Genomic DNA, 288,358 nt, shown 5'->3' with positions numbered 1-288,358 from the left:
TAGCTTGAACTCGGAACTGTATTAGGAGTGCTTGGCACATGGCCTGTCTGAAGCACGGGCAAAGCGGGCTCATACCTGCTTGTGAAAGGCGTATCTCAGCTGTGTGGGGAGCGTGGAGCACAGATGGCACCATGCAGTTACGGCAGAACCAGCAGCAAAGTGTCTGTGATTTATAGCCAGCACAGATACTCTGCTTGCAGGACGGACCTGTTACATGATAAACTTTGGGTGGCTCTTCCAGCATGCGGGGTGCTGCTGGGACACTCCTGCGCGGTGCCCTGTTCAACAGTGCAGACAGACGCTGAGCACCGTTGTTTTCAGCTGCTGTGGGGGGTGGTGCTGATTAAATAGCACACAGTCGGCCTAAAACACCGCCAGCAGGGACCTGTCCTTCTTTTGCTTTCTTTAAGCTTATGTATTTCTTTCTTTCACTTCTCTTTCTTCCACTAATTTACTGTGTTGTATTTCAAATTGAACCTTCTTCTTCGGTCTGGCCTTTCCGAGTCCTGGTGAGGTAGTCGTGGGTCTCAGCACTTGCCCAGGATGCTGCCGGGAAGCCAGAGGACTGTGTATGCGTCTGTTCTCCCTATAGCACCTCACAGAGTCCCCAAGCTTGACAGGAATCTGTGGGCACTATTATAATTAGATAATAGAATAATTTCATATGCAATTGAAAGTGCTGCAGGGAAAGAAGAGGGGTGTTTGGGAAAGTAGATTGTAATTACTTGAGCTGGAATTTGGCCAGGATACAGAGGTTAGTCTTGCGAAAAGTACCGAGGGACCTTCAATGAACACAACTAGTTAGGATCTCAGTTAGACTTCTGATTTAAAAGATGCAGCCCTCACAGCCTGGTGCCCCCACAGCGTGCTCGTTCAGGACTGAGCAGAGCTACCAGAAAAAGCCACAAGCAATTTTCTGTGATAAAGGTAAAAAGGAAATAGAGGTGACTGGGAACGATCTGTGTTCTGCCCAAATTGTCCTTGGCATTTTCTGCAACACTTTCCACATGAAACAAAAAATTTGATTCAAGGTAAAATGGTGTGGGGAGGGAAGCACACCTCTGCTGAAGGGAGCTGAAATTTTAAGTCTGGTGGATAAAGTGATTGTACGATCACATGAGAGAACTCAAAAAATTGGGAATTTGGTGCCGTTTTCAGTGGAAGATGAGCACAAACCATGTGTGACCTAATAGAACAACCCAGCATAAAATCTGAGCCTTGATCAGACTGAGCAGTCCAGTAACGGTTCAGTTTGCAGTCATGGAGAAGATGCTGATGTCATTAAGGGAGGCTCTGACTTTTACTCTCTGAAAAGGACCCTTCTTATTTTCATCTTTACTGCTAGTCAGAAAGATATATACTCTCCAAATAATAGCAGTTTCCTTGTGCTGGAGTTATAGTGGCTTTGTGATACAATAAACAGCACCCTGTCATAAGTCTTGTATAAAAAATGGCCTGACATTTCTTTAAAAGTAAAGAGAAACACTACTGCGGTGATGACCTCTGTGCAAGGTCACAGATGTTTTGCATGGTGGGGGAAACTATGGTTACATACTTATACGCTAGGATATATTGCTTACTTTTCACAAAGCGTTTTCCTGAGAAATTACAGTACATTAAAAAACATCGGGTGAGCTCCGCTCAGCCTTTTAGCGCTCATTTTTTACATGATACAAAACAGAATAAATACGTCAGGGTGGGTTGCTAACTTTTTGTTCCCCCTCCATTTCACTCACTTTGCACTTTTGAAAAAAAGTCTTGAGTGCCTAACCATCCCAATTGGATGGAGTTTTGAAGAATAAAATGGAGCAGGTCTTGAGAAGGTTTGTAATTCAGTGTGAGTCTGGAGAACTGCCTAAATATCTGGATATTTATCAGGACATCTGCAGAGATTGAGTTGGAGATCTTACACACTAGTTTACTTATTAGGTTTCTTGTACTTCCCAGCATGTGGGAAGTCAACTGGTGGAACTTACTTACTCCACCTTCCACTGCTGGAGTGCTGTTTGGTACGTGCAAATCCTGGGTAAAAGGTTTGAGGTTTATATCCTGCAGTGGTGTAAATGAAGCTGCCTGATTAGAGAGGGCTATTTCATTTGGTGCTGATGGATCCAGTTGTGCATTTGACCCCTGTACGTACATACATTGAATACATCATCAACGAGGAACTCACTAGGGGCACCAAAAAACATTTTCCTTAGGGCATTTTACTTTACTGGTCCATTCCCTTGAGATGCTGTGCAGCTGGGTTCCTACTCCTGTGTCAGCTTAGACTGAAGGTAACAGAACTCCCTGAGCTCTGGGGCAATAGTGAAGACCTTGCTGATTTACCAGGTGAAAATATTCATGGACACTTAAATGGCATGAAAATAAGTGTGCCAGGAGTCCAGTCCATTCTGGCAAAGGAAGGATTCGGACTGATGAATCTAAATTTAAATAGCTGATATAATTCCTTTTTCAAATTGTTTAATCTTAGGTATTAGGATAATCCAAAATCGGCGCCGATTTATCTTAATATGGTGTGCTGAAAAATATGTTGGTTCAACAGCTGCTCTGCGAATATTTGAAGATCTCTACAGCAAAACCAAGAACTAGATCTGAGGTCAGGAGCTCTTTTCAGAAGTTAGAGCCTAGTTGCCACACAAATAGTACCAGCTGAAAGACAAATGAGTAGGAATGAAGATTTTTGTTATTTATCCAGGTTACCAGAACAAGTTCATGTGACCTATTAGCCCATTTCTCCATGGAACACATTCAGCTGTAGTACAGCAAGGCCATTTTTCTGTTTCCAGTTCTACTGTTGGCTTCTTCAGGATAGTTCCTCGCCTCATAATGAGGCTGCGTTTGAAGAAGAAAAGTGTCGTTTTCTGTGTACAGTATGAAACATTTCTTCCCCAAACAGCTTAGCACCTCAAGAAATGTTATGAAGGAAACAGGAAACACAAAGAATGTTGTATTTCTTTTTTTTCCTAAGAACATACAGCAAAGTCAAAAAAAGAACACAGCTCCATAGACTTCCGCTTTGGTATTTTATCTGTTGGACCAGGCTTTTTCAGATGCTTTCAGCTAGTTGAAAGGCCAGGTAGCAAAGGAAGGTGAATAAAACCCAGATTCTGCTGAATAGCATGTTCTTTGGCGAGTACTCCCTTTGAACCTGATGGCATATTTGCAGAGTAAGGCACTAAAGTAAGCAAGGATGTTCCTGTGTAAGCCATTTTGAGGCTTGATTCTGGTCCAGCAATGAGCAAGGAGTAATCACTAGTCTCTGAGTCTGTCCCACTGTACTCGGAACCAATTCTGATTTGTTTTGCAGGCAAATAATGTGGAAGTTTTAGTTTCCATGTGGGAGTAGTAAAGCACATAACCCAAAACTAATTTGTCACAATTTAACGGTGTGATGCCCTTCCTAGTAGGGTAGAAAATGATCATCTCCATTGCTGGGTACATAATATGATGGGGGAACATTTTCCCCGCTTCTTAAATACTGTCCATTGGACGTTCATTTACTGAACTGACATTCTGTTTAAAGGACAAACAGTGTTAAACATCAATACGCTTTTTCTCGGATACCTGTGGGTGTTTGATGTTTGGCTAATAGGTGGTGGTGGTGATCTGGTCATTTCAAATGAAGATTTTTCTTTCAATGACACTGTATTGTGTGTCAGTTGAGGGTAGTGATGCCCTTAGGAAGGACTTGCCCTGTTTTTATGCCAGAAGTGCTTTAGACGTTCCAAATAAACCATATGAACAAGCCGTAGCTGGTACTGGCCGGTACTACGTCAGAGTTCTGTGCATTTGCACTTTGAGCATGAGTATGTGGGACAGGTATTCCCAGCCAGTGAAGATCCCACTCACTTTAGTGTATTATTGCATCTGGATGGTAATGGCCAGACTCGGGCCCTGTGTGTGATGGAGTTCAAATTTCTGCTTAGAGCTACGCCGTTTATGGGTACCAGCTTGATTTGACATTAACTTGGATAATCTCCTTGTTCTCCCTTGCATGCCCTTGAAAACGTACCTGTTACCGCTGGGTTTCTGTGGGACTGACCCAAGTAGCCAAAAATGGCCTAGGGCTTTGGGGAGTCCCTTCTTTGACTGCCTGAATATGTGTGAGTCTCTCGGTTGGGTTTTTATCAGTGCCTGGCTTGTGGCATCTTACATCTTCCTCATTCTTTGCTTTTCTGATGTGGATACTGTCACTGATGTCATCTTCTTGAGCTCGGCTTGGCACCAAAGTTGAGAGGATCTTTACAAAAGACAGCGTGTTAATAGTAGCTAATTTTTAGTAGGACTTTTCACTTACAAAGTTCAAAGGGTTTAATAAATCAAAGCCAAGGTATCAGTTGTGATTTCTTTTGTGGAGAAACTGAGGCAGGGAGACTTTTTCTGGATTAATGGCAGGTGATGCAAATGCATTAGCTGTTTTTATTGGCAGACTGCTGAGCTGGTCTGATCTTGTGATCTAAGCCAATACGCATAAATCTCCAAAGGCAGATTAGGAATAACAACTCCTACAAGGAGAGTTCCCGCTTCCCTCTCTTGCTGTTCACTCTGGTGAACTAGCAACTTGAAAAGGGCTGCCAGGCATAAAAAGCTTCTATTTTACAGAATTAGTCAACAGTCCCATGGCTTGGCGTTGCAAAAATTATACTAAACGGTTTTTCATCCCTGGGTAAACTGTAACAGGAGAGGAAGAGCCAGGAGGTAACTTGAATCACAACTGTTAATGACAAAAGAAAACTTTCAGCCGCCTCTCCATTGTGTGTTAATTTAGTGCCATTTAAAATTTTTCAGTTAGGGTTTTCACCCCTTGACCACTGCTTGATCCATGAAATTGCAAAGCAAACCCTTTGTTTGCCGTTTGGTGCAAGAGTTTCGTCTGCTTTCCCCTTCTCCTCCCTCCCTCCCCTTCTTCCTCGCAGCCTGTCTTTCGATTGAATTAAAGGGTCTCTAGGTTGGGTCCAAGCGGTTCTTCCACGGGATTTTTCAGTCAGAGAAAATTCTCTTTATCTTAGAAGCAAACGACAAGCAGCTGCTAACAGAGTGGAACAGGAGCTCCGAGGTCATCCGAGAGGCAAGATAGGGAATTTCCCCGAGCAGGGCGCTGGGACCGGGACCGCTCTGACTTTGGCACCTCTGTGCTGTCCGCTAGATGGCAACAGCCAACTGCCGACAGAGCCCTCTGCGCCGCGGCAGGCTCCAGGCTGGGTTTCTCCCCTTTATCTCGTTACTTTATTTAAAGGTATAGTATACAGTGACCTTTGCTGCCTTGAACTCTATGGAGAAATGTCTGAGACATGTACAATGTGCTTCCTTTGTTTAAATAGACGCTGTCAAGGTGTTGTACGCTCTGTCATTCAAACCCCCCTGGGAAGCTCACCAGTAGAACAAATTTTCTTATAGGTATTTTATCCCCTTTGCACATGTAGAATTGTTTGGAAAGGACTGTCATTTCACGTGTTCAGGGAAAGGATGCATTTCCAACTCATCAGCAATTTAAGATATGACCTTGGGGGATGCCTCTTTGCTCACCTGTCTCTCTGGCCAGCCTCAATTTCCCACCTGTAAAACGGGGATGCCTGTGACGAATTTTGGTGAAAAATCTGTAGAAAACCTCGACCATAATGTCACTATATGAGTAAGATGACTGAGCATATGTTGGGGTTTTTGTTTCTTAGCTTGGTTTTTTAGAAGGTCGTATGCGAAGGGAGTTCAAAAGCGTAGCTTGCTGAAAGATGCCGTGGAGTGACAAAATACCATAGTGTGTATCTGAGAATCAAACAGGGGAACAGTGTGAGAAATACCTTTCCTGCAACTACTCTGGAAGGAATGTCTCTACTGAGGCACGCACATCTTCCAAGCTGTTCTGTCACAAGAGCTAACAGGGTGTTCTCAATTTTGTCTTCAGGTGGACTTCAGCACTGTCCACTAGAGAGCAAAAGCTGTCTGTGCGATACATCTTCTGTGTAGGCCTGAGGCCATTATCTCTTATCCCCTGATCTGTAGAAGTGCAGGCTAGAAATGGAAAATTCTGACTATTTCCACAGTTATTTGCAACTGAGATCATCTTGTGGTTTTTCTTTATTTCGATTGAGCTGTATGCTATCACTTTAAAAACAACAGACTCTTGGGTGGGAGGGGAGGATGTATAGCCTTCAATAATTAGACTAGAAAGTGCCAAGGGACATGACAAATGAATCTTCACTGAAAGATGGGCTGAATATTTAAACTGAATGCACACAGCTGGTGATCTTGTTCTTCACCATGAGGCCAAAGCCTGCTCACCTTATTCAGAAAAGTCCTCCAGACTGGCAGACGAGCAAGCTGTAGAGGGTTTTGGTCCACATAGTGGTCTTATCCGTATAGCCACGTACATATGAATCATCTGAATATCAGAAGTCAGTTACTTGATTACATCTGTCAAGTTTGGGAGACTGTAGCAGTCAGGGGGTTTGTGAGGCCATAGGCCAAGATTTTCGACAATAACCCTTGATTATAAGTACTGAATCTCAGACCCTTAAAAAGCCTTAATGTCCAAAACAAGGAAGGAAGGCAGCCTTAAAATCAGGCAGATCTGTTTATGTCCGGCAACAATTGTATGAAGCACTGAGAATCTTTGGCTGTGTTTTCGTCTCAAACAGAGTGTGCAGAGGTTGCTGTCCTTGTGTAGGAGATGCTTTGGCAGGGCTCAGTCCAGACCTGTGTGGATGGCACGTCTGCTTCAGTGTTCATCTCTACGGAGCTCTTGGCGGAGACCTGGGCATGGATGGACATGGTTTCCTTGGCTTTTCTGCCTTAGATCTAATGCTTTCAGAAAACAACAGAGTTCTGTTCGCAGGGTGAGTAAGGGAGGCTACCTTCTCTATGCCTAAAGAAACATACTGTGCCTTCAGGGCTCTTAACAGATGGTTTCCACCATTACAGATGCAGTGTTTGTACATATGCTGAAATGAGTGGAGGTTCATGGTAACCATACACTCTGAAACTGTATAGTTGCGTTAACTTTACGAGTGAGTGTGATCTTAACGTAAGTATACGTGTCCTTTTGTTGGGGCTCTAGTAACGTGTGTTAGGTGTGAGACCAAGAGTATAATAACACCTTGTTTTCTACTATAGTTTACCTTCCGGTTTTATGAACTAGGGATAACTGTTGAATAAGAAGCCTGGTTGCCATGTAATTGCCCGGCTTTTCACTGTGGTGGTATTCACTATTAACCACTACACTCCAATGTGTTCTGTGAAATCAATAAAATAAGATTTCTATCTTGTTTGAAGCCAGTTAGAGTTCTTTACTATGTAAGCATTGACAGTGTGCTCCTGGGCAAACAGCAGAGCTAGGCAAATAATTTGCCAGAAGGAATTATTTCGCTCTACTAGTCTCCAAATTCTACAATGTGTTTACTTGTCAAAGTTTGAGGGTTGCTTTTTGTTCGGGTTTGGTTGTTTGTTTGTTTTTTTTTTAAGAACAAATTTTGTTCTCGGGTTCTTCTTGCTGCGTTCAGTGCGTGGTTGCAACGTGCCCTCCATAAGTACCACAGGCGTTGTGCTCCGAGAGAGGAGCAGCTCCCTTCGTGGCTGATAGACGCAGTGGCAGTACCAGTGCAGTACAAATGGTGCGATATTGACTTCATAACTGAAGGTTCTGTAACGCTATTCGGATGAAACTGCCCACAGTGGAAAGAACTGCCCTGAGAGCTATGCAGTAATTAAATGCCATTTAAGCCAGTGGTTTATACGCAAAAGCTTTTTGGTTTGGTTTGGTTTTTTCTGTAAAGTATATTTTGTATCTAATATATAAACAAGCTGACCATCAGGCGCAAGAATTTCTGCAAGAAAAATGTGAATATCATAAAAATACACAAAAATTGTGATAAACTTTAGTTACCTTTTGTTTCTTTTACTCCAAATGCATAAAATTCCATTGAAAGAAAAAAGAAAGACATTTCCTCAGTAGGGCCTGATTTTTCTGTCCTATTAATATGAGAAGAAACGCTTGGTATTTTTGCAGGTTCTGGCTTTTGAGTCTAACATGCTTTGATTTTATTTTTTTCTTGTATTCTGTTGCCTTCTGCTGCAACTGCCATTGCACGGACTCGGGGAGTAACTCAGCGTAAATGAGCACGACCACGTGCTGTGCTTTAGTGTAGTTCCTGGGGTTGTTGGTATTTTAAACAATTGTTGGAGAGTCCTCAAAACTGAAGACAGGGCTTGGCGGAGGGGATGCATGTTCAAATCACTTTTAAATAATTAAAAAGTACAAAGCAAGTGAGCAAAGGTATCAAGAGCAGACCCTTTCAATGTGGTGAACTGTGTAGCACTTGGTGTGAACATGAGAACCTTACCTTGGCCCCCTGCACTGCCACACATATGGTCTCCCACATAATAATGTCACGTGCTACACACTGAGAAAATATTTTGTTGAAAATATGAGTAAAGCAGCATTTTTGCTTTTCCTGGATGATTAGTGGTGGAGTATGTAGATGATTCACTTTTCTTGGAGAGGTTTTGTGTAAAAACGACTTCTGTTTGATGTGGTGAATACAGATGTAATCTGGACACTTGCTTGAAGCTTTCATTTGCTTTATCTTGTCCATGTGATTACCACATTCTTTGGGACATGGATTGTCTTCTTCATATTTGAACAGCTTAGTTACTTGACTAGTAGCTGTCCTTTATGTTTACATTCACAACTAGGCTTTGTATTACCCCTAGGCATCAGCAAGCTTGCCTAGTGGTAATGCCTATTTCTAGGAAAAAAAAAAGAAGAATAATTATAACTAAGAAACATACAGTTGAATTCTATGGTCCTTTCTTATGCTTGACGTCATGTTTTTTCCTTTGAGCCTCAGATTCTTGTCTTGAAAAACTGGGATTATTTTCTTTTCCCTCCCCTTTTAAAGTTCTCTGGGGCTTGCAGGTGAAGTGTCATAAGTTTATCTCTGATGATCTCAGGTCTGAGTGTTGCTTTTGAGAAGGGGGAAGAAGTAGACATCTGGCCTGGATACCTATTGCACTGCAGAGATGTTTGGACTTTGAATTAAAAAATGTCTGTTCTTGGAAATGTGCATTAGATTTTGGATTTTGCAGCTGGAGTCTGGGGGGTTTTTTGGAATCATGGGAAAGGTCTGGATTGAATATTTGGTCTTGGACTTTAACTGGTAGAGGTTAAAGACAGTGTTTTACGGTTCAGTAGTTCAGGGAGTGCTTTAGCTGCTCGATAATGTAGCAGTGCAGTGTTCTGACAGCATTTTTATCTTAATATCTTCTGATGCTAAAGTGTGGCCATGACTTGAGGCCTGAAACAGTGCTGCGAGCAGCAGAGAAACTTACAGGGGCTAAGGTGTCTTCAGCTGTGCAGAGCACCTTAAGATGTGGGAAGGAAACTGTCCATTGGGTCCAGATTTATCACCCACATGCTGTATTGTCTACATGCACAGAAGGGGATTTGTTAGCATTAGCATTTACCTAGGTAGCGCTGAGAAGTGTGATATTGTGGAACATATGGGCTGCAATATCATGGCAGAGTAGCCTGTGTGAAGGATGCAGCAGCCCAGAAAATATTCTTAGTTTTGTCAGTTTAAATACATGCTGTTTAAAACTGAAGCAAAATATTTGGATTACTATGGCTTGAAGAAAATGCCTGTCTTGAATAGATTCCTCCCTCCTTTCTCTCTCCCGTTACATTTCAGTGACTACAATTAAGAGCAAAAAACCCAAGGCAAACCCAGAAAAGTTTGTTACTCTAAAAAACATTTAGTGCAAGTGACAATGGTGGTGAAGCTCTTACCAAAGTGGAGTCGATGAGAGCATTCCTCCCCTGATGTGAATGACCTCCAAAGAACAGACAATCTGGTCCTGAAAGGTGATGAGCCCTTTCTTTACTGTCAGCAACACCCAAACGAGTGCAAGTGTCCCTTGCATCTGGGGGTAAAAGCACTTGGCATATAGAGTAATATTCGTGCAGAGGTTCTGACTCAAACCCCAGTGATTTAGAGGATATTCTGTTTGTATCAGTAAGGGTTAGATTGTTGCTCTCTGAGAAGCTACCAAGAAGTCTTATTATTTTAATAGGAGATGTATTTTCAACTGCTTAAGGGTCTGATCCTGCACCACTGAAATCAGTGGGAAGCGTGTAGTTCCCGTACTATTCTGTGACTGTTCTCTGTGCATTAGCGAAGCCATGAGGCAGCTGAACCAAACTCCAGCTATTGTCACTTCTTTGGAGAATTTGTCTTCACATGCCTTTTGCATTATTGTAACCGACAAGTCTAAGACACTGTCTAATGTTAATTCTGCTCATTGCTGCCAATTATAATCAGAGCTAGTCAAAATAAACAAATTAAACAAATAAACATGTCAAAACATCTCGGTTGTAGAGAAAATAAGCCAAGTCTGAACTCTATCAGTGCTGCAGTATAACCAACGTGCTGCATATTGTAAAATGTTCTATCACATTTTTCACCTTTTGTTGAGGAAAGGGAAGAAAAGGTGGGTCAGTTTAGAATTACAGTTTAGTTCTACCCTGCTAAGGAGTCTGCAACTGAAACCAAATGAAACCCAAATGTTCCTTTAGCTCCTTCACCAACCTAATGATCATCTGTTGTATGTTTTAAATGTTTTTTTAGGGTTTGGGTTGGTTTTTTTTGAGTGATTCTTTGCTGTCAGAGTGCCAAGATGCTAAATCATTGTAGGATTTGGACAAGATGCAGGTGAAAATATACCAAACACGCATGTATGCTTCAATATAAAACACGCTGCTGCTGTGACATAACACCATCCAAAATGGTAACATACTATGCAATTTAAATTAGAAAGTACCCCAGGTTTAAAAGAGATATACATAAAACATGCTTTTGCTACATGGAGGGGACATTGTAGCCTGGGTTTGCTAAGAACCAGTGGTAATGGGAGGAGGGGGCAAATATTTTATTTTTTTTTAGTGGTATGTTAACCTTAAAAACATGTTCTGAGGTTAAAGGAAAAAGCTGTCGCTTTAGACAGGTGGTTCTTGTAAAGAGGTGATCTTTTAAAGTGCAGTCTTACAACGTCAAAAACAACGTCTCAGCAGAGATAAAGCTATAATGCAGGTGATTGCTGGGACTCTTCTGTTGTCTGTCACATAGCTTTAAAATCTGTTTCAAAACTTGCATTTGGAAAGGGACTTGCTTTTTTAATATAAGACACATGCACCAAATACCTGTTTTAAATAGTAGTGAGTTAGAAATGTATCCTTGAAATGCGATGCAGAGAAACTCTGGCCTTGCTTTTACACATCTTAGAATATCCCTTGTTATTGTGTGTAATCAAAAGACTAACTCTGCACGGGTAACTGGTGCTGGGACGGTGCCTGGAGTTCTTGGGAAGAAACGATTGTCTGTTGTAAGTTGTTGTCATCCCGCTGAGATCAGGTGTGCCAAGTTCTCAAGGGGTGTGGAGGCATGAGGTGGACATCCTTCACGTAAAATTAAGGCAAATGCCTCAACAAATGACCACAGAGATTGATGGATCTGTTTAAATGCTTACTTGCTCATCCTGAAATAGCGTGGGGAAAATGTAGGAGTATTTCGCTCGTGCCTGAAGGAAAATCTAAGCCACTTCCTTGAGGTGCGTTGGATTTTGCAAGGAGGTTTGAAGAGAGTGTGAATTCCCCACAAAAATATACAGGACTCTTAACTGCTGAGGTTCTTCCTTCTCTCCTTCCCTTCCTTTTCTTCCCCCCACAATGTTTTTAATGTACATAGGGTCTGGGGAGAAGAGGAACACTGTGCCTTTGAAATGTTGTTTGCTGAAGACAGTATATAGAATCTTGGTTATTAACAGCCTCTCACAAGACAGTTATTTTTGGAGTGGCCTCTGAGGAGGCAACCTCTTGGAATCGAACTCATTTATTCTGCGTTTCACTGTCCTGCCATTTCCTGCAGAGAGAGGGGAAAAGTGAAACCACATGTTTTGAGGAGCGAGTGTAGGAAACCCCACTGAAGACAAATGACTGCTCCTCTCCCCTGGCAATTAGTCAAACCCGGGCTGCGTGCCAGCCCAGGTGTTCCCGACTGTGTATAAATTTGCCAAAGAACAATGAAAATAGCAGCTGATTGTGCTGACAGATTCTTCTGGTAATTTCCTGTTGTTTGGCATCTTCAGGTTACTTTCCCACAATTATGGATCCTGATGAAGTCCGGGGCCTTCAAATCCACTTTTTAACTGGAAACAAAGTAATTGTGTGTGTGAGTATGCACATGCGTAGCCCTGGTCTCCTCTCAAGCCCCTAGCCCTTTCTCCTAGTTCCCAGATGTTTTAATTTAATTCGTTTTGCAAAATACATATTTTAATGAGTCTGAATTTAAAAAACTATTTGCACCTGCATCATATAGAATTTCTTGGCAGTCCCACCATGGCTTTTGCCAGGATTCATGCTTATTCTATCACTTAAACCTACCACTTGGAAGGCTTTCCTCTTGTGCCTCCCATTATCTTCTGAATCAGGGCTGCTCAAGAAACACTCGTTAATGGAACAGAGCCTTGAGCTGGCCACGGGAGGGGGAGAGAGCGATTTGACAGCTTGAGATGCTGACAGCAAGCTGGTGTTGAAAGTGAGGGGTGTCTTCAGATACCAGGCATTGATTCTGGATCTGGGGGAGAAATGGCTGTCCCTGAAGAGTTACAAGTTTTATCGTCTAGAAGCAGAGAGGGAGAAAGGAGCGAAGGCAGACTTTACAGTGATCTTAAAGCTTCATGCAATCCAGTCTGTCAGGAAGTTATAAATACTAGTTTGGGTTTCTTGAGCAACTCACATTCTTTTTTTTTGAGTTGGATCAGAGCTGGATGGGCACCAGGGGACATTAGCCCCAGGTCCGTGGTCTCGTTTCTTCTCGGTGTGCATTCCAAAGAGAGGGAGAACAGAGCACGTGGGGGAGTGTTGCTGCAGTGTATATAAAAGGGAGGGGGAGAATTCTGTCCAGCCTTTCCTCTGTGCATTTCCTGCTAGTTTAGTTATTCCTAGAAGATCAATTCTAAAAGTAACCCTGAATTTTCAAATATTTTGTAAACCTTCAGTGTTTTGTTTGGGTTTTTTTTTCATAGTTTAAATGTGCATTCTAGAGAGATCTGACTTTTGTGATTTTAAAATGAATAAATGTCCTGCCTTGGCTGGAGAATTTTCTACCTTTTTGTTGTCCGTACAGGGAGGAAATTTCTCATTATTTGTGGGGCAGGTGAATTAGAGCTGAGGTTGATCATAACCACCCTGGTTTTTAACTCTTTCTCAGAAAACTGCGTTTTTGACTAATTGAAAATTTCTGCCAAATGTCTGCCTTCTCTTAAAACAACGAAAGCAAACAAAACAAAACCCCAGCCAGAAATCTTAGGTACATTGTCTTAGTCTTAGGATACATATTTCAGCAGGTTGAGGACCTTTCCTTTTTGCCTCAGGTTAAGGCAACAGCAACTCCCAGCTGCACTGTGCTGGGCTGCTGACAAATATGAAAGGAATTGTTGAGGTGCTAAGGTTGTGTCCAGCATCCCAAAGTCCCCTTCTTTGAGGCCACCATGTTGATCCACTCACGTAAACATCTCACAAAGTGTTGTCTGTCTCACTGTACTGAGTAGCCCGCTAGATTCCTTTTAAACTCCTTGGTAGAGATCTCTATTTGTTCCAGAAGGTCTCTGGTTCAGATTCTGCTGACAGCCTTTGCAGGGACCGTCACAGTTCCCTCAGTGATAATGGCTGTTACCAATGAGTGTCCCATGTGTATTTCACTGAGCAGGTTAGGAAAAGGAGGGAAATAATGTTGTGAAACTCCCCCCTCGCCCTCTGGTTTTCATCAAAAAATTCTTTTCGGTGGAAATCTTCTCCCAGCTGGAGTGTCACCTTCTGTTCAAATCCCTAAAATTAGAGTGAGAATCTTCTCTCACTTAAACAAATCCATGCTGTCTGCTTTACGGTAATTATCCTTCTGTAGCAGTGGCAAAGACATACAGGTTTGCAAAATTCTTTGAAGATGAAAAGCCCTGTGCGGCTCGTCTCGGTCCTCGCGAACATTGGTAAATAGGTAGAACACATGGGAAATGCAGGAGGGTTTGAAATGCTTCTCCCCATAAGCAGAAATGTACTGCCCGTGCTGTGAATCCACCTTACGGTGACTATTTCAGGTTTTTGCCTCTGGGGAACTGCCAGCTATCTACCCACACAGCCTGATTCAAAGCCTACTGAAGGCAATCAGAACCTTGTTGCTAATTACCAATGAGATCTAAAGTGTCTTCTGTTACCCAAGTCCTGTCTGTAGGTCCCATCTTGGGGCGCATCTCTTCCGTGTGACCCATCCCCCTATTCAGGGGTTGTGGTGACTCCATTGCACGGGGGGCTTCTTGTCCCTGGGAAGGCTGATCCCAATTAATGGTCTCTCTGCGTGCTTCTGGGAGATCAGGCAATAAATACTGCATGAATATGACATCTCCCTAATAGGACCTCGCTGTCTCCTAATCGATTTACAGTGAGTGAGTGACACGGAATCATCCAGCCTCCATAAATCAAGGCTCGTGTTCTAATTTCATACCATTAATGGCATGTCGGGGGGCTTACTGCTGGCGGGCTAAGCACTGCTGGCATCATGATTTGCAGTCTCTTGATAGCCTTGTGGAGCGTTTGTAAGCTCTGCAACGCGTCAGGTGTGGGAGGTCTACGCTGTTGCTGGGACAGCTGCACTGCTCACACCATCGCTAGCGAGGGTTCTGTCATGGCTCTCGTTTAGAGGCAGTCTTGGTGGGGATTTTTGAACTGTTTCAGAGATGTTTGTGGCTCTTTGCCTTTTTTTCTTTCTTTTTTGATTCACCCTTGGTGAGTCAGATGGGCCTCACACTGGATCACTTCCATTGTGATGAAGTGGTGGATCATTTCTGTTCCATATCTCCTGTTGACTAATTCTGCCTCCCCTGCCCTCCAGTTTATCTGCCTCTGTTTCCCTCTTTCCTCTCTGTTTGCAGACTTGCTTTTTAGGTCAAGGGCAGTCGCCCCCAGTGCTTGTTCAGTTCTTACGCAATGTGACCACCATTTCATTTGTCTGTTTATGATATTCCAAAGACTTGAAACGCTGTTGGATTCTGCCTGAGCTGGTGAAGAGACCTGGAATGTGGATCTGCCAGGATCTACTTCTGCTTCTCTCACAAGCTTCCTTATGTGACTTTGGCCAGGGCATTGTGCAGCTCTCTGCCTCCGTTCCTATCTATGACATAGAGACAGGACCTCTGTCCTACATGCTGCTTTGAAATCTGCAGAAGAAGGAGCTTGTTATCAGAGCTGAACATTGTTTTATTGAAATGAAATGAAAACATAAATGTTGAGGACCTGATCCTAGTCTGTCTTGTGGTTCAGTTCTTTGAGTATTAGCTTTAACCTTTAAAAAATGAAACTTGATGAACAGTGGTGCGTAATGAAGGCCCTGGGTCATAAATTTGTCCCTAGACTAACAAACCTAACAATCAGAGAGTTCTGGTGAAAAGAAACCGCTCTAGCAGGTGGTTGGCAGAAGTTGAACCGTAGACTTCAGCACCAACCCAGACTTCTGTGAGTCGTGTGCTGAAGGTGTCGTTTTGTTAACTGGCTGCGGAAGCGAGCTTTTTAAGACCATTTCAACCAACCACTGCAGCTGAGGAGGTGACATGTTCTTTACAAGTATTTTACTTTCACCAACTGGGATTTTTATTCTCGTTATAATTCAGTGAAAATGTTGCTTTCAGAATGTCCCATGCTGCCCAAGGAATTTGATCACCCGGTTGCTAATAAAATGAATGCAAGTGGAAGTCTAAACCCTGGTGGTTGCAGTAAAAATTAGTATTGGTGTTTTGTTCTTTTTAGATAACAGCCCTGCTTAACTGGGAGATAGGGCTACAGGAGCTCCGTGGGGCCCTTTGTCCAAATAAACTTGCTGTTTTCTGAGAAGTTTTCTGCTTGCCAAGTAATTCTGAAAAATACACAGCACTTTCCCAGCAAACTGCAGGCTGGGTAGCTAAAGAAACTGTTTCTCTTCACAAAAATATCTTAAAATATCTTAAAATAACCTTCATATTAAGAAAAAAAAAAAAAAAAGAAAGAAAGAAAAAAAGCCCTTTTCATTAGACTTTGTATAAAATGCAGCGTTCTATCAGGCAGTTAACTTGCATTTCTAGAAAGAAAAGGGAAAAATGCACATACTTTCTGTTATCGAAGTAGGACAATACACCAGGTTGTAAAACACTTCCTGTTTGTGACTATGAAAAAAAGAGGGGATGATCTCTCTCTCTCTTTTCCATATATTATTGTCTTGGATCGAGCGAAGAATGTTGGAATAGCTGGGAAAGCATTATCCTGGCAAAAGCAGCGTTGGCATAGGCAGGGGAAGGAAGATCAGTGGGGCACTGCATGATGCCAGACACAAAGTGATACTCCGTAGGTTTATCGTTTCATCTGGCTGGTTCGTACGGGTCCATCAGGCTCTCCCCAGCCTTTGGCCTCACTTCAGTGTCTGTTTCCCTGTGACTTACTGCCTTCGCTCTGAAAATGTATCGATGGGATTTGATTTTTCTGGCTGTGGCCGAGCATTCTCACCGTGGATTTTGTGAGTCGGAGAAGTGGGATGGGAGAACTAACTGGAAAGTTACGTTCCTGTGTAGAAATGCTGACTGTGATAAAATGCAAAATCTTAAATGACGCCTGCGTTCCCCTTTTTGTAGGCATTTCCAAACAGGCTGCCGGACTCCTTGTAGCCCGATCCACTTCTATGGACATTCCAGGTTTATGTTACAGTCTCCTTTTAAAAGAGGATGTGGTAGCATGTTGTTGATGTACTTTCCTCATACTTCTCTCCATACACGAGTGACCTTCTGTGATTTGACTTAGTTAAACACAAACCTTTTCTGTTAGAAAATTTTTACCACTGCAACTAGACAGGTGCGGTTTCTTTGCATGTACACTCCTAGAAGGTGCATAAAAGGGTAATACTGGAAGAACAGATTTCATGGGGGAGATTTATATTAGTGTGATTATTAAGAGTCATCCCTGCCTTATGCTGGCACAGCTTTTCCATGTAAAAATGTTGCTAATGATTAGGTTTGTAAAATAGGTAGGAATGCTAATAAAGACTTTTGGGTAGTGCTAGTTTTGGTGTCATTTTGAAAACTGTAGTCTACTGAAAATCAGTGATAGTTAGGTCCTTAAGGGACTGCAGTTTTGAAGCACAGATTTTCAAAACAAATCAGCTTTTTAAGGAAAAAAGGAACTTGTAAGGGAAACTGAGTTATTTAGTAGAAGGTAATCTCTCACAGTAACGGGAAATATGTGTCTAATACGAGGAGGTGCCATATGCCGCTACTCCTGTAGCGTGAAAGCCTCAGAGGTGCAGACTAGGCTGCAAGCTGATTGTGCTTGGGTGGACGTGGTCAATTTTTGGTGTAATTGTGTTCTGTTTAGAAGAAGCAATTTTGTCAAAATCTAAACTTCAGTTGCAAACAGGTCAGATACTAAAAACTTTTTTAAGGGAAGACTTCAATGCAAAAATAATTGCAAAATCTCAGATTAATTTTGGATTTGGTACTAACCTATTAATGTCTTTCAGCCTTAATAAGATAGACTGTTTTCTCTGCTGCAAATGAAATTTCCTTAAAAAATAATGAAAACAATCATTTTCCCCTCTCAAACTAGTAGGAATTTCCATTCCAGATCTGCTTCTTTCAGCTGTACAATTAGGTGTGTAATTTTCACTAGTGTCTTGGGGAAAAAAATAAAAATAAAAAATTCCGGTGTCCTATGACTGGGACATTTTCACGGTGTGGTTGTCAGAGATCCTAGGTGAGGCCTGCAACTTCTGAATCTTTTGAAACTGCTTTCACAAAGAGACCCAGGTAAAATCCATTGCATACTGCCAAATTATTAGAGGAATCATTCTAGCTTTATATTGTTGTAGGAAGATCGGAATCTTTCCCTCCCTGTTTGCGTGTGTTAATGTTCTTCCACTACCTTTCAACCTCAGGCTTATGACCTCTGAACACAAGCTCAAAAATTAATGATTTTTTTTTTTAGCCAGTGCCTGCATTTCTTCAAGTCAGTTATCATGTGTCGCATGACAAATGAGCTTCTAGAGCACTGAAACTTCTAAGAATATTATTTTTCTTTTTTACTCTATCTGAAAAACAACTTGCTGCCTCTTAGTCCTGGACAGAAACCTCATGTACAGAAAATCCTTCAGGCCATAGCTCAGGGAATGTCTTTAACCGTGCAATAGCTTTTAGGTGTGTTCTCCAGATTTTGTCTTTTGTCACCTCCAATATATGTATTTAGCTCCTGACTAAGAGGGTGAATATTCCTGCAAACCTGGATGGAAAAAAATATGCTTAGGTTTGTTTTGTTCTTGTTGTACTGCTGCCTGCACTGAGTTCCTCGGGTATAGCCGTGCTCAGGCGCCCATCGGGGCAGCGGGTAGCAGTGTTGTACCACGTGTTGGAGAGCTCAGCGCGGGGGTAGAGGGTGGGAGGCCAGCAGCTTTTGGGCCGTAGGAGGGTCATTTTGGCCCTTGTGTCTGCTGCAGTTAGCTCTGCAGAACAGTGAAGTGCTGGTCTCCCGGCAGGGTTTGCATCGTGCACCGTGTCAGTCCAGCTCTAGGAGTATCTGTTCAGCTGGTGCCGCTCCTGAAGTGCGGCCATAGGGGGGAGACTCAGAGAGGCGTTGCTTTAATTGAGGAAAACACGAACCATGTGGTCACTGAAGAACCTCTAAACCTTTTCGTGGGTGTGGATACTGGACCTGTCACGCTGGTTAACAGTAGTCTACGTTCTTGGTTCTCCCCTGCCCTCCCGCTTGGCTGAAGCACCCCGCCGGGTGAACGGGCAGCGCGGCATCGCTGCCGGGGTGTGACAGCTGCTCTTCTCACCCCAGGGGCATCCGGACTCACTTGAGCACAGAGGTTCCCTTGTGCGCTGGTTCTGAAACACTTTGTGACTCTGTTAGGGATGAAAAAGATTGATGTTATTTTAATGGAAAATCGGGGAGCTAAGGTTTTTTTCAAAGCGAAAAGTTTCACTGTAGGTGAATCTGTTCCAGGCAGTCCAGTTTGACGTGCCTTAAAGGGAGTCAGTTGTCAGTCAGGCAGGTGTATTTCAGTCTAGGTCCCTGAAAATCATTACTCATGACTGGAAATCTTGTTCCTGTGTTTTAAATTTTCCTTTTTTTTCCTCCCTCCTCTCAATTTTTGAAGCTAGGCAGCCAAATGTTGGGAATTACTAGTCGCTTGGAGACACAGAAGATTTTCAAGTGGTTTTCATGTTTTTTGGAACAGTTTACATTTGGCTGATCTCTCTTAGTAGGAATTCTTGGATTTCTCCCCCCCCCTTTTCTCTTTGCAGTTATGAAAAACAGGTTTGCTGCCTTGGGGGAAGGGAGCGGGATGAGGAAAGCGAGACTGGGAAGCAGAAGATGAATTTATTCTGACTTTATCTTTATTTCATTCTCCCAAGTTAAATTCTACACTGTTTCACTGAGGCCAGCTGGTTTTAATCATTTCAAGAGAACACTATTTATTAAGTGTCTGTTTCAGGCAGTGTCAAATCCTTCAGCTCCTTCTCTATTCTCCATTGTAAGCAAGAACATCAGTAGCCCAGGTGGGCTTTGAATAGCTTCAGAAAGTAGGTAGGTGAGAATCTATTTATTACTTACTGTAGATCTCAGTAGACAGAGACTCCAATTAAGGCAGGAGACTGACATACTTAGCCAGCTCTTTCCAAGCAGAGGATGCAAAATGAGTGAATAAAAAATTAAATAAAATAACCCAAACTTCTCTGCATTTTCTTATACAGTCTGGAACCGTAATTCCTCTGTGCTTTTCTTTTCAGTCTTTCTTTTCTGTGCCTAATAATGCAGAAAGCATTGAGGAAGCTTGTTTTGTTAGGCTTCACTAAAGCACAGGTGATACTAAGTGGTGTAGGAGTCCATGATTCAGGGGATAACCTTCAAATTTGTTTGCTATAGGACTTTGTCCCCCTTTGTCCTTGTGCCTGAAGTAAATGAATTTATAGTACTGAAACTGCTACAACTGACACCATTGTAACTGAAGATCAAGACTAGATTTACAGTATCTTAATTGTAGAACCTCAAATAACATTTTGTATTCTTATTTGGTCAATATCTGTATCCAAATCTACAAAAGAAGCCTAAAATATTGAAGGACAGCTCATTTATTGTAGTAACAAATGTGCAGATTGTAAATATACTGAATAGCATGTGGAAAGTAAAAAAAAAAAAAAAAAAAAAAATTAAAAAAAAAAAAAGAAATTGCTGGTGGATTTTACATGCCTCTCCTGATGTCTAATCCAGAGACAACAGAACCTACTGTGGCTCTGATAACTCCTGCTTCTACTCTGAAGAACTCTAATTCAGTAACAGGAGTATCAGCCCAAGGTAGTCACTGTCATCTCGTTTAAAACAACTTGATTGGTGGAAGTAAGCTTTTGTTAAAATATATTATTGTTTTGTGTAACAGCAGATACGATTGGAATTTCAACATTTAGCATATCTGCTTTCATGCTAAGACTGGTTAAATATAGGAGATTTGGTTTTTTTCATGCTTGTTTCTTTTGAAACTTTGATTTTTCTATATCATTTCAACCTCTATTAAATTGCTTTGAAAACAAAGCAGAAAAAAAAAAAAAAAAAACAGGAAAAAACCCACCCATCATCAAAATTTCAGACTCTGGGTGCTTTCCAGCAAACTGTTGTTGAATGAAAGCGGTATTCTGTCTTCAGTTTAACGTTGGCTCTAACACAGATAAATCAGCGCATTCAGTTACACTGCAAAAATCTTTAACTGTAAGGGAGGGGGGAAAAATCAGAGAAAGGAACGCTCATAGTCATTAGCGCTTATGTAGCAGGTCAGGAGGAGTATGTGTTGGTTAAAGCACAAGATGCAGCTGCTGGTACTTGAGGAGGAAGCAAACTCTAAATGTACTTTTTGATTCTCTCTTTCTGGGAAATTTGCTGGACTCCAAATTACTTGCATTAAGCCCTCATCTTGGCCAACAGTGCAATACAAGATGGTGTATATGTCTTCCTCCTACCTCCCTCCAGCCGCCACCAAAAAGCTGTTTCTGCAATTAAAAATAAATTTTAAGATACTGCATTAAAATATTTCCTGAAGTGCTTTCCCAGACCTACATTTCGGTGGTTTGTTTCTGCATGTGTTGCTCAAACATAAAGTCTCTATTTTGAAGATAAGTGCTTGACTCAGGATTGGAGTGCTTTTCCAAGCTTTGAAATGCTTAAAATTCAGCTCCGAATTTTCTGCCATTAGCACTCTGCTTCAGTCTGTGAAATAAATACATAAAAATAGAGGAAGCCGTAGAAAGAGCCGCATAAAATGAAAGAATAATTTTCAAACGAATTTACAGAAAGACTATTTCAAGAACTGAGGAGAACAAATGCTGGGGGTTTTTGGAGGCATTTAAGTAACTTTTGATGCCTCAAATCGGTGTTGATAATATCGGGGATAACTAACGAAAACAGCACTGGAGACAATTTTTTAATGGGTATAGAGGTTAACTGCGTTGCAGTAACTTGAGCTACAGCTGCTGGGTTTATACTCCAGCCACTGGGCTTTCCAGAATCAGGTGTAATCTGATTTTCAGGAATTTAAAGTACTCCTAACTCTCAGCAACTTCTGTAAGAGTTGAAAATGAGCCCAACAAGTCGTACTGGAAAGCCTCCTTCTGACAGATCCCCAGCTGGTATCTGTTTGAGCATCATCCACAAGCTGAGAGTCTCCTGGAGCCCCTGTACGAGGGCCTAACATTTTTACATTTTTATGCAACCTACTGTCTTTTTTTTTTTTTTTCCCTCTGTTAAGGGAGGGCTGTTGTGGTCCAGAAACACAACAATATATAAATTATTGAAACACATCAGCATGTTAAGAGGACTTCATTGTTCACACACATCTCCTCCACTTGACATTTCTGCAACCTTGTGTCATTCTGTAGCATATCCTCTTCATATTAATAGCAATTTATCATTAATCCATTTGAATAATACTTTTTTTTTTTCCAACGGAAAGAGACAGAAAACATCTGCATATTGAGTAATATTAGCTACAGTTTGTGTCTCAAGTGAGACTAACTGACAACCCTCATTTATTATGACTGTGTAGGCTTAATTGGGTTGACGTAGGATTTGGACTTTGTGAAAGGAAAAGCAGTTTGAAGATCTTTTCAGAAAAAAACAAACCACTTCTAGAGAGGAAAAGAGTGGGGAGAGGAGCGGGGGAGGAGGGAATAAAAGAATAAATATGTAAAATAATGATGCTGAGACGTTCTGTTAAGGCCCAAACATTTAGGAGGTGTTTTAGTAACGATGCTTAAATGAGAGATTAGTTATTAAGCCATATGGTTTGTATTACAGCTCTCATCTTTTGTTTCCTGCTTATGCTGTCAAGCATTAATGTGATTGTTTTGATTCTTAATGTCTTAATGCATCATTCCTCCCGATGCATTAGGCTAATAACTTTGGTCCTCTTAAGGGCAGTGTCGCCATTCATTACTCTTCCCGTTTTGGCTGACCATAGAAGTTTAAATGAGGGACTCAAAAAATATCCGTGTGTTCCAACGTTTATGAAGCCAGCACGTTGAGATCACTGAGGAAATCTGAAGTGCGTTAAAGGCTGCTGACTTCCCCTGTGCTGATGACATGTGTGTAGTGCCGAAGTTGGCCTCCCCCAAGGCCGTTCACAAGCTCTTCTGTTATAAGCGAATGTGATTTGAGTTTGTCGCCTTGACTCTGGACTACGTTCTTTGTAAAACTTCAGGAAAATAATGTGGGTTTCTTAGTGTTTGGGCAAGTGACTGCATCTGTGTATACGCAGTGCATGGTTTTATATTAAAAGATGTCTTTTATACCTCGATGCAGGTCGCCTTCTGGGTGAAGCGTAGTAGTAACAACCCAACAGTACAAGATGATTCTGGTCTGCTTTTCCAGTGCTGCCACTGTTGAGAAGCTCTGAAGTCAATGGCCTTGATTAAGCTTGATTTTAAAGGGCATTCACAAAGCTTTGCTCTCAAGCGTTTTTCCCAATGAGAGCTGGGATTTCCAGTAGAATGGTCATCTCTGAGGCTGGCAGTAGTCCATATTGGTTACCCTTCACAGCGTAAGAATTTCATCTGAGCAGAATAAATTCGGGGCTTTGGTGGAGCCGCTTCCTGGAGGAAGAGTTTATTTTTTGGTATTCAAATAAACTAGAATAGTAGTGAAACAGGTAGCTTTGTTTTGCAGGGTCTGCTGTGAGGGCGTGACCTTGAAATTATAAAGTTTTGTTAAGATTTAACCAACACTATTATCACTGAAGTTTGAATGCCTGTGTATATAGACATATAGACAAAACAGACACACATGAAATATTTTGGCTGTTCGTATATATATATTTCATTATCTGCCTTCACCTCTTGACAGCTCAAATGCTTTGTCCTCCTTGTCTGATGCCCAGAGCATGATTTCCTTGAGCATGAATCACAAACTGTCCTTAGCAGTTGGGATTTTGAAAAATCCAATGCATTTTCTTCAGGGGCATTTTGACTGGCATGTTTTCCTAACAGGGTTGTTCCCATTCTTTATTTCTGAAACCTATCCTGCAATTTCAGATGGTGATAGCTTCATGGAATATGAGCATTGGTTCAGCCTGTGTTCTGTCGCAGAAATGATGCAGTGAATCATATGTGAAATCTGTAAATCACTTAGGAGTCCAGTGGGATGAAAAGTGGTGCATCAATGTGAGATTATTGTCATTCTATGGTCATCCCAATTTATACAGCAGAAATAGCAAATGCAGCAAGGTGGAAGGAGGATGAAAGGTGTGACGAGCTGTTCACAACATTAAAATGACCAGTGTCCGCTAGGGAGTCTGTTATCTATTCAACATGTCACTGAACCACTTGTGTGATGGGATTGCATTTGAGAAAGTGTCAATATGAAAGACAAGTAAATGATTTAAGTACAGGATATACCCAGTAGTATTGCTACACAGACTGAAATTTAAATACACAACAGTTCACCTGATCGGAAGAGCCAGGACCGAAGCTTTAGGGAGTCGTAGCAAGGATGTGGGAGAAATGTTTTGCCAGGGAAATTGTCCAGATGATTGGTTGTTGGCGTTGGGTGTTTTGGGCGTGGGGGGCTGTTGCTTTTCTCTTTTCTGCCCAGAATATTTCTAGTGTGTTCATATACAAACTGGGTGTGTTAGGTGCAGGAATGCAACAGACTTACAGAGACTTTAAGGAACTGAAGCTGCAGTATTCAACCTGTTGAACAGAAGATGAACCTCGGGCAGATAACACAACATGTTATTGGGTCCAACACTTGCTATGTGCTCAGTTCAAAAGAAAGTGGGTTCCTGTACTTTATTGTGTCAGTGTTGGTATTTCCTGTTGCTTGGCAGAACAGTATCCTCTTATACAGGAGGTGCAAATGCTTGTAAGATGGAGAAATGCAGAACTCAGTGAGTACAATCAGCACTGCCTCTCCCTTGAGCCTGACTTACAAGCCAGCATTCCTTTCCCAGTGAATGATGTTTCTGTTCATCAGGGTCCTAAGTGTAGTTATTCAAAATCTGTGATGTATGAGGGAAAAAAAGAATTGTTTCACTAAGTGAAAAAGTCTCTCCTTTCTAATTGTTTTTTCCCTAATGGAAATAATTCTCCAAATTCTAGCACAATAACAGAGGAGGGCCCCTGTTATCCTCAAAGCAGAGAAAGGTATATAGGAAGGTATTGATCAGACAGGATTCACTTGAAATCTCTTCAGGCTGCTCACTGTTGCAGGAGGAGGCGGGCAGGATCAGATTCGAGAGAGGAGAGGGTTAAGACAGCCCCAGAAGCACAAGCTGAAGTGATAGTTTTCCAGTTGGGGATAAGGGCTTGATCTTCTCACCAGCCATCTTCACACAGTTCATCAGTTCTGCAGAGCGTGTCATTTCCCTAAAGCTCTGCACTCCTTTTCACCCACAAAATTGAATCTTGCACAGGTGTGGGCAGCATGGATAGGATTAAAGGCTTGTTTCCCCTAAAATCTAGACCTGTCTGTTTAAGTGAGTGCCTTCATCCTGTGAGTCCTTGCTGCGTGTGGGTCTGAGATAGTTTGCTCCACACAATAGCATTAAGTCATCTCCCACACTGACTCTACATGACTGAGACCCTGGAGAGAAATGCCTCAGACTCTAGTGGCTGACGAATTAAACAGTGAGGAATATATGCCAGCTCTTTCCATTTGCTTATTAATAGGTTCTGTGTCTCATGCTCCAAGGGGATTGTCCTTTCTTTTGAATTGCTAGCGGGGAAGCATTCAAGCATTCAGTCACTGTAAATGGAGAAAAATGGAGAAGGAAAGAAGAATGTTTCAGGAAAGATTGGAGCATGTCTTCAAAAATGTAAGACCAGGGACCTGACTTTGCAGAAATACTGATACTCTTGTTTCTGGTAACTTGGTTCAAGTACTCGAGGTCTTTGAAAATCAAGCACTGACCAACTGTAAATGCTGTAATTTCCTGATGCCCCAGTACTGTAGCAATTGCTTGCGCTAGAAGATGGTTCCAAATCTGTGCATTTGTGGGACAGTATGCTGTGAAATCTCTGCAATAAAATTGAGCTTCCTTGGTGAGCAAGTTCAGCAGGGCATTACTGTAGGAAAACAGGACTGTAGAGCTCCTAAATGTTTTATCCTCTTCCTGAATTTTCAGTGATTTGTGAATAGGGTTAATATTCTTTGTGGCTGACATGCATGATGTGCATGTGTTTTGAGCTCCTTATTCACTTTAAATCCTTGGTTTTCAGTAAATCCTTTAGTTAGTTTTGAAAATCTTAGCTTTGTGGTCATTGTTTCCCTGAAAATTTCTGGTGGTTTAACAAACAACTATATGTTCATGTTAAGATCACTCAAATTTCAGTGTTTAAAAGGCTTATTTCTGTCTATCTTAAACCTTTTCTAATGGAGTTATAGGATAATTTACATTAGAAAGGATGTCTGGAGGTCATCTACTCCAATCCCCCACTCAAAGCAGAGCCACTTTAAAGTTAGATCATGTTGTTCTCAGCCAATGAACAGATTTATACCAAATGAAAATAAAGCAGGCATAAGCCTAAATAAAACACAGGATAACAGTTTGAAAGTGCTTATGTGTTCCTTTTTCAATAGAGATTTCAGAGATCAAAATCCATTGGCTTTCAATGTCTTTTTTTTACCCCGATTTTTGAAGGTGTCTAGACACCTAAACAACATTAACTTGACCATTTCAGAACCCAGAAAGTCATTTTCTTTGGGAAATGGAACACAGGCTCCCAGTCTACGCATAGCTCTACATTAATGAGGTCATTTCCTTAAGATAAATTGTTGAAATTCTTCACACGACTATGGCCACGAGTCTCTAGATGGTTGTTCTAAATTATTGGACAAATAGATAAACTTTCAGGAGATGTTAGTTACAGATGCACAACATTGGTTTCAAATCTGGAATGAAAATTGGCAGCGGCGATGTGGCAAGTGCAAGGCTAGCTTCGTGGTTTTCCCACGTGTTCTTGCACAGTAATCTCTTGACAAAAACGTATATAAGAAGCCCTGTGCAGATCTAGCAGTAATTTCATTTATTCTGGTCTTGTGTAAATGACAGCAGGGTCACGCATGGGATTAAGCTCAGAATATTTGAAGTTTTTATGAATGGCCGGTGTGATTTGCACCGGGCAGTCAGACACCAGCGTAGCTTTGCTGTGCTGTCCTCTGCCTTTGTACCACTTGGTACCAGGCGATTGTTCACATCTACTTTTATTTGCTGTGTTGGGCTTCCATGGGCTAAGCGACTACAAACTGGACAAACCATGCGTATTGCTCTTGATATTCCGTTGGTAAAATATAGTGACATCTAACAAAACAATCCAATGAGTTAATTAGGGAAGAACTGTCTATGATTTCATCTTACCTTTTATTTCCACCCCCATGTCGTGCAAGTCTATGCAGTGGAGCTGCCTCTTGCCCCTTGTGCCAGAATGATTAATGGCGAGACCACAATGAGGTCAATTAGCTGGGGTCGGCTTGAAGCTGAAAGGTGGAGTGTGTTTCTTTATTGAACGCTGCATTCACACTCCAAACCGTGACCTGGACTACAGTGATTTATTACAGGGGCACTGTTTTGATCACTTACCTTCAGTACCCTACCTTGGCTTCAGAAATCAGGTTTTCACTGTCAATTAAAATCTAGAAAGAGAGATCCATTCAAAATCTGAAATGTGAACCCCAAGAAAAGGAAGGAGAGCCTGATGATGATTTTCAAAACTGTCTTTGTAAATAACAAAGAAAGTAGATTACATTCTGTCTCCGAGAGGAAAAAAATCATCCATAGCTGAACTTTTACAGCCTTTTTCCTAACTGAGTTGAAACAGAGGAACCAAATCTGTCCTAACAGATTTTGAAGAGGTACTAGGGAAAAAACACTGCACCTAATATCTGTATGGACGTGTGGTGGAAGAGGCAGGAAAACAATCTCCTATTATCCTTTGAGGATCAAAAAATTCTCTTTACTAACAAATAACGTTTAGCAGTTATGAGGCATCTTTCAACAGAGGATGTTGAACTGTGCTACGTGTATTGATGATGTAGTGATGAAACAAATTACTGCTTGTGCTTGTTGCGATTGAACTAAGATATAGAAAGACTACGTGGTAGGTTGGGGTTTTTTTTTGATCCTAGACGTTGCTGAGCCCCCAGGTTGCCTTGAATAGAGGCTGTTTGTGACTTAACCCAAGGACTTGCAGGGCTAGTCCAAACGTATGAATTGTTTGGAATTTGTTCATCGTAATAATAAGTCCTGTCTTCCACTTGGTACTTTTAATCTTGTTGGCTGCAAAGCACTTCAGAAAGTGGGTCAGGAATATTGCTTAGTTGGAGAAAGGAGGAGCTGAGGCACCAGGCAAAGTGTTTGGGCTTTTGTTTGTGGTTTGTTTGATGTTTTGAGAGGGTTTTTTGTAGCCTTAGTTTCCACCTATGTTTAGTTATGATTCTCCAAACACTTGTTCTCTTAAAGCTCAAATGTATTACCTTTCAAAATGTCCTTAATGCAAATGCCGTAGGAATCACTAAGTAGCAAATTGTCAGAAAGGACAGCAGAGGAAAAACATAGTTAGCTGTACCTGGGGGGGGAGGACTGGGGGGAGAGGGCACTTTGTTTGCCTGAAAATGCTGCCTTTTGCACTATTTATTCTCCCCTCTCCTTTCTCCTCAGTTTGAAGAACATTTCAGTCACGTTAATTTCACCCCATCTATTAAAAACAATTGTGAACAAAAATCTACTGGCAGGTGTTTTGAAAGAGCTTATTTGACATCATGACTATGGCTTAAATTGTGTCTAAAATCAAGATTCTGTTACATTAGCCACTGTGTGCAAAAGAAGAAAGTCCTGTACCCAAATGGCTTTCAGTTGGAGGATGGAATTTTCTAGTGTGCAGAAAGGAAATATCCACTTATTTTTGCCTTTGAAAGCCCAGGATTATATTGACAGAGGCTGTGAGAGGTAAAACCACGCAGTGAGGGCAATGGGACTAGCCTAAAATTTCCAAGTGACTGATAGTAATGTGGGGGGTTGAGTCAGGGTCTCCTTTGCTGGGCCACAGGACCTCTTTGCAGGGCGTTAGCTGTCCTGCCTCACGGGGACGGGGTGGGGCGTTTCTTTACCTGCATCTCTTTGCTGTTTGAAAAACTATAGCAAGCGTCTGGTTTGCCATCGTGGCCAGGGTTGATCCAGGCGGCCCGTTGCCTCTGGCAATGCTCAATACCGAATTTTCCAGAGGAAGGTGAAACACCCAGAGTGCACCTGGCGAGCTGTGTAATACTGTGTGGTGTTACACGGGGCTGGAGTTGGCGTTTGGAGCGTTTAAGGCGTCTGTGTAAACCGGGTAACATCATTGACAACGCAGCAGAAGTGCACGCAGCGCTGTGCAGGATGAAAGGCGGCACGGCAGTGTGCCTGCCTGCAGGTAGCCTGCGCCTCGTCTCAGTGGGACTGCGGGGAGATGCAATACTGGTTTTCAGATCAAGTTCCAAATGTCCACTCTCCAGTGGCAATCAGGTTGTGCCCTGAAATTTAAGGTTTAACTTTATTTTAGCTTGAAGAGATGTAAGTGTTGCTTGTTTATGAATCAGTTGAATTTACGCAGCTGATTCTGTTTTCTTGCAGAATTTAATCTCTATGGCCATCTGTAAAGTGAGCGACTCACAGCTTTTGCTGTCCCCATCTTCACAACATCCCTGTAAATCAGAGATTTGAACCATGGCAGGGTGTGGCCTTGACCTGAGGCTTCCTGTCATCTCGGTGAGCAGCTTAGCCGTTTGCCTCACAGTCTCATTCCCTGACTTACAAAGTCAGGCTTTTTCTTGGGTCTGAGGGACCTATTGTTAAATGGGTACAGAACCTCTCCTGTATCTCAGATACAAGATAGCACCATAGATTAAAGATTCAATTGAAGTGCATTTCCCCTAGGATTTATCAAGAACAGTAGAATACCATGCAGATTCATCTGAGATGTAACTCAGGAGTAAAATTCTACTAGCTATGGGCAAGTAATTTTTTTCACGACAAGTACAATAGCACCTTTTCTGCTGTATCTTCATGACATTTAATTGTAAATTATTTTCCTCTTCTACACTTCTCTAAGGCTTTTATTTCTATTGCAGAATTTAAAATAAAGACTGTTTAAAATAATAAAAAACCACCCTATATTTAAAACTTTACCTTTCCTTGTAGATTTTGGAATAATTTCTGTGGCACCCTGTTTTATTCCTGTAGACAGGTATTGACTCAGTGCCTATTAATTTTTGTAAGACTTTCTCCATGAGGCTTTGTAAGGGAGAGACATATATTTAGTCCCTGGCTTGGTAAATTTTAATGACAATTTTGCATGCTTGACTTAATTCCTATTTTTCACATCCCAGTCGTGCCTATCCCTCACCTTGTTCTTTTAGGCCTTGATTCTTGTCTTTTGAGGCTGATCCAATAACACACATAAGCATCCAACGAGTCCCACAGATGTTAACAGAGAGGATTTTTCCAAGGCAAGTTAGTCCCCAAATCTCACTGGCTGCCAGCGGGAGTTGGTTCCAAGCTGCTCTCTTTGCCTTCCATGTCAATGGTATTCTGACACAGCGACTAGAAGAGCTATAAAACTGAGGATGAGAGAGCGAGCTCTTAGTGCTACTTGAAACCTTCTGGATTCCTGTATTAATCCTACAGGATGGATGTGAAATAGTGTAAAAGGAAATAATCTTTTACTACTTTCTGTACAGACAAAAATATAATGAAAAGGTAATATTTTTTTCACCTGCTCACGGAAAACAGTCCTACCTTGCTGAGGTTACTGGTGCTTGAATGCACGTTGCTGTTCTGGAATGGGGCCACCAAGCTCAGCATCTTCCAAGCTCTTGCGGTCAATGGCCGTCTGATTGCCAAAGGGCTTTCAACTGTTTTGAAGAGATGTGCCAGCTCACGCCTAACAGAACGTTTGCAGTGTGAGGATGTTTGAACTTAGGGGAAAACCTCCCGTAGGCAGATATTCGAATGGTGTCACTTCCAGAGCTGAATTAGAATAAGCTGAACACACAGCCATCTATTTTAGCAGCAGAATTATTTTTTTCTTTTCTCTGTGAGATGTTGTCTCTGTCTTAAAAGATACCATAGCACATGTGAAGAGTGGTTTTTCCTGAGTTGCAATCTGTCTTTGAAAGAAAATCTTTTAATGAGCAGGTTTATTAGGCAGAAACTACACTTCTGGGGAGAGCAAGTTGTGAAGGAAGTTAGTTATGCCATAACTGGCATTCAGATCTTCCCGTGTACAAACCAGTAGATCTGTGACCTGCAGTGTCTAGTTCGTGATACGCACTTTAATAACAGTTAAACGTGGCTCATCGGTGCCTTATGGCAGTGTGATTCAGCTCTTCCCCTAGAGTACGGCTGGTAAGTTTTATACTGATGATATGCTTGGTATGCTTAATTTAGAGCTTGGGGAAGGAGGATCTAGTCAGAAATTGATCCAAAAGGCAATGAATGGGCCACTTCTGTTAAACTCACTCTTTTTGCCTCAGAGGTGACACGGAACAGCTGTAAAAGCTACGTGTCTCTCCTAACAACCAAATGCCTTTGGCTGTACCAGTTTCCGGGCACGATTGTCCTCCCACTGGGAGCTGGAAAACCTGAGATAGCTTGGTTAATCCAGTCAATAGACCGCTTGGCTGAGAGCCGGAAATCTTGAATTCCAGGTTTGGTTCTATAACCAATTTCCTCATGACTCTGGAGAAGTTATTTCCCCCCTCTGTATTTCATTCATTTTTCTTGCATTTGTTTGCTTCATGTGGCCTGACCTGAGGCTCTGAGCAGATAACTTCATAATACTTCTGCAGTGGAAGAATTAATCCCTGGTAGGACGTTAGGGATGGAGCTGAAGTAAAGCCCAAGTTATTTTCATCCTCTAGTGTTATTTACTGCTTGAGTAGTAAAACACAGACCTGGGGTTCCAGATAGTCTCCTGTAATTGTTCTGCAAAGAATACTACCAGTTTCCATTTCCAAAGAGTGTTCAGTAGCTTGCAAGCCAAAATTCCATGTTATTAACCCATTGTTTTCCATTGTAGCGAAGAGTAGCTTGATGGAATGCTACTGAAACACCTGCGTGCTCTTAGGACCCGACCCTGTGTGTGTTCCTCATGTGAATATTTACTTGGAAATGGTACTGTAAACAGCAGCAGTTCGTGTGGTTGGATGTCATTGCACCTTGTGATACTGGGAATTAAAACAGCAGCCTGCTGTTGGAAATAAACAAAAAGAAGCCTGAATAGTAAATAACACCGTAATGAATTTTCCATTTTCTGACATTCCTATAGGATTTCAGTAAGGACTGTATCCAAACCATTGAATTCCATAGGATAGCCCACATGCCCCATACTTTAAATAACCCATGGAAATGACCTAATTCAAATCCTGTAGAGTTTAGAGGTGTATTTATGTAGGTCCCTTTTAGTTTTCTCCCCAGTAATCACTATAAAACTTTATGTAAACCTTAGTAGGAGCAGAAGAATAAAACCGGAGTTATGAACCCAATTTTCAGCAAATATAAACTGTTTTAACTCTCTTGAAGACAAATAAAACAAGCTGAAGATCTGCTTCTCAGTTCAGGGAAAAAAAAGGGTTCTCCCTCTTGCGCAGCTAAATGTTGCTTTTGCATTGCTGCAAGTGAATTTTGGGTTTATTCTGTGTTTTCTGAATTCAGAATAAATTCTGGCTCGGTGTGCCAATGAACATGTTTTCTGTCTTTGTGTGGGCATAGAAGCATACTTATGATAGCTTCTAGCAATCTCTGCACATATATAGTGGTCTTGTTTTAATATTTAATCGCTAATTGGTGTGATGATCAAGGGACAGACGAGGGAGCACTCTGACATCTGATCTCTTGAACTGATTACACGCACTTTGCACTACATGTTGTTTATCATGGTCAGGCTAATTTCCTTCACTGAGTGCTGATTTCGTTGTGTGGAGAAATCTTAATTTGGGGCTTGTGAAGAGATACTTTCCATCTTTGGGAAAGGATTCCAGTGTGCACTGGGCTCTTGTTATTGACTCGACTTTCCGATAAAAGCAGGCAAATTCTGTTGGATGAATGGAATCAAATATTATGCCATGCCTGTGTGCTCTCTCTCTTTGTTAAGACTTCTTCTGTGTTCACTCTTTCTGTGCTTTTATTCATTCCCTTTCCCCCTCTATTAGCTTTCTTCGTCTATTTTTCAGCAGAAATTTTAGATTTCAAAGCCCCTTTCAGTCTTAAAGAAAAAAAATAATTCCACAACCAAAGGCAAACTGCTAATCCTGACACGAGAAGAAGGTTTTCTTTCTTTCATTATGATGTTGATGATGATGATTATTATTATTATTTGGAAGAAGGTGGTGAAAAAGAGAGAATTTGTCATTACTGTATAATTTAAAATTGCACAGCCTACAGCCCACAAAACAGAGCATGTAATTACACACTTACTAGAGGTAACAGCAGTGCTGATAATTATTCTTTACACAGGAGAATCTCGCTGATATCCCAGAGTCGGAAAGTGGGAACTACAATATCTTTAATACCATCCTTAGAGACCCTCATAAGCAGAGGAGAAGTATGAGGAGGCACACAGGGTCCAGAGCAATATCTTCATCGCGCCAGAATGTCAGGGGCTTTAGTACAGCAGAAATCAATAGATTCAAGTACATTTTTTTTTTTTAAGGTACAATATTTTTTTTATGACCCTACCTAGAGAAAGTACAGCAAAGCCAGAGGAACAGCAATGGTATGAAACAAACATTTTGAATGGAAGCCATGTCAGTTTAGAACAGTGAGCTAAGATTTATTCATTTATTTATTTATTTTTAAGACACATTCTGCTGCAAGAATGTGTTAACCATTTCTGGGCTGTAACCCTAAAATCTCTTTGGCATTAAATACCCAATTACTTCTCTACTCATTTTTTAAACAAAAATGGCTCTCTCTAGCAGTTTCCTCTCAGCCATTTTTTTAGCATTTTTGTCCTCTTGATTTAAATAATTGCAATAATTCGCATTTCATCTTACCTTTGGCATTTCTCTTGGTGATTCTTAGTCTGAGCTAGAAAACAATCTGATGGAGAATTTTCCCCATCCCTAATTTTTTTAGTAGTTCGTTTAAATCAGAGTGTGATTTATGGGCCAAATATCATTCCCTTTATTTACGCTAAATGGTATTTCATTTTGCAGGTAATTGATTTTTAAGGAATAAAATGCAGTTTTCTATGGAGGCAAACAGAGCAAAACTTTCCCATGTTTTACCATTTTACTTTGCCCGGATGGGGGAGAGTGATGGGGCTCTACCTGTCGATGGCAATTATTCATGGAAGGAGGTTCTAAATTAACGTGTTCTTGTACAGGTGTACGCTATAAGACAGACAGAAAATCTGGTGTCACGTAACTTTCACGTGCTGTTGGGTCCAATCAGACTGATTGTCCTGTTGAGCCTGTTAGCGGATCCTCTGGGTTGCTCTAACTTAAGCCATCAAGCTCGGTCTGGTGTGGCTGCCCGCTGTGGATCAGGGAGTCTTACCTGGCTCCTTGATGGTCTCAGTTCTGCCTGATCAAATCTCTGTGTTGGTGAGAATCTGGGTCACGGTCACAGGGAGTCAGCGTGAATAATAATGTACATGGAGCAGTTGGGGGGGAGTCAGGGGACATAAAGTTAATTAAAAAAAAATCTGTTCTTAATATCCCTAATAACAAACTTAAAATGACATCTCAGAAGTTGGTTTAAAAGTGAAATCAAGCTGTTCGCTCTCCACCTTTAGCTGGCTGTTATCACCTGAGTGTGGGAGAGCAGGGCTGGTGTTTTGTAAGGAACGGTGTTATCTCATGTATTTCTCTTATAGTGTCTCTGTATAGGAGAGAGACAGAATTCAGGTGAAAAACCCTGTACGTTCCTCTGCTTTGGGATTCGGAGTGAGCGGAGGAGGCGGCAGTGGAAAGGTCTCGACTGCTGGCATTCGGGCATTCTCGGTTGGAGTCCTGGTTCTGGCTCAGGATGCTCATGTGCCAACGCTAAGTCACCCAACTGCTCTGTGTCTCAGTGTCTCCTGTGCGAAGGTCAGTAATTTAGGCAGTGCCCAGTATGAAGGGGTTAGGTTTTTTTTCTTTAAGTAAAGCAAAATATATCAGATGCAAAGTGTCTTGAACCAGATCTCAGATTTAAAATAGCAAAACAACAGAGGAATCAAGACACAAATGACACAAATTCTTATTTGTTCCGAATCCTTGATGTAGGTAAAACCTTAAAGTAGTTGAAAATTTCATCTCTTTACACTTAACTCAGTAGGATAAATGATCCTCTGGTAACTGTGAAAGAGCAACTAATGTCTTGCAAGTTTTTAGGACTCTTCTTGAGGTTTATTGATAGTGATAGATCCAAAATGAATTGGAGTCTCGGAAGCTGGAGCAATGTATATATATTTTATATATGAGTTAAAAACCCACTGGAGTCACTCAGAAATCTTATGTTTGCTTGGTAGTTGCTTATGTTCCTTCATTTTGTGATTTGCAGGACAGGTCATAGATGAAAAGGTATTGAGTATTAGAGATCTGGATTCAGCTTGTGGCTTTGATAGAGATTCCCAAGGTCACCTTGAGTAAATCACAAAACTTCTATGTGCCTCGATTTTTCATTTTCAGAATTTAGTAATTATATTTGCTCTGATTTTTTAATCTAAGTTATTTAAAATATTTTGTGGGCTGTGTACATGTTTAACTTATGCCCGCATAGTGCCTAGCACAAAGGGAGAATAATTAGTAGCAGCTCACAGGTGGTGATAGTAACAATAATGGATTATTTCTCCCTCATCCTTCTATAGTCTTCTAAAAACACCAGCTAAATTTTCATGCCTCTGTTTGTTAGGCAGAGGCCAAGTCATTACTAGGGAAATGAAGTATCATGGAGTTGGGTTATGTAGTGTGTAGGACAGTGCAAGGGCCGTCTTTTGCATTTATTTAAAATACAAATGCAACTTCTAGTAACTTTTTGAAATGTTGTGTTCTGGTTTTGATTGGCAAAACACTTGAGAACCCTCCCAGGAGATGGTCTGCATGGGAAAGAGTAGCAAGTATTTTTCTTTAAAATGTTCCTCAGGAGTCATCTGGGGAGTTTTGCAGAATAGTCAGGGGAGGCTTGGCTCTGGTTTCTGCTAAGATCAGAGCTGCACTCCTGCTCTCAACTTTCTGTTTGGCTGGTGATAAGGCGTGTGGTGGCGTAGGAGAAGGCTGATGTCCAGTCGTATGACGGTGCGCCCAGGACCAGTGGTGGGCACGTGCCTGCGAATAGGTTACGTGGAAGGTCTGTTCCGCCGTGGGGTGGGAAGCACCGTTCTCGTCACTGCGGTCTGGAACTGCTGTCTTCTTCTGTTTTGCATCTCCTGGTGCTGGAGCAAGAGCTGAAGGCCAAAAGAGTAAGCATCGTGCTGAGGGCAGGAGCTGTGACAGGTCTTTTGTCTTCGCTGACTTCTTTGCATTTCAGAGTCAGATAAGCAGTTCCACTTTTGGTCTGTCCCTTGGTATTTATACCCTCGTCATCTTGGACTACGTGAAACCCCCCTGCAGTTCCGTGGCTAAAGCTGATCCTTTTTTCTGAGACTTTCATTGAAGTCTGGTGCCAAAAGTAAGGTGCTATTAACATATTAATGCGTGCATACATCAATTGGGATAGTTGATCTGATATCTCTCTTTGCTTTTTCAGCTGGATTGTATCTTTGTGTTTTGTGATTCCCATGTTATAGTCCTAATTATTATTATTTCACACTTCATAACATTTTGGTAACTAAAATGCTCTAGGGTTCAAAACTTGTCTATTAGATTTTAGCCCAGAGGAAACTTTGCATCCAGTTCCAACTTCTATCCCCAAATATGAATTTATATTGGAAATTCTGATGGGTCCTGCCTGGGATTGGTGCAGCTCTGATAGAATATTGTAAAACACTGACTTTGTTACACATTGAGACGGGGTATTTTCTCCCCCCCCCTCCTTTCTTTTGTGTAAATCTGTTTTCACCACAGGAGCACATGCTGTCTCTTCTGGCTACAACACTACTTACTAATTCATCGATTCATCTTTAATGAGGCCCCCTGCCAATGTTTAAATAGCATTCGGAACAAAGAAAAAGGCAACATTTCCAAAACAGCTGCTTCTCTGCGATCTTGACATATCAGCCGTTCAGAATTTTAAGTAAATTTTTTTCCCCTAAAGTTGGTAATTTATAATTTAGGTGTAGCTTTATAATTAATTGTTTGCAGGATGGAGGAAAAATAGGAAGAGATAGGAAAGAAATAAAAAAAGAGTAAAGTTTCCTTCAGGCTGTTGTGATACATGAAACCAACACGGTTTCTGCGGATCGCACTAGCATTGCAGATGTAACAGTGGGAGAATTCTCCTTTGCAGCCAGAATCATTTGTTGTACATTGCAAGTTGGTGCAAGGACATGACAGAGCAAAGTTTCTCTGCCCCTGTTACCTACAGGTTTACTATGTTGAATAGCTTAACCCTTGTCATATTGGAGTTGGCTTTGTAAACTACTCTTATCAGGAATGTGTGTTACCTTGGTCACTACTGTGGTTATGCTGGTTAACTTTAGCAGTCAACTTTGAATAGGTGAACAGTAGAAGACAGGAGAGGACTATTACTCATGTCATACATGAGGTATATGGAGGATGAGTGCCCCAGCCTTCACTAAGAGTCTCCTGCAGGGTTATTGCAGTGCCTGGGGTCAGTTTGGTGTAATTGCAGCCAGAATACTGCTTTTCTCTACAATGGTCCCTCTTAAATACCACCTTTTTAAAGGCTTCTTATGGTTGTCATTTATTAGAGACTGAAGCATGGGCAGACTTCCTCTAATACTGTCTTCCTTCCCAAAAGGAGAAGCCTGCATAGTGGGCTTGCTCCCCTGATCTGGTATAGCTCTCTGAAAATCACCACTGTGGCTGTCGAGTGTACGTTGTGGTTTTTGGGATAAAAACACCTTGTAAGCAGGCATCACCTGGTGGCAGCTTTTTCTTTCACTTGCTGGGCTGCATTCAGATCTGTGACCTCAAGGTTAAGAGCTTTGTGTCTCCTACTTTAATTCTTCAGCCCCTTCACACCAGTTTATTTTCCTGCAGCTCAGTGGTAAATGAACAGGTTTTATTCTTGTTTCCTCTGGATGTTAAATAGCAGAGAAAAATTAAGCCAAAACACTTGAATTGTAGTTGGTTGTTATGACTTGGCTAAAAGGTTTTGAATAAATGATCTTTTAGGGAGATAGCAAAGGATGCCAATGGACTGGCTAAAATGCAAAACTGAAGGAAAAAACCTCTTGTTTGAGTGGAGGCTTCATTTTCTGAAAAAGAAAAAAAAATGGTGATTTTTATTTTAAGCTATTTGGCTAAAATGAAATAGTTTTTGTTTTGCATTTTACATGTTTTAGAAGTTAAACTGAAGTAAATACGGTAAAATATAATTTCAATATGAACACTCAAAATACATTCACTTCTAAGAAATATTTTAAAATATTTTGTCTGAAACCAAATTTTGATAAATTTACGACAAGTTTTAGTTGAACCTGCATTTTTAATGTGTAAAAAAAAAAAAAAAAAAAAAGTCTAAGTTATAGTAATAACTATGGGTATACCGTAAAATATGCATGTATTTCTCCCTTGTACGGAGTAAATCATGAGAGAAACAGTAGGGAGCAGATGAAGCAGAAGTTAAGATGCCCGTACTCAAGCAGGAGTGGTATGTGGTGTTCTGCTTATTCTGCAATGAACTCCTGAGGAGCAGGGTTGAATATTTCCGTAGTCCCGTACTCTATTTCAGGTTGCTGTCCTGTACACCCGGTAGGTAAATCATGGCTCAGAGCTGGCGGCTTTCCATAGTGGTATTGACGGAAAGAAACCTGTATTGGATGGGTAAAGCTGATCGTTATCTCTGCAACAGCGTGACTTGATGTGCTCTGCAGTCCTTTCGGTGGACTTCTTTCCTCTTAAATTTCTCCTCAGCTGTAAGAGGACCTGCCTGGCTGTAAATCACTGTCAATGTGCGTTATATTGCCTCTTCTGGGCTGGATTCAGTAGGTGATGCTGATCTTTCCCAACTTCAATCGGTAGGATCTGGCTCGGCAGCTCAGGCTGTACAGACTGTCAAGTCTTCTGTTCCAGTCCAATCCCCAGCACTGACCAAGGCGGTGGGAAGCACGTGCCATGTCAGTGCGAGAGCTTGGAGCCAGCTGCATAGCTGTAACCAGACCTGCTGGGGTAGAGATTCCCCTTCTCTTCAGGGCAGCTGTCTTTCCTTGACCACGACAGATGCAGATAAATCAGTGAATACTTTAATACCCTCTTGCCATCCAAACTGCAAGACCAATGCTTGCAAGGAAGTCTCAGGCAGAAGAGGGGAAATCCTTTGAAAAAAAAAGAGAGTACTTTACCCTTGTATTAATGTTGCACCTAATTTAGTTTCCAAAAAGTTGTTTCTACATTCAATACCAGCCAAAGTCCTACAGCCTCAGCATGCACATGCACACACAGACTTGCCTTGAAACAACAACAAAACAAAATGAAGGCAGTTTGGAGGCATTTCCTGGGAAAAGATTCATGATTCTGTTTCCATGGAAGCGACAGCACATCCCAAGTGGCAGTGAGAGCTGACAGAGCGCAGCTGAGAGAGTTAAAGTGCCATCTACTTCTTCCTAGCAGAGTAGGGGGGCAGAGGTGGGGGGAATCGCTTTTAAAAAGAACACAGAAAAATGTGAAAGGACAGATGGACAGATGGTTAAATGGAAAGTCTGGAGATCTGGGTTGGTTCTCAGCTCTGCCATAAACTTCCTGTGTCCCTTTGGGCAACTCACAAAAGACATCTTCCAACTCCTGCTGAAATCAATAATTGATTTCATTGGGCACTAAATCGGAGCCTTAAGCATTCTGGACAGTGTTCAGACCAGCTCCTTTGGCATCCACACAGTCTAAGATGTTTCAGGTTCAAGTCCAGCTTAGTTCGCCTGTTGACCTTTTACTCCCTCCTTAGGAATAAAATACTCTGTTTTGTATGGTTTCTGAGCTCCTCAAGACTAGGGCTTTTAATATATGCCTGTTCAGAGCTTTATACAAAAAATGTTTGTTAAATCCAGTACTAGCAACTTCACAGCACTAATGATACGGCACCTTCAGGGAAGACTGTCTTTAGATCAGATACTTCAATTTGTCACTGTTTATTTTTTTAATTTTAGATATGACATGGTGATTAAGAGTGTCAAAGAATGAGAGAGGGGTGAGAAGGGATAAGGATTTTGGGGAGAAAATCACTCTAGAGTGTGCAAATATTAGTGATTGCATTGAAAATTCCTTCTCAGTACCTGTAACAAGCCACTTCCAGAGGCAGGAGAACAGATTGATTGGGCTGCTGTTCTCATGTGGTAGGATCTGAGATTAATTGACTTTAGGAATGAAAGCACAGTGTAAAAGGACAGGAGAATATCAAACTACAGATTATTACAAATATCTTATATGTATTTCTTATCATCTCCCATGTTCTGCTTTCTAATTCTTCACTTCTTTCAACCTGAAAATGTAGAATTGGCTCAGAAAAGCTTTTCTTTGTAATGTTTTAGGGGCATAGAGAGCAGATTGCAGCAAAATTCTGTTCTTTTACACAATTAGTTTGTCACCATTTTGGCCAAAGTTTAGTTTGTCTGCTGTTTAAACTTAGCCTCTGAGTACTGGGACAAAGAGTGTGATGGGATCTCCATCTTTCCTCTTCTCCACAGTATGACTGAGTGCCTTTTTGGAAAACATGCTTTCATGAAGCAAGAGTTGGTGAGCTCAGTGCAGCTGGTGAAATTCTGTGGCTAAATGATCTGATGGTACTTGCTGACCTTAAAATCCAAGCAATAATTCTGCAGGCTCCTGGGCCCATGCAAGGACTTTTGCAGATCCCCACTAATAACAGTGAGGTTGCACGAGGCCTGGCTACAAGCACTTCCTTACGCAGTAAGAATCAAACACGGTCTGTTGGCGGTGCACATACTCACCGCTCGGTGCGTTAACTGACACGACCGTTGAATTTCAGTCCTCTTCCAAAGAGCGTTAACTGCTGCTGCACAGATCTAACTGGAGCGCTGGGCACACGCAGCAGGCAGGGCAAATAGTTGTAGTGCTCTGGGTTGCTGGTTGAATTTTGTTTGGGTTTTTTTTTTTTCTTAAAATGGTTTCTGGCAATGCATTACACTGAGGTAAGTGCTTTGTTTCTCCCTCAAGTGGCACTCAGCTCCCTAGGGTTTCCTTATGAATGCTTGAGGAGAACGTCCACTTGGGTTTATTTTTGTTATGTATGTACTATACAAGCTTTTGGCTGCCTTTACCGAAGGAAAAGACAGGTTACTGCTACTTAAAAGAAATATTTTTAATTGCATAGTATTGATTTTCTTTTTTCTTGGTGGAGCGTATGTTGTGTTGTTGATGGATGTGGCAGAATACGGGGCTGGTTTAGGTGGATAGATTAGCACTGAAATAACAACAAAATTGAATGGGTTTTAAACCCATTCAGTTATTTTGGTCCAGGGCTGGCTGTATGTCTTCGGCTTTCCTTTTGATTCACTTAATGAATTAATGCACATAACTGAGCGTTTTCCTCTTTCTCTGTCATGCTTCCATCATTGATGTTCCACCATGGCAATACAACGCAGCCATCAGTGGCTGTGAACTGACACCACATCTCCACTACTGTATTTTACGTGTTAGATTCCTCTTCCTGTTGCGCTCTGAGGCTTTGGAGGGGAGCAGGGCTAGGGTAGATGGTCCTAGATTTTTACATCTTGCAAAATAAAACAAGCTGTAGAGCCCTTGGCATCCCCAGGTACCGCCTTAAGGCAAAAAGAGTAATTTTGCAAATCTTGGATATAAACAGGTTAACATAGAACTGTGGAGTGTAACCCTTTCCTTTATCATTGCTCTTCTGTGTTATGACAATGTGCAGGTCAGGGCTGGTAAAAGACATATGTGTGTTGATACAGGACCAGGGAGTTCTAAAATTGTTTTCACATTTATATGTACAGCAATTACTGATTTTTTTTTTTTTTGCTCTGCCTCATAACCTGAGAAGTGGAGCAGACATACAGGAAGTCTTACTTTTTATTTCACTCTGGTAGACTTGTAAAGCATGCAGCTCTGGTGTACAGTGCAACAAGAGTCAAATGAAACTTGAAATTTTTTTTTTATTACATTACTTATTGCCACAGAATGCAGGCAGATACCTTTAGGTTAGGGAAGGGGGTAAGTGAAAGAACAGCACGTTCTGACAGCCGACTGTACAATCATTTCAAATCGATCTGCGTTCATGATGATCGGTGGATCAGTCCTAACACATGTGTGTTTCTCTCTCTGCCCTGGTTGTTCTAATCTGTCATATTTTGGGCACTGGGGAACGCAGTTTAATTTTTTTCACCAATTGTTACTTTGGAAACTGCTCAGTAAGACACTCCTCCAAGCCTACATGCTCTTTCATGAGGTCTAATTAATTCATTTGCCGAGTGTGTGTTTGTGCTCATTCTGCAAAGGTGCTAAGTCTTGTAACCAGAGAGGAAGAACCTGAACAGATTTGTTTTCACATTCTACATTTCAAAGCTGATTGACTCATACCCAGTAGCTCTGTGCTGGAAAAAGAGATGATCTTGTAGACTAACAACAGCGCTTATGTCAGGACTGTAGAGTCAAGCCCTCCTCATGGCTCATGCCACCCAGCCCCTGGAACATGTGCTCTATGCTGACAAGCAAAATCTGGACTTATTTGTGCTCAGCTTTGTCTGTGGCAAAAGGCAGGCTCTGCCACAGCCCCTTGGTTTGCTCAGGGAAAGTGTATAGTTTTCCACCCAGAAGTGGAAACTGAGGGAAAGCCAAGGATTACATCTATCACCGGTAATTAATAATCCATTACCTGATGCCAGTCCGTGGCTCATATTTATGCATTGGTGTTTGGCACATGAATGTCATAGTTTATGGCTTCCATAAAGTGAGGGGACAGCAGCGAAGGTGAGCAGTGATGTCTGGCTGCATCTTCCATCTATCCTGGGGCTTTATACTTGAGGTTCTACAGCCTATCATCGCAATTTTGCATGAAAAAAACAGGAGGAATGAGGATCCTAGATGGCTGTATGGAGTCTCTGGAGCATCTGCTTTTATTGGATCTGAACTGTTTCTGTAAGGGCGGCTGCCCAAAGATTTCAGGAGTGGATGGGACTCTGGACTGAGGATGGGTTCCCACGGTTCGACCATCATTTATAAGGGCTAGGAAGACTCTGTGACAATTTCTGAAAGATACTGATTTGACGTGGAGTCTGTGAGATGTAGTTTCATACTTGGATCCTTATCCTTTAGCATTTCTTCATTTGGGAACAGCAGTTATTTTGAAGATTTTAAAGTCATAAACACTGCTATACTGCAGACACAAAGCTGCTGGTGGGGGCTTTATTATAGGGTTAAGGCCTAAGATGTATATTTATTTTCTGCAGAACCTGGATGTGCTGTACCCTAAAGCACTTTGTTAGTCTCTGTAAGCTGTATGGCATCCTAAACAAATGTAAATACATTCAAAATGTGCTGAAAGGCACCTCCTCGAACAAATTAGATGGTGAAATACCTCTGAGTATTTCAACTTTCGGGCACCTTCTGATAGAGGGACGTGACCAGTTCCAGTTCAACTGTTTATGCTTATTTTACTCTAATACATATAAAGGCGTTGTCACAAAAGTACATCATTGAGGGTGTCTTTCTGGGGGAGGAGGAGGCAGGGGAGGAAATGGCAGGAAAATGCTGTGCATGAGGCTGTACCATAGCCCTAGAAAAGGAGTCCACATTGTCAGGGTTACGGTTTTGAGAGATCTTCCTGACTAGGCAATTTTTTAACTTTTGAAGCTTAAGGCTTTAAAAAAATAAGGGAAAAGGCTGTTATTAACAATAATTTATTGTGGAAAAATATTTACATAGATAAAAACATTCCACTCGGCACGTTAGGACCAGGAAGAAAACCCGTCTCTTGTCCTGTAGCTCTCATATATTATTCATGCTTGCTGTTTGGCTCTTTTTATGTAGAGATCTCAAAGCATTTTGCAAATGAAGATGTAAATTGGTACCCTTATTTTATACAGGAACAGCTTAGAGACAGACACGACTGCGCTGTAGGACCACCAGAGACCTGGAGCTAAAGCCTGTGTCTCCACTGTCCCAGTCCAGTGCCTTATCAACTGGGTTCTGTTGATGCCATTTTTGTTAAGGGTGAAAAACATGACAGGATTAATTAGCTCAAAGGAAAAAGCAAGGTGGAGAGGTTACTGCCAGAGGAAGAGAGGGGAAACACAATACCAAACTTTGAGGGGATTTAGAAGAGACGGAGAAAGCAGATGTTGGGTAAGGAGCAGGCGAGGAGATCTTTCTCTGTGGTTGGGTGGACTAAAATGGTAGAAGGTGACAGTAACAGGAGTACGAGATGTGTGTGCTCTGGTTCTCAGTACCGTCCCGCAGCGTTCAGGGAGCTGGGCAGAACTTCCAGCAGCAACTGTGTCCATTGCTTTTTTGAAAGCACTGTGTTCATTTAACCTGCAGCCCTTCAACGTGCCAAGGGGCAGAGGCACCTAACTTACTCTTGTAATTAACAACAAATACCTAACTAACTTCGCAAATGAGGGACTTCACACTTCAATGCCTTAGGAGTCTGCTGTTAAAATATAACCCCTTGTCCTTGTGCTGATTTGCAAATTGCCTGACATACGCTCCGTGTACAACTGATGCTAATGGTTCTGCTTCTGAGTAGTCAGAATATGCCCATCCAGGTGACAACATCTCTTAAGTTTCTGAGACTAAAAATGTCACTCTGGGCCTGGAAGAATGTTTGATTTCATTCCAGGCATAAAGTAACAAATTACCTTTAATGGCAGCATCACCAGAAATAGGCCTCCGTCGCTTTTTCATGTCACTTTCAAGTGCCTCGTTGATATTTTTATGGATTTTTATTATACGGCTTGTTATGCAGCAAGAACAACCATGCCAGGTTCTTGGGGATCAGCATGCAGGGGGGGCTAAGCTATAATAAGAACTTGTACACTTGTGGTTTTAATATCTTTTACTTCAAAGCAAGGAGCTGATGTGATCTTTCATCATCTCAGCTGTTGTTTACCAGCTTCCTACAGATGCTGTTTGAACTAACAAACCCCACATTTCCTGGTTGGAGCGAGTAATTCCCTCGGTAGTTGCAATCCGTTCACTTGGAGGCTTAGTAGTCCTGATTGAATGATGCCACTAACAAGAAGGGGATAAACCATTTAAACGTTCAGTATCACCTTTCAGTCAAATAATAACTGGCCAAATTAGTTTGGCTTAGCTTCTCAGCCCTGCTTCTTATTTACTGCTTCCAGGGAAAACGACCAACAAGTCCAGGGTTGTATTTGGGGTCAATTTACTCCATGTATCAGAAACAGACAGACGTGTTCCTGATACAAGGGCTTCTCTTTGGCGCTGATCTATGAACAGTGTTTTGTTTCCTAGCAGTCTTTTAAATCAGCTGAAGTCTAGAAAATACAGATGAGGAAAGAGCTGCGAGGTCATCTGTTCTGGGAAGATCAGAGCAAGTTCCTTAGCGCCTATGATTGTGGTGTGTGAATAGCTGTAATGGAGAAACTAGCAGCCGTCGCAGATAGGTTCCCTTTTAATTTTTTTTCCCTCTTCCTCCTCCTTGTTTTCCCCTTTTCCTCAGCCCATCAGCAGAGTGGTCCTGCTACAGAAGTTGATGAAACTTTCATATATACTGAAATAAGTATATTGTATTAAAAATGGGCTGAGGCATTTGTGTGCCAGATTGGCTCTTCAAACAGATGCTGCTTTTCCTTTCAGTGAACAGGATAGTAGCCAACGAGCACTTCTTTCCCTGGTACTTATATCTGAAAGCCCACTCCAATTTCTTCGTGTGCTTGTATGTTTACGGTAACAATATATCATTAGCTGTGGAGACATCAGAACATTAAGCCTGTGACCTCCCCCATACAGTGTCCCTGCCCCAAGTACCTGATGGTCTGAGCAAGCGAGTGTCAGGAAGAAAAGCAGACTTGGGAAGTGACTTGCTCAAGGTTATTTAGCAAGTCAGTGGCAGCGATGGGAAACAGAACGTGATTCTGTGGGCCGCTTTTTGTTCAATTGTTCTATAACACATGCTGTTCGATGGAGTTTTGTTGGTGAAGAAATGAAGGAATTCCCACAGTATGCCGTGGGAATCAGTGCTGCATTGAAAGTTGTCTGCTTGTGTGCTGATGAGCTCGCTGTAATGAATTTCACAGTGCTGAAGAGTATGGTGGCGATTCCTTTTAGAATTACAGGCAATTGTATATATGTGTGTATGTGCATATACATCTGGGTTTAGCTAATATGAATCCCATGAAGATGTGAGTCAGGAACTGTGTGATAGTCTATGGAGCAAAACTGTGCTGAAGGGCCATAATTCTCTTTGGTTGTTCTGAGCGTGCTTCTGGAGCCTCTGCAGGCTCTCCTCCTCCTTTTCTGAGCATTTATGTGGAAAATGGTAGGCTCAGAAACCACTTGGGCACAGCCAGCTGAAAATGCCCCTTTTTGGATGCTAGCAGGTTACAATCAATACCTCGTGTTCTTAGACTCTTGTCTCCAGTGCAGTTTTGCTGAACAAAAGTGTAATTGACCCAAAAGAGAAATTTAACTGATTTTCAAAGCCGTCAGTGCACCTAGCAAAATAAACATTCGGTAGGGTGACTTCCACGTTATTTCTGTGTTGACTTTCTGTTTTTTTCACCTGCCAAACAGCCACCTCTCAGAGCAAAAGGCAAAACCACTGTGTTGGAGTCTACTCTGCTCTTAATATTTATTTCCTAATAAAACAGCATTCTAAAATGAAAAGGAATTTTTCTAAGAAGCGTGTGTGGGAAAATGATGGAGAGTCTTGTTTCATACAGATCCAAGAATAATTTTTCCACTGTTCAGGATGCTTGGCTATTTAGTCTGCATCAGAGGCATGGGACCTTTATCAATCAAAGAGCCACTTTGTCATTAAATGGAATCTGTGAGTCGCACTGAGATTAAACTCCATGTAGAATCTGTGAAATAAGGGTTTGATTCTCAGTTACACTGAGGCTCCTTTGTGCACCTACAGTGGCATAAGGCCCCCAAGACTTTATTTTGTATCAGATCTTTCATAAAATCTATTCACCCAAAGTGCTTTAGGGTTAAAATTAATTCAGTTAATGAGTTAAATAACTGCCAAGGGAGAGAGAAATTAAGAGTCATGGGCAAGGGGGAAAAGAGATGCTTCCAGCTGAGTTTAGAAGAGAGTGTGAATGAGTTGAAGGGGAAAAGAGATGCAAAGAAGATGCACTGATGGGCAAGAGCTGCAGAAGAGAAAGCTCTGATGCCCTGGGGGTCAAATTATACAAGGAAGGAGGAAGGGCCCTCTTTCTGCAGGAGAATTGCGACCAATGGAAGTTGATTTAACACACGTTACAGAAGTCGCAGTGTAAGCTCAGGTTCTCCCTTGCTGTAGGTAGTTGCTATAAAGTCTGCACAGGCTGTACAAACGTTCATCTTTTATTGCTTGTTTATAATGCATTAGAAGCTACTCATGGATTAGATTCCTATTGCATCAGGCATTTTAGGGAAGAAAAGACAGTCTCTGACTAGGTCTTTTGACTCCCAGGATCATGTGGGCCAGGCAGAACGGTAGCTATTCCAGCGCTGGTAAAGAGAGTATCCTGTCGTTAAACCCTCCCCGAGCTCAGCAAAGCAACGGCTGTTGCAGGGCTGCGTGGATAACCTGCCTCTGGCAGGCTATTGCAGACAGCTAAGGGGGGCTCTTTCCTGCACCCCTGGATTACTTGCCTACCACCTTCAGGACTGGCTGGAGCTGCAGGCTCTCTCCGGGTGTGCTCTGCAAGGTCAGCTGGTTCTACAGAGAGGGGTGAGGACCATTGTGCTAAAAGATGCTTCCCTTTATCCATAGCAATGTGCAGCCTGAGACCATGCTTCTAAGACAGATTCTGTAGCCAGTCTAAAGCAAACGGTAGCCAGTGTTTGTGTTCTCTCCATGTCCACAGGCTGGCTCACATCTGTAAAACCTGGAATAGTGTAGGGTAGTGCACTTTCAGGGCTTGCTGTCTTGTATTACTTCACATAAGTGCAGGTATTTATTTTCTGCTATTTAAATGTTCTTTTCCCCCTCTTTTGTATCTTCTGACAATGATTTCTGTAGATAAATTGATTCTTGCAAACTAATAAGAATCAAATTGAGCATGTGTAAATTTTCCATTCCTCTTAATTTTTAAGAAAGAAAATTTCACAATCCCTGCAGTAGCAATAATTTTATTTATAGCTCTTATTAACCAGAAGAACAAAGCTTAGTTGGGCACAGAAATACGTGGACAGGCACCTAGAAGAAGCCACAAAATATTTTAATCGTGCTGAGCACCACATCTTGAAACTCCACTGCAGGCGGTGGAGTTTATGTGTCTCTTTCATGTTGTTGCTTCACCGAAATCTTGGCAGCAACTGCTGGGTAGTGGGGCACTGGAAGCACCAGTGGCAACCTAGAACTTGGGATGGACTTCTTTAGCTTCTTTCATAAAGGTGGATAAATTAAGTTCTCCTTCATCTGTGTCTTTAGCAAGCCTTTAATTAATATTTGTTGGACTCTGCTGGATCTGAATCTTATCAATGGTCTAGACAACCAAGAATATTTGAGCAGATGTTTTTCAAGTGAGCCTTTCCTCCCCAATTTTAATAGAACATCTAACTTCATGCGAGGCAAGACTTTATCTGAAGTGGCTCTGAGCATAAAAGAAGCTGTGCTAAATCAAGCCTTAAACAACTCTCAGTTCCTAGCATGGTTAGACTGATGACGTTCCTTACACTTTAAGAAGCCTCCGAGGCTCACAAACAGAAGTTTTACATTTAATAGTTTGGATACTAACAGCCTTGATTCATTTCCCTCAGTTTTATATCATTGCTCTATCACGGTGTGATTATAGTGCAAGAAGGTGCCTTGGAAGCTTGGAGAATAGTAAATGCAGACCTGGCTTTGCTCAGCAGAACTTGTTCAGGACTTTACAAGAAACTTTCAGACAAACTCATCTGACAAAAGTTGGTTTAAAAAAAGGCCACAAAACCCCCAAAGCCCAAGTGCCGTATTTGAGGAATGTAAATAAAACACGTCCTGGATATTCTCTTAACTGGGATATAGTCAGCCTTTGGTGATGTAAGAGGGAATTTGCCCTCACTTAATGTTCACTCTGTGTGAAGTTTGCTGTTATGTCCCAAGTTATTGGGAGCTCTTTAAATCAAGGTGGTGAGTATGGATAGTGAGAGAATGAACTGTGAGCTTTATTGATGGTACCTACACAGCATGGGGTTGAAAAATACCTCCCTTTACATGTGGGTGGGTTTAGTGTAAAACACAAGGATGATTCTCCTGAGACACATTTCTTCCAAAGTCCCACTTAGAAATTTGGGGGAAGGTTTCCCAGGACATTATGTGTTGCGAGTTCTGCTTGAGAAGGTCCAATAAAAGAGCTCTGGGTAAGACAGACATCCACAAGGGTTTTCCTGCGGGCCCTAGAGCTTGAAAAGGCTCATATTTCCATAAATCCTTTTGTGAACCCAGAGGCAAGGTTTGGATTTTATATGTTGAGTTTGTGCCAGCTTGCCAGGTCTAAAACTAGAACTGGGTGCCTGTTTTGAGGGAAAAGAACAGTTTAGGTAATTTTTCTAGACTATATATATTCAGTGCTGGTGCACTCATCTCTCCCATATGCCTTTGTTTCTTCTCGCGCGTGCAAGTCTGGTTTCTGTGGCACAGGGATGAAAACAGAAACCCGTTTGAAAGAGGGTCTGCCTCTAGTTTGTTGGTTTTGGATTCTTGTACACCCCTCTGTTTGATTTGGACGTACCTAGAATCACAAAGTGTGAGTCTAAGCGAGTTTCTCTGCAAGCCTCATTTTCTTCTCATCTGTGAAACAGGATGGATAATTTCTGCCTTACAGGCATGTAAATTTTAATAGTTTAGTCCCCAGTTCAGCAAAGCACTTGATCACATTCTGTTGGAGTAAATGGGATTTTAATTCTGTGATTACATTGTTTGGTGAATTAGGCCACAATAAAATACTTTGGGATCATTGGAATTAGAGGTGTTATAGAATTGTAAGATGTCATTATCAGTATTTTGCAGTAAAATACACCATGGTGATATCTTTTCCCCTACCTCCAACAATAGATGGGGTTTGCGTCATCTGAAACATATATTGTAGATTTGACAAATAGCCTGAGATGCTGGGGACTAGTGGTTCAGCTGACAGCTTTTGGGTTGTTTGGGGTTTTTTAAATGCAATAACTTGGTGGCCTAATGCGCTTTTCTGGACTTTGGGAGTCCAGTTTCGCTTCCTTTCTCTAAGCGGTTGAATCCACAGTTCATAGATATGTGCATCTGTCAGAGGATGGCCGTTAGTTTAGGGTTAGCAGTTCTTACTCTATCAGGTTGCTGATTCTGTATTTTGCATAAAAAAAGTTATAATACAGATTACATCTGTAAATGGGCAAAGCCTAAGCTAAGAGAATTGCACTAGTCTAGCTCTTCGTCTCCGTGGTTAAAGTATTTTCTGTGTTCTGCAACTGCAATGCCCACAGCTGGCTTGTTTCTGACACCAGAGCCGCCAGATGCGGGGAAGGCGAGTTGTAGAGAAGAGCACACACAGAGGAAGGATAGAAGAGATCCCCACAAAAGGAAGGAGGCGGCTGAAAAGGGAAACGCGGTGGCGAGGCAGCTTGTTTATATCACCTCAGAGAGCTGATTGCATGCTTATCACACACAGCACAAAGCTCAGTTGTCTAGACAATCGTCTAATTGTCTTTACTCAGTAAGTAGCAGCCCTGGTGACATTCCAGACCTTGACCTCTGCCCTGTCCAGCGCCAAAAAAGTGCCGTTAGGAATCATGTAACACTGGGTATTAAAGATTGTTGGAAAAGGCCATGGGGTCAACCTACTGTGGAGTTTTAGCAACAATGCTGAATATAGCCGACTCTCTCTCCTTCCTCCCTTTCTCTTGAGACCTGGGCTTATTGTATGAGAGTGTTAGTGTGATTCCTGCCCTTAGACTAAGCACAAGGCTGTGCTAGAACCACTTGGGGCTGTGCTGGGAAGGAAGATTGTGCAAAGTCTAAGACTGCTGAGGCATACCCTCCTTCTTTGTATAAAGAGCTTGGGCAATCCTTGGTCAAGAAACATGCTTCTAAATATTCTAGTTGGACACTGTGGCTTGGGATGTCAGAGAATAAGTCTGCAAAGAGGCTGCTAGCTTGAGCAACAGGGTTATACGTGTTACAGCACTGCAAACAACAACCCTAGTCCACGTAGCTGCCATTGGAAATGCGGTTTCTTGGCACGTTGGAAGATGAGGCACTGAGCTTACAAACTGAGGATCCAGTTCAGGGTGGTAATTAAGCATATTGATAGTTTCACCTAGACCTCACATTAGAGATGTCCTGAAATACATTCTCAAGTTAGACTGAAAATGTCTTGTTTAATAACAGCTATTCTTGTCACACGAGTTTGATTTTCTATGAAGTATTCAAGTTAAGTCTTTTCTTCTAAAGAATGAGAAATGTTTGGGCTTTTAAATGAAGTAATGTACAGAAATTCTTACTGAACTTTCCCACTGTGTAGACTGAGGTAACTACTTAAATCAGTGGAGCTATGCCAGTTTGCATCAGTTAAAGATCTGACTTTCTATTCCCAGGCACGTTAAAGGTGTTGCTGCGCAAATGACTGCAAAAATTATTGCTGAAAGGCTTTATGCTCAAAGGCAGATCAGGTATCTGGTCCAGGGAGGGTACATCCATTGCTGCAGAAGGAAATAAAGGAGAGAAAATTGTGAAGTGTTAACTGATATTTTTAGAAGCTTTATAATGACAGGTCACATTCCCAAGGACTATAAAGTGGCAAATCTAACACCAATTATTCAAGAGGGGCAAAAAGATACAGTGAGCAATTATGGTTTAACACCAGTTGTGGGAAAAATATTAGAAAGCATTTTATGGGGTTTGGGAAGTGAACAGCTTGAAAAGTGTAATTTGATTAGAGATGGCCAACATGGGTTTTTGATGTGGGTTTTAACTAACTTAGGATTCTTCAAAGGTATTGCTGCCGTGGGAGGTAATGGATCTTGATTGGATGGCGTGTACTTGCGCTACGGTTTTGAAGTGGCAAACTGGGATGCAACTACAGAGCTCCTCTTCATTCCATTGAGCTGTGCTGCTGAACCTATTGGAAATGTGTTTAAATGAGGGGAATGATGAATCCTCTTAGCCAGGCAGGGGGGTGAAAGCCAGATTTAGTTTGAAGAAGTGAAATGAAGTGCTTGTGTTTTGGGGTTTTTTTTTTTGCCTTCTACTTCCTGCAAGTCTTAAAGACCATCACACGGGAAAAAATGGAAACCGGGCAAGCTGGACTCCCGTGCCAAGCTACTCTGGGGAAGGCTCTCTCAGATGAGCTTGTCTAGGTGTCAAACTGCTGTTGGGACGCTTCTTTGCGGTCATACACGGATCGGAGCAGTACAGCTGTATCAGTGAGCCTCTGCCTAGGCACACAAATCCTCTGTTTGTGTGAATCAGTTTGAAAACATGATGCTGGTGTTCTTTGTGTTGCCTTTTTAAACCGCAGGCTGCAGCTCAGGGAGTGTCTCTTGTGGGTTCCACTCTTGCCTTGGCCACGGAGCCTGTGAATCTGGCCAGGTCTCCTTCCTCTGCACTCTCGTCCCTCTCAAACCTCCTCTGTAACGAACAGAGGGTCGGGAGAGCCTCCTGCCATGTGATGTACAGCAGCTAGCACCAGGTGTCCCTGCTCTCAAAGTCCCCAAGGCTCCTTGGTGCTACTGGATAAAAAGGACTGGTGTTAGTAATAATAAAAATAGCTTTAAACAAAGAAGCAGAGATAGGATTATACTCCTGAACTACCAAAAAGCAACTTAGGACATGGTACAAGATTTATTTACTTTTTTAAAAGATATATTTCAGAAGAGATTTGCTGATAATTTCAGATATAAGGCCAGAAGTTAGATTACTAAACTGTGTCTTTGGCTAAATAATTAACTGCTTTGTTGTTTTTTTTTTTTCATTTCCCAAAGTATCAAGCATCATAACTACTATTTGTTTAGCACTTCTGAATTCAGGCTTTTTGGGCGTGAGGCTTCAAAAGTACTTGTATGCTTTAGGATTTTAAGTTATGTAGGTGCTCTTGAGAATGTCTCTTTCCAGTATTGTCTTGTCTATGAATGGGAACTGTATATATTTTAGCTTATTTTTTCTGAAAGCAGAGGATGTACTGAGCAAGGAGGTAGCAGTGCCACCCCCTTTAGAAGGGCTTGATCTGTTTGAGGCCAGTAAACGCAGCATACACGTTTAATGCAGACAAACACAAAATTCTAAGTCCTGGAGGCACCGCACCAAAAGTGAGAGTACACCTGAAACGGAAGAGCCATGCAGCATTCTGATCGGGGAGGGGATTCGGGGGCTGTGGTAGAACCGTCCTTCAAGCCATCACGCCATCCTATTGCTGCAGATGAAAAAAAGTGGCATAATGTAAAGCATCAATAGGAAGGAGAAGAAACAAATTAAACGGATGATCGTTTAATTGTTCCATTTCTTTGGTGAAGCTTCAAAACTATGCTTGGTCACTGCTAGGGAGCAAAGCATTTGCTCTCTTTGGGGGACTCGGACACACAGCGGTGCTGGTTCCTTGGCTCTTCCTGGTGTTTGTCACCGAGGACAGGCTGGTGCAGATGAGATTATTTCCCCTCGGGAAACAGAGGCCAGAGGCCTTCTGGGGGCAAATGGAAGTATTCAGGATTGCTGCAGGGCCTGAGATGGCGGAGGTAATAAGGAAAGTGGAACTGAACGCTTGTGGGTCGGGCCTCAGCTGGAGTCAGCTGGGACGGTGCCACTGCCGGCACCGACCGAGAGCCGGGACCCCAGCCCGACAGCCAGCAACGGCCTCTGGCCCTTCGCTCTCGGCCCCTACACAGGGATGCCTCGGTGTGCAAAGGCTTTCAGCTGCTGTGAGACGGGAGGTGGACAAAGTGACACGGCTCCTGTGTCTACTAGCGAGTAATTAACGTACTGTTAATAGCTCTTCACGTGCAACTCTGCCATTTCAGATTTCCCATTGAAATGTCTCCTGCCAGGCCAGAAAGCGCCCTGCCTCGGGAGGGCGGTAAACATCTGATACGCCCCCTAGGAAAGGGATGGCACACGAGAGCCTGTAGGACTTGTCCCACTTAATGAGGTTATTCCAAGATAAAGGTCTTTAAATTTCGAGTGATGAAAGATGAATCCTCATTCCTGAAAACAAAAGAGCGAACTCAAAATGGAGGGAAAGCTGGAGGAGGCGATGGGGAATCAATACAACTGCTAGGGACTTGATCGCTTCTGTGGGTCAAGCCAGTTAACCTCCTTTTTTTCTTTATGCTGCTGTCTGTTCACAAGGAATAATAAGTAGTCATCTCCTTACAAAAATGCCTCGTGGTGCTTCGGTGAGGGATGCCACGTTAGGTGTAGAACTATTAACGAGGTTCAGAACAAACAGGGAAACTGAATTAAGCCTTGGCTCTCCTCTCCGTGTCTGTGCACACAAACTGACTTTTGCCTCCACACCTAATCATTAAGTACCTCCAATGATAGGTGGTGCTTTTGAGGTCAAAACTTGAATTCTAATAGTTGAAATGTGTTTATTATTTTTAAAGTATGTTAATGTTGCCTGGGTAGATTCTACCGTAGGATTTGTTGCTTGTGTATATTCAGCTCTCCATAGGATAAGGTCTCTGCCTGGACGTGATTTAGCCAACCCCTACGCCAAGGAATTCCTAATACAAACCGATGGGACAGTTACAAGGGGACAAAGGGAAACTGAGGTACATGGAGGAGGGAGAGTTATTAGCCTGTTGGACGCAACAGGTCTCTTGGCAAGGCCAGCAAACAGCCTTGGTCCCCGACTGGCAGCGTGTCAGACTGTGCTGTCCGCTGGGTCAGAACTGTCATTCTTTCTTACGCAGAGGGAGGGAATAATTGGAGTGTTGGGACCAGAATCCACAGATTCCATCTTCTCACTCAAAATGCTTCTTCAGCTCAGTTGTAAACTCTTTGGGGCCACTGATTGCCTTCTGGTTTTTTGTGATTATAAACACCTTAACACAATGGAGTCGTGGTCCATGACTGGCTTCCCTAGGTGCTGCTTCAGTACAAATAATAACGACTCTAAATGGCCGTGTCCTGCGAGGAAACGGCTGGGAAATGTGGAGCAACCGTGTGCTTATGTTATTGTAAAACCAGAAATGTTTACTTATTATATTTAAATAGGTTTGGATCATGGTGGATGAAAGTGAAACAAGATATAAGCCTGCAATGACATGCATAAATACATAATTAAGTATATTTCCTTTCCATATGGAGAGGATTAGCTTCCTTGCCTCAGCAGGGAGTTGCTTTATTTGGTGTCTGCTTTGGTGTCCCTTTCTTTTTGACAGCTTACAGAGGTACACTGAAAGGGAACTTCATTCGCTGGCTAATGAATGTTGGAATAAGGACTTTGAGGGCATGTGGAAGAGAATAAGTGATGACCTCAGAAAACAGAAGTTTAGGGACCTTAAGGGGCTTTCCTATTACCCTGACTTCTCTTTTTGACCTTAAGTGGGCCCTATGGGATGATATTGCCCACCTTAGCAAGACTTACTGCTTAGTCATAAATCGAGACAGAGGGAGAGAGAGATGTGCCTAGTAAATGCTGAAGTGTCAGCAAAAGCTCCTTAACTCAGGTTTCATAACTTGAGAAATATTTTATCACCCTTGTGAGCCAAACCTCTGAAAAATCAATAGAACTTGAGAGTTGCCTGTATTGATTTGAAAGGCTGAGTTGCATTGAAATATTCATGGCAGTATGTGTGGTGTGTTTGTGTATGTGTGGTTCGGGGCACTAAGATGTAGGTAGCTTTCAGAGAGCGAAACATTCTCATTTTTCATTTAAACTAGATTAAGACTATTAGGTGACTTGCAAAGCATATACTTAAAAGGGAATGAATTTGTCTTACAACAAGGCTTCTGGCAGTTGGAGAGAAATGCATTCTCATTATTATTATTTCTCCTAAATGACAAACTGTTGGGAGGAAGAAGTCAAGGAGATCTGATAAAATTAGCACCACATTCTCTTGGGGATCTCTGGGCTTGCTTTGTTTGCAAAGCCAATTTGGACACTGCGTCTTTGATCTTCACTTTCAGTATTTGAGCAGGCATGTTTAGTATCACTCATTTCACAGGAGATTTGGGATTCAAGTTTCTTCAACAATCTAAAAAGCAGTACATTAGAAGGGGAATTGTCTGCCAGTCGTCTTAGAATCTCAATACCCTTGATACTAATTTGATGTGATGCATTTCACCAGATGTGTCTACCTGAACGATGTTTTATGCCCAAGAGGTTTGTGCTACTGGAGAGTATTAAACTTGGCTCTTCCCCTCCCTTCCTCCCCTCCCTTCTTCTTCCAAAAGCAACTGAATGAAAAGCATCCATAATTTTAATCTGCATATAGGTGTGACACGTTACAAGCATTTGGAAGGAAGAGAGTGTGTCAGGCAGGCTTCGGGCAAAGAGTAGAATAGAACCATGAGGAAAACCACTGCCAATAATCCTTCAGAAATACTCTAAGAAACTGATGCACTTATAGGCTAATAGATTAATATATTCACGCGAACGCTGAAGTTTGAGTGCCTTTGTACTCCTTTCCTACAATACCTTTGTCACTTCTAGGGCGCAGGTTCAAGTCCCTGCTGACCCCACAGACTTTTACTGGGCTTTGGGCAACTCTCTTAGGGGCAAAATACTTCAAGGCATTTGGGTGTTCAAGTGTCATCGATTTTTTTTTATGTGTAACTTAGTGCATCAGGGCCAGTTCTGTAAAACCCCAGCGCTGCGCTGCCTTGCTGAACGCTCGTGAGGGTTCAGCAACGGGGAGATAACCTTTACGACAAACGACATGTAATGCAGGCTGCCAAGGGTTTGTGCTGTGGGGTTGTGGAGTCCAGATCTTAAAGGGAAGGGAAAATAAGAGCAATTAGAACTGATTTCTTTCTTAACTCTCCATCATGCTTAAATTCACCCATGGTTAAAAATAGTTATAGGAAATAAAAACAAGCCCCCTTGAGAGGCATTACTTCAATTGGTGGCTCAAACTAAGCAGAAAACCAGGCTCTGTGCATCTGAGATTTGCTGGTGTTGCTAAAGAGAAAGGGAGCAGCTCGTTCCCTCAACATGGAAGTTGCTTGTCCCCAGGGAATGGACTGTGAAGCTACCTGGTGTTGGTTGAGGGTCTGTATTACCTGCTTCCCTCACCTGTTTAAAAAATAATAACAATCAAAAAATAATCAGAAAAGTTGCTGCTGAATGGACCTTACTAGAAAAGGGAACCTCTAAACTGTATGGCCAAACATCTTGGAGGCAACAACTGCAGAACTTGGCATATGGTTGCAGATTGCACAGCGCCTCGTGCGCCGGTTGTACGTAAATACCAGCTGCTGTTTGAACCGGAGGCAGCAGCACTGGTGGGCATGCTGGCGTTCCTGAGATGCCAGAGAGCTGGCACGTGTGACACAAGGTTTCGGTTGGTCTGGGAGGGCATCTTTTTGTTGCACGAATATCATTTTTATCCATGTTACTGCTGTAAAGCTTTCCTGTGGTAAGTAAAATGAAAGGAGCAAAAACCCCATACTTGCCATTCTTTATTTATTTGCATTCCTCAATGGCAAAGTAAACGGAATGTTTAAGCAACTGACATCAAAGATTTGATTTCTCTGAAGCTAAAAAGCCTATTAATCACAATTTTAAAGCGTTCTTTAATTACCCTGTAATAAAATGACACGCGCAGAGCGGGAGGAAAAATTGTATACTTTTAGAGTTCCTCATGCTTGTTTGTGTTTCAAATCTCACCGGAAATCCTTGTTGATCCCTCTTGCTTCTGCTGCTTAATTCTGTTCCACCACAGCCATTGTTCATCGTTTAGCTATGTTAACCGTCTGCTGTGCAGTTCTGAGGCAGGGAAAAAGCGTGTAGGGAGAACAGGCCCGGTTCTGTGCTGGTTTCTGGAGGATCAAATAGCAATGGAAACTTGGTCATCTGAGAGAATCAGGAGGCTACGGAGTGCGGAGTTTATTTGGGGGCTGAAGGCAGTGGTGGTGCCAAATCCCTGTGCTCAGCAAGTGCCGTGTCTGGGCTACAGGGACCTTTCCCATAGTGTAAGTTTGATGCGTGCCGTGGTGCATCAGGACTTTGTGTTGTGTTCTGGGAGAAGAGGACCTCGAATCCCCCTCTAAATAGCAAACTGGGAGATGAAGAACCAGTAGATGGTGCTCAAGATTACACAGCACCGGCCTGAGTCCTGTAGGACCAATACAGCTCCATCCAGCCTCCACCTCTCTGGGATTCACCCTTGAAAATGGCGTTTTGGCATAAGCATTGCAACAAGGAGATAAGCAAGAGACACAGAGGTGCGTTTGGTTAACACTTCAGGGGATGTGAGCTGTCCAAATAAAATAGCTATAAGGAAAAAGACAAAGTAAATCTTTGTTAAAAACCTCTTCGTAAAACTCTGCATTTTGCAAAGGAAGGAGAATGAAAAATAAAATCAGGGTGGAGACCCAGCTCCTCTCTTACATCATGAGATAGGTGTGCGGGGTTGTGGTGGCAGAGGAAAGCTTGGAAATACGAAGAAAATCCAAAGGACAACAAAAGCATAGGCCTTACCGAAAATAAAAATCCCACCGTGTTTAATGAAACTTTCCAGGTCCTTGAAACCCTCTGCAAGTTTTCAGTCCTTGAGATTTTTCGTAAAACTGCGAACATCGATTGCCAGCATGGAAGCAGACTGTGCAGATGTGAACCCTGCCTCTGAGCAGCACGAATGGCTCCTCCTCTTACTGGAAGGAGAAAGGGCTGGTCGCTGTAGGTGGGGGATGCCACCATCCCCTCTTCTGCACGTGGTTGATCTTGGCTGGTATGTTTTGGGTTTGAATTCGCTGCTATTGCGAAACTCAGCCAAGTGGGTAACATTCCGAGTTGCTCTGTTTTCAGACCCAGACAGTTGTTAATGAAACAGTTGCTGTTTTGTTGACAGAACATTAATTACTTGATCTCAGGACTTGGTAATTGCGCGGGCCCCCTCTGTATACATCACTAATTACATTAGCAATTATATGGCATTTTAAAGACAAAGAAATGACTACAGCAATTGCAGTGTCATAGGGACCCTGCTGGTAAAATTCAATCAAGTTCCTGCGATCTGGGTGAAGTGTTGAGGCAAGGCCTTCTCCATCCGCCTGCCGCAGGAACACCGGTCTGTTACGGTACCCTGCTGCAGCCGCTTACACCACACGGTCTGCAGAAAAGTAGGGGTGCTTGAATTTCTCATCAAGGTTAGTTACTTGCTCAAAATTGATCTGAAGCAGTCTCAAGAGCCCACTTGCTGTTGGAAATATTTCTTTCTACTGTCAGCTCTATTCATCCTAGAAATAATTAAGAGTCGTATCTTAAAAAATCATGACTTAGATTAAAAATAATCACAACTGTAAACATACCTGTCATGCCTTTCTGAAAAGCTGCATTGTATTTCTGAGCAGCTTCCTTTGCAAATTAATAGGCCAGAAAGTTACTTAAGAAGCTGAAATTCCTGTGCCTCCAGAAGCTGGAGATTTGCAAAAGACCTTCAAAAGCAGAATAGCTGTAAGCATGAAACCTGGCAACGCAGCGCATTTGTAATGGAGATATGACAAAATGTATAGAGGCTCCTTTATTCTGACCGAGAGCTGTAAACCCCCTGAATTTCAGTAAGCAGCACCCTCACAGTATGCAAGTAGCGGTCAGAAGGACGTGCTTCAGTTACTGCTGCCATTTCCTTTTCCTGTCCCACCTCCCTCTGCTTTCAGTCTCCTCACCCAGCTAGAGCGCCTTAACCTGAAAAATGGTTGTGACTCGTTTGGGGCGGGATGTTTCCATTACTTGTGTAGACGCTGCCCTCCGGGTTGGGGACGGATTTTGAAGCCCTCGCACACCGTTGGAGTGTAAGGAGGGAAAGTGATCTGGGCACGTTTGGGTGCTGTGCTAGGATGAACAGGAACATAAAAGAAATCCAATGCTTGTCTCTTTTTTTTCCACTTATTTTGTAGCTTGCTTCTGGTTTGGAGGCCAGAGGGGAAAGTAATTATATGGCCAGATCAATAGATGGCATAAATTGGTACACTTCACTGACTCAGGTTTACGATAGCGGAGGATCCAGCCCGTGTCTTGTCAAGTTTTGAGCTTGTAAACAGGGAGAGATGGTATTATTACCGATAGACAATCTCTCTTGCTTGTGCTATTTATTCCCCCGTTCCACTCTCCCCTCCCTTTTCGCTGTTCCTCAAGTGCTGTTGCTATACGCAATTTCTGACCAATTCTACCCAGAATCCCATTCATTAAAACCTTGATCCAGAATTAAGTGAGGTCGGGTTGGAGCTGCCACTGATTTCAGTGGTGGCAAGAGTACAGCTAACACCTCCCCATTGCAGAGACTGTTACTCACTTGTCTTCAACACTGGGTAGTGACAGCCTCTACGTCCACGCTGGACTGTTTGAGAATACAGGCAAAAGTGAACAGGGACCAGTTTCCCCGAGTACCCGGGCTGTAAACCTTGCAGAAGACTAACAAGAAAACAGCGTGCTCCATCCACATCCCCCTCCACCCCTAGGAAAAGGAACTGGCCGCGGACAGGCTGGTGTTTCGTCATTCCTGTGTCTTTTTCTGTTGTTGTTGTAACTGCACAAGCACAAAGGACACAGGACAGCAGAGCTGACTTCCCCTGCCCCCTCCCCGTTGTGGTGCTTCCCCAACCTCCTTGTGTTGCCTCCATGGCACAGTATTTTGGTGCCTTCCGCTTCGGGAGGGGAAGTGTTGGGTTTCCTGCTTCCCCTTATCACCTACGCTGATGTTTGCTCAGCACTGTCTCTGTCATGGCTGCTCTGTCTGCACCCTCTGCTATGGCCACCAGCTGTCTGTTTAATCCAGTCCCGCAAGCGGAGTTAATGAGACATTCCTGCTTAAATAACCTGGTGCGATTAAAGCTTCAGATCTTTGCACCTCAACAGCTGTGTGTTGTCACTGAGATAAATATTTTAACTGGTCTGGCAATTCCCTAGCTGCCCTGTGGAAGTGGTTGAATGAGTGGCTATTGTTTCACCGTTTATTAAAGTGAAATTCCAGTTCTTACAAAACTGCCATCTAGGAAAGACCTGGAAAGGAAAAAGGCGGGAGGGAGAGACTCCGCTTTTCCAGGCGGCCTTTCTTACCCAGGGCGCGGTGCGGATGGCACCGTGGCCAGGCCCGGCTGTGATCGTCCGCTCCCAAGGCAAAGAGTAACGGGGCTTTCCCTGACCGCTTACAGCAGAGGTTCCCTTTGTCACTGCTGTCAGGAAGAACGTTCCGTCGGGGTTCTTGATACCGTACGAGTCAACAGCTAGCCAAGCACCTGCCGGGGACAGGACTGCTTGCCGTAGTTGAGGTGACAGATGTCATTAAATTCTTTGCAGAGCTTGGCAGCGATCTTACAAAGGAGGGATGAACAATCAGATCGTTGTGTAAAACTTGGCTAATTAAGGATTTAAGAAGGTTGCAGATTGGTCTTTATTGGTTGCCTGTATCGGTTAACGTGGGCCAAGAAAATTCCTTTCACGCTGGCTTTTAAGAACTGAGCAAGGCTGACAGTGAAACAGGTTCAGCATGACACTGTAACTGACCTAGAGACTTTTTCGGGTTTTTTTAATAGCGATTCCCTTTCAGTACAGTCTTTGGTGATACTGTCTAAGCTACTTGGGGCTGGAGGGAATTGCTTGTACGCTTTTCTGAATTTAGAAGTTAGTATTTTTTCTGAAGCTCTCTTGCTGGGGTACTTCATGCACCTCCTTCCCTCACTCAGCATGTTATTTGGAAGTTGCTCAGACTACAGGACAGCTCTGAAGGTGAGAGCAACAACACGGCACAGGCACGTGCTGTACTTGTACATCATCAAGTCCTTAAGAGGCACCGAATCAGCAGTGGAACACAGTAGATCGCCAGGCTTTCATCTGCGTAATGAACTTCCTCAGTTGTCTGTAACAGTAGGTCACTGTTCAAGTCAAAGTACCTGTTAGCTTTATCACTAAAACCATCACTTCATACACTGCTGGGATGTCTTGGGGGGGAAGGCTGAATCAGATTTTCAGTAGAAGGGGCCTCTGTCACGATGAGATGAAGGCTATTTCGCTAGGACAGTGGGCAGCTTAGGTTTCACTCTCAGGAAGAAGGTCATCTACTGATTGCATGTTATCCCGGAATGAGTGAGGCAGATTATGAAAAACCCTCGTTTTCTTCTCAGCTTTTGGTTGTAGTGCCTAATGTTTTCAGATGCTCTCACTGACATCCGGCAGTAGTTTAAACACGGACTCATATTCTGTATTGTTAGTCAAAACATGCCAATAAAAGTGCCTTTCATCATCAAAGAAAATTTTCATTTGTTTGAACCTTTCCAGTGATTTTCACACAAGAAAGTGGAATATTCCTGGTTTAGATAGTCAATTACCATTTTCCAAAATGCTTTTCAGCATTCTGGTGTTTTTTTCTGAAAAAATAAAGCTAATTTACTTTTTTGATCAACGATCAATGAGAACAGCAATTGCCCATCTTACACACGGTTGAGCTGGGCGTTGGCAGCCAGTGGGTCTGGCTCTTTCTGAAGAACAGGTAGAACAGAACGGCAGTGGCCTTGGCAAGGCCTCTGCCGCCTGGACTCCTCTCCTGGAGCCGCAAAGAAGCATATTTATACGTCCCCGTGATTAAAACACGCGCTCTGCTGCAGGAGGGAGTAGATACACCTCGGACCTGCTTTCAGGGTCGCCGCTCGCTCAGAGCTGTGCACAAAGGCAGTGCCTGAGGCAGGCCCAAGGAACAACCCCAAATTTAGTGCCGCAGTCAGAGTCCAAAGGCCGGTATCAGTCAGTCCCAGTTTTGGGTTTTGGTTTTGTGCTTTGACCACTTGCTCGCTACTAACTCAGCGGGGAGGTTTCCAAACGGGAAACTGCAGCTATCCTGCCGTTGGACGCCCTTCCTCCCCCAAAAAGGACTCTGCTCACAAAGGCACCGTCCATGTGTTAGTCAGCTGTAATAAAGGAACGGCCAGAAGAGACCGTTACTGTCTTACTCCACGGCTGGCATGATCCCCATCTGGCTCTGCCAAATTGCGGGTGGACCTCTTACGCACCAGCACGAAGGCGTGACTCGAAAAACTGTCACAGAGCATGTAATTACCCTTTTTTTAAAGTGTTATTGCTGTAACAGCACCTTGAGTGACCCATACAGACGACGGAGAGTAAAGCATATTGAATATTCTGAAATGAATACATCCCAGTGACTTGTAAACGTCCCAGTCCCTTGTTTACAGTACAAAAATTTTATTTTTTGTTAGGATAATTTAAAGTTTAAAACTGAAGTAGACATATTCATTTTACAAACAAGATATTCTTCCATAAGTAGGACCATTAAAAACAGTAAACAAAAAAAGCTATCTTTACAAAAGCTCTGTGCATAGCAACTTCATACCGTATATAACTGACAAAGCAAAAAAAACCAAAACAAACAAACAAAAAAAAAACAAAAAACAACCAGCCAACCCCAAACAAACCCCAAAACTATACAGGAGGGAGAAATGAGGCCTTAATTTACAGAAGGGAGAAACCGGTCTTTAAAAACCATGCATATTGGAAGTGTGCAAAGAAAGAGGGAGAGTAAGATGCTATACCGAGATAAATAATGAAATAAAACGTACTCTTTCAAAGTTATGATAAAATTTGTAGTTACCTATCGCAACACTTTCATCTTTCTAGTGGCAAAAAGGAAAGCTGTTAGGGAATAGTAAACAGCAATAACTAAAAGAGGACAGATTTGCTTATTACATTGAAAAAATCCTTACACATAAATTTTTACATTACTTTTCCTTTTTGTTGGGTGCTTTGCCACTGCCAAAGTCCTTCGTTCCTTCATGGTCAAGGATTTCTGATTGCATTTATTTACACACATTTTTCTTTGTAAAGCTACCATTAAGTTCTACACTCATCTTGAGTACGATGATTTCCATGCGTGAGCAAAATCCATGTTCTACATCATTCCTATGTTTAATTATTTTCATTTGTTTGGCTCAAATCAAACCAGAAAAAGTCATTTTCCATGTTGACATCGACACAGGCAGCTACACTTGGTTCTCTTCCTACAGGTACTTGAAGCAGCTTTCTAGGGAGGTTTTCTCTTTCATTTGGACTCGGGGCTCTCCTACCTGAGCGGCTGGACGGAGCTAATGAAACGAACTGAAGTGTGACAGGAATGTTGAGCAGTTCAGAACCTCCCCTTTCCGTAGCCAGCCTGTCACTTGTCTCCCTGAATCTTGCTGAGACTTCAGTGATCATTTTTATGTGCCTGTGCTGACTAAGCAATAATAAAGAAGGGTGGGCAGTTAACAGGATAGTTTTTTCCATGAAGTGTCTCAATTATTTTTTTTTTTTAATTGGAAACATTCCTGACTGAGATTTTTGTAATGACAAGCTTATTTGTTAAAAACCTGTGAGAGGAGTTAAGGTAGCAAGCTGCTCTTCTTCAGCATGTGGTCTAGAAATTCCGATCTATCTGGAGTATTTGCTGGACACAGAACTTGGGAGTCCAACCAGAGATGATGACAGAATTTTAAAAGTAGCCTGTACGGAGAAGGGCAGAGGAAAAAAAACCCACCCTCTTTATGCTTTGGAGCTGTTTGGGGGTTTTAGTAGGTCAAAATGGGGTGATCAGAAATGAGCCTGGTCCGTCAAGGTTTTTTTTTTTAATCTGGGACTTTACTGAAATTTATGGAAGATCAATTAATTAATTAATCCCAACTCTAATAATCCTCAACCTACTTTTTTCCCTGTATGCACGCAGAATTCCAGACATGGATTTGGACCTCCCGCTCTTCGCCTCGCTGGGGTATCGCTACCTACGAAGGTACGAAATACTTTTTTTACGTGGGGGGTGTTTTTTCTGAACCACAACGCTGAGGTCAGACAGTGCGCCCTGCTGCGTCACCGAAGGGGAACGCCCGGCAGTGCCTGCGCAGGTACAGCTCCAGCCTTCTTAACACCTATTTCAGAGGTCGCTTGGCTCAGGGCTGGTTGCCTCGCTGACCTCCAGTGACGGCTGCTTCCCTGCTGGCACTCAGAGAACCTGCAGCGTCAATGAACTTGCAACCATAATTAACGGTGAGTTATTGTATTTCATCTTTTCTGGAATGCAGGCACTTTCAGGAGCCTGACTGTAAGACTGACTAACTATATTTGTGCTTCTTAAAAACACATTGTTCCCACCAAATCTCTCTAAATTTGCTTCAAATGCCCATTTTTACTGATATGATAAATTGGCCCTTAAGTTTTAGAAGACAGCAAACCCCTTCCACCTGAAGGTGGAAATTTTTCAGTGAAAAGCTGAATTCAACAGCACTAAACAAACACCGAATGAAGCCCCTACCAACACTTCACGGCACAGGCAGGAGCAGTGCAAAGCTGCTTCCCAACAGGCGTCTCCTCTCTAGGAGTGACAGGAGCAGCCCAGTTTCGTTCTCCTTCCAGTCCCCTGGCTCCTCTGCTGTGCTGCCTTCTGGTTAAGAAACACATCCCCTAAGGCTTCCCATCCATTGAATGCATTTCCCTCTGTACCCTGCGCTACGGCCCGGAGCTTCAGGGAGCAGCTCCTCTGCCGCGGGGGCCGTCAGCCTTCCCGCACCGCGCGTCCAGGGGAGGGATTCACCCGGCGGCAAACGCTGTCCTGTCCTTTTGCTGAGGGTCTGTCGAGTCATACCCCCCGCCCCACCAAGCCCTTAGGCGTGACCCCTGCAGCTGGATTCGAACCACGGGTCTGGGCAGAGGCTTTCCAGCCCGTTACTGATCCAGATCAGCCCCACACGAGCTCCAGGTCACCTCAGCCGTGCACGTTGTCGCAGCTGCTCAACAGCCTGAACTGACCATCCTCTGCCGCAGCCGAGGATCACCACGGACACTATTTCACTCGCCCATCGATACAACTACTGGGCAAATGGACAAGCACAGTTTCAGCAGCCATACATTAAGGGTTTATTTATATGTTACCATAGGAACAACTATTCATGCAGCTATGAATCGTGTCTGTTGAGTGGGGTGGAAGTAGTGTAGGTGACTTTTTTTATTTCTTCTAAAAATGGCTTTCCAACCATCAAATCCTTTTGAGTGTCTCTGGTTTAGTCGGATAACTAGTGATTTTTTTTATCTGACTTGTTCTCACCTTCCATTTTCAGGTGAGGAGATGCAAAGGAGAACTAAACTTTTTTTTTATGCTAAAATGCAGAAAAATTCAAAGCAATTGATTACTTCTATGAACTTCAATATATAAATGGAAAATACTTACCATTTTTAATGACTCAGGATAAAAGTGCATAAATTATTCAAATACATATTTACCCTTTATAAATGCACCCTTAGTATGAAGTATAACTGAACTTAAGGTGTTCTAACTACAATGAAAACAGTATGTTAGAGAACCCTTTCCCTCTTAATTCGTACATTGAATCTCCAAAACAAACGCAGTACCTCGTGAAAACTCCCATTTGTTCAAACCCCTAAGTGCCACTCATTTGCCAGCAGGGTCTTTGAAACTTGCCAGTTCATCTTAGTACCTGAATATTTTAATCGAAACAAAAAACGGAAGGGGGAAAGATGAGGAGGATCAAAATTCATACATGAATTAGTGACCTGTATACCACAATGTATGTGAAAGTTTCTGATGATTTTGTTAATTGGAAAGAATCCTATACATCCTTGCACATGAATTCAGCAAGAGGGAAAAAGTGAGGAGCAATTGCAGCAGTAATAATATATCTCAAACTTATCACTACATTTTTGCATCATTTTTCTTCATTGTACAACTGGAGGAAAAAATCCAAAAAAGGGTTTAATTTCTACCTCTACATACAATAAGTTACAAGTTTATTTATTTAAATAATTGTAAAACATCTTACATTTTTTAAAGAGGTTAAACTATAAGCAAATACACACATACACCAAAGTTCCATCATTCATGTCAGTTTGTCCTAGAAATTCTTTCATGCTGGTACCCTGTTTTGTGGAATTTTTTTCTGCATAAACTAAATCGATATCTGAAAGGCTCCATAGAAAATAGAAACTTCAACTTTTTTCCCCTACAAAGTAAAACAAATTGTATCCAAAATATCAAGCTTGAATCATTTTGCCAATTTCTTTCTCCTTTTAGTATCTTACAAATCTTAGGAAGGTTTCACGTCGTTCAAGAAAGACTTTGCGTTTCCGACTCCGTCCTGCCAGCCGTTGGTCATCCTGGCTCCGGGCTGATTCTTCGCTCACAATGTTTTAGGAGTTGACGTGGTTGTGGCAGAAATATGAAACAGGTAAAAGATGCAGGCTTCTATCTTGTCCAGTCCATAAAAAATGTTCCTTTTTTTTTTATCCTGGGCCTGGCTTTCCCCCAAAAAAAGAGCTTGTAGTGCTATTTTTTTCTTTTTAGTGGTCCATCACAATAAGTAGTTTTGTGCTGTAAAAGAAAAATGAAAAAAAGAGGAAAAAAGGGAAGAGGGAGAGGAGCAAAGCTGCCTCTTCCTTACATCGGGGGAACGACAAGACCAGTCATGGCTGAAAAAGAAAATTGACAAAGATGAAATTCTGGCACATTTTTAGGGAACAGAACATAATTGAGCCCATCACCCTCCTGTGTGCTACTGCAGCAAGGGCCTGGTCTGCAGGTTAAACCAGACCGGACCTTCTGTTTCATTTACTGGTTTCAGGCCTTAGTGAGAACCAGGATGGTGAGACCGATAGTGACCCCAGCCCATGGACAGTGTGCTGTTTCACAGGGAATTCACCAAAAGCCAAGGCCCGCTGTGGTTCTTAGATGGAAAAAGGAGAGAGCGGATTAACTCAAGGCCCGGCACATGACTTTTCAGAAATGCCGAGCCATTTTGGGTGCTTATCTATCTCCTGAGAGGCGTCCTTGGAGATGGACATTGCTCAGCACCGTCCCAAACAATTCAGACGTCTCATGCTTTCTCCAGTTGAACGCTCAAAAGCCTTTGTGAAACCCAGCATGGCGCAGGGGCTTCTGCTTCCCGCCCCGCCTGCTCATCTGCTGGCAGACAGCGCTACGCTGGGAGTGAGGAAAGCCGTGCGAGCAAACGGGCGCTCGCCCCTGCGCTGCCTACGGGACCCAGCCAGAGCGTTACAAGTGCCGATTCACTGGACAATGACCAGAGCGAGGGGTGGCTGATGTAGCTTCAGCGGAAATAATGGGCCAGCCTCTTTCTCGCTTGGTTTACCCCATATGGCTGAATCGCTGTAGTCTTACCTGGCACGTTCCCAGAACACTGGGCTTATGTAAATTATTTATTAGTCACTCGCGCTGCCTTTAATTGCAGCTATATTCTTCATAACTGACAACAGCAACATTTGAAGCTGCCTGGAACTGGTGCTGTTCCCAAAGGTTTTGAGGGGTAAGTTAAGTTTATACGTATTTATATAACAAATGAGTGAGTCATATTTTCAAAGGGGCCTCAGTGCAGTGCAAGGTCCTAATCCTGCGAAGATTTATGTTCACTGAAATTTGTGGGATTATTCATGTGTTTAAAGCCCTGTCCTCTGAGAATTAATTTCACCCTTATGTTCATAGCGTTTAAAAAAACGCTTAGGGCAAGATCCTCAGCTAACATGACTCTTTTATTGGAGCTGTGTTGATTTTAAACAACTGTGGATATGGTCTATGATTTAATACAATAGGAAAAGAAATATTTTCATATTTGTAACTGACTAGGGCTAGAAGTCCCTGCCAATTTTGGCAGATAGCTGAAAAAGAAAGTGAAACCCAACAGTCTTAAGTCAAATATCCGCTTTTTTTATTTGCTTACGAGTTTGCTATTATTTTTCAAACAGGCAATTTACATAACCCTTAATAAAGTAGATAAATAATTGCATGCCTGTTTTCGGCAGGGGGGGTGGTGGAGATTTTCTGATAACACTACAGAGGCTGCTCCTTTCCTTCTCCTCACCCCCAGAACCAAGAAATGATCCTAATGAACGGTGGTGTCCCAGCCTGACCCTGGAGAGCCTTCCCCCTGTGTATTAGCCACACGCCTGCCTTCCTGTCCTCTAGAGAAGAGAACCTGATGTAAGCCCCGGATTGATGCCCTCCTCCAGATTCTGCCAGCCCGGTGGAAGAGGTAAGTGCTGCCCTCGGCTGCTCCCGCCATCCCACAGGTATCCCAGCGGAGCAGTCGGCTGAGCGCTTCCTAATCCGCTCCGGGCAAAACCAGCCAGGTTAGCTCACAGAATCTAAACTCTTTGGCTCAGGTAACCTGGCTGGGTGTGTTGCCTGAGGCAAAGAAAGCAGCACTTGCACGGGGGGCGCCTGGCGGGTCCCTGCCTGCGGTACAACCTTTTCTCCTGGCACAGCCCGAGTCAGACGCTGTTGCTGCTCAGACGGTCTGTGCGGAGCAGCAGAGCCCGGTTTGATGGGAGACACGCGGGGTCTGGTGCCAGCGTAGCTCACGCCCTGTTCCCAAGGGGGACAGGCCCTATTGGCATCAATGCTTTCTCTGATACCGTTGTTATCGACGTTATTTTCAGTTTTTTAATCAAGGAAAACCTCTTCCAGCAGATCAAAGCAAAGACCAAGCCTGAGTTTCTGCCACGTCTCTTCAAAAACACTTTAAGAACACTTTTAGATGCAGCATTTTGCAAAGTTCCTTAAATTGAAGGGGAAGTACATTTTTACTGTGTAACTAAAGATAATTACATTATCTAGCAGTCCTGGACTCAACCTGGTGATGGCAACAGCAAAACTGCCATCCGCAATCAGGAGGAGCATGTTATCAGCCCCGGGGTTCTGGTGATGCCTCTTTTGCCTCCTTTCCTTTCCTCCTGAGCAAGTCCCTGCTTTCCTCGCCTTACTTTCGCCCCCCCAGCCCAGCTCTGTTTTGTCATTCCAGGCTGTAAGCGCTCCAGAGCCGAGACAACTCCTCAGAAGTTGTTAAGATGGAACCTGCCAGTGGACAAATTCAGGTAAAACCATAATACAACACAGAAAGCACAAGCAAAGCCTAATTGTTTCACTGGCATTTCATTCTGATGTTGCAACTTCGCCTCCTCCCGCAACAAAGAACACGCAGGTTGAGGAATACTCGTTGGAATTCTCACCTGCTTCTCCCCAGCTCATCTAACCGGCTTTGCTCTGTGGTTCTCTCTCTTTTTACATGCCCTCATCTGTCCATTTCCACCCCACCTCCACTCCCCTTTGGGGCTCCACTGTCAAAAGCCTATTCCCAGCCTGTATCGCTTTTTATTGAATGTTTGTGAGGTTTGGATTAAGGTCTTACACTGCTAGCAAAGCTGTAATTATTTTTGCCTGTATTACTATATATTGAATCGATGTAACTTTTCAATAAAGGTGGTTCAATGCAGGACACTCCCTGATGAGTTGGGAATATAGAAACCACAGTCATTATCCCAGAGGGTCTTTTTTTTTTCTTGGAGGGAAATGGAAAAAGAATTAGAGATGAGCCTTATTGTATTAACCTTGACAGCTTGCAATTATCAACTGAAACACTTGATTAAAATTGTCACAAGGTTGGAGAATTTTTTTATAAATAAATAATCAAACATGGATAGTACCCAGATGCGATGGTGATAGGCACCTTTAATGGGTGTAATTAATAATGATCATAAGCCTAGTGCATACAAGTGGCCCCTGAAAACACTGTCTTGCTTTGTAGTGGAAAAGAACTCTCTGCCACTCAAACAGCCATTTGGTGGGAACTGGAAAGGGGCTCAGGGCTGCATAAACGTACCCGGGCGCACACCCCCCCCGATCCAGCTCTTCAGACCCCACTGTGCTGCTGTGTTGGGGTCTAAATTATGAGCGGTTTTAAAATCTGCTTTCTAGAGAAGATGGGTGTTGAGCATTTTCAATCATTGTCATGTAAAACGCTCGCCCTCTCCTTTGGTTTTCCTCTTTTGCCACCAAGTTTCCAGCACCCGCCAACCTTACGGCTCTTCGAGGAGGCGAACGAGGTGCTCCAGCGGTGCTGGGCTGAGCATCTGAAATGAACGTTCCTGCCCTGCAGAGCCAGAAACGTCTCTGTGTGTGAGCTGCCCTGGCTGTGGCGGTAGGTTTGCACACTGCAGGGCTCCGAGCCCTGTAAGCTGCGCTCATAAAGGTGCAACTTCCACCTGCAGGCTTCACCCTACTGGTATCTCTGGCTCCCAGCACAGCTGCCACTGGAAAATGGGCAGTTTTACTTTCAATATGAAGACCATGGAGATGTTTGTAAAACAATGCACCCGTTTATTATGATGTGACTAATCCACTGAAAATGAGAGAGAAAAGAAAGGGGTTTCAGAGGGAAACACAGCCGGAGGAAGGGCACATCATCTTTTATACTAGACTGTACGTGAACTAAATTACAGCTTCAGTGAAGGACCTGTGAAGGATGGTTCCAACTAATATGCTAAAAAGTAGCCAAAAATATTCAAGTTTTTCCTAAAGAATTTATTTTCATTTTTTCCTCCATAGGAAATTAATTTTGTTTGTTTATTTGGGGTTTTTTGGTGTTTTTTCAGCAATCCTTCTGAATTTGGATGCAAGATTCATCCACTTGTGATCATCTAACCACAGACAGGTAAGATACTTACAAATAAGCAGTGCTTTTGTCTCTTTTAGATGATAAGCAGGTGAAACCGTGTTTTATGTAACGTGTTTTCAAAAAATACAGACAAAACCTTTGACAGCTAAGAGACCGAGAAGTTAACTGGGCCTCATCTGTTGAGTTGCAGTGCGGTACTACAGCTCACCATGGTGCTAAGCTGTATGCGCTCCAAAGGCTGCCTGGAGAACTATTTTGATTTAGGTCAAGTTAATCAGGAACACCCTTAAAATGAAAATATATGTTTGCAAAGTTGTATATGCGTTAGTATCGTCACTGAGGAGCACAGGAATGTAGAGCCACTCTGCAGTTAGGTATTTTTCCAGTTATACTAGAAAGTGGCTAAGTTTTCACCTGCAAAGGAGAAATCAGTTTTGAATCTTACCCAATATCCTCTTTTTTGTGTGTGACACCTTGAATATCATCTTCTTCCATTAAAAAGGAAGATTTTTGTTTTCTCCCGTTAAAAATGGAGCTCTTGTTTAGCCTGAGTAAGTCTGTGACATATGATGAGCTACTAAAATTAACACCCCATCAAATGAAAGAGAGTTAATTGCTAGTAACGGGAGATATTTTTGTTTAGTTAAGTGTAAGCAAGAAGTTTTAAGTATCTCTTAAGGTTCTCTTTCTTTTGAAGCAGTCTGTGCCATTTACAGTCTCTGCCAATAAACTGGGGAGCAACATGTCCTCCCAATACATCAGATTTCATCAGATGACACACACATGTTTTTCCTACGTATTGCCATTGTGCCCATCTCATTTGCAGCCCTTGGCGTACTTACTCCCTGCCTGGGCCCTGGCATCGTTCTGATTCAGGCAGAAGCGTGTTGCTGAACATTCCTGGCGTGGAAAGGGCCCGGCTGTTGTTACCTGGTTGGAATTTCTGTTAAACACAGTCCTTTTAAAATGCTGTGGCTTAAGTGTTGGCCGAGCTAGGCTTCCACCTGAACAGCAGGTCGGGCACTGCCCTGGGAACCACCAGGAACACGGGTCTGGAAAGGTGAGCCAGCCGTTTCCTCTGAATCCCACCCCTCAGGCTCTTCCGAGCAACTACTCTCCTCATGACCTGTTTGCACAGCCGCTCAATGGAAGGGGCCCGGCATCCCCAGGGCTGTTGACACCCCCAACTTTGTCAGGACAAGATATTAATAATTAGGGTCTTCCACTCAAATACCTGTATTTCTTTAGGGAACAGTGCAGATGTCCCCTTTGCTAAATTGAGGCTGTTCCTGAGGGTATCAGACTTCAGTACCTTTTGGATTGGCTAGGATCCTGATGGTTAATGGAACATCTGACCTTCTGGGGCTTGCCTGCTATTCCTTGTAACTGAGCTTGCATTTTTATGTTGAGATGTGCTGAGCTGGCCAAAGGTAATCTGGGCAGTCAGCGGTCCATGCTGTTCCAGCAGTTTCCAATTTGCTTGCTTTTCCCATCAGCTGCCTTCCATCTGAGATGAGTTGATTAGGCATTTGTGTACTTATCATGCCGTGTTGCGTCACGTCACATTATATCTTCCCAGTGCCTTTTTTTAAACCAACCTTGACGTACGACATGAATGGAGCACGCAGTTGTTCTGATCAGGATCACCTGCTCTCAATTTGGGAGAGCCTATAGAAGTGACTGGTGTCCAGTATGGATTGCTGCCTGTTCTCTACCTATCACGTCCTGTTACGCTGCAGGAATGTATAGCAGATGGCAGGTGAAAGAGGTAAGCAGGACCACATGGCACGGGGGGTTAGCTGAGGGTATCCCACACGGCTTGGCTGCGTTGCGTGGCCCAAAGCTGAAAGCCAGGGGATATGCAAGTGTCATGCTTAGCTCATACTTTGGAGTTCAGTGAATTTCTACCAGCTGTCCTACTGTCCCCAGCAGCTTTTAAGTGTCACCAAGGCTTTCCTCCCAAAATACATTTGTGGAAAAAAGTCTCCAGCAGTACTGTAAACTGCCTGGAATAATGGGAATGCTGAGCTGAGGATGAAGCTTGTACAGCTGCTTCTGTTTAGACTAGTTTTAATCCAGGCTTAAACACTGCTGTGGTTAACATTCATGGACGCTGTATTCTAGATTTTCATTGCTGCTTGTAAGTAGAGCCGCACACCCTGAGGAGCTGACAGTATTGCTACTATTCTCATTGCAACAGGATGCAGTCCAGAGGGCGGAGACTGTATCACCAGGGAACTTTTGCCTTTAAACAAAAGATGTAGCCAAGGTACCTTGCAAACACCGCGTTAAAGCTCAAAAAAATCCCTGTTAGGGAGATGTTTTCCCTGTATTGCAGGTGGGGAAATTGAGAGGTAATGCCAAAACGCAGGCTCCTGGGAAGGAGCCTGCACATACTCAGTGCTTGCTGTGTGCTTTTGCACCAGTATTCACTGATGCCCAAGTCTGATAAATAAGTAAGAAAATAAATAATTACCAGCACATCTATTCTTAGTTTACAGCACAGGCGATGGCAGAGCAGAGGAGATTAACAACCTCCCATTGCTGCAGCCCAGTAAGTCCATTCAAGAAGCCTCTTTGGGACCCTCCTGTTGACTTTGTGGCCACATCTGTCTGTCAGCACTGTGGGAACACTCGTTTGGACATCAGGCTGGGTGTACCTGGATCCCTTCCAAAGCATGTGCTCCCCAGCTTGCATCGATTTAAATATTTCAGTTGGAAAGAAGAATGTGCATCTATGGCTGAAATAGTTAAACAGGTACGAAACAAACCTGGGCCAGACGTGTTTGACTCCGCAAAGCAACGACTACCTGTGCTGTGAGTCACATCTGTTCTTGCTCGCTGTTGCAGTCTGACTGACAAGTCCCCTTGTACTGGGTACTGTATCTGCTGAGAACTTATTTAAATAACAGTGGTAGCGTGTGACTGTATGTGTGCATCAGGGTGCTGATGTACAAGGAGATATCCCACAGAGAAAGGGATCTGGATAATAACTTTTGTATCAGTTTATCCACGCCCAAGTCGCTGCATCTCTGTGTGCGTAAGCTCTTTCAGTAAGTAATCGTGACCTGAGCTGGTAGATTGATCCTGAACACCTTGAGAGTGGACTTTGGTCAGTAAAAATGCATGGATGTGAGGACTGGGTTTTCAGCTTTAGAGATTTTATGTGATACTTAATATTAAAGTTCCACTTTTAGAATCTCTTATGGATTGATTACTAATTTATGGATTGGGTAAGATATGTTGCATGAATAGCACCAAAGTCTCTTGTACTTTACCTGTTTACAAAGGGGTTAAAAAAGAGATGAAACTCTTGCTAAGCAGAGTCTTGAGCAGACAGGACAGACATGGTAGGTCAAGAAAAAGTATTAAATAGAAAGTCGGTGCTTTTTGTTTCTGGGAGACAGAAAAAGCCAGATCAATCCGAGTGGTTTTCTCACTGAACTGATTTGTGGTTAGCACCGCCTTAGGTACCTTCGTAACAATTAGGCCTTGTCAACACAGCAGTGAGACAAGTGTAACTCAAAGCAGACTTAAATCTATTCCGAATGCACTGATTTGTCTTTAGGTTACAGCACTGTCCAACTGGCTTAAGCTAAACAAGCAAACTATTTTCAAGCTGATGTGCCCTCCCAGTTAAATGTTTAACTAAGTTTAAAATTACATTACTTTGGAACTGTTCCCTTAAACAGCTAAACCCTCTCATTTTTTATAAAAATGCAGTGAAATCAATACATCCCTTCGCTGGCTGATACAGAGACAACTCCCACCCCGCCCCCTGAAAATAAAAAAAAAAGAAAGGTAGGTAGTTAACTGCAGCCCAGGTAGTGGCAATGACTCTTTAGACACCGTGATCATACAAAACATGAACAAAGACAAACCAATATCTAAAGAGTTTCGAGAAAGAGCTACAACTGTTGGGCCAACAAAACTTTCTGTACCTATAGTTCCAAAAATTGCTGCAAATCCTTCATCTCCTTTAAACAGAGTGGAAAAGAACTTCTCTTTCCTGTCACCATGATACCTGTGCATGTGCATGGGTAGATCAATGTCTCTCATTAACGGGGAGAAGATGACCTTAGAGAAGCAGAGTTTCACGTAATTAGGGCAGGGGAAGAAGCTGTTTCAGAATTCTGTAAGTTAGCTTTTAAAAATGTAATTGTTTTTGTTCGACACACTTAGAATTTCCTTATTATATAAAATAATCAGAGTTTCTCTAAGTCCCTGTGGCCTGGCTAAGGATTTATAATGCGCCCAAATCAACAGGTGCGGTTTGTAGGGCTCATTTTAGAATTACCACTGGCTCTTGGCATGGCTGAATTCCCAGAGTTGTGCTTTCTATGGTATCTCTAGTGAAGTCTGAAGGAGCCACATGACTTCTCAGGCCCTATAAAGGCTTTTTTTATGGAGACTTGGAGGGTATTTATGTGCCGCATGCCCCCCCACAGGCTGTTAAAAGAAAGAATTTAGTACAGGTTTCCATTCTTATCTTAATACTCACATTTGTTTTGCAGATCACCTTTAAAAAGGCTGTAAATGTACTACAGGGCTCAATTCCCGGTATGAGCCTAAACCTTGCAGCAGGTTTCAGGACAGGGGCTGTTATGCACAGAGCTGTGTATTAACTCGGCAGGGCAGACGGTTGTTTTACAGGCCCCTGAAGCCTCAGGAGGAGTCATTCCTCACAAAAGAGCCGGTACTGAAATGCAGTGTGGGTCAAATCCTTCTTGGTATAAATGAGTGTCTGTCCCCTGTTGTTTTAAAGCCAAACAGACACGGCTTGGAGCAGGGCTTTAATCCAGCTGGATTGGTCAGATTTTCACTACCGAGCCCTGCAGTATCAGCGTAATGGCATTCAGACGATTACTGTGTCAACCCAGGCTAACAGGGTGCTTTATGTGCGGGCTGAGTCTTAACTGAACCTCTCTTACCTCTAAACCCATTGCCGTTGCCACTAGAGCAGGCGGGAGAAGGAGACCCTTGGGGTCTGATGACAGGAGCAAAGGCACTCTTCTGTTTGACAGCAGGAAAGACGGAAGAGGAGAACGGAAGGATGGAAGAAGTGCTGGAGGAGCCAACTGTTGGACTTGAAGACATTACTGCAAAAGAGAAAAGTGAATGCTCATCAGAAATGCAAGTACAGAAGTTTGGTGACTCTGCTTAAAATGTCTGCCTTCTGGGTGCTCGTTCTGCTTCTTAAAGAAGATCTCGTTCTCACACGGACTCAGCTGTTCACAGTAAGTCTGAAGGAGAGAGGTAGTTACATGGAATAGTTCAGAAAAGAGAGTGCTTAATTCTTTTAAAATGAAGGGTACGGCTATCAGAAAACAGTAAGTCATCACGGGAGGGAGCGAGTCAATACAAACAACCCTGTCCACTCACAGTCTGTGCTCTGGAAATCGGGAAGGCCGGTTCTTCCTCTGCCCTCCTCAGCTTTTTAAACATGAACATTTCCTTGGCTGGAGTTGAGAGGGAGTGTGTTAAGCTGTTGCTTGGATTTTAATCTAAACTGGCTTCTTTTAAAAGAAGTATCTTGCAAGAAAAAGTCCCATTATATGTCCAATAGCTTGTTACGCAACTGTTTGCTCACCTTCCTAGGTACAAATTACCATATTTCATGTGGGTTCACGGGGATCCCCAAGTCTCGTGGAAGTGTTAGTTTGAAACCAAAGTAATAATACACTGCAGACCCCGTCCTTTCCTCACTGATGCCAATGGCAAAGCTCCAGAAGAGGGAAAGTATCAAAAGTACCTGAAAACCCTTTGAGTTGCACCTTGGCCTTAAATTACAGCTCAAACTGTGAGGATGGAGTTTAGCAGGTTTCAGACCAGCAAAGGAGCCTTCGTTGTCCCTGCAAAATGGGTCTGTCCTCACACAGGTGATGTGATGTAAATAAAATAATATTTGTGGGATACCAGGTGTTTTCTGGAAAGGCAGGATCCTGACATGATCAGGAGCTACATCCTCCGGGAGCGATGGTGTAGGTAAGTAATTACAGAACAGATCAATAGTAAATAGCTGTTCAACTGTTCATCCCTTTACATATATGTGTTACCCACGCAGTTACACTAACTTCCAAACTTAATTCCATCATCGTTATATTTCTGGTTATCACGGAGATTTAGTTTCACAGGAAATGAATCCACCATTCAGCTCTCGGTTATTGATAAACATTATTTTAGAGTGGCTTTTACACAGGATTCAGATCTATTCCGATCTGTCCATTCTACACTAAAAGTGATGGCTACTTGCTTAATCATCTGAAGGTGCAAACTGCACCTCATTTCTCACTGCGGCCTTTGCCACTTAGGAATCTGTGTAATGATAAAAGTGAAGGAAACACAAGTAGGATTCAATATTCCTCTCTTCTTCTTGAGAAATGGGAACATCTTCTAAATTTTCTAAACTAAAAAATACCAGAACACAAATCAGAACCTTTTACCCAAACCTTCACTAAACCTCGAGAACTTCTCTTGGAAGACATCACTTGCTGTGTTTCAGAAGCGGGAAATTAAGTAAAGCAGGAGTGAGAATCAAACAGAAAAGCAGCAAAGCACTTACATCCGTAGGGGGATCCTGTTGGCGAGCCGTTAATGAACCCAGGGGAGCCTGGAACGCCCAGGTTTGACATGGGGACGTTGCTGTAGCCGTTCATACTGTTGCTGGAAGTGCTGTAGTTGGACTGCTGCGGGGTGGAACTGGATGAGTAACCTCGGGGCGAGATGCTGCTCGTGTTACGGATGTAACCTAAAACAAAGCCAACGCATTTCGAAGCACGTCAATGGATCTTTGGCTTAAAACTTTCTGCTGCATAGGCCCTGCTTAAATAAAGTAATGACTTATTTAAATCCACATTAATTAAAACATTTAAGCAAGTACCATTAAATTCAGCGGGTTTTATGCACGAGCTTTCAAGTTAAGAAAGACTGAGTTTTAAAACAATGGGGGAAACTAACTTTTTGAAGGGCACTGATGTGTAAGTTCGTTCCTCATCAGATTTGATTTGTTAAAAGTTGAAATTTGTTCTAAGGCCTGGAAAAAAATGCACGTGCTTATCTTTTTCTGAGGTAGAATTTATAATAAAGGTGGTATTTTCTACAATTTTAGGGAGGAGGTTATACTTTTCAAATTATTGATAAATTGCAAATAAAGCAAGTATGTTACTAAGGGGAAATTATAAACCATATATTGTTTGCAGCTTGACTTCAACGACACTCTGCTTGGGAGAAAGAATAAACTGGGTAAGTAAAAATCAGGTGTTTTTTTTTTAAAAAAAATCACAAATATTTGAGAACCAAAATTCAGCCTCTTTTTTTCTCCAAAAAGAGGCTTGAAGGACACCACAGCTATGAGCATGAAGGTACAAGGCTACTACAGCTGCAAAAGGTTTTTTCCATGGAAAAGGTTTCATTAGAAAGTGATCCAATAGCTACTTTAAAAGGGGGTTACCGTGTAGATATCAAGTCAGGTTATTTCTGCCCATTTATATTATGAAGTTCTAATTCAGGGCAGGTAAGACCTTATTAGAAAAACAAGCAAAATTATCTACATGATGATTTTTAATGGGGCATATGTAACACTGACTTCATGTGACGTGGGTTTACTGACGTAGAGTGTTACACACAGATCTTCCTGCAGTCAGCCACAGACTGCACGTTACTGGAACCCAGTGCTGAACATCAAAATATTTAAGACTCAGAAAATGTCCAAAGTTGATGTTGCTCCCATGATGTATTGCTGTTTATATATCATTTTATGGCATGTTTTCCTAACAATCAATAAAATATCTGGAGTAAATGAAATACATACAACATAGGCAACTTGGTAAAATTAACGCTGAAGAAGCAGCCTTAAAAAAACAGAAGAAAACTCCCCACCTCTTTGACTGTGAGAGGGTTTTTTCAGTCACTGTCCTTGTCTTTTATGAAAACAGAGATATAATAACACCACCAACAAAGAAGATATTGAGGGGAGCAGGGAGAGAATTCAGGGTTAAGTTGGTATAAAAACCTACTCAAAAATTATTTCAGCCATAGCTAATCTGTTGACTGGAACCTGGTGCAGAACATAGTGCCACCCAGAATGGCAGCACATGTCCCTTTCCAGAGCTGACGGTTTAAAGCCCCCTTTCTGTGCATAAGCTGGGCAGGTAGAGAAGTTGAGGAACCACTGAGGGAGCAACTGTGGTTGACATCGTTGTCTAAATTAACGCCGTACTGCTGCAACGCTTACCTTGGTTGTTCCCCTGTGTTGACTCTGAAATGCTGACTCCCAACTGGCTGCCGTAGGAGTTGATTCCCATCATACTGCTGTGAGCAGGGGAGCTGGACAGTGCAGGGATCTGCGCGGGGTTCCTCGGTACGCTGTAGAGAGCTTCCGCGATGTCTGCGGCCCGTTTCAGAATGATGTCCTGCGGAAGGAAAGGCACAAGTTCAGCAGCGTGCTTGGAGACGTCTTCTGGTGTCTGCTGCTGGACCCGAGCACCCAGCTGAGCGCCGTCATGCTGACCTGGTTGTTATGGGGCGTTCCATAGAGGGCTTCAACGAGGTCGGCGGCTCGTTTCAACAGCATTTCCTGCAGGATGAGCAGAGGCATAACGCTGATGTTCCAACCGAAAAGGATTTCGGCGCAAATAAAACCGTGGGCCAGCGTTTTCCGAAGCGACCAGCGTTTGTGCGTGGTCATTCCGAACACTGGCCCCCTTCAAGAGCCGCTATTCGCTGCTTCTCTGCCAACCGGGCCCCCGGAGCAGCCCCCCCCCCGCCCCGGGCCGGGCCCGCCGCTCCCGGAGCTCTCCGTAGTCCTGAACCCGCCTCGGGGACGCCGGTCCCGGCCGGCGCCACCCGAACCAGGGACCCGGCTCCCTCCTGAGCGCCAACACAGGCTCTTGCACAGCCACGCGATCAATCTGCCCATCCATTTATATGTTCCCTCTCTCGGTAACCAAACCAAACCAAACACCTGAGCTCTCTTATGCTCCCGCTGGGTGTAGGAAATAAATTACTCGGTGTACTGTCTGAACACAACAGCCTTCCACCATGCAGAGGTGATAACCGGTACTTCTGGTACTACACTAACGTCTCGGAACGTAGACATTAACGCCTCTGTCACTGTGCTGGGCACCAACGCAGTGTGCACTGGTAACAGATACATCACGTCCCGACTTGGTGCCCCACACGCATCCTGTAGTTGTTGCTACAGAAAAAGCTGAGCTTTACATGTTTTTTTACAAAACAATTCCCTTAAGGTTAGACCTCTGCAAACAAATCCTGTACGTCTGTCGCGTTTCATTTAGCTTCAGAGATTTGCCAATATGGATAAATGCAAAGGACCATGAATATGAACTGGGACGATGTCTGCTCTGGATTCTCATTGTAGCAGCAAAAGAAGTTGACAGTGTTTGAGCTCTGACAGATAAAAATCACTCATAGTTGTGGGTCCCACATGATCACAGCCTTGCTTGGCCTACAACTAACTGGTGGTCTTGTGCTCTGATGTCATTATCCTTTAAGATACAATTTTGTCTCTTTGAGGAGTTAGAAGTGAAAGAACATATTTAGTGGGCTCAGTGAAATGCTTAAAAATATTTTACCTTAGCTAATCTTTCGGGGTCACCAGGATGTCTTGGGATGACCTTCTGCAGTCTTTGGAAACCATAATCTATGGTAGGTTCATTTAAAGCTGAAAGGAAAACAGAAACAAACCACCATATTGTATGAGTATATCCATCTATCTATCTTTGTAGGACTCCATTACCCAAGAAAGACAGAACACCTCTCCTTGGCTGGGCTCCTCGCTGGCGTACACGGCCGACTGCCCAGGCGAGCCCTGGTCGCTGTGTGTAGGACAGGCTGAGCAGTAAAAGCTGAGCTTTACAAGAACTTCTGCACGAGGATCCCTGATCTCTTTTCAAAGATAATACTTACTCTACCGCTAAGAAAGCTGGGACACACAAGCTGTTGATGTCAGACCACGTTATACAGACCAGGTCCCCTGACTCCTGGTACCCCAACTCTGCCCATTTAATCATACAGATGCCTCTGCCATTATCTGTGTAACAAACTGTGCTGCCCCTGGACAATCCCACAGCGCGTCTGCAATTTGTTAAAGAATTCGTGCCACCTTTCTGCTTACAGCTAAGCCTTCAATGAGCTCTCTGCCTTCGTGCACGTGCGGACGCACCCTACGCCTGCTCGTGCTGGCGGGTGCAGCTGAACTGACCGTACATGCTCATCTCCTGCCAGGGTTCCCCAAAAGGCATTCAGAGGCAGATGTGTTGATGCAAATAACAAAAGTTACCTGAACGCTGTGTGCTATTTGCAAAACTTCTAACTGAAAATACTCCAAAGGGCCACACTGGTGAGTTTGGGTTACTCAGTAAGGGAACAAAAAAATCATGATTTCTGCATTTGAAACTGCTCTGGTTTCCACTGCTGACTTCTCACCATCTATCAAAGGCTGAGTGAATAATTTGAAAGATACAGCAGGGAAGCACTGTCACGGTCTCCTTTGAGAATGAGCGTATTTACTCTGGACAAGACTGACCACGGCAGTAACAGAGCAAGTCATGGCTCAAACATAAATGAGAACAGGTCTCCTCCTGTGTCCGTGATACAGTCAGAAATCAAGAGAACTGTATTTGCTCACCCAATAAGCGCATTACACACACGCCCCCAAACATTTTGCCGTCACAAACTAGGGCACAGCTATTCATCAGACACGCTAACTTCTTCCACGGGGTATGGCTATTATGCATACAGAGCCACTTCACTGTAATGATGTTAATCTCTAGTGGATAAACCAAGATATTTTGACCCAGATCCTCAGTTAGGAATAGCTGGTAGAGCCCTGCTGGCATCGCTGATGACTTCATAAAGCTTCAGACACTTTAATACTCTCTACTATGAAATCGTGTCAATAATAATCTAATTTCTGATTTTTCAAAATTGAACTCCAAATCAATACCGAACCCAAAAGCCAGTGCTGCAGCATTCTGCGTGCTCGTGGGCTTCGACTGCCTCTGGGACATGACGACTGCTCGTGTTAACCAACGCAGTCACAGGTACAATTTTTTTGAATTTCCTTACACTTCACAGCGTGCACTGTAACTCCAACAACACAGCCATGCAATCACATGCTCAGAGTCTTGCTAAGCTTTTCATGACACACTTAAGTAACACATCCAAGTCCTTTAGCACTACCCTCGTTCAGTGGCAGCTTCTATCCTCTTCACCATTTGTGGTTCTTTTGAAAAAGATTTTTTAAAAAAAAAAAAACCCTGGTGACAGCGCAGCTGGAAACAGCTGACTGCAAGAGGCGCTGATGGCACTTACGGAATCTTCCCAAATATACTCAGCACCTTACCAGATAACCATCTCAACACCAGAAGAATGAAACTATCAAGTCAGACAGACTATTATACTGATCCAGATTCCCTGTTTATCTGTATCTGTCCCTGGTATAACAACATGAAGGTAAAAGGTCATATTCCCCACTGAATTACATTTTATATTTACTTTTTATTAAATAATTATGGCATGGCATGAAGTTTAAATATTACAGGAGATAATCAAGTGGGAATTGAGCAGAGAAAACCCAGACCTGAGAATTTAGTCTTGGCTATACTTAGAATGTCTTTGCTCTCCACTGGGAGCCATTCTGGTTTGCTTAAGGAGTTTAATAATACACATTTCAACTGCCACAGAAATCTACATCCCATTTGGGAAGAGGGTTTTTTGGGGGGGTGGAGTTTTTTGCCAATAATCCTGAGAATTACAGGCCAATTCTCTCAAGAGCCTATACATCATTATGTGCCATTTCTCTTCTTGATCACGAGTCTAATCAGTTATCTATCTTAAGCTAAGCAAAAGCAATGTAAAATATACAGGAATTCAAACATATATGTATACATAGTTCACTAAGAATAGCTAATGGGAATATACAAAATGCTAATTCAAGAAGAAGAAATTGGCTATTATTCAACAAACATTTTTTCCAATGAATTGACATGGACATTTTCACTCTGATAGATAAATAGCAGCAAATAATTTCTCAACAATGCTGAATTTTTCTAAGAACAACTCAGCCACTTTAACCTAATGTATGTATTATAACTTTCAGCAAAGAAAGTTTTCTGTACAGCTTGCAACAAAATTGCCTGCTACTAGTTTTACTCATTAACAAAACAAAAATATCTCTGCCATGAAATCCTGCTAAGAACCAACATCCAATATTGCAGAAGTAAATGGTACCTTCTCAACTGAAGGGCAACTTGTAGAATCCAACAGCTTCACCACACACAATACCACCTCCACCAGGGAAGAAGCTACTGGATCAGTAGTGATTGATCTATGTGTTACGTAGAAATATACCAAAACTACATCCAAATGCTTTGGGGTTCATGGAGTGACAGACCATAAAGGAGTCTGACACAGAAGCAGCCTGCTCATTATTTCCTACAAATCAGGTATCTGAAACGAAACCCCCAAGAAAACCGGCTCAGGTACAGCAAAATCCCTTTGGCAACTCTCAAGCCCACTGATTCAGGCACAAGGGGTCTCCTGAATTTCCCAGAACGTAGTTTAAAAAATTGTGCATGACAAGATATAATGTGTGCAAAGAAAGAGCAACTGTCTAGTAAATATTAGTCTACAAACTTCCCTGCAGCATAACTCTTTTAACAACAGGATTGTTACAGTCAGCAGTAGGGAGAGGTCTAAACACCCCACAGCCCGCCTGTATTTATGACAAGGCTCAAATACAGCGTGGCACAGCGCTCCTGCTTTGATACTGCTCCTCACCCTCCAAAACCCACGCTTGCATTTCAAATACAAGTCTCCAGCTATTAGGACTCACTGGAATAAGAGAAAAAAAAAAACCCTCACACTTGAGCAAGTGATGCCGTGACATCTGTCTGCGTTTGCAAAACCTGAAACAACAGCTCAGCCCCATTCATCTCAACGGGACTAACTCGGATACCCAATGATAACGGTGCTGACATTTAAAGTATTAATTATTTCACCACACATCAAAGCACATAAGACTGTTGAAAGAAGATGATGTTATGAAGATCTGCACAATTTACCGTGAGTGACAGCTCATTCTGATATTGCCAGCGTCGCCTGGGGAGATGCACACGCTCCCTCTCCGCCAATCAAAAAAGGGCCACATTTGAGGCCCTGGGCAAAGCTGTGCAGCCCATCTTTGCTCTACTCCGGGAAGCAGACCAGAGGGCAACAAGTCCTCTGCCTGCAAAGTACGAGTGAGAAGAAACGAAGTATGCACACCTCTAGAAACACCCTGAACCTGAGCCAGAGGGAGCATAGTATTTGCAGTGTGATGCCTAACCTTCTCAAAGATGTTACTGTAGAGGAAAAGGCACCAGTGGCCTTAAAGCTTGAATCGCAGCTTTGCACTAGTGACCACCTTCGCTCAAGCCCACGGTGAAGAGATGCTGGGTATCCACCCTACAGAATAAAACCACGTTGCTGGCTGCAGAAGCTTGCTTGCTGTAATCATGCGAGTCCTGGGCTCGGGAGGCACTTACCTACTGGTCAGCCTGCTCCGAGGGGTGCGCTGGGGTCTGGTGGGAAGGAAGCTGCTAGAAGTGCATTGCCGCGGTCCTGCGTGGTTTCTGTTTGCTGGTCCACACACCCCACTCCCCACACAGCGCTGTCTATTACACGTGTCTTTCACAGGTTAAAGCAGTGGAAGGAGCAAATGCTTTCTGTCTCCCCAGCTGCGTTCTGGCCAAGTGAACTCGCTCTTCCCATCTGTAGAGCTCACTGCATCCTTCTAAGTGTTGTTTCCCACGAGCAGATATAACAAGACCTCCTCCAATGTACTTAGAAGCTTTAGCAAACCAGTACCCTCCCATCCTTGGTACCTGGCAGAGAGACTGCTACAGCACAGCCCGTGAGTCCAACCTATCCTACAGATTATTTTATATTGCATTGCTCTGACAGGTTAACCCCCGGAGGATTTCTGCTCAGCAAGGAAAATTACGTTCAAAATCTCCCTGATATACAGATTTCCAGGTTAGCATCTCTATGACAAAGTAAATGCAGAGCTGTGATCAAACTTAAGGTACAAAAGCCTACGAGACACATCCTCAGCTGGCGTACACTGATGTAAGTGTTACAGAAGTCGAGGGAACCATAATGGAACTACTTACAGGGGCAGAGAATCTGAATTTGTGTAGTATTAAAAGCAGAATATGAGGTTACTGCTAGATTAGGGGCAGAGCACAAATGCCTGACTATTCTACGAACAGCTGATGAAAGAAAAGTAATGCAGAACACGGAGACGGATGTGTAACCTGTATTCTCACTAGATTAAGGTACACATGGGGACTAAATGTTTAGTTGTGGTGATTTAAAAACAGAGTTTTTATCTCGCACTTTAAGTACTAAGCTTAACTACTAACGTGTGTAAGTTGGTTCAGCAACTGCTGTTAACACAGAACGAGCCATTTCTCTAGGTATTTGCAATACTCTGCAGCACACCGTCAGATGTCCACAGAATCCTCTTGGCTTCACTCTTGTAAAAGTTTTCCATCTGGGAACCTTATGGAAAAGTCCACACATCACATTTCGGCGATGAGAGGAATTTGATGGCTGAGTTGCAGCACCCTGAATGATAGCACTTAAGAGTGGAAACGCTGACAGAACCATAACTACGGCAGTGCTAGCACAGCACACTTTGCAAGGAGCCTATTATAAATACACATTACAGGACGCATATGAGCTCCCATAACAGCTCCACTGTGGCATTTAGATTTACCCTTGAAATTTATATCTAATTTTTATATTCATCTTTTAACAGTTGATCATTTTCTTCTTCAAACAACCTGTCTTATTGTGACTTTAAAAAAAAAAAAAAAGAAAAAAGCTCAAGTATAATCAGGTCAAACATTAATATTTGATTGTATATTAAATATTGAGGGCATAGGCAGATACAATGCCAAGATCACTGGTTTTCTGTTTCCATGCTTCAGAAGAGTATTGGTGTTCTGGCGATTAAAGGACATGACCAGGACCCGAGCGATCCACTTCCCCGTCTGTCTTCAGCTTTCCTGTACAACCACAGGCAAGGGGTTCATCTTTCTTTGTCCTTCTGTGGCAGCATCTCAGGGATAAGATGGAAGCACGAGTCTTTCTGTAACTGGTTGCCCACGTCTGATGCAGTGAGCCCCCGATGAACGCTCTGAGGTTTGGTTTTATATGAATAATTATTCTTGTTACACCTGTGAAGTAACTACAGCCAGCTACTCAGCATTTTCCATAGGACTTGACCCTTCATGCTTTTCATTTGAGGTTGTATCTCAGCCCTTAATAATTACGAAGGACTTACTACAACTTGACCCTGATAGTACCGGGGCTGCTAGTTGTTGCTGCTGTTACTAGTTCTGACAGAACGACATCTTCCCATGCTTTTAGTTTGCAGGATTTCACACTTCTCAGTCCTCCTGGGCTTGATGGTAACGTCTCTGCATTTCTTAGGTTTTGCCAAGTACAAGCTGAATGTAAAGGGAAGGTATTTAGAGGAGAAATTCTCAATTAGAGAGGCAACTACAATTCATGAGGGAAGTGGTCTTTCTTGTGTCTCCAAGCCTACTGCATTCTCTGGTATGTTATCTGCAAACTTTGTGACAGCTCAGAGGAATATATTGCAATATAAAGCACTGAAAGTATCAAGACAATACTAAACTTCAATTATCACCAAAAATCCCCAGATTTTTGCTATGATGCACAGGGCTACCTTACCAATAATTATAAAATCTATTGAACTTGCCTCTTCTGCATTTGGTACGATATTGGTCTGCTACACTCTACCCAACAAACAGCTGCACTTCTGTGCTGCTACCGAGTGTATTTTGGAGCGCTGTGGATACACACATGCATTCTGCGGGCAGCAGCATTTAAACCACCTGGTTTCCCTGGGTTTCTGGCAGCTTCTCTGCTGCCTAATAACGCGGTTAAGCTCTTCACCCGTTCTTTCAGTGGAGGACTCATTCAGATCTCTCTTACCATTTTCCATTTTCACAAAAACGCGCTGGAACTGTGCATCTGCAACGCTCCTGCCTGTCTGATAAAATCCGATAGAAACTGGTCAAGAGGTGCAAAAGTTGTTGCGGAAGTTCTGGAGGAGACTGACAGGCAGAAGGACCCGGACTGCCTGAATGTGGCTTCCCTGGGTTAAAAACCAACGCGTCCGTTCACAGCAGGATCGCAGCAGTGCTCTGATCACACAGCCACGGAAAGGAAAAAAAAACGCCACTACGTTATTTTCATAGTTTAGGGGTTGTTTTTACTGCCATTAGCAGCAACAACCTGGGGGAACTGATTACACAGGTGAGCCTCTACCTAATAGCTGTGTTCATCATATTGCCTGCCATGGAGGGAGAACTGCAGGTTCTTGAACAGACAGATTGAAAAGTTGTCTGTTCTACCCTCGCTCTAACAGCTCGGCATCTTCTGTGAGGTGCTGGTTTGTAACATATGGCAGGAAGCACCCACTCGCTCCTCAGAGAAAGCGAACAGATATCCCTGTGCCAGCGAGAGCAGTAACAGGGGACAGTATATTTAACTTTCTTCTCTTCTGCTGGCTCCCACATACATCTTCATGTCCTTTTTTGTAGAAGCACTCTAATTAACACGCCAAAGAACAGCACTGCAGTCTGACTCAAGCCCCCCCTAGATGGTACAAGTAAGTCTCGCACTTCAAACAACTTTACAATAACACGACCGCTTTTCTTCACAGAGGAACGCACGTTTCTGTGACCCATCTCCGTATTGCTCCGTTCCTAAACCCTTTTCAGCACAGGTACCAACAGCACAGGGATGGCGGCCCTCGGCAACACTTGTGTTGAAGACACTGTGAGAGCAAGGCCTCGAGACACAGAAAATGGCACAGAAGAACTTTACACTTAAATCTGTCAGTAACTAAAGAATCTGTTTCTACAGATTTGGACCCTAAACCTGTTTGATGGCTTTGCAAGTTCTCTCTCAGGAAAACGTTTAACCTGCTCAGACACCAGATTCATCTTTGCCCAGAGACCAGCGAATCAAAGCATTGCCTTAGAAGAAAACGTATTTCAAAAGCTTTTGGCCAGATCCTGATCTCCCAAGCCCAGGAAAAATTCCAGAATGACTTGGCACTGCACTGGGGTTATTTTGGTGCAAAATCAGAAAGAAGTCCTGATCCCTTTGAACTTGCTTCAAAGTCTGTCAATGGAGATCATTTCAGTATCTTCAATTAACGGTGGATTAGCCCCCTATCATAACAAAAAGGATCCTTTGTCAGTTAAGCTTGTATTTCATGACAGTACTAGTATAACTGAAGACTTCGTCCTTGCTGCAGGTTTCTAGGTGTGGCAGTTGTATGAAGAAACACCTTTTCACAAACATAACGAAGCGCTCATTTAGCATGTGAACTAATAAAGGGTATGTGAAACGGCGTACGACAGTAACAGGATCTTCACAAATCATTGGTTCTTTCTAAAGTCCTGAAGCGTCATGTTTTCATTCAAATTTTTCCACTTTTGGAAAAATTCTAACCAATTCACTCAACAGGTGGTTAAGTTTTTACTTTAACATTTTTAATAAAAAACTTCTCGGACCTTCATTATTATTTTTTATTTAAATTATGATTTAAAATTTGGCAGTTATAATACACACAGATTATTTAATGAGGTTTGCTGGTAGTAAGAGGCTTAAAAATTTAAATAAATCCTTCCATTTTGAGAAATCTGAATATGATTTGGTGGGAGCAAGTCATTCAACTTACATATAAATCCGCTCTGTAGAACGTGGCACACCACTGTTCTCCAGCCACGCTTAACAGGCTTCAGAAACTTTAGTGTATGCACCGTACACCATCATTGTGACTACTGGTACTGACCAAGGAGATGGTCGTCTGGTCCCATCTGATTTTCTTCCTTGGGAATCTACAGATAACGTTCGCCTGCTAGCAGAGGTGAATGTAGGGCACTAAATAAGTTGATAATCCATTTAAGAATAAAAAACCCCCAACAGATTTATTTTCCACTCAGCTCATTGGCTTCTCTTGATACAATATGCTGTCTTTGTCCTCAGGGACTATCTTGAAAATGAAAGGTTACCCCCAGCAAGAGGGAAATGTAAAATAAATACTGTTATAAATAAAACATCTTCCAGTATGTAGAGCAATGCTATCATGTTCCTGTACACTCAATATATCTATAGGCAGACTCATATCGTAACAGCGTGAGCTCTAATCTGGAAAAAATATTAACACATGTAGTAACAGTGCCTTAACACCTCTGCACAACAACGAAGCTATCTCCTTACACGTCCAAATGTCACAGCTAGCAGAGTGGCCTTCAAACAGCGAGAGGCTAAATAAATAAAGCAAGCAAGCAGAGAGTTGTCAATACTGATTACCAAAATAAAGAGTCTCTGAGCTCGAGCTCCTCTAGCGTAAACCACGATCACCTACCTGTGTAAATAAACCTGCCCGGTGCGCCTTTGCAAAACTGTTTGGATTTGTACGATAATGTCACTTCAACCACTCCGGGAATGTGACGTGGAGGTGTCTGAACTCGAATGGCATGAGGTGTGATAAGCTAGGAAATAACGAGAAGAGAGGCACGATTATGACATGTCTGTGTTATTCCCCCCACTTTCAGTTTTCACCCTCCAAACAAGCTTTATGAGTAAATGCATTGCTTGTTCCTATCTAGGAGACATGATAGCTCAGGCAAGTGACGTACCTGGTCTGGTTTCTTGCCTCCAGGAGGCAAGATTTTAGGGTACATTGTCATCAGGAAGATTGTACTGCTCATGCCCATTGGTTAATTGCTGGCTTATTTCTGGACCCGGAGGGAATAATTCTTCCCAAACTCTAACTCTTTATTTCTTTACCTTTAGCTGTCTCCAGATGCTTAGAATTGTTCCATTCTGGACGTTACTGAGCAGTTGGCCTCAGTAACACCACATAGCAAGGAGTTCCACAGAGAAAACACGTTCCACGTTTCCTTCACACAGGTTTATACGGCCCGCCTTACGCGCCACCATTTTTGTACCATTACTGGAACAGGAATTAACACTGCTGCCCCCCTACTTCCCTCAGGAAAAGAGGGTTTCTCCAGTTTAGCAACGGGAAGGCACCTCCTCTACCTACCTCGCTCCATACAAGCATGGTTCCAAATACAACTTGCAGCCCATCAAAGAAGTTGTCTCCAATAATGATCACCATTGCTCCCCCTGTAGTCCAGCCTTCACTTGGGCTGATCGCTTTGATGCACGGCGTGGCTAGACAAAACAAAAAGGACATCACGTTACGGGTTGGGGGTTTTCCCCCCCCCAGCTTTCAGGCTGTTTGCAACACCAGGTGTAAACGATGGGTGCGAGCACCTCCTGGGCGCGCTCAGCAGTCCCAGGTCATACTGATGCAAACCGCAGCTTCGAGCAGCTTCACCTGCCCACTGCCACGGCCCCACGGGGGGCACGAATTCCCTGCTGCTGAAAAGGGCCTCGGACAGGTCCCCTCCAGCCAGTCACCCGTGAAGGCTGCTTTACCATTCCACGAAGCCCAATTAATAAATAAATAAATAAAAGCGTGTTTTCTGCCTTGCTAGTGTTAATTACTTGCCTATTCATTACTGGCACTTAACATTGTGTCATTAAAGCCTAATAGGCCAACTGTAGTGGGTGTAAAAATGAAACGCTTAAATGATTGTGCAGAGGCTGTTTTTTTTTAAAAAAAAAACCCTGCTCATTAGCATATGATCACACAAAAGCTAAACCCTGTGGAAGGAGAGGTAGATTAAGATTTATTAAGTTTATCAATGGGTAAAAAAGATGCAGGAATATCAAATGTTTCCTCCAGTTCCTACCAGGAGACAATTTCTAATAATTTTCTTGATTTTATAGACTAGACTTTTTTTTTTCTTCTCTCTTCCATATGTTCAAGGCCTCTGGACTATACATCCCATCAGGAACCCAATATGGTTTCCAGGCCATAACCAAAGTCAATCCATCACTCCATTCCCAATGTTGACAGGGTCAGAGGTGGAGGGGAACTTTGGCAGTGCTCCAAAAACATGAGACTCCTTTGAACAGCCAGTCAATCACATCCAATCAGTCAAGGAAAAACTGGATGGCTTCCTAGGCTAGGAATCCTGGGATTTTCCTTCTACCATTTCACTGCCCGCTGGGGGAGAATTAACACCACTCTGAATTCTTTACTGATTCAATCATTTTCTTCCAGTTCATTAATTCTTCTTTTAGGTTGATATAGGGCACAGTTAAGAAGTGGGGCAGCAAAACATTATAATGAAATAATATCCTTGCTTGTCTTTTCTACTAACATCGCTAGCTCTTCTCACTTTCACTAGCTGCAGGGGAGGGAAAGGCAGACACAGATAGCATTTTCTAGTAATTTTGAGTACTGTCTGCCTGAGAGAGGTGGAATGCATTGGTAATGAATACACGGGAAGAGGGAGCGGGAGGGGCCAACCATTTTGAAGCTTAACAGATACAAGGATTTGTAATTGCTTTAATACAGTCCAAAACCCATCCTGTAGCTGGCCATGAGTCTTGCTTAGCCAAACAAACTAAAATCAATTAGTGTCAGTTCCCTTCTGTGCATTGTTATGCTTTGTGCGTCGTTTGTTTATGGGAACCAGTGACACTTTTTCATACACATCTTGTGCTGTAACAGTTCTGTTTAACTAAGATGTCATGTTGCCTAATTTGCCTGAAATCAAATCTATCCCAGCTGAACGAGAAGTCTGAAATTTAGATACTACTTCGTGTTTCTGTGTTTTTCATCTTTGCAGTACAAACTAATTAATAAGTTGGGGGGGGGGGGAGGGGGAGCCAGTCTCTTAGATGTAAAGAGGATCACATTTTGCATGCAAGTAGACACTGTTTTCCTGCCTCTTCCTTCCCCAAACTCCCTGAGGTTCTGTAGTTCCCCCTTAGCTCTCCTTCCCTCCTGAAAACAAACAAATTGAAGAATGGGTAATATGCTTTTGCATGCCTTGCGTACTGTTCTTCAAGCAGACATCCTACCTTCTGAGGGGTCAAGTCTCCTTGCTCTCCGTCCATGCTTGGAGTTGTTGTGAACAAACATGTTGTCAGACACTGCCAGTACGTGCCCGTCAACATTCACTGTTGTTGATAGCACAACCTAGATAGTCAGAAAGGGAAGAAAAAGGAGGCAGGTAAACAATTTACTTTGAAATTCAACTTGTAAAGCATGAATTATTCAGTTCAGTTAAAACCCTCTTCTGTTTGTAAAATGGAAGCATGTCCTGCAGGGTTTACTCCCTAACAAGAAGGGGAGAAATTATTTTCAGCCTTCATTCTATGCCTTAATTCCATTTAACATAGCATCCTAAGGGCCGTATAAAGTCCTTACTGTATAATGAACCAGCTACTGCAGATGGCCCTAAATTTAGTTTCCTATGATGCGCCGCAGCATAGCTGATGGCAAAGAGGTCTACGTACACCAACCAGGAGGGCAGGCTGCAGAGCACCGCAGCAATTTGCCCTCTGATACATACATGCACGTTCAGAGCCATCTGCTGTACTGCGGACACTTGCAAATGTATCTGCATCTGCTCCGAAAATACAGGTCTCCATTGACTGAGCAAAATGGAAACTCCTACTACATGAAAACGGTACCTAGTACAGGATTTTGCTGGCTTGAAGAACACTTTCTTTCTTGAGACGAGTTTAATTCATTCCGAAAGGCCCTTGTCATACTGTACTCTTACACTTCTCAAGCATTCTTGTCACAAAATGTGTTGCTTTTGTGTGCCAACGGATTTCATCATTGCACATTTGGGTGGAGTGAGACTCCTATCCAGAGTGAACATTTCCCGCATGACATAGCTGAACCCACTCAGATGCACTTCATTATTTTCCATTAAACAATGGAAATAAATTTTAATCTCTCACTGGCCAGCACAGAGCACACTATGGCAACAGGGGAATAGACCTGAATTATTCCAGTGTCTGAAATATTTACGACAAGTGTTTAAATTGTAACCAAATGTAAATAAAAAGTATATCATATATATACAGTTACACTACGTAATATACACATATCTGAACTCACATGCACAAGGTACGTATGTGATAAACACACATCCACATGCTCTCAGTAGGAGAGCTTTATAATATATGCAGACTTCAAGTATACACACAGTCCCTGCTCGCATAACCGCTTGGGTGGAAACGTCGTGCACGATACAAGAGCCACGTTTCAGCAAGAGTTGTCGAGATCCCTGTTGCATGAGTAATAGCAAGAAACAGTCCTCTGTTTAGGAGGTAAGTGCTGAGCATCCTCTATTCCCTGAGCCAGCAGGAATGGAAGATGCACTATTAGACCTCCCTCCATGAGCGGTTCCAGTTTTATTCACCTCTCCCATTCATCACAGGAGGGTCAAAGCCACTTGGCATTTCACAGGCTGGGACCTAGGGTAAATATATAGACCATTCGCAGGGACAGGACAAAATGCAAAGTTCAGGTCTGGACCAGAACGTTCTCAAAGTTTTGGACCTTTTTTCCAGTAACCTCTGTGGTACTCTTGAAATTCAGCAGAGATCTTTGTCGTCTTTGCCACGACACTGCTAGCCAAGTCATTATCAGCAATGTGGAATAAGAACATGTGAGATGAGGGACATAAAAATTACTGGACTTCTTCACTTTGCTCCGGTCATTCCCTCTTGCCTGATGAAGATGACAATCCAATTGTTCTATACTGAAGATTAAAACCCAATGTTTTATGGATAAAAGGAAGAGGAATGTGCATTCCACTATGGTCTCTAACTCCCAGGCCCTTCCCTTTCACAAGCCAACTGCTTTCCCCCAGTGAGTATTTCCTGGGTCATGAAGGGTGACCCTTTCCATCTGGAATCAATCAGTCAACTCCTGACAACTTCCTGAAACACCTCACTCCATTTCCTGTTCTCTCCCCCTTCTCTCTTTCCCCCTGGTTTGCTTCACTCTTCAAAACTGCAGGCCACAGCAGCTTAATGTTAGAGGGTCAGACACAGTCAGACTCCAAAACACTACACGAGAACACCTTTGACCTTCAAAAATCTTTACATCTTAGCTAAACAAATCAAGGTCAACGTTTCTTACCATTACCTTGTTAACCATTTCTATGCATTTTTGCCAATACCCTTCTGAACACATATTTATCAATAGCACTTGTTCTCCTAACATCGTAAAACATTCCAAGCCTTTTTTTTTTAAAAAACCTGTATTTCGTGCTGATGAAACGTGATGTGCCAATTGCCCTGGAGAGTTAAATTCTCAGATTTGTCCACAGCACTGGCAAATTACTAGCAAACGGTTTTGGTGTGTTTTTCTTTTCCTGATCTGATGGCACTTCTTGTGTATGATAATTTGGCTTCTATGCCTATTCAGCTGATGGTCTTTTACCTAAATTCAGTAGTTAAGGCAAAAGGTAATCCTAAGGGAATGACCTGAGACCATCAAAGTACGTCTCGGACTCCAGTGATCGTAGTTGAGGGCCAGATTTGACACAGACCGCATAAAGACTAAAGATTTTGTGCTGCCCAGCAGCTGGATCAACAAGTCATCTCTGTTGGAATTTCAGAGGACAGCCAATCAAGCAGGAAATAGACAGGGCAATGGGTTATTCCTTCATCCACCCAAACGTAGGTTCCATCTCTAGGACCAGCGAGGGAGTTGCAGGTTCCTAAGTGGTGATGTCAGCAGTTCTTAAGATGCTCTCTGCAAATCTGCAAGGGTCTTACTAGCTACGAAGCCACAGACATAAAACAGTGATTCCCCAGCAGTACTGAAGAAATGCATCTGCTGTTATCTCCACATTATTTTTGTTTCCCAGGTGGATTTCTGTAGTGTAATCCCTGCTCAAAAACCACAATGAGGTTTCACCTACCGTGACATTCAGACAAACTGTCTTTAGCACATTGAACTCAGGTTCTCTGAGCTGTGCTGCCCCTCTTTCACCTGCCTGCACAGTTCAAAAAGTGGTGTATTTCTTTACAAACCTTTACCTGGCTACTACCATTTTTCCTCCCCCATCTATACATTATATTGGTATTTCTGTGCTCTAAAGTATGCTCCTCTTCAAATCACACACGCAAGTAAATACACATCATCTTATATACAAAAGCTGTATCACTCACAGACACCTATTCAGACATATGGTACAAACATTCCAGGCATACAGGCATTTACTTACATGTAACATATCTCATCACTGTGTAAATGATCTCTCTCAAAAAATTCCTGTTACCATTCCAAGTGCGGAAAAAATTCTTTATGACATTGTACATCTGGAAACAATATTACATTCCTGATGCACTTTCCCTTATAACTCTCTAGTCACAGCACCATGTTATTTTAACTTTTCCAAAGAAAAACTACTATGAGGATTTAAAAAAATTATCATCATTATTATTATTTTCCAGCTGGGTGGAAGAAAAGATGTCAGGCCTCATCCTGCTGTCTTCACTTGGACAGGGCTCCCCTTGATGTCAACAGGCATTTTGGTTGAGCGAGTAATACAGAAGTAGATGCGAGAATATAACGTGTTTGCTTCATAGTTGGATTAGGAATAAGATAAACAATGTGAAAAATGCCAGCAGCCTCTCTCTGCTCAAAGCTTTCACTGAACTCTTTGGGAAAGCCTCCCCGAGACCCTGAGCCTGCTGCACACTCTGGGCTAACAGCAAAAACTGTGCACATGGCCTTCATTTCAGGAATGGGGCCTCCTAAAATTATAGGGGCACAGGGGTAGGAGATAACTCCTGGGTCACTGACATCTAGTCTCCTGCTATTACAGACAACCAAACCATGTCGCTACTTTTATAAAATTGTCTTCAACCATGTCAAGCTTTTGCCTTTGGTACCCCTCTTGTTTTAAAGCCTGCTTGTCCTGGTGGTTAGGGAATTCATGGTTTACAGCCTAAGTTTATTCCTAGCCAGTTTATGCTTAACACTAGCTTTAAAAATTATTATTTCCCATTCTGATCTACCTTAGGGTATTTTTAGACAGCAGTTATGTCCCTTCTCAGTGCATGTCACCAGAGCATTTGAGCCAAGCTCTCGTCCACTCCCCAGTCACCTTAACGATCCATTCCTGCACCTGTTCCGATTTAATTTTCTTTCTCTTTTGAATACAGTTAAACCAGTATATTGTATTTCAAACAAGAAACTCTAACAACGGTTCAGTGATTTCTATCCATATCCAAGCCTGACCATGGGGGTCTCCAGCACATTCTTTCACCATCAGCCTGAAAAGGATTCTGATTTAGACTATCCCTTTTTGTTTCTTCCAGTCTGCATTCCTAACTCACTGACAGTATTAGCCCATCACTCTTACCCATTGTTCTTTTTCCTGAATGACACAGATCCTTCAGTGCTTCGTGTTAGAAGCTAACTGGGTGAATTCTCAAACACAGGCAGCTTTGCTCACGTGCCTGATGATGAACTGATCCAACCACTCTGAGGTCAGGAAGGAAATCTCCCCAGGGATACACCTTGTTATTTTTCTTTTCTCTTTCTCCCTAGAGCACCTAGAGGTGGATACCTGCCAGGAAACACTCCATGTCATGATTTCTGCTGAAAACAGAGGGCAATTGCTGACCTTTCTCTTTTTGTTTCTAAAAAGCATGTTGCTTCAAAGATGACCATTGTTAGCATCGATGTTCTGTTGCCTTGTACCATTCTCTCAACCGTGGCACTGTAGGATCTGTTTAATCAGTGTGTTACCGGATGGAGCAGAATTCCCAATCAACAGGAGTCTAATGCATTAGCACCAGGTCTCAGCTGAAGCATTTTAGCTGAAGTGCCTCATCTTAATTCCACAGAATTATTGTTCCCCATTACACACCGGTCATTACCATTAAGTATCATTGGGCTTCAATCAAGTTCTCTGGAAGTCCTCATTAAACGGAGGGCATCATTTTTTTTTTTTTTTTTATTCTGTTCCACAGAGAATCACTCACTGAGAATACAGCAACGACAGTAACGACAATACCTATGTAAACTCAGATTTGCAGATTAGCTGAACTCGAACAGTCAGCATCACGGTTCGAACAGGTGATCTCAGAGTGGTTTTTGTTTCGGTTTTCCACTGACAATCCTTATTCAGAAACATTTTAGTTTATAAATAACCGATATGTGCTTCAGTTAAATTCACAAGGACGTATTACTCGATCTGCACAGATATTTGGGCAGCCATCAAGTAACCATGAAAATACCCATTAGTTCTAGAAAGATTCCCTTTCCCTGCTTCAGCCACTGACAGACATTGAAGTGAGCGATTCACACTAGAACTGTTACTAGTGGGGAAAAGAAACACACTAAAATAATGATCACACATATTTTAACTTCTGAGGTATAACGTTTTCTTTAACAGTAGAGAACCTTTGTATTTGATTTAAAAAAAGAAAGTTAAGAGATTTTCATTGTATCTTTGAAGTTCTACTTAATATAAAAGCAAATTTCAAATAGTTATTGTGATCACAAAGCAGCTGGTGTTGCTCTCCAAACTAAAGAATTATACAAAAAAAAAAAAAAAAAAAAAAAAAAGAAACCTCTTCAGGCATCTGGAGCTGTATCAGATTTACAATGCCGTGTTAACGTGACCTTTCCAACCCTTTTTCTCCCCACCCTCCCTTTTTAAAATGAGTGTGATACAAGTGAAATCTAACAGTTAATTTAGTTTAATATATTGTAGCTACAATGTAAAATACCTAAATCTTGTAACGTATCTAGACGTGACACCCAGGCCAGGCTCAGAGACTGCATCCCCACGCCCTGGAACTTTGGTTATCGGCCAAGCCAAGCCCAAGCTGTGGAGCTTCACACCCATCTCTAATCAGAAGCATTAACTTGACACTTTTCCAGACATGAGTAACCACTCTTCCATGCTGGAAGAACTCAGTAAGACGCATTGTACAGCACTATTTCCATGTCTCTTATTTATATTTGTGTCTCAACAACAAAGCCTGAGTTTTGGGCTTTCATTCAATCTCCATTAAAGAGCAAAAATGTTTTTTGATGAGACCCTTTCAGTGCCAGGTTTCAGTAGCGATTTAGATGAGAACCTTGATATAAGGATTCTCTCCTCTGTTTGTTTTCATAATCATAATAAAGAGTATCTTAATGTCTCCCGGAGGTCTGACAAGCACTACTCTATTGAAAATTAATATATTTAGTTCTGCAGAAAAACATAGGTAGAAATTAAAAGATACTCAACTGAGCACTGCTACAGAAGTCTCTTTGCATAAGGGAAGTTAAATGAGTGGGAACGTTTGAAAGAGGAGGGCCTTAAAAACAACAGCTGTACAAATAATTTACCAGGAAAAAAAACAGTAAATGTTTTAGATGTGGCCCAACAATAAAACGTAAAGAATTAAATCATAAAATGAATAAAGTACCCTACTGCACTGTGCTTCTGACCCTGCTTTCACTCTGCTCACGTGTTGCTGTGCTGGTAGGACGAGCAACTGTCCTTTCAAACCTAATAAACAATTCTGCACATCGAGTACTTTCCCTGATGTAAATCTTAACAATTACAATGAAAATGAACCTGTTCACAGTGTTCAAGCACACCAGTAATATTTGAAGTAATCTATCTTTTTTTCCCCACTTCTACTTTAAGGGTAGCTGACAGACGGTCCTCAACAAGCAGCAGACAAAAAAGCGTTTGCCCAAATTTAAAAACCAAAACAGAAAACAAAACCGAACCCCCAAAAATCAACCAAAAAAAAAGGAGGATCCAGAAGACAGAGACAGTGGAGCATTCAAGAACACCCTTAACTTCCGTTACATTCAGGGAAGTCACGCTGCTATCCTTAGAAACAACGAGGCAGACAGAAAACAAGCTGTCTTTGCTTATTGTCTTTATAGTTCATCATGGCTAATTTCCTTTGGAACGCAGAGCTTTTTTACTCCCAGTGCGTAAAACTTTAGCAATTGAACTACTTCTTGTATCTTTTTTTTATACATACTGACCTCTGTAGCCCAGAACAAAGCTCATCAACTGATGCGTCCAGTTCTGAACAAGCCTGAATGAAGATCCTGCTTTCACTCAAAACCTCAAGCATTTTGCCATTTGCCTCAAAGGGTTCATTTTTGTAACTCTGAAAAAAAGTCTTGTCAACATTTTTGGTTTGGACAAAAAGTAAGCTAAATGTAGTGGTTTTGCCTGATCTTGATTAATTTGGGGGTTTGAACTTCAGTCTCACAATGAAACTCAAAGGGTATGAACTCACATGGACTGCAAGTGCAAAAGGAGTTTAAGTAAGCCCTGCAAAACAGAACCAGAGACTTTCACTTGGCTCTATTTTGCCGGCTTGGCACGTTGTAAGGCAGAAAATCCAGCTGAAGAGTCTATCCCAGCTCATTTTCTTCTCCAAGAAACTGCTGATTTTGGTACAAAGATCAAATTGCTTTTGATCTTCGTACCGTAGGCCATGCTTTCTCATGCACGAGAGGCACGCCAGGTGGATGGGCTGAAGGATACGGCATTCCACCAGCAACCATGTGGGTGCTGTAAGACTCAGTTCGGCTTCCCTGTTCAATGTCTCACTGGAAATTTGAAGCCGTTTAGGCTCTACAACATCACCATTTGGGGTGTGGAATACAGAGGTGAAATGAAGAATAAGGCTGATACTAGAGAGAGATTTCTGCCAAAAAATATTAGATGCAAAATCCTGCAGTTCAGCACCTGATCGAAATCTAGGATTTTAGTTTCACTCGCCATAGCGAGGGGGCAGCTATCATGAGATTGAAATCAGATCCGAATTTCTTCAGTGTTCAGGTGTGTTTGGATCCAGAACTTGTATTTAGGCCGTTACAGCAAATATTATTTGTAATATGGCAGCGCCTCGAATCCCCAGGTGCTAATCAGGATACGCTTGTGCAAGAGTTTTACCAACTCGTAACAAAAAAAGAGACCGTATTTATGTTTCATCACATTCCACAATCAGCTATTCTAGCTGGCTCTAAGAGCTAGCAAGATCTGTTTACATGCTATAAACTGAGTTTTCGTTTACTCCCAGATTTTTTCGCATTCTTGGCAGATGATACCTAATTGGTGTTTTTTCTTTATGGAAATTGCCACTTGAAGAAAAAAATCAGCGCAAATTTCCTAACAACGAGTACCTCTCTTTTCTCACGTCTTATCAGCTCTAAAAACACAGAATGAAGAAGTCACTGCAGCCTCTTTAAACCACCAGTGAAAAAAATTAAGTTTGTCAGGAATTTTTCTGTAAATTTATTTCCGCTCAAAACAAAAGATTAACAACTCTTATATTTTTGCCTACCTTTCTTTAAAATTTTTGCAGCTTTCAGAAGCTTTCTTTGTGCAGTATTTCTCTTAAAAGTTGACTCCTTTTTTTAAAAATAAAAATATACCTCCTGTGGCTCTTTTATTGCTAATAAAAGTTTAAAAAAATAATAAAATCACTTGCCTTTGAAAACATGTTTTGACGGAAAATTTTAAACAACTCTGTAAACTCCTGTGGAGTTTTAACTTCATTTATAAATGAGGAAACTGATGCAAGTGCCCAAGCAACGAAACATGAATTGCCAAACCTAGGGATGTCACCTTCCCACTACAAGAAAACAGACATCCCTCAATAAGCTAAAACCCTCTTTGTATCAGGGATGTGACACAGTGAAGAATATTATCATTATCATTATTATTACAATAATAATGATAATAAGCAGTGACAGCATTTACAAGGATAGTCCTGATTTTCATCAGGCTCCGGCTGGCAAAGCACGCCCGCCCTTTCTCAAATGCTCTCCTGAATCAAGACCACAAAGTTTCACCAAGGTGAGCGACCCCCTTTGGAGAGGTGGGAATATACACCACAAGAAGGGGAAAACGGCTCATCAGAGGTGACCCGGGAAATCGGTGGCACAGTCCGACCATCTGACCTGCAGCCTTGTGTCCCTTTCGCCAGACCACGCTGCCTCGCTCTCAGCCGCATGGGAGCGAGTTCTGGCGCCGCTCCCGCACGGCGCGCTCGGCCGTGCCACCTCTCGCACCGCACGGAGACGTGACAGTGCATCCAGGATGGAAAAGGCTTGAGCCTTCCGTTTCCATCTTCATGAGGGCTAAGTTACCGGTAAAATACCTATTTATTACACATAGGTGCTAAAAAGGTTGGCGTAGGAAAGATGGGAGACTGCGTCTGCTTTTCTCTTCACCAGTGACACGCTGCACCTCCTTCTGTGTTTTTATTAGCTGGTATTCACAATACATCAGCGACAGCTATGATGAAACCAGTGGCAGATTTCACTGCAAAGCAGCTGGGTCATTGTCCCATGGGTCTTGTTGCTTTGCTGCGTGAGATCTTAAAGTGACCATCGCTATTTTGGCTTCTTTTTTTAAAAGCAGCTGAAAGGGAGGGCATGAGAGTGTTAAAAAGCAAAAGAGATAGGCAGTGGAGGGAGAATGAGGAGACTGCTTGTGTACCACGTACAGAGCTACTTTGAAAAATTCTGAGGCATCTAAGTATCACAAACATGATCCCTGCTGTGGGCAGCTGTATGTGCGAGTGCTTTGCCCGAGGGTGTCAAATCAAATATCCACTGCTGGTTGGTACAGTACATCACTTCCCCTTGGGGATTCAGAGTGGAAAAAAAGAGGGAAAAGGGGAAAAAAAGCTTTAAACACAACAAATGGAGAAAAACTTAACAATATCTGATATGGCCTATCATATACTGTCATCATACTTATTATGAACAATGGAGGAGAGAGGAGAGGGAAAAAGAAGAAAAAAAAGCAGACAGGTTAATGCTGAGCCTTGTAAGACTTACCTGGAACCGTCTCATATCTCTTGGGTTTCCTGCTGTTTTCAAGCAATTCTGATTGCACTTGAGAAAAAATTTTAAGAAGAATCTGGAAAGATAAAGAACCATGTCACTTCCATTAACCGTAACTAAACACGTGCTGTTACGTTGTGTTTTAAAGTGTACATCATAGTGATTTACAGGACAGTGTATTAGTAGACAAGGACTGTAAGAACTTACCAAAACAGAAATGAAACAAAAAGAACCAAACCCTAACAAACAGAAGTTAAAAAAAAATCAGGTAAAGCACAACCAACGTGACTGTAATCCACTCTGAGCTGGGCTGCTAGCTGGTGTAACCCAACATATCAACTCCGATTTATGCCCGTTTCCTCACTGCATGTTTGACCACACGATTTTAGTCTCTTTCTTTATCTCTCCCTTGCATACAAGGTCTGTCTTTCGCTGTCTGAAGGGATTTTCCGTGAAACAATATAGAAGGATAATGTTATTGTAAAAACTACAAAAACAGACAGGGCAACTCTGGAGCAGATAAGCCTTGAAACTACTTAGAATGTATTAAAAAACAGAAACAAATACAGCTCCCAGAAGAAGCTGATGAGATTTCATCACGACGATGGCTTTAGCTATTAAGATTTCAGCAACTAAAGCAGAGAAGCAGAACTGCCACGAGTCCAGATTATAATCTTACATAGATTTTGAGAGAGGATAACAAAAACACAACCTGAAGTAATACATGACAGCTCATGCTGTCCAAGCAGATAAACCTATTAACATTGTACAAAGTTCTCGTGCCAATTATTTTTGCCCTGTCACATATGCCTATCTTTATGTGTTATTATCTTGTAGAGTTTAGCTTGTCACGTACACAAGTTGAATCTTCAGCATGCTTGACTGGCTCACCCAACACTACGCACTACAGCATATAGGTTTTACAGTTTAGAAATATCAGGCAGGCATTTTTCTATACGCTATTCCACAAAATTTTGTGTCAAATCCAGGGAGGAGAGCATTCATCCCTTTGTTATCTGATCAATCTGATTAAATTTGTGAATTTCAGAAGTAAAGAAACTACATGAAAAATCATAGCTGTTGGATTAAAAACAAAACAAGCATGTCTTCAAAATTCACACCTAACAGGCAAGAAATTTTCTTGGCATTCTCTATCGCAAGGGAAAATATTTTCTGTGATTCTTTTCATTTCCATTTGTCGGACAAAATGGGTTTAACTGCAACAATTAAAATAAAAAAAAAATCAAAGACTTTAAGATAGATTTAGAAGGAAAAAGACTTGGATATAAGAAAAAAATAAATAGTTGAAGAATTGATGTAGAATACAAAGAACAAGTTATTTATTTATTTCTCTTGTTGAGTGCTTTCCTTAAAAAAAAAAAAAATCCGCTTTTGCAGTAAGTTAAAGTCCCAGGTGAGCCAGGCCTATTTCCCTTTCTGTTACTATGACAACGATTTTTTACCGCAGTCCCTAAGTCCCTTCAGAACTCACACATTCATGCCTTGAATTAGAACTTTAAAGGAGAAAGATGTATATTCCTAGGGTTTACCAACAACAACGAAATAGTCCTAACGCCAGACAATAAAGCAGAAATCCACTCTCCCTTGTTATTGCGACTTTCTCTGCACCACTTACAGCGCGGTATTTCTCTTCCATCTGCCCCAAACATACAAAGAAATGTCGAAGGATCTGATCCATTTATAGGTTGCTTGAACAAACAAAACCCTTCAAAAACCTCACAACAACTGAACCCACAAAAAAGACCCAGATAAGGTCACATAAATGAATGTCACAAAATACATCCTTCCAGTGAGCTTTTTAACTTAAAACATTCCTTTTTTCCTTAAATCTCTCACAAACATTTTAAAAATCTCTAAAACATTTATTTTCTCCGGGTGTGCAGTTTGCAGACTGTTATTTTTCTCTCCACCTTTCCTTCTCGTATATGCCTTAAGGAGCTCAGTGCTCCTTCCCATGGCACAGACCGGTGACACGGCCGCGTCCTGCTGCGGTCTCTCCTCACGCTGGCGTGCAGGTTCTGCAGGAGAGATGTGTCGGTGCTCGGCTGTCAGAGGGCAACTTCTGTGAACAGAGCCCTGGTCACCTCCTCATATTCTGAACTCAAAATCCTACAGAACTTCTTGCCTCAGGAGCAGCACTGAGTGGATATATTCTATCAAAGACGTCTTATTGACTCCTCATGCTAAAACCTGTGACCGCTTTATTCAAACGATTTGGTAAGCAAGATTTTATCTGTTAAGAATGTTTTCAGAAGAAAAAATACTACACATGCTGGCACACTCAAAGATTCACAGGAGAATTTGAGCCAGTAATGTTACTCACAAACACTCCTTTTTATCCTGCCCTCCTCTTACATACATTTAAAAATATTTGCAGAGATGTAAACAGCTTGTGTTACCGAGATCTACCTATGGAAGGAAAAACTGCTGAACGGAACCAAACTATATAATGAAACCAAGGCAAGTAACTTTTACATTAAAACCAACGAGCCGCTTGCTAACTGATTATTCTGGTGGACAACTGCAAAGAAAATCCACAAGAAGTTGTTATTTTCAAGGAAAACTAAAAGACCAAATTAATCAGGAACATGCCCAGTTTCCTTTTTAATTTTTTTAAATGCTTGCAGCCCTATTAATCCAGATGAGAAAAATGATCAACACGAACTAAAGAACGCAGAAAATCAGAGCAAAGAAAGGTGTCTGTAAGAGAACTCGCTGTGTCAGCTGAACAGACTTTGGGAAGAGCTGAGATACAGCGGTGCTGTGTTACAGAAACCCCTAAAAGGCAGATACAGAAAGGTAAAAATTCTAAATATGTTTAACAGTATCCGTGACTGAACTCTGCCACACTGCACGGCAACGAACTAAATTCCTATTTTCTGCTAAACATCTCCAGAAAATTGGGGTTCAGATCCCCAGCAAATGTCAATCAGCAGCGTATGTGAAAATTAACTTGGATTTCAATTAGATCTGTGCTGATTCATACCAATGGGTGTATTGTCCATTAAAAATACACAGAAAACAAAACTCTCCTTCCCTCCGAGCTGTCTGCCTCCTACAAGACGCAGAGCATTCTCATCGCTCACGAACTGCTTTGCAATGAACAGCACTCAGCACGCAAACGCACAGAGCTTTAGGGTATTTAGCCAGGATATTTAACCAACAGCAATTTTGGGAGTCCCACTTGAGACAACTTAAAGGTGCTTGACTTTCTAGAATTGCTGAGCACCTCAGCTGCCGAAAATTGTGCACCTTTAAGATATCACAAAATGGGCATCAGTAATTCCTCAGCTCACTTTTGAAAGTGCTGGCTTTGGGTTTTAGTACTTGAGCATTGTAGCAGTATGCACACATATTGTCTGCACTAAGATGGTCGTTGTTTCTTCGGAGCTCACTGGATATGCTGCACTAAGATAGTTTTCCCTCCCATCACTCCAGATTTAGATTTAGTTTTATTTAGATGCACACAGACGAATTTTTATCTTTGAATCATGTCTCCTTTTCCTCCTTTCAGAGTTTCTCCAGTCAAATTTTAGCTGCAACGGGGCATCTGCACGAAGTATTTGGTAGGTTGTTATATATACATATATACTTTAAATGGTTGCATCTGGGAAATGCATTAATATTTATTGCAGCATTAGAATAAAAATGACTTGGGGGGAGCAAAAGAGGAGGGAAGCTTTAGCACTAAATGAAGCCGATTTAGGGGTAACAGTAGAATTGCAGAAAGGCTTTAATTAATTTTTTTAAATGAGAACCTTTAGCTAGTTTTTGGCCTTAACCTAGACATACACCAAAAAATAAAACCCAGAATTTAAAAAAAATAGCTCATTTTCATGTTTCTTAGCTGGCCTTTGTTCCTTGCTAAGGATGGCTTTAGCTATGAGTTTAGCAGATAACTCTGATTCCAGCCAAGCAGAGAGAGCAGAGCCCAGCCATCTCATAGATCAACATCTAAGGGCGCTGGGGGAAAATCTAAACACTTTAGAATGACTACCACTAGAAATTCTGGCATTGCTATAGAAAAGCCAATTAACTTAATGCATAGACGTAAAATTAGGATATAACAGACTTATCCTTTTTTCCCTACTGTCTCTCTCATATAGTCAAGCTTTCTATCTACAGACTGCTACACTCGCAGAGGTCTCCAAAATTCCACTTTGAACATAACTCCCTCTTTTAGGATTTAAAGGGACCCATCTTAAAGTTACTGCTCCTCCTACCGGGAGTTACCATCATGCCAAGGAGTCAGGTTGATGAATCAGCTACGTGCCCCTTCTCCACTTTAGTACAAAGACAGTCGAGTTATCTCAACTATTTTTCAGCAATACTATGAGCAATCCTATCTGCCTTTGTGGGAAAGCAGACTGGGAGCGCTCATGGAATCCACAATACAGTTGAGAGACAGCAGAACAAATTCCCCCACAGAGGGCTGTCAAGGGACAGTGAGAAAGGGAAGGGCAAAGTAAGTAAGGTCTTGCAGCTCAAGCTCTTTCCAAAGCAATTGCTGACCCACGCTCCCACCTCGCCTCTGTCTGCCTATATTATTCGGTTCTGTACCTACCTGAGGCAACTTAAAAATGTGGCTAGAACTAGAAAGAATGTTCCACAGCTCTGAGAACGTTTATCCTCCTTTATCCTCCATCTCGGACGATTGAGAAGAACCTTAATGAAACCCTGTTGGCGCCAGGAGGAGGGGAAGGAGAAAAAAAAAAATAAAAAAATCCTTCTTGTGACTTCAACAGGCCTAGACAAAAGCCCTAAAGAGCAGTCCCACATGCAACAGAAGGTGTAGCTTTAAAAAAAAAAAAAAAAAAATCCATTAGTTTTCTTAAAACTGCCACAAGACCTGGGACTGACTAGTCTCACCACGTGGAACCACAGAAATAGATAATATGCTTTGTGCTTTTATAGCACCATTCTATGGGACTTAAACTTCAATTAATCCTGCCTCACAAAACCCCTCTGCAGCAGGTGGTGCAACTCACCCTTTACAGGCAAAAATGCCAGGGCCTGGAAACTGGGAGGGAATTGCTCCCCCATCACATCGCAGGTCTGCCGCAGAGCTGGGACTAGGACTCAGATCTCCTGACTCCTGGTTCTACATCTTAACTAGCCTTCCCATCCACCTCTTGTGCTTTCTTCAAATACAGGTACAGAATCAAGAGATCAAACACTGTTTTTATCCTGTGAGCAGCCTCTGGATACACTTCAAAAATATCCCTTGTAACACAAATACTGAGATGATCCTGTTTTGTTTGGGATCCTGTAGAATTTGGATTCATGGCCTAAGTCATTTGGCAGGAGAACATGCCTACCATCTAGTATGATTGTGTTTATCAGCAAATTCTATGACGCTACAATCTAATGAAAATACAAAGACAGGGTGGCATTCTGCTTAAATAATTAAAGTGCTTCCAAAAAGTCACGAAGTGAGCAAAGAAACAGCTAGAAGCTGTTATTATTAATAACTTTGCTGCACTTAAACAATATGAAGATTAAATATACTATGAACTGTAAAACTATCATTGCAGTGAGGGCCTAACTCCAACTCCATCAAAGTGAGGAAACTCTGAGATCAGGGTCTCCCATCCTCCCCTCGACTCACCCGTGTATGTCTTGGCATTACAAACACTGAGATAAGTGTGACAAGTAACCCTACCCGATGCCACAGCACGAAAAAGTAGAAGGCTTTACTTGAAACTTCTTCCTTTCAAAGGGACTAGGTCAGATTCTGCACATACTTTTGAAGGTCAGTGTTTAAAATCAATTAATTGCACTTATTTGACATCACCATCTTGATTTTAATGAATAACACAGTAGAAGACTTCTTTATAATCTGAATATTTATCTCTGGAGTAATTTCATTCTATTATGTCAGTGTGTATTATTAGGGAGCTGAGGAGAAAATTTCCTACTCTTTTTGAGCCGTTATAGTCAGTGTGGGATCAGGCATTGCACAAAGGCATTCTAAACGAACATACACCTTATACTGTGTGAGAAATGAGTGAGGTTATTACAATAATCCAGAGTATTTATATGATACTCCACAAACAGCAGCTAATTAATCTTCACAAAACTCCTGTGCATAAAGTGTGAACCCAGTTTAACAAATGTGAAACCCAACATATGTAGGTCAAAAGACTTTTCTGAGTTTGTCAGAGATTTACTATGAGAGAAGGGGAGCATGAGTCAGATGATACGAGGTCCCAAGCCTAGGCCAGGAGAAGCTGGCTGTTCATTTGTCACTTGTTTTTTAACAGAAAGACTCCAGCTGCACCAAAAACCGCACATGAACATAATGTCTGCTACTCCTGCCCCCTACACTATCCTCATTTCCTGATGGGAAAAATAAGAAACACTTCCCTATCCTCTTGCCTTAATGCAAAGTAATTTCTTCAGCTATGGGACCACCGATCTGGTGAGACTTTTCTCCAGCTCCACATTTCTCCATGCAGAGGACAACCAGACAACGCAAGAGAATTCCTCAGCCTTGCGTGAGAGACGAGTTAGGTGTGTGCAAACCCAAGGAAGATGGAATAAGTGATCCTTTGAGGTCCCTTCCTCTTAAGTTTCTACAGTTCTTATTTTTATGCTTCCATCTATACTTTCTGCTACACACGTTGCTGTTACATCTTTCTCCTCCACCTCACCTCTCTGTCTCTCAGCTTCCAGGCACTGATCCTGAGCCCTTTCTCCAAGAACTTTTTCCTGTGTTTTATGTTTCTTTTCCAGCTTTGAAATCGATGCTTACCAAGGTAAAGTCAGCTTCTGCAAAGGTTTGAAGAATATGGCTAAGTAACTGCACTGATGTTAGCAGAATTGGAATGGCAAAAGGGAAGCTAGCTTCAAGATGTGAAGCTTTTGTGTATTTGTACTTGTATTATTAAATCAAGGTGGTATAGACCAAAATCCACAGGACACAAAGATCCTTTGCACTAGGACAGTCTAGATCAGAAATTTTCTGTTGAGGCCCATCTATATTATTAAATTAATATTTAATCAATCAATAACAGCATGCTTCTTCCAAGGTGCTCGCAATGCAAAGCATATGAAGACATGCAGATCAGATAAGTGTAATAGAGAACAGGTGGAATTAGTGCTTTTATTTTAAAAAAGGAGAAAAGCTTAAAAAGGACTTTAAAATGGCAAAAGGTGCTGTATCCTTCAAATAAATTGGAAACATCAGATAATTTTAAGTCTGAAAACAATTCAGTTTTCCAAGGCTAACAGTCCAATGTCATTTACCAACACCCACTGTTTAACATCCTGCTTTCTTTCTCCCACACTTAGTCAATCACTCCAGTTTGGATTTTAAGCTTAAAGCTGAAGTTTCGACATGGGACCTTTAAGGCCTCTTTTTCTGCGCCTAGTATCAGACCTGAACCACCACCTGTAAACACCATGGGAAGGCAGAAGTCTGTTCCTAGTAAGTGTCTGATTTGTACAGCCTCTGGCCCCTCGCAACACTGAGAAAAGCTAATGCTCGAGATGGATGTGAAAGTAGAACAAAAAAAGGTCAGGGATTCAGCTAAGGTAGGCCAACAGATCAGACTACCTTAAAAGTCAACCCTAGAACTACAGGATGGCAGTACCTATCATAAAACTGCTTCGAATTATGATTTGTTTGCCATGCCAAGAGGTCCTAATCACACTCGGGTAAGTAACACCCTATGCAACGTATTAAAGAAGATACAGGACGAAAGTACACCTATTTCAGATGGATCAAGAAAGAATATTGCACCTTGAGTCCTCAGCAACGGTTGGACTTGAATGCATGTCTGACTCCCAGTCTCATGCCTTAATCACAGAACAATTCCTCCTCGAATATCCCATCTCTCTGCAGCCTAGAACACTAGATTTCTCTCTGCCCTGTATCTAGCGGGGTTTTTTTAAGAGCTTAGCTTCCAAATTAGTACTAACTGAATGTAAACCTGCAACATCATCCAAACCCAAAACATGTCAGTAAAGTTGATGTTTATATTCTGTACATTTTCCACCTTTTGCACAATTTTCATCTCTAAAGGAGATTCCATTTCGCTCCTTCTGAGCAGCAGCAGGCACACACATCCGCAATCGCAATTCACACTCATTTGGTAAATGCTTATTCTGTCTTGCAAAGTGATCCCATTTTCAAGAAACAAGGGTTAGGGGAGAATGCACTGCCGGTTATACAGCCAGTCATTTCTCGATGCTGAATGCAGTTATTTGGCATGGCCGCATTTGCTAGGAAAAAAAATCTCCAAGGAAAACCTCCTTGTTTGTGCACTCTGATGAAAACCTGACACCATTAATGAAAATAATAATTGAACTCTATGGGTTCGAATTGAAAATGAAACACAACACTAACAGCGTGTTTGTAATTGCAATTGTTCTCCAAAAAGTCTTTGGAGGACTCTCTGCAATCTGAGCAGTTTCCCTTTTCCTTTGGGTTTTCCTCCTTCCTCCCACACCAAAACTTTCCAGTAACTTAAAAGACAATGGCTAAAAGCTTATTTATACTGTAAGATCCATATTATTCATGCCATTTGGCACTGGACCAAACGCCATAGCATAATCAAAAGTCAATAGGCAGGGAGGTAATAGAGTAGAGGATTGGGCTGACGGGCTGTTGAAAGGGATGTTCAGATAATATTCCCTGGTTTATTACAGTATCTATGGGCTCCAACTGTGCTATGCATTGCACAGTCACGTTGTGAAATTGTTATTGGAGAAAAGATACACAAAGGACAGCAGGAAGGAAAGGCTTTTATACACATTTCACTGATGGGGAAGTCAAGGCACCTAGAAATTATGTGACTTACCCCACAGCATAGATCTCTTCCAGCCAAGAACCACATGCCACTGCTGCACATCCACGTTTATGATTTTACTGGTTCTTTTCAATAGTGACAAAAATTTCATAAAGCTCATTGCCTCAGAACATAACACCCAGCAGGATTTTGAAAATACGGCCAAATTCTTCTTCATTACACTGATGTCAGCCTCAGCAGTACACACACGGTTTGGTGCTGGACTGTATCACACAAACACGAGCCTGATGACTCTCTGTAATGCTGGTTAAATCTAGTCTTTCCTTAGCATCGCTTTGCCATTATAGCTCTACTCAGGGGAAAATTTAACTCAAGTTCCACTTTGCAAACCCTACGGATTCCAGAAAAGGCTTACATAGCTGTTAAATGAGCACAGAATCTGATCCCCGCTCATTTTTTTTCCATACCGAGAGAAACCTATGATTCCTTTATCTTTTGACTCTTCTCTCCTCTTACCCCATTGCTCTCAAAAAATATCTGTCTATTGAGCCATGCTAGGCTGAACAGTGAGCACCAATTACACCAATAGCCTTTTTGCTGCTGCTGGGTCTGCTGGTTTTTACTATTTCTGCCAGATGGCAGAGGCCGGCACATAAAAACTCTCTACCCTGCAGTTAACGCACAACTTGGTAATAACTTCCCGGTGACTCCAAGTGATGAGCAAGTTGCGCTGACACGAGCGTTAGAGACGGAACCAAGGTTAGGCACCTCTTTTACACCTGCCAGAGTGGATATCACTCAGCTGAAAGCTCTCACTCACTTATGAAGGCAAGAGCCCTGCCTGTCCCTCAACTGGTTTTGTATACAATAAACATGCATTCATTTGCTAAAGAGGCAAATCTACAGCCCAGCGACTTGGGTCCATACACATTTTGCCTCCTCCCTTTTCTGAGGTCTATTCACTTGGTAGATTTGCACCTATTGTACTTCTGGGTCTACTCACAGATGACCTTGAAGCTGAACATTGGTGTAACATTATATTCCTATGACAGATTTATAGATTGGCAGATAGGGGTGCATTCAGTGCATTCCTTCCCTAAGACAGGACAGCATCCAATGTTTGTTAGCATCATTAAACTAAAACTGACTTTTCACCTGCTCCCATACCATATGCAGCTGCAAATTTTTAAATTAAACTATGAAGCCATGCATAAATTTACATATATTACAGACTAGCCTCTCCATTTAACATGCAAATGTACTCCAATGTTTCAGAACACCTTCTGTCGCTAATTAATTTGCTGAATTATAATTAGACTAATCCTGCATAATTAATAAGCACAGATTTTTTTTTAATTTCTAAGCAGCTTGATGAGATCATTCACTTCCTTCTATAAACTGCTAAGTAACTGTTAAAAAAAATCTGGAAAGAACATATGTGAAAAGGTATGTTTGATGTCGCATACAAATTCAAACTAGCGGGCAAGCTTCAAGAAAGTCAAGATTAATATAAGTATATGGTTGAAGCAAAGAGACCGTTGGCGCATTATTTTCAGGGGCAAGGACCAAGATTTTCTGTGTCTATTTTATTCCTTTTGCTTTTACCCATCGGACCTTCCAAGATCATAGACCGAGACAGAAAAGGATTACAGAACCGTATGTAGTATTAGGAGATGTTATGATATTAACACACCGTTGTATATCAAAACACTCTCTCTGTACATGCTGTGTGTGGATAAGCTCCTTTGATGGTATTTGGAATTGTTTTCATTTCGGCTGCCAAAACCAACAGAGATCATTCTAGTGAAACAATTAAGTGCTATTAGCACTGGATTCATTCTCTAATGATTAAAATGAAGGGTCTTGCTTTAATGTTGAAGAGCTCGGATTCAGAGAAATATGCATGCCGATAGGTTTTGTAAAATGTGCGGTGTTCCGGGCTGTAGACCGGGGAGTCTCCTCCTGATGCACAAAGCAACCTTTGTGCATAAACCAGCCAAGTCCTAAGATCTCACTCAGCAATTTAATTCTGCAGAGAAAGAGGGAAAGAGCATCCAAAATATCGCAGGATATTTTGCAAAGAAGAATGCAAACAGTAATGAGTGCATTATATTTATAAACATATACACACATTGTCTGTAACCTCATTTGCTAATTACTGTATTTATTTATATACTTTTTGAGCTCTATTGCTAACATCCTTGTTTAGTCTTCACTTCAATCCTTCTCAAATGCAGTACTCCCAACATCACCGGGTGTTTGCTTCAGTTGTGAGTAAGCAAAATCTGAAACAAGACCTCATGATTCAACCCAAACAAAGGAAGCAAGAAGAAAAAAATGAATTCCTATACGAGCAGACTGCTAAACCACTTTAAAGCCTTCAAGTGTGGCTTGTCTACTACAAACGATATACATAAAACACTTATCAGACACTTCTGCCTGAAGTCTCTTGGTTTTTTATCAATTTGGACAAGTGCCCTTCTTCAGATAAATACACTATTTAAACTGGGGCGGGTTCTGCATATCCATGCACAAATAGGAAACGTAAAAGGGACCCGGCTTACGCAGGACACGTTCTTGGCACTGTGTGCCAAACAAGCCACTTACTAATATTTCCTACCGGACAGTCAATGGGAAATCACTATTTTTTTAAAAAAAGCAATAACAACTTTTTTTTTGCCCAAAGACGACTGGAAATTATCCTGCTGTGCTTTAACTCATGATAGACCTCCTCAGAAAATACATGAACCGCATGTGTTTAACAAAGACCTCTCTTTAAGAGAAGAAACACCACTTCGAAATTAAAAATAGAGAATTGCACACTGGGAATCCCGACCACTCACAAAGCACAGCAATACCATGAGACCTATTCGCTGTGGCTGGTTACCATGGGATTAAAGGACTTCAAACACAGAATAGCTCCTCTGACGACTGTGTGTTATATATTTATAGACAGCCCCAATACATTGTTTTCCTAATAGCCACTGAACGTATCGCCAGGTGACAAGGGAAGCTAAACAGGAACGAAATGAGGAATATAAACAGAAAACATCTTTCTGTCTCATGTATCTCCATTTCTTACCTTCCTATGCCCCAGCTCAGCAGACAGAAAAGATGTAATGAGTTTCAAAAATAAAATAAAAAGGACAGGATTGCGTCTGTATCTTTTCCCTCCTCATTTCTGCCTGCGCCTCATTTTAAACCATGGATGAATTGGCCCAAAGATATATAGGTCACATGGCTGAGGCAGAAATAGAATCTGTATCTCCAGAGCCACAGTGCTGGGTACATGCTACATGAGTAAGTCACTGAAATTCTTTAAAGCTATTCTTGTTTAAAATGTCAGCATCAACATCTTTCAGATTTCCGATGTCCAGGGCTTCCAAGCATTTCCTAATTCTTTGACCATGGAATTTGCCACAGCTGATATGTTTTTGCACTTTGTTATTGTTTCAACGCCTGAAAAAAGAGCCATGTGGGTACAGGTATGGCTATGTAGAGAGACTTAATTTTGCTTGAATGAGAAAAATTCTGAACCCTGAAACCTACTTTTTTGCATGTTTTAGCATATGTCCTGGGAGGCCAACTACCTGTCCAAAGGAGAAGAGTTAATATTTTAGACATATATGCAGCACCTTGTATTTATGAGGAATACAAAAACTTCTGGTGTGCAGTAAATAAATCAATACAGTCAAAGTGATTCCACCTTTCACTGCAAACATTTCATTCATCTCTGCTTACTAGCCTCCAAATTTAATTAACCTTTTCAGCACCCTTTGATGTAGCACATATGTGCCAGAAGCCAAAAAAGAAGTAGCATTTTGGGGTATGAACTCTGTTAATTGGCAATGGGTGAGCCTCAAACAAGACAGTGGTTCAATTTGAAGAAACACCCCACAGTCGATACGCCTTTCCAGGGCCTTAATGTGGAGCGGCAGTGAAAGCGCCGGGGTGCAGGTGGTGGGCAGACCAGAGGCAAATCTACTTCCCTCCAACTTCAGTACCTCTGCTGGGGTTGACACTCAAGGGAACCCGACTTTGCCTGTTTTGACTCCTCAGTTACTTCAGGGCAACTGTCTTACCCTAAGAAGCTACAATGATGCTGAAGATACACAGCAAGATCAGATATGTTTTCAGTGGGCTCAGTATGAAGCCCTTCAGAAGAACCACGACTCTGCATCCACACCCCACGCTCAAGAAGTGCCCCTTGGTGCAACTGCACACCGCACCACGGTCTTGTGTTCAAAAGCAGCCTGGATTTTCATGAAATACATCACAAAAGCCATACTTCTTTAAAGTGTCTTAGATTGGGCACCCAGAAATCAAAACGAGGTAAAATTCAAACACTTGGGCAATCAGTTTCCTACAAATTCATGGCTGCAGTGAGTTATTTTGCCTCTGGCAAATACTTAATGCTACAGGAGAAATTGCTTCCCTTCACGCCATCCCTCTCTCTCTCTCACATGCGCGCACACACACACGCACCCCAAGTTGACTGTGCAGTGATGTTAACAGGAGAGGAAAATTGCTTCCTGACCTTTCCAGTGATCAATTTACACCCTGAAGCATGAGATTGGTTTCATTTTCGTGTGTATATGCAATACCTATTCCCACATCACTTTAGACAACGCAAAATTTGCCGTTCACTTGAATGGGTGCACGTGTTCAGATCCGGTTTTAGCAGTGTCCTCCTTCAAGACACCTACCTGGTGAGCGAGTCATTCCTTCAGCACAGCGATTGGTGCCCATGCTTTTGCGGTGAAGGTCATAGTTCTGATTTCCCCCTTGATCTCTACAGCTTATCTATGTGTATATTCACAAAGTTGTTACAGAGCTTTGCGTTCAGGTACAGAGCCCTACCCTCTGGCTAGAGCGAAACACATTCCTGGGGCTTCTGTGAGAGATCCTGAGTTAACACTTTGTAATTTCCACTCCTGACCTTCCACCCACTGCGAGCGAACAAGGCCTGCAAAACGTTCCAAACGCAAAAAGCAAGTATCTGATTACCGGGCCTCTGCGCGGCAGATACAGACCTGGCTTAGACCACCTGCCCTTGAGGGGAACTGCTGGAGGCTGCAGAGTGTGAACAGTCTGGGACCGGGTCTTGATTGACCGAACTTTCTATGCCCCCACCCAGCTTCTGATCACACCACTCAAGCCAACGATTAATAGTTACCCTACGTAACCATTAGCTCCCCGAGCCCAACCAGAGTGGTCACTCACGGACTGGGTTGTTTGTGCTTGTTTTCAGTCTCATTAAGGTAAGACTTCTGCAGTGCTCTGCTTTATGACTAAACTAATGAGCTTGTGTGAGGGCTCCAGATGTTTCCAAATGCAGCAACTACAACCTGTATTCTTCATTCACTTCAAATTCTAATATTCTTCCCTGATTTGCGGAGATCACGGGGACAGATTCAACTTGATGCTTAAGTAGGTATCGCAAAAGACAGAGATGAGGCTCTTTCAAGAGTCTGGCAGCGCTAAAGCTGGATACAAACACCACACTTAACTGACTTTGAAAGACCTCTCAGGGAGAAAATCCAATCCACTTTATCTCTTGGAGATGTACGACATTTTTATGCATACGTATTACATGTTTTATATACTCCAACTGCAGGCATACACACATCCACGCAGAGCATAGACCTTAAGCTGACAGTTGGCTTATTGATTGGAAAATATTCGTGTTTTGATGCTTTAAATAACAAGGTTTCATTCCAGATGCATCATCATAATGTGCTCTCTACTGAAAAAGGTCTCTTGGCAGTTCCCAACTTCAGGACTTCCTGCCCACGTCCCTGGTGCACAGAGAGGCTGATGCGTGCAGTGAATTTTGAATTTTTTTCGTCTCAAGTTCTACTCCAGTCACAATTTCTGGAGAAAAGTTTTAGAGTGCATGCAACATTTGCTGAATGTTTTCTTCATTTATTTAATCCAGATGTTTGCATTTTAAATAATTGAAAAGCTGCTATGGTAAATAGACATCAAGGGAGGCTAATGGGAGTAGCATTGTCATTAGAAAGAACTTGTATGATGAGACATTAGACTAAGGAGTCAGTCCCTACAGTGTCAGGACAGGTTAGAGGAACGAAGGCTTGTAGCTTGTTGAAAAGCATTACACATCAATGCGAGACCATCCATGTCACTTAAAGAGACTGCAGAGCAAGGTTTAACCGAAACTGCACAGACTTGTAACGGAAAGTATATTGTGAGCTTTTCCCTTCTAAAAGCTTCTGTTTCTTCATATGGTTTGATTTAGTTGCACACAATGATTTTTTTTTAAAAAAAATTTAAAAGGAATTATTTCCATTTCTCCACTTTGTAGACCTGTTCACTAAGCTCACTGCACAGCCAAGGTGGTTTCTGAAGCTCCTGAATGAAATACTGGAGTTGCTGCACAACTTCATCGTAAGTAGGGTTGTTTTGATTTAAGACTTTGAGACTGACAGTGCAATTTTCAGTCTGAGGGTACCTGGGCTCCACTCAAAGCATTATGAATTTGCAGCTGACTCTTCAGCTGTTCCAATTTGTCTCCACTGCTATACTCTTGCTCCATTTTAATTTGAACCTCCTAAAAATCAATCTTGGCCTCACTGAAGTCAAGTCAGCTTAAATGGAAGTAAGATTATATGCATGTTTGCAGTAACTTTGTTAAATTGATTTTTTTAAAAAATCACTTCTTAAATTACACTGCTATAAGTGAGGATGGTGATCAGCCTTGTGGTCACTGAACTTCCTAGGATTTCTTACAGTTATTTTCCCTGAAAATGTTTCAAATACCTGCAGCCATATCTCAGCTATGTAAACTGACACGGAAATTGTTACAGTTAGAATGATCTGAACGAGGTAAAGACTTGCTCCATGGAAGTCAGCTACTCTGTACTCCCTCCCCCCTCCATGGCACAACTGTCTTTTCCCCCAATACGCTAAAAGATCTTAATGGCTCCACATCTTGATGTAAACCCTTGTAAAGGCTCCTTTGGAGCTGTTACGAGTATCTACTGAAATATCTATGGAAGAGCTATTTTACAGGAGTTATGGTCCACTGGACCCCAAATCCATCTTTTACAAGAAGCCAGCAGGAGAGAAGGAAGTGCTCCATAAAAGACCAGAAGATTTCCAAAGATATTTTTCTCTACCAAGAAAATTAACTCTGAAAAGTTTCTTCATGCATAAATGTATAATTACATCTCTGATAAATGCTATGAACTTGAATAGCATCCGATAAACCGTTCTGACTTGGGTTTCCACTGTGATTGCCAGCACACACTTCTTAAAGGGCCTATATATGAAACTGTGCAGCACTGTTCAATGCGACAATTACAGTAACTTTTGCTGTGTGAATTCTAACACACAAAAAATTAGGTTTAATACAGAAATGTAAGGGTAAGTGGCTTTACATAGTTCACAGACACTAATTTCATCAAACTGTATTTTCCTGGGGACCCAGGAAAAAAAAGTTGCATTTCTTTCTAGAAAATCAGCATTTACTGTGGAGATCAGCTAGAAGACTCGCACATCTTAATATACATGCTAAAAAGATGTGCCATAGCTTTGAAGCTCTTGGGGCTTAAATCTACTAATCACACTCATAAGGAATCATCAAACCAATAAATGTCAAGGCAGAAACTCTGATCTCTGCCAGGACACTTAGAGATTTTTTTTTAGAAGATTAATCAGTTGCTCTAATAACAGATCCCTCCCTTCTCTCGTCCCCCTTTCCCTCTCCACCTTTAAAAAAAAAAAAAAAAAAAAAAAAAGAGCCAGTTTCAGTCTAAATTCTGTTTTTGCAATAATTCAGTGAATGGCAACGTAATTTTTTGTTGCTTAATTAGACTACCAATTTGGAGGACAGCTGAGGAAAACATTCACTATAATTCTCAAAGTGAGGCATTAGAAACCATTTAATCTGTCCTACGCAATTAGTTTGTACTTATCTATTAGCGAATAAAATATTAGGAGGAAAGTGTCTTTTACACACAACAGAGGGTTTCTTTCTAATAAAAAAAAAGCCTGCTCATCTTTTTTACTTGTTGAGTAAGCTCACATTCCCAAGCACCTGAGCAAAAATAATAGTCCAGCTATTATGTTTGGTAATGTTTTTACTTTAGCTGAGAAAATGACAACACTTTGAAAAAAGTTAAATTGTTTTTCTAAAGGGCTTTTCCTCCACCATTCACTGCCACGGTTTGGTTTGTCTCACTGTGACTACGAACACCATTGTGAGAGACTAGACGGGCAAGCTGAGCTGGCCAACAGTTGCGGACTTGTGAACATCTTTCCCTCCTAATGACAGAAATTATTTGTACTAAGAGACTATCCAAAACCTTGAAAGAGGGATCAGGGCCTCACTGTCCCAGCAGGGATAAAAGAGCAGGAGACAGATCAGTCCCCTTCCTGATCCTTTAAGGATCTAACAATGAGGGGAAAGCGGTTCCAACACCTTGCTCAGATCCACCAAATGTTTTTGTTTTACAAATAAATGTTCCCATCTCGGAGCACTTGCAGCTCAGTCATTACAGCCTTCAGCTGAAATCAGACGTGGAAAGCAAAGCTGACTATAAGTTGTTATTCAAAAAACCTAACTCTCCTATTTAGTAAACTCCCCTGGCTTCTTAGAACCAATCCTCTCACCGTGAGCATTTTGTTCCTTTTTTGGGGAGGGAGGGTGGTTTTTGTTTTCCTAAAGCATCCTGTAGGGAACTCCCTGTTTGGTCTAAAACTTTGGGCTTAATGTTGTAAACTCTGACTGTCGCAGCCTTAATGGAATCTACCCACTTAATTAGCATCCCCAGTGGTAGTTAATATTGTTTTTGTAATAGCTGTTTACAAGAACAACTCGAACTCTGACAAAAGCTACCAATCCAGCCTAATTTCAAACAGTCTTACTTAAAGTTAGCAGGAATTCTTTCATGATTAAAGTAAGATTTAATATTCTACTGTAGCTAGCGGTGTGCGAGTTCTGGTATCTGCGAGCTCCAGTGCATGTGCCCGGCAAACAACGATCACCCCAAACTTCACTCTGCATTATGTTATCCCCTATTAATCACAGGAAAATAATAGATCTGACCATAAAACAGCAGCGCTCAGGAGAAAATGGAATAGCATTTATGATTCAGAGATTTTTGTAATAGACATTTGGTAATGCTGGAGATCAAGGATTTGTAAACATCCTAAAAATCATCACAGCACAGTTCAACACCACGTGCACTCCCCACGCTTACGTGGCCCGGCAATCCTCAGTACCTCCTCGGGGCGGTCAAGAGGACGCCCTGTTATTATCCTTCCAGATGCATTCTTACGGCCAAACAGATACTACCCACTGATATGCATCAAGCCTTGTCCTCCGGCCTAGCTGAGCTTCTCAACAGACAGAAAATGATCGTACAACGGGGGAAGTCAGAGACAAAACTCAGGCTAAAGGTACTAGAAAAGAGACAAGTAACAACAATCACCTGCACTACAGACTGAGAATTGCTATCTAAAGGGTGAAATGTTCCACAGTCTGCAGAAGCTCTTGATTATAACACCAATATCTGCATATGAGAGCCTATCTTTTTCAGGTCGTATGATGGAAAACGATATACATAGGTGAGCGAGAAAGTGGTGATTGCTCATACAAGCACTGAACCACGCTCTGCTTATAAACTGTTTATGGTGAGTGTAATGAGCTCGGAACTTCCCTTTAATTTACAGTTCAGAGAAAACTGGGCTTCCAGGAGAGCTCAGTGTACTTGAAATCTCAGAACTAAGTAATGGTAAGGATTTCTTCCAAAAAGTACTCCCACTGCCACTGACACACACACACAAAAGACAAAAAAAAAAAGCTGCTGCACTTAGCATCCACCAACATTTCAGGTGTACCTCAGAGCTAAGCATAGGCTGGCAAGCTCTGCAGAAGTGCCCAGTGATTCTGTAGAGTGCCCAGTTTGAGACATCTTCAGATGAGTCTGGGTTTTTTCCAAGTGCTGATCACCAGCCTCTTCGGTGTCTTAAATTTAAGATCCAACATTTCCAGATGCTTTCACCCCATATTTTTTGTGGCTGTTACCAGAAGAGATCCTTTTATTACTCAAAGATGCTGAATTTTTGGGTGTGTGCCTGCATGTGTGTGTATGTATGCAAAGAGAGAGGCTTAGAGGAGTAAGAGGCATAAATCACTTCAAATTACTACTGTAATAAATGTGGACATAAAAATAAAATTTGTCACCAACCTAATATTTCCATCAATGTTTTGTCTAGCTACATTCCTTCCAATTTAAAAACAGTTCAATACCCCTTTTACCTTCAAGTAGCAGCACTTAATAAACAGTGATGGATGCTTTTTATTCCCTTTCCCCCCTTCCTCCTATTCCAGGATTTCCTATGTCTTTTACAAGGGGATTGTTTAGCTTGGGGGAAATGTAGATCCTCCATCTTTCTTGCATTGACATGCATCCCTCAAGGAATGACGACCATATTTAATTCATAACCCCCGTTGGCTACACAAACATACAACTTCCCATCAATTAGGCAACACAGAGATGCTGTTAAAAATCAATGAGCTTATTATTAAATATATTTTCTTTTCATGTAACAATAACAGTTATTGCTGCTCCATTGTTATAGCTGTAATATCAGCTGGTTAAGCAGCTCTAAAAAAAGGGGGTTGATTGCTTTTTGATCAGCCAGTGTAATATCAGAGAGTATCAGAACAACATTGTCCTTGCTGCACTGCTTGACACAGACACTGAAGGATAAAGGTGTTAAAAGTGACCAAGTAGATGCTTCTTGAATAAAATCAACTAGTATGAGTGGAACACAGCAGTTACGGAATATTTACCCGATTTTCATAGCCATACGCAGAGATTCGGAGGAGTACAAGGCACTGAACATCCATTGCACACTAGACCCATCAAAACACAGATAGGCTCATATTTGTTTTCACTGTGGTGTGTTTATTAGAAATTATTTGGATATTTTGACACATGCCACTACTGAGGGAGCTCCTTGCCTACAACAGAGATGTAAAGTCTGTGCCAGCTCATGCAAAGGTTAAAAAAAAATTCCGCACACACACACAAAAACCCACAGTGCACAGATTTTGGCAAGTACATCATATGCTGTCTGGCCACAGCTGATCTGAAGCGAGTCCCCTGTAATTATGGGAGAAGGTGGAACAGGTTTCCTGCTAATTGGAAAATTCTGCAAATGGCACCACTGAAGTAAATTGACAGTCGTTAGAATATTAGCAAAATGAGGGAACTGATTAGGAAAAAGCTCAGATGTGGACTTTTTTTTTTTAAACAGTGCCTGAATCTACCAACAAATTGATAATAAAAGCTGAACTTAATAATAACAGCTGTTATTTGACCTGGATGCAAATATGTTTGTGTACATATGCATACATACACACATAGATACTATATACATATACCCACACACGTGTATAAATGTATTAAGTCCATAAACACATCCATACACATATTATTCCTGTCACTCTTCTCACATTAAGACAAATAGACAGAATGTTTGCTAACTTTTTAGAAACTATGTATTTTCCCAGAATATCTACACACAGTAAAGGAGAAAAGCTGCATTTAAGAACACCATCAAGAGGCCTGTTCTAATGAAATTGTACTCTGTGCTTCAAACAAATCTTGCAAGATTCTTGTTTACATCCTTAAATCTTTAAGTGATATGTTCCTCGGGGACCCTGGATTTCTATTGTAAATTTGTTCTTGATTGACTGCTGTTGAGAATTCTAGTAGCAACCTCTCTTTGTGTTTTAGTTTAAACAGTACAGGAAGCACAAAGCGGGATTTGGCCATGACTTTGGCCATCCATCAACACTTTGGTATTTGTATTCGTTATTTTTCAGCTACTAGGAGCAAGGGAAAAGCAGACGTGAGGGGAAAAATAAGACATTCTAATTAGAGATACTCCTACAAGTACTATCAAATCCACCTCTCCGTAACTTCATTATAAGTCTCTCATTTATTTTCCTACAATCCTGTGTTTAGTCTCGAAATAATCTCTGAGGGCCCAATCCTACCGCATTGACTTTACTGGGAGCTCTAACTCTCATAATGCTAACAACTTGTTTTGACACAGAATGATCTCGCTGGTCGCCGAGGCCTCTCATTTCCTATCAGCTTCACTCGTACAAAAAGATGTTCCATCAGTTGTTGGCTTTGAGGGGGGAGAATGGTGCTGGACTTTTTTTTTTTTTTTGCCTTTAAACAAGGTTAGATATTTACTCCCCTTCCCAGGGAGAAGTCCAAAAGATGCTAATACAATTTAGCCAAAGACTCCTGAAAGAAATTTCTCCAAACTCTTGTAGAATTTATTAAAAAAAGAGATGCTATCAGTAGGTTAACAATACTTTTTAACAAATCTAATGGAATTACGGAATAAATATACAACTGACTATGAAACCCTATAGACAGTCCAATAAAACTCCAAGTTATCGTTTCAATAAGACCTCTCCTCGTAACAGCTACCACAGAAATTTTTATTACGTCTAAACCAATGCAGACTATGCATGTTCACTACGAATGTGAAATTACTTTATTCATCCCAGTGATACCATAAACCTAATAAAAACCCTAGCCTGGATGATTATATCACACTGAGAACCAAAATAACTACATAGCATTCTCCATGCCTTAACACATGCTAACCTTGAATTGATTTTAAATATAACATTTTCAGACTTAAGAGATTTCTCGGTAATGTAGCGCTTGCTCCTCTTACTTATACACTTACAACATTTTATTTCCTTTTCTGTAACTTTTATTGTAGCTTTGGTGTCTCTTTTATTGTACTTCAATATTGGGGGATGGTCTTATACCTATATCTTATTCAGTAACAGAAATATTTATACCTGACATATAATTTTACCTAAAAGAATAACGAACACAGACAGAACTTTATCAAAGAATGAGAGTTTACAGGCCAGAACCTTAGTAATTTAAATAAGCATGTGTTTGTGGGCATGGGAGAACCTCAGCTGTACCTCCAGCATCAGCCACGATGGCTTTATAGAGCAATTTCAACAGAATAGTATTAGCTTATATCCTGTTAAAATTCTACAGGACTTTTGTAGCACGATTTTTTCTGTATATTTTTGGTTGATCTGATTAGCAGACAGCCTACTGTTTGCATTTCAAGTATCCACGTTTATTTTCACATATTTATTTAAACAAATCAGGGAGTCAAAATAGTGCCAGACCTAGTCTCCCCATAGTGCTCCCCAGATGACAAGAATACACAGCAGTTCCCAGTCCTCATGCTATTTTGGCCACTTCAGCGTCTAATATCCTGCCCCAAAGCCAATTCAAATCAATGGACTGATTCTCATCAGCTGCTATGGATTTTGGATCAGTTCCTTTGGTGCCAAAAAATCAGCAAAATATTTTCTACAGGAGCAGATCTGTGTGCTCATGGAAGCAGCTTGAAAACCCACACAGAGCAGCATGCAAAAGGGAAGTAGACAGGATTCCTTTTTAAAAAGAAAACAAGAGAGAAAGGACATGAATGGAAAGGTATTACAGTTCAGTACGTTATTTTCCTTCCTGTTGCTGTAGATGTTGAGTGTACTGTTCCAGTTTTCAGTCCCCTCAGAAAGAATTCTCCCTAGGTTCAAGAGATACAAAGATCTTCAAGACATTTGCTGTCAGTCCTAAGAGTAGGCTTTGACAGCTTTAATAGGAGTGACTAGACTCCACCACACATAATCCAGGTGTTTCTCCCCCACCTTTCCAGGGTTTTTTTCAAGTTTTTCCTTCGTTTTCCATTTTTGGTGTGCTTCATTTCCTAGTTTTCATTCATCCTGACAATTCCGTTTCACAAAAACAATGGAAGGGAGGAGGAGAAAGGAAGCAGAGGAGGAGAAATCCTACCCAAAATTAAAAAAAAAAAAAAAAGTCCAACCCAGACAGTTTGTGCCAAATACAGTTAAGGGTGGTTGGGGAGGGGGGGGGGGGGGGGGAATCAAGTCACTTTCAATCAAGTGTCACACCTTTAAATAGTGGTTAAATCTTTGCATTATGCAGCTCATCCCTTTTACAACATGGGGTTCCCGTAGAGAATTCCCTGTTTACACTGGGAATTCCTCCAGGAGAGCATCAATAAAGCTGAACAGATGTCAGGGTGGAATGCCAGCGGCAGTGGCTGTTGTCAGGGGTGGTGGGGAGAGAGTCAGGAAACAATAAGAGGCGGCATCTGCTGCACAAAGCCCTTGCGTGTGGGTCAGGTTTTGCCAGTGTGTTGAGATTCCACCCTCTCCTTTGTCTGGGCACATTGCCTCTCTTGTTCCTGGATGACAGGGGTTGACACATGTCACCCAACCCTATCAGAAAGGCTATTTGTTTGGCTCTTGCATATGCACCAGTGTTTTTGACCTCCTCTGCTTGGAATACATTGAACAACCCTGGAAGGGGGAGGCAGGGGAACCTGGAGGGGAAAATAAAAAAAGCCACAACAAAAAACAACCCACAACAAAAAACCCAACCTCACAGGTCCTCCCTGATACGCGATTTCATTATGCACTTTGTGTCCAATTAAAAGCGTGACTGATGAAACTTAACTAACAAGGAAAACCCAGGATTTGAAATACTTCTTAAAGATAAATCCGTGCAAATACTTGAATCAAATTTTTTTTTATATATAGAACATATAATAAAAATGAAAGTTATCAGCCTAGACAGGGAAAAAAAAAAATAAAGCTAAGCTTGAGGAGTAAATGACAACATTCAGCTGAAGGAGCTGAGCTCCAGTTTGACTGCAGATTTCATCACAACCTTAACTAAAGGCTTGCAATAATACAGACTTTTAAAACTCCACGCCAAAGCTTATACAGGATTTGAACCTCAGCATGACTCTGTATTCAGAACGTCCGTTGGCTTATGTAATTAAAAAAAAAAAAAAATAGAGAATTAAATGATAGTATAAAAGCAAAAAATACAGGTAAATACGGAAAGCTCGTACTAGTGCTAAGTAAGAAAACAGGAGGTTGTTGTACGGCAGACAAGCAGTCTGCATACATGGGGTCCCTTCCCCAAAACTGCTTAATTGTGTATATTTGAAGATCTGTAATGGAATTGTGACAGTCTCTCTACTTTCTTTCCAGAAACAACAAGAAAGTAAAGCCAATTTGGTTAAGTTTTCCGTTTATGAAGAACTTCTTGCTATCATGCTATCCTTCCCCTCAATTAATATTTAAAAGACTAAAAATTAAAAGCTGCCCAAAACAATGTTTACTGTTTTGATTGCCTTCGAAACTGCAATCTTCCTCAAAATAATAAAATATAATTCATAAATAAAAATGGATTTGTTTTAAGAAGTGCAGTAAGTCTTCACTGAAAAGTAATCCCTAAGTAGCAATACTCGGTTTTAATTTTAAATTGTCAGGTTAGGAGCTGCAAACAAAGCCCGCAGGCCAGCTCCTCCGCTGACAGAATTCACTCCGTTCCTGCTATGAAGATCTGCCACTTATGGTCCAAACGGGAACACTGCAGGCCGTGAAACGCGTCGCAATAAGGTAAAGCTCAATAGTGAATTTTGGACAGTCGAGGTTTTTAGCTAAAATGAAATGGTTTGAGCTGAGATTGTCACATCACCTTTTGTCTCCTACTAATATCCTAGCTGTGAAAGGGAGATTTTTTTCAGACTCTCGAGTTACAGGGAAGGAAAGCCCCATCTTTCATCCGAAGGGATTTAGAGCCACATTACAGGCTGACACTCTGCGGAGTCAAACCTTTGAACTTTCTTCTCTCCAAATTTCTTCATTACTTTCAGAAGTTCAAAAAAAGAAACGTGTGCATGCGGAGTTTAAAATTTCTCTCTGATTAAAAGCTTGCAAACCAATAAAGAAATCCCACTTTTTTATCTTTATATGCTTCAGAGGTTCAGTGTTTGGGGTGGGGTTTTTTTCCCCATCTGACAATTAGAAATTATTTTTGGCTGCTGTTTAGCTAGCAAAGGTTAATTGGTCTTGCTGCTGTAAAATACTGAATTCTGATCACTTGATTAATGAGGTGTCAGAAGCCACAAGTAACCAACACTTACTTTTTTGAAGGAAAAACACTGAAATAAAATGTACTTTTAAAGATTTAATGTTTCTCCCACTCCTCTTACCACCACAGAAACAGCAGCTGTTTCAAAGGCAGTTTTAGTTTTCAGCATGGTCCAAAAAAAAAAAAATTTAGAAAAACCCAACAATCACTGCTCCAATTCAATTAATCTTGTAGAGAGAACCCACTAAAATCTTGTGCGGGGTGTAACCCCTTTAATCTCCGAGCACATGAAATGAGAAATTCTCGGGGCCAGGTCTCTGTCTGGCACAAGAGAGTAAAGCAATGCAGTCTTCCATGAGCTGGGAGCCAGACCAATCAAGCGTGCAGTGCACACTTCCTAAATTCCCTACCTGCTTCCTTCACTTCTATTTCTATCATCAATAACAGCACAGAATACACATATTTGGAGGAATCCTCAGCTAAAAATCTTTCTTTGGGGAATTTAAATAGACTCCATGCAATTTTAAGGAACATAAGTTTCATGTATATTTGTCTTATGTCTGCAATGAAAAAAAATGTGGTAAATAGTATTATGCTCCCATTTGACTCCACTCAAGAGCAAACTGATCTTTCTCTGTTTGTGGTATAGATGCACTTTGTCACAATAAACCACTGTATATTATGTTTATATATGTCCTTCAGGCATGTCACAACAGTTTGGCATTCTGAGTTGCTCTACCACTGTGTACATTAAATAGTCATGTAGTTACATTAAACAGTGGGGAGTTCACACTTCACAACCACTCAGTGTTTTAAAACAGATGTGGGCTGTCTGCTGTCAGACTGTAATAGAAAGACTTAGGAGGATCTTGGTGGGAATTTAACCTCCAGATGATTGAACGCTCCCCAGTCTCTTTCCACTAGAGCTCCCCTCCTCCTGGAACCCCAATTCCGAAGGAGGAGGATGTAAATAAATAAATAACTGGGACCTACAACTTTGGTACCACTGAGAGCAGAGCCGGGAAGCGGGGGGGGGAGAGGGGGCGATTCAGAATTCGGAGTACTTTGTGGCTCAGAATATTTTTGAGTGGGGTGGGCTAGAAAGAGTACCCAGGGACTTACTGACAGGAGAATTTTTGACAGTTGATGGACAGATGAATTCCGTCATGGAAGCGTTAGTCGAAAGCGGCAAGGCCAGATGGAAACTCACAGCTTGTCTTTAATATTAATTTTCTCCCTCCCCCCCCCCTCCTCTTTTTTTTCTTTTGCAGGAGATCAGAATTCCCTAATTCCCTAAAATGTTTCAATGCATCTTGAGGTATTATTTTTCCAATGCCTTTACCCACCTACTCTTAATAAGAAGTGCTCCTTTGTGTTAATGCTATTTTTTTCTCTTTCCTCTCTGCTTATTCCCCTGCCCCCCCAAGAGTCAAAAGAAATCAAGGAGAAAGAAAAAAAAATAAATCAGTATAGCTACACAGCTGTTAAAAAGTCTGCCTGGGTTAAAACACACATAGATGAGTAATACGTTAACCTTGTACAATATTTTAAAGATACAGATGATTCTGGTATACTTGGCGAGTTTTAGCTGAAAAGAAAGAGAACCAAATAAACACATGAAAGAAACAAACAATCAAGAATGAAGCCCTAATGACATCATCTATTTTTTAATACAGGAAAAAGCCACAGAAGTGGGAGTGCAACTGTATGTTGCCTTCCAGAGAATATTTTTCAGCAGTTGCGCAGAAAGTCTCTTTTGGTTAAAAAAAACATTTTATATGACAGAGAACCAAACATCAGCCAACAAAAGTCACACATTTCTAGATTTTTCTTCCGTATTCGCTTACAACCTTGACTGTCAGAATATCTCTCAAAATCAAAACTGATTCCCAACATCCCACAATGGTCCTTCAAAAAAAAAAAAAAAAAAAAAAAGAAAAACGCATCTTTTAACAGATTTATTTCCCTAATATACACTTGTGAAACTGATGTAAATAGACAATGATGGTTATACTGAAAAAATTTATGCCACCATCCTCCTTTTCAAAAGTCCTATATTCACTTGGGAATAAACCATATGGTTCTATCATAATTTAGCGTGTAGGATCCTATGGATACTTACTCAGTAGAATTCCAAGAGGGAAGCAATAAATTTTTCCAGCTACTCAAGTGAATTAAATCACATAGATGCAAAACAAAAAGATATGCATAGGGAAGTGTCGAAAGACTTGTGGAAAGGATCTCCTTCTCCAGAAAACTCACTGGACTAATCTTAAATGCTGCTAACAAAAGGACGCTCATTCGAGCTTTGCAGCCTCAGTGAGCAAGTTCAAAGATATTCTCTGGTAACGATGTTGCTCCAATCTAGCTGCATATTAAAAGGCTTGAAGATTATTATTTCACATTGAAATTAGAACATATGCACATCTTGTATATTTGTTTTCTTCTCAATCTGGGTTATGTGCAAACACTTGCAATGTAGGATGACTGATGTGCAGTATGATGCCCTTCTGTGAATGCAGTAATTATAAATTTGGCCAAACTGCTAAAATCAGGGGTATATGATGGGACTGTGGTTTGGGGGAAGAGCAAAATACCACTTTACTGCTGCAGGCACACTCATTTCGAGAGATCTGTTTGAAGTGCTGCTCGAACAGAAGTAATTGTTTGCACAGAACTTCAACTTCAGCAGAGGTTCCCCATAACCGGAATTGCAATTTGCACGTTACAATCCAAAATTTGGGAAATGGTCAAGGATCTCGCACAGATGATGCAAAAAACAATTATTCACATTTAACGTAAGCACCATGCCTAGTTAAAGCAGTCTTGCACATACAACCTATGATTGTTTCACCACGCACGCAGTATTTTTGCACTTTTGTTAGACTGAGACCCCTCCTCACCAGAACAGTTACATTTACTTGCTGCTTCACTCCAGCGCGATTCTGACCTCCCTGACAACAGACTCCAAATACAAGAGTTGCAAACCTTTGCAAACTTATGCTGTGAGTTTAAGTTTAAGGGAAGAAAACAAGCTAGAAAAGAAAACACAACAATCTAAACTGGATCTGAACCAAGGAGTAGCTCAGTCTGTAATATCACATCCCAACGCCCATGACTGTGAATCTGGAAATGAATCCAAACCTTGTGGCTCAGACACATCCTTATCCACAGCTGCAGTTTTCACATAGTTTCGATACAAAAACAGCAACATTAGCCACCCACGCAGGTCAGGAAGTCCTCTCAACCTTACTAGCAAATCTGGTCCTGTTTTTGAGTCTGGAAATGTACCATCTTCCTTCTCCAGCCATCACCCTATCTACCTCCCCAGCTTATACAAACGTTAAGATTTAAAGATTTTTGCATGTACCTTAATGCAAAGGTTGTAAATTTTCACCTTCCTCCATTGTTAATAGAATACAACTGCCAAGATCCTCAATGAGAGGTGAGTCCCACTGCGTTACAACACTTACCCCGTGGGCAACAATCTCAATCTCACAGATAGATTTAAATCAGTAAACAGGGATATCCCCAGAAACAAGGTATCCACCAAACCAATGAATGATCCGTAGCTAAATGGGAATCACATCACATACTGTCCTTCAACAAGAGACATCTCAGATTGACAACTGCCCAAATAAAATCAATTCATTTTAAACATGCATGCAAAGATCTGCAATTTTAAAACTGAGACCGGTTTTGTCAGAGTCAGAATTGCACATGTCTTGGATAACAGAGCAAGGATCTCAGCTGTGGAAACATTTCTGATTCCAGTCAATGATATAACCTTTCAGTCCCTGATCTAGATACCATTCAGCATTAACAGATCATCCCAAATTAAAAAACTGCTTCTTGACAAAGCGCTGCTTCTTTGTCAGCAAAGGAATTTTTTTTAATCATAAAATGGGTGATTAAGAAAAGGTGTCTGACCCATCTTCAGCAAGGGACACAGCCTGTGAAAAAGAGAATGTATCAGGAATTATTCCCCTAGAGCACGGCTATTAGACGGGTAACAAAACCAAACCTTCATCACCCCGGTGCAGTGGGCATAAGGAGGCAGAACGGAATCATCAGGCACTGGGAGAGGGCCGAGGTGGGGATTCCCAAAAGAGGTGCAGCAAAGAATCTTCCCCTAAACAGGCCATCTGATCACACAAGGACCAGCAACCAAGTCAGCACTTTGTTCAGATTTCAGCTTAAACCGCTGGATAAGCCACGTAAGCACTGGCAGGTTCATGGAGCCCGAGTGCAGCTAAAGCTTTTGTCCTGGGCACCGCGGCGATAACTCTTTGCATAGCGAAGGCAAATTAAGCAGAACACAACCAGTGACACGGGGCTCTGAGGTAAAACCCTCGCAGCTGCATGTATGTACCATCTTTTAGTCAGGGGAAGCGACTCAGTCCTTTTATGCTGCCATTTTGAATTCTTTCCGTGGCTGCAAAGGACAGTGCATCAAATCGCTGTGCTTCATCGCAGAGATGGCTGCGTTTCAGTGCTGCTACACATACAGCAATTGAAAGGAGACCTTGAAATTATAACGTGTTATATGCAGCAACAAACATCATTAATGTACGTCTCTTCCCTTGAACGACCCCAAACTGTTTTTAAACTTCAAATCATCAAAGTTTAAATCAATCCTCCTCATAAAAATGTAGCAAAATGATTTATGTGCATGGAAGAAAAAGAAAAATCCCTATTATCTTTTGCAGAGACAATACCTAAACTGAACTTTCACATCTTAGGCTTTAAGGACGAGTAAAAGAATCTGGACAGAGAACTAGTGACAGACAGAAGGAGGACAGTAAAAAATGCAAAATGTTAATTCTCATCCTCACGTTATGTAAATTCCAAAGCAACATGCCCAAACAAGTACAATCCTTCCAGAGCACAAGGCACGGAGCTGCCCAGACTTTGTCCCTAACTCCATCACTGGTCACAGCCACGGCAGTGGCTACACCTGCTGAGCCTCCTTCTCTCCCAGGCACGTGACTAGGCTTAGCCCCAAGCCAGTCACTACCCAATCCCAAGAGCGTCCTTCCCATGGCTGAGACAGGCAGAACTGTCCAAGCAGGAGAACGTGGCCAGCACCAAGGACCACGAAGCAGCCCAGTCCTAGTCTCACGCCAGTGGCTCCTCTCACCTTTCTCCATCACCACCACTCGGTTCCCACAGCTTTCTCAAGCGCTGTCCACCCTCTCAAGTTATCCCTTTGCACATTGCAGTGGGAAGCAAAGGCAGGTTTTTTCAAGCCTATTCTATTTTAAAGGCTATTTTATTTCTTCTATTTTATTTTTACATAAATTACTACTACTCTTTATTTTTAATCCCGTTGCTTTGACCTGTATTCATGGGCTCCATACAGGGTGCGGACATTGCAAGCAGCAACTGAAAGGCAGTTTTCGGTCTGCCCCGCATTAACGTCGGCATTCATGGGGTGATTTTTTGGTGGAGGTGGGAAGGGTTTGGTGCTCTCCTGAGGACTTATTTTTGCCCTCACATTAACACCACGTGACATCTCTTGCCTGCCTGACTGCTGTCCTCCACCCTAGAGCTGGCTGCATTTCAACAGGCTTGTGTCTCTCTTGCAAAACACTTTTGGGATGACATGAGCCAAATACTATAAGCTATACTTTATTATTAGATGTGGTTAAATATTATTAGCAACAGGAATGTGTCTTCAGATGCAGCCTTTCAAAGCATTTGATAAACAGCCACTAAAGATCACCTCTGCAAGGTAAACAAGAACATTTCCCTCCAGACCTTGGTGTGGCTTTTAGCGAAAGGTAGAGTTGAGGCACTGACTTTCTTCTTCGTTTTCTTGGTTACCTTATAGAAAACCAGGTCTCTCAAGTCCTAATCTCTAACTGCCACCACCTCTGTAGTAAGGAAAAGGTCCCATGAAGCAGTACGAGCTCTAAACTCCTTCAGGAGCTCCTTGACTCCTGAAGTCAAGGTCACTGTTCACTGCTGCACAGAGCAAGCAGGAAAAAAAAAAAAGTCAGCATTGCTAAGTTCAGGCGTGGGCCGATGGAAACAAACAGAAGGTGATTGACCATCATCAAATTACTGACAGAAGCATCATTAGAAACAGATATTTACTGGAGGAAGGAGGCAGTAGGAATAAGGAGAAAGCAATTGACTTTGGGTCACAAAAAAATTCTCTTAATTGTACTGTAACACACTCTGCTTTTGGTTTCAGGCCCTGTAACATTAACTTAATTTTCTCTTTTTTTTTTTTTAAATAACCATGAAGTGATATTTTAATGTACCTGCCTGCAAAACCTTGATGAAAATGTGCTTTTTAAAAACAAAAAAAAATTGTTGAAAATGGTGATATTTACAGTGCAGTTAGTCACTAAATCCTGCCTTAGTCAAGAGCAGATCAGCAACCACTGTTGACAGACATCTCATAACCTAACTTGCCCTTTTTTTTTCAATTCTGCAAATCAAAAAAATCTAGCCCTATCTTCCACCTGTTTATGTTCTGATTTGTTTGGGCTTTTTTTTTTGTTGTTTAAATCATGTTTCTATACTGCAAGGACACCTCATCAACCCCAGCCTCAGGGTTTGAGGGCGTTTAAACATTTATTTTACATCTTCTGACATGTCTGCCTTGTGTTTACACAGGGTTTGTCATTGACAATCCTCTAAGACTGCTTTCTCCTACATTACTTTCATCTGGTCTGAAGCTTTAATCCGGGGTGTAGGACCAGACCCATTCTCTAACACCTTAAACCTTAAACACTAGTCAGCCATAATATCATTTCTGACTCCTGGGACAGGACCATTCTGGACACCCAAAGACTCTGAACACAAGTTAGTGGGAGAAGATCCCTACTCCCATGTTATTAATGCAGAAAATCATGTATAGAAAGGCACTGACCAAGTCAGTATGTTGAAGTGCTGTAGCAAGAACCTCTCCCTTTCTGGCCTCGCTTCTAACTTCACACAAACCAGCAATCAATCTCTTCCATTTTTTTTTTTTTTTTTTAACGGAAGTAAATAAACAAATTATGTCTAATAATTCTATGAACATTCCTTAGCTATAGTGAGGAGGTTGTGGAAAAGGGCGGGGGGGGGGGGGGGGAGGGGGGGAGCAAAGAAGAGAAACTTGAGAGTTCACATGAGAAAGGAGCAATAAGAGGCTAGCTTCGAAATTTTAAGTCCGGTGCCAAATGCATTACAAAGGAGCCACAGATGCAAGCATTACAGAAAGCTGAAATCCAGAGTACGATAAGCCAGATGTCTGGGCATGCAGTAAGTGGGAAGGAACTAACATTACCCACAGTTATGGCTAACCATCTGCAGTTGCTAGGTATATAAAGATGCTTACTGTTACATATCAACAGGTTGTGCTTCCCAGCCCGTATAGAAGATTCCACATGCAAACCTCTCATCTAACTGTCCGAAATTCCCCATTCCTACCTCCTGCTGCAATCCTCACTGCTTCCAGCGCAGACAGGGCAGCAAAGTTTCACAAACCCCCTTTTCTAGGGAAGCACATCTTATTTCTCTACATGTAAATAGCTCATGGATAAGATGCAATAGGATGATCTCCCAAAATCTCCAGTGTACTGTTTGCTTTTTGCAGTATTTGTTGCTGCACATCCTGTAGGTTTCATGAAGCCGCTGTGCTGTAGTGAGGCATTCCCAGTGCCTCCATGCAGGCTCACAACCTCCACGATGCCTGACGCCAGCAGAACTGCCAACGGAACAGGCCACTCGCTGAGGACCCCTAACGCAGAGATGTGTGTTGTACCTTTTCATAAGCGGGAGGCAAGGTTTACACCACTGCCACTTGCCCCCAGAGACAATGGGACACCTGTGTAAGGCAACGAATAATGGAGAAAGGCAAGCTAAAGGATTTGGGGAAAGGACTGTGAAAGCCCTGTGTTTGTGAAACCAAGCCTGCATCCTCAGTGGAGGATGAAAGATAGAGTTGGTAGGAATGCCAGAACACAATCCAGTTTGTCATCTTGCACCACCACAGTATTTGTCGCTTTGTCTATTATCCTCTTCAAATAAAACCAAATCAAAACAAACCCAAATTCAAAGATAACTATATTCCCTTCCGAGGCTACCTAGTCAAAGGCCTGAGCATTACCCTTCCTGCTTTAGCAAAAGGAGCTAAACATTGGTGCAAAGTTCTCCTTCATACTGCCCTCATGGTAAGGGAAGAAGGTGAAGACTCCAGGCCTCCAATGTCATGTTAGTGCCGTCCATATGTGTATCTCACCACTGTGCATCTGTTCGGCATTTACAGGGGGTTTGCACTGGTAGTTTTACAGCTGTTTAGGCATGTAAGTAGCATCTATACTTAAAAGACTCCATAAAGGGAAGGGTGGGGGAAGAGGGCAAGAGATACGAAGCAGAAACAGAGAAATAGAAAAAGGAAGGTGGCCAGATGCTGCTTTAAAAGCAGGGATAACAACCTTTTAATGACCGGGATTTGTGCCCCTTAAAAATGCATTTGATTTTGCAGGTTTATTTCCTTATTTATTAACATCATCCAGGAACTGACACAGGGAAAGGCAAGCATTCTCAGCTAATATTTAGGCCTCTTTACAATGATTTCACAAAAGAGTTTAACAGAGCTCAGCTGTGAAATCCCTAGCAGCAACATCCAATTTTGCCTGTATTTGTGCAGCATCTTTCTCAGTTGGCCAGGTTTGGTGTCTCTAGCTCTTCAGAGTTGCTCAAGTACCAGTGATGGGTACTCAGCTCCCACAAGAACCAGGCACCACCTGTGTGTCTCTCATTCTCTTAGGAAGCCCTTTAAAATCTGGGAATAAGGGCAGAGAATACACAGGATTTCACAGGATTTTCACATGTGCAAAGGAATCTAATTAATATAACTTCTCCTTCTAAATTCATGGAGTTTATAGAGTAGTTTTTTGCAGGATACAGCCTTTAGTCAAAATTATTATACACAAGAACATGTAGAAGAGATTTTTGAACGTGCTAACACAAAGAAGTTCATTTCAGATGATCAAAGACTGAGCCTGCAAACTTACATTAGGCAGCACTTCCAAGGAGGGCAGTCAGAATAATGGCTGAAATGTTAGATCTGTGCATCTAGATCCTGGAGGTGTGCCAAAGGCCTTCAAATGTGCACAGGAGTTAGGCATAAAAAAGTCACTGGGTACCGCCATGGTAAATTCCATAACATCCATTAATTGAGTATGAAAACTATCTAAATGTTAAGGGTTGAGAAGGGGTTGTTATTACAGGACGGAGGAGCCTTCGCCACCTGCCAGTTCTTAGTTTTAGAGTTCTCTGGGGTTGGAGAATGATGGTGCTGGCAGAGCAGAGCGGCAAAATTCATAAAAGACAATAATATAAGACAAATATTTGGATTATTTTTTTAACAATATCCTAAAATATAAAGGAAGTGTTGTGCAACAACCACTCATCCTTAAGAGCAAAACAACAGCTGTGAAAAAGCACTACAAATTCCTTCTAGAGCACAAAGGACAATGAAGACTTTCTGGAGTCAAGACATTTTATTCTTGAGCAAAGTATTAAATGATGCTTAGACACCAAAATACCCCTTCTTTTCTGTCTTAATGGGAAAAAAATCCAGTCTCAGATGGCCAAGTCCTAAACTGCAGCAATTAAAAATAAAATAGCAAACAAACTTGCAATTATTTAGTTAATAACTAATATTTCATTTCTTATAATATGAAGGTTTGATTTGTTATTGCTGCTTCAGATGGCTTAAGATCCTACTTCCTTTAAAAACAGCCCGCTTAATTGCCATGATTACATGAGACCCAAGCTCTCTTGAAGTCTCAGCTAAAAGTATCTATCAGAGTAGTTTGCACAAACTGGTATCACAAAGCATAAAGGTCTGGTATGGAGTTCAGAGACAACCTAAGTGTCCATACTTGGGCTTCAGTTCACCTGATCCAAGCGTTCGAGGCTAACAGCAGCTGCCACAATTTTCATTAGTATCATTAGTACAATCTAGCCACAGATACTCAACTGACTGTCCAAAAAAATCTAGGAAGGCTGGACTGATTTCACTGAATACCAACAAAATACCAGATATGCCCAGGTTTTCTGAATCAGAAAATTGCCTAGTGGTTACATAAAAACACAACTAGCTGGAAAGCACAAGGATTGACATGACAAATCAAACCTTACGTTGTTCCATATTCTAAAACGGTCGGTTCCAAGTGCCTCCAGAAGGAAGTATAGAGACAGACAACTACTGCAAAATCTGCTCAAAGATGATGTCTGCTTATTCTGAAGGCTATTAGCAGTCAGTCTGGGCACTAAAGCACATGGATTTCTTTCTCTCAAAAACTAGATGTCTAACAGCACTGACTAGCCCCATCGTCCACATCAGTGCCACAGTAGAAACTTGGCAGCTTTTATGGTAGCACTGGGCCATTTAACCTAGTACCTGGTCTTTGACCTGAGCCAGCATCAGGCACCATTACAACCAGACACAACTATCAGTAGTCAGGCACAACGCAGCGCATCGTAAAGCCATACAGAAGTTGGCTTTAGCCCTGAAATGGGAGCTTTAATCTATCTTCATAGCTTTTCTTTTAATAATCAGTATAACTGATTAATTGCATCTTGAAGGTTACTGGTGGAAGGGCTGGGGGGAGGGAACAGATTTAAAGCCATGTATTTCTCTTATTAAAGCCCTGGTTTAACCATTAAAGTTAGTATCATCTTTGTCAAGACGGTTGTTCAACCCCTCCATGTCTTGTTCTCCTCATCTGTGTTGCAAGTCTCACAATAACACATAAAGTTCTGTTTGTGAGCTTTAAACTCAACAGTCAAATAACAAGTCCTTCCTAGGCAAAAAAAGGTTACCCACCTTTACACATGTGACCGCCTAACACATCAGTGAGTATGGTTCTTTGCAACTGCCTTGGGTGAGGTCCCAGTGTAGTGAAACCATTTTCCTGGACAGGCTCTTAAAAAAGTCAACAGGCCACAGTACAGATTAAGTTACAAGATGACGGTCTAGCACCATGAATCCATAAACCACAGTATAATTTGGTCAAACACAACTCAAAGGCTGCCATTCATTTTTGCTGCTGTTTTCAGAGAGCTGTGGTCTCACACAGCACTGCACTTCATTTATTAATATCAACTGCAAAGCAGACACAAAACGCTAACTTTCCTGCTTAGTGAATGACACACAAGACAGGGGTCAACAGAGAATCAGCCCCTTCAGAAACCTAGCACGACATTTATAACAGACGTATTTAAATACAAAAGTTAAAGACACAAAATGTGAATTAAAAGTAACGAATTCTGTAGGATCTCTAGGGTGAAGCAGTTATACTGCCAGGAAGACACTGCTTAACCCTGGACTATTTATTCCCTAAACTACAGCTCTAGGAGCACAATACTGAAGGAGTGTGGTTCAATATTTGAAAGTCCTACCCTAGAATTAGAAGGCCCAGATACTACTATGAGCTCTGCCACAGGCTATGTGATTATTTGGCAAGTCACTGAGACCGTATTTCTTATTTTATGAGCTCAAATCAATAGGAAACAAATGGCTAAGCGCCACCAAAGCTCACAGCGCTTGGGTTTACCAAGTGTGCAGCAGTACCACAGGAGTGACAGGACTTCCTCTGTCACTGCGGCAATCTGAAGCCAGATATATAGAGGAGTACTTAGAAGCAACTGTAATGTGGGCCATAAAAGGACTTTAGGGAAAGAATACAACAGCATTACTCATCAGATGAACTGCAGAAACGGAAACAAAACTGTAATTAGCCTGCCCAACTGCAGGGAAAAATGGGTTCATATTCACAACAGTTTAAGCAAATAAGCCTACTTTGTAATTAGGAATAACATACCCACTGTCAATTGCCACAATGTGGGCTTATTTAAATAATACATGATAAATTTTGATTGTGCAACCGTATGCCTAGAGTTAGGCATAAACACTTCACTGCAGAGGTAGAACGGAACAAAAACAATTGAGGAAATGATAATAACAAGAAAAACCTGTAAACAAGACTTTCACATCCTACTCTCTTTATAAGGAATCCAGAAGCATAAACCCTGCAGTCCCTGAAATGACATCAGCTCCTCTTCCTGAAGAGATACTGCCAGATGATAAATGAGTAAATCCCTAACCCCACCTCACACCTAGATGTCAAACACTGCGTGATCCAAAAAGACGTGGGGCCAAAACACACGAGGGGCAAGAACGAGTCATATGCAAAAATATGCTCCCTGTAGAAAGCAACAATCCAAACTAAGCCTAGAACTGTTATAATTTACAGACTCACAGAGAAAAATTGTTTCAAAAAAACCCCAAACCATTAAATGTGAACACACCTACTTTCAGCATTATTTCCCCTCAATTTTTATTTTTTTTTCTTTTCCTTTTCTTTATTCCTCTCTCCCCCTGTCAGCCCCCCCCCCCCCCCCCCCTTCCACTTTCTACATCTGTACTTTATTCAATGAACACATCTGCATTCTTTCTTTCTGTTTTTGGCCAGAAACTCTATCCAACCTTTATCACTGACACCTCTCTGCAGTTTCAAATTCCAACCTTGTGCCAAATCCCCATTTCCTGCTGCTTAATTTCCATTCATTTACTCTTGTTTTTGCTTCTTCTGCCATTCCCAGCATGGACCAGCTCCAACCCAGCTTCTTCTAATTTTTTAAGGAAGGCTCCCTATTGAGTGCTATTGGAACTTGATCCTCTGCTCCAAGCCAATGGCTGGCTATTGTTTATACTACCTAACAACAGTTGCCAATATTACTGCTTTTTTCCTTTTCTTTATTTCACTCTCTAAGTGTATATCCTAAGACCCAAGAGAACTCCTCTCCACATATGGTGACCCATTAGGTCTGGTTTTATTATTACTTCTGCAGAATCTGAAGTAGCCTCTTTACATATATAAAAAAAAAGTTTAAAAACAAAAAAATCAAGACAAAAGTCTGTGGTGTATTGTTTACACAAGTCTGTTGATCTGGCTCTGTTCCTACCTGTGGAATAAACTGCAGGTTTCATGCAGGTGAAACCCAAAAGCTGAGCTGCAGCAGAGCTTAAGTCCTCACTATAACTGTCAAGTGTACGGGAACCTTCCAAGTTCTAAATTACACAGAACTGTTCTGGTGGGTTTGCAAAATGTCTCTCCCCTTTTCACACATAAAGGAAATATTTTTAATAAATAGGAACCAGAGTCTCTCGGTGCTCTCATTCACTCTAAGCAGATGTCATCTACCAACAGATAAACAGAGGATCAGGTAAAGGACTAAGATACTAAGGCAAAAGCAGCCCTAAACAAACACCAGGGTTACCCGTGAAACGGTATTTCCCTCAAGTTGCAAAGTGACAAGGCTGCATCCCTCCTTTAGGACTACCGAGTTTGGTGCCTTTCTTCCATGCTCATTGGCTCTTCTTCTACATCAGCTTCTCCTCAAGACCGCCTTCCTCTAAGTCAGCTTATTCCAGTAATCCCTATACATTTTCTTGGACTCACACTTCAAAGTATCCTGTCTCATCTGCTGGAAAAGCTCATAAACTTCTCCAGCTCTCCTTAAGCATTCTTTTCCACCCTTGTAGGAGCTGACCACTCCATAAACATTTTTATTTAAGGTCTTTTTAAAATTAAAATATTCCTGGCATCACTGTTTGTAGCACCCATGCCTTCTTCCCCCTCTCCAAAGTAAGTCCTACAAACAATGAGTAATAGCAGCATTACGGCCTTCTGCTCTGTCCCTTCTGGTGTAATTCATAGCTTCAGCTTCTCTCTTCTTGCAGCTTTCAGCACCTTCCCCCTTCTCAGATTTGGGCCTTTCTCCTTTAACCTAAGGACTGTAGATCTGAAATTTGGTGTCAGCTAACCACTATTATTCAAGTATGTCTACTTCGTTTCAGACAATAGAGGACCTAATTCTGAGTCCACACAGGGGGACCACCACGTATTACACTTCGGTGGGAGCTGACTTTTGCAGCTGGCAAAACCACATCCCACTGTCTCCCTTAAGCTTCTCACTTGACCTCACTGTGAGAGAGTAAGAGACAACTCAAAAAACCCTATGTTAAAAACACATCCAGATGAAAATTTCAGGCCCATGGAGCACAAGGGGAGCAGAAATGTGTTCCAACACATTCTCCTGTCCCTGGCTTGTGTAGCACTGGTGTATCTCAGACTTTCAAAGAGAGCTTGCTCCTTGCAAGGTTTTATGACACAAATGTGTTGCATGCTCTGCTGAGCTACCTTCTCTTCTTATTTATTTATTCTATTCAAAGTAGTAATAGTAAATTTTAAAGGCAACATGCTTCTTCACAGTTTTGGTCCTGTTTCCACATTCGCTAGCAGCATTGTGGGCTAACATACTGCACCGCACAGCGCTCTCACATGTCCTACCCAAAGGCAGTATTCCATCCAAGTCCACCTGCCAGACTCAAGATCTACTTAGGAGGAAAACCAAGTGAAGTTTCAACTTTGAGACAGAGACAACCCAGCAGGTAAGGGGTACAGTTAAGATCTGTAAAACTGTTTTCTGGATGTAGCTCTGAAGAAGACGGTCAAATGGGACATCAAGGGCAACGTGCCTTTGGTGAAATCACAGTAACACTACAGGACTGTTTTCCGTTCTTCTGTTGATCTATCCTGTAATCCTGCCACTTTCTCTTCCAGGTCAATAGGTCTTTGTCTTATTTGGACTAGAAGCTCATCATAGCAAGTACTGTCTTTTCCTAAATTCCTAAAACCAGGGTTCTTCATCCTTATCAGTGTCAAGGACACTACAACTTAGTGCTTGAAAGTCCACATTTCAGACAAACTGAGCCAAGATCAGTGAAAGACTTCGACTGACATCAGTGGCCTTTAGAATCTGCTTCAAAAGATGCAGTCCAAGTGGCATACGCAGTAATCAAATACTACACGGTCCCACTAAACCAATGCTAAGCAGTCAGCAGTCAACAAAGTGGAAACGATACCTCAAGATTTCATCTTTCAGCCCTGATCATCTGAAGAATGTCCCATTAAAAAAAGAATAATTGCCCACTCAAAATGCAAAGGCACTAATGGAGCATGCTCTGAGGTGCCAGGTTTTCAGGGGCTCAGATTAAACCCTTCAGTCTCCTGAAGATGATGGGAGTTTAGCTTGCTTTCTTGGAGAAGTAACAAAACCAGCTAAGTGCATCCTTACCCCATGTTAACTAAGCACGGGGAGCTATCAAAAGTTAAGGTAGCAACAAAGCCAATGCAGTTTTGCTATGAATGAGCTTTAGCAAATCTAAATAAAGCTTCATCTTCTCTGATGTTATCTTGACCTACTAACAAGTGTGAACACTAAAAACAAGCTTTCTTTTCACTCAGAATTTATCCTGCCACTTGAAATTCATGCATCTGTCTCCCATTTATTTTTATGAAGATATTCTTCTCCATTTAAAACATTCCACTAACATGAGGGATTTTCTCTAAATCCATGCTTAATATTACTTTACACATGCTTCATTTGTTACACAGTATGGTCTGCTTCTGACCAAACCCCACCCCAGAAGCAGATGCATCTCTCTGGTGCGAAGCACGCACATTCTTTTGAGATGCAGGGTGCAAACACAAATATCCTTTTATTGGCTTCTTTCACTGACTGCCAACATTTTAATGGAACAGAAAGCAGGTAGAGCTAATGACTGCCATCGGACTGTAACGGTAGCAAGACACTGATAACAGAAGTGTGTACAGACATCCACAGGACTGAAGCCAAAATGATCTACTGGTGATTAAGATCATATGTAAGTTGGTGTCTACTACAACAACCAGCGACCTCAAAAAAAAAAAAAGGTTATTAGTCTGAACCAGGGCGTTCTACCAGTTTTTCCTCATCAGAGGATTCTACCTGACCCAGAAGCAGGGACCATAAAGGTGATTCCTATTTATTCTCAAATATTTTGCAGTTCTAACCTTTGTTATGGTCCAAATGGCTTAAAAAAAAAAACAAAACAAAAAAACCTAAAAATATCATCATAATGATTAATAGCATTTTAACAAATACAGAAACATATATGAAGCTTTAAAGTGCAAAACAAAAAAAAAGCAAAAATGTAGGTAGGCTAAAAATATTTACAATTTGTTACATTTTTCCTAGTGGCAGAGGTATCAGAATCAAAAAAATATTTTATTATCACTTTTATTAAAATCAGTGCTTTGATTTTAAAACAAATTTCTGTTTTGAAACTCAAAACCAAAGAAAAACTCTAGTCTAAATAAGCTTGAAATTTTCTATTTTTAGTATCCCATTTTACTGAAAATTCTTCATTTTGGATCTCTCAAATATTTTAACTGGTAAATGATAAGTCAATTAACAACACAGCTCTACTCAAAACATTTAAGTTCTGCTTAATGTAACACCCGTACACCAAAATCAGAAAACTTTGCTGTCAGATAGGAAACAGACCGAGAAGGACAAGACTTGCACAAGAAAATCTGTAGCAGATTTAACAAATTACTCAGATCTTCCACACCCTTTTGTTGAGAACCGTTAGCCACAAAACCAGCCATTCCCTGTAAACCTTGTACAGGATGACATATGAAGACCAAAACAGCAGGTATCAAGATTCTGGCAAAGATTCTGCAAGTTTAATGCTAGCCAGTTCTAGAAACCGTCACTGTTGGCTATGAAGCTTTGTAATTACAAATGTAAGATTATTCACTTGGAGACAGATAGCTGATACATCCTGAAGTTAACACAACCCAAATACAAGCTGAAGGGCTGGTTTTTGTCCTCAACACAGAGCTGCTTCAAAAAGCCAGCTGACTACTTCATACCTCAGTTGCCCCACTAAAAAAAAAAAAAATATCCGTGGAGTAATGCTATCATAACTGAGACTGGGATTTAGGGAATATGCGCTAATCCTAGTGCTGCCACTACCCCGCTGTGAAATCCTAAGGAAGTTGTTTCACATGCCTCTGTGGTTTCTGTGCTCAACACCCTGTGTTTATACAATCTGTTTTGAATGCAAGTTCTCTTTGGCAGGAACTGTCTTCTGATGATGGTGAACAGTACCTAACAGACAGACCTGATCCCAGCTTAGTCTCTGAGCACTATTGTAACACAAACAACAGAAGTTTTGTAAATTTTGATGGAAAATATGTAAATGACTGTGGATCATGGCGGGGGGCGGGGGTGGAGGATGAGGGGAGACTGTACAATCCACATACTAAGTGTAATAACACTAATAAAACCAGACAAATAGATGTCACGTATTTCATTGATGACTTGTGTGTCAGTACGAATTCCATTTTGTAAGAACTCTCTAACTTATGACATCATTTTAAAAGTATTTTTGTGTTTCTTCCCCCTCCCAGATCCTACAGCAGGCCTACTACTCTCTGGGTAGCTTTGCACCCCTGGCGACCTGTAAATCTTACTAAGAATAAAAAAATAGGGGTATCGGTACAAGGCATATATTCCCCCCTGTGCATTTAAGCCCTTCTTAAACCTCCAAAAGGAAACAGCTTTCAGCTCACTACAGCGCACGACTGCAACACGGGATATTTTTCCAGCTCACTGATATTTCATAAATACCATTTGTTGTCATGTGGTTAAATTAAAAACTCAGGATATCAAACATCAAACAGTATGTTAATGTCAAGTATGCTTGAATAAATACTAAAGAGTTCAACTGACTGAAATATGTGGACTACTAGCTAATTAAGAAAGAAGCAGGTGTGAAAAAAAACTAATTTAAGCAATTTTTTTTTATAATTAATAATGTTTACTTGTAGTTCCCCTTATAATAAGGCTCCAGTTGAACCTCCAGAGACTTCATAGCTGTAATCCAGCATTTTAAAAATAATAATTGAACACGGCACTTTTAAAAGGAGATCAGTTTTCAAACCTGGATAATCTGTCTGGCATATATTCAGAGAGGATTTTTATTTTAACTAATGATGAAGCTTTGTATCAATTGCATCAGTTACCAAATTATTCTAGCAAATTTAAAAAACAACCCAGTCCAGTGTCCATCGTGCTACTGCTTGTAGGGATTACAGAAGCAACCAGGAGAAAAACGTTTGGTGTGACTGCTGCAAAAGCCATCCACTTAACAAAACAAACAAAAGGCAGCAGGTAATTTGGAGACTGAGTTTTCTGGTGGGTCTGAAACTTCTCAGAGGAACAGTGTCTCTGTGACATTATAGTCTAGTTTTACATAGGCAAAAAAATAAAAAACAACATTAAGATTTTTATTTGAACTGTTTTGGCAGCAGACACACAGCCAATCAACTAATCCAAGACTGTATTTAACGTAGAATTTCTTTCCAAGAAGGCAAATGGCAGTAAAGGAGGAGAAAATGGCTACAGATGTAAAAACAGACCTGGAATATTTCATTGACATGACATATCTACTGCATTTAATTAAAAGAAGAATGTATGGGAACAATGCATCCTACTCAATCCGGGTCGGGGGAACAAAATAGGACTGGATTAGATAGGACAACTCTAATCCCCAGAGAGATTCCCATATTTAATGGGAGCGCCACATGTTTGATATGTAGGGAAGCAAGTGGGTGTTCCTGGACTTGATCCACTATTCATCATAATACCACAGCCTTGTTCATTCCCAGTGAGGAGGCTTAAAACCATGAAACCATATGTAGAATATTAAAAATCATTTAAAGTTAAAACGAACATTATGAAACCATGCACTCCGGCTGAGGCTTCAGTCCAACAGCCCTCCGAGTGCTCACTGTTCCTGTTGATATTGGTTAAGGGAGTAAATGAAATCACACGCACACGGCCGCGCGTGCATGCACACACACACCCCTTCATAGCTGCAATGCTGCAGCGCAGACGATGGCTCCTTACTAATACTGTAGCAAACTCATTATCAATAATTGATGCGACTTTAATACCTACAGCATCAATGCTTTAATTTATAATTAAAGATCAGAAACTCTAGTTCTATTTTTCCACTCCTACTATCTGGTGTTTAAACTTTTTTCTTTTTTTCTGACATCAAATTGTTTCTCAGACATAGTCAATAACTTCACTACATTCTCATTGCCGTTGAATTAATCATAGCTCTGCCCTAACCACATGGAATTTAATTTCCCATAAGAGAAATGTTTACTTTGGTTTACTTTGTTGGAACTCAACATACTTATACAGTCTATAAAGATTTACTGTAACATATTTTGTTAAGCAACATTAAAGCCTGTGCTGACAGATCTTGTCTTACATTACTTCACTTACATTCAGATCCTTAATGCTTTTGCTATACACCATTGCACCAGTAAGGCATCAGGACTAGCTTAGATATGCATGTTTCAAAAGCACATGAAACGCAAGAATCTTGGGGCCACAGTTGGTCTCAAGTTTATTCATAGCCAACCGCTCCTTACTTTGCATGAATTTTTATTACAGTCATTATAGCCATTGGGATGAATGAACAGAAGACGAGAAAAGGACTTCGCTATTTAATTCCTTGTTACACAATAATTTGATCTAAATTGATTGCATCCGAGAAGCTGAAGGAAGTTTAAACTAAAGATAAGATAACGCCAGGCAAAATAGTCCAGGGACGAGACCTGGAAGATTTGAGGATTGTAGCCTAATGGTGTGGCAAGTCAGTCCATTCCTCCAAGCCTCTCTTTCCCTGTTCCCCCCTTTTATCCATTTGGCCCATTTACACTAAAGCATCTCGATGGGCAGCTCCTGCACTTGGCACAAGTGGACGGCCTCAGCAGGAGGAGTTTGAACACGGAGCTGACGGCACCACCACCAGCACCCGAAGGCCCAGGGCCCGCTCGATGGCAGGGCCAGCGTCGTGGCCAGCATCATGCAAGCACAGCCCAACGCTGCCCATAAATCCCTGCCCTCTGATGCTCAAGTTAAGTACTGAGGGACTCTGTGTTACAAGTGCCCCTGAAGTCCATGGGCACCGTGACAGCTCAGTGCCAGTTGAAACTGAATTTGGGATCTCAGAAGCAGAAAATTCCCATAAATATCCAAGCACGGGAAAGCAGAGCTGCACATACACATCAGGCAATCCCACTACACAGACTGCATTCAAACATCATGCTTTTGAATGTTAAGCAACAAGAACTAAAATATTTACTGTAGCACTGAGCAAATTTGGTTAGGGAATGCTGTTTGGTGCTGGCAGGCTTTGTCAAAAGCTTCAGCATACGATCTGGTGGAGATCAGGTCATTTTGATCTTGCCTTTCTCAGCTGATAGACTGTCTCTACAGTATATATTCAGTTCACATTCTCACTGTGAGACGGACTTTTACCCCAGGATCTGAAAAGGACATAGGCAGTGGAAGGAGGGGGGGGCGGGGGAAGAACCAGTCAAAAAAAGAACCAGTAAAAAAAAAAAAAGTCTTGATTGTATTAAGTTCTGGTGAAATCAGACCTATCATTGGCTGCGGATGTGAATTCAGTTCACATGCATGCATGTGCATACGCACATTATGGGGGTGGGAGTTGGCAGCTGGGTGGAGGAGAAAGGAAAAAGTGATTTTAAAATGTATTTATTAAATCACTGCTGAGAACAGAGGGGAAAAGAGGAGCCTGGGAATCTGCAGCTGAGGCTCAGCTGGTGAGAAGACAAAGAGAGACCACAGTGTATGCACTATAGGAAAGTCACTTAAAAGAAAAAGAATTAAATCCCCCCCAAATTTTCACACACCCCCCAAGAAATTGCAACATTTGTCTTAAAGATTCAGCAGAGGAATCAGCTATACAATTTAATATTAGGACACTGTCTTGCAAATATTTTGCCCAAAGCCAGCATTTGGTACGTCCCCACCAGTCTTAAATGGAACTACTCATGTTAACAAGCTTTCATAGTAATTAAATGTTTATTGCAGGGCATGCTAACGCAACCACTTGCTACAGATCAGGGGACTTCATCAAACTCAAGGCAGCTGCTCCCTGGGCACTGGTATGGCAGATTACCAGCCCCCTCGCTTAAGGGACTGTGCCCACTGTGGCTGAGCCATGCCTCCAAGATGGTCCCAAACGAGTTTCTCCTCACCTGCAGGTCCTCTGGGAAACCAGGCGGCTCTAATCCTTTTCCTGGCACAACCTTTCTCCTTCCTGGTGTCAACCAAGACCCCAGGGAGTGAAACCAAAACTTTATTCCTTGTCCCACCCAGCTACCTACCCAAAGCCAGCCTGGGCAGAGCAGACCAACAGCAGTCCCCTCCTTGAGCCCTCCAACAGCACGTCAGCTGAAAACACGTTTTCCCGATGGTCACCTGGATGCTAATGGGTCGGATCACACCGGTACAACACCTCAGCATCGCACCGGGTGGCTTCGATCATCTGCTCCAAATACTCACTAGGCCCGATCAAACGCTGTTTTGGGCCTTCTCTCTTTTAGCTTCTGGTGGAAGAGTGGGCAAGTGCCCACAAACAGAAGGCTACCGGTCCGGGCCACCTGGAGCGCTTGCCAGACGCGTATGGTAACAGGAGGCGGAGTGCTAAGCCCTCGCCTCTTCAGCTGGGTTGTCAATAAACCAAATAGAAACAAGAATCGTACAGAAAACTCTGTTTAATCAAAACTGCAGTGTTTCACGACCAACAATTAATTTTAATGGCAATATTTCAACATTCCAATTTTCTCACTTAATTTCATTCATTGGTCATCATACTAATTTTATTACAGGAGGAATGTAAACATATATAATCATGCATAATATATAATTTACTTATTATTCAATGCTTATTATGTTGCAATATGACACTGAAATTCGGCCAGAAGATTGGGCTGGACAAGGGATAACTGCTTGTAAAATCAGAGCCGATGAAAGATTTTTATTTTTTTTTTAAACTACTTGCTTAAATAAAGAATACCCTTGATTGAAACTTTTATTAAGGGTGTTTTCTCTCCCAAATTTTTCTTATGTTTGGACAAGAGTGAAAAGGACAGTATTTTGTTCCTTTTTTTATTCCTTTTCCTGTCTTCTTCCCTAACCTCAATCTTCTATATAAAAATTCCAGAACAGGAAAAATAGGAAGCAAAAATAATTGTTTAAGTGTTATTTTTAAAAGCTGTGAATAACCAAATTATAAACACCATATTTTGAAAACTTCTAAAGGTTTTTTGAATTTAAAAAAATCAACTTTTTTAAACATACACAGAATTTGCCACTATTTGTGAATTTTCCCCACGAAAGTCACCTAACTTCCATTTTTCTTCCCACCATCCATACATTTGAATCCAAACACACAAGCCCAAGACTCACAAGCCTGGATGAAAAAAACAAATTGCAATATGACTCTCCTCTCGTTTCCCCCATCTGCCCTGGCCTTCTGGGAACAGGAGCCTCCCAAAGCACCACAGAAGCAGGTGTAGGCGTATTTTAAGTAACAGAAAATCAGTTTAATTAAGCTCTCCTCAGACTTACAAACTGGGAGAGTTGCTTTTCCTTCCCTAATAAAACAGCCCACAACAAACAGAACTGCTCATGGGTCAGTTCTCCCACAGTTTCACACCTTTAGTAGAAAGGACAGAGTGCTCAAACCGGGAATGCTTTTGAAGCACTTCTATTCTTGATAAAGGTTGAGGGGGGGATTTTTTTGGTCTTTCTGAGTTTGTGGCTCGAAAAATCCCAAGACCTCTCACATCACAGGCCAGGATCCCAATGTGCCATGCATCCAGCAAACTCAGGAGAGAACACAGTCCCCACTGACACAAACCTTCCCACCAGAATTGAGCATGTTAGTGCTGCAGTGGAAAGAATACTATTAATTCTTTAAAATTTTTTTTTCTTTTAAATAAAATTTGTGGATTTCTCTTCAGTATTTACCTGCAGCAGTCTTTGATGTTCTCCATTATCAGTAGAGAAGTGCTATTACTCTTATCCGTATGTGGGAAATGAAGGTGCAGCAAGGCAAAGGCTTAGCTTTTCTAACCCAACTTATTCAGTTGTTTCTTAAAAACTTTCTAGACTCCACCTGCATTCTTAGATACTGCAGATATCCACAGTCACAAAAACAGTCTATGACAAAACGCAGCTGAACCCAGAACTGTTTCCTTATTACTTCCCACTGCCCTAATGGCTGGCCTTCCCCACCATCATTCAGAGGGCTGCCAAGAGCTGCAGTACATTCTGTTTCACCACAGACACTGGGACCCATCAGCCAAGGCAAGCTCTAGTGGCGTAAAAGCTGCTCCATGCCCACAACTGATTCAACTCACGATGTCTCTGCAGGCTCACCACCTCTACAGCTTTAATGATATTTGTTGAAACCTGATAGGAAGCTCTCCTCACATACTTCAGCTAAACTGTGCTCATAACGATGGTCTATAAAGGTTTAGAACCAGTCATTTATCAGTTGCATCCACTTGGGGTGTTTGTAAGGCAGGAAGAGAGAGGTGTGGGGAAATAATCTCACTTGCATACACACAATGAATGGGTTCCCAACAGAAAAGCTCTAGGAACATCCACGGGCAAGATGCAAGCAACATGCTAGTAGTTCTGGATACTGATTTATGAACCCTGAATGATACTGTAGGAAAGTCCAGAAGGAGTAGTTTACAAGAAAAATTATTACAGGCAAATTGTAGTTGGCATTTTAAATCACTCACTAAAACTGGTAAGTTAACTCACACTTGCTGAAGGTTCAAGAACCAAAAAGCCTCTCATCTTCTGTTACTACCTCTAAGCCAACAGACATACACACTTTATGCACTTTTCTGACTCACTGAATTTAATTATTCATCTGAATTTTAGAATTATATTTGCAAAGTCATAAACACAAACAAGCCATTTTCCTTCCCCAACCTCCCCTTTTTCTCTAGGGGATTAGTGGTAAAAAAATATCAGCATTTTTCACCTTTCCTTTGTTTCAAGAAACTGAAAAATAACTTTGGTCTTCAATATTGTTTGAGCCAAGTCTTTTTCTCAATTTTTCATAACATTTCTGCCTCAACAAAACCTGAAAAAAAGTTAAATAAAGGAAAACGCTTTTGAATAAGGTTAAGTGACCGGCTTAAGCTGACAAAACCCAGGAAATTGAAAGCTAAGGCCGATACTAACAAATTCTGGCGCTTATGAAAAATAAAAGGCAAAGACAAAATGGTATGAGCTATAAATAATGCCTGCCAGAACTTTTCATCTTTAGGATCAAGCCCATTTGTACTCAGATGGAAGTGCAAGTACAGACATATAACCCTACTTACATTATTTAAATGTTGGTTTGTGTACTTAATTCTTACCAGCTTCATAAAACACATAATTTACACCAGGGACCAACACTGTATCTAGGGTAAGCATGTTAACTAAGCAGTTCTGTAAAGGGTTCATTATTTACCTAGAAGACCAGAAAACCACCAATGGAGATGTTTGGTCTCTCAGGTAAATAAGGATTTAGTTTGCAGGAATGAAGAATTCAAACACCTTTTTTAAGACTCCTTTGATAAAATATTGAACAATATGATGTTACTTTTATAATGGAGCATGATAAGCCAAATTTTTCTTTAAGTTAGGGCCTCGTTACATTGCTTTAATGATACTGAAGTGGCTGAAAAACAGACGCAGTTGTAATTTAAACTTTCAGAACGGCATAAAGTGACCACAGTAAAGAGAGAAGCCCTTTACCTTTTCTGTATACCCTAAAAAAGACATTGCTCCTTTGGCATCCTGCTAGTATTGCTATTTTCAAGTAGCAGACCTTACATAGTAAGAATTATTCCTGTTTCAAGAGTAAAAGAACAAGATCTTGTGTATACTGTGTATATATTTTTTTAACTATATTCGTTATGTCCGGTGATGTCTTCAGTTAATTAAGAACTTTTTGGCATGTCTAAATGATTACACCTCATTAAGAACAGCATCTTAAAAAACCAAAAACCCATAGTCCTTGTCAAAATAATTCAATTTTAAAAACTACTGTTCCTCCTCTCTAAGATGTTTTGAAATCCACTAATGAAATCACATCAAGAACTAAAGAAAGTTAGTAATAGTTTAGCAAATATAGGACAATGCTGCTATCTCAGCACCTATGCCAAGATACGATTCTCCTTTGCAACAGCAAATCATTTAGACTCCTTAAAAATCCAGTCTCAGTTCCTCTTAAAAGTCTGGGGTTTTCCTTGAAGATACAGAAATCAAAGCACAGGCAACAAAAAAACTAATTTGTTCAAGCCAGCCTAAGATGAGCTTTTATTCTCAACTCCTCAGTCCATACACAGCATTATACATCACGTTTGAAAACAGGAGAGAATACACATGCAGTGCATTAAGAGACAGGGCAGGTGCATTGAGAGTATGAATGGCTATCAGGAAAAAAACCCCAAACCCACCAAACGCTGCGGAGGCGCCCTGTGTAAACTTTAAATCGAATACACCCTCCTGTCCTTGGGAGGCAAAAAAAAAAAAATAATCTTGGCTCACTAACTGAAATCTTAAACTGTTGACTACACTTTCTGCAAGTTGTATGCTCACCATACACATTTCTGGATATTGGCAAAAAATCTGGAAATGCTTATAAATCCTAAATTGCAACATCAGTCACAAACAGCTAGTCTGCAATCAGATTTGTTATTATAGTCTCAGGCTGTGCTCTACTACACTGAACAATACTTGGGAATTCAGAAAAGCAAGTGTATGATCCATAACCTTATATGTGTCCAAATGAAAAAAACTGTTGCCAGGGAAACACCCAAATATCAAAATTGAAATATAGCTTGGCCCTTAATGAGTCCAAAAGGAGCTGTAGGAAGTTTACTCAAGTTCAGCAGAGATTTTGGCTAAATGTGGGGAAGATATTATTAAAAGAGATCCCAGCTCCATGGTGGAGGCAGAAGAAGAAACAGAATACAATTCTGCAATGTAACTGTGTTTAAAATCCTCTATTACGTTTTTCTTCTCTTGGGACAATTGCAAACACCCTAAAGGCAATAAAAATGTGAACATTACTGAAGGGATGAAAAAAAGGAAAACATGCATTTGGGGGCAAAACAAAACAAAAAGAAGGAAAACTTGTAATCTTAGCACAACAATGCAACCTTAAAAAAAAAAGGTACAGTTTTCCAAGAACTGCATTTTTCTGACATCTTGCGCATATTGAGGTCCATGGAGACTTCACATTTTCCACACTCAGCACTTTGAGGGTCAGAGAGGTCAAGGTACCAGTATTCCCAGTGGATCGCTGATAGTTCATCCAGAACAATCAAGCTACTGGCTGTGCCTCCCCCCTCGTTACCAAGCTGACACTGGGGTAGAGAAATAGCCACTGCCACTAGGAACGAGAAATCCAGAGGCAAAAGATTAATTTGAGATAGTCTGTTTCTTTTAGATTTTAGTGGTTTAATTCTTTTACATCATGACTCACATCTACCCAACAAAAATACAAATAAAAGTTTCTACCAATCTCCAGCTGAAAGTAACTTCATCCCAAACCACTCCTTGGCACCTATGAAAGCACAGTATGGGAAGAATTTCTAAATTTCTTACAGCCTTATATGATGTAAAATTAGACACTCTGGGACAGGAACTGCCTTTTTTCTGGATCATTCAGAAAGCACCTAGAACAAAGAAGCTAATGTTCTGAAAAATCAGCAATAGCTAAACGAGTCTATGATTCTATGAAAAACAAATACCACCAAACCCAACATTATTATTCGCTTTGAGTCTTGTATTTCCAACTAAAACCTAACAGTGTTTGCTTGATAAATTAGGCAGGAAAATTATTTGCTCCAAAAGAAATAATGATTTCAGCAAATAGGTATACGTGCAATCTTTCCTCCTTTTTTCACAAGAAATTGTTTGCATACCTTACCCAAGAACCATGTTAGAATCACTGTTTCCATTCTGTAACACATGTATTAGTGTGTTCATTCAATATGTTCGCTAAACCATAAATTTTAAATATTCCATCCAACCCATCTGTCTGAAAGAACTTTAAACTTTTTAAGCAAAATAGTTGACTGCTAAGAGGCACCCAATGCAGATGCTTGTTTTTATATTTAGCTAAATAGTAATTTTCAGAATATGTTGCTAGTTCTGTTCCAAAATAATTTCCAAAAGAATTAAAAAGAACCCCAAGCATTTGCAAACTACCTTATATCAATGTCATTTTTCAAAATAAAAAATTAGGCACCACACAAAAATATATGTATATTTTGAAACTACCAGCAAGCCATGGATTTGTATTTAACTAACAGTGGTCTCCCATAACTGTTTTTCAGAGTTTACATAGCTACCAATAATAAGTAAAAATTTAAATTAAAAAAATGAATTTATGCTTCTGGCTTTATGAGATTCTTAATATTTAAACCAATATCCAATTAAAAAATAAGACAACCGTGCACACATATACGAATAATACGTATTATGAGTCAGTTCTGACTTGTTCTTTCTGATTTAATAAATAAACTCCTCATAAGATAAATCATATTGCATCATGTGTTTCATAAAATAAATTATTTTTTTAAATAGGATGTGGTTAAAATTGTTAAATCATTATTGAATATAGTTCTTAAAAACCACATGTAGTTTTTCCATGTTATTTCCCCACTTCAGAATCAAAATCAGTATAATTTAGCCAATTTGGCAATCTCCCATCATACACTGCTATTAAACACTATTCAAGTGCTAAGCTTTCTGACTTCCATAAAGGTTTGTAGGCCCCAGTAGATGCTGAATGGCTGACATCTTTAGAAGCACTCATAATATTCTGGGCAAGAGACTTAGGAAAATGACATAAAGTGGGAGTTAGCTGCAAAAATATACAGTCTACTTCAGCTGAACACGGCTGCTATTTGGGTATGATTCCCCACATTTTCTTACATTTATTAAGTTTCCAGTGCTTGAAATTTCCAGGCTTTGTATATTAAAAAAAAGGACAAAGAAGTTTACAGGAAAAAAAAAAACCCAAACAACTCTATTTCACCATGGAGGTATCTTTGCTAAAACAGTAAAACCTGATTTTTATTCCTACCATTCTACAGTGCTAAGAATCATTGTTCTAAGAAGAGAGAAGAAAAAGAAAGGAACAAAAAACCAAAAGTAGTTGTTGCATTCTCTGCAGCTACTGTAAATATTTTATGAATGGATACCTCAGAGCAAAGTATCAAGATAAAAATTCTCTATAATTATTTGTCTAACATATCAAGTAAGGGTTTGGACTTTGCCATAAGTCCTTAATGCAAAGAACTTGTCAACATCAGCTTGTTGAGACATTAAGAGGATTTCTTTAGGTGCCACCTTTTAAACTCCAGTATTAAGCCACAGCTTCTAGTAAATTTACCCTGTGGTAAGCAATTCCAGATGAGTTCTAGTGACAGGCTTCAGTCTCAAGGTACTTATTCACTGCACATTAAAATCTCAAGTTCCCAGAACTGGGTTGTTTTCTGACTGATATCCAATTAGGGAATAGAGAAAAGAGGCATTTCCAAAGCTGGAGTTTAACAAAATAACCCAGAGCAGTAACTCACTGATAAGCACCATCAGCAGCTGCTACTTTCTGTTTACTAACAATAAAGTAAGCTAGAAAGATATTAGATCAAAACCAGGAATACCTCCTCAGAAATAATTGCCCAATAGAGCAGGATCAGGATTTCAGCCATATAACCATCTTCAAAACAAACTATGGAAAATATTTGTACATACTAAACATTCAATTTCCAGTCCATTTAAGATCTTTCTTGCCAATCCATACATGAAACACGACCAGCACTGAATCTCACCAACCCAGACATTTACTAGTCGCAAGAAAAGTACCATAATGACTATTTCATACACAGGAAAACTAAGGCTTGTGGAAGTGAACCGAGTAACCCCAAGTCACTGAGGAAGCTTATGACAAAGTTCAAAAGAAGGTGTTGAGTTGAAAGCCGGCCACTTAAGCGCGAAATTTTAACTTCAGATGATCACTTTTCCTCTTCTGCACCAGATAAAATTATCAGTCCCACTAGAACAAGTATTTGCCTCTGACAAACACTAGATTCCCACGCCTTTCTACAACGAATTAATACAATACATAGATACTGGCGTAACAATATGTGGGGGTGCTTACCTGTCTTCCCACTAGCATGTTTAACAACAAAGAGCTTATCAACTTAAGCAGACTATTATTCATACAGAACAGAAGGCTGTAGATACTACATCCTGTATCAATGGCCAGGGAACCAGGGGCAGGTGCCTGGCTTTGCTGTGGTAACACATTGTGCCTCATCGTCACTAAATCGAACGGAAGCTACAGCTGGGTTAGCACGGATCAGAGCCTGGCATCAAAAATGTAAAGACTAGCTGTCTTGCTGCTGAATTTGACGAGTACTTTGCTCTCAGCTTTGCTAAGAATACAAAGGGTTTTGCAAGTGCCAGGGTAGGAGCGGGAAACTTTAGCTCACATCTTGCTTTGGAAACTGAACGTCATATCCATTTGGGATCCGTCAAGGACCTAGCCCTGGTGAGCTTCTCTGCATGAGAAACACTTGTGGCACTTTACCCCCATGAGCTCCACGACAGGTTATGGAGAAAGCAATACTGATATAACGACCAGAAGAGAAGAACCAAGAGTTTATTCTGCCTCTCTCCTCTCATCCCTATTTACCTGTCCTTTTCCTAGTCACTTCAAAAAAATGACTTTAAGCCATTGTCACTTTGAAGTAGGAGGTAAAGCACCACGAACCCCATCCAGCAGAAAAGTCAGTCGTCACAGGCTAGTGGGCAGGTCAGCCTCAGAGTCATCAGAAGTGTCTGTCACTGAACTCTTGTCACACCATGGAAACCAGAGTGAATAGTTATGCATGCACAAATCTTATCTCTCTCTATGAAGGCAACATTCAATAGAGAGACAGACAGACATGCCAGAAAGAAACTGAGACACGTTTGCCTGAAGCTAAACAAGAGTCAGGTCTGCAGGCCTGCTGCAGGAGCATTAAAATAAAACGTACAAAGCAGCAATCCTTTCAAGCAGCAGCAGGCAGCCTTTCCTTTTACGACTGCTAAATGCCTGGCTTTTTCCCTAAGCAATTTGCAGTACAGCCGCATGTCAAGATGGCTGGTGGAAACCAAGACACTCTGAGTTACTCAAAATAGATCAGGGATTCTACTGACAGATGCCTGTGGTATTTGCCTGGCTAATTTGCTTTTATTATGGTGAACAAGGCTTCTGTTAAATGTTTGCTGTCTACTTCAAGTTTATTTTGATGGGGAGAAATATATAGGTGTTTGTAGAACTGTGTCTACTTTTGTAACAGTGTGGTTTTATCAATGTTTGTATTAGCCTACTTTCACCATGATGGGAGTGTATGTCTTTAATAGCCTACTTCACTTTAATTATATTGGATGCTTTATTTAAGAGGTCCTAACAGCCTCCTTTTAACACGTTTGTGTGAAGGCTTTTATATTCAGCTCTTTTTATTAGGCAGGAAAGTTGTTATCCCTATCTCTGCTAATACTAAAAGCTTCCTACATCCATAGACTGTTCCCAACAAGATTTCCATGTAAAGCAACCCTTTGCAAATATTTGCAAAGCACCAGTAGAAATTTAAGCATGCTTGGCAATATACTGCACAAACACTGGTTGTCCGTAGGGTTTACTACGCAAACTCGTAAGCTAACATACTAAAGCAGGAAGACAAAGTCAACCAACACAGTATCAAGATGGCAGGGTGGCTCATCACAAAAGTTAGTGTTAAAGGTTATTTTGATAAAAAAGATTGGGAGATCTTTTCTAAGTTCCCAAAAGTGTTTAACAAGCTGGGAACCGAAACAAGGCAGAAACCTCACAAGGACTGCTGGAATGGACAACGGCAGCAACGAGGTAAGAAATAGGTCTTGGTGCAGCAAAAGGGCACGATGAAACGGAAGAGGAACTGCACAAAGATCATATGAAACCAGGAAGAGTTTTCAAACCCAGAGGGGTGCAGTAAAGTTCTAATGATGGGAATGGTTTTTCCTTGATCAGAGAGGACAGGAAGTTGTAGTAACCCATGTATGAAATGACCAAGTCTCAGACTGGAGAAGAAAGGGGTCTGCTTTAAAGAGAGATCTACAAAGACAGCGAGACAGTAGCAGGAAAAGGCAAAACAAAAATGAAGAGAAATGAAAGGAGAAAAGGTGAAGCTGATATCAAGGGCCCGGGCACAAATTACCAGGTGAAGGATGCTGGCCACAGTTATCAAGAAACAAGAAATTAAGATTGACCTTCAGCCTGTGATTCTTTAAGGTAATGGAGCACTACAACTTCCTGGAAAAGAATCTGACTTCATCCGTCAAATTTACCTTGCAAGGCTACTGCTATATGCACACAAAGCTATGATGGTTAAGCATTGACCATGCAGCGGAACAGTGACTATACGTAAGGAGACAAGACAAAGGAGAAATATTTGAGGAAATATAAAAGGGTTGGGTATGAGAATGCAAATGTTGAAACGTTGGAACAAAGTCAAATTCTGGAAGAGTGGTCTGAGAAAAGAAAACGAATGAAAAAAAAAGGTTTGACTGACTTTGCAAAAAGCAACGAGGATAAAGATTATACAAAAAGTGGCTGTTGGAGAACACGGCATCTAACTAGCTTGACAACATAGTACCTAACAGGTGGAATCAAAAAGCAGCCAGGCTAATCCCTTAAGTTTTACACCCTGAAGGAAGTCAGAGAAAGTCTCTTAATCCATATCGAACAGCTGGGAAAATCTAAGGCACAGATCCAGACCTCCTATTTTTTTTTTTCTCCTCTCCAGTCACAAACAGAGCAGATCTCATCTATTCCCTGATGTCCCTTTCTTCATCTCACTACTAGACAATACACACCCCTCAGAGCAATGCAGAATACTGAGAGTCCTTATCTACCAGTTCAGCAATAAGACCCCAAAACTACAGGCATTAGCTTACTTCCCAGGACTACTCACGAAAGCAAGGTTAAGCTTGTGTTTTAAGCACCTCCAGGATCAAGGCTAAGTTAGTAACTGCCTCTTGTTTTCACAAATACGGTTTTACGAGTCAATCAATAGGAAAAGCACAACGCATTACAGATGTTAGATTTATTACCTCTCGCTATCCAAAGCAAAAAGCCCTTAATAGTTTCAAAATCTCAATCCCCTACTGGCATTTGGAGTTATCTGTCTCATCATAGCAATGCCTGCATCACCTTGCACTGTAAAGCAGGCTCAACTCATCGTACTATGCAAAGCTTTTGACAGAGGGCTTTGCAACATCATTTTACATGACAATGTAAAATCAGAATGACCAGCCAGCTAGATCCTGTCCAGAGAGGCAGGTAAGGGTTTATTTTCCTTTTTATTTGAATTCTGTCATGAAGAGAACAACTTTATTTTGTGTAATACAAAATGCTTAGCCCAAATAAAACCACATAGCAATGAGCTTCACAGGTTAACTGTGGTGTTCAGCTGAGAAAACAGGTCTACCTACCAACATGCCGCATCACATGAACTGTCCTGTCTGACACCCTCCCCTCAGAACACGCAGGGAGAAGGGGAAAACGTTGCTTATAGAGCGCAAACTGCCTTCAGAGCTAAAAAACCTGACTCCTGAATGTGGAGCAAAGCCAGACCTTATAGCCCAAGCTGCAATGACTGAAGGAGGATGCGACAGAGGCATAGCATGTCCGGTGCTCACACAGAGAGCAAAGGAGATGCTGGGGTGCCTGCAGGAGGTTACTAAAACTTGGGCCTGGCCCTGCATCTTGCTTTGTCATATATCATGGGTACTTATCTTCCCAGTAGTAAAAGAAGTGCATCAATATTTGGCCTGAAGGTTATAGTCCAAAGCCCACTGACTTCACCTAACCACAGGACACCCTGTGGCTATATTATTACTGTTTGTAATGCAAAAGCAGCAGGAGGTCCCAGTCAAAGCCAGGAAGCTTACTGGACTGGGCACTTAACCACAGACACTCTGAAAATCTCAGTAGGGAAGAGAGAGATGAAAGGGTGAAAGGTGTCCTGGCCAGTTAGTCTAGCAGGCTGGTCACAGAGTCAGGAATACAACATTTATTTCATCAGCTCCCAGCCTCAACAAGAATATGCCACCTATGAAAAATCATACCAAACCACCTCTCTGCTGCACACGCTTTTCATCATGTCTTTTCTTCTATAAATCAAAGATATACCTCCCCCCTAAAATCACCATCTGAGCACCTGCGCTACCATTTCCCTTCTTTCACCAGATCTAACCCTGGCTTTTCTTACTGATGAAAGCTTACGTACATTTGCGCTGTTTGACCCTTGACTGATGTTCTCTCACAGCAATTAAACATCAGCAGTTCCTCTTACTTTATTACAAGACGGACCATACATCACCCAAAGCAAAAGTAAACTATAATTAAACCCAAAACCAAAACTACCAGAAAAGGGCAGAAAATTAGATTTACTTAGATGAAACGTTGTTTAAAATACATTTAAAAAAAAAAAAAAAACCACCCACACCAGACCAAAAACAAATCCCGAAACACCCTTTGTGATGAAAACTGTGGTTAAAGTCACACTGGTGAACATTACACCCCTGCCGCCTTTTTGCAGGTGAACATTTGTTTGTGTGTATGGTGGGAAGAAGAAACATTATGAGTAATGTGTACTCATACAGGCTAAGTAAAAGCAAACCCCTCATTTCCTCCTCTGCCCTGAAATACAGTCAGACACTCCCAGTCCCAGGAGTGCCACCCCCACGGACCACCAAAATAAAGCAGAACAAAGGAGGCTCATTTAGACCATATTCAAGGAAAATATCTTGTTTACTGATCATCTTTAATTTTGGAGGACGACAGCAGCTGAAAAATACGTGCATTACTGAGAAGTTTTGCAGTGGGAGATGTTCGTTTCTGTTTTCTTGCTTTGCAGGCGAGAATGGGGCAAGGGAGGAGAAGGAAAATTCAGACAACTTTATCATAGCAAACGCAATCAGAGGGGCTGTTCATAACATCGCTAAAAAGAAAGAAATATTAACATTTCACAAGTTCCTCTTGTGGCCTCCCTTGCTCCTCCTCCCCCATCAAAAATTCATAAAGGGAATCAGCATTCTTTACCGAATGGGTCCCTGAGGTGCCATAGACCTTGTTGGAGAGAAAGGCTATAAATATCGAATTATACACCTCATGGGAAGAAAGGGTTGAAGATTCAGCTTCAAACCCACTGCACTGTCCCCAGGGGAACTCACTCCAGACTCAAGGTCCAGCGTGGCAAGGAAATGGGTCAAGTGTGTCAATTTTGAGATCGCTGACCTTTGACACCTTTAATGATGCCCAGAGTCCACCTCCTTGACGTCCTGCTGCCCCCTGTGCACCACAAACTTTCCAAAGTCTCTTCAAGTGAAAAATAAATAACTGAGTCAAGCAGCACTGAGAAGCTGTGCTAAAGGCTACCTCACCAACGTTTCTGGCCCATTAAGGCAAGTGTAATGCTCAGATATTCAGGCCTTTGCTTCTCTCTGTACTGTTGCAATATAGTGGAATTACAGGCAACAGCACTTCTACTGTCAAGTCCTCTGTGTAGGTTTTGGTCTAGGTAAAACAAAACTCCACATTATTAGACTGTACAAGACTCAAAAACAAGCAACTCATCTTTTTTCTTTCTTTTAAAAGTATTTCCGATTCACGTTGCCATAAAAGATAACAGGTGTGAAACAGTTAAAACTAAACAAGCATCTTTCAAAAAAATAAAATCAATAAAAATCCTGTCCGTAGGCACAATCCAGCAAAAGTTTACTATTGAGATGCAAGAGGTCAGAAGAGCTGCCTACAGCTCAGCAATAAGCATCTCCAGGATCTGGCCTCTCCCCACATTTTTCTCATCTTTGGCTTAGGCTGCTGGTAGCAAAAGCCACCCATCTCCAACAGCAGAAAACGGAAAGAAAAATGTACTCCTCCTACACGAGCCAAACTCAGCACATACTAGCTTGCATCACTGCAGTATATTTCATTTTCACAGATTTTTAAGAAAACATGGATGAAGGAATATCTTCAAGTAGTGCAGACAGAGGTAGGAGTTACTTGCCTCCTATAGAAATGCAATCACATATGGGGGGGGATGTATTTAAACCCGGTTAGATCAGAGCACAGAGAACAGATGTTATTCAATAACCTCATAAGGAATCATAGGTAGGAAAATGCAACGACCCAGTTCCTAAACTGGGATCTGGCTAGGACACCATGGCCAACAATTCCTCATCCAAAACAAACCATCACGGTATTGCAATGCCACAACAAATTTTCAGCATAAAATAAAAATAAAATACGGCTTAACACACTGTGGTTCCCTGGAAACATATGAAAAAACCAATCCATTTGAAACCTGTCTTCCCCCAAGCCAGCCATTACCACCCCAGTAGGCACTGGGCTGTGAGCTGGTGGGTTGGGTTTTTTCCCTTTTGCAGCACAAATTCAACAGGCAAGGGATGCATGTAAAGCCTGGAAATGTCCCGGGCATAACTGCTTCTCATCGTGCAATTTACTGAAGAAAAGATACAAGATTCAGCTTCTAGGGCTGTGTAAAGACACCACTAATAATTTGGCTTACAGTTCACCAGCAACACAGTTCTACTGTAGGAAATATGCTCAGACAACATCATTCTAACTTACAGCTGCTATCATCAGGATGAATTACAAGGGAAAAGATGTCACAGTGAGATGGTTAAACAAAGTATTACAACTCAGAAGTGCCAGGTTCCGTTCTTAGCTCTGCTACAGAGTCCTCGTGTGGCCAAGTGAACCAAACCCATAGCTCTGCTTCAGATCCTCAAAAGCCTAACCCTAACCAGAGCTGGTGTTCTCAACGCTAATGTTAACACAAGTAATCAAGGGTAAGAAGCAACAACATTTTGTTGTTCTAATACATAAATATATGCAAATATCTTAAAAAATGAATGAAAATCTGTGCTTGCTTTTCTTTAACATCTTCTGCAGTCCAGCTCTCCTCCTGGGAATTCGTTTGTCCCTTAGGCAAGAAAATTTCTGACCTCCTAACCAAAGTACCCAAACATACTGTGTTATGTCGGGTTGCAGGACAGACTTCACTCCCCAAGAAAGACAAATTACAGTTATAAAGGTAAAAATCATTTAAAACCCCAAGAAATACACTGAGCTAGAAAGTGTTTCTTCCTCACGCAGCCCTCTGCCCCCAACTTGGACAGACTCTCTCATTATATTACATTGAAAACCCTCTGCCAGGCCAGCTCATATAAAAGCATAAATCCCATTTATCCACCATCTCGGGAGAAACCAGGTTCCTTTGGACAAGCCGGGTTAGAGATGGTGGGAACTGTGAGCCTCTCAGCACAGAAAAGGCCATGCTCCAGGTCCCCACCCCTGAGGCACAATGAAGAGAAAACCAAAAGACGGTGCTGACTGGACAGATTTTTAAGCAAACGTGCTTCAAACAAGTAAAAAATTTAGCTTGTGTACTTATATACACACACACTCTGCAACCCCACGGATATAGCTAAATGTCTGTTAACCCTCTTGCTTCCAACTTTAGTGAAGTGAATGCCATGCTGATGAAAATCAGATGATCATTGGTCCTTGTTTATTCCCAAGTCGGGTACAAGAGAGGCCGCAGCCAGACAAACATATTGTCTCACACCAAGGCTGCCTCTGCTGACCTCTTGCCATTCTGAGAATACCAGCAATACGTTACTTAGCTCTAATGCAGCCGTTCCTGCGTTTATGCATACCAACTCGTGTTTTACATGTAACTTCTGTGGTCTCTTACAGTTAGTTTTTTTGCAAGGTAGCAAGGGAGAGGAGAAGGGGAACGTGTGCAGTTGCAGGCATCACATTATTAGCACATCTGAGAGGTAACTGTTCTCTCAACACCAGAGGGGAAGCGCCTTCCGAACTCATGACCATAATTTCTCCTGCCATTTTCCAGTCTGAGAGCACTGACATTTTTAGCCTCCACCCAACAGTGACACCCAAGTCCCATGTAACACTACCCCTTCCCACACAACCTTACACCCAAAAGCGAAGAGCGCTTGATCGCACTGCCAACACTCGCAGGTCAAAAGCAGCCCCCATGCACTCATCTGCATTGGCCCTATGACACGTGCAGATGTGACCCAAATCGATTGTGTCACACGTGCACCAGCCTGCACGCCGGACACACAGGGGGTAAGGTGCATTTTGGATGCCTTGAGTCACTCTGCTTGCAACATGAAGCCACACCCCCCATGCCTACTTAATCAGAACTGCTACTAGGCGTCTTTGCAGAAATCCAGAAAACTGCTATAGTTACTGCTAGATGCAGCAGAGTAGACAGCCATGCTTTAAAACACATAAAGATTTCAGTCACCTGTAAAGGAGAACATTTGTTGATGAAAGAACAGAACAGAAAAAGGAAAGTCGACTTCACCAGCGCAGAGCAGTTGTGGATATAGCAAGGTCTCCTGCCTCGACATCTTTATCATCCTTACAAGATGAGAATGCGATACGTGCTATACGCAGTACAAAATTTATCTGCAGATAAGTTCTTTTTAATGTTTATCTGGGTAACATTTGTCTAAAGATTATACATAAAGAAATGTTTTAACATCACAGACCAGAACTCTAATGAGATACTTTGGCACCAAGCCCCAGCTTCCTCCCTTCGCCGCCGTGACTTCCAGCCACCACAAATCCATAGTCCATGTCTAGCCAGAACCACAGGACTTGCCAATACCCCTGTCTGCTTCTAACCTTGTTACCTCTCACAGGCATCCAGTTCACTTAGGTCACACATCGCTAGGTTTAGAACACACAACCACATCACATTTTTATCAAACAACAACAAAACCTGCACAAGGCCAGTTTTGTCTAATGTTTTTGGTTTTTGTTCAAGGCCTGTGGCAAATCATTTGACTGCGTGCTGGTTTGGTTACATGTGTATAGCGAGCTGGAAAACAACAACTGCAATACATAATTAACAAAGATTTATCAGTTCTCAAAAGAAAAAGAAAAGCAGGTTGACAGGACACAAGCTATTTACGAAAGGTACCAGGAGTAAATCTAGTCAGCCATATTTGGCAAAAATTTAGCAAATCTTCCTTTACAGAACCGAGCTAAACAAAACCAATTTCCCAAATAAATGTTCCCTGTCTTTACATCTTCTAAACTGACACGATGAGACTTGGGCCTCTAAACAGTCTTCTCAGCTTCCAAGTTCTTCCCATACCTAATGGAAAGGTGCCACCTAAGCTGCTCACAGAACCTCTACCATATCAGAAAGAAGCAGAAGTGGGTCAGCGAGATAGGTATCAACCAGAATTCCAAGTATTTGGAACAAAGAACATTATAGCCCAATCTGAATTTTATGGCTTAAGCCCTCCTTTTAGTTATAGCCCCAAACAGTTCATGCTTGGATAGAAAAGTACACAGAAAGGATCATTTACTGATCAGTTGATTAATAATGAATTCTGCAGTCTTCTGCATTCACCTATAAATCAGCTCACAGAGAATTCATTTAACATCCACAACAAGAGACACAGGTTTACCAAATCCAGGTCTCGTTATACACATCAGCAAATAGAGGTACACAAAGTGAGATACCAAACTCTGAAGATCTATAGTTATAGAACTTAAGAAGCTTGTCTGCTGGTTAGGATTAGTATGGGAGCCCACATTCAAGACCCCTGTGTATTTTTTTGAAGGCCATATATGAGAATTCACTAGGGTGACCCAATGAAGAAATGAGAAGCAATTAACAACAATTCCCTGCTCACTTTCTCTGGGTCATTGATCATTTCATATATCTCTACCCAATCCTTCACCAGCTTTGTAATTTCCAAGTTAGAGCCTTTATTTAGTTTCTCCTCATATGAATGCTGTATCATACCCTGATCAAGTAAGCAAAGAATGTACAACAAATACCTCAAAGCGTATGGGATATTTCTACTTGCAATAGAAATAATTTTTCTGATATCCCCCCATCTATAATTCTTAATAACCCCTCCATGCAATGCTCAAAGCAGAGCTTGCCAAAACAGTGTATGTAACAGGCAACTTTGGAACCATCATCCTTGGAAAACAGAAGCTGGCTGCATTGAACCAAAGATGCAGGTAGCTGAAAGAAACAAATATTCATAATAGAGAATAGACCAAAATTTCAAATCTCTCACATCAATGCTATTTCTCTCAGGCCAATGTTATTTGCAGAACACAGAGTGATTTTGTTGAAAATTTTACTATATGCCTTCAATTTTGCCAAGCCAAAGCAATTGCAACCACGTTGTTTGCCCACAATTTGAAAAGAAAAACTCTCCACTTTGATCAGAGACACATTTTAAGAACAGTCACTTATGTAAACTTATCTTTCCATGGACAATTCATAACTGCCCTGTTTTCTTCTCTTTTGCTTATAACACTTCCCATGTTGCGTTTCAGAGTGTCATTAAATGCCCTTTTATTGCTCCCTCGTTGTAAGTACCTGAGTATTAACCAGGGCTTCAAGATTTACAGCCTATTTTAAACTCAGATAATTATGTTTAATTTGTTATTGGCTGTGTAAAGGTTAACAAAGAAATAACTCAAACTATTAGCAAAGGAATAACGCATTACGACAGGGTAATTTAGAGCTATATCTGGCACTGCATGAAAAGATTGATCCCATTTCAAAAGGAGCTCGATGATCCGCATTCACAACCTATGAAGTGCAAGGGTAGCACACAAGTTCATCTTTTACATACTTTATGTATCGTTCAGTCGGTTTTCATCAAGAAACTTGCACAAGTAACATGCTGACAGACAACATCTCACAAATCTACCTGTGAGGTCTGAAAGAAGTTTCTGCCCTTAGCAGTTCATACCTCTCCTTTTCTGGAGGTTACCTCTCTCAGAAGCACAATAAGCAGCATTTACCTGGGGCTGCCTGCCCCTAAAAACCAGCTATACTCAGCTTAAACACACCTTCAGTTGCACATTGAGCTATTTCTTTGTCCATAATTTGAGTAGGACGCAGGCACACTCCACCAGCTCTGCAGTGAAAAAGAGGCACCATCTGACACCAGTGTATGGTAAATAAACACAAATGAAAGCCCCAAGTGAGAAGATTTCAAACAGATTTTATAGTACTGCTGCAACTGTACCCCAAGGCCTTGCTTTTAAACTTCATTGCTGTGGATGGACTCCACTGATCACGTTTTGCTGGGGGGGGGGAAGGTTTATTTTATTCAAATACGTTGCACTGTTACAAATCACTCACTCTCATGCAGAAAAGTCCCTTTTTTCTCATCCTTATTCAGGCTGTTGGGCAATTGCCGGAAACACTTTTTGGAAGAGTTGGGGAGAGGTTGTTGGATGTAGGCCCAGCGGCTTTTGGAAAGACAGAGGAGAAAATATGCAGAATTCATGGAAGAAAGACAAGCAGATGCTGCTTGAAAAGATGGTTATATTCTTATGTCAACAAATTAGTACAGGAGCAGCCAAAAAGCCCACACAGAGGTAACACAAGCAAATGTGTCCTTAAGACATTCAAGGGAAAACACAAACTCTCCCCGCAGGATCTACACTAGCAAGCATACGACTAAGACCCTATTTAGCAATGCACTCGAGACCAATTCCCATAAACTTTGGATCAAGGCAGTGGAAAAGCTGGGTACAAAGTAAACCCAGGCCTGAAACTTCTGCAGCTGAGCTTTATTTTTGAACAAATCCTTGCATTTAGAAACAATTCCAAACTATCTTCCATGGGGCTGAAAAACATGGATGGGATTGAAAAAACATGGATTCTGCAACTTTAGCATGAACATCATCCATTTTATTTCCTTAAACACCCAACATTGCAGCCAAGTGCGAGTTCAATCAGCCTTCCCAACCACTGTTTGGGACAGGAACAGACCTCCAGCTGGCATAAAATGGAATGTGACTTCAACAGCTTTAAAACGATTTCCACCAAGCCCTTTGTATTCTTTTTAACACCCCCTTCTTCATTTTTTTCTACCTGCAAGCCCTACCTCCATATCTTTTCTGACACCTCCACCCAAGTTTTACATTTCTTGACTCTAAACTTGCAAAAACATCAAGGGTCAGTGGGTGGAGGAGAATATACTTTCCCTGTAGGATTTTTGCATAAACTCTAAGAAGTATTATTAAATTCTGTGGAACCTTCCCATCCTACCCTTCCCCCACTTTTTTTTTTTTTTTTGCCTTTTTTCCCCTCCTCCTAACTCTTACCACATGTTGTAGAGGCCAGACATGAGTTAGGCCAAGCTCCTTAAGCAGCAGGGAGGGGGAGGGAGGAGGTAAGCAGAGTGGAGGGCTCTTTTATCAGCTAAGATCGGGGCCATTTCCCAGACTGCCCACCCCATACTGCAGTACTACCTCGCACAGCACCAGAGCCTGGCAGCAACATGGATACACCTATAAAAAAAAAAAAACAGTCCTGCCAAGCAGCTGAAAGTTGAGGACCAACAAGAAGTTCATAAAAGCGGTACGAAAATTGGGGAATTCTTTCTTTTATTGGCCAGTAAATTTCTAGTGGGTCAACATGTCCTAACTGACAACCAGCTGACAGGGTTAGGTGCATACGTTCCTGGCTTTTCTCAGCTCAATCCCATAAATGGAGACAGAGGATGAAATAAGCCTTATGAACTATGTCACACTTTCACACTGAAACAAGGTGGAACCTAAGGCTCTCAACCTAACAGACTGGCTTACCTATTCTCTCCCATTGCATTTGTGTTTATTTGCTCAACTCGGTCTTGCAATCTGTCGCTAAGAGGACTTTTTCAGCAGCTTTGCCAAATGCACAGACTTTGATCATGGATGTTGCCACATGAGACGTAACATTTGACCCTTCAAATCCTATGATGAGCCCTTCTACAAAATCCTGCAATGCATGATTACAGAGTTACTGGTTAGTATCAGAACTCACCAAGCAGTTAGCTATGTCCTTCCCAAAATAAAATTCTCTATTCTCAATATCACATCTGTACAGAATATTTATAAACCTTGACAATCATGAATTCTGTAATATTGACTGGGAACAAATGCCAGAGGCCAACTATACCTCAAAATGATACTATCTCTGTCTGCAGTCTTTTCATTTCATTGAATATTCTCTTTGCTTAACTCACAATAAACTATGTTCCTGTTTCACACCATGTACTATTTTGTATTCCTTCCTATTAACTTTTTATCTATTTCCACTTTTACAGTTCCTCTAGGATGAAACATGTGGCTCACTGTGCTCATCAGTCTCACTGAGGCAAATGAACAGCTTCAAGGTCCATGGGTAAGTGCAAGTGATGATTTGTGGATTATGAAGTGCAGTTCAGTTGGCATTAGGTATTGCAAAGTGGTAGGAAAATCCCCAGGAAATAGAACCATCCAGACGGATTTCCTGCAGAGTCAGGTCAAATATCTCTGTGCCATATTTGCAAGTGCTTCTGGATCCGGGAGGACTTACTTAGTCACGCACCACAGAGAAGACACAGAACAGGCTTAGGCCTGAAAGCTGGACTGACATGTCCGCACGGCCCTCCATCCAAGGCACTACGTCCTTCCAAATCTAGAAGTGATGGGAAACATGATGCAGAAGTACAAGTGGCTCTGCCTGGTACCCGTGTAGACGTACATGCAATGCAGTTAATACTGCTTCCAGATCAGTGCAATCCTCACCCCAGCACGATTTCTGAGCTCTATGCTAATGGAATAGCTTAACAACAACCCAGATAATCCCACTCACAGATATGAGAATGAACCACAGACAGTGCAATATTAAAAGACAAACTGCCAATTTATTGATTAAAGGAGAACAGGGTTTCAGTATCCATCAGCAGAAGCTCTGTTACCTGCTGCATTTCTCACTAAGGCTACAGCAGAGGAGACTGCATAGGAACAGCGCACAAGATTTTTGCTGCTTCTAGGATATTGGTGTTAAAAAAAAAAATATTGATGAACTACTTTGTCATTGTTAACAGCATTGCTGACAAACTCACAGCAGGCCCACTGAGAGGAAGACAGCAGCGTGTCTACTGAATGCCTGTTGTAGCTGAGACATGTGCTCTGAATTAGGCAAGGTGTGTAAATTATGACAGCCAGAGCTCTTTAGAGAATGCCCGGGTCTGAAGGATTCTGGTGCACTTTTGTTGTTGCTGCTGCTGCATTTCCCTGTAGTTGTTCTCTCAAAAGAAACCTTGCTCCTTGGAGAGAGCATTAACAGGCTCCAGCTCCTGAAGTGTCATTTGACAGAAATAAAATTGAAATGCTAAAAAGAAACTCCAGTTTCCCTTTCCTTATTGCATTCATTATTTTATTCTCTCTAACTGTAGCTTAACCTCTGAGGAGAAACAACCACCACACCAGGGGGAGACGGGGGAGAAGAAAGGATGAGGCAGACAACCAAAAAAACATGGTTTCCCTTACAGAAAATCATGCATGAAACTAGCACCCTGGTAACATCTGGGAAGACCTTGCCTGCAACAGACTGCCAGATGGATTCCAAAAAGCTTCATTTCCAGGAATGCCACTACCAGCGGAGTAACACTCAACACTGCATCACCATTATTGCTCTTCGAAGAAAATTAGGCTACACTGCACGCAATTATTAAAAAAATAACACTGAAAGAGTCCTTGAAAGGACATCAGTCCATTCTCCTGCCTTCAGGCCTGTACTCAGAGAATGACAGTATTTGAGAAGATGTACTAGTCCATACAGAACAGGAGCAGCAGCAAAGGGAGCAAGATACCAAACTTGTAGGCTGGCTAGCATCTGCATAAAACAAAATCTAGAGGAAGAACTCCAGCTTTCTGCTGACAGTGCAGAACAGACAAACGGAGTGAGCAAATATGCAAGCTAATTGTTGTAAAAAAGATTTTTCTCTGAGTGAACCTGCAGGCATTTGCTTGGTTGACCTGTTTCAGTCCCTGGGCTACACACGTCTTCTGGCAAGACTACGAGACTGGCAGTCTAGAAAAGCAACACAAACCGTAACACAGCTGTGAAGAGCCGGGTTAAAACCAAACTTCCTATCACAAAGAATCATGTAACCCTTTCAAGAGGAGATTATTGACCTTTCCTTGAATGTCAGCCTTAGCATATAGTCTCATATTCTACAGACACACATTCCAAATGCACAGATCAAAGTCCTAATCATAGATTAATTTCGGCACTGTGAAGCTGGCTATCTTACACTTTCAAAAGCCAAATCCATTACCTCAATTCAAAAGTTGTAAAGAAGGTAGTTCTTAATTAAGAAAGATGTCCTGAAATTAGCACACAACCATCAAAATGGTAAGCTGGTAATGAAAAAAAATTAACTGAAAAGTATTTTTAATACTACAAAAGACACTAATTAAATTCATTGGAGAAATACTGCTAATGAATCCTGCTCCTTCATGTCCTCCAATTTTATCCTTGTTTTTGTCTCCAGATCCCCAAACCCTTTTCAAATTCTCTACACAAAAAATCTGAAACAGTCATAATACAGTTATCTCCGTTATTAGTTATGCTCATTCCAGGAAATGTTGTGAGCTCAAGAAGTAGTGCAGAGCAACTTTTCATCTTCTTCTAGGCACCTGCTGGCAGGAAAAAATGTTGGGTTTTTTACTACCAATAATTGAAAATACACTTCCAAGTTTCAAGAGCTTCTTGCTAAGAGAGGAAAACTTTGCATAATAAGTCTACAAATTAATAGTTACAGAGCACCAATCAACTGCCACCCATTTCTAATCACCACCATTACCATGTATTCGAGTGGAAGTTTCCTTAATCAACCTAAGTATAGCAATGCTAAGCTGTTTACTGAAAACAAAAAGATCCAATGAAAAATTTAACCATCAAAAAACACCACTTCCCCTTTCTGTTGAACTAGACTCCATACTTTGGCTCTGAAAACATCGTGCCTCTGTTCCATTCAGCGTGGCAGCGTGTGGGAGGACTGGGTGGTTTTGCACTCAGCGCAATCACGGTCATTTCAATCCCATCCTGCTGCAATGCTCAGAAATGTTCTCATTTTGATATAATTAGTGTTTTATTGCAGGGAAAATTAACCAAATGAAACTTTATCAGCTGTTTAATTAATACTCAGTTTGCCAGTGCTTTTTGCCAGATATCACTGTGTTGGACTTGTTCACTCAATGCTACCACAGGGAACGAGCTCAAAATGCCAACTTGCCACCAGCGCCTCCAGTGAAGTACACATTAACTCCCATCTTTCCCTCATGGAAAAGCAGAGGAGGACACAAAACCGAGGAGCTATTGTGATAGATGAATGATGTGAATGACTTCTGGTGTCACTTCTATGGTGTTCCAGGAGTCACAGCTACAGATCGGATACAAACCCACCTCCTCTTAGGACCTAAGCAAGAGCAAATAAGGAGACAGAGGGACAGCAAGGGAAGCTGTATGTTTGTTTGGTAAGGAATAGCCACCACTACCCTATTCTGCTAACCAACTTGACGCTGTATTAAATATTTTTTTTAAACTTACTTATAGTTACGTTACTGTGGTAAAAGAAATTTAGACATCAGTTGCCTTTAAGTTCTATTTGGAATACTTCCCATACAGAGCTGTACCAGCTGGACAAATTTTAGGCTGAGATCCAAAGCTGGGAGAGTATTTTGATCAAGAATAATTAAGACTTATATTAGCTCAGTTCAGGGGTTTTCTCTGTGCAAGATTTTCCCCCATGCTCAAAAGGCAGGAAAGGCACCACTGAACTTCCAACGCTATAACCTTCTAGCTAAACAATATTTACCGCTAGTTTCCCCCTCAGTTCTCTTGACTACTTCAGTATCTAAACATCTTCCGGTTATTAACAGTCAGTAAACTAGGTGTGTATAACTGTCCTCCATTTCACCAGTGAGACACAAACCACCTGAAACAAAAAGAAAGGGTACAGGCTTTCCGTGCCGCAGTCAGCAGAGACAGACAGGCTTCTGGGGAGGTGATGCAGCAGCACAGAGAGAACTGAGCGAGCTGTACTGACTCACCCGCTGAAAGATTCTTCTCTACCACGAGTCAGCCCTTTTGAACACCACCTCAGCGACAGGTCGCCCTGTCCTGAATAAGGTCTCCCAAGCTCCAGACTTGTGACTCACCCACAGGACACTCCTTCCGATATGGGATCTTGTTATTTCCAACTTCCCTCTCTCTATTCCAGGCCTAAACACATCAGGTGTCGCTAACTGGGAACAATGGGTAGATTGAGTCATTTCTCCTTTGGAATGGAACTAGAGAGCACCAAGGTCTGACAGCAGACACTGCTGAAAGTACGTGGTCTGAAGCGGCCCTGATATACACCCCCTGCTTCCCAGTCACAGCCTAGTATTGGGTGATGACATTTTACAGGGGGAGGTCACGGTGCATTCATATCCTTCCTTCTAAAATCATATCCTGCCTCCCCTGTCACAACAGATGGGCCACAGCATTCCTACCTGCTCACCTAAGTACCTTGCAAGTCCAAAATAAGATCATACAACACATTTCCACAGACTTTCTTTACTGCTCACTCCTACTTTAAGCCATGGTATTACTGTTCTGGTTTAACCATCTGAAATGCCACATGAAAACAAGCCAAGCTAAGAAGGGTCTGTTTATTAGTACCTAAATCAGGCTGAAAAGCTGCAAGTCAAATTTTTCATTAATTAACAATTTTAATTGAAAAATATGAACATTTGCATTATTTTTCTTTCATAATTTTCTTCCTCTTAGTTATATCAGCTAACTGAAGGCTTCCAACTGAAAAAAAAAACTCAAAACTGACTACTGAAATGGAAGCAAAGACATTAAATTACTTGATTAAGGCCAGAAAGGGAAACTGTATCAGATACCGAGATTACAAGTCCAGAGTTCCTGGCTTATGCTGCTCTGGTTATTCTGTGTCTTCTCCCACGCTGGAGTCACCAGGGCTGTCTCATCTCTTCAGACAGCTTGGCCATATCCTACAGAGTGGATTTTACTAATGGCTGGAGTGATAGTGTAACATTTGCCCATAACAATTCCTGTAAAATGCTGCTGTGCTTGCAGCCACCTTAGCGCTAAAAGCAAAAGACAAAAGCTGACACTAGAAGCATTTAAAGCAGAACAACTGGTAAACTTGTGCAGAAAGAGGCCAAACAGCAGCTTCACGGGGGGGGGGGGGGAACTAGGAGGAGCTCAGCAGTTCTTACTGGCACTGTCTCATGAATCACAAGAAGGCTGCTGGGAACCAACGCGGTATATTATTGGCACAGCTGGGTGGGAGTGGGGCATAGAGAAAGGTTCAGAAAGAGAAATGCGAAGGAGACAACTCATTTAACACAGTTATCAGTGCAAAGGGGAAGAAGAAAAAAAAAGTCAGACAGGGCTTCCTTACGAGCAAGTGTTCAAAATAGAAGGCCAAGCCCTGATTCTGAGAAGAGACAAAGAATTTGGCAGTCCTGCACAAACTCCTTATATGATAGAGCGCGCACCACGAGGAGAAGGGGGGCACAGCACGCAGGGATAAAACCAAATGCGAAAGTCTCTGTGAAAAAACACGTACCATCCAACTCACCAGGCCATTACAACAGGTAAAGGGAGATGTCATGTTATTATTGTCTAGCATAACTCTGTAAATACATTCCGACTTGACAAATTCTGGAAGAAAAAAAAAAGTGAGTGTCTGCTGTTATTGGTCTAATGAGCTAACTCTGAAATCCGAGCTAAAGACAGCTCCCTAGCGGCTGCTGCCTACTCCACCAACCGAGAGGAAACCTCTTTCAGAGTCCATCAGTGCAAACCGTTGCTGACAGCTTGGGACTACACAACACACAGATTTATTTCACAGACAGCCACAGACAGGAATTTAGCACCCCAAGCTGGCCTCCTGCTTAGCAGAGAAGGTGTTAAAATGCAACCACGCAGAGCCTGGCCCCCCTCCCCACACACGCTTTCTTCCCTGACCCCTCCTTGAACAGAACACAGTAGCAACTAATCAATTTGGTCATCTGCTCCAGGCAGCAAAACACTCACCAGGTTCCCCCTTTTCCATCTCAGTGTCGTCCACCGCCCCCCCCCCGCCCCCAAAAAAAATTACACAGCAAGCACCTAGCAGAGGAAATCCAACAAGCCGAACAGCTGCTCCCAGTGCCAACCAAGTTCAGTGGCAGTGCCTCCAAAATTCCCAAATATTTTACATGACCTTTCGTCTTACAAATTAATTTATTTTCAAACAGAAGCCAACTCCTTTTGTACTTGACAGCTTGCAATCACTGAACTCATCCAAAAAGATTTAAAGGAGGAGAAATTGAGAAGTCATATACCCTGCTGATATTACCTAACCTGAAGGATTTCTACCTCAGTTTAGACTTTGGTTTCAACTTTTAAAATGTAAGCCTCCATTATTATTGTTTCCCCCGAAATTTGCTTTTAAAGATTAAAAAAGGATTTACAGAGTTTCACATCATTTCAGTCTAATAATGTGTTGATAAACTGAAAAAACAGGTCAAACTAATCACTGCAGGTTCTCACACACAGAAATATTTATACGTATATACACAGAAACTTAATTTCTCTTAACACAATGGTAAAAGCTCCAAGAGATCCCCCCAAAGTAGAAGAAATTTGATACAGTTGTCAGTGTAGCTAGATATACAAATCTTGCCTGCTCACATATCATGCTCCTATTTTTAGATTTTTAGGAAACAAAGAGCCCTTATTAATGGCTATCTTCTTGTTTGGGAAAAAGGGAGGGGAATAATTCTGTTTATATTTCTCAATCAGCCTGCTGGCTTTCACACAAAGCACTAAAGCAATTACACTGGCTAGTGCACTAGATGAGAGATTTAGCAAACATCATTAATATTATTATTCATTTACTTAATTCATTTCTTTCTTCTTCCATTCCTAGAGACAGCACACGGAGGATCTAATACGTCCCTCTGCTAGTGAATGTAACTACCATTAATGTTGGACACCTGCCTTCGGGGAAGCAACACACCAAGTTACAGCAGGGGAATATATTAATAAAATACAGCAAGAGATTCCTTAGCAGGGCCACACTAGGGAGAACACTGGATGACCTAATCGAGATGGAAAAGACTTAACTTTTATAGGACTGATTCCATTAACAAAGCAGCCCAAAAACTAAGGATTCAAATAGAAAAATACCCTACGCACATTCTGAACGCTATAGGTTAAATTTTCTCCTTGGACACTGTCAAAAGATTCTTCAAACTGACTTCATTCCCTCTCCTCAAAAGAGGACACTAGTGTTATGTACCATTAGGTAAGATGAGTTAGAGCAGAATTCTTAAATTCAAAAGCAACAGGACAAAAATGCCTTCATTTTCAGAAGTTCTTCAGAGCCAATAACTTCTGTAATGTCAACTGCTGTCTTTAAGCTAATTCTTTCAAGCCAGCTATTAGATTCAGATTATAATTTCCATTCTAAACTCTTACACAACATGGAAGATCTCAGTCTAAATAATGACAGAGGCTTAAATTTGTAATGTTCAAGACTCTGGTGCCTAAGCATGCCAGCTTCAGAGAAGGTTTTTATTTGCTGGTTAAGAAACAGTCTGCAACCCGCAACAGTAAGATTCAGCCCTTTACAAACAAATCAAAACCTTTGCTGATGTCAGTATGAACAGCTTGAGACGATCTTCTTGCCATTCAATTAGAAGCTGCTAGCCTCTTAGCACCCTAAGTGATTTCTGATGCATGTTAAGAAACACTCTTCCTGGCCCAGAGTAACCAGGCACTATATTAACCAGATTGCTCAACAGTGACAAAGTGTATTTGCATTCCAAGGTGAAATCTATTAAGGGGAAAAGATGAAGAGAGATTTCAGTGCAGACAGCGTGATCAGATAATGACATGATCCTACACAATACAGGATATGGTTACCATTTTAAACTCAACTATTTGTTTACTCTGTCCTCCACCCACTTACCAAGCACATGAGACTCCAGATTTTAACACAAGATACAGAGGTGAACATCAGGAGTAAAGCTTCACACTGCTCAGGGTTTAGCTCAGATAAGCATCCAGCTGAAGCCTATGAGTCTGAAAAATCAGGTAGCAAATCTCCTTGGTATAGACACTTCCCCCTTTTTAATCTGGTTTATATAAATTGTCCTTTCCCATTTCTCTAAGCACATTTACAGCCATTTAGGTGTAATACTTGGAGAGGCTTACTCTCATCGAGAGCTCAGTTGAAGGACCAGGTTACTGGCCGAGACAAAAGCTTGAAAATCAGACAGACCGCAGTTCCTGCCACCACAGGTGAGCATTTGCTTTGCCTGCTCACAGCAGGAGGCTGTAAAGTCTGCTGGGCAGAGCACTTCAAGGCAGCTTCTGTTGATTCTGTTCTTCTCCCCAAGTTGAGGTTTGACCCTCACAACATTCCATTTCTTTTCCTTTCTACTGCCCTCCTTTGTAGCTCCAGTATTTTTAGGAAGTAAATTCTACTAGTAAAGCCTGATATGATGTTCAGAGCAATAAATGGGAATACTTTGCTCCCTTGATTTTTAGGTCAGATTCTGCTCTTACATACAGACCCAGGAAAGCAATGAACCAAGGCAATCAGCAAAGGCTGGTTCCATGGCACCGGTAGAGGGAGTGAATTACAGTATCTCGGTGTTCTGCTTTGCCTTCTTTCCATCTAACACTGTCCTCCCACTCCATAAAACAACCTCTCGGGATTTCCCCCTTCCCCCGCAGCAAATCCTAACACAGACAAACCTGGAAATGTAACTGAAGCCCAACACAGGCTTCAGAAAAGGGGAAAGGTTCACAAGCCAGAGGTTCAGCTTTCCCCCTTCCTGTTGTCTCATGTCACCAAAATAAAAAAAAAAAAAAAAAAAGCACCACTGCTTTTTGATTCCTGCAGAGGTCAGAACTCTACCCAGTCCTTTCCCCAGAGTCAGGATACTTCATTCTGAGTGCCTTTATTTGATTGGTGTATTTACTAGTTCCACCTGTACTTCAGGCCTTTCCTTCTTATCTATGGTTCAAGAAAGAATTTCAAATGGGAATTCCTTAGTGCAATTATTCTGACTCCTTATTGACCTCTCCGGTCTCCTTTTCCCACTTTCTGGTTTAGAAATATCAAGAACACCACAGTAAAATCCAAAGGCTCAAAGTCTTGATTTTTCAGACCAAATCCCCAGATCTAAGACTTTCTAGTATGGGAGATTGATTTAATTGTGTATTTTGTGCGCACACACAGACACACACACACGTGCACAACATCCAAGGAAAGCAGACACTTAATTCTTTGGAGGGTGGGGGTTATGAAAAATATCAAAAGCACTTTCACAGAATTGGGGGCGGGGTTTTCAGCCCTACAGAAACCCTCTCAGAGGCTTAGGAATTTCATCTCTTACCAATATATTATGCAAACTCATTCCTAAGGATTTGAGATCATGAAAAGCAGCAAGGGATATACCTTAAAAACTAGTCAGAGAAAAAGGCTAAGACCAAGATCCCACCCACATAAATGAGATGTTGTGGGCAAAACTTGCTTGTCTGATCGCTGGTCTTGTTTTCTCATTCTTGATCTGATCATTCCCATTAATCAGCCTCATCTCCCCAGGTTTCTTTCTCATCCCCAGCCTCCTTTCCCATTCCACTTCTTCCTTGTTGCCCAAATTTCCCCAAGACATTTGCACACTATATTTTTCTAAGCCTGTTCAGCTACCCATATAAAGAAATTGGAGATTAAAAAAAAAAAAAACAAACCACCAACCAAAAACTCACAACAGGGAGAGATGAAGCTCATTACGATATATAACATTAAATTCAGCAACAATAAATCTATTGTATACCTGAAATTAGAACTGCTTGTAGCTCTGGCTGTACCAATACAGCACATAAGATCTGTGTTTCTCTCCAGCTTTTCCAGGCTGGGGAATTTGAAAGAGCTGATTCCTCCTGTGGGCTCCCAGTATCCCTCCCCACCAGGGTCTAGAGAGCATCATTAAGATACATTGCAGAAAGGCTCAGAATAACAACCGGATTCAGGAGCAATACACCAGACGTGAAGAGTGGTGGTTTGGGCTTTTTTATCCACCTCTTCACTTTACCCAGCAAGATGTGATCCTCCTGCAGCACATACTTTTCTTCACTGCAGTCTCGCCAAGGGCAATATTGCCTCTTGATAATACAGTCTTTGTGTGCACCTACAGAATTGAGAGAGATGCAGGGGAATTTGGGGGTTGGAGGGAGATATCTTCAAACCAAACGTAAGAAAGAAGTACCATGCAGAGCCGCGTGGTGCGAGATCAGAAAAAACTTTCTCCTCTCTCATCCATACTATAGATCTCACCTCCTAGTGTCCCCACTTCCCCTACACAGACTAAGTCTCCCTTATGTCAGCACTATATCTTGATGGAGGAAAAAAAAAATATTAAAATCAACAGTAGCAGCAAGGAGCCGTCTCTTTTACTATTGGCACTGCTGTAGTATTAGGAAGGTCCACTGTGCTAGACACTCTATATACATTGGCTGCAAGACAATTTTTGGCTCAAAGAGCCTACAATCCAAACCAATCAGAGCTGAACAGCAAGACCTTCCTTCTGTGAAATTTAAATTAAAAGGTGTTAAGAACAGTCATTTCACTCCCATAGTCTTTACCAATTAAGCTGTGTTCAATATGGTCAGGTTGCCCTCTAATTTTGATTTGTCCCCCACCCATGTTAACTCAAAAAATTTATTTTAAAAATTAAAATCAGTGTTGCAATTTCCTTAGCTTAATATAAAGCAAAAGCATAATGTCCCCTCATGAATGCTACTGCAAGTGGCTACACAGCCTGACCCTTACGGATAATCCCCTGTAAATTCACCCCAAAAGTCATGAACTACATAATATTAGTTCTTACAGACTGACATATTTCCCTGATCTTTCATGAGCCACATGGGGAAACAGTTTTCGCCTGATCTGAATGAAGAAGAAAAACAGTGATCCTAATCAACCGTTTACCCTTAGTGGCTTCCCTAAACAAATCTGGGAAAGAGCTTAAAGGCTTGGGAATATCCTCGACCCTGCTTGATGCACTGTAATAACCCTACCTAATTATACTGATATAAAAACTAATTGGAAAGATAGCAAATGTCAGGGTAAGATGCAAATTGTAGGGTGTTAATTGCTGAACAGGTGCTGGAATAGAATTAAATGAGCATCTTGATTAGGAGAGTGGAAAAAACAAATGTGGACCCCGAAATCAAGTTGGCCACGTGAATTATTTAGCAGCCTCCTTGTACCAGCAAAAGGTCATGTTGATGTGACCTCTGCTTTGTGATGGGTGGGCTGACAAAACAATAGTGAACTCCAGGAGAAAATACGGCTTAGGAGAGAGATGAGACTACACAACATATGAAATGTTCAATGGGATAAGGGAGGAGCTTTTTTTATTGGTGGACTTCTAGGTGGATAACATGCTAGTAAAAAGTTTTCCATAGGGAACGTGACAGTAATACAGAGCCACCACTCCTAAAGCTAGGGGAGTCCCTGACTGCAGGAGGCCATACAGGTATACCACCTGGTCCTCTGCTGACCTTGAAAGCTCAGAAGCAAGTTTACTGCCATTTACAGCAAATATTTGGGATACGAATGTTGGTCCAAACAGAAGTGGACTAAAAGCCAGTTTTGGTATTGGCACAGAACTTGACAGGATTTTCATCCACAGCCAGAAGTTCTTCACTGACACTACTATGGTAGTCAATTATTTTTCACACAGGCCCTCAGAAAGCCATCTCATGTTTCAGTTGCCACTCAATGACCAGCAAACAGATGAGATCAAATAACATCAATTAGAACAGCAGTCTAGAAATAAGAGACCCTATCATTAGCAGCTATTATTTGGGGCACACGAGTAGAATAATTTTCATGAAGGATTTAATGCAGCTTCAGTTATCCCTAATTTTGAATCCAAGACTACTCTTTCTTGGTGAAAAAATTAGAAATTTACAAGAGCATGCTGGGCGTAGAACAAGGTTTTATAAAGAAAACCTTTTTATTTTAAAAGACAGTTTCAACAAGTGATAGAACCTACTGAAATGTTCTGCCAATTAGGAGAAAAGTTATAAAGAATTCTGGAAACCAATTTTTAAAAAATTACTGAAAGATATTTAAACAGTTATGCAGCTAGTTCTGTGGATTACTTTATGATACGTCACACTGGTTCAAACAAGTGTGGCATGGGGAAAAAGGAGACCTTTTCCATCGAGTTCACTTAATAAACAAACACATCTCAATGGACCACCATTAACTGCTAGCTGAAACGATCACGTTATTTAAAAGCGGGTGCAGACTCAGCCTAGAGCAGGAGTCCAATCCATTCGGCACTGTACAAAGTCCCAGTACAAAACCCCTGCATTGCAGAGCTCCCAGTCTAAACAGAGAGGATCGAGAAGGAATGACTGAAACACAAGAAACAGGCCAACTGTCCTGGGCAGGCTTAAAATATCAGGAGTCTAAGAGATTTTAAAATTAATACAAGCAACAGCCCAGTTTAAGGCTTTTAATACCGCCAATGAACTGCAAAGGACTCACAGCGTAAGAGTGGGATCTTAATTTTTTTGCCACATACTAACAAACTACACTCTCTGTCTCAAGTATTGCATTCCTAAATGTTCATGGAACGCAGTGCACTGCAGTTGTCTCTAGACTAATTCTCCATTAAATAAACTTCTACAATTCACACCCTGTTTGCAGAAGGCAGAACTAAGCACAGAGTTCATACAGACAATAAGACACCGTTTCCAATATCATTCTGGCACCAGGTAATGGATGGTGTTAAGGCAGCAGTGAGAATATGACCACCTGTGCTTCTGACAATTCCTCAAGGGAAAACTAACTTGCACAAGATGACAGCCTAAGTCAGTGGCAAAAAGCAATTGTGCATAAGAGAGCCACACCAAACGCTAGAAAATTCAATAAAGATAGCTACAACAGTGCCAAGTCATCAGAAATGCATGTTTCTGCTCTAAGAAATGCAAGGGACAACGCTTAAGTGCATGCTCTAAGGTGGGTCTGCACACAGCTAAAGGATGTGCGGATGTGCTGCTGACACCTTGCAGTCAGAAAGGAACAGATACCTTCTCAGAGGAAGATGAAACATTTTACACAGATCTTCAGGGGCAAGGGGAGAAGCACGCTTAAGACTGAAAACTTGGATTTATGACACTAAGAACTGAAGTTCCCTTTGTATCTAGGGGATATGATATACCATGGGTGACAGGAGAACAGAGTGGGTACTGCATTGCAATACTCAGTCTCCTGGGACAAAGACATCAATTCATTATCTGCACACCATCCTTCTTGGGGCCTCCACTGCTAGAGGAGATAGCTGCCAATCATGTTCCATTCTGCAGACTTACAGTTAGCGCTTGCAGTGTGGGCTAGAAGCAGCTGCAGGGAGAAACAGGCTCAGATAATTTTTCAAGTTTGGTTCTATGTCTTAGAGGGGAAGGGCTGCAACTCAAATCAAGTTGTCTCTCCAACTACTTCAGCTTTAACTTTGCTGTTCAGGACCACAACAGATACGCAACGTGTACATGAAATGTTGCATCTAGGGCAGGGAGGAGAAGGCGATGACTCAATTTGTTTAGTGTTAAGCTGAGCAAAACCTTGGTAGTTTGTTAAAATCCTGTAGGTATTGTACATGGGTATGATCACGGCTGTGCTGCAGGCTATTTTAAACAGCCACGTAGAACTAGTATGTTAACAGCTATCCTGTACTGCGCTTTGCCAATGCTGATGCTGCCCCAAAACAGCTCATGAAACACCTCTAGATTTTTTTATATGAAGAAGAATGTTACAGGAAAGATACAGGGTGTGGGTTATTTATTATTTTAAACACTCATATTAAAGTTTGCAGGAAGATAAAACTTCATCCACACTTGCAGCTTCACAATGTTAATGGGAAGTCTTTCATGCCAGAGATCTAAAGTACAGGAATACTACTGAGCTCATAAAAACTCATTCAGAAGCTAGAAAATGCTAGAATTAAGATTAAAGAAGCAATTGTCATTTAAATCCTTTTTGACATATACAGTACAATCACTAATTATATTATGATGTAATACCGCCCCAATGTGTCAGCATGTACCTCGCTCCCACCCTCATTTTTACGTGCTCATTCTAGCTGCTTCTTGCCTCTTCTTCAGCCTCCAGCTGAGCCCAACCTATTATCAGGTCCTAATCTTCCACTCAAGACCCCTAGTCCAGTACAGAATTCCTCACCAAACCTTAAAACCTAGTTCTCTCGACCAGCAGTACCATTTCCCCACATTGCAAGTAAGCCATCAAGAGGATCCTCCCAAACCATGCACAATACATACCCACAAGTGTTACAAGCAAGCCTTAGCTGATAGAAAATCTCGGCTGCGTGACAATTCACATTAGCCAAGTAATCAGCTTTGACCTGTGCAAACAGAGAGCATTTATACGTTGTCCGCTTGCCTCTTGCTAAAGCAGTGCTCTCAAGTGGAGCAAAACGGCCGTCCAACATACGAGCACAGAATATGACAGAACTTCCCATATCTTCATCTATAACACAAAGATAAAATTCGCCTGTAAAAAACCCCTGAAGCTACCGAAGAATATAAAGGGGAACACAGTCATGTTACCCGTTACAGAAATGGTTACAGTCGCTGCTTCTGAAGGGCAACTATATTTTTGGCAAGTTACCAGGCAGGGCTACTATCCTGCTTGTGTTGTGTGGCTAAACAGAAAGGAACTGACAGGGATACTTTCTGAAGGCACCAAGTAAAGGTAGAAAATGAGAGAACCAGATGTCTCTGGAGGAATGCTGGGAAATGCTTTAGATAAAGGGGAAGGGAAAAAAAAAAACACTTTTAACCAAAACACCCCAGAGGGTATTTTTTTGAGGTTCTATGTCAACAAGTGACACCGACACAACACTGTATACTTCTTTTTTCCCCTCTTTAACAGAGGAATTTTGACTGACCAGATATTTTGTCAACATCAAGTAGAATGATTTATACTGGCATGGATTCAACCTTAAAAGTCATTATTTTTCTTCAAGGTACGGAACACCGATGTTCTTAATGAGAGCAGAGAGTTTGAAAAGCGTCACTATTCAAGTGATACTCATACTACAAATTACTATCTAGCACAATCTAGTTTGAAGACTCAGTGAAATTTCAAGTAGGTACAAATTCAAGGATTATTTAAAGCTCTCCAGAATTAAAACTTTAGATAGATCTGTAACGTAAACAGCATATATGAAGGAGGCAGATCTCTTCAGCCTTCCTGATCATCCAAATCACCGCTTTTTGTTTTAGATTCCTGTGAACGTGAAAATCCCAAGTTTCATCTTTTAAAAAAAGCAAACGTCAACAACTGTAGTTTCTTATGGAAAGTTTGCAAATGTGGAACAAACCAGAAGCCCAGATGGGAATCTTAGCAGTTTCATTTTTCTTTTTAGGACTTAGTTTCAACAAAATATTTATGTACATACTTCTCAATGTTGATGCTAAATAATACCAAGTGCTAATTGCTTTGCTGAATCGGGACCCATTTGCTGAAACAGCTTTTTATCAGTGTTGCATAAGAAAACCTAACCGCATCTCTTCAAAAATAATTAAATCCAATTTGTATTGGCATCAACACTCTCAGCTTCAAGTCTAATTTCTTTATGCCATCAGCTAATTTCATCTGCTCACTGTGTACTGGCTTTCGACTGCTTTAAACGCCTCTGTAATTACCCTATCTATGCCACCTCTTCTCAAACACTCAATGATCTGCCTCTAAGGTTGGCGGTTTGAAAAAGAACGTGTGTGTGTGTGTATCTGGCTAATGCAAACGTACCTCGTGCAGTCGTGCTTCTGCACCACAGCTCTTGGGTACAGAGCCATAAGAGCAAGGCAATTATTTCCTTCCTTTCTGATACAAGCCTCTTGCACAGAGCTGCAAAGATCAAGACAAGGACCCAGCGGGAAAATATGGTAGTGGAAAACTTTTCCCCTGGAGCAAAGGAACAGACCTAACTAGAGCAAGTGAATACCTACAATAATCAGGCTAAAAAACCAGCTTCGTGGTGCAGTCAGCAGCAACAATGGAAAGCGTAAGAAGCGTGCAGAACTGATGGCACATCCTGGGGAGAAAGTTGACTACTTCTTTGAGGGAAGCACCAGGAATACAAGGGAAAGTCTGTCAGAGGAGCAACCTCCTATCAGACTACAGAGCCTGAATCCTGAAAGGATTTGTGGTAATTGATGGTATCATTTTACTTTGCTTGGGATTCACATTTCCAATGAGAAGAGCTACTGTGCCTTTTTTTTTTTTCTTTAAGGGGATGAAAAATCCACGGAGCGGAATTTTCTGCCTTCATGCCAAAAACTGAGCAGAAGGAAAAGGCTCAACTTTCTGCAGGCTGCAGAGCCGGAGTCACTTTGCTCACTGATCGCCCCAGGCCATGTGGGTATAAAGTTATGACCCTCTAGGCTGCAGAGCTGCTGTAACGCAGACTCTTCCAGCTCAATCACTGGGCTACATTTTAAAAAATAAACTAATTGGTACTTAACTGTGTGTGTTAAACTGACATCGTGGTGCCTAAACACGTGAGCAGGAATGTTCTTTTCAGAAAGAGGTCAGCCTGCGTGGACTGACTCTGCTCCACCTCAACTAGCTGTCAGCATACTCTGTTGTTGACAGACACCATCAATGTCATTTAAATGGCCATCACGATTCTAGACAGAATCAACAGGCACTCCCAGTCAAGATGAAATTCTTCTCCTCCTCCCCCCTTATCCCACCTTGCTTGCTAAAGAGTCCCCATTTTCAAAGGTTTTGCAATTTAACGAGGCACATCAAGGTAGGTTAAGGGAGAAGCGATTTGTCCAAGTTCCTCTGCAGGCCACAGGAAGGGGAAGGCTGGAAACGGACTTCAAACATCCTAATTTTCATCCTTTCCACTAGAGCATACTTTGCTAATACAAAGTGCTGGGTTGATAACAGGCGTGTGCCTCTGAGGCGGGACCACAGAAAGCCAGCTCCCCAATCTGATCTGTGAACACTGAATTTATAAAGCTGTGGCCTTCAGAGTCTGATTTTATATAGCCTGTTGCCCCAAATTTACTCTTTCCTCTACATGCCTTCTTTTTTATCAATGCAGACTTAGGGGAAGAGCTGAAAAGGAGGAGTTGTATGTACTAATTTCACTGATCATTACGGGCTTCCTCTAACTCAGTCTTTTAATTTTGTCTTGCTTTGGTGTGAAACCTAGGATAGGAATGGGCTGGTACAATTGCCAGAGTTTGCTAAAATATCTCGAACAAACAGAGCAACAAGAAGCTTAAAACACAGGCCAAAAGAGGACATCGGACTATAGATTTTCTAAAGTCAGTTAAAATTTCTCATCCTATTCTATTTCTCTTCTCCTTGGAGAAATACTCATCTTACAAAAAACCTTACCTTGGAGTTCTGCTTACTGACTGGTAAGGTGCTATGCCCTATATAAAACTCTCTCCAAACTGCATTAATTTCCCTGAGAACAACTGCTCACGGACAGTGGAATGACTTTCATACACAGTTCTAACAGAGCCTAAGCTGATGGGCACATCTGTATTGTCACCAACAGCTTTACTCCTCTTCCCAGCTGCAGGCCACCCTGTTTGGTACCTTGGGTGCAGGGCAACAGTGGAAAGAGAAGCTGTGAACTACTGCACTGCCATTTCCTACAGCCCACAGAAAGCTTCCTGCTGGAACAAGTAAGAAAAACAGGGTGTCTGTCAGGCTGACACTGGACTGACAGTCCTAGATGGTGTTTCTAAACCCACACATCTCCTGAAAGGCACTAAGGAAACTACACAACACTGCAGCACTTGGTTCAAAGACAGTACACCAGTTGAATGAGAGACAAAACTCAGTTTTAAACACTCAAGGAACAAAAGCGCACGTGTACTTGGAGAATTATCAAGTGGCTTTAGACTCCCAATTATAATAATAATATAGCTTGATCTCCAAAGAGCAAGGGTAAGGCCTGCAAAAAAAATGGTGGAAAAATACAGTCCTCTTTCCCAAATTGCAAGTCTTTTCTGGAAAAGCAGACTGGTTTTCACTCCTTGATTTTTGGTTTTGGGGTGGGGGTTTTTTTTTTGGTTTTTATTTTGTTTTGTTTTGTCCCCCCCGTGAAAATAAATTTTAAGTGCAGATTAAAAATCTGACTTTGATTTTCTAAATTATCTCAATGAAAATGTTTTTGCTAGATGTAGTGCCATCTGGAAATGGAACCTTTTGAAAATGGCTCATAGTTGGCTCAGAAAAAATCTGGAGGCACCCAAAATTGTTAGTTGCTTTTGAATCTTTTTATATATATATATATTTTATATGTATATAAAATATATATAACCACTTCCAGAATACTTGAATACAACCTTGCTCCCGCTTCCATGTAAATTAAAGATAGTTTTGATGTGGATTTGCATACCAAAATAATCCCCAAACCCACAACATACCATACAAATAGGAGCACTGGTGGTTATTCTCTGCTGAAATAAATAAAAAAATCCCTTCAGCACAAGGAATGCCATCATCTGGTGAAATCAGCTTTATGCCATCTCCTGTCAGGTGTGACAGCGGTTGGGAGTTCATGAGAGAAGCAAGCGATTAAAAGCCACCATAGGGCAATCAGTTGCCACTTGATTTTATTTTATTTTCTTGAAATAACTTTTGTAGGAAAGATACAAACCCACGTAGGAAAGAGCAACTCCTTTTGCCTAATGGGTTCATAGTCACTGACACTCAAATAAGCTGACTGCTTAAAAACAACTTGGGAGCCACAGTAAAAGATAGAAAATTATTGCTTCCTGCCATGACCAAATATTAAACACAGCACACACCTAATGGCTCTATCACTCCCCAGGGAAGAAGCTTTATGAACAATAAAATCCCAGCAGACTTGCACTGTTTGGACTTAGAAGCCTCATTATAGGCTCACTGATCCAATACAATTTACAAGCTCAATGGACTCCACTTGAAGGAAAAGCCACCAAACATGGATTCATAAATGGAACGCCCATGGAGAAATAAGCATTTATTTGTGAAGGAAATTAGCAGAGGAGAGATGGGGAAGAATGAAGGCAAAAAAAAAAAAAAAAAAAGACAGACATGTTGGATGACAGCAGCACATTAGAGATCCAAATCAGAGAGAAAGATGGGAGTAAGACTTACAGTTGCAGAAAGGCCATGCTTACATGATCCAGACTGGAACACACAAGACTTGGATTCCACTCCTCACTGTGTCACAAACTGTGTCTCCTACGTGATCCTCAGCAAGTCATGTAAGCTCTTAATATCTATAAAATCATGAGCCCATCTCGAACTGACTTAAGCCAGTTTCAGATATACCTTATATACTTTTGATCTCAACCCTGTCTTCATTTTACAAGGACTTTGGTTGATGTTCTGAGGAGGACAAATTATTTCATACCCTATCTGAAAGCAGGAGACACTACATATTGATTGGGAGGACTTCTTCAGATGTGGAGCACTCGCTTCAGAGAGCCTGAAATCCTGGGATGTTTACAGGGTAGAAAATATATGAGATCCCACCAGAAACAGATGGTGAAAGAAACACACAAGGAAGGGATGGACAGAAACAAAAGGTTCAAAAGGAAAGCAAGAGGCAGTAACTAAGAAGGTTAGGGCAGATGAAGTGACAAGTCCATAAAACCAAGTCTAGACAGAAGCCGAGAGGAGTGCAAAAGTGATAAGGAAGAGTATTTTAGGGTCATAAATACACAGAGGATGCCTTCATTAGGATGCAAATACTCTGAAATATTGTCATTTTCATGATGAGCATGGATGGATCCAGGCAAACACAGACCCGTTTTCAAAAAGTTGAGTTGTAGAGATCCCATGTCACACACCACCGCTCTACATGGCCTGAATTTCTTGTGTGCTGTTTGCACAGCGCATTTATCCTCAGTTTCTATTCCCAGAGGTGCTTTAGTTCATGGGAAACTTTTATGCCATTCCCCTCTCCGCTGCTACCAAACTCATTGATCCTAATGGCTCCTTACACGGCTATCTCATCTGTCCTTCTGAGACCCCTTATCATCAGCTGGCTGTGCAGCCATTTAACCTCCTCACTTGCTGGTTACGAGATCACAACACAAACTGGATCACATTCTCCTTATTGCAGGGACAAAGCTTCAATAGAAAAGGGGACAAGGGTTTTTCCACACTATGTTTGAACTTTGCTCAAAACTTTGCATCGCTCAGTCAGGATTCAGCTTGCCAGCACCATCAATGTTTTTTATCTCAGCTGAAGCACAACTAATCTAACAAGATTGGAATTCATCCACGCTTGCTGTCCAAACTGCACTAAAACATCATGGAAGCTTATCTGATTTATGCAGAATTGCTAAAATCCTTTGGGTCTTATCTTCATTGCACTTACTTTCTTCAGGCTTCCAGGCAGTAGTAGCAATAGTTGGATTTTATTTCTTTAAATTATATAATAAGTCCTTGCTCAGACTTAACCATGCTCCCCTTGCAGTTCTGAAACCAGAACACGTGTAACTATTCCAGTTACAGACTTAGTGGAACTAAAACAATCAATATTGGTTAACGCTCCCACCCGTTACATTTTTCCCTCTAACATAACCAAAAAGGCAAGCACTCCATCCAGAGGGCTCAGGTGAGGTGCTCAGGACAAAACGGCTGCACAGTCGCACAGTGACAGCACACGGCTAGGAGCACATGTGTACAAAAAGCTAGTGGAAATGAGGTCCCAGTTCTGTTAGCTTCCTAACAAATCTGTGCTTGAAATCAGCAGTGATTTAAACTCATTTCTCTTTTGCTTTGTTTCAGAAACAATAACACCTTCAGCCCAGGTAGCAGTAACTAACAGTCAGGGGGACAGTAACTTTTTTAATCACTCCAAAACAATCTCCACCCTAATGGCAACAGTTTTCTACGTCACCATAGTATCTCTACACATCAATTTTCAGCATATGTATCTCTCTGTTATCAGTGAAAGCTAGAAAAGCACACGCTTATACTTGGTTTAGCGTTAAACAGAGACTACGTGAATGGCTGGAAAAGTACAGGGAGAGTGTAGTACCATGAAGAGAAAGGAGCCAAACCCAGCACTTCCACTGTTCAAACTAGTTCCTTAACCACAAGTCCATTCTTCATTTTTCTAGCAAAAAGATGAAGAGATCAAAGAGATCTTCAAGCTTCTTTTGACTCACCAGCTTGCTGGAAAATCTGTTGTCTGTTGACATTAAAAAAAAGATTAAGTGACACGAGCGAGTCTCCAGTCTACTCCATTTACAAGCTTTAAGTGATTGTATGCATCAAAGATTTCAAGTTGCTTTGGACAGCAAAGGAGTAAAGAAATTTTCTTTTTCCTTAAAAAAGGGGGCAGGGGAGAAAGAAACAAACAAATTACGGACTAAGAGAACCACTTGTCAAATGGCTAGGATAGTGCACTTTAAGTTACTGACTCTCCACAAACATCCAGTCTACTAAAAAATTCATAAAGAGACAGATGGCACAACAGCAGCTCTTTGCAGGAGAGCAGGGTTTAGCAGCGAACAAAGGACTTTGACTCCCTAGGACAAGAGAAGAGATCATTGTGGGTTTTGGAGGCTTGGAAGGGGGGATTGGAGCATGCGGGGAGCTGAGGAGAGCTGCATCTATCTGTGGCTCCTACTTTCACCCCACAGTACCAACAGATTTGAGACATTTATTCTACCTTGGCAGGCTTACAGGGAGTATGGAGAACAGAGTAGAACAAGAACAATCCAGCTCTGCCATGTAGATGAAATACTCCTTTCCATAGAAACATGAAAAATAAACCCAAAAACTCCCATTCAAGGATCTGAAGCCATTTTCTACAGCTAGGTAATTGCTAACACTTTGCATTAAGGGGGAAACTAAGGCATGGAGTTATGCAACTTGTTTAAAGTGACAGGGCAACTCAGTATCAGTGGCAATTTGATTCAGGCCTCTCCATTCACCCTGTTCTGCCTCTAAGCATTAGGAAATATCCTTGTGTGACTCAATGTTTTTCAGGATCAGCCTGAAAGGAAGATAGAAGGGATAAAGTCTTTTTTAGATGGCTGCGATTAAGAGAAAAGAAGACAAAAACAGAAACAAAAAACCCCACACCACAAGACAGCCAGAAGTCTGCACTAATTTCAAGCCAGATCCTTCAAAATGAAAGATAATCTATAAGCCTTTTTGCCTTTTTAGGGAGACGGAAGCGGGGAACACGTAAAGCCCAGTCCTATTAACGTGGACATCTCACACAGAGCTCTCTAACACACAGCATGGACACTATGGGCGCGTGGTCAGAACGTTTAAGGCTGGCAACAGCCGCCTTTCCTGAAGTGAGTTGTAGAGCTTGTGAAACGTGCCAGCCAGCCTGGGAGCGTGCAGCCCTCTGTTCATCTGTGCAGCAGGTAGGGCACGAGTATCAGCAGGGAAGAAAGTCTCCGTCCGTGCTGCCTCGTTTCTGCACTGAAGGGATGGACCCCTGTGGCACAAGAATGTAATCCAGTCTCTTCTGCTTCTTTATAGAGATGCCAACAACTGTGCCAGCTGTGTTCACGCTTTGGGGTTTTTCTTTAAAAACAGTAATAAAAGCCTAAATTTTTCCAGCATGTATCAGCTGACCAATGCTGTAATTCACCATCTACTGAAACCACTGCGCCAAGTGCTCAGCTGGTGCAAGTCAAGGCCCGCTGCTGACCCAGCTGCAGGTCTGGCCCCATGCCTCCACCCACTGGTTAGTGCATGTCTCGACCCGAGGTAATGCTCCGCACAACGCAGCAGTTCACTCAAACCCCATTCATCACTACAGCCCCAGTAACAACCGCAATAAATGAATAAATAAAAGGTGGCAACAAAACACATTCGATTCTTTACAGGACAATTAGGAAGAGTTTAGGTTAACAATCGCAGGAATTGATTCTTAAAGCATCTGAGCTAAATGACCTCATTCCATCAGCTCAAAGACAGCAGAAGACTCAAGAGCCTCCACACAGTAACACCATAAAGACAGCCAGCTACACACAGCACAGAGCTTGTGCTCACATTTTGCAGTGGCGTTCCAAGTAATTTCCCCTGTAGTACCAAAAAAAGTCTGTCCCATCCCAGTTGCATTGCATTGTTTAATTGAATTCAGATGCTTCATTCGAATTACATAGAAATTTCTTTTGACTATTTATCTCTCAGAAGAAGAAGAAAAAAAAATAAAACCAAATAAGCCATTCAACTGAAAAAGGCACCCAGTTCTCCCCAGTATCCTGAAGGCTCCAATTAGACCACAGTTTCAGTAAACTACGTAAAGCACTAAGAGTAACACGTGCACAAAATCACTTGCTCCAAAGAGCTTAAATCTTCAAGAAACACAAAGAAAAAAAACTAAATAAATTATCATTCCCACTTGACGAATGAGAAATTTATAACCAAAACTATACAACTCATCTAAAATGAGAGAGAAAATCTGCAGCAAAATGAGGAATTAAATTCATTTGCAGCACCCACAACCTTAGTCACAAGACCAAGTTTCTTTTTATTTGCATAACTAGGGCAGGAAAGGTAGCAAGCTAAGAAATTATAATATAGGTGTGACAAAATACAGCTTTCATTTGGGAATTATCATCTTCAAAAGAACAAACTTCCACCCTTCTATCCGAAAGCCAGACCAACCCATCCACTTCACGTCCCTGTCTACGACGTCAACAAAGAAGGAAATGTTAGTTTGCAAAGTTCACACTCTAATTTCCTGGAACTACAAGGAATGTTAAGAACCACCAGTTCAGCCATCAGAAAAAGAAACAAAAACATTTACATTTCTGAAGTCTCATACACCTACCAATTCCACAGGTACTACCTTCAAAAACTAAGCAGGAATACAGGATGAATAGAAATTAAGATCACTGGGAATCCACCAGTGCTATGATCCACCATGGGAACACACAAGAACCAATTTAGCTCTGATGAATTTTGATCTTGTACGCAAAGTCAAAGCTTGCTCTGACATTTTGAGAAGTGACTGTGGCTTGTGTTGTCAAAAAAACTTGGACTGCATATTTTGCAAATGCTTCTGGACTAAACATCTATCCTGTAATCTCCCATGTGTGTTCAGGTGGTTCTTTCAGGCCTCTGCTCCCGTGGAGTGACGTCTGTTTCTGCTTTTTGACACCTGCAATAGCAGCACTGCAGGATTTGAGCTGTATAATTACTGTTAAAACAGAGGCAGAATTCTGAAGTCAGATTCTGATATGAGCGACACCGGAATTCTGACTCGGCAAGGTTGCAGGAACATAAATACTCTAATGTAGCCTACAGATCTTTGTTGGTGGGAGAGGGTACACAGCAAGTTTCAGTGAAGCAGCTCCCTTTCATATAGAAAAGTGCTAGTTTCTAAGAACGAATGGAAAAATAACTGCAAGGTCCTTGGGATCTAAATCTAGTCCCCAGAGCAAAGGTCATAGCAGAAATGTTTTATTCAGCATAAGAACTTTTGGAATTCGTTCAAGGAGAAGGAAAAAACCCAACAACAACAACATGGCTGACATTTTTTCCCCACTGAACTAGTTCTTCCTTTTGAAACAAGGATACAAGTTTCCATAATTTGGCAAACACCTACGAATTGTGCCTCCCTACAGCAACAGGCAGGTAAACCAACACAATAGTCTAAGCATCAGTCTCTGTACGCCTAAAAAGCAAGGAAGCAGGGAGAGAAACAAATAAAGGGGAAAACACTGTCCTGCTGATAGAGTTATGTTCATTTGCAGCAATTTATAATGTAGCCCCTGAACTCAGCTAAATTTGCTGCGTGTCTAGTTCAGTGCAACGCTGGACAGCAGGTTATAACCTCAACCGATTTGAATGCTTCATTAGTCTCGTGACGTTTGTAGGACGCATGGTCAGAAGCGTGCAATCATAGCGCAGATGCAACCACTCAGCTCAGGCAAAAAAGAAAAACAATAAACAACAAAGCTGCGGTAGCACAGACATCGGTGTATATCTCTACCTTGAAGCAATGTGTCTCCTTGCCTCTTCACCACGCTTAGAGGTACCCAAAGTAGCTAACTGAACTTGTGCCCACGCAGGATAGGGGTCTACTTCCGAGTACCATACAGAGCCTGCTTCATCTTGGACTCCAAACCCCTCTAACCTTGCAGCTACTTTCAGGGAACCTGCTGGCCACACACAGGCTGCTCGTACAGTAAAGCAGCTTAGAGATGAGTAACATGGTGCCCTCTTGAGTCCTTTACGTTTGAGTGGGCCTTTGTGGGAGTTGCAAATCAAACACAGAACTTGCTAGACCTAAGCTAGACACAGCTCAACCTAAATCTGGGTTCTATCTCTGCTCTCACGCCTTATGACAGTCACCTACTACAGCTTTGAAGATGTTGGTCTTCTCTACGCCATACAATTAAACCGTGTTTTAACCATGGAGGTCCCCACACACGGCTGGAATTACAATGCAGTAATTCCTGAGTGCCAGCCAGTTTTCTCACACACTCTTACAGCAGGAGCAATGCATGTTAATTACCCTAGGCTCAAAGGGAGAACCTAGCACCTTCAGATAACCCAGCTCTTCTCTGGCCTCCGTTTTCCTTCTAAGTGGAAAGCTCTAGTCTCGTTTCCCTTTGCACACACTGTTTACACATGTCTCTGTGTAACACAAATGTTTTTTTGTAATCCCTTCTCTCTCTGTTTTACCTTTTTTTTTTTCCCCCATTTCTCTAGGGACATGCTAGAAGGTAACAGCTGCATTGGTACATGACAAATTTTTACATTTACCTATCATTTCAAACAATGAAAAAACACCTTGATTCCAATTATTATTTAAAGAAAACCTGTAGTTCATTTTAAACTAATTAAAAACCTACCATGAAGGCAACACTGAACTATATTTATTGGACTGCACAATTGTGAATGGTTGCAAGCTGTATTTCAGAAATTATATTCTGTTATCAAGTTCTGAAACGTAGATGTTTTTGTCTAAAGCAGCCATATAAAGACCCCCTAAATACATAGGAACACCACTGCTCAGATTCCCAAGCTAGTTCAGAACACACATGACTCTCCAGCAGTTTTCTGCTTGTTTGAAAGACAGAAAGATTAGCCCCACTGAATGTAGCTTGGGAGAGCAGACTGTTCAGTTGAACTAGAGTAGTTGTACTTACTGCTATGGAAATACCTGATGATGATGGACTAGGCCATTAATGCCTCTGTGCACAGACACGTACAGCATAACTTTGTTATTGTATTTGCATTATGTGTGTTGATTAAGATGCAATACACAGGATTATCCCTCACTCCCCAAACCTTGTTTAACTGGGTAAAATGATGGAATAGAAATAACTACAGAAGAGGGAGTCATTTGCTAGCTGCTGCACTACTGATTAGTGGCAGAACAAGAGAAAAGATTTAGCTTCAAGTTTAGCTTCTATTCACCACACTGCTCACTAAACCATGCCGCCGCCAGACAGCAGTGCAGATCTGTAATCATTTCTTTCCTCTGCGGTCTAAATCTGACTTGGTGACTACCTTTAAAACCAAGTGAAAACAGCTTTATCGGGCTGTACCCCTTATTTCTCTCGTCTACCTTACTACTGCCCCTACTGAACTCCACATTTCACTTGCAATTTTGAGACACGCACAGACAGAGATGAAAGGGAAGAACTGACACTCAGCAATCAACTGCCAGACTGAACCTAGAGGATGCTTCCATGGGAAAGGAATCCTATAGGCCGAATGGAATGCCTACTGCTGTTAGAAGGGGAGTTACGAATAAAAGTTCTAGGCTTAGAGCAAGTTAGGAAAGGTTAGGACTCACTGACCACACAGATGACTCGTGATGCATACTTTTTAACGACTGTGTAAAAAAATAACCCTGTTCTTTCTAATAGTTTCACTTCCATTGCATTTTACATCAACAGGTCTCAAATCCCCACAGAAAGTATGAGAATCTTCATTTTGCATGAGAATGGACAGCTTGCTCAAGATGACAAATTCAGCTAGTGGTAGGAACTACCCCTTTAACGGTCTTAATTCAGAGGCTAATATACAGCCTTACATCGTGCTGCTTTTCCAGCAGTAAAACAAGTTTCAGAAAATTCAGACTTCAGATTGGAAAGTTCCCAAATGCAGATTCATACCAAGCATCAACACAGCCAAAAATAAGCTAAAAATTTCACAGAAAAGGTCAAGATGGCATATCTAGGACTTCTGCTTCTAGTCAGGAACTGCCCCACACACAAACAGCCCAGTTTGCTGGAATTTCCAACTTTGGCCCCAACCACAACTTGTCAGTATAAAATTAAAAGGGAAGACCATGGGGTAGAGGAAGAACTCCATCACATCATCAAAGTTCCAAAATTATTTTGATTAACTCTCTTATGAAAAAATGAAGGAAATAATTTTACATCTTTATTCAAACCAGCTTGACCATTCTGAATGCCAAAACAAATTCACAAGAAGTACTAGGACAAATAATGCTCATTAGAATGTAGATAGAACATGCCAGACATACAGACATAAAAACCGAATCCACAATCAATCCACTTCAGCATCAGCTCTCCACTGGCCCCTTATACCAGCTGCTTCAGGGGAAAGAAACTCTTTAAGCAGTTACTATCGAATAATCTAGGGGGGGGAAAGGTTTCTGCCTGACTTTTCCTTATTTACTGTTCTCCTTCTGGAGATCTTGGTTGTGTGCTTCGTTTTGCAACAGTTCTGTCTATTCTTATTTTTCCTTTCTGAATCTTACTGAACTCCAGATCTCAGACAACACTTTGAGTCAGCAAGTTCCACAGGCTAGTTTGCTAAGCCTTCACAAATACTGACAATTTTTAATGTGCCAGTTCACAATTTAACAAACTGCTGCTCTCCCCTGTTTATGTGATTTACCTAGAAACTGGCAAGCAGAACCTAGACCTGGATCTGGAACAGAGTAATACATGAAGCCGCTGTTCTCCATAAAATTGCTTAAAATCCCCAAACTGTCAGTTTTGATTCTGCCTAATATGTTGCACTTCTGCCTTTACTCCTTCCTTCCTCCCCACATTTCTACAAAAATACTACTTTGTTAAATATTACCGAAGCTGCCAGTTTGCTCAAAGCTTTATCTGTCTTACTAATCCAGTTGGATCATATCCCTGGTGAACAGAAATTATTCCAGATACATACATGGAATATTTGGTCACAATGAAAACAATACATGAAGAACTTAATTTAAAAAATAAACATCAACAATTTTGTCAAGGTAAGCCCAGATGAACTAAAGGTAACCAACTCTTACGCTGGCATTTTTGTAAAGAATCATGAAGCACAGACATCCCCAAACAGCAGACGCTGACAGATAACCATCAAGAGAGACCCTCAGCTGCCTCAGAGCACAAACAATTTGAGGTTGCTTTTGTGAGAAAACGAGGATTTTTTCCTACCTGTCAATGATCACGGGGTCAGATGGAGTCTCATTTCTGTTGCCGCAACTTTTCTTCTCACAGCACCGACTAGAGAGAGAAAGAAAACCAAAATTTTATTTGGACAGTCAATAGCAAAGCAACCAGGTAAAAGCCTTGTCTGCAAACCTTCAGGACTCAATATACGCCTAGAAGAGTGCCGCAGAAAACTGTAGCTAGTCTTTCCAGAGGGGAGAAGAACTAATGGAATTGGGTGCCCAAGTCCTGGTTGATTCCAGCTGGAGTTTGGTACTTGGCTCCCCATAGTCTTTTTTGAAATTCCCAGCCAAAAATGAACAGCTCAAAATATGGTCACACTTTAGACTAAGGCGCTATTTATAAAGGCTTCATAAATTATTAACAGATGTCATAATGACATTACAGACACAAGTATCATGTGTTATGTATGGTTAAAAGTCCATGAAAAGAAGGTGTTAGGACTAACTATAAGCAACCTAATGATTTGTTATATTCCAATAACTGGTTTGTTGCTTATCAAACATCTAGTAACCCCTAAGTTTCATATGCCCACAGAAAACTTCAATACTATAGTAGCACCAATGAAAAAAACAGAAACTACACTTAGATCCTAGTAAGGACCTGAAGAAATGTTTTTCAGGTTGGCATTTTGTCTGTAAATCCCTTTGCAATTGTTTCAGTGATGATAAGCCCTTAAGCATGTATTTATACACATTTTATACTGTGTGGCCACCAACACGATTTGTATGGAAATCAGAACTCTCTCTGTTGAGCTAACAACATTTATATTTATCTGACTTGGTAAGAAAATGCAAAATAATGCTGTCACCCTCAGGAGTTTGCAGTAAGGTACATCTCGCAGAATGACATCCATGTGATGTCCACATCTATGCGTGTGTGCACGCACACGCAAAGGCAAGTGTGTGTGTGTGTGTGTGTGTGTGCGCACAGATGTGTACACATAGACATATCAGGAGATGGTAGAGAAAAATACAACCTACACTCAGGAATTATTTGATGTTCTTCGATCCCAGTGAATTAAACTTTCTTTAGGAAAGAACAGAACCACTGCATCTCCTTTTTCCATTTTTAATAATGATAATTAAAAAAAAAAAAACCCACAAAGAAAAAAAAAAAATCAAGAGACAGGTCATTATTTGATTTCCTCCAATATACTCATTGGCATGGGTGATGCTCCTTGCATATACACCAGCTGAGTACCAAAAGTTTAACAGACTTTAAAAACAGTCCTTGCTCTGAAATTCTCAGTCTTAAAAATTTGTAGCAACATAGAACCCATTAGAAGATGGAAGCTGTCTTGATGCTCAGGTAGTTTGTTCCAACCAAAGCAGACATGGGAGGGAGAGAACAGAGACACCCAAAACTTTAAGTAGACTGTATCAGAAGTCCCATATGCCTCAAAATTCACCAGATCAGATTTCGCCTTAAATTACACAAATGCCTTTCCAAATTACGTTTTTCACATTCTACGTGGTTTGTTCAAATTTACAGACATGGAATCAAGAAATTGTTTTGGTTTTCATGCAGTTGTATAATAGGTGCTGAATACATTTGCAAAATTCTCAAGTCAGTGCGAGTCCCACAGTTTTCCAACTGGGGAGCAATTCCAAGCAGAGGAATTAAAAAAAAAAAAAAAGAAAGAAAGAAAGAAAATGCTTGAATTCACTGAAGGCAGTATGAAGTATTGAAGGAATAGCTTTTTTTCTTGAAATGCTTAATATTCAATTATAAATACCTAAAATTAGTATTTAGACAAAAAGAAAAACCACCTCGTTTGAGAGATGAAAAATTTCAAACGCATGCATTTTCTCCTCAAGTTACAGTGTGTGCCAGAACTTCCCGTTTGCAAGTTAAAAGCACCCAGCAAGATGAGATACAACTAGCAGATCTATTTGGATAGCAGCTCTAACTGTTTCAACATTTCTACATTCCCTTTGCCTCAAACCTGCACTTATTCATCAATGCTAGTCCTTTTAAAATAAAAGGATACACTAAATATTTAAAAATCCCTGGGGCAGACCCTCTAGCTGCTGTAAATTGTCATAGCTCCATCGACTTCAGTGAAGCTATGGTAATTCACACTAGCTAAGAATATCCCACTCCCTCCTTCTCCCAACTTTGTTTTAAGTGCATCTTTTATGCATTTCACTGCCTAATGATTGTTTATAAAGAATTGTATAGTTTTTATACTAAAAGCCAAGATGCGCGATATTTTCTAAAGAAAAAAAAATAAAAAGCAGAAAACCCTCACTCAGAAGAATATAAATTTGGCATGTACTTCTGACATGTCCAATATAACAATGCACTGGAAGTCACACCGGGAATAAATGCCTTGCTGGTTTACATGCCTCTAATAAAACAACAAAGGGAACTCAATTTTTAAAATATTTTTGTAGTGTTTTGGGTTTGGTTTTTTACAGCCCGCTGAAACTGCAGTCATTTCCTCTCTTTGCAGTAAACTAAAGGAGATATCTTTTAGTCATGTAACTTATGCAGATGGTCGTAAAAAATATTTCTGATTGCACTACCCCACAGTAGTGTTCAAGCAGAATACACCAGCAGTACCTCACCCCATCTCATATACTCTTCCCAGAAAGGCTGCCATTTCTGGGCACAGTAAGTATTTTAGAACGAATTATGCGAGATTGGAGTACAACGCGGCTGGGTCCCGAAATAAGCATATCTTGTTTTATTTTAGTTTGCACAATTACCACAGGTAGGAACTTTACATTTGTAATACTTCATAATTTTCCTTCTAAAACTGTGGCTGACAGCTAAAGGTCTCCAAATATTGTACAAACATCTACATTCTTAGCACACTTGGGTAACAGATTTTTGTTAGTGCGCTCAATTTTTTTTTCCCCTTCGACCGTAATTCTTTTTGAGCTCAAACTTATATGAAAAAAATTCTTAATTAGGGAAAAGTAACTCACTTCCAGTGGATGACTCGTTCACACATAAATCAGAGAGCTTTTCAAGACTGAGGATATTTCAGCCTAGCATTTTAGCAGAAGTACCTCTCAAATCTTTAAAGCCTGTTTCCAAGTATTTCATCACAGTATCTAAGTACTAACATTTCCACCGGGTTTGTTTTACGAGTGCTGTCTGTAACAGAATTTACTTGTTCTAATTTAAGTCAATGGCAAAAATCCCAAACTCTGGTGGTCCAGGTTCAAGCCTACAATATTCTCTCAAATCACATTATTGGCATGGCTTCACCGATATTTACATTTCTGCTACAATGTGGTGCTAGGAACATACCTTTAGAGATGCTCATTTGCTTAAAACAAAAATGTCAAGGCCTAAGGGTTCTATTTGCTACACCTTTTCTTATTATACTTTCCCCTCTAACTAGCTCTGCATGGGAAAAATAATGGCTTACGTTATGAACAGTCCTGGAAAAAAACAAAACAAAACAAACACAGAAACCAAAAAGCTACCACAGACAACACAAGATCTACAAACTGAATACTCCAGAAGGCTGGTATCAAAGGCAAACTTGCACCCTTTCCCTCCTCACACTTGACTAAAATGGTTTTAAAATTCAGCCCTCAACTTCCCTCCCCTCACCCCCCCACCAAAAAAAAAAAAAAAAAAAAAAAATCTGTCTCTAATTTCAAACTCAAATAAGCTCACAGCATGGTGGCCTTTGTTTTGTTTTCTTCTCCCCAACTCCTCCCTGCAATTGCATAACAAAAGTGTCTAAATTCACACCATCTGGCCGATAAAGACACAGGCCCCAGTGGCCGCCTGGCCCAGCTGATTAGAGCTCCCGTCTAGTCTGAGCCTTGTGGCGAAAGTCACAGCTGTGGGGCTTGCCTGCACTCAATACGACTCTGTTATTAGCCAGCTGTAGGCCCTGAGACTACTTCTGTTCAAATTATAATACCTTTTAACCCTCTGAGCATTGAGGGCATAGGGGGTTGCTGGCAGCAGCATAACAACTAGTTTCCTCTTAGTCGATAATTGGAAGAAAAAGAAAAGGAGAAAAAAGTTATTCCAGGAGAAGAGACTGTTTACCTTGATTTCCAACCATCGGGGGGAAAGAGTGTGTATTTAAGATAGACCTGTCTAAGAGGAACATTTCCCATTAGGCTGTAATAACCCAAATGAAAAAATTCAGATCGGCAAATAAATAAATAGAGCCTCTCGCTGAAAGCACTAATTATTGAGAGTTTAACTTTCAAATGGTATGACAGATTGCTGTAGCCGTATCAATATTTAGACAACTTTCCTGCTAAGCATGCATCTGTCACTGTCTGAATGGGAGATGCGAGTTTCAGATGCACTTGCCTCTATACAGCAAGAATATCTGCGTGTGTGATTACATACAAAAAAAAAAAAAAAGCCAAAAAAAAAGCCTACCTTCAACTAGCGAGGATGGGAAGAAGAGGAGCAGAAAGACAGGCAGACCCTTCCTTTTTAAAAACAGTAGGCATCAATTTGGACAGCAGAGTGGGTACAGTGCATTAAATTTTTATATACTGTTACTAATGCAAACTAAACTAGGGGCTTTAAAAATTGATGCTGCCACTTAAGCAGCACACAATGAGGAAGATTTGATTATTGTACTTAAAAGAAATAAAATAAAATGTCAAGTTTAACTAGAGCTGGATCCATTCCCTTGGCATTATTCAAAGTGATATGCGTAATGCCTCTTCAGCACACACAGCATCCTGTTCAGAGACACTTTAAAAAACCCACGACATTTAAAAATCAAATGTCTTGATTATGTTACAGAGCGCTTTTGATTTCATTACTAATCTGTGCTTTACATGGAAAGGATGTCCCCAAATTGTAATTCTACCTTGGCTAATCTGTCAAGCAGGAGAGTTCAGTATAGTCGGAATAATGGTTTACATTTGTAGAACACTACCTTAAATCATGCATGGAATATGTTTATAGGCATCAGTGGAGGCCAGGTATACCACAGCTAAACTGTGTTTGACACTAAAAAGGCATGGAGAGGCAGCAGGGGAAAAAGCCAAATTAATTTCATTTTAAAGAAGTACACTTGGATGGGAAGGTGCTGGTGTTTGCGGAAATATTTTAACTTCTAAAACAGAACTGTACTCCCTACAGTGGAGAAAGATGAAGCATGCTAACTGTTATCTTGTTCTCACAAACCAGGACTCAACTGCAGAGCAATTCAAAGATTTTTCTTCGCTAACGTTCACCAAGTTATAGTGAAGACTTTCAACAACAGGGATAGCACCCACATTTAAACACGGACGTTGGTCCTAGATGTGCCAGAAAGCCACATATAGACCTGGGATCTTTGCTGCTGCATATACAGGGCCTCATAAAGCGCACCGTATGCATCTCATACATGATAGATGATGCTGTGTTTGGGCATACATATGTGAATGTTGATTAAAAGTAACAATGCTCATTTTCTTAATTAATGAGAGCAAAGCATAACACAAACACTATACATTTACTTGATTCTCATTGTATTTAAGAAGTAATGGAATAGTTGACATAATTGTTAAATACTGAAAATGAGCCTTTTCCCTGACAAGAAGCCTGTCCAAATAAGCTGCTCTTACTACTACATTAACTGAAAAGGCTACTCTAAAAAAAAAATAAATCCAGTAGCAAACTGCAACATTAAAAGAAGCAACGTTCAGTCCAACAGCTTAACCCTCTCCCACTAATACAATAAATCACAAACTGTGTTTAATAAAGGTCAAGATTGGTTTTGCCTTTCATTTCATGAAAGAACATTCTATGCACAATTTAACACATTTTAATATAAGAACATTGACTGTTTGCATTGTTATACGTATTGAAAAAAAATTTAATTACACGAGAACAGGAAAAGTAATAAGTTACCATGGAAGCACAATGTACATACATAAGGTACATGTAACTTCAGACTTACACAAATGTTATTAAAAACATCCTCAACTCATTTTATCCTCTAATTTATAACTTTACACGCTAAAAATTGTGTCTTTTTAATTAAAAGGTGGAAGACCCCTAAATATTGCTTACACTGTATAGAAAATAGGGATTTGTATTTTGGTTTGAGGGGTTTCTTTTTTAGTTGGGTAGAACTAAGCAAAATTAAAGAACATTAATGATGATAACTTAATTAAGGAAATTAAAAGATTTCACCAGCAAAAATTACAGTAAGAATGCCTGTTAGTTTCCAGGTAAAAATCTGTAAGTTAAACTGCTCGTTCTCAAGAGGTGAACAGGTATTTTGTAAGAAATAAGCATATGAAAAGTCTCGATTTAAACAACAAACACAAAGGCCTAGTTTAAACAAAAATAGCACAGCTCAGATCATGGACGTGGGGTTGCTAAACCTTTTACAGTAAAAAAAAAAAAAAAAAAAACCAACCACACACCAAAACCAACCCCAAACACACAGCCCAAATATCTGTATTGAACCCAAATCAAATATCCACATGGAAAACTAGTCTTCCTACACAGAGAATCTCTCTGACTCAACAACAAAACAAACAAACCAGAAAAATCAAACTCTTCCTACCTACAACTTCATCAGAAAGGCCGTTCTGGCACCTACAGAAATAGGCTTAGCAAATGACATGCCATTAATAAAGTCACCTTACCTGCACATGACTTCATGGGTGAGCAAAACTCTGCACATTTCAGGATTCTTGTTCTGTCCTTCATAAGTTATAGGCTAAAAAAAATTAAGAAAAGGGGTAAGCCAGTAGCGTCAAGGGCTGGTTGCTTATCATAATATTCCTATCTGAGGTGAAGGCTTTTAACATTGCTCACCATTGCTTGCAAATAAATACCTTTCCCCAAAGCCTTTATGAGCAGGAAAAGCAGCTTAGACATACATATTCATAAAAACCTAGAATCCACAGAAGTAAAAGCAGCAACTTAAGACCATTACTTTTCAATTGCCCTCAAAAATAAGGTCTGCAGTACACATGAACAAGAGACAAAAATGAACTAGAGAAGAAAAAACACGCAAGGCAATGTGAAGAAAAAAGGAAGGATGAGGCGGGACAGGATAGCACGGCACGTATTAGTTCTGCTCACCTGCTTAGTGACTGAATCGATGAGTCTAACGTACAGATCCTGTTCAGTCCTGACACCTAGAGCGAGAGAGAAGAGTAATAAATAATGCTGCTACATGCATCTTTCCCTAAACATCAGAACAAAACCATTTAGTTTCATCTAGCGCCTTATCAAACGGCCTCAGAAAGACCATTTAGTTTTGTTTCCTCTAGTGCGTTTCCCAAGCCCATCCACACCAGGTAAACTTCACCGCCCAGCCCTACACTGAGGGGGCATCATGCAAGGGAATTTCTGTGTATTTTAGAAATTGCAGTGACAGCACCTGCAAACTTTGCCCCACTGTACAGCCTACAGAAGCTGACCGGTAAGGGGACTCACCATTGCTATAAAGGAGTTGGAGTTTGTAATGCGTGCCGTTGTTAGTCTTTTCATTGCCTTGCTCCTGAAAGAGAGAATTAAAAAAAAAAATCGTCCAGAACTTACACTTGGCACATTTAAAATGCAGAAGCTGATAATCATGATGGAAGTGACAACAAAGTTCATTAAAATTCTGAGAAGTGAATCCACTGATTGGGATATATTAACCTTCCGAGTGACCCAGGACAAACTACAAAATACTGTTGACATCTTTTCCTGTAAGAGTTCAAGAACTTCTTTTCCTCTCTTATTTGCTATTATGCTCTCACAACTTTTTCAAGGCAATACTCCGAGACGATTTGTACATTTCAAGTCAGTTTATATAACGCAGATTGATAAAGGGAAAGCTCAGTGCATTGGGTTTTTTTTTTAATTATGATGTGTTCATGACTTCGCAGTAGTATTATTTTGAACCATTACTGATCTTTATTTCTTGAAGGCTGTGTTACAGGGATGTTTCATGCATTTTTTTTTTTACTGTAATTGCCTAGAAGATAATTATTTATGAGCACCCTTCATAATTAAGAAAATCTTGTCCATGACTGAGAAAATAATTGTAAAACCAATGTGAAGTGGTCAACACATGGACTTAAAATCCAAAAGCAAATGCTTTTCAAGTCCTGCCATTGACTTTGGAGTCTTAAGAAATACATATAACCAAGCTCAACAGATAATGTTGCATATTACAGGTCAGGTTCCACTTCTGTTAGGGCAGTAATAAAACTTGGCAGATCTGGTGGGTACCAAAAGAAAAGAAAAATCCCGCATTTGTCCCCCATTAAATTTTTAATGCTGTTTTCAGTGGGTGTATGACATTCCCTTTGTATTCCCGATACAGCAGAGGTTTGCAAGCCTTTTTAAATACAGCAGCACACAGAGGGCAACAGCTCTACCAAAGCACCTGAACCCTTGACCAAGAGCTGGTTCTATTTTGTTAGGGGCAACAGGTATTAAAAGTTAGCAGCCCAATGGGGAAGAAAAGATCAAATCTGGGGAGGAGAAGAGGAAGAAGAAAGATAACAAGCCTTACTTTATCATTTTCTACAAAGTCCACAAAAGCTGTCCTCTCTATTTCCACGGGCTGCCCCTGTCTGTCGTAGAGAGCCAGAACAAAGTGAAAGAAATTGGATTTCCTCAAGTTGGAGGGTGGCTGCTTTTCAAAGTGAGCTCTGGACAAAGCTACTCCGCTGTGGAGGAAACATACGGGATGGGGTGTGGGGGGAGAGACAAAGACATTACCAGGTTGTGCAGCAGTAACGGCAAAACAACAACAGAAAAGGCAGAACACGTTCAGATGAAAGCCGGGACCCCTCCGCCCCAGGGCACCAGCAGCCGCCTGCCCCCACCGCCCCCGACCCCGGCGCTGCCCCCGCTCCAGGCGGGGCGGCGGGCAGGGCTGGCAGCGGCTGCGGCCGGGCGGGGAGGGGGCGATGCCCAAGTTTGAAGCTGTCACCGCCACGCTCCTGTCGGCTTCGCCCCGGCATCTTTCCAGCTGTGCTCCGAGAACGAGAATAATTTACAGACCCCGAGTGTGGAGAGACCGGCTACTGCTAATGCGAGTTTTCCCTCCTCTGCCTAGCTCCTTCTCTCCCTCACACTCCTGATGGAGTGAGCGCACGGTGGGAAGCAGATGTAACGTATCAGAGGGTCTGGAAGTGCTGTCTGTACAGCCCAGCACCGCTCGCTTTTCCTGTAGGACAAGACAAGCGACCTTAAAACGTTTCCTACAAGCGGACTGTCAACTTGAGGGCACCTACGGTTTAGGTAAAAGACAACTAGTTTCAAGCAGAGCATCGGCTTTCCTCAGCGGCGAAGTTTGTCAGCATAGCCTTTAGTCACTGACCTATCTGAACCAACGCCTAGGTCTTCCATTTCTGATTTAAATGGAAAGAATTTAGACTCAAGTTAATTAGCCCTTGCCCAAATCTTGTCCCTGACTGCAGAAACTGCAGTGACGTTTCCCGCACATCTCCCGGCTTGGAAAGATTCAAACGCTTTTGCGCACCCACAGCATCCCTACTGCAGCTGCATTTCTCAGTGAAACTAGTTGCAGCTCCCTCTCCCTAATGCCGATTTCTACCTTCTGCAGAGAAAAGAGGTGCATGTGAGCACCTCCATATTCCTTAATAGACAGACCAAGTCTATCTGCCAGACAAGTTCGGAGTCAGAGCAGCTTCGGTTTTCAGTCCCCAAAATAGCTCCACTGCATTGGCAAAAGTATTTGACTCTTTCGGAGAACTACAGATGTTTCCTTGTGTTTTCCATTGCCAAACAGGTACAGTGTGAACTCACCACAGCCGCCACAATTGCACTTAGTTTGGGGCTTCCTCTCATTCTGCATGTAAGAACTCGGATTTCTTGGTTTGTTACGGATCTCTGGAAAAAACCTGGCGATGCCACCGCCCGGCACAATGCGACTGCACCTCCACGGCTCCCGCGAATTCAAGGTTTCTCAGGAGCCGTTTCCTTTCACTTTCGGTTTCCCCAGGAATAAACCTCTCCCCCCCCTCTATTTATTAAACCGTCTACCGACGTTCATAAAACTTGGAAAACTCCTCCCATAGCGCTTGGAAAACCTTGCTCGCGGATCAGGCCGTGGGTGGGGGCATGGATGTGCTACTTCCATAACGTCCCTGTTTCATTTAAAGTCCCATCTGCTGGTACATGCCCTTCACCTTGTCTCTATACTAAATAAAACCCAACCTATTCCTGGGACCAATTTAGCCTTCTGCTTCCCCGACGCTGCTACTTTTTTTTTTTTTAACTTTTTCTTTTTAAAGGTATCCAAAGAGCGAGGAGAAAAAATATATATTTTTTTTCCCTAAAAGTGTTTTCATCATCTTACCCCTAACGGGAAGAGACCGGAATAGCGGTCCTGTGCCGGCTTGGCTGGGAAGAGAAAATAAAAGGCGGGGGGGGAGCTCACCCGCCCAAACAAGTACCAAACAGACAGCCAAGCCCCCAGCTCGGTGTGTTTGCCAGCGTCTCGGATCAGCGGAGATCCTTCCCGCACTCGGCAGGTGCTACACGCAAGCAGGGCTGAGGTTCGGCGGGGGCTGAGCGGGAAGCCTGCGGGCTCCGCGCAGGACGAGCCTCTGCGGGGCTCCGCGCTGCTGCCGCGGCAGTGCCGAGCTGCCGGCACGCCTTCCCCTTCTGCAAGCTCCCCGCTCGCTCCGAATCGCGCTTTGCTCGCCGCTTGCCTGCTTGAGGCAGCCAGCAGCCTTGGATCCGCGGGTTAAGATCTCGCCAACGCCTACGGTAGCTACAGAGCCACTTGGATTAAGTAAAACAAGATGGGCCGGGGGAAAAGGTCTACATTTAAGTCAGTTCTAACTTGGTCCACTCCTGTTGGGCTGTCTGACCCAGAAAGCGGGAAGGAGTAGTCTGTATCACTGGGTACAACCAACCCACCGCCCCCACACACCTCCCTTGTGTAGAAAAAAAGAATGATCCCACGTCTCTGTCATCTGATGCCCGCACTGGATTTTAGGACTCCTGATGCTCTCCGGTTTTGGAGCGCGCCTCTCTAGCTCTAGCTGTACTACCTTGAATTTTCACTGACTAGAGGAGACCAGGATGGGGACAGAAAGTGAGAAAATAAATTTAATATAAAATGTAAAGAACAACAGGGAGTAAAGAAAAGACTTGCTTAAAAAAAAAAAAAGAAAAAAGAAAAAAGCGGGGGGGAAAGTGGGGGAAAAATAGTCATGGTTACCTTTGTGCTGCTACGTTTGCATCCACAACCCCAACGTTTCTGACCCAGGACCTGACGGAATCCATTTCAGAACCTAGAGATTTATCTTTCAGAATTGGTCCTCTTCCTAAAGTATCTTGAATCCCAAACATTTAAAAAGTCTATTCCAACTAGCAACAGTTTCCTTTTGGGAGATAAGGAAGAAAGGGAAAAAAAAAAAAAAAAAAAAAGACGCAGCCTTTGAAAGTGACACACACAAATCCCGGGCAAGTGAGAAGTTCAGCTTTAAAACCAACTTCTTCTGCTTTTAAATGCTACGTGTTTTTAATGCCTTCAAATAGGGGAAAAAAGTTTCTCCTCTTGCAAAGTAAAAGTTACGCTGATTCAGTCTTGCCTGGTATCATCATCCTTCAAACGCAGGAGAGGAAACTGCATCCAGAAACTGATCGCTGTTAACAAGGATCATCTGTTTCTCAACAGACACAGGGAGAAGGATTGATTGCTGCCTAATCCAGGAAGGGAAAAAAAAAAAAAAAAAAGAAAAAAAGCAGCGGGACAAACTGTGAAAGAAAGGAAGCGCCGGGGCTGGGGGAGTCTGGGTACGCGCCCGCCCGGCAGAGCCCGTCCTCCCCGCGGCGGCCACCATGAATGGGTTACAGCCGCGGAGCAGACATACCGGGCGGGGGGCGGAGCCTGCTCCCAAATAAGGGGTCTACATTTGCATGGCCGCCCCCGATTGGAGGGCTGTGGGCCATCCCGCCGCCGCTTTGCCCCTGCCCCGGCGCCCGGCTCCACGCAGCCACCCGCGGGGCGGGGCGGGGGCGGCCGGGGCGGCGCTGGCCGGCGGGGAGAGGGGCGCCGGCGGCCGCCCCGCCCCGCGCCCGCCCCGGGCCGGCCGGCGTCCGGCCGAGCGTCACGGCCCGGCAGCCCCGCGCCGAGCGGTCCTGCCCCGGCACACCCGCACCGTGCCGAAAGCGGCATTCCCTACCGACCCGTGCCGATCTGCCGGAATACAGCGACCGCACAGGTAGTGGGCTGGTCGGCTTGCAGGCGCGGTATTTGAACCCCCCAAAAAAAAACGCTCCGAGGGAAGGAGCTGGGCCGCGCTCGCAGTGCCTGCGGGGGCTGCGTGTGCCTGCCCCGGCAAGAGCGAGCGAGCTGCAGCGCACCCCAACACCCCAAAGTTCTCGCCGTACGCGAGCTGTCAGGTCGAGCCTGCAAACTTTCCGCTACACCCCGTGTAGGCAGCATCTCCCACGGACGGGAGCGGGAGCTCTCCCCAGCCCAGCCCGCCGCACCAGGACGATACCTGAGTCTGCATTTATCGTCTTTTTTTTTTTTTTTTTAAACCACTCTGCCTTGGTGATCTCTTCCTCCCGGCCCTTTTGTATTCTGATCTGTGTATAGATCTGCCCCTGAAATCTATATAACACCAACGCGAAAACAGATTTCAAGACAATGAATGCAAATCTGTGCTCAGAGACCATCTGCCAGATGAGGGAATCAGATGTTCGGTAGTTAAAGGGACAGCGCAAGGATTTCCTGGACTCATTATGTGCAGCTCCTCTCTTTAACCCGCTTTATTATGTTTTTTTAACGGGATAGAACTATAATTTCCATTTCAGAATAAATCCTAACTCCATCCACGTTCAGATGCATTTCAAAAAGCCACCTTTCTATTAAAGGCTAAATTATTTTCATGGAGTTTCATACAGTCCTCTCAAAAAAACCCGCAAATTAAAATCTTCCCATAAAACTTTCATAAAAATGTATCCTTAATTCAGGCACGAATGAGGGCAAAGCCGGGACTCGAGATTATTCTGTCTACATAAGTGACAGACATGGTACTGGATGAACTAATACATCTCACACAATCTTTGTTCAAGGAAATTCACCATGCTAACCCACCTCCCCAAATTGATAAATATGCAGTAAGTGATTTTGCCAGGTTAGCAAAAGGCGAGGCTGGCGTTAATTTAGCGTTAAAGGAAAGCAACAGCAGTTTGACGGTGCTATAGAGCGGAGGCCAACCTTTCGAGATAGGATCTTCGTGTATTTGAGATGCATTTCCTCAGTATAAAAAAAACCCACCACCAAACAGGGTAAGATATTAAAACAAACAAAAAAAAAAAAAAAGAAAAGTGAGAAAACAAGAACATACAATGTAAACGTACAGGCGATAGTAAGGTGTATTATGGTGATTTTTTTTTTAATCATTTCCCAAAAGGCGTGGGTACATTTCCTCGAATAAAAGCCCCCTCTTTGTACTAAGATCATTTCTGGCAGTGCCACTCTGACCGTTTCTGCACTTACTCTTAAACCTGGGGCAGGGACGGAAGGGGAGGGGGCGGAATTCCCACTCGATCTAACCTCGGCCGATGTATTCATAAGGAGAAAATGTTTCCTAACAACTCAAGTCCCTCTCTCTGAGTGCCAAAGCCCAGCCTGTCCCCGCAAGGCGTTCAAGGGAGTCCGGCCGGATCCAGCCCAGATGCTCACTCCCCTCCATCCTAGTCGCTTAAGAAACGCCGGTGCGCGGCCGGGCGCGCCCGGCGGGACCGTGCCAGCTTTAGGAACAATGAGGACTCGTGTGCCGCGGCCCCCGGGGAGCCCCGCTTCTCGGGATTCATAGCGGGTCAGAGGGCAGCGGCGCAGGTCAGAGGAGATGCACTCCCTTCGCCCCAAACAGCTGCCACCAGAATTTTGCACTTCGGGGACGAACCTTCGAAGGGAGCCTTCCCCTCTCGCCCCAGCGGGGGCTGCCGCCCGCGGGGAGCGCTCCGGGCGCCCGGGGAAGCGCTGCGCTGCGGGCGGCGCAGCCCGCGCCCGGCCGCCGCACCGGCTCCGGCAAGGGGAAGCGCTTTCGGGACGAGAGTTTTCTCCCCCCCCGCCTCGTTTCTCTCCTTTGCAGTGTATCCTAAAAGGACAGGAGTTCTTAAATACTTCTGAAATTCTAAACTCCTGATCTCGATTCCCCATTCCAAGCACTTGGTTTAAAAACCGTTTGGGAAAAGCCCATCTCTCAGACTCTTCTACTGTAGATTCACTGAGTCGAGGCAGCATTTTTACTAGCACAACCGCCGCTTAACGTGGATTTGCACTTTAGAGGCTTCCGCGGTTCAGCTAAAGGAGTCGGTTCCACCGGCAGGTAAACGGCACCAAGTAGCTCCGGGGGGGACGAGCGCGTTGACTTGGGGGAAAAACCCTGCAAGACCTGACGAGGTCACCTCGGAAAAGAGGGGGAAGCCTCCGGCAGCCTCGTCTTCCACATCGTACCCGCACCCAGTTCCAAATACCATTTAGAGACATAAAGGAGAGCCCGCCGAAGGCTCGGGGAAAGGGTTTCTCGGAGCCAAGCGGCGCCGGGAGTGAGAACGACCCCAAATCGGCAGCGGAGAACAGCCGCGGGGTGGCTGCCGCGCACGAACCCAGCGCGCCCCGGGGCGGGGAAGGGTGTCGGGCCGCGCACCCCCGCGCCTCCCGGGCGAGCGGCCGCGGACGGGGCCGGGCTCCCGCCCGCACCGGCGCCGCCCTGCGCGCAGCCCCGCGCCACGCGGCTTTCACAGTCGCGAATGGCTCCAAGCGATTTTCTTCCTCGGACTAAAAAGAGAAAAAAAAAAGGGGGGGGGGGGGGGGGGCAAAAAAAAAAAAAGGGCAAGTAGTTCGGTGAGCGCTGATCGTTTCCTTCTGGAGGAAGAGCGGTTCCCCTCAAGCCCGCCACACGCGTTTCCACATGCCGGGGTCAAAATGACAGGTGAGGCAGTTTTGACGTGGTGAAGCGAGATGCTCGCCTTTGTTAGTAGGTTTTTAACAACGTCGTTTTACACACCAGAGTCAACTTTCACGACTCGACACATCGTAGCAACTCCCAGCAGGAAGGAACACATACATTGGAGATAATACTGAAGCTCTCTAAAAGCCTAACCTTAAACTACTATTGTTTCCTCTCACGTTTAAGGAGAAAATGTCAATGAGAAAGTTAAACTACGCCTAAAGACAACACTCAGAATGAAGCATTTCATTCTTGTTCCTACCCATCTGTGAGAATTCACCATCCTTCAGGTGTCTCAAGGGAACGAATCGCAGGTTAAAATTATCAGTGTCAGAATGGAAAAGGATAACCGATCTTTCCCTCTTTATGCAGTAGTCTCACCGGAAGGTTCATTTTTCTGGCACACCTCTACCAGAAAACTAAATGTGCCCGTTACAAATGTTCCTTTAAGCTGTTAACAGCTTGAAGTTTTAAGTCATTCGCAACGCAAGCGATTCCCGTTCAAGCACGCATCAATCACATTTTTGGCAATATAACGGTATTTGACAAACAAAGAAGTCCCCGAAAACAACTTTTGAGAGCCTAACATAAGCACAAACAAAATATCTCCTTGCACGGGATACCCTGCAACAGAAGCGTGGCTACAAGCAGCAGGAACAGGCTGTGTTCTGAACTCGGGTAATGAGAAGTGCCTGCAGGGTAATGAGAGCACTACGTACAGACCTGCATTAGAAGTCTGCTCTGACTGATGCAAGACAACTCCGGATTTACAAGACCCTCGGTTTGACTGAAGTAAGAACGTACATAGCTTAAGGAAAAAAAGCTTCTTTAAAACGTTTTTTAACTTCAGAGGTTTAAAGCAGTTCAGGTACATGCAACTAAATCATGAAAGCAAATTGAGCTCTTCACTGTGAATGGAAAATGCAAACCAAGGACTTCAGCACTAAAGCACTTTTGGTTATATTTATTATAAACCCGGTTTTATACAATCAACATACAGATTCTCTCAGAAAAGAACTCCCCCATTTGATCGCCGGAAAAAGTTTCACCCCCAAGCATAAAATAATTGATCCTCTCCACGCACACCCCTGCCCCTCCCACGCCATTAGCAAATAACCAGAAACGTGGGTTTACGGCTGTAAACCCACGAGCTATACCTGGTCTCTCCCTCTTTCTCTCCCCCTTCCCTCTTGCATCATAAAGGCACTATTTACTGGAGGTAACTCTCCACACTGATCAGCGCTCACAGAATGTGCACGTTTCAGATTCTACTGATCACACTTATAAGCAGTGAACAAAGGAATGCTTTCAAACTTACAAATGCATAAGTAAACATTTAATAACTTCTTCTCCACCTCATCTTTCCCAAAAGAGAGAAAATATTGTATCCATCAGATCCTCTTTTGAGTCTCCCATTCATTCCAATATGTAGGTGCTTTTTTCACTAGAACAGAAAAACACATCTGCTAGGTTTTATATCCAACTCTTTTTTTTAAGATACTTTTACTGCCTTTTGCCTAGCATGGTTTTTGGAACACGTTAGCAAATATTTTACCATCGGGATTGTATGTTCCATTTTATTTTATAATGCAGATTTGAGAAGTCTTAGTGCTGAAGTTTGTTTTTCTAACCACATGGAGGTTTGAAGCAACAGGAACATTCAGGAAAAATAATTTAAGTGGGTGTATATTTGTGCTGGGATCCTCTCTCTCATTTTGCAGTTTATGGAAAGCAATCAAGGTCAGCTTTTCAATATGTCTTTGTACGTAAACTATCTAAAATATTCAGCAGGAAGAGTTTAGGTTATCATGGCTTTTCCAGTTCCAGGTACATACTTATGACCCAACTCCAGCTGTCAAACAGAGTCTCCACAAGCAACTGGATAAATGCAGACATACTGGAGAGCAGAATTAAATTCATTCAATAACATATGAACCAAATAAAAAGTGGTCTCCAGTATTACAAACATCCTTATACTGGCACTTAACCTATATTAGTCACTCGAGTGGTCTTACAAGAATTACTTGACAATACACACATGCTTAACCTCATGCTTAAACATCTGTACAGTGAGGGTCTAATTTTTATTTCTCAACTCAACTCAATGCAGCTCTGTCTTAAGCAGGTGTCTAACTTTAATTACACGAATAGCCACTCTGAAGCGATGCCACAGGGACACTTTGCCTGCTTAAAAGTCAGCAAACCTTAAGCAACTTGCTAGATAAAAACTTGATTCTTAAAGTGTTTACAAATCTAAGAATTACAAACACCTGTACATTTCTTTAGTTCTTTCATGTAGCAGAGCCTAACCTTCAACCGTGGACACTCAAGTTACAGTGATACAAAACCACTTTGATGCAAACTAGTATTGTAGCAGGAATATAGGAATTGTGTTTCATTCCAAATTTGCCATTTTTGCCTCTGATTAATAGACAGGGGGCACATATCTAATGCCTATCTTGTGGCACTGTTTTGACTGGCTGAAAAAACAACCTCCAGCTAGGACTAGCTACTGAGAAAAGCTCCAGCTTCCAAAGTCCTGTCACTTCCCAAGCACATACATACATACATATGCATATATATACAAACACACCAGAGTCTTGTCAAAGAAATAGTTGTTTTCGAGAAAGAAAGCATATCTATTTTCATCCTCACATAACTTGGGTAAGTAAGCCGACCCACTCAGGCTTTCCCTGTAAGGATAAATCCAGAACCTCACCACACACAAGAATACAGAAAGTCACAGGGTCTGGTTCAAAGCCCAGTACACTATTGGAAACATTCTGACTTGAAGAGGGTTTGGATCAGATCAATTTAATGTTATTGAGGGGTCATTATAAGCTCAATTACAGCATTTGGTTTTCTTATTTTAAGATGTTTTTCTAGCTAAATTTCAGCGTTTGTAAAGCTTTCGAGGTACTTGCAGAGAAAAACTCGCCTAATCCATGCAGCATTATTGTTCGATACGCTGAGGCACCAAAAAAGTCACAGTACACAAGAACACGGGTCCAACATGCTCATCACCTACAAGACCATCTTTCCCTCACTGGACCATTTTTCCAATACACAGGAGTCCACAAGAACCAGAAGAGCTCCCAGGTCATGTCACACACATGCACTAAGGACCTGGGCTAGTATGGGCTCAGGGAAGACTACAGCCCACCCTGTGCTGCTCGAGGACATGGATACAGTGCTGATGCAGGCTATTTTCAACCTAGAGCTACAAAAATTAGTGCAAACTAATTCTAAAAGTGGCATTGAGCTCTGTGATTTAAAAATAAAACCAGGCTGTGTTATTAGGGACTGCAGTTGCAGGCTTCTTCAAGGAGGAACTACCTTTAACCTTTCTGTATAATGTAGAAGCTCACTTATCAGATTCTGGATCCCTGACTGGAGTCTATTGGTACAACCACAATACTATCAGGATTAGGAAAGTATCTCTTGGGGATGGTCGATCATCAACACATCTGCCTCCTGCAAAGTTTCCTGTGCCTTCTTTTGAAGCAACTGGTACTGGAAGCTAAGATACAATACACAAAAAGCCTCATCTAATCTGACTATTCCTACATTCTTTCCATAAGGCAAGAAAGAGGCAGTTAAAAGCTCAGTGTATCATAATTAGAACTTTACAGCCTTGGAGAGACAGTTCAGATCTTTGAAACATATTAAATAACCTGGAGAAGTTTGGGGGTTTTATTTGGTGGAACAGAACTATTAACACAGCTAACTTCATAAAGCCAACTGGACTTCCACCTCAGTACACAGCATTTCAAAGGCTGCCAAATTACACACCCAGATTCTGATCCTGCAAACATTTGCACTTGTATTACAAGCAGTGAAGCTGATGGTATGTAACACCAACTGCTCTCAACAGATCTTTCTGAGGTTAGGGTCCCATAACTAGTAAAATTCTGACCTTTTGTTTTTGAGAGTTTCAGCCATTAGGATCTAGTTTAGCCTAAACATTATCTTCTAGGAGGTAAGAAATCTACCAAGAGTTTTATGCCTTCTGTGGTACTTAATTATAGCTTACCATTTGAACTGTTTCTTTCATCACTGATTTTAAGTATTCATAGGCAGGCTATGAAATTCACACATCCCTAAATGCTTCTGCAACTTAAAAGGACTGATCAGCCTGGTTGTATGGCATCACCTTGCCATCAGCAGCATCAGTAAGGTAGGGAAAAGTAATGTATTTTACTAAATAACCTGATGCTAATGAAGTATTTCAAGAGAGATTATTGATACTTTTTTCTTTAATAAGAAAAAAAAAAGGCACCAAACCACAAACTAGGAGCAGCAAAACTAGAACCTGAGGATGGAGAAAAAAATCTGTACACAGCTGTAGAAGATGATGGGCCCAAGACTGATCAGCAGTAGGCAAGTAGTTATGCCTAGACAAGCAGCTAAGTCCTTTCTAATAGTGTTCAGAAGAAAAACCCAAACACCGTTAATATATAGCATGAGAAGCAGATCTTTCTACAAGCTTGAGGATTCAAGTCAATTTAATTTAAGAAATCAAGCTAAGGGCATCAAATGAGAATTAGCTGATAATAGACAAGTACAGAGGTCGGGTTAGATTCACACTGGTGAAGAAACACAACACAAAAAGGCACCTTTATGATGCCCAGCCCAAGCCAGGCTGTGCAGTGTGTAGATCTGCCCAGTGTAAACTCCATTAAAAACCATGAGATACTTCAAATTGTAGCAAGAGCTACAGTAAACCATTATATCAACTCAGATATGCTTTTCTTTACTTTGTCCTTTGGCTGTAGATGGAAGAAATCCCAAGTTAGCTGTGATTCATCAGAAGATGCCTCTGCTCAGGATGGCCCTTTCATGACAGGCAGCACTAGCTTTATAGATTCGTTGTGTACCAGTTGACTAATACAGGGTGAGAGGTGAAGGGGAGTGGAAGAAAACCAGTTCTCCATGTGCTCCCTCTCCTTTAGCTACTTGCTAAAGATAAAAAATAAGCCCTCGCTGATTCCAAGCCCGCAGGACATCAATGACAGCAAAACAGACAAGCAGGTTCAGAGGGTTTCAGAACACTACCCTGAGCAGACACAGCTTTGTGGCCCACATGCATTCTTTGGCTTTAGGGAAGGAAAACACCCTCTGTTGTTTTCAAGAGCATGTGTTCAGAGCATCTGAAGACTAGAATATGTCAAAGCATATGGCATATAATTTCCTTTCCTCCATTCATAATCTGCAGCAAGATCAGTTCTAGTAAGAACAAGCTCCAGCTTTCATTGGAAAATATTTCCATAGACACGTCCTTCTAGCAAGCCTTATTGATGGAAGTGGGTATCAGCAAAGGAGCAGGGCTAAGCAATTTGCTTACAGCAAGTACATGCCATACATCTTTAAGACTTCCCGTCTGCTTGCTACCTCCACTAATATCTCGTGTTGGAAGAATGAACACCCTGTGATGACGTTATCAACTTACTTTGTGCTTGTATACCATCCTAGCAACTAAGGCCTAATCCAGAGGAGATAAAGCTCCTTCACACTGCACTGTTCACAATCCAAACAGAAGACACAACGAGGGGAAAGAGGATAAAGCAAAGGCACAGACAGGGAAGCCAGGAAGAGAAAATGTAACTCTCAGAACACTGAAGACCACACAGCGTAACCATTCCGTAACTAAAGGGCAGACACTTTCTTTCAAAGACTTGCTATCATTTATTTACTTTCCCCTCCATTACAGTGCCCTCTTTAGTCAAAGCATTTTCCAGGTACCCACAGGACAGAGGGAAAGAGAACACCAACCTACAGGAGCGACAGCATCCTCAAACATGGGCCCTGCCTTACCCTGAGCCAAGAACCTAGAAAGTACCTGAGGCCCTACAGGCTTGTGCCCCAGTGGCTACAAGATTTGAGACCCCTGAATCGCTGACAGACATAGGATAATCTAGGTTGCCAAAGACAAAGTCTTCCAGCAGAGGCCTAACACCAGCTTTGGCCCCGAGCTGCGTGCAGGCACCCTTACACCCAGGATTTGCTGTGCTGACCTCGACTTGACTGCGCGGGGCAGGGGCCGGTAACTGGAACACGCGCCGCAGGGAAGGCCAAACTGCGAAGCAGCACAGCGTGTCCAGCCTCCAGAGGGGAAAACCGTTTTACAAGATGGTTTATGGCATCTTATTTTTCCCCATGTAGAGTATGAATAATGTTAATGGTGACAGAGCCTACAGGCAATAAAAGGCCTTTGCAAGTATCAAACAGCTTCAAACTTTGCTTTGGCTCTCTGCCAGCTGCTACAGGCAGCCAGCACTCCCTACTTAGGGCTAGGACCAGTGTCCATTAAGTAATTACACAGCCTTACTGGTTTCCAGTGAGAAAACAGATAGAAAGCCTATTATATTTTGATTTTTTAAAAAATCATGTGAAAAACAGAAAGGAAGAAATTTGTGTTTCATGCACACCTGCCACTGTTTTAAGTATATATTTCTGATGGATAAGGAAATTCTTATCATTCTCACATCCAGCTGCTGACACTCAAAACAAGAACACAGGTCGAGAAGGCAGACAATGAAAAATCTCTACTTTTTATTATCATCCCTTGTTCAAACAGCATGCAAAGGCCCAAACCAAGAATCCAGGGCTCCCCTGTGCTAAGCTGTTCATAGCAATTTGTAAAGGAGTTCCAAAGAGAACTTCAGCCTGGCAAGAAACAAGGCTACAAGATGAAATAAGAAAGAAACAAGAATTTTTCTGGACATTGTTAGTCTTGCATAGCATGCAGCTTAAATAGATTTGGCCAAGTGGTAAGGACCTACATTTCAAAGCAAAAAACCGCATTCCACTGTTTCCGCCACTATTCCAATTTTTTTATCGGGCAGGGTAATCAGCATACACCACCACCACCAAGGTAAAATACTTTGTATAAAGTAATAAGTCATCTTAATAAACACTTCTTACTTCACATCTCCAAGTCATAAAAGCAAGAACCAAATTTTCTTCAGTTATTGGTCCAATTTGGAAGAGTGCTTTTTGAAGAACGGACCCAACTAATTTCTTCATGTTTTCCCTTAATTTTTCATTTCTTGATGTTTCCCCCGTTTTTGTTGACCAGTGCGAGCTAGTTTCCATAAAAGTACAACTCGGCAATAGTCAAACGGATTGTTTCTTCATTATTCATACCCAAGTTGACAAAATCCATTGCAATGACTATCCAAGCACAACACACACTTATCCAACAGCCCCACACGTTTTTCTTAGGGTCAGGTCAGCATTCGTGTCGAATGCCTTCAAAGAGTATTAAAAAGCCCTGCAAAGTGGGTTGTTTGATGTGCTTTTCCTTGTTTCTTTCCCCTTTTTAATACCAGCACCAAGGCAAGCTTCCCAGCACCTGCATTAGGTAAACGCTGTTGTACCATTCCTATTCAGTAAGAGGGCGAGTGGGAGCACACGGAAGTCAAAGTTGCAGCGGGTCAGCTGCAGAGATGGGATTGGATCTCAGGAGCTTCTGGGACAACGCTATCCATGAATATGTGAAAATATTTCCCCAAGGCTCAATTACTGGCACATTTGCCACATACCCTGCAAAATAATAACATTTAAGAAGTAAGCCATCAACAGCCAAGACACAAACATCTGTTTTAAGGAACACACTCTGGGCTGGGAACAAGACAACCTTTGCCTTTCCACCAAGCTTTGACTAAATGAGCCAAGTACATTCACTTGTATTTACAGTATTATCTAAAAACTTGAACCACTGTACTTAGACACTCTAACATCTATACAGCATGCATGAACACATGTACATTTATAACATATATAAAATTATATGTGTTTAGCTTGCCACTAGAGGTAAAACTTGATATTGATAAAAAGTTGATTTCTACTCAACAGTTGGAAAGTTTCCACACTTTTTGTAAAACGGGGAATATATTTTACAAGTCTTAATAGTTAACAGAACCGCTGCTTTACACCTGGCCTTATTATTTTTTAAGATACAAACTAAATATTTGGTCATCTGACATGTTTTAACACCTGCACGGATTTCCTGTCCCCCAGTATCTTTGGTACATTTGTTGTTCAAGTACAACAGATAGAGAATTAGGGAATTGGACAAGCTGTGAAAATTTTGCACCAGTTTCAGTGACAGTGAAGCTGTACTTGGACATCTGATCACTGACTTCACAACACACACCAGCTTTATAATTCGCCATAGTAGAACCCCAAGCATAAGACCACACTACTGATGTGCTGTGCAGTCAGGTCCAGAAAGCAAGTCCAAGTATCCAAGAGTTCAGAATCCATGTGCAATACAGGTTAGAGGAAATAAAAAGGCATGTGCCTGTAGGTTAAAAAAAGCAGGAGTTAGTAGAAAAGCAGAAGTCCTTACTGACCATGCAGTTGACAGATGCCAAACATAAGAGACTTAAAATCATAATTCTATGATTTGATCCATATAACACAGTTTAAAGCTCTTCAAAACAAAGCAGATGAATTCTGACCTGCATTTGCCCCCCGCCTTCCTATGAAGCTCATCTTCTGATCAAGAGAATTCCTAGGAAAGGAAAGGGAAAAGATTACCAATCTTGCTTTAAACTTTCCAAAGTCTGAAGAGTTTGGCAGGCAACTTTCTCCTCAGACACTGATAGATGATCTAGAAGGAAGGGCAAGAGCTGAAGTAAGCCTACACCACTGTCAGGGTAAAGGTGATGGTAAGCACGCTGATAAGACAGCAGCTCTGATAGCACTGGAGAAAGGCCCTTAAAGAGGTCATGGAAAGATCCTGGAAAAGGAGAACCAATGAAGGAACAGAAGGAGGTGGCAATGTAGCTGAACCCATGACCTAAACTGATCCCACTAGTAGCACTTTCAAGAAGCTGGGAGGAAGCGTGGGGAGCACAGCAGCTGTCAGCATGCCCACAGAGGCAGGAGACCCCAGTCCTCGAGCGGAAGCCTTGACAGTTCAGGTAGAAAGACGAAAGCCAGACCTTTAAAATACTAAGGTTGGAGTATGGAAGCTCATCCATGGTATGAGTCCACAGGTCAAGGAATAGGGCCCAGCACCATCTCAATATGAGCTGCCCACTGGTGCACGTCTCCACTGAGCCCCTGTCACTCAACTCAGTTGTACAAGTTTACTAACACCAATTAAATGAAAGATGTTTTGGTGCTGTACCTCTTAATTTGGTAGACTACAAGAGTACTTGAAATACTCAAGAATAGACAGGATCCTAGTGAGTTAGGCACTCTATGCACATGCCATGCCTGAAAAGGCTGCACAGTCCGTAAAAGAAGAACAGAAGGTGGAATGTTATACTCCCAATTTACATATCACAAACAGAGGTCCATGAAATTTAAGCCACTTGCCTGAAATCACACAAGAAGCCAAGAACTCAACCCTACTCTCCCCGTTCCCAGAGCTGTTTTCCAGAGTACAACTGCATTTGGTCCTTTTGTAGGACAGGTAAATGTTATTAAATTTGCTTAACAGCTAGGGCTGGGGGAAGCAGGAGAAGACAATTGTTCTAAAAGAGAAAATAAAAGTCCCTCCCATCAAGAAGTGTATTTTACACTCCTGATTAATTATGCAACAGATTAAAATATTTGACATGCGATTTCCTTTCCTAGAGCAAAGCTAGCACAAAAGATAAACCTGCAGCTCAAAGAAAAAATTAAAATCACGGTATTGCACGTACCGTTTACCTGGGCAATGCCACCATCTTGTGGTCTGTACAGTCACACCACCACTAGAATTTCTTCAACAGTGAATAAACCTAAAGCTGTCTTGCTGTTCTCTTTTGAGAGAACTTTACTTAGACTTCACTCATGAACAACCTTAATAGCTCTGTCTGGTGTGCACTTCGGAATTTAACAACATACAATTATTCAGTCGTTATTACAACGTTGATACCCATTCTCAACACAGAGAACCGTACACTCACTGAATGAACGTTAACACCTCCTACTCACCTAACACTGAAAAAGGGCCTTCCTAGTACTCTTATTCTGGCACAAATGCCTTTTCTGTCTTCTGAACCTTATTGTACTCCAACAGGCTTTCCCATCCAAACTTTTCTTTTTCCTTACAGCATCTTCAGGTCAAACCTATTCTTATAAAGTCTTGCCAGTCCCAACTTTTGAGTAATATTTACACATTACATAATAAATACACACTTTGCTTCTGACCTCAATCAAACCCAAGTTCCATAGAGTCTGATATGTAAGAAGCCTTCGACCACACCGGGGCTCTTTGCCTCTTCAAGCACAAATTGCAGCGTAGCCTTGAAGTTACACTATGTACAGGAGCAAGAGAAAGCACTATCCCCCACCACCCCAGAGCAGGTCTGCGTAAAGTAGAAGTAGAAAGTTAGATTAGACCCAGCTTTCGGTGCCTACACAGACCGCATCAATAACAAGTTGGAGCAAAAAACAGAGAATCAACAATCCCAGGCTTTGCTCATGAGGCACTCTGAAACCTGAAGCATGTCCATCTCCTTTCCTCTACCTTTTAAATCAGTATATCATGCCCTTGCAGTGTGACTAAAGATGCTCAGGTTACAGGCAACAAAAAAAGTACATATCAAAGCTATCATGTTTGGCCACATGACTATTTATTGCAAAATTCAGTTCTACTCTAACTAGAAAAAGCATATCTGAAACTGCCATAAAGAAATAAAAATACTTTGGATATCTGCTACTGATATAATCACGACATCTTGTATGATGTAAACTTAGGCTGCTTTCCAGAGCACTAGCGCAAACAAGCATTTACAGCAATTTTTCCTGCAGTGACCAACACAGAACTGGTTCAGCGTAACGCTAGAGCCAAGGAACACACCTTCCAAGAAACAGACACTGACAGCCTGCAGTATCCTCCTCAGAGGCAGAATTAGATCCTCTATTTGGACAACTCTTTGATGCAACAAACGCCACCTTGCTGGTTTTATACTCATTTTACCAGTTAATTTTGCAGTTCCACTACTCAGTTTAGCTTACACTTGTCAAATAGTCATGCACCTCAGAGTTTTACATCACGGTCAAACTCATTCCAAATATATCAAAAGCTACTACCTTTTCTTTTACCTTGCTGTTTCTTTCAGGTCTATGTGGAGCAGCTTCAAAACTCTGCTAGTGAAATAACAGAGGCTGCACTCTGTGGGGAAGGATGGCTGGAATGTTTTATTACAGAATCAGCCATTTTACAACAACCATTCTCATTTTCTCCAAAGCAGGTCAAGAGAAACCAGGCTTTCTGGACTGGAAAAATCTACTTTGGGAGTGATTAAGAACAGTTATGGAGTCATTCCTGTCACTTTTCTCACTCAGATAAGCTCTAGGGTCTAATTTCTATAGGCATTTGAGCACCCTGTTCCCTCGAGTTCCTTTTGAAAGTTTTAGCCCATAAAATCTTTCCCCCAAATCCCACTAGCATTTGCTACATTCACACACTATATATAAATCTCTTAATCTAAATTACAAACACTACAGTCTCTTTACAGCATTCACAGTACACTTAACACAATAGGATCCTCATCGCCAACGTGCATTTGTGCAGTAATTAGCATAAAAAATATTTATGGAGGAAAAATTAACCTTATGGTATAGGGCTCGAATTTCATTTGCAAACACTGTAGATATCTGACAGAACAAGTAGTCAGAAGGAAATGTTTTATCAAATGCAACACAGATAACAGCATGTCTGACTTTCGCTATATGCTTACATTTTTAATATTTCTAGGTGTATTCAAAACAGGAGGGGGGCAGGGAAGACAGCATCTTGGATTATGTGTTTGAGGACTTGGCACTAATTTTAAAAGCACAAATCTCTAGTAGTCTGGATTTCACCAAAGAGGTGTCCAACTCATACAAAACTAAGAGCACAGAAGCATTGGCTTCAGATCCCATTAGATGCAAACACAGTGCACAAATTCAGACGACAGTCTCCGAAAATTCCTGCTCTACTACTTCACCACATACTGCAGCTAAACAAAGCGTACAGTCCTTGGGCTGAAAGGGCATTGTTTTGCTAGCGTATGCCTTCATATTCACTAACTACTTGACTTGCTACATGATAATCCCTGAGATGGGTCAAACCTCTTATGGAATTCTTCGAAGAAAAATTCTTACTGCAATCCACCAGGCATTATTCCCATTGTTTCTGTGGGCTGTTACAGACACATCATTTTTCCCAGAGAAAGATCATTAACTGCCCCACCAAGGCTTTCAGATTGGTGCTTCTTTTTTGTTGGGGAGAGAAGCAGAGGCCCTTAGAGATCCAGGGCACATGACTTGCTTGCCTCAGACTGAACCAGAGTTAAAAGGGAAGACAACCAAGAGAGAACACATTGGTTTTAAGTCTTGCCTACACCCCAGATACCAGGTCAGAAGCAGATGCTACGGAAATCAGTGCAGAATTCTGCGACAAGCAGCAGGATCATAAGTTTTGCACACTACAGAATAAAGTCCACACCTCAGCATATAGCTGTATGCAATACATGGTCAATGAGATGTGCTCCGCATGTGGTCCAAGTCCACCACTTATCTTCTATATACTGGCACATGTTGCTGCTTCCTACTGAGGTAAAAAAACCCACTCTACAATCAGAGGGCACCAGTGTTCAAAACACTCAGACCCATAATACCTCCTCTCCAGAACTACACCTTGCTCCATTCCAAAGAGAAATAGATCCATCCCATTCAAAGTCAAAAAAGCCTTAGCCACCTCCAGCTCCTGCACAGCACAGACTTCCCACTGAGATGAGACAGATTACCTGACAACTCTTGGCAATACCCCACTTATCCCTCATGCAGTCCTTGCAGCAAGCAGGGAAAACAAACATTTTCTTACCTCAACAATAAGGCTAAGACTTATCAAGGCAAGAAGACACCGATGCTCATTGCATCCTTGCTCTTGGGGGGCTATCTTTTCCAACACCCCTCAGGGAAGGGCTGACACCTGCACTCATCTTCAAGTATGCTAGTCAGAAGTTAAGAGCTTAAGACAGGAGAGAGTTTCTGTAATTCATAGTAGTCCCAAATTACATCAATGTAATAGCTCATTCTGATTTTTTCAAGTCTAGAATCATTACACAGTAGGGCCAGGAACCAGAAATCTCTTGGCATGGCACTGCGCACACGTAACACAAGGAAATATTCCCAGCAACAAACAAGTACTACTATCTGGACACTTCTTGCATTCAGCTTGATGCTACACTGAAAATGCACCAAGATACTGTCCATCTTGGTTACCTGCCTTCATATCCCCTGGCTCAGCAGGGCCCTGATTCTTGAGTCTCAGATGATCCACTAAGATAGGGTAGCTTGGATCATTATGTTTTTAACATGAAACTACTCAGTCTGGATAAGTCTTTAATATCTTCTAATAAAAAGCTAAGAAAATGAGTAATCACTTTGCAAATCAACTTGTTATGCCTGATCATAAGAAGGAGACATGAATTATTGTAACATTTCTGTATAACACGTTAGATTTTTAGATACTTGTCTCAACAACTTCGAAATATTTCAATCTGCAGAAATAAAACATATGGGACAACTATTCTCCTTGAAATACACTTAGGAGTCAAACATAATTAGGTCACAGCCATACTGCAGCATATTCAATTAAGTACAGTTCAGTCTATAGCTTTTATCCTGCATTTCTAAGTGTCTACCAAGATTGGAAATACCAAAGTGTTTTGTTTTGTTTTTTCTCCAAGGGATAGAGAGAGGAAAGGAAAGAAGTTTGAAAGGATTTGTGCAAGTCACCTAATAACAGCAAGAATATAAGCCAGGTGTTGCAAGCCCAATCCTATCTGAAGCAACCAAGTGCCAGATTTTAAGCTGACACAAAAGCCCATGATGGTGATTGCTGAATCTTGTCTTACAAGCACCACCTGAGTATCTGAACCTTTGCTCCTTGCTACTAGACAGAGCAACAGCAACGCCCTCCCTTAGCCAGATTGGACTTGCCTGTGTTCCTCCTCACACGGCCTCCTGTGCTTAAAGTGACAGCCCTCCACAGATCAGCTGAGCAGCTGCCAAAGCACAAGCTGTTGAGTATCTAATTCAGGAAAGATGATACCGTTTGCACGATTAAGGCCTCAATAAATATTCCTCCTCCAAGAGAGTGTCCAAAAGAGGTATCATTACATATGCAAAGCAAACATTTCATACTTCCATTTTCTTCTTTCCCCAACCCATCACCTAAGTGTGCTCAGATGGGAAGAACTGGAGTGTTGAGATTGCTCTCAAAACAAATCTAGAAATCCTTCCCTGAGGAAATGCAAGTAAACCAGATTTGCTTTGAAAAAGAAAGAAATGGGTGAAAACAAAACAAAGAACTTCACACTCTGGAGTCCACTGGGTCTACTACATCTCCACAGAGCAGCTGAAACCCTGTACTCACTGTAAGGGAAAAACCATACTACAACTGTGCTACCTTTATGCCATAATTCTCTGTCTAATAACATCCTTCTTTCTGCTTGGCACTGACTGAGCAAGAGACATGACCCATCCATGCTAATCTAAGTCTTAAAACTACTCCAGCACAACATCCTCTCTCCTAGCACTACCTCATCAGCTAGAAATGGGGAGGGGAAATCACAAACAAAAGTTTGTAGAAGTGATGGTTTATGGACAATGGAACATTAGTCTGGATTTAGACAAGAATATAAAGTACAGTGGCTACAGCCCTACACATAGGCCCTTCTTCTTTGATAAAAGTATCTTATATTTGTCATTAACTGAGAAAAAGATCGAGCTAAACCAGAGAATCAGAACACTTCTAAGTATTTATGAACTCCTCTTTCTGCAGGCCTTGGTGCCTTACCTCAAGATATCTATACCAGCCTTCTGGAGAGGCTTTCACTGCTGATTATTTCACCATTAGACTGATGAAACCCAACTGAACTGCAATCCTACTATGCAGACCACCACAAAAAGGGCAAAGGAGCTATTATTATAAAAGCCAAAGGGGCAGCCCAGCCCCTACCCCAGTCCTCCCAAAAGCCGAACAGAAACCACCACCGCTCCCACAGGATCACAGGCTACAAACCAGCAAGAGCCAGCCACAACCCGGGGGGGAATTTCAAGCACCACAAAAGGCGAGCCCCATCCCACCACGCTGCCACAGCAAAACACATCATCCCTTACCTGGAAAACATCCTCATACTGCCGGTTTTTCACAGAGAAGCGCCCCCCCCCCCCCCACCCCCGGCAGCTCGGACCGCGGCCCCGGGAAAGCGGTCGCTTCACCCCAGCAGCCGGGGCGGCCCCGCCCACTTCTGGAAGGTTCCGCGGCCCCTCAGGGCTCCCCTCGGCAATCGGCACCGGATGACTCGCACCTGAGGTAGGTTTTCCCTCCCTCCCCTCACAGCCTTTAAAGCTACTTTCCCCCCCCACCCAACACAAAGCATAACGTGACTATGTGGCCCGTTTTTTCTTCAGAATTCTCTGTTGCAAGGCCCAGGGCAGGGCGGCAGGTTGGCTGGGCCTTTTCCTGAGGAAAAGGCACTTGCGGGCACAGTCTTAACTCAAGCCTTTGGGGTTGGCTCCTGCTGCACCCCCCCAGCAGGAAAAGGCACATTTTCAGCATCTTGTGCCTTGTGGGTTCCTGGGTGGGAAACAGGCAGCAACACCAAAACGTGCTTTTTGACTGTAGGGCCTGCAGCAGCAGCCTGGCACGTTGCCATGATGCCTCACTCCTAAACTGTGGCATCTTCCCACACCAAAGACACAACATCCCTGTCAGGTTTCTACTTTGGTGCATAAAATGGCACCAAGTTACACAGCAAGGCCCCATCGCAGCCTGCAGTGCCATGTGAACCACCCCATCGTGTACGTACAAAGCAAACATATTATATACATACAGCAAGTAACGTATATCCCTGAAGAAGGAATTTTTCCTGCCACCTTCCTCAGCTGTGTCAGGAAAGATGGGGGCTGGAAGTGCTGCCCAGCTCTTTCTGATGTTTTTACAGCACTTAGCATAATGGGGCAGTGATATTTTGCATCGAGGCCTTGAGGAACCGCTGTCAAATAAAAATATTGTCTTAAGGACCAATTTCCGGAACAAATTTAAATTTCAAAACCAATTTATTTGGAAGGAAGAGAATTTGAGCCACCTCATGTCTAGATGAACAAAGATCCAGTAAAAAATATGGAGTTTTATCAGCAGATCAGAGGTGCACGTTCAAACCCTGTTTTCACAGCTGCAAATGTATTAGCCAGACTGCAAAGGTCAGAACTGTGAAATTTTCCATAGGTGGCAGCATTACTGCAGAGTTTCAGTAAGAAATACAGATGGGCAGTATGGTTGCTTCAGCATCAATAGAAACCTCCCTTGTGGGAAAAACCTTCTAGGAATTAACTACTTTTCTACAGTGCTGTCACCCAGCACAGGCAGCCATACAAGCCTAAAGGATGAATTTAAAAAAAAAAAAAATGCAGTAGAAAGGCTGTAATTGCACCCAAACAAGGCTTAATAATGAACTGGATATATGTATTGCTAATTTATAGTTTTTAATAGGCCTGTTATTATCAATAAAGCCAGCCTTTCAGCAATTTATTAAGATTAAGAGTTACTATGAGAGTGAAAGGGCCTGTTTTTGTCATAAGTGTCATCTCTGGGGTGTCTTTGCCTTTGGAAGAATTCGGTTCTTTCAAAGGATAGCTATGTTGTATGAAAACGTGCTGTATGAAATCACTCACAGGTTGGAAGGAATTCGGCAATTGTCTCGTCCCTTCATTACATGCCTGTATTGTATTCTATGGCTGTTTAACACTCAGTGTAATCCCTGTGAGAAGCTATTAGCAGCCACCACCAAATTAGGGTTCATGTAAAGCGCTGGCTTAACCACAGCCTGAAGCTCCCTGTTTAAATCCATAGCGCATGCAACAACAGAGCAAGCTTCCTCAGATTGCGCCTCTAGCACATCCCACACCAGGCTCTAAGGAAAACATAGTATTTTCTGTATGCTTGGGAATCACTTGTTCACAGATGTTGGGGGAAGAGACAACACAGCCACTTTTTTTTTTACAGAGCTGTTTCACATGTAAGTAAGCCTTGCCTGAACCAAAATGTTTGACATTTCACAACAGTACACCAATACTCTCAAAATATTGGTCCAACAACCAGTAGGCATTCTGAGAGCAAAACAACCCTGTATAGTGGGTCGGATTTGACTCATGAGCAGCCCTTTTTTGGGGGTCATCACTGGAAAAGATTTCCAGGGCTCATTCTTTTTAGCTTTTCTGATGTCCCTGTGAATAAAGGAGAAGATATGGGACAGATAGAGGTCATGAGGAAGGGAAGGGGTACATAATTTCCATCACCTCTCAGCTGCTTGGCAGATAAACAATCAGTGGATGTATTTCACTGCAGTCTAATATGAGAGTATAATGTAACCTTATTTTTATGGGTCAGAAAATCTCTCGGGACAATGGGGGAGCAAAGTGTCTTTCCTCAGTTGAAAACGTGATGTAGCACAGTTATATAAAATATTTCCCACACAAAATTGAAGGGGTAGCAATACAACAGCAGTGATTCAGAATCAGGCTCTGATTTAGAAGTTAAACCAGTAATTTCATTGAAGACTTCAGTAAAGACAAAGAAAAAAAATTACAAAATGCCTTTTCTACTCTTCAGCTCACTTTTTCCAGCCAATTTAATTTCCTATATAAATAATAATACACATTAACACAGAAACCAACCTGAAATATAAGAATTTTGAAGTCAATCTTTTCACAGCACTGGCAAAGAGTCCTGAAAGCTGCAAACCTCACTGGAATCAAGACCAGTACTTGCAGTATTTTAAACCAGTTAAATACTCATTTTGAGTTTCAGCATTGCAAGCAGCTGCTACAAGCCCCTAACATCCCTACAATAAGCATTATATTGCTCTGAATTTTATCATCACTGCACAGTGTCACGGGTACACATTAACCTGGCATTACCTATATTTTAACAACTGAGTAGCAACTTTGGAAATGTATACTCTGTCTTTTTCAAAAATCTTGCAAATATGTACCTTTTTTAGGTTAGTGAGTAAATTAGGAAGAGGTTTTGGGTTTACAGAGGCCATCAGAAAACGTCCCACCAATAATGAACTCTGACCCCTCCAAGGCTAGGACTGTCTTTTTACTGTGTTACCTGTACAGCTGCTCTCAACAGACACCCTTAAACAGAGTTTTCTACTTTCTGGCATGGTATTTTTTCTTTCACCACTAATTAGGTGAGCAAAAGCTCCAACACCAATGCAATTAAAGTATCACAAAACACGCTTTAAGCTGGTACAATTTAGTTTTCATTGTACGACTTGCATTGGTTGTACTGGCATTCACACGTCTCCAGTGCTACAGCTGTCTGTAGATGCAAAGGAGAACTAGGGGGGTTACTCCCCAACAAAAGCACACTTACAACATGACTTTTAACTGTAGACAAAGCCAGTGTCCCACCACAATCCACACAGCAGTAGAAGACTCTACAAGCTGACTTTCCTCAGCTACCCAGGGCTCTGCTTAATCAGCTTCATATGTGCATGTGATTCAGAATTCATGCTTACCCTTTCACATCTTGTTTTCAGGATACTGGTAAAAAATGTCCCAAAGGAAGCTGCCTATTATCTCACTGCTGCTGTTTCACATCTGCCTCATCTGGTTATGCTTTTGCTTCCCTCTCCTGGCTGATTTCATCCTAAAAAATAAGGAGAAAATTGCAAAGTATAAACCAATACTTTTAGAGAAGGTTGAGATTCCCTGTTCTACAAGCAGTGTTGGCTCATCAATTGACAACCGAGACTTAGAATAGAAATTATCCAGAACTTGTGAACTCCCATCTCAAACCTCCTTGACATCCTGATATAGCTACACTGTCCGCACACCAAATGTTAACCTTCGGTGCACCAAGGACACACACTCTGAGCTGCTCTGAAGAACTTGGAAGTATTCCTGGATGACAGTATTAACTGAAATGCCACATACCTTTGAGAACATATCAATGGGAGGGACCCAACCAAGCTTGTCTAGGATTTATTTTTGGGGTGGACCCAAAAGAAATTCAAAGGACAAAGAGTGAGAGATTTTCCACTTAAATTTTCATTTGAAGCATTCTGAGAATTTGGTCAAGCCCTTACCTCAAAAAAATCAAAACAAAGATATAACATTAACTGAAAACCTCATAAATTCTCATTTTGACAGTGAATATTTTATATTTTTACTATACAAGTCTGAAAGTTAGTTATAACTTCTCTAGGCTCCCCTCCTGTTTCATAGTATTTTAACAAACAGCCCACATTCCCACTAAAAATAAGGCGATGTTTGCATTTTTTCCTTTAGATATTCCTAAAAATTTTTTTAAATCTGATTTTTTTTTTTGTTTTCATGACTCCCCAACATCTCCTAGTTTTAGATATTACTAAAAATTTTTAAAAATCTGGTTTTTTCTGTTGTTGTTTTTATGACTCCCCAACATCTCCTAGTCTCCTCCTCCCCACTTCAACTATTACACTGAGATTCCCTCTTTTAAAAACTGACCTGAAACAAATTGCCACTCCTATTTTAGTACATTTTCCCAGTCTTTTCTAAACACTCTCCCTAAAGCATGGGAATCTCTTCTACCATGACCCATTAATACTACAAAGGGCAGCTAGTATCTGTCACATTGATTAGATCAGTGCTCTGTGAGGTAAGCAAAATTCAGGGAATGATGATGAATTGATTTTTGTTTTCTTAAATTGAAAAATGCAATGAGCCCACAATTAATTGTCCTATCTAGTCCACACACTGAACTTAATTAACTATTTAATTAAACAATGAATTAATGCTGTTAGCAAAACGTGATATGGGTCATGCCATCCAGCCTTCCTCTTCTTTTCCTCCCCTCCTCCATGCATCCACTCAAGTTTTGTCTCCACAACAAAACAGAAGCCTCTCTTTGTTACAGCTGCAACACTGGCGTCATTGACTGAAGTACTCATGTGTCCAAAAATAACCAAGCAAGTGTCCACTCTCTTCGGAGCCATCGAGCATCGTGTCCTCGGCTTGGCACATCCCAGCCCTTGAAATTCTACACCTTCTCAGATGTGAATTAAAAAACAGGATCCTGACTGCTTGTATACATTTAAAGGGACAAGGACTTTGTCTTCCTCCACCCGTTAAGTATTTCTAAAGAGCTTACGATATCTACATATCTTAGCAATAATTGTTCAGAGATTTATTTTCTTTGTTCTTGGCCAAATTCCACAAAGGGTAATTACACCCTACCTTGAATTTCCCAAATAGTTCTGTAGGAAATTTTCATTTTGTTCTCTTTTACAATTTTTCTGACATCACATAAAAGCACACATTTTACTCACAGATGCAAAAGAATTTCAGGTCTTAATAAATAGTAATTATAGTAATTAGTGTAGCAAAAAGAAGTCAGGCTCCTTAACGTTCGGTGCAGTAAGACAACCCAAATGCGTGAACCTAGCTAAAGAAGCCATTATTGTTCCTGCTTTTAGAAATAAGGAAGAAATTAGATTATTTGCTTAGCTCACACAACAAACGTGAAACAAAATCCAGATTCCTTAAGTTCCTTCTAAGTCAGTCTTCTAATCAAGAACCTACACTTAATTTTTATAAAGAAAAAACATAGGATCAGTCCCTTTGTTGTAGTCTTTTTTACTAAACAGATCTCAAAATCTACCCCAGAAATGGCTGCATTTCAGTGCTACGGGAAGCAAGTGCTACAATCGATACAACTTGTAAATCAAAAAAGGCAGATTCAATGTAGAAAGCATTATATAATCATTGGCATAGCAGATCAGGAGGGAATAAAGCTTGTTTCTGAGATCAGCGAGCTTTTTTTACTTTCACATTCAACTCTGGAATGATTTTTGACAAGCTGCAAGTGGAAACATTCACCACCTGGATTATTTTCTTTTGTTGATGTTTGATTTTGATGATCTGAACAAAATGAGGAACAACAACAATATTTAACATTGCACATAGCTGTACCCTCTTTAGGAGTCCTAGAAACATCAGACACTGGGAAAACAAAGGTTTGATGGTTTATTACTGTTGTCAACAGGAGCCCTAGGCAGGTTGGAATGCTCCTCATGGAGATCTTGGTTTGAGTTGTCTCATGGCCAAAACCACATTTCCAAATACAGGGAGTAACACTGGATAAACATCATCTGGTTCGTGCAGATTTATGGCTATCAGGTTGGGCCCTGTGGATGGTATTTTCCAATCCCTTGTTTATTCCTTCTCCAGCTTCCCCCTCAAGACCAATGTCACACCGGTTACAGGGCTCTCGTGATGCACCCAGAATTAACACATTTCACTCATGGCAACAGGGCTTTCCTGCTAAATAAAACACCCATCACAGTCACAATAAAAGCAAAGTACTTATTCCACAGGAGCCCCCTTGGACTCCGCATCCCATAATCCATGCCGTGTGGATGGCAAACATGACACTGAAGTCAGCAGCTTCCTACAACTTGGGAGAGAAGGTGTGGCCGGGTTCTGTTGAGCTGCAAATTTGGCAACCTTAGGTGAAACTAGTGCTACGCCCAGGCTGCTTGCAACAGTTACGCTGATGCTGGCACTGAACAGGGAAATCAGAAGAAACAGCAGGCAGAGGAGGAATCTATTGCAAGCTGCTGCAGAAGACACCTCTGCAAATTAACACTGCAGCTTTATTTTCAGTGATGGCTAATTTATTGTGGCAGATCCCAAGTCCAGTTATCTCATACTCATTACTGTTCTAAAAGGACAATGGAGATATAGTGCTTTAAGCAAACAATCGCTGCCTTATACAATGTTCCATCTAACACAAGGAGAGGAATGCTGAGCAAAAACGTGTCTAAAAAAATGAGAACACAGGAAAATTAAAGTAGGCACATAGATCACTTAGTAAAAGGATCTTTTTGAGCGAGAGGGCAGAGAGACAAGGGTGCAAAGGAAAGGCGTACACAATTTGTGGTCTCTTCTGGCCTCTTCCATGAATTAACAGTGGTATGAGTGACCACAGACAAATTTTCAGTACTTAAAACCCACAAGTGAAGTCAAATCAAAGAAGGGTTTCACAAAACACGCAGCAGCTTGCCCCTCGGCTGACCTCACTCTGAGCTCCTGGCTGTGACCCCACTTGAACACCTGTAAAACTCCATCTTCGCCTGCTCTGCGGGCAGGACACCAGTGGGGAAGCTGGGAAGGCCTCGCTGCGGCGCCGAACACCCTCCGCCGAGCCCTCAGCGGTGCTCCCGCGCTGCCGCCCTGCCCCTGCCCCCCCGAGCGCCATCTTATGGGGCAGGCCGCCATTGACCGTGGGGAGCAGGCCCCTGGCCCGCTCCTCCTTTAAAGGGGTCCCGGGCGCCCGGGCCAATCAGAATGAGACACGTGGCAGCACAGGCGCACGTAGCCCCACGTGCGCGGGGCCTGTAAAAGCCGCGAACTCCAAGGGAGTTGGTGCCTGGTGGCTCCTATGGCCGGGGGGGGGGGGGTTCCCCCCTCATGGCTGGGGGGGTTCCCCCCTCATGGCTGGGGGGGTTCTTCCCTCATGGCTGGGGGGGTTCTTGGCCTTCCCGGGCTGGCTGCTTCCTCTGAGCACGGAGTGAGTTTTTGTGCGCGCTTTAAGGGGAAGCTCGGGTTGGTGCATGCAGGGGGTGTCGATGCCAGCTTTTTAAAATGGCCTGGTTTGTAAAATGGCCTGGTTTGTAGAGGGTCCAGTTAGAACAAAATTTTGGTGGCAACGACAGCTTTGTGGTGGTGTTATTCTATTGAGGGTCCCTGAAGAATCTGCTTGTCTCCACAGTGTTGGGTGATAGCAGGCAGAGAAGACTTCACGAGTTTTACATTTTATTCTCATGCTGTGCAGAAAGGGAAGTTTTTCAAGCTTTGAAATGCCTTTTTTTTTTTTTTTTTTTTACAGTCTAGTGAAAAACTAAGGCCTTTCAAAACCCTTTTGTTGTTGTTTGGCAAAGTATAGAGAAAGAAAGAAAGAAACTCAGCCTTAGCTGATGATGGCCAGCAACAAATTTAATTAGGGCACTGGTTTGCAATGTGACAGACCACAATCTTGGACGGAGTCAAGCAGAACAAAACTTAAATTGAGTCTCTTGTGGGAAACATTTACTATAAAAAATCAAATTAAAACATTGTACCTTGTCTTCTTATCTTTGATCATTTCATGGAGATTACATTCCTTCTTTAAATAAGCTGTTATAATTTGCTTTGTCTTCACGTATGGTACAATACAACTGCTATCAATGTGCTTGAATAAACTCACTGTTGTGTTTACAGTATTGATGAGAACTGCTCAGACATACCCTGAGAAACCAAGCACTGTTTTGCTGAGACCCAAATGTTCCATTTGAAGCATTGCAGGATGCAGCTCCATAAAGTTTCACGCTTTGTCTGTAACTGATTTATTGCTCCCGCACCCTTCCTTCTTGTGTGCCCGTGTAACTACAGAACTGTTTTGTGAACCAGAGCACTGAACTTTGCTACTGTCAGAACCATCAGTGCGACCACAGCCTCCCTTCTGCTGAATCTGGGCTGCCCAGGACTGACCAGAAGAACCAGAGTTTTGTTTCTGCAGGGTCTGTGGAGGAAGAAGCATCTGATCCTTTTGGAGTGGAAGCCAGTACGTTGCTTGCCTTGGTTTAGAGCCATGGATCACAAAGGCTCATGGCGTTCAGCAGCAAGGTAGTTATCCTGGCAGTTTTGTGGGAAGTTGGATATCATGGGAACCCCCTGTAGCTGCTCAGTGAATTGATGTTCTCGGTAATTTCCTGCCTGCTCTTGGAAACATGCCTGATAAGTTTGTTGATTTCGCAGAGCCCCTGCAGAGTCCAGGGAACTTCCAGTTTGTGGGAAATATTTCTAGTTGCTGTCCAGTTTGGACTGTAACCAAGTTTTGGAAAGCTGAAATTTCTCTCAAAACAGAAAACTTTATTCTTTTTGAGGAGAGGGGAATCTTCTGGCACTGGTTATTGATGTGTGCTCTTTTGTGGCTCAGATTTGCCTGGAGAACAACTCTGTAATTTCAGAGTTTCTCTCATTTGCCTTCCACTTTCTTATAACTTTCTGCAGTTATGATAAAACATGGAATGTGACAAACGGACCTATTCTAAACTTGTGGTTCTCTGCCTCAGGGCTATTCAGCCTTGGACTCAATGTCACCAACAGGAGGCAGGCAGGGGAGGCTCTACACCCAGCAAAAGCAGAAACAATCAGCTTTGTAGGCAGGAGAACTTGGAAACTCTGGTCTCCAAGACATGTATGCCTCAGAGTTGGGTTCTCTGCTGCCTAGTAGGATGCAAACTTTGATTAAGGTGCTTCCCACAGATTAAACACTTTAACATCACTGTTCTGGGGTGGATTCTCTGGAGTTTAATAAGGCCCCAACTCACAGTGCAGCCTCTGTCAGAGCAGGCAAAAATTCAAGCTCTGTCCCATTTTCTTGAAGTTGTAAGCAGTTGAACATCCTTGAAGCATTCATTACTACAAAACCTAAATGGAATTGATCATTGAGTCAAAAGCTACTGTGGGGAAGTGGACACAGAGCCTGAATATGTAAGCCTCATTTTGGTTTAAGTAAAGGAAAAATAATGAAACTGGAGAAATGTAGCTTCAGCTGGTGGTCTGGCTTAATGCTAGGAATAATACCTCTAGCTCCATGCAAGCTCTCAATCTGCTGTTAAGCAAAGTAAAAGGAGTCACCCTGAACCACTTTTTAATAATTAAACCTTGCACTAGTGGCTCGGATGAACTCATTTCACTTTGCATGCAGCACGCCAGGCTAATGTTATGTGACTAATGTGTCTCAGCGCAGTGACTTTAGACATATCCCTGGATCTTGTGTCCTTGTGTGACACGGTTTCTACGGATGGCTCTTTTCAAAGATACCTGGATGCCTTTTGGCTCTATCTGTCCCAGTTTACTATGCTTTGTGTCATTATGTAGATATGCCATACAAGTATTAAAACCTCTGTAGTTCTTTCTTGAAAACAAATGGTGGTACTTACACCTATACATCTATACAGGAATCACGACCAGGATTGCCCTCTTTGTAGTTCAGCAAAACACCCTGCTCACCTGTCAACGCCTGATTTTAAAGTTGTTGGCAGGGTCTGTACGTCAAGCCTGTTCTAAATGTCACTGAAACCATGGAAGGTCTGTCCATATCTGCTTCTGTGAGGGTCACAACATACTCAACTCATCATTACTTCCTCTGCTACATTAGTGATAACATTTCTAGTTCTGAAATTAACTTTATTGCATATTGACATTTAAATGAACACTGTAACAGTAATTGTATTAAAAAAATTTCAGGTTTGGGAGCCCAGTCTTTGCTTTTGGAAGAGAAGGCACCAGCTCCCCCCTGCTCCAAGGACTCTGAAATCTGTGTTTGATGAGAGAATGATGAGAAGGTGGGAGTCTAATCACAGATCATAAATGGCTGAGGTACCCCAATGCTAAAAGGTCTTGGGATTGTGCATGTTCACTCTCTGCGACTTAACCTCCAGGAGGGAATGGAGCACATAGCTCATGTGTTTGTGCAGCTGGGGAAACTAACAGCTAAACAGGGAGGAGTGAAATACAAAGAGATTTTGACAGAGCGAGAGAAAACACCAGCCCCGTATAGGAGGTGGGGTGGAAATCCACATTTCCACTCTTTTTCTCCTGCTTACTATTTAAGGTGCTCACATGCCAGGAAAGATCAGCTTTAAGTCTAGACCCAAGTGTTAGAACTGATGTGGTTTTTGGAAAGGCTAGCTAGTAGCCAAAGCTACGAGCATTTCTACATCATGTTTAATATACCCTTTTTTGAGAGAATATACATTTTAATCAAACAGCAGAGAATAGAAATTTTAAAAAAATAATAAAAATGTACAATTTAATCTGATTATTTAGAAGTAGGAAGTTCTAGTATTCTTCTGCATACTTGTGTTTGACCAAGAACAGGATTCACGTAGTTTAAATTAATTGATAATCACGTATCAGTAAAGGAGTCGGTTACTTTTCTATTCCTCCATCCCTCTTGGAGTCTTTTACAAAGTAACTTCTGGTTTAAAAAATAAATGCTGCCTTTTTTTTTTCCCCGCTGAGATAGAAGTACCCATCTCTCTCTGTTTACTGTCAGAGAAAGCAAGAAACAGGATCGTGTCAAAACCAGTATGTACAGGGAACCTCAAAGGAAAACTTGTTCTATTCCAGGTAGTGGAGTAAGTGCAAAGAAGATAAAGGCACTGAAAGGGAAAGGGAGGAAGGTCAATAAGCAGAGTGATTCAGGGCTTACCGCTGTCCAGGATTTTTAAATAGTCTCTAGGGCAGGCCGATTGCGTATCACTGTTCAAAAACTTACCCTTTTCCTATTTCTCAGGGGCTCTCTCCACACAGCTACTTTAACCCGTATCTTCTACCTCAGACCTTGAATGCGTGGCAGGTCTGGGGTCTTTGTAGAAAGTGCTACCTTTTCCTCCTGGATGGCAGCAGTTGTCTGTGGCAGTAAAACTGAGACATGTTGGCAGGCTTAATTTCAAATAACTGTTTCTTTCATTGGTATCTGGCAGTCAGCTTCCCACTTGCCAAGCTGAGAATGAATTTGTTGTCTAAAGCATGAGCATGTAATTTAGTGATCGGAGTTCTGATCTTGAAAACCACAAGAGTTGCTTGGTCATCTGCATGCACTGGTGCTTCCACGCAGAGTAACTTGCACAGTGGAGACAAAATGGAAAGAAAATGGCTGGACCTGCTACGACTTTTATTCTGGTTTTGCTTTTCTGAGAATCAAAGACACAGTTTGAATTTTGAAAGGGAAGGGGAGGAAGCGAAGTAAGCGAATGTGTGGAAAACACATAGGAAGGAATGGAGAAGCATGGGGAAAACAGATCCCACAGGCATTGGAAGATATCTTTGGACCAACTAGGGAGATTCCCACCGGTCAGGTGGGTTCTTATAACTATGTGATAGAAATGAATAGTTCTGCACACATAAAACTTCATGGCTAAATTCAGAGTAGCATATCATGCTCAGGACAAATGTTATGCAGACCAGGACCGAGTTTCTTTAGGTTCTCAAAGTGAGATGTCTTTCACACTAAGCCTAGTTTACAGAGCTTTTCAGGGCAAGGACTAAATGGGATTTTAAATAAAAGTGGTTACAAATAAGAGTACTGAGAAAGTTCTCTAAACTTCAGCAACAGTTATCAGCAGTGAATAACTCAAAATGCTGCAGCTAAGTGAAAAGCCAACAAGGTTTAGTAAGTGACAGACAACTCTTTAATGAGTTTTCCTTCTCTAATTATGTGATGGAAGAACATTGTCTCTCACTTCTAGAAACATTTCCATGGGCTCTTCCGGGCTAGCATGAGTTGTGTGTGCTCAGTAACTCTGAAAGTCTAGCTGTGAGCACTAGTTTCAGAAAAAAGTGAGTAACCTGAGGTGAAAGCATACTTTTTGGGAGCCTGGACTTTCACCTTTCCAGGCTGCTGTTAGTAGACCGTGTTACTGCAGGTTCTCCTTGATTAAAGTAGGATGATAAGATTGTAAGTCTGATTCATCACTTGCACTGTCATTTACATCAGTGCAGAGAATCCGCACTAAAAAAAAAAAAAAAAATCAGAATCTCTGCCCTGGCTCTGCGCAGGGCTGTCACGCTTCCAGTCTCTGTGCTGCTTCAGTATTCCCAGCCCAGCACCATCATCTGCTGGTTCCAGGACCCTTCGCATCAGACACAGCTGAACGGCTTGCCAGGCAGCTGCATCTGCGACGTGGGGTCTCGGAGCACAAGAGACTGCCACGCTGCTCAACAACCAGAGCGTGGGGCGTCTAATGAGGGCCTGACACACGGAAGAGTCCTCCCAAGGAACGTACTCTCCTGAACCATAACCCCTTCCCTCTCCTCTTCACTCGCAGGTGTGCTCCCTGCAACCCAAGGGAAAAAAAGTTGAGAAATCTGTTTACCCCAGGGCTAAAGGCAGCCACAGCGTGTGCTGAGGATGGCAGAGCAGACTCCTGACCACCAGTCACACCAGACAATGGCTGTTGGTTGTGAGGCTCCGCTTCCTCATATCCCTGGTAAAGCATCTCCTTTGCGTTGTTACAAGTGAGAAAAACAAAGCTAATACATGCGCACTGGTGACTTGGGCCCCCAACAGTGCCGGGTCCTCAGAGCAGGGTAAGGAAATAGCCTCAGACAAGTAGCCAAGTTGGGTTCAAGCCTGTGTGCCGTGAGCTGTGTTGAAAGCACGTTATAAAAGTTTTAACTGAAAGGCTGCTCCTGTGAGGTAGTTAAGTGCTATCATCCCGGTTTATTTCCAATTAAAAAAATAGGAACAGAAAGCATTTGCTCAAGGTCTCCAAGGGAATCAACAACACAGCAAGGATTAGAACTAAGGATTTCCTGTCCGATCTGCAAACCACACCTCTCTCCTGTTTACAATGTTAACTTATCCCTAGCAGAAAAGCCATGTGAATGGAACAATTCATTCTGCTATTTCAGCCTCCCTTCCTTCCCTTCTCAGTTCATTCCTGGCATTACCTTCGGATCCTTACAAACCTGTTACCAGAAGAGCCGTGTGACAAAGCAAAGCAAGCAAAGAGTGTTTCAGAACAGTTTCGGCTGCAAATACTTGACTAATGTTTGCTAAATTAAAGAAAGTTCAAAACACTTAAAAAATACCCTCGAAATACTGTTTTTGTTAAAGAAAAACGAAACCAAAAGGTAAATGAACTCATACATCAAGAAGTTAATGAATGACTAAAGCCAATTACGCTCCTTACCTGCACATGTCGTTTTTTGCACACATGACTCGAGCAGTACTAGAATGACAGTGTTACTACTCAAAGTTACCACTAATACTTCCACTTACAGTATGGCTTAAGAATCGAGAGAGTTTTAAAGAGATAGTATCTTTAGGCTCTTTGCATTTACTTTATTTCCCTCCCCCCACTTTGTTTTGGAAGCCACATTTCCATATTTGCCGCTGGAATCAAAAGCTAAAGTCACCTTGAAAAATATCAGCTGAATTTCTTATGTCTTTGTATGATTCCAGGGCTTAGGACATCAGTCTGTTCACACCCATGAAGTACCATGAGAAGTTAGCAACACCAAGCTGATTGAAAGTACAAGACTTAACTAGAGCCTCGGATCAAGAGCAAGAGTGCTTGAGTTCAAAGACTACAGTGGCATTTTACTCCAAATTACATATTTAATCATCGCTTCCCACAATCCATGGTTTTTAAGGAACACTTCTCCTGGCAAAGTCAGATCATTGATGTGATAAGTTCACAGACCCTGCTAGCACCACACAGAGCTAGCAATTAACTTCTTACTGCAGAATGCTAGTGAAATTACAGGCTTCTTCAAAGTACAAAAACATGATTCCAAAGAGCTGATTGTGCTCTTTTTAGATCAGTTGGCTTTTATGTATGTTTTACTAACAATGGCTTCAGTGATACCTACAAGATAAGTACAAGGCTTGAGCTAAGACTTATATTTATGTATCCCTTTTGAAATGAACCTGTGCAGGTGTAATTCTTCCAGCTCACAGGGAAGGATAATAGCTTGTTAACTTGATTAGTGCATAAAAGTACTTTGCCTTAGTAAGGATCTAAACCAGAAGATGCTAAACCTCACTATTAAAAATAACAGGGAAATCCTATAGACGGCAGTGGTTTTAACACACTTGCTTTCAACTTCCTGCTTTTGTTGAGCAAAATCATTTCATGAAAGTCTCTGAGGCTTCTCTCACTTATTTAGATCACTTATGTAGGTTTATTAGTAAGGAAAAATGAACACTTCTCTTCCCTCAGTAACACTGCAATGCTTCCCCAAAAAGAAACATTTCTGTGTCTAGGCCGTGAGAGATAGGAGGTTTTTAAAGAAAAAAAACCCACAACAATCCAACAAAACCAACCAACCCCAAAGGACAGCTATTCAGGCCCTTTGCAGTTCTGCCTCTCAGCTCCTCCCCTTCCTGCAATGTGCCTCATAAAGGTGGTGCCGACCAAGGCTCTTCTCACCTGGGGGTTACTCTGCGCTTCGTGGAGATGCAGCATGTCATCAGTTAAGTCTATGCATGAAGTGGTGGTTTTCCCCCCAAGATAACTTTTTGTTATAATTGTTGGTATTGCTGTTATGGTCCTTTCATTGATCTCAGTGGCTTCAAAGAGACCGAGGAATGTTGATTATCCCCTTTCTAAAGACTTAACAGGACAAGGAAATCTTCATGCTTCTTAAAGTATTCTCTGAGTATGGATTTATTGGGTTTGGTGTATCTTGATTTTGTCACTGGTACAAAGAACCCGTGTTTTCAAGCGGAAGAATGTGGTTTCTTTGTAAAATGGTGAAAACTGGGGCTGGAGAGGACTAAGGCATCTCTTACCCTTAGGCAGGGAGCAGCTCTACTTAGACTATTCCCAGGAGGTGGTTATCTAATCTGCTCTTTAAAGTGCCTGGTAGTGCCTGTGCTGCAGATTTTTTTGGCAGTGCAGTTCAGTGTTTAACTGTTCTTCTTAGAAAAAAACCCACTTTCTGAGTGCCTTGCCTTGAGTTCGTGGTGCTTAGTTTAGGATGACTCTTCTCGCTTTGTTTCATTTTTTGTTTTTCCTACAGCCAGTAGGTTTCAGAGTCTAAGTGTTGTCAAAATTATCCTGAGGCAGAAGATTCAAAGTGCCAGGTTATCCTGAGCTATACGCTTTGTTAATTGCGGCTACTAAGTTACAGGAAGGGCTAAATCTAGGAAATCTGGGTCTTGCGAAGCTCCTGCCTTCCCCTATGGCTGCAGGTTTAGTTTTAACAGGACTGCGAGCGTACCATAACAGTTCTCTTATTTTTTGGTTGAACTCAGCCTCCCATAGAACTAGCTACAGTTTGTAAAAAATGTGGTAAGAGACTTAAAAATAATAAGAAAATAATTTTTCTATGCATCTCAAGTTATCTCCCTCTTCTTAATTTTTAACCCCAAAATGCTGGGACAACTCCTACCTTCCCAAGTAAGGCTTCCTAGTTGAAAAATACTTGTTTTCCTCCCCCTGAACAGGTGCTTCCTGTCCACCTCTAAGACCTGTTTTCTTCTTTTCCAGAAGCCCTGTTTTCCCTGTATCCTTGCATGTGTTTTTGCACTTGCTTTAAAATAAAACTCCTGCCAAAACTCAGGTGCATGAATCCTGTACAGATTGTGCTTAAATAATCCTTTAAACTAATACTTTGCAAATTATGGTTTTAATCACTGTAATTTAGACCTGCTCTAAACAAATCAACTTTGGAGCTGGTTTTAAACCTGTCTTGCAAACTACTACTTTAGTGAACATGTGATATTGTTTCCAAGCCTAATTAGCTTTTCTGTTTGCTTGAACCAGGCTAAAGTTAAGGAAAAAAAGCCTTAATGATCTCTGAAAGATAATGCTGAGGCTTCGTCTTGTAACAGCAGAGCTTTAATCCAATGAACTTCACACTTTAGAGATGATGCAAGCTGCTTGTTTACCAGAATTAGTGAGCTCTCATTGCATAACTTTGCTCAGTGATGAGTAGTTTGGGGCACTCAGTTACAGAACCATTAGGTAGCACTGTTACATTGTTTTGTTTGGGAAATGGCTCTCCAGAAAATTACTGGCAGTTGCAAAGTGAACTGGAAGTCGGGTACCATCCTCTTCTGCTTTTTGTCATTGTTAATACTTAAAAGAACACTGCCCCGTGACTGACTGGGGACGATGACGAAGTCTGCCGTTTCTGAGTGTTTCCCCAACAGTACAGATGCTCAGAACTGCTAAAAACTTTAATTTCATTTTTTTTTCCTTTGCAAAAATAAAACTTTGGAACTGCTTAGTGAAGTAGGGTGCAATGTATGTCTCTAGTGTTCAAGTTTAGGATAGTGAGGCAGGAATTGGAAATGCTTAACCCGTTGTTTAAACCTTGGTTTTAGGTGAAAGTCTCTGGCCACGGGCCGTTGGGGCTTTACAGGTGGGACCTAGTTAAAAAGAACTCGGGCTGAGTAAAGCCTGACTGTCAGAAAAAAAGCAAATTTGGTTCTGCGTGCCCACAGACTTGCTGGCACGCTGCAAACAGCATCAAGGGCCTGCCTGCTTGAGCGAGTTGGCGTTGGTCGAACGCGAAGAGGTTCGGTGGGTCGGGACTTGCGCCCCAGGCACTTTACCCTGCGAGTCCGCCTGAAGCTCCCTGCAGAATCAGGGTCTGCCTGAGCTTTTGTTAAGCGTGGAGTTCCATGCAGCAGTACTAAGGTGTGACTCAGCACTGTTTTGATAATGGTTGTTAATTAAGTGGCTACATACATAGAGACCATTATGTGAAATTAAGAATGGGGAAACACAGGGTGAATATTAGCAAACTTTTTCTAGGAGCAAAGGCTGTCAGGCTGTGAAGCGCTGTCCCGAAAAGCAATGGAAACCTCTTGCTGAGCACTTCAAGCTAGACAGAATGAAGTATAGAAGAGAATGCTGTAGGGAATTACATTGCCCCGATGTTAACCTGCATGTGACCTCAGATGGCTCAGCTATTACTGAATTCCAGTGATAATTTTGGTGATAATTACTCCCTTTATTTTCCAAACTGGATTGTTGTAATTCATTATAGTCTTGTCTAACGGGTCAGATTACTGGGAAACTAAAGCAGATAGAAAATGAGTTGCTGATAGAGCTCTTCTTTGGGGCCTTAGTTGTTTGATCAGTGATTTGACACTAAGATATGTATTTTTATTGGCTGCCAGTCACATTTTACATTTTGACTTTGAAGTTGTTCTACAGCTCCTGGTTTGTGCCCCTCTGAACTGACCGCTCTGGTGTACTTCAGCAGCCTTTAACAAACACAATCAGAAATGCTTTTCCGTGGATGCATGTCCCCATATGTCCCTCCCATTTCCTGGAGATGCTCTTTAGCCTGAGCTGGAGGGGTTTGTCCGTAAAGTAAGAATCAGTAACTAAAGCATGATCAGAACAGATAAATGTTCGTTACAGCCTTGTGCTGTTGGTGGCTGTGTGTACATTCGGCATAATACAGTTCCTGTTTCCCCAGAGCAGCCGAACAAATGCTTAAACCCCAGTGAAATCACAGGGGCGCAAGGATGTGCCTACAGACCTGGAATCCGAGCTGCGAAATGCGCTCCTGCTAATTTGCACTAACCATTCATGCTAGTGTGAATACTTGTGTTGTCTGAATTAACAAGCAAGTGAACACCCAAGCAAAGACTGTGGTTCCCAAGATGTCTTACTAATTACCCTGGCTGCGATTTAATGTTAATTATTTATTATACTTCATTATATTCTGTAGCTCAGTTCAAAACAAAAACATGCAATGCTGGAATTATGATCCATCCTTCTGGCATGATGATATTAAATCTTTTCTAAGAGGGATTTTGTTTTAATTATAAGGTATGTACTAAAGCTTCATTAATTTATATTACAGAGCTAATTGCAGGTCTTTTTGCCTTTTTTTTTTATTAGCAACAGCAGTTCTTGAAACAACGCTCATTCTACTATGAGGGCCAAGTTCTGCAGTAATTGTACAGAAGGCAATGGATGAATTGGACTTTATTTGCAAATTTTCCTGCGAAATGGTTGCATGGCAATTCTGTTTAGGGTTGAAAAGGATGTTTTTAAGGAATCCTGAGAAAAGAGGAATGTCAGCTTTCACTCTGAATTTGGTATGAAGTAAGCATGGCCACAAACTTGTAGAACTGAGTGAATTTGTTCTTGAGCTCTGGGAAATGTGGACCTGGGTTTCAAGAGAAGAGCCTTAATGCTGTAGTGATCCAAAAACAGCCTGTCTTGATTGTGAACATTTTCAAACTTGCAGTGTGTTTGTTTTTAGATTTTTGGATTGCTCTCAAAATGGACTAAGCAAAAGACTGGGTTCCAGATATTCCCGAACTTAGGTGAGTTGCAGTTCTTTAGAACACCCCACATGTCTTTCAAACATGGTGGTTGTTTCCAAGACGGATTTTATTTGCATGTGCGCTCTTTATCAGGGATGTAGAGAGAAACTTGCATTTGTCCAAAGCGGCCTATAATCCAGGCCAGCGGTGGTTTTCTGGTGTTTGCCCTCAAACACTGGGAGCCCGACTGCGTCTGCGTGTTCGTTTAGAGGTGTTCAGTTCCCACCGTTCTGCGATTTGTACTGTACTTGACTCAATGGTCTTCTGTTTAAGAAAAGCAGCTGCTTAGGTGTTCTGAGCTGGAAATCCAAATTAGTGTACATGGTGACTTAAGAGACTTGTTTCAAGGCACATTCTGAGTTTGTGGCAGTGCTGGGTTTGCAGGATGAGCTCATGAATCTCAAAGTGAAATCTGGATTAGCAAGCTCTACCCAGCCTGAGAAGAAAGAAAACATTTGCACAAACATCTGTGAAGGGAAACTGATGACTTTCACAAGATCTTAAATAGATTGTACTGAATCAATTATCCAAGCCCTGTACGTTAACTACAGCTGAGACTTTAACTGGGACCTAGTGAGCTAAAAAGGAGCCTTCATCCGTTCTGAGCCAGCAGGAGTTGTGCCAAGCTGGGCTCTGCTGGAAGCCTTTCTTTGTAGATCTCGCTGGCTGTCAGTGTGAAAGGTGGATGGAGGCTAAAAATGGCTCAGAAGCACGGCTGGGTGTATGCAGGGAATAGCAATGAGAATGGCAAAGACACACTTGGGTTCTCCAGTGAAATAAGAGACCGAGTCTGCAGACGTTATGGAGAGCATCCAAGAGGGTGGAAAATGTGCATCCAACAGGGTATGTGGCTGCAGCAAGGAGCTGCTGCACGGGGAAATGGCAGGAGAAGGAAGTGAGGTAGTGGAGGAAAGGAAAAGGGGGGAAAAAAAAAAACCCCAAACCACCAAACCAAAACCAAACAACGACGAGAAGCAAGGGCGGGATTCAGTAAGTGCGATAAAGGGTGAGCTGCAAAGCCGCCCGCCGAACAGGTAGGGGCCGGAGGTAACGGGGTACCCGGAGGAGGCCTTCCCTAAAGGGGACGAGCCCCCGGAAAAGGCCCGGCGCTGCCCGGAGGCCCGACCCAAGCGCGGAGGGGACCTGCCGGCGGGCGAGGCCCGGGCTGGCGGCGGCCGGCACCCGCCATGCCGCCCGCCCGGCCCGGCCCGGCCCGGCCCGGCCCTACGGGGGGCGGCGAGGGACCCGCCGCGCCGCGCCGCCCTCTCCGGAGCACCGCCCCGCCCGGCCCCCCCCCCCCCCCCCCCCCCCGCCGGGTGACGTCACCCCCAGCTCGGCCGGCGCCATTTTGAAAGTGGAGCGTTTTGGGGGGGGCCGGAGCGAGGCGCGGAGCGGGGGCAGCCCCAGGAGCGGAGCCGGCCGCACCCCCGCCGCCATCCGCCGCCATCCGCCCCCCACCGCCATCCCCCGCCCGGCACCGGCGGCCCCGCCGCGGAGCGCCGAGACCGCCCGACCCGCCGCGGCCGCTATCGCGAGCCCAACATGGCAGGTAAGGGGAGGCTGCCCCCGCGGGGCACCGGCCCCTGCCGCCGCCGCCGGGCGGGGGGCGCAGGTGAGGCTGCGGCAGCGGCCTGCCGGCCGGGGGCAACGGGGCAGCGCCGCCCCCGTCCCCCGGCTCGCCGGGGTTCTCTCCCCGGCCCGCGGAATGCCTCGCAGCCCGTCTCCGCCTCTCCCGAGCCGCCGCTGCCGGCGTGCCGGCTGCCCCTGCCTCGCTCGCTCCCGCGGCGCCGCTCTCCCATTCCGCCTCGCCTGCGCGTCCCTGGGTTTTTTCCTAACCTACCCCCCCACCACCACCCGCTTCTGGGAAATCGCGCTTTCCTCCCACCCACCCCTGCTTCCTTTCTCTCCTTTATCGGAGGGGAAAAAAACCAACCAAAAAAACAACAAACCGCATGAAAGCAGCAAGGTGGAGGGGCTTGGACGGGGGAAGTGGTGTATGTTGAAGTTCAGTATGCAGGAGGCTTGCAGACAGGGTGGGTCTTTCGCCTGTTTTCTTGGGGTTTTTTTTCCCCCCCCCTACAGGCTTTTTTGAATTTGGATACGTGCTTGCGTGTTGCATTTATTTCTCAGGTGGAGTTAGTGAGGGCTGTGCAGAGAAGTGCTGCTGTGCACGGAGAGGTGTTCCAGGGTGCAGACGTGCTTGTGCCGGGAGTACAATTGCACCCTTCTGTAGGGTGCAGCTTTTAAGCATCTGCAAATGAGAGTAAAATTGTGTACAGGATGTAATTAAATAATACAGGTCTTGCTGTGTTTTCGTTCTCATTCCTTCCTGCGCTTGCTCCCCATTTTGCATCCTGAAGTGCTCTTGGTAGGCTAGAAGTGTGTATGCATAAGGTATCTCTTCCTTCTGACTTTTCCTTGCGATTCCTTCATTTGGAAATATATTCATCCCCCTCCTCTGCAAATGAATTGTCTTTTCAGCGCTTTGCATTTGGAGGAGCGAGCGTGAGAGGCTGCACTAGGTTTGTGCTTTGCCTTTTTTCCCTACACCATATGCCCATGCTCCACCCTCTTTTTGTTTTAGTCGGGGGAGGGGGGAAGTGCCAACTTGGTTCAAGTAAATTGTATGAAAAATAGAATTTTAATCTTGAGTAGAAAGAGCGGTGATTTTTTTTTTTTTTTTTTTTAATGCAAGCTGTCCCCTTTAAATGCTTCCATGATGCCGGCTGCTAAACGACAAATGAAGAGGCTGGAGAGAGGAAAGAAGATGGGTTATATGGGTTTTGGGGAATGGTAGAGCGTGCGTGGCAAACCCTTCCAGTGTATCTGCGAAAAGCATTTTGACATCTCTTGCAGAGATGGATGGTTCTACTTGCCTGCACCTTCTCGGGCTACGTAGCTCGTGTGTCTGATCCTTCAGAAAAGAAATCAAGGCAAGCAAATAAAACCGCAAACTGGACTCTGATTGTATTCCAGCACTTCACATGCTCTTTTTTTTGAAAACGTTATTTTGGGGCTTTTGATTTCTTTGTCTTTGACTTCCCCCCCCTTAACTTAGTGTAGAAGAGGGAAGAAGTCCTTTCTGTGTTCTTTGTTGTCCCAAAAGCCGTAACAGAGCTCTGGATTAATGTGTAAATGCCATCTGTTGCTCAGCCTGTCTGAATTGTGTTGAGGAAAAGTTCCATTTTGACAGTGGCTTTCGGGGGGGAAAAAAAAAAAAAAAAGAGGCAAGCCCATTTCAGTCTCTTCCTGTATGTGCTCAGCCCTGCAGTGATTTGCTCAGAACGAAATGCAAAAGAAATGGGTGGTGATTTTTTTTGTGTGTTTTGGTGGCAGGGTTCAAATGAATCACTGCCTTCCGCCGAGGCAGTAATGTTCCTGAAGTTTTCTCTTCGATCCGTTTTCTATGGTAGTAGAACTTGTTAACATCAGATTGCTTGTTTGCTTTTCCGCTCGGATTTACTCCTCTTTTTAAGGCTGATTAGTGCTTTCGTAACTTCTGCGAAGAGACTCTAAAATTGTGGTAAAATTTTTTTTCTTTAGCCTTTAGTACGTAGGTTTGGTGTTGGATGTTTTTGCAGCAGCAGCAGCAGATGGCTAGCGTGCTTGGGTTAGGTTGAATGAGAGACTGAAATTTTCCCAAACCGGCTTTTTCTGGCAGTTGGTGCTCAAGTGGTTGGTGTGCGTTTGTAGGGGGTTCCGACGGCTGGAGGAGGAAGCGGCGGCGTGTGGCGTCGGACGCTCCGGCGCTCCCGTTCCAGCCGCGCGGTCCGCGGGCGCCAGCGGAGCTCTGGGGGCGGCGGGGGCGTTGGGTATCGCGGGGGCGTTGGTTATCGCTGCCCCGGGGTCTGGCAGAGCGCTACCGACAGGAGGGTCTGGGAAGGAAAGTGTCTGGAGGAGAAAGGTGGGGAGGGGCGGTTGGGGACTGTGCCGGCGGCCCTGCTGAGGAAGTGGGCGTGTGCGCGGGGTCTGAAATTGTCGGGTGGAAGCTGTTGTGTTGCTGTGGGGGGTCTCACCTTTTTGATTGTGTTTTTTTAGGAGCTGGAGGAGGAAATGACATTCAGTGGTGTTTTTCTCAGGTGAAAGGCGCTGTAGATGATGATGTAGCAGAAGGTAAGAGCAATATTTTGTACTGAACGTTTTCTGACTCGTGAGCTGCTCCTTAGGCAGGGGGTGCGAATGCGGTCTTGCTCAAATACCTCGGTGTTGCTGTATGCGCCTTGAGCAAACCAAACGGACGTTTAATGTGCACGCGGAGACCCAGGTTCAGGATTCAACTCTGGTTCGATTGTACTGTTCAGCACACTTTTAAGAAGGGCTGAATTCAGGCTGCTTAAGTATTTTGCTGGAATTGTTTTCTAAGATTGTTAAGATTTTCCTGTCGCTCAGCTTTTGATTTGTGTGTTTTTCCTAATCTGCAAAATGGGGAATGTGATACTTGCATTTCACAGGGAGGCGTTGTGAGAAATAATTAATGTTTATACTCTTTGAAGATCTAAGTATTAGATAAAGATCAAGTAATTTTCCCAATCTCTCCACCTTCTATTAACCAGAAAAGGAAGAAATCTGAATATTTTTGCATGCTCACTTATGAAGTAAAGAGGAGTTCTGGGTTTGAAATAATACCGGAAATTGCCTAAAACTTTTCTGAGCTGGCAGTGACAAGTGTCACCTTACGCTAAGATGGCTGCCTCTGGTTGTGACTGCAGAAAATGTACTTCTTGTTTTCTTTGACTTGGATTGGGGATCGTGAGAGGAATCATACTTTCTCGGTGCTGCTCAGTTGCTGCGTTAGAGCAAACTTTCTTCTGCAGTCTTTTTTGAGGAAAGTCCCACTGTCTTCTAAATTTCTTTGGCTTTAAGCCCTCTTAGCACACCACAGCCTGTAAGATCATGAGTTAAAATTTTTCTTTTGCAAGCAGTTGGCCTTGTCACTTATGTAATTCCTAGGGTTATTTCTTTTTTTGCATATCTTGAATGCTCTGACTTACAAGTGGGATTCATGTTGTGTTTAGAAAAGTGGTAACTGCAGTTTCCATTACAGATTTTTCCATTACAGTTTCCCTATTTGACTTGTGGTAGAAATTAATTTCCAAAGGCCAAAAACTTAGTGTAAACATAAGTAACTTGGTTTTATTTGTTGGCTGTAGTATGTGCACTATCAAAGACTCCTGTCATTTACAAGCTGAAAGGTGGCTTTTGGAAACAAGAAAGCTGCTAACAATTTTTTTTTTTTTAATTTAATTTTAAAATCTTCAGAAAGTGTATTTTAAAGCTTGAACTCAAAACTACTGTTAAATGTAGTATAATTTTTTTTTCCTCTGGCAGACTCTAAATTTTGTAACCTTTATTTTATTTGCATATCAAACTAAATCCTTAATTACGTATAAATATTGAAGAAGTCATGGTTGTGTGGCAGGTGCTTGCAAATAATTCTTCATTATGATAGACATGTTGACATGTATGTAGTAGGAGTAAACGTGATGTGTGTGTATCTGTATGGTAAAGTGGCTTTTACAGGGATCTGGAAATGCAGAAGTCAGGAAATGGTCTGTCCTTAACTTCCTCAGCTGTTCTGAAGTATTGTACTTCATGTTACGAAAGATGACTGGCTGGCCTTATGCTTCCTGACAGGTTAGCAGCTGTCCTCTGCAATGCTGGAGTCAGGGGGTGGAGTTCAGGGAAGCCTTCCCTGTCAGTGAATTCAGTAGCTTCAGTTTCAGCAAGCCAGTCAGGATGGCTTCCAGAAGAATGGAAGAATGTCCATTTTTGTTTCCATGGCAGATGTGTTCTGATTTTGTGACCCAAAGAGCAAAGAGAAGTTTTATTTCATTGTCAGCTGGCTTAGGGTGAGTTTTAAGGTGCAAAGCCCAGAGCCTTGATACACTGCCAGACACCCTGAATTTTAAATGCCTAGATCCCGGAGGGAGGGCCCGGGGCTGGTATTATGCTTGGTTGTAATGAATTTGTTGAGCTGAAATTCTCTCCCCTTCCGGTGTGTTCAGCTCCCACGATTCAGGCTGGAGGCTGTTGAAAGCTGGCTGCCTAATCACAGCGCAAGTTTAGTTTCCATGCGATCCATCGAGTTCTTGTGAGGCTTTGCGATGTCTCCCTGGGATGTGTTGGAAGGGTTAATGATGTATCAAGCTGGTCACCTTTTTCCTCTTGCTAGCTGGATTTCTGGCTTTAAGGTTCCCTTTGATGAAACGGAGCCTTGCGTGGTTCTTGCAGAAATTGTAACAGGAGCTTTGCATGTTTCTGGTCCTCCTTCAGAATACCCCGGGACAAGTTGACAGTGGCTCTTCAGTGCAGTCTGAGGACCTGTTTTTCCTCTGTGCCTTTCTATCTGCGCTCTTGTGGCAGGCACCATGGTGAAAGCTAAAGAAAATCTTGCTGTCTGAAACTTAAATGATTGTTTAACCGATGAAGTCTGAAAGCTTAACGTGTGTGGACTCTAATCGTGTCTGTGACAGAAGACAGTGCCAATTTGGTATGGATTTTTGGTTTTTGAATGGCTTTACAGCTCAAATTTTAAAAACTAACCTTTGTTGTGGAATGCTGGAACTTCACTGAAAACAAAGTCAAGAAAATAAACCTGAAAGAAATGGGAGATTTCACTGTTTTCTTCATCTTTGTAATACAATGTTGCAATATGTATGTTGGACAGCTAGCTTAAACTAAGCCGTAACCCCGAAAACTGCATCCATTTAATTGCATTAATCAGGAGAATGCAAAACCTGCGATCTCCCTGCAACGTTGCGTAATAAAACAGCCCAATGGAGAGTAACATTTTTAATACAGTAATAGTGGTAGAAACTTTAAAAACCTTGCTAAGAATGCCAGGTCATAGCTTCAGTATGCTTGAGGTCAGATCTGACCTTGTAACCTTCACGTAATACGTATACCCTGTAATTCTTCAGATACTTAGGCTAGAATGGCCGTCTATTACAAAGTCAATATTTGGTGGCTTTGATGGCTGAAACATGAACTCTGATACATACAGCGTTTAATTTTCTGGCTTTCCAAGCACTCTGTGGTAGATGGATGTGAGAATGGTTCTTTCAGAGCTAATGAGGGCGGAAGGAAAAGAAGGGGGAAAGCTCTTAGCAAAGCTTGAGGAAAGACGGTGGTACGGAGTTTGTATTTGGGGCCCGCCTGTACCATTCTGCTGTGTCGGATCTTTCCTAACGTGAGGCATGTGGATGTGTGAGGAGCAGAGACATGGCCTCTCTTCCCGTGGTAGGGATGGAGTTTATCCTTGGTTGTAAGCTATGGTGGGGATCTGTCAGATCACAAAGTTAAGCACAGAAATTGGGTTATAAATTGAAATCTGAGTGTCAGCTTCATTATAATCGGGGTCCTTAATTTTAACTGATGGCAAAAGTTGGCTTTGTTGTGATTTAGCAGCCCATTGCATGAGGGCAAGGGTGTTGTAGCTTGTGCTGCATCTGTTTATGATATAGCTGATTCTTTGCTCAACAGAAGTTTTCCTCCCTTCTTTACTTACTATTTGTCTTGCTGGAGCCCAGTCCTGTAACACATCTGTGTTCAACTTGTTCCGTGTACTCTGGAGAATCCAGAGCCAGGACATTAGATGAGACAGGACTTCTCCAGTGGAGGACACAGGGTCGCTGTCCTTGATATGTTCAATGATCAGGTTATCAAAAGCATCTGTAATGCATGGATTTTTTTCTTCTTTTGTGCCATCACTGTTTCAGTGCAAGTAAGACTTAAACTGTCCAGAAATACTCGAGAGCAGACATTACCATGTTTTCTTAGTGGAAGTTTCCTTTATGGGAATGATTATAGAAAGGGGTTGCAAAGATTTTCTGCAGCATTGTTTTGGGACTTGTTTTTACTGTTCTGCTGTTATGTTCTCCAAGATGTGGCATAATGGCAGCTCCAGTTGGAAACTAAGAATTGTGAGTTTGAACTGTCTCTGAAAACTAGACACTGCTTAATGGAATGCGTTCGTGCTTCAGAACAAATTAAGTCAAATTTGTTTAATTACTTGGTAGAAGAAAAGAAGTCAAGTTGCTGTATCTGAACGTTCTTTCAAGTGTAATCCAAAGATATGTAGAAGTCTGATAGTCTGGGTCCAAGGCTGGGATCCAGGAACTTAGCTCCTAGGCTTTAACCCTGAGTGATTACTGCTCATCTTTGATAAGTTGTTTAACTATTTCATGCCAGAATGGTTTCTGAAAGAAGTACTGGAATATCTGCTGTGGGTGCTGATTACTGACCTAATTTTAAAGTGCGATGCTTAACCTTTATGCTGCTTTGCTCATAATCTATGACTTGTGTCATGTTTCCTCTTTTACAGCCAAAACATTGGCGTAGTCTGTTGCAGTTTGTGCTGATGATGAACAGATGAAGTCTCTTAGGTTTCTATCCCTAGCCAGCTCCTGTGTGTGGTCAGAGAGATAAACAAGAGTTGACTTTTCCCTTGTTCAGGAATGCTTTCTGTATTTGATTCTAGGTATATCTTTCAAGTATAGTTTCATGGTTATTTTTGGCAAACTTGAAAACTGCAGAGCAGCTATGAGTACTGTTGTTGCTTCAGTAATGGTAGTTTGTCTTCAACGCATGAAAATAGTTATCTCAGAGTAAAAAAAATTGAAGCCAGGAATAAGGACTGCTGTAAAAACCAGTTTACCGCGATCTGGAGTTCATCGTCTTCTCTTGCCTTACCAGAAAGCTTTCTCTTCGTCGGGTAACGTGTGTCTGTAATAGTGGATTAGAGCTGCTGAGCCTCCTTCAGAAGGGTGGTTAGCTCTGTCCTACCAGACTGTTACTCCTGGTGGCAGGTCCGGTTCTGTGGGCTTACCAACACTGACTGATAGCGGCCTGTGCCTCGTAGGTGGAGGGAAGTTGCTGGGATGGGTTGGGAGGAAGGGCTTCCACAGAGCTACGTTTGTGGGCAGGGGTCACAGAAGAGAAACATTATTACAGAGGACGCTGATGGGCTTTTTTAGTGGGAATTGATGGAATAGGAGGGAAGGGAAAACTCTGAGAGTAAGGTAGCCAGGGAGTGAGAGGTTGCGATAATAATGCTGAAGAAAGATTGGTGTATAGTGGGAGGGAGCTTAATTTGGATTTTTGGGGGCTGTGCTTATGTTCCGTATGTTCGTAAGGTAACATGAGTTAGAAGGAGCAAGGACTAGTAACAGCTTTGGTTTTAAGGGGTAGTTCAAAATACACTGTAGATAAATAAAAAGGCCCGAGGTTCTAGTCCTGTATTCCTAGGTCTGCTTCTGTGCTTTAGCTCTTTTATCTTCAGCTGTTTGTAGAATGACTGTCTGTAGAGAGAGAAATAGGCTACTGTGTTCTAGGAGCTGCTGGTCTAGATTGACTAAAGTGTGCATTGAAAGTGTGAAGTCCCCCAAAACAAAGAGCGTTTAGCAAACAGCTAAATATTAAGTGGCTGTTCAGCTCCCTAGAAGTTATTCAGTACTCCCTCGGCATGGGTTTGGTAGCTGGGGCACTTCAGCTTGTCACTCACGCTGACCAGTATTGTTCTGTTACTTCTGTGATGCTTTGCTGGTTTTCGAATCTTTTTGGCTTAAATTGAAAAATAGTTGGGAAAAGGAGTGAGTTTTTTGTGTTGTAAATATGGCGGTTACAGTGATCAAGCTGTCGAGACTCCTAGAGTACAAGGGAATGCAACTTGGCTATCAGTGGCAATCCTGGTGGATTACAGCTCTTGATCAGCTTTGTGAAACTTCGTAGCTTTTAATTGTAAAGGTGCTGCCTAAACCATTCGAATTTGGGTATTTCTACCCTAGAAATGGGTTTCTGTGGTAGCTGTAGCTTCATAGAACACGTTTTGGAAGAACTAAAATGAAGACTAAAACTCCTAGGGGATGCAGTACTGAAGTAAGAGTTAAGAGCCGGGTGTTCGTAGCTCTGCCTTCTCACTGCGCCACCCCCCTTTCTTTCTGTATTCTTCTGTCTTGCCTATTTAGGCCATGGCTGCATGTTTGGCAGCATTTCTGCTTAAAGAGGCACTCCTTCCCACTTTGCTGGCGCAAGTGTTCGTGTAACTGCACAATGAACTTGTTTGGGAAGGTGATCCAGCTGCAAAATACGTAAAATTGTGGTTTTGACTGGATTGTTTTTCAGCTGAATTGCACCCTGATCTGGTTCTCGGTGCTCTGAGTGTGCTTGTGCCAGCATAATGTGGAGAGTGATCAAGGGGCTCGAAGGAACATGAGGAACTCTGGAAGAGGGTTGGTCTCTTTATAAGACGTTGTGTACAGTCAACACAAGACCCTGATCTCTCAGTGCTATGCTACTACAAATGGCGAAATCAACTGATAAAAAGGACTTTAAACCTTGGCTGTTCATATACTTACTTTGAGCATGTGCTGTCTGAAGGCCAGCAGTAGAATGCATCTAATGCCGATACTGTACCAGGAATCCGAAGAGACTGAACTAAAATACTGGCCAAATAAAATAGTCGAAGCTTCGGTGTGGTGCACTAATGCTGAGCAGCGATCCGGCCTCACTGGTGATCTTTGAGATGTGAAGACAAAATTGTTCCCAGTTTGTGCTGCTGTTGAAAACAAATGGACCTGCAGATTTTTACTGGGTGACTTTGCAGTCGAATCTTAAGTCTGTGTGGATGTACAACCTAGAGCTGTACCAAGGGGTGAGGAAAACACGTGCCCGAGAGCAGGTGGAGAATGCAGAACTGCCTCGTTGGGTAGCAGCAGGGATTTAGGTAGGTGTAAGGCAGTTGTCACTGCTGTGCAGTGACAGGTCTAGATTGTTTTTTAAATTGGAGATCACGTTCACATGGGCACACACACACGCACAGGGGCAGACACACACAGTGTCATTTTTGTTATAAAGAATCTTTTGACATTTTTGTGCAGCAAAACAGGTTTTCTTCCTTCGGTGTCCACCCAAGCAGCATGTGGAAATGAGATTTGTTTAGCATTGTTACTAGCTGTTAGTAACAAGAGCTGTGTTAATGTTAATGCAGTGAGTTTCTTGGATGTTGTTGTAGAAAAGAATACCACTTAAATGGGAGATGGATTACTTACTGATTGCTGTACTGTAAAGCACTTTAAATAATCTGACAAACGGTAATCCTCTCTTATCGTGTCTTATCGCTCTTAATATGATTGGAAAAATTGATCCCTTGTTTGGGGTTTTGACTTCCCCTAAACTAATGTATTGTCTCTCATTTTGATGCTGTAGAATTAGGCCTTCTTTATTTTAATGCTGTTCAAGTATGCATACAATTAAATCTGCTGTGTACTGTACCTCTTGTACTAAACCCATCAATTACTAATGATACCAAGTTAAGGCTACCTTTTGTTCTTTTCTCTTTAGGAAACCCTCTGCTCCCAAAGCAGTTTCATTAGTGTGAGATGCTTCCATAACTGCCTTAAAGGTGTTTTCCAGACCTATTTTTTTTTTTTCGTATTTTCAATGCTGTATGATATGCAGTACCATAACTGTCTACAGTATTTTTAGCATGGAGCAAAAAGTTTTGCAGAGTAAGTCAGTGTTCAGTAATCACGTGAAACTGAGGTTTACCCTTTTAAAGAAATGATTGAAATGAATAAAAAGTCTTGGCATAGGTAGGCACTTATGTTGTGAATGTAAATAGAGACAACAGTTACCATGTTTCTATGAAAATAAAAGGAGAGAAATAAAGGAAGTGTGATACTTGATCCGAGCCAATTTAGAATAATCTCTTTCAAGAAGCAGTGGTAGGTCTTATAGTCAAAATAACTACATCTGGACAGTTTTCTAGATTTTAAACTTGAGTGGAATATATGTAATTATAGCTTTGTTATATTGCTTTAAAGCTCAGTTATAGCTCACAGCATGCAGTAGCTAAATGCTGCTTTTGTGGGGTTAGTATGTAAGTAAGCTGGAAATAGAAAGGATGTTGTCATTCTTTTCTGCTGTTACATGAGCCTTTGTGAAAACGGGGGAAGCCTAAAAAGGTGTCTTGTCTTAAGAGGTAAAGTATTGATATTTGTGTGTGTGTGTGTGCTCGTTAATGATTTCACGTAGCAAACTTCCTTCAGTGAATGGACTGTCACCTTCTGGCTCCCCAAACAGGGCTGCGTTAGGACATGGCTCGGGATGGTAGGTAGTGTTATGTGGTGGTGGTCTTGCCTTGTTCTTTTCTGCGACTGGAAGGTTTTGGGTTGTTATATTTGCCTTTAAAATGAAGATGCTGGTTAACGAGATATCAGGTACTGCTACTGTGAGTTAATAATATTACTGAAAATAATTATTTGAGGCTTCTATGCATGACTGTCATTCAGTTACAGAAACAGAAGTGGCTGTAAGCTTCTCTCTCCTAACTTGTCAGGCTTTTGTTAAGCACTGGAGGAGAAATTATTAATTTGGTCAGCCATTCTTTATAAAAATGTATTTTCCTCTTAGCAATCCACAAGTGATAGCACCATTAAGAAAACCAGCGTATTTAGGTCACATGTTAAATCCTCAGGCAGTTATGCATGTGTCTAATTTTGGAAGAAAACTTTAGGGTCAGGAAAAGAGGGTTTGAAAGAATTGTATTGTAAGAAAGATTGATTTCCCAGGTATACAGAATGCAGTTTGCGTGGAAATGTTTCTCTTTGCATTTTCAATTGCAGTTCTTAAATTAGTGCTCTGGGAGTAATGTGATCTCCAGACACGCACAGTCGGCACTCTGTATTTTTGAAAACTTGAGAAAAGATAATTGTGTATATTCAGGAACAGTTCAGGTAATTGAGACTTCAGACTCTAGTTGCTTATTTAAAATTTGGAGTAATTTCCACTATATTCATGTATGTTAAAAGCTAGTAGCTGTGTTTTCAGTTTTCGCTAAAGCATATAAAAAGTATTCCAGAGACCATTCTTTGATTCCTAAAAGTAGTGATTTCAGCTGGCCTTCCTCCAGCTGAGTGGAAGGTTAGAAGACGATTCGCAGAACTTGACCAATGCGTGTTTGTGTATAGTGCTTATAAATGTATGGGTAGTGCTTATACATGTAGTCTGAAGGACTTTTTTTTAAAAATAACTTAAAATTTTCAAGTAAATTGGTCCAGCAGAGAAGAACTACGTACTGAAATAAATCTTTAGCTTAAGTTCTCATAAATGTATAATGATTCTCAAAGACACTTGTTTCCAATGCAGTTAAATAACAAACGCCTAACTTCTCAGGTACTGTTCTTGGTGCATTCTGTAAGGATTCATTTATAGGAATATTGGAGATAATTTTTAAAAAAAAAAGAAGTAAAAATCTTGGATTGTCTTTTAATAATTGCCCTGCTCAGCTTGTTTTGGACTGCAATGTGGCCTTGGAATGGAAAAAGAAATTAGAATTCAAATTGCATCCGGACTTGCCTGTAGGTTCATTGTCAGTTCAAGTAGCTGTTGCTTCTGAAAGAGCTGGTCCTGCCTTGTACCTTTACCAGTTGCTGCTTTGAGCTGACACAGCTACTCAGGTAGCTGCAGAGCGATCACTTCGGGAAACGGACCTGAATGAAAATTACATTTAATTACTATTAATTATTTGCTATCAGATTAATTTTATCCTGAGCTAGCTTCCCCAGGCTGATTTGTCAAACTGTAACAGAGGTTTGTGATGGAACAGGTAGTGGTGCTACAGGAATGGGACAAGAGATGAGAGGTGAATGGATGGATTGCTTCTCCTGGAGATAGGGCCGTGGTTTTAAGGTAACGTGTGGAACTACGGCGTTGTGAACAACTCGCTCAGCCTCTTCCTCAGCCTTTTTGTGCTCACAGTTGATACGTGCCTGTTCATAGGCTGCCTTGCACGTGGAAAACTCTGCTTTCAGCACACTGAGGTTCACGTTAGGGACATCTCTTCTAAAAGATCAATAGGCACAAATGGCAGTTGAAGTTGAAGCGCACAAAATTTTTCATTATATAGTCTAGCGGTGAGAAATGGCACTGCTTTATAGAGGTAACAGCCAAACATTCATAAGCTGGTTTAGGGGAATGTGGAACTGGCAGGAATGGCTTTTTGACCAAAATTTTAAAACTTTCTATATAATCTTTCTGCCTTTTCTCGGTCTGTTCTTGTCACAGCTTCATGTTTTTGGGTTGGGTTGGGTTGGTTTTTTTGTTGTGGTTTTTGTTTTGTTTTGTTTTAGCTGAATCTTTCTTTCTTTCTTTTTGGTTTCAAGAAATATCCAGGATTTACTCCAGACCCTTTTGGAAGTGATAACTCACTCTTGAAAGTGGTGGAGGCTGGTAACATACTGATTCTGTTACTGGAGCAGAACACATGCTGTGCTTAACCCAAGAATTTTGTCTGACAATATTGAGATGCCTCAGAGGAAAATGCAGTAGGAAGACAGAGAGCATTTAAAACAAAACAAAAAATAAACCCTTGCGGGGGGGGGGGGGAAATCTCTCGGATATTCTGCACTGCAGGTTGTTGGCTCCCAAGAGCTTGTGGATTCTTTTCCTTGATTTGACCTGAAGAAGCTCATACCAAAGCTGGGAATAACAGACATCCACTTGTTTCTGTAGCATTCTCATCTTTCTGCTGCTTCTGAAAATCAGGGAAGTATGTTCTAAATTGTCATGCACAACTGTGCTACTAGGTCATCTCTGTTGTGTGGCTCAGTGTTCCTGCACAGGGGTGGTTAAGCAAAAACGACGTGACTGAGTGATTGCGTCCTGTGCAGAAGCACTTCTGGCCTCATCTCTCCTTCTTGGTGGTCGTTACCATTTTGAAGAAGTCTTCAGGAGAAGATGTGTGCACAGCCCTCTTTGGTCTTGTAAGCTCGTTTATGTGTATGCTGAAATTCTTTTTCCAGAAGTCTTACAATTATGTAACATTCAACTGGAAGCTGTTTGGCACCTTCCGATTCATGTTGCTTCGAACCAGTGTCTTTTGGCTGAGGCTTAAGTTTCTTGAGGGCGAGATTGTTGGGGGGTCGGGGGGAGATTGACAAAAAGGAAGACTAGAAATGGAGGTAACTGAAAGCAATCATCCAGAGTTGTTTCCTCTGGAAGGTCATGAAGTCATTTCATCTCCTCTATGCCTTGTTTTCCCTATCTGTAAGACTAGTGTGCCTGTTTCCCAAAATGAAGTTCCAAAACTTTTAAAAGTTACTGCAAGGAACTGTGAGATCCTTACAGGACAGTAATGCTACTAAATACTCTCTGTCTTGTTTTCAGCTGTTACACAACTCTTCCAAAATCCAAAGAAAAGGTCATAATCTATAAATAGAGACGGTGAGAGATGTAAAATAATTCACTTAAAAAAGAAGTCAGTGTTTTGTTCAGCGTGATAGACTATATATATTTTTAAGTTGTGTTATAAATATAAAAGTCTGCCTTACAGAGTTGTCAAGACTTGTAGATTCCATTTTGCATCATTCAGAGAAGTGAGTTAAGAATCTCTGAAAGTCCAGGCCAGAAACTAGTACTGACCTCTGTGTAATAAAAATTTTTTTAAGAAGCTGAGGCATGTATGCTTGGGCCAGAATAGAAACACAGGAAAATACTTGCCAAGTGGGGGGGGGGAAAAAAAAGGCAAAGAGGAGGGAACTGGTAAAGAGAAGACTATTTTTTTTTTTTTTTTTTCAGGTTCCAAGTGCTACTAAAAATGCAGTATTAAGATGAACCGATAAAGGAGTGAATGCCATAGTGAGGGAAGTAATCAGAAATTTTTATTCCACAGTCACTTAATAGTCAGAACTGTTATACTTCTCTCTGCTGGAAACTTCAGTTGTACTTGTGACCTTCACAGGCACTGTGCTCTCCGGCAAGCTGCCTGAAATTCAGCTGGTGAGTGTGCCTCCCTCCCTCCTTCCCTCCCTTCCATTATGATAGGTAAGAGGGATTTTTGCTTTCATTTTCCTTCCTTAGGAGGAGGCACTTTGCATGTTGTCTGAGGTACAGTCGTCTCTTGCATTCTACACGTGAAGATTAAAAGCCTTAGACATTTTTGGCCTCAGCATTTGCACCTGAAATAAAAGCTTTGGTCAAAGAGTGTATGAGAAGAGTCCGAAACAGCATGATAGTTTCTAGGAGTTGTTTTTTTATATCCATGACAGAAATGCACACCACGGCACAGAATCCTGGTGGCTGATTTTGAAAGGCATTGCCAAACAATGATATTTCTCTAAAATACTGCTACTGATTTTTAACTTGCAGTGTGTTTTGGAATGGCTTCAGCAAAAAGAGAAAATCAAGGTATTCCAGTGCTCAGTCTGTAGAGTTCTCAGGGACAAGAAAGGCATTGCCTAAAGGCTTCTGTTATGTACATGCAAAACAATAGCACAGTATGTTATTTCCAAATATATTGTTATTTGCAAACAGAAAACTAACCACTGGCTTTTCTCTGCTGTGCAGCCTATTGAAATTCTGGCTGTGATTCCAGCAGAGATTTTTCCATAAATAGCTCTGTACTACTTCGGAACACAAACAAGCCCCTGAAAAGATCTAAAGTAAGGTCTTCTGAGGGGACCGTTTAGCCTGTCTTATTAGTGTGTCCTTCTGTGGAGGTACTGGGGTGGAAGTGAGGAATGTTCTGTAAGTTGAGGTGGGGGCTGTCAGCAGGAATTGAGAAGTAAGTAGTTACTGATTCAAATTAGTTTCAAGGACTTATGAATCACCTGGCTTGGGCATAGGGGGAAAAAAAAGGGATAATAAAAATGAACACATGTAAGCAGAAGCAGGTACATTTTCCTTTCAGTATTGGATTGTTGTTAGGGTTTTTTTTTTTTTTTTTTTTTTAAATAAAAGCCATTAGGTGATGACTTTAGGCATTAGGTAATGGTTCAAATAAATACAACTTGAAATAGAAATGTTTTATTCTATCAGTGAACAGACATCCAAATGAATGCATCCTTTTAAAATTCTTTACTGATTGGATGTTTGGTTATGGGAATTAATACACAGCTAATTTTGTCGTGTAGGTTTTTCAGTGCTATGTAGGTGAACATCCTCTTGAATAAGTAATACAGGGGCAACTTTTCTGTAGGTACATTCAGTTATAATTGGTGTGAGCTATCTGAAGTAGGGTAATTTGTAGTCTTGAGGAGAAGCTCAAGCTGTGAATTAGAAGAGGTGAGTAAATACTTCTGTGTTCTGCATAGGTCACAGCTGGTTTTCTGCTAGTCCTGTTGCTTGTAAATATTTTTTTTTTTTAAACAAAGCAGAAATCCCCTTTTAAAGGGAATCAAAGAGCAGGAAAACAATTTTGGCATTTGTGAAATCCATGCTCTGAGTGGTAGACTTATCAGTGTCCTTCTCGGCCCCTGGTTATCACCCAAATGTGTTTATGAGCTGTCACAACAGGATGAGGATGGTATCACAGAGGATGGGGCTGACAGGACCTTGGGAGCTTGTTAGTATGTTCTCGAAATGTGAATCTTTGCACTATACCTATTACTGCTGTTGGACATTTATTAAAAAAACCCTTCATCTGTGGAGATTCTACAGCCTCGGAACCGTGTATTTGGGAGGTTACCTACCCATAGCCTTGCACGGCTTTTTTCATAACGTCTAAAAATCACCTTTGGGGAAGAAGCACCTAACGTTTCTGTGGGGATTGCACCCTGGGCTTGAATGGAAGTTAGCGCTGATGGCCATACAAGGCAGTGACTTTGTGCCATTAACTGGATGTAACTTAATGGGAAGAGCAGCTTAACTGCTGATGCTTTTTTTCTTCTTTAAGGCCTAGAAGGTATTTCTGAGCTTGTTGAGATTTTTTTTTTTTTCCCAAGAACATTCTTTTTCATTCTTCCTAGGCATATCGAGAACAGTTCCCTAAGAAAATGGAAGTATAAATAAACCTGCTAGGCAATACAGCAAAGCACTTGTGCTACCAAGGGGTAATTAGCCTATTTTTGGAAAATAGTTACATTGCTGACATGTTTATCACAGTGAGAAGAAACAAAGCTTGGATAAAACTTAGTCCAGTTCTTTAAATGCATTTTGAGGACTCCTCATGCTATGTATAACTTGCATTTCACAGCGTGTCTTACAAGACTTATGGAGCACTTCTGTAAGCATTATGGATAAATCCCAAAGGAGCCAAGGGAGTCTGTAGTACTGCAGCTTAGCTCTAAGAAGACAGGTTTTCCAGAAAGCAGTGGCTTGAGCTGGAGTTCTGGTCTCCTGAGTCTTCACTCCCCATATGTGGTTCTAGGATGTCCTTTATCTGTGGGTCAGCACCAGTGTTTTCAGAGAGGTCAGAAATGGCAGCACTATTCTTCTCTGAATAGAGGCTGTTTAATTTCTCTGCTCCAGCATAAAGTTTATTCTGAAAAATCAGTAAATGTGAATTTTTGTCCTCAGAAGTGCTAAAATTGAGATGTTACTTTATTGGAAATTAGATATGCAGAAACAGTTTTGCTGTAGCTTTATTAATGATACGTTGTGAAGTAAAGCTCTGCAGGCAGAAAACACATTGGAACAAGTCGTGTACCAGAGTACTAAGACTAGAAAATGCTGTGTTAGAGCAGGAATAATGGAATAGGTTATTTATAAGCCTCTTTGTCGTAATTCTCCTCATATTGCTCAGTAAGCCCCTCAGTTTTGTGAGTGATACTGACAGAACATTCAGGCATCTGAAGAGATCTTACATGAAGCAGTGGTGGGCATGAAGTTAGCTCCTACTGGAGTTAATTTTGTTCCCCTATAACTAGATATGTATGATCTGTATGCAGTTGTGCAAAGGACAAAAATGATGAGTAACTCCCCAACTAAATTCTACACAATACAAATACAACTTAACCCTTCTGTCATCTTTGTCCAGGAAGACCTCTCATAAATAGGTTTTGCTGGCTCAATAGTGTTTCTGTAAAGGAAATGCAACTAGTGTGGATTGTGAATTGTACTGCTTAGTACAATTATGTTGTTCAAAGGGATAAGGTATGGTTGAAAGGCACAGTCCCTGTGATAATGAATGTTTGAACAGGAACATTCAGAGGGCAGGAACCTCTTTTTCTTTTCCTGTGTCATTTAGTCAACTTATCACTGTGTCTGCAGTAATGCTTAAAATACTTCCTCTAAACTGTAGAAGCAGTGCTGACATTGCCAGTTTCCCCCTTCAAGCAAACCATAGACTTCATATTCTGGTGGGCTTATGTTTTAGCGAAGGTTTCACTTGGGATTAAAGAAAAAAAAAGGTTTGTTTTAGGTAGAGTTTTATTGCTGCAGCACCAAAGAACATGTGTATGTGTGTTCAATTTTTTTTTTTTAGTGTATTTAAGCTGTCCAAGGAAGGTTTGGGTATGTGACTGTTCTGGGCTGTTACAAACTTTGTTGGTTGCCAGAGCACTGTGGCGCTTGATTGAAGCGGAAGGTTTTGGGCTTCTTTGTTTGGATCTAAACGGGGGCACTTAATTTTTCCAGGTTAAGTGTAACTGATGTGTGCTGTGACAAGAGTGGGGCACAAGCATACCTAGGCCAGTATCTGAAATGTCAGATAACTTACTCATTTTGAAAGCATCATTTACTAAATGAAAAGCTAAGAATTACAATGCATTTCGGTTTTAAATGCAGGTATTACGGGTAGTGTATTTTCTCTGCTTCATGTTTCTGTTATTTTGTATTTCACATCGAAAACATCCTCTGGAGTGTTAGATAACAACTTAATTTAGGGGTGCATAGCCTCTGAAGGTGATGTTATCCAGACACTGGAAACTAGTGTTCGCAATGTTTTGGTAATCCTAACCTTGAGAAGAGGACTTTTCATTGCAATTGAAGGGGATTGATGCAAAACTAGGTGTGACACATCCTCAGTAGGAGGGCTGCTCTTTTTCCCTTTCCCCATCTGAAAACAGATTTAGGCTTCACAGGTTGGAAGCTCTCAGCAGCTCAATTTTGTCATGTTAGAAAACTGAACCCCATGATAGCTTTCACATTGAACAGCTGGCTGGTATTTAAAAATGCTGAAATGTTGGATTTACTGTTGATTCCTTTTTTGTTTAAAAGCAGAACGGTTCTGCTGGTTGGAGGGAGGAAAGCTTGTGGACAGACTTGAGTGGGTGGGTTGTTTTTTATTATATAGTATTGCAGTGGCTCTAAAGAACAAGCTCAAGGAGAAGCTGTGACCTTTAACTGCTTGTTCCTAGTTGTGAATAAATGTTGTAGTTCCACAACCTGTGAGATTATTCACCCGCCTTTCTAAGGTTATTTAAGACGAGTTCCAGGAGTGGATCTGGATTTCTGCCACTTATGCCTCTTATGTTTATGATATTAATAAACTGGTGTCAAATGTCCTGGGAACGGGTGATGCAGGTTGAAAGACCTTTGTTTCAGCCAACAATAGACCTGAATTAGTGTGAATAGGAAAAGCAAATAGCCACTTCCTGCCGTATTTTAAGGAATACTTGAGTTTGGGGAAGTGTGTGTATTAAGAGATTTAAACTAAATGCTCATCATTTGCTTTTTGTCCCTAGTAAAATGTTCCCTGTGTATGTATGTGTATCCGTTAGTTTCTAAATATGCTTGCAGTACTAATAAAGTAAGGTAGAATCCCATTGTTTGAATAGATTCTTCAGGGGAAAAACTCTAAACCTATGTAATGCAGATCTAAAGAGGGGAATTGTCTTAGTTGTTGCTTTCCTAAGCAGGTTTGTTCCCCAGGTTAAAACTTAGAGGCCTCTTGCAAAGACTAGAAACTATTTGGATAAAAAATGCCTGGATGGTGATTCAGACCACCTTGAGGTTCAGTTGCCTTTCATAGGGTATTGTAAAAGTCCAGAACAGTCCTATTTACAGTTTCAAGGCAGGAGATGTCTTTAGAGACTCGAGGGAATTCTTGTCAGATGTTAAATAATTCCTTGTTATTGAGTTTGAGGTGTTTTCAGGCTGATCTAGCTTGCGTTGAGTTGAAAAATGGCTGTCTTGAACTGGTAATGGCTCCGCTTCGCAGTAACGTGCATATTGAATTATTTGGATAGTGATAGTCTTCCACAGCGGCAGAGGACTATAAGAAGCCTCACACACACATGCCCCCTCAATTCCAGGATGAGGAGCATCACAGGGTAGATCAGCTTAGATGTATGCATAAAATACACCCTCAGAGGTCCTTGTTACATGTAGGTGAAGGCAGCTCCCAGAGGTCTTGGAAACTGCTCCGATAGGGCTACAATTAACACTTTTGCTAGTTCCACAGCCTGTTAGGTTTGTTACATCAGCTAATGCTGGAGCCAGGTTCACCTTAATAATTAAATATGCAGTGCCCAAGTGTGGGCAGCCAAGTCAGCAGTAGTTTTTTATGGTGTTTGCATCTGGACTGTTCTGCCTTAAGTGTATTTAGTTTCCTGCCTCTCTGAATGCGATTCGGCTGGCTGCTCCTTACTCTGTTCTCCCAACTGGGTGATGTCTAGTTTAGGGGCAAGACAAGGTACAGCCACTCTGTTGGTCTGCAGCATCTTGTGAACCCCCCTGTCGTTGATTCTCTTTCACCTAGTGGAAAAAGGGAATTTGCCTGTTGGTTTCCTATGTGTGTTCTAAAAGGAACTGCAGTCATGTCTTAAGGTTTAAAAATAGAAAGTAATTAATCAGGGTGATGAGGGTTAATGGTTTCTATCCAGAAACCAAACAGCTTTGCATTTGTTTGTATAGAGAGCACATTGTTCTGTCTGCTGTTCTTACGAGTTTAATATGACAGGATTTTTCACTGTAATTTTTGAATCAGTTTATTAATAAACTAAATTGGAGTAAAAAAAACCAAAACAAAACACAAAACTATTTAATTCTCTCCTCAGACAAAATGGTTTCAATACACCAGTTCAAGATTGTTTCCAGCTAACATACACTAGCCCTATAGGGTTGGGTTTTTTTTCTTCTGTAGGTTTACAGTGAAGTTTGTATGAAGGGAATTATAGAATGCAGTGCCCATTTGAGGAGCAGAAATAAAACCTCTCAGTGAGGTATAGCCCAGTGATTACAGTAACTGTGGTACAGGTATTGCTTCACCAGTTCTATGGTGGATCACAGTTTTAAATCAATTTAAGGTGTAAAAGTTCTTTCCCAAAGCTCACACTAATTTCTCCTGTGAATGCTTTAACTCCTTTCACAAAGAGATTTGGTAGGAAGCATGGACCAATCGGTTCACATTCGTGTATGACACATCTGTTTCCAGAGTGCTCTGACTTGCTACTGTTTGTCATCTCTGTTTTTCTCTGTGCCACCACAGGTGTCTTGGAGTCACATGTGCTGGAGACTTTGAATTTCCTACAATAGATGGAGACAGGAAGCCCGTGGTCTGAGGTTTAAATCAATTTCCTTTCTGTTCTAGCAGTGCCAGATTCTGCCCTTGTTTAGGGGACTGTTGTAAGCTGTGGAGACTGTGTACACATAGATAGAAATGCAGATAATTGGCATTGTGGTTGTGGGCTTGATAGCGTTTTGCAAATACAACTGTGCTGTCTGGAGATGTGGTTGCTCCTGAGAGTCTTCCTTCCCCCCCTTGTTGACCCCAGCAGGTTTGCTCATACAATGCCTTTGGTTCAGTCTTAATGAACTCTGTGAGCTCAGCAAAACCCAAACTGCTTAATGTAACTGAAATGTGTTGGGGATCATTCATGGAAGTTTGAGGTGGTGGTAATGCTGGTTGAAGGGGTGATTACAGTGTTCCCTCTAGGGATTTCTGCTACATTTAAAAGTTGCTGCTCTTTTAGCGTGCTCGTTCATTGGCTTCTTGCCTTGGTCCAAAAATGCACTACGGGGGAAATTAGTGATAAATTTGGTGGTGGAAACTTGACCTGAATGGAGATGTTGAAGCTTACTGATGTTGGCCCACAGACAGCAGTTGCCCAGTGAGGCACAGCAATTGTTTACCAAACACAAGAATTAATGTTCAGTGTGCTACTCCCTATGCAACTTAGATTGTGATATTGAGCATAGTGTGCTTTTTATGAATGGTGCTTAATTGAGGAAATTGCTTTGATATCATGGTTAACTTAAGATTACTTAAAGATTTCTGAATGCATAAGAATCACAGAATGGTAGGGGTTGGAAGGGACCTCAAAAGATCATCTAGTCCAACCCCCCTGCCAGAGCAGGACCACCTAGGAGCTGCTTTTCCAAAGAAGAAACCCTGTATGTTGGTAGATGGTGATTCTGTTCCCTGGTTTACTATTACCTTGGTAAAATGCTTCATCTGCGTATTCATTGTTGTTCCAACTTGTAAAGGATTTTGAGAGTCACTTCTATTTCAGTCCTGCTCTCTGCAGTTCTAATGCCATCTTCTCACTATTGCTTTGCAGACAGAGCAGCTTCTGTTGCGTAGGGCAGATGGATTTGGAGTTGTATTCTTCTCTGAGCACTGAGCCTAGTAAAGCTATTTAGGAGAATTACTAGCCTTACATAAAACCCATGGCAACAAGATTAAGGCTGGTATTGCTGTATTATTTCAGTGGGAGGGAGTGGAAGTTTGCTGCTCAGTAACTGTTGAGCTTTCTAAGAAGTTCCGAGGCCTAACAAAAATAGTTGTTTGCATAAATTTACAAAACCAAAACCACAGAATAACATTATTTTGAGCTTGGTACTTAAGTTGCATTATCTCTAGACTATCTAAGAACGTTACAAATGCACCTGTAAATTGTAAGACATCCTAATACACGTATATCCTATGAAGTAGTTGTCTTGCAGTACTGGTTTCATCCCTTAGCTTGTATTCTTCTTGCTTCCGTTAAAAGTATCTGAATTCAAGCTCCTACTTCCGAAGGCTGGTGATAACAAGAGTTCTTAATGTCATTAGTACGTAGATTTGACAGCATAAAGAATAACCTCGGAAGGATGTGGCGTACTTAAGGGTACTCTGTGAGCCAGGCTTTGCTGTTGAAGAGCAAGGCCCCGCTCACCTCTCAGCCCACAGTGAACTGAATCAGAGTTGGGAGGTAGGCATTGGTCCTGGTAATGTCACTTAGGAAGCTCCAGGCGAAAGCTTTATCAGAGCTGTCCAACATTTATTTTAGGGAACTGGATGGAAAGTTGTGTAGTAATAATAATAATGAGTAAATCACTCAGGCTTTCAAATCCAAAGTTGAACTAGGACTTGCCTGTTCTAGGAAGTGATGTTTTTCCTCAAAGATTGGCAAAGTTGGAGAGAGAGGGGGAGAAGAAAGAGCGACTAAAAGAAAAGAAATAGAAATATAGGAAGGCCCCCAAAATAGGGGGAAGGTATGGGGTTTTAGGACTCCTTGACAAGGTTTATATTTGGTTATTTTACTTCGGGCGAGTAGTTTATGCAGTGAACTTCAGCTGTGAAGTACTACATGTAGTCACCATTAGGAGACTGTTACCTTGTGTGTGCGTGTTACACGTAGCTACATATGTAAATAGGACTGGGAGAGCCTCAGCACCTAAATACATCTTTACCAAACAGGACTAGAATGCTTTCAGAATCAGTGGGGAAAATGATGTGATCATCATGAACTCATGTTTTTTATTTTCAGCATCACAAGGCCTGGAGCACTTGGAATGAATGCAGATGCTAGGGAACACTCTGTAAATCTTTCTCCCTGTGTGTGGATTTCCCAGATCTGCCCAAGCCAACAAACCCAGCTTAATTACTGTCTGCTGCTTGAACTGCGTCTTCGGCTCCCGCCTGTTTGTGTTCTAACAGTGGTAGAGCCAGCAGCAGTGTGAAGCTAGCTGGCCATCATACAAATTCCGCTCCCCTCCCTGTGAAGGAGGGGAGCTTTGTGTGCCCTTTGTGTGCAGCAGTATTGCAGGACTGGTACTTTGGAGAGAACAAGTAGCCAGCTGGCTCTTGAATGCTTCACAGCACAGGAGTGAGAATTTTTGCCACAAGGGTAACCCCTTTCTTTACTTCTGTGTTGTGTGTATTTCATCTCATCTCCGTATTTCTGAGGAATTAATATATTTTTAATGCCCTTTCCTAGTAGAGACGAGATCTATTTAAAGGACTTCTGGAATGACTCCTGAGGAGTACATTGAACAGTAGGAATGCCTTATCCCAGCTGCCTTTGGTTTTGTTGCCTAGTCACTTCTGCGAGACGGAATGAATGCAGAGAATCACTCTTGAAAGTGAATGAAGAAAAGGGAAATGAAGTCAATAGTAAAACGAGTCATGGTAACTTTAAAGTGTACAATCCTTGTGTTCCCTTCCCCCTCTCTACATACATAAATGAGGGATGAGGCTGGAATGCAGAGGGTTTCTTTTATACCATCAGTACTAAACAGTGCTTGCTGTTTTTTCTCTTATTCTTTCCCTGGTGTGTATAGTTATGGTATCCTGTGTGGGGAGCTCTGGTCTCTCACATGTATAGTCACTCTTTCTCAATCTTATTTAAACAGCCTTCCTGTTCACTTTGAGATTAACACTTTACTATCTAGCCTCAGAGACTTAATGCATGATGTATTAGGGCTCTTTGTAAGTGTGGTAAATCAAAATTGTGCAAACAGTGGGGTGATGCTGGGATGACTCAGATGTTCAGAGTGCATTGTGTAGCTTCTTGAAATATTTGAAGCCTTGGTGGAGCTTTTGTTTTCTCTCTAGTGTTTTTTTGTTGGGTTGTTTTTTCCCCAACAATGAAGTACATAACTCCAAAACAAAACGATTACTGGAAACAAGAATGTCCAATAAAAAGTCACAAGTTTTTTGTCATTAGCTGTGACTTGAGCTTGAGTTTTTGGAAGTTGCATCTGTTCAGTAGTCTGAAGCAGGAGGGTTTTGCTTCACCCTGGATTAGAAAGGACCTAACAAATCACAAAGGATTTCCAGACACTTAAGCTCTGCAAGTTCTCCCGGATGGATATTCTAGCTCAGTTTTGAGCATGTTGACTTTAGAGATAATCTAGGAAGAATGGCTCAGGTATGCTCAGTAATTGTGTGTTGAATTATTTCACTGTCTTTATCCCTCGTTATGTTTATCCTTTACTGTGCTCCTTCCTCAATTTCAGGCTTTTTGAACTTCCTTGGATTTGAATAACAATCCTAAAAGTTGGTTTCTTAATGTTTCCTGTTCTAGGCAATTTCTGAAGTATCCTTGGAATGATCAATTGATAGTTAGCTTGATCAAAATAGCTTCTTCTATACTTAAGGCTGGCAAACTGAGGAATTGGGCTCCACATTTGGTCAGTGAATTGTCTTTAGAAAATTACAGAATTACCAACCTACAAGTAATCTGCTCTACATTATGGATGAGATTTGTTTGAGTTGCTCCTTTGGAAAATTCCAGAAATGGTATTTTGAGTCACTGGGAAGGTATATAAACAATGAAGAAGTACCAAAATGCTTTTTAAATACTACAATTCTTTGTTCAGTCCTTGGAAACATCAGGAGATTGCTCCACTTGTGTAAACATACTGATTTACTTGCTCTCTGCCTAGGCAGCAGATCAACGTGATTCCAAAAACTTGCACAGAAACCTTTTAGGTCTGGTGAAATAAAGACGCTCTTTGTTCACTGCCATGATTGACTTGCTGCTGTAGAGTAGGTGACATGTTTTGCCTACCAAGCATGTTTTATAAGCAGAGTTTATGTAGAGTTCATGGTACATTAAAATAGATAGCCTCTTCTGTACTAATAAAATACCTTTTATGCTATTATTGGAAACAAACCTAATACAGAATTGCTTTTCAGGTTCATTATGGGCCTTCTGGAACTAAGTCATTGGATTACAGTGGTGTTTTTGCTTGTTTGGATTGATAAAGTTGCTTTATTCCCTTATTCTGTAGACTTGTTGACAGTGGTAAAACTTCAGCACAACCCTTTCTCTCATATTTCAGAAAACTTGGTTGTGATAGAGCATGAGTGGTCCTTGTTCAGCATTCACTGAAAAGTGTGCAAGGCCCCCAAAGAGTGAAAATGTGGGGGGTTGGGGTTTTTTTTAATGTCCGTTACTGAGTTTTTCTTATTTCAAGCATTGCTTTCTTTTAAAGGGGGGAAAGGCATTTGAGAACTATGAGATTACTTTATTCATCTATCTTAGAACAGTGTAATCTGCCTATTTGCATTTGAATTGGTCATCTTCTAAGTGCACTGGCCCAGCACCTCAGGTTTTCAAACCACTTGTATCCTATCTGACATGATGGGCAAATTACCCAAAATAGCAAAAGTTGGTGTAATAAATACTGACTGAAAATTGTGTGATTGTTATCTTCAGAAGCCCACTAGGAAATAAGTTAGGTTTGTGTTGAGTGGCTGTTTTCTTGTGAGATGATTAATTGGCAGAAGTGTGTGTCTGCCACTGGTGAAGAATTGCTTGGGAGCTTCTGGTATGTCTCCCTTTCCCGTGGTGAGCTGTGAACACATTACTGTAAGCATTATCAAAACTTTGAGATGAATGTCTGTCCTCCCCCGCCCCAATCTGTTCTCTGTCAAAGCCAGACACCTAGTTTTGATTCCTCTGGTTCTTCAGGTTCCTGTCTCCGTGTCTACCATGGGAAAATCTAGTCTTAGTTGAATCTAGTGAAGGTAAGTGTCCAGACCTTGCGGTGGTTTTCATTTCTATTGGAGCACTTGAAGTGAAGATGTATCACTGAAGCATTACATAAAAAGCTTAGAGCAGGTTATGAAAATAAAGTTCATGCGCAGAAGAAGCAGCAACCTTGACAGCAGTTGCAAGAAACTAGATTGTAGCTGCTGTGTTTGAGAGCGCTGTCAGGAGGTGTTAAGGACTCCTGGGAAAGCAGACTGCCCTGTTGGCATGTGCTGATGGTCAGGGACCAGTGGGGTTTTTAAGATCACAGTTTGGTGGGGTTTTTAAGATCACTGGCTTGGTTTGGCTGTAGTGTGTTTTGTTTCTCTGAGGCAGGGTACAACCGTACAATTGTTCTGTGTTCATAGCGTTTCACTCAACCTGCTGCAAAACGTTTTCCCTGGGTGATGTACATGTGCAGCAACAGTAAATGGACTTGTCTAGGTGTTTCTATGGTGTTAACATAGTGAGTGTCTATGAAGGGATATATAAGTGGAACTAAAGGACAGCTGTATACGTCTGTGCAAAGAAGTACTTGTAGACACTATAGTAACAACCCCTGAGCTGTCTCTCCCAAGTTACGCAAGAGAGAAACTTAGTACAGGTATTGCAAGTACACATTTCTGTCGTGTTTTTTGCCTTTGTCAGAACGATGTCTTCACCTTGTGTTTGATGTTGCCCTGTTGTCTTTCAAAATCTCAGCACTTGAAATGTCAGGCTTCAGCTTGGTGTCAAAGATGTCTCAAGATGCTTGGTGGGAGGAGAGACACAAATCTGATCTCCAAGGCATGGGTAACTTTGTGGAAGTCTGTTCATAGATAATGCCTTAATGCTTAACAGATAATTAACAGATAACTGTATCCTGTGAGGGAGGGGTATGGTTATCAGATAAGGCTTTGGTGGTTTTTTGTCTCCAATACTGGTGCTTGAAGAAGAGGGCACTGAAATTAATTCAGCAGTAAACAATAGAATGCATCATATTTCCAGAAGCCATTGGTGTTGGTGACCACAGAGCACTATAGCTCTGCCTCTCCTTCAGATATTCCTCCCTAGTGCTCTTTGCGTACAGAAGGGATCATTTACAAGCCTCTGGACAGTGAGAGCAGCCCTCTGTGTTTGCAAGACTCCCACCTAGAGACTGTAGCAAAAATAACATGCACAAAAGGGAGGAGGCAGCAAGCAGGCAGCGTGTTCTATAGATGCTCTTTTGCCCGTTGCGGTGCTGAAGGACTAAAATAGTCCTACGTGTAATCATCACGGGAATTAGAGCTACCATTTCAAAAGAAAAGGATGATATTGATTTTTTTTTTTTGGCAACGAGGGTGTTAATACAGATGAAAATACACAAGCGAATCAGTGCACTGCGGAAGATGAAATGCTTCCCCTGTCAGTTCTCAAACACTATTAAATCCTCCCAGTTCAACACCAGTGCCTTGATGTCTGTCTCTTTCTTTGACCAAGGTATGGGAATACAATATTCTTAATGGTGAGTTATTGGATTTAAAATGTATGATTGGTTGCTTTGCTCTTCTACTGATTTTTGTAAAAAAATATGCATCTCTGCCCTGGTTTGGGACTAGAAATCATTTTCTGCCTACTTTTTTAGCATGTTTGTTTTGCCCTTGGAAAGGGAACAGTCCAAGATTACAGCGTAGAAGGCACGTTGGATTCTAGGGCAGTATCTTAAGTTTAAAAACTAATAATTTTCTGTTGTGATTGCTGCTAAGGAATGTATTTTGTTTCTAATTTAAAATTGATCCAAGTACTTGAAAAGATCTTCTGCCTAGTGTTGATCAGGCAGTGGAGAGTTTTGAGTACCTTGTCACCACTGCCTGAGTCTGCTGGACTTCTTGGAGGGGTGGGGGTGTTAGTACTGAAAGTCTGTCCATGCAGTTGAGTCTATAGACAAAGCAGGACTTGTATCGGCTTGGACATCACCGATGTCAAGCTTGGATGGTTTTGAAAGTCAAAATAAATGCAGAAAGTATGGATGTCTAGAATGGTTACAGAAAAGTGGTTAGTTTTTTGCTATATATGAGACTTGTAGAATTATTAAATACAATATATATTACATCAGCGGACCTAAGAAAATGGAGGTTTTATGCCTTAAATTAAGGCTTTTCTGGCTGTTGTTGCTGCCTGTTCCAATCACAAGGCTTCAAGCCTAAGGCTTTTGACCTTGTAAAACTTTTCAGTGACTTTCACCAAATAAGTACTATGATTAATTTATCTGTCTATTTATCCATCTCTTAGATGGATATGTAGATTTTTAAGGCAAACTTTTCTTTGCTGTTCTCCTTCCACATACATGTACACATTTAGATCTGCTGATAACTTGCTGTATCGTCTTGTGGTTTAAGACGGGCATAGCTTGCAGTGTTAAATCTCCCAGTGTTTTTCAAAATAGTAATTACTCTGTATGCTTCTCACTACTGAGGGGTGAGTTACCTTGTTTTTCTTCAGTTAATTGATAACTTCCTTAAGGGTCTCATCCTGTCAGAGGATTACAACAATGTGGTTTGCATTGCGTGGAATAGTCAAAATTAGATTGCTTGGTTTGCATGTCACTCTGCATACTGGATTTGATTAATTGTGTGTTATCTTTATGCCCCGTTGCCCTGTGAAAGGTACATGCTGAATGCCAGCCTTCGTCTGAAGGGTGCGCAGTCTTAACTCTTATAGATGTGAGATAAATCACTTCATCTTGTTCACGAACGAATGGCTAAAGTGACTGTTACCTTCCAGAAAAAAAATATTGTGTGCACTCAAGTCAAGGTTTTCCTGTGTGTGATCTGGATCTTGGTTTATCTACATGCAAGCATACATCATGTTAATGTCCTTAACACAGTGTTCTTGAGAAATTTCAGCCTGTTTGTGTTTCAGCAGCACCAGATAGATATTCATGGCAAGGGAGGCCGATGGAGATAGGAGTATCTTGTGTTTATCCTTTGTTATATGGCAGTTTGTGCTGTATGCATGGAAACACAACTGAGCTGTACATACCCCATTGTGCCAAGAATCTGACTCTGCATCTTTTGCCTCTGAGGATTTTGCAGCCGAGTTTGGCCTGCTTGTCTAGGCTGTCTTTGCCTTGTGCAGGTTTCAGCCAGCCAGGCTGCATGCCTGTCGCTGCTGTGTAATGCAGTTCTCAAAGCACAGCCTGCTAATGTCCTCGGAGGCCACCGCCCCTGTGTGTGGGACAACCTGAGAATGATGTAAGCTTTGGTTTGGTATTAAAATGAATAAGAGGAAAATCCTGCATGTTTCCCTTCTTCAAAATGAAATACCTTTGTTGCTGTCTATGATAAGATAGCTTCCGTGATACGCTGCACAATAGTGTCTGTTTAAACTCGGACTGAATAGCTTTTGTGTGGCCAGGGCTTTCAGTCTGCAGAGCAGGTACCAGAAACTTTTTTAACTCTAAAACAGAGAATGAAGAAACCATCCAATAAACAACATATCCACGTTTTCTATCTACCTTACACTGACGTAGAACCGAAATAGCCTGAAGGTTTGCATATGTAAGTATCTTGGGTACTTTCTTCTGCAGGAAATTAGATTTATATAGTTGCATTGCAATTTGAGGTTGGTGTTTGAAGAACGGTTTGGCTTCTGGTTTTACAATTTGAAAGTGTGAGGGGCAGCGTGTACGTTTGAAAACGTGAATTGGTGTGCTTGAGCGTAAGTCCTAATTTGTCCTTTTTCTTTTTGCTGTATAAACGGATCAGTTGGATACCAGGCATGACTATTTTTTTGTCAATGTATATTCAAAACTTAATTTTAGCACTCCATATAAAAATACTTGCGGTAATGTAAACCTTCCTCATCCAGAAGAGAGACTCTAGAGACAGTCTGAATTGATTTCAAATTTTCTGTACCTGTTTTCATTCCACATCCTTGCATTCCTTAGACACTGATGTCTGAACGTCTCCACCCTAATACGTTTTGCCCTTGAGCTGTCAAATGTGTAGAGTCCTAAAAAAAAAAAAAAAAAGGCTTTGAGATCATATGGGTAATGATTGTATCTAAATCTTCTATCACAAAGAATGGAGAAAATTAAAGGCAGGAATATGTATGTGCACAGTCTCTCTCTGCTGTTACATACTGAAAATCCATGTCTGTGCTCACTAGAGTAGCAGTTGTCACAGAAAAACAGGTCTAAGAAGTGACAATATAAAACCTTTAAAAACAATTTAGTGAGCAACACTGAACTTGTAACTGGCGTGGTGAACTAGTAACTGGTCTTCAAATGTGGATATTTAAAAAAAAAAAAATCTATATTTTGAAGAAAACTCTACTTGTATTTTGGAACATAAGTATACTTGACTCGAACTGAAGTATGCATTTTCTTTTTTGCTTACAATCATAGCTTTCTTGGCCACGTAGTATTTAGAAGAATTATTAACTTGTGGGATTTATTTTTGTTCCTATGCAGCGGATATAATTTCTACAGTAGAATTTAACCATTCTGGAGAGCTGTTAGCAACAGGAGACAAAGGAGGTAGAGTTGTCATCTTTCAGCAGGAGCAGGAGGTGAGTGCTAACTGCTTCCAGTATATTCCACTTTCTCTTCTGGTCCTACAGAAAAGGAGCGTGCTTTTATAAAAAAACTACACAAAGTGCGTGCCTGTGTAGTAAGTGATTCAAATAATTAAATTTAACAGTGAAGAAATGATTGAGAACTTTGTGGCACTGTTACGAATTAATTTCTCTTTAAACCACTCTTTAGCTGTGGTTTAAAGAGTGTTTGAAGTAAAAGCAGGAAAAGGGGGGAAGGACACAAAAAGACCTTGTGGAAGCTGAAGCTGGTTGTTTTACAATGACTCTACTTGGCTGTGATTATTATTTCAGATTTCACTGTAGTTGGGGAAATAAAAAAGTTGCCATTGAGTATGTAACTGTGACCTAAGATGTCCTTTTCCATTCTGATATCAATCAGGTAAAATCATAGAATCATAGTGTGCTTTTTATACATTTTTATACTTGTTCTTTTGGTCTTCCCAGAATTCTACAGACAAATCTTCCAGTGCTAGGAAAGGGCTTCTACTCCCCTGTAAAAGGTGGGAAAGCTGAGATAGAGCGCTTGATTTTTAGCTAAGGCCATAGTTAAAGTTGGCTTGGTCAGAATTTATATCGGGGAGAGGATAAAAAGGCACTTCTGTCACCTCCTTGCCTAGGAAAGTGATGCTCTCACTTCTTTCCTTACTGTTTCATCCAATTTCAAATCTGAAAATCCCGAACCTTAGGAATTCCCCAGGCCCGCAGCAGTCGCGTTCCTGGCGGGCGGGCGGTCAGGTCGGTACCGTCCCGCTACCGGGCAGCGGCCGCGGTCAGTTGGTGCCACCTAGTGGGTGTTCGCGGCTGGCAGCCTCCGCCGCCGGAGCCTGCCCTCCCGCCGTGGGGGGGTGGCCTTCCCGTCATTTCGGGCACCAACTCTTGTTTCTTTTGTTTCGTTTTGTTCAGCTCTTGTGTCTGGTTGTTTTAAACTCGGAGTTGCAGCTTGCATCCTTTAAGGGTCCTTTAATTGGAGCTTAAAGCTTAAATATTAGCTCATTGCCTGTTCTCAAGTGAGTTGTCTTCAAATGACTGTTTCTGTTCTTGCTGCATAACCCATGGCTCCCAGCCTTGTGATCTGTGGAGCTCAGTATAGTGACAACCACCGGGGTCATTGGATTAAGTTGCACAGAATTCGTTTTGGCATAACTTGACTTCTTGGTGTTCGAGGAAGGAACAGTGGAGACTGGATTCCCTAATGCGGGGGTACTGGTTACGCCATAGTCAGTGCTGTCTAGAGCAAGTTTCATATCTAAGGGTATCTAAAAGACAATTGCTTAAGCATTTGGGTTGGATTTATGTACCACCTACTACGACTGCATTGCAGAGTGCTTTACCGACCATACACACAGGAAGAACACTAAGCCACCAGTGCTGTGTACAGCTGTACAAGCTTTTGTAACGTCACCCGCTGCCAAAGTGCTGCCACCTCTGGGCTGGGACGTGGCGCCCCTGTGCAGCGCGGAGCGAGTGCCATTGCACAAGCCTGGGGCAGGAAGCGAGCGCTGTGCCTGCTTGAAACCGGAGGAGGAGGTTGTGTGGGCGGCCTTAATTACCGAAATTGGAATTTAACGTAAGGCGCTTGGGCCAACACCTCTTCTTGTTTCAATGAAATATTTTGAGTGCCATGAGATGACCTGATAGTTTGAATGCTGCTTTTATCCCAAGGATGGATTTCATCTATTACTGCATATATATATTTTTCTAGTCCTGTAGAGTTTTACTAGAATACACAGGAAGTATATTTAAGAGTCAATCATTATGGTAGGCATGGAATTGAAGGAAAGTTCACTGAATCATGACCAGCATTTCCTAAAGCACAATACTTTAGAAGTCGCCTGTTCTAGGCAGTGACTCTGCTTAACTTGGTGGGTCTAACTGAAAGTTCGAACAAACTTCCTTCCGTTTGCTAGGGTGGGAAAGCCAGTATAATTGGTAGATGTGGTACAATGTTCTAGTGCTAAATTTTATTTCTAAGCATTTTGTCCACTTTTCTGTCCCCACAGCTCACTGTAAAATGTAAGAATTCCTGCCAGCTATTAGTGTAAGGGTGTGAAGCAAGAGAAAATGATGCAAGGAATGTGACATATGTGGGCTAGCAAGGATCATATCAAGAAGTATGTTTTAGTGAGGCATTAGGGGATGAAATGAATGGATGGACGCGAGACACACACGAGAAGGAAGGAGCAAAGTCCCTAGTCAGGAACATACCACAGGAAAGGCATTTGATGGTGCAACCTCTTGAAGTGGGTGGAACAGGAATATCACAAAGTTAAGGTTGACTTAATTTCAGGTGCACATAGCGAGCGCTATTTCAGAAGTGGTTCCAGTTTTCTGTCACCTTGCCATTGGAGGGAATTTAAGGTTTGGTCCATGCAGTGCAGTATTAGTACTAGGAAGCCACTGCCTAAAACATGGCTTTTAGAAAGAGGAATTGTGCAAGTTCGGAGATTTTTCACTTTTCCAAACAGTTCCATCCTGAGCAGGCTAACTGCAGGTGCAACTTTTAATGTCAAAGGTGCATTCAGCAGAGGTGTTCAGCTTTTTTCCCCCCTGATCTCCAGAATGAGGAAGAACAGGCCGCTTAAGCAGTTCAGAAGGTCTCAGGGACTGTGGAGATTGTAAACCAGAATAGTGGAGCTGCTTGTGTAAATTTAGAGGTGACGTGGGATTTCCATCGTGTGCCTAGCAAGCTGAACTTACCCACGGAGTAGATTTGCCATATGTGTGGCTGTGTATTTTTCTTGGGGAATATTCTCCTTAAAAAAACAACAGTGGAAAAACTAAAGATGAGAGAATAATGAATTTTATTTTTTTTTTGAAGAAAACTTAATGCCGAGAATGTTTAGGCAAAATGTTAGTTTGTAAATTCAGCTGCTTAGAATTAATATGAGAACTTGCTGGAGATATTATTCATGTGGCTGAGGGGAGTTTCTTAAACTTTAGGAATCAAAAGATGCTGCGATAACTGTCTCTTCTCTGATGTTTTCTTAGCCAAAATAGTAGAAACTCTAATCAACTTCTTGCAAAAGAGATGGTCCTCATTTCATCTGTTCTACAGGCTTGTTAAAACAAGGCAAGTTGTACACCAAAGGATACTCCCAGCAAACCTGGCATAGGCAACAGTAGAGTGTAGCAGTCTTAACCAATTCTTATGCTAATTAGCAATCTGCCTCTGTATCTTGCTGCATAAATAGCTAGTTCTGGCTTCTGCCTGCAGCCTTGAAAAGCATTCTGTAAGCTGCATAAATATCTTGATCATTTATTTCTCTTTTTAGAACAAAACCCAGTCTCACAGTAGAGGAGAATACAATGTTTACAGTACCTTTCAAAGCCATGAACCGGAGTTTGACTACTTGAAAAGTTTAGAAATTGAAGAGAAGATCAACAAAATTAGGTGGTTACCCCAGAAAAATGCTGCTCAGTTTTTATTGTCTACAAATGGTAAGTTTTGACTTCACAGTTAATTTTGCACGGTAGCCTGTTTTTACATACGTTCGCTACTAGGATTTTGTCTAACCCTCTCCGCTTCCAGAGGGCTGGCAGCCAGTGGGTTTTAAATGGCGGGATCTAGGGATGTGGCTATAGAAGAGTTAGGCCCTTTAAGGGACTGTGCTGCTGTGCTGGCTTACCTGGATACAGAATCCCACAGCGCGGGGTGGTATGTTAGTCGTGTCTGATTTGGTTGCTTTATAGCAAAGGGGCTTAGCTCAGCTGTCATTCAGTGCCTTCGTATGTGTATAGCCAACTGTGTGAGAGCTTCTGTGAGGTGTTCACAACAATCCTGATTCTAACTGAAACTTGCTGTAACTTCTATAAAAAGAACAAACTGTGGAGGAGGTCTTTTTAATGCTTTTTATCTTCTCTTGTTTTCTCCAAGCTGTATTTTTGTCTTTTTTGGTATACGTAGGCGGTCTTGTCTTGTTTGAAGGCTTCATGTTAAAAGTGCATCAGCTGTGAAGACCGATATCTTTGCTAGCGCTTTGATTTTAAACTGTGGCTGCTTTATTTCAGATAAAACAATAAAGTTATGGAAAATCAGTGAAAGGGACAAAAGACCAGAGGGTTATAATTTAAAGGAAGAAGATGGACGGTATAGGGATCCTACTACAGTTACAACACTACGGGTGAGTAGTTAACTCGCTGTGAATTAGCTACAATTAGCATTTTCTGTGATGCCAGTTGGCAGGCACATTTACTTCTGAGGTGATTTTGAGGTATTTCGATTGGCTTGGTGTATTGAAGGGTGATTGAGTGCCGGTGTGTTTGTAGTACATTTGCATCTCAAAATTCCATTGCTTTGTATTTTGCAGGTGCCAGTATTCAGGCCCATGGACCTCATGGTTGAAGCTAGTCCACGAAGAATATTTGCCAATGCTCACACGTATCACATCAATTCCATCTCCATTAATAGCGATTATGAAACGTACTTATCTGCAGATGACTTGCGGATTAACCTGTGGCACCTAGAAATTACAGACAGAAGTTTTAGTATCTTTTGCATTGTTTTGCATGATGGGAACAGCTCGGTTACAACAAAACTGTTGGATTTTATTTCCTTTTGTGAAAAGCTTTTTATGTAGCATGTTTCTCCACTTCCTGGTTATTTCTCCCTCATAGTTGTGAGGACTTCTACTCCTGGAGAGGTAGCTCAGCATGAGCAATAGAAGGAGAACTAGTCATTGGCATGGTGAAAACCAGACTCTTCTAAAGGAGAAAACAGCTTGAGGTTTCAATGAGATGAGCAGTTCTGGAAGGCAGCATTACAGTAAACTATCTGCTGAAAATTTTCTTGACTTGCAGTAGGAAGCAAGTCGGAGGAGTACCATCCTTGTCTCAAAAATCTTTATTTTTTTTTTTTTTCCTTCTGACCATCAGGCCTCTTGCATGTGCCCCCACCAGTGTTGCAGGCAGTAGGATCACAGCAATATGTATTCAGTCTCACTGCTGGAAGCAGAGATTGTGGACAAATCAGCAGATCGTGAGCAGAAATTGCATGTGCCTTCTTTATAATGTAGCAGTGCAATTAGAATAGAAGCAAAATAAAGTTTGACGTGAAAAAAGTTGGGTGACATACATGTAGTATAGAATTAATTACTGCTGAAGTGGAGCAAAAAATTAGGCAGGCTTGTGCTGTTACAAGAATTAACTTCTAACTGATACAGAATGTGATGTTATGGTCTTGCTTCCTAGACAAATTGCTTCCTAGAACTTAATTTTCACTTTTATCCAGTTTTTGACTGGGTCCCACAGTCCTTGGCATGGAAGTCTTGCCTGCTTCCAAATGTCAAGAATTATTTTGCTTTTATTGGCTTGTTTTAATTCTGTTTGGCTATTTCAGCTATACTTTGGTGACCTGAAGAAGCATTGCTGACTACATTTAAAGCTGAAAAAGATATTATGAAAACTGGAGAAAATTTCTTAACAAAATGCTGTAGATATTGTAGATATTAAGCCTGCCAACATGGAAGAGCTCACAGAGGTGATAACGGCTGCAGAGTTCCACCCAAACAGCTGTAATACATTTGTGTACAGCAGCAGTAAAGGAACGATTCGTCTCTGTGATATGAGAGCATCAGCACTCTGTGACAGACACTCAAAATGTAAGCCCTGTCCTGCGTTGTTTGTGGTCGTCTTGTGGAACATGATGCCTTGCTGTTAGATGAAGCTAAGCACTCGCTAAGAATCTGTTGAACACTGAAGTGTGTGCGTGTATGTTTGTATTGAATAGAGCTAAAACCTAAAATTGAAATAAATCTTGAAATTAGATTCATATTTTGCCAGAGTAGAGGTAGTGTGTAAAATTATTAGCAGCTTAAGCTGGGGAGTCTGCCTAGACAATAAGACTAGGAATGGCTTTCTGGAGACTTCAGGAGGTCAAAGATTAGTTGAGTTTGGTCTGTACTTGATGCTTGATATCTTACATGTGTGGATGAAGACTCCGAATGTTAGTGAGTAGTTCACCTATTTAGAAGCTGACCTTGACTTGTGGTGAAAATAAAATCTTTCAGAGTATGGCAATTGTATCGTAAGGCTTTCTTGTTGAGAGTTATCGCGTACAACGCAGGCAGAATAGCCCGATGTGGCAAGTTATTGAGAAAATGTTAACTTAATTTGGGTGTATCTTGTATTGGAAGAGACATAAACTTACCTCTTGAAATGCCTGTCTTATTTTTAAACAGTGTTTGAAGAACCAGAAGACCCTAGCAACAGATCATTTTTCTCTGAAATCATCTCTTCCATATCTGATGTCAAATTTAGCCATAGTGGTCGATACATGATGACGAGAGACTACCTGTCAGTGAAGATCTGGGACTTAAATATGGAAAATAGACCTGTGGAAACATACCAGGTATTTGGTGAAGATGATGTAGGCTAGACAGGAAAACCGTGAAGGAGGCTGAGTCTTACTAATAGTCCTGATGTGGCAGTTAAATTTTTGTCTGTAGATCACTATGTCCAGGCAAAGCATCAATGAGATTTGTGGGTTCCACACATGTGCTATAGGATCTTGTGATTTGCAGGCTGATTGCAGAGCCCAAAACCACGTTTGGGCATGTGAAAAAGCCTCCCTCTCACACAAGGGAAATGTGGGAAGGTAATCTTCAGCCACGAGATAGCCTGTCTGTCTTGACTTGCAGTTGACTTCATAGCCTCCTGTTCTTTCCTGCACAAAATAGGAGGTAAAACATTTCCTTTGCAGAAGATGTTTTTTGCTGGCACTGAATGTCACTGTGATGTTTTCTTTATAAGAAAATTTGTGAAGGGATCCTCTTCATCATACATAGGAGGAAGATTAGTGGCCAAAGTCAGCAAAGTGTGATTTTTTTTTTTTAGAAAGAAGCAAAGTCTGATAAATCCTTTCAGTTATCTAAAAGGGTGGGGAGGGTATGGCAGGTGCTCAGAGAGGGAAGTATTCTGAAGAACTGCCAGGTTCTGAGAGATGTGTCTTCCCCCCCTCCCCAGTGACTTGCTACTATTTGAGTTTGTCTGAAATCTCTGCAGAGCAGAGTATGTTAACTGATGCATCTGTTCATCTTGCTCTTTATCCACACAGTCAGAGGAGGGAGCTGTGTCTGCTCCTATGGGCAGGGTGTAAGCACTGTCAGGTACTTAATTACTTTGGGAACAGAGTCTGTGAAGGCTATTTTACAGGTATGCAAGTTCAGTATTCATTCAGTTTATCTAATTATTTTTTTCCAGGTGCATGAATACCTCAGAAGTAAACTTTGTTCACTGTATGAGAATGATTGCATTTTTGACAAATTTGAATGCTGTTGGAATGGATCAGACAGGCAAGTTTAATTCTTCTTTATATGCACTTAAGACCTTTCCAAGTTGTTATTAAAATAGGCAGCTTGAAGCATGGGCTCAAATATGTCTGGTTTAGTACTTCAGCAGACTTTAGCCTAGGTAGATCAGCTCTTAACCCTTGATGTCGTAGCACAGAGAATTGCCTTAGTGTACTAAAGAGATGGAGAATTTGACTAGAAGTTATGTTTTGTCATTGCCAGAGTGAAATATTAATCACATGTCCCAGCGGCTTAAACTGGAGAGATGGGCAAAGCAGTAAGATTAGAGATGGTTTTCTGCAAACTTTTAACTGGTGAAATTCTACCCGTACCCTAACCACTAGGTTTATTGTCCCTAGTGTTTCTCTTTTTGTTTTTTTGTTTGTTTGGGGTGGGTTTTGTTTTGGTGTTTTGTGGTGGTGTTTTTGTTGTGGTTTGTTGTTTTGGTGGGTTTTTGTTTTTTTCCTGATCTGACTTTGGAATGATTTGTGCAGGAATAAGGCCCATGTACTCAAATCCCGTTGTCTGATTAATGCTCTGACACTCAGAATCAGCACCAGGCCTGTTGGGAGCCTGTGTGTGTGTTCTATTTAAGCTGCCTTGTAAAAGGTAGAACACTTGGGAAAAACCTTCTAGGAATTTTCTTTCGTACAACAAGTTATCAAATTAGCCTCGCTTGGGCATGGCTGACTAGCCAATAACACCCTTTAAGACAGCTATAACACCCTTTAAGACAGCTATTGCTTTTGTGTTAATCGTGTCATTAACTGCTTATTTGCTAGATCTAAATCAGCTCATTGTATCCCTGTCAGTATTGTCAGACGTAGCTTTTTTTTAACTCAGTATCTCTGTTCAAGTACTTTTTGAGGCAAAGGAAAGACGGGAAAACTTCTAAGTCTATTTGTCTTACTGAGAAGCTGATCAAGAATAAGGGTCCTCTGTAAGGTATTATCACCAACTAGGTACGTTAGTACCTGAATTCATGCAACTTGTGTAACTAAAACTACTGCATGGCTAAAGATCTGATTGTTTGGCTTTCACTGGGTCACTTCCCCATGCGTACATGAGAAGCAAATTGAGTGATGATACTCGAACTGAAGTTTAGATAACAAAGTGTGTGCTTCAAAAGGTCCAGTTAAGGAAGAAGATACCTTTGAAAAAGAAAATCTGTAAGATATTCAAATGCCTTAATTTCACTTCAGATTGTAAAAGGTATGGGCAAGGATGCCTGCTCTCTGCTTGTGTAGTAAGGCCTGATCTTAGTTGGGTTTCATAAAGGGAGAGGTTATTTATTTTCAACTGAACTGTTACTTTCTTCCTTCCCCCTCTCTGCAGCATTGTCATGACGGGATCTTACAACAACTTCTTCAGGATGTTTGACAGAAACACAAAGCGAGACATCACCTTAGAGGCATCCCGGGAAAACAATAAGCCCCGTACGGTTTTGAAGCCACGTAAAGTATGCGCGAGCGGTAAGCGAAAGAAGGATGAAATCAGTGTTGACAGCCTAGACTTCAACAAGAAGATTCTACACACAGCCTGGCATCCTAAGGAAAACATCATTGCTGTAGCTACTACAAACAACTTGTATATATTTCAAGACAAAATGAATTAGGGTTGGCATTCCTAACTGAAGAGTCCACTTCCTGCATAGTTGAAATAGTTGAATCTAGCATTTGTACCTGTAAGCGAAAGAGAACGAGAGGTCCATTATGGCACCCCTTTCCAGTGTTTAAAAATGTGCCATATGACAACACACTTTTATAGCTACATGGAGAAAGCTCTGTTGATCCGTCACTGCGTTCTTCTCCATGTCTGCTAGCCATTTAGGTGAGGATAGGGCACTTTTTAATTTAAATGACTACTTGCACCATCTTGCCTAATGGACTAGATTGGACTGTATCAACATCGGTTTACTCCACTTTTTATGCCTTCCATTGTGATGACGTCAAACACAGGGAAAGCCTTCAATCATGCTATGGGATTTAATTGTGTAACCTCATTACTGTATCATTCGTGGCCCCCTTTTTTTATTAAATACAGCTCATTCTTGCTGTGGCTTGTAGCATTCCTCCTCCTTCTGGCCTCCTGGACTCCCCCTTTCCCTTTCATCCCCCTCCACCTAGCCTTGGTGGTGGTGTATAGAAAAAAACAAAACAAAACAAAATAAAGCACATGAAATGGGTCCGTTTGGGGTCAGTGGTAAAGGGGGTCTGTGTTGCAACAAATGTTTTAATAAACAGTTGACTGTAATCACTCCTTGCCATGTCTGGCACCAAAAAAAGAGAAAATAAGGAAAAAAACAAACAAACTACTGAATAAAAGTGACAAAGAATGGAGAATCTGTTTTCTTTTTTTTAATCTACCTCTTTATACAAATACTCTGTGTTTTACCTTAGATGCATGAAAATAAAATGACGTTTTTTGTAATGATTTTAACCAGTATTAATTATTTTTCATGGGAATGAAGAGAGGGAGGGATTTCACAAGTATCTGCATTCATTCATGGATGACAAGAATACCAGCCGTAGTGTCCGTTGACCGCTTCCATTTCAAAACCATAAACTGCTGTCAGATTTTGCCATGATCTGAACAGGCCAGTTACTGTTCCGGTATCCTTGAAGGCTCTTTTTAAAAACTATTGCTTAAATGGGAACGGGAATAGAATTTTCAGGTTTTAAAATCCATTTTACGGGACTAATGTCTTAATGTTTAATTTTGTCCTGGTTTCTTTAATGCCTTGTTTTAGGATACAATACCTTTAATGCCTTGTTTAGAGTACGAAGTCCCCTGTGGCTTTTTAAAAACTTGTCTGAACTCTTGTCTGGCAGTATGATGTTATGTAGTACAAAATACCAAGTGATGACATAGATAATTACTACACTGCATTCTGAGATGCTCTATTTTCTGTATTTTATTGCTATCAGTAACTGAGTGGAAATGTAGTTTTACCATGCAAGTGTTTCTTCTGGCTTTTGGCTTTGCAAAGTTACTGCACTTACAGAACTGTTAAATGGTGCCACGATCAGAAAATACGTGGAGTACAGAAGCTGCATGAAATAAGTGTTCATAGTTATTTGAGAGATTTAAACTCTTCAGCAAATAAGGCTTATC

At 41.9% G+C, this 288,358-nt stretch overlaps 2 protein-coding genes across 13 annotated transcripts; one reads left to right on the top strand and one right to left on the bottom strand.

Moving 5' to 3' along the window:
- Positions 1–67,375: 67,375 nt before the first annotated feature.
- On the bottom strand, positions 67,376–209,243 carry EBF2 (EBF transcription factor 2). 11 transcript variants are annotated; one of them, XM_086477218.1, is made up of 18 exons: positions 208,406–208,536; positions 205,721–205,877; positions 204,652–204,715; positions 204,295–204,350; positions 203,853–203,926; positions 197,254–197,322; positions 102,235–102,316; positions 92,456–92,580; positions 91,476–91,495; positions 90,568–90,698; positions 89,884–90,010; positions 80,999–81,087; positions 79,915–79,980; positions 79,639–79,816; positions 79,417–79,419; positions 77,968–78,153; positions 76,337–76,504; positions 67,376–67,407 (listed from the first exon to the last, which is right to left on the bottom strand). In XM_086477218.1, the coding sequence occupies exons 1-18, from the start codon at positions 208,534–208,536 to the stop codon at positions 67,376–67,378; spliced, it is 1,758 nt and encodes a 585-aa protein (XP_086333344.1). The 11 variants fall into 11 exon arrangements, with proteins under 11 accessions (XP_086333344.1, XP_086333347.1, XP_086333352.1 ...); XM_086477221.1 differs by having other exon boundaries at positions 76,337–76,428; positions 77,970–78,153; XM_086477226.1 differs by lacking the exons at positions 79,417–79,419; positions 91,476–91,495 and adding an exon at positions 209,188–209,243 and having other exon boundaries at positions 92,463–92,580; positions 208,406–208,507.
- Positions 209,244–247,525: 38,282 nt separating this feature from the next.
- PPP2R2A (protein phosphatase 2 regulatory subunit Balpha) lies at positions 247,526–287,296 on the top strand. Of its 2 annotated transcripts, none has more exons than XM_086477261.1 (10): positions 247,526–247,546; positions 250,036–250,110; positions 277,834–277,973; positions 281,231–281,396; positions 281,967–282,079; positions 282,266–282,443; positions 283,391–283,555; positions 284,135–284,304; positions 285,156–285,247; positions 286,580–287,296. In XM_086477261.1, the coding sequence occupies exons 1-10, from the start codon at positions 247,540–247,542 to the stop codon at positions 286,857–286,859; spliced, it is 1,386 nt and encodes a 461-aa protein (XP_086333387.1). In that variant the 5' UTR covers positions 247,526–247,539; the 3' UTR covers positions 286,860–287,296. The 2 variants fall into 2 exon arrangements, with proteins under 2 accessions (XP_086333387.1, XP_086333386.1); XM_086477260.1 differs by lacking the exon at positions 247,526–247,546 and adding an exon at positions 249,298–249,406 and having other exon boundaries at positions 277,834–277,931.
- The last annotated feature ends 1,062 nt before the right edge of the window (positions 287,297–288,358 follow it).

Source organism: Leptosomus discolor, chromosome 23 (genome assembly GCF_034619465.1).
Source record: "Leptosomus discolor isolate bLepDis1 chromosome 23, bLepDis1.hap2, whole genome shotgun sequence".
Taxonomy (NCBI): Eukaryota; Metazoa; Chordata; class Aves; order Leptosomiformes; family Leptosomidae; genus Leptosomus; species Leptosomus discolor.
Note: the sequence above shows the minus strand (reverse complement) of the source record. Positions and strands in the feature narration are given on the sequence as shown.

What these genes read in the sequence shown, in the direction of transcription:
- PPP2R2A (XM_086477260.1), top strand. Translation starts at nt 249,298, where the DNA reads ATGGGTGGTGATTTTTTTTGTGTGTTTTGGTGGCAGGGTTCAAATGAA. An exon ending in CTACAGTTACAACACTACGG is followed by an intron (nt 282,080 to 282,265) that starts GTGAGTAGTTAA and finishes TGTATTTTGCAG; the next exon opens with GTGCCAGTATTCAGGCCCAT. An exon ending in GACCTGTGGAAACATACCAG is followed by an intron (nt 284,305 to 285,155) that starts GTATTTGGTGAA and finishes ATTTTTTTCCAG; the next exon opens with GTGCATGAATACCTCAGAAG.
- EBF2 (XM_086477215.1), bottom strand. Translation starts at nt 208,536, where the DNA reads ATGTTTGGGATTCAAGATACTTTAGGAAGAGGACCAATTCTGAAAGAT. An exon ending in TTGACCCCTCAGAAGGTAGG is followed by an intron (nt 90,724 to 92,457) that starts ATGTCTGCTTGA and finishes CCAACCCGTAAC; the next exon opens with GTGATGTCCTTTTTGTTTTG. An exon ending in GGGCAGGTTTATTTACACAG is followed by an intron (nt 81,088 to 89,883) that starts GTAGGTGATCGT and finishes TTTTCCTTTCAG; the next exon opens with CTTTAAATGAACCTACCATA.